This window comes from Pimephales promelas, chromosome 18 (genome assembly GCF_988280905.1).
Source record: "Pimephales promelas chromosome 18, fPimPro1.hap1.1, whole genome shotgun sequence".
Lineage (NCBI taxonomy): Eukaryota > Metazoa > Chordata > Actinopteri > Cypriniformes > Leuciscidae > Pimephales > Pimephales promelas.
The window spans coordinates 23995795-24282873 of NC_142786.1; the positions used below are offsets into that span (position 1 = coordinate 23995795).

The following is a 287079-nucleotide window of genomic DNA, read 5'->3' on the forward strand; positions in this document are numbered from 1 at the left end:
GACGAATGATTAAAAAGTGGCTAATTCGTAACAATTCATACGACCTCACTCGTACGAATTAATACGATTTTGCTAAATCGTACATATTTTACGAATTGGCCAATTCGTATGAATTCGTACGAATGACCTACCCCTGACCCCGCCCCTAAACCTAACCATCACGTGGGTTTAGACAAATCGTACAAATTAGTACGAGTGAGGTCGTACGAATTAGACACTTTTTAATCATGCGTCGAATTCGTACGAATTGGTCGTGAGATAGTGTTGAATATCCGCGTTTTTAGGGCCCCCTTAAACGTTGGTAGATGGCGATCCCGGGCCGTCATACAACTGACGCTTTACCTTTAACGTCAGTTAGGTGACGGGTTAGGTTTAGGTCTGGGGTAGAGTTAGGATCCCATAACCTCATCTACCGACGTTTAAGGGGGCCCTAAAAAGGCGAATATTGTCGTATGGTCAAAAGACGTCCCAAAACGTCAGGTATATGACGTCTTGGGATGAGACCGGGTTGAGCAAAACCATATCAGTTTAAACTTATGGTTTTATGAGCACGCTCACGTTGGAGTACCTTCCTGAACAGCTCTTTTTTAGACACTGTTTCATATTTATGGAGAAAATTACAAACAGAGTGGATGGATTCCAGTCATCAGCAGCCAAATAAAATCAGATTTATTTTACATGGATTGGGTCGACTGGGGGCTGCCATGTTGTGATCACACAACCAGCCGAATACTACTCACTAATGATCCACAGTTTAGCTGAGCTCTGCCAGTTGCCATGGAAAACAGAACTGTCTCCCTAGCCTGAAACATATTTCCACAAATAAACAATTGAAGACATGGAAATGTTAGAACATCTTTAGAAGAATCCTGGTACTTATCTTTGCACGCTCACAGTCGCATGAAAAAGTAAAAACGTTTTTTATTATTTAATAATGTCAAATCTTGACACATACAAGAACAGCAAGTACATATATACAGCAAGCAAATGTGTCTTATTAAAAAAAATAAGTATCTATTATCTAACCTATCTATCCATCTGTCTATCTATCTAAAGAAACGAATTTAAAATTCTGTAAGACATTACTGGAAGACTTTTTCTTTGACTAGACAATGTCCATATGATATAATATTTTAGTAGCCTACTTAAAGGGATAATTCACCAAAAACTGACATTTCTGTCAGCATTTACTTACACTCAAAACATACTGGCTTGTTTCAACCCGTGTTTGGGTCAAATATGGACAAGCCCAACCGTTGGTTGTAAAATTGATTTAAAAATTGTTGGGTTTGTCAATATTTTAAACCAATGTTTGGGTTTGTCGATATTTGACCCAAACATGGCTTTTCTTCTTTTTACTGACCATACAAACTTTAAAGTCTTTTTTTTTTTTTTTTTTTTTTGCACCAAAAGCTACTGTGAAAGCACCCTATTAATTCTATTGTAGATCATTTCCACTCAACACATTTACACAGTCAGATGGTTTGAAGTCAGGTTATTTTTTTACTCGTGGACCACTCTTGTAATTGTTTACACGCTTCTGTAATGTATAGATGTAGAAGGTTTTTGTTTGTTTTATTTGGATCCCCATTAGCTCAGCATAAGCTAAAAGCTATTCTTCCTGGGGTCCTCAGGAAGGTCTCCTGTCTCGCTATCAAAAGACATGAACACCTCCTCCGTCTCTCTAATCCTTCCTCTTTCTTTCTCTTTGGTGATTTGTCATAGAAAAAAAAAAAGTGGCACCCAATTTCCAGACACATAAAAGAACAGCCTTTAAGGGTCCTTCAGTTTGCACAGGGATGCCGGGGGGCACTGCCCTTCATCTTGTCTTCCTTTACTTTAATTAGCCAGGAGAAAATTGGACTTTTCTTCTCCTCTCTCCTGATTGCCTCTTTTGTTCTAATACAGCTCAGATACGGCGACCGAATTGCTTTTGCGGACAGGGGGAACTAGAGCAAAGCAGACCACAGCGGTGCGAGACTCTAATGATAATGAACATGGCCTCTCTAATGCAGCTTCACGGTTTCATCCGTAGACAAAGTATCTGCTCATCAAGTGCCATTCGCTTGATTGAGACTAGAGTGCTTCTTTTTATCCCAAAAGTCATGGAGATAAAGAAAATGCGCTTTTAATTACAAAATGAGGTGTCGTTATGATTTATCATATATGATTGTCTGGACATTCTTGATGAGATCTTCCCTATACTATGAGTTTTATGGTTATAAGGATCTTGAGCAGATCATTGCATTTGGCTATATGTTGTATTGGGATGCTCATTTCTTGGTTACTCTGAACCAATAACTATGGTGACTGATTTGAGCCATTTGGTTCTTTAGCATTTCAGTAATGAAGCTGTTCAACTTTAAAATGTATGCAAATTTCTGCAAAGTTACTGTACGGTGCTTGTCAGGGGTCAAAAAAAAATGACAAAATGACTTTTGGATTGATCGCATCTCATAAACTCAGACACAGTGTTTGTCAAAAATTTTTGGTATATGCTGATTTCACACAGCCGCCATTTTGAAATTGAAAGCGAGGAGGCTCTGGTGGGAAGAACCCAGGAATACAGATAGACAACAATGCCTTGGACTACCAACCTGAAGCTGCCGCGATTTACACTATTGGATGTTAATATCCAATATAGGATATGTATTGTTCCTGCTTCTTTTTTATGTTCTGAATTATATATGTAAAATTATTTTATTAATAAATTAATTTCACTGTATATAGTCTAAAGTATGAAAGAAATGTATGTACATTTTTAGAATAACTAATTTCTACATTAAAACAACAATACGCCATCAAATTCGCGACTCTCTTATGATTAAAAGCAACACTTCCCACCGAAGCGATTTCAAAATGGCGGCTGCGTGAAATCAGCGTATTGAATAGATAATTTGGCCGGAGGTGGGAGAAAACCATCATTCTGGATTTGGACGGCAATAAAATCACAATAAAATTCAACCCCTGTAAATGTTGAACATATCTTACGTGCCTAGAAACAATTAAAGGGATAATTCACCTCTGGAAAGATGAATGTGTGTATAAAATGGGTCATTTAAGAAATTTCACATTCAAGAAATGCGAAATTATTTTTGAATTTGGAGCTTTCTAGACTGAGAAAAGACTTTTTTTTTGTGGCTTATGTGGATGAAAGACAGCAACTCCCAGAATGCACTTGCGTTGCTGCCCTAGGAGGCCACGCCTACCGGTAATAGAGCGCAATAGTTAAACAACAAGTCTAGGCTTGTAGCGAATCTCTGCGATGAGTCTGCCTGGGATTTCGAGATCGCACAAAATGTCCAGGATTCGGCTTTTGCGTTCTACAGTCGCCATTCATCATGTTAACTGTGGCGAGCAGGACGAGACTGAGGGTCGTGAGAGAACGGTGCGAGTGTTAAAACACACATCAACCAATCACTTGTTTAGCATTCATGTAAAAACTACATTCAGATTCACCAATCAGAATTAATTCAGTGTGCATGTAAACAATGAATGGCGACTGCAGAAAGCAAAAACTGAATCCCGGAAATTTTGTACCCCTTGGACAGGAAAAATGGTAACCAGGATGGTAACCCCTACTCAGTTTTCTTCTACCAAGTTACTCATCTTTCTCCACAGAACAAGAGCCTCCTAGCTTAGCTTCCAAAAAAGATGGCTGACACTATGTGTTCATTCTGTGAGTGAGATCCACCCTCTATGGGCTGGTTGAGAACATGCGGGACAGACCCTACTGACTGTAGTCTTTAACCTCTGGCCAAAAAACTCTCCAAAGATGCAAAATGATGATTTTTACGTCATCTGAGGATTTTTTCCAGACAAAAAATACATCAGTCTCTCGTCTCAGGGGCATATTAGGGTGGAAAGCACTAATTTGAAAATACTACAGGTTTCATACTAGTACAAAGCTTAATGCTAAATTCTGAATTTTTCCTTTAACGTCTGAATAGGGCTGCAGATTTACAAAAACTCAACAGTGGTTGAATGAAGCGATAGTGAGAAGTCATCAGGTTTTATTAACTCAGAGTCAGACCTCCTGAACTGATTTTTTTGTTAATTATATATATATATATACATATATATATATATATATATATATATATATATATATATATATATATATATATATAGTTGATACAATCATACTGCAAACAATCATTTACAAATGGATTCAAAAATCGACTGACTGTCAACACAAAAATTTTGTAATTGAAGTCAAATCAGTTTCTCTTGACACTGTAGTCAATATTCAGTGTATCTACATGAGTTGCCATATAGTTGTAAGCATCAGCACAATGCCAAGAGAATTTATCATACAACAACTGACAGTATCTGTCAGTGTGGAAAGAGAGAAGGAAAACTACAGAGACATAGTAATTTGACTCAATACTCTCTGTCTAGTACATCCAGATAATGTCAATAATGACGAAAAAGAATATAATTCATGTTCTGATTGTTTTACTTCATATTTTCTCTATTTTCTGTAGATGTATTTTGCTGTTTTTCCTGTGTGAAGTCCAGTATGAGAGAGGCTTAATGGCCAGTGTCTGCTCCTAATCTGACAATCGTATAAGCGCTGACACGGAAAAACAACCTTTTATTTCCAGTCTGTAATCACCACTCTCTGAGAGAGTCGAAAGCCAATGATTTTATGGCTTCTATGGAGTTTGAAAGAGCAGATGTGTGTGTCTTTGAATTTGTGAGTATATTCATGTTGTTTGACCATGGTCACTGGGCCGAGTCGAAGACATCACTCACAGTCGTTCAGAGACTGAGAGTTAGAAGCTCTCCAAAGAGAGGCTGGGAGTGACCTTTCTCTTTTCTTATTCACTACTGTTCCACTTCAGCAGTCACAAGGACACAGCGCAGATACACACACTCCATGCACAAACAGACAGGGGTTTCATGTCATTCGGGTGGTCCATTACTGATCTTTTTTAGCTTTGAGTGAAAAGTACTTGGTCTATTTCAAGGGCTGAATCATCTACTTTAGTGATACCGGTGTGTAAGCTGCTGTGAAAGAGAGTTATTATCACAATTATGGAAAATGAATTGCTGTCTTTAATCCCGCTGCGTGAATAACGTTTTGCTTCTCGCTAAAACAAGTGCCTGATTAAACACTGATTAAAGCTCAGGAGATGTTAAGCAGGTACTGGGCTGTATCTTATGTTTTAATCACTTTATATCAATCATAATGCTACAGTACACAGTAACGCCTACAGCACTCATCGGAAAGTTCTAGAGATTTCAGCAGAATTCGAATCACGGGTCATTTCTTTCCATTGGAAATGCTTGACCCTATTTTGGAAAGTTAATAAATACAACAATGTTATTGGCATTTAATTCCAGATGGTGGGCCCTATCTTGCACCCAGCACAATTGACTTTGTACACTGACGCATGTGTCATTCCAATTTTGCACCGGAAGCACAGCGGACTTCTCCCTCCACAGACGCACGTTGGTAAATTAGGGAATGAACTTGTGCTCCCGGCGAGATGGTCCTCACTGCAGAACACGAAATCCAGGGGGAGGAAATGGGTATTATTAGGTACATGTAATGTGGGAGGAGTTGGATGGATCTGGATCAACTCCTCCCACATTATATGTACCAAATAATACCCATCTCCACCCCCTGATCACTAACCCCACACCTAATCCTTCCTATCTCCACCCCCTGATCCCTAACCCCTAGTGTTAATTTTACCAGCCATTTTTAAATTTAGTTTCAGTTTTAGTCCAGTTTCAGCATCGCTTGTTAGTTTTTATCACATTTAGTCGACATCATCACATTTTTATTTAGTCTAGTTTTAGTCGACTATAAGTCGAGCATTTTAGTCTTTATTTTAGTCCAAGAAAACATAATTTTATTCGTTTAGTTTTAGTCAAAAAAAAAACTGTCAACATTTTAGTCTAGTTTTAGTCAGGACATCATTTTAACCTTTTACTTTTTTGTCAGCAGATAATATTTAACATTTCCTAAAATTATTTCACATTTCAACATTTTCTCTCATCTTTTTGATAAAAAAAACACAATTTTAAGGAACACATGCAGACATGGAAGATGTTCTGACAATATTTGCATATTTATTTTGAACATTGTTAAGGTTCAAAGACACAAACACAAATGCTTGCATTAAAACAAATAAAATACACCTGACAAAGGAAACAAATAAATAAAATAAAGTGTATTATGAACTTAACACAAGTGCTGGCTGTTTAAAGCTAGTTCACATAGAATAATAAAATAAATAGATTTGAGGTCAATGTTGTGAAAAAAAAAAAAAAACTCCAACTGATACAACAAAAGTGCTTTCCTGCCAGCTAGTTCACATGGTATATAAAGGTAACTTAAGTTACAATATTTAAGGTGAAACAAGGCATAGATTGCTAGAACGTATGAAATCTTTTTAACTAATCTTTTTAAAGCGTCTGTCTGCTTTAATCAAATGTAACTGAAACTATAGTTGCCCGGCCAGTATAACATATCTAAGTTAGCATAAATTTAACTTCACATACAATTCTATCAACAAGTGGCTACGGTCGCTACGTGCTAAGAAGCTAACGCAACATAGCCAGCCTGGATACTAAATGCTATGAAAGTTAGCCATCATTAGTTAGTTTATCATCAAAACGTGTCCATATATCACGTCTCTTCTTTCTCCCGAGCCCCGTGCAAAGCATGTTTTACTTTTAACCTGTCGCCGCCGCCTCACCGTGAATCCAGCTCCTGTCTGCTCCATGTGTTGTGTAGGCTACTCTGACTGACTGTGCCCGCCCGCTCCAGGTTTGAACGTGGGTGTGTGGCGGAAGAGCTGACGAGGAGGAGGCGGAGGAGGAGACAGGATTTGACAAAACCATATCATATAATAATATGTAATTTTCGTCTCGTCTTTGTTCGTGAACTAAAATGTCCATAGATTTTAGCCCAGTCTTTATTTACCGAACTGCATTTTCGTCTCGTCTTTATTAGTCTACGAAAATTATTTCTGATTTAGTCCCAGTTATTGTTTATTAGTCGGGATTTTAGTCTCGTCTCGTCTAGTTTTCGTTCGGTGAAAAATGTGCGTTGACGAAAATATTTTCGTTTAGTTTTCGTTAACGAAATTAACACTACTAACCCCACGCCTAATCCTACCCATCTCCGCCCCTGATCCCGTACCCCTCCCCTAATCCTACCCATTTCCACCCCCTGATCCCTAACCCCACCCATCTCCACCCCCTGATCCCCAACCCCACCCATAATCCTACCCATCTCCGCCCCCTGATCCCTAACCCCATCCCTAATCCTACCCATATCCACCCCTGATCCCTAACCCCACCCCTAATCCTACCCATCCCCACCCCTTTGATCTGGATCCAACTCCGTCCCCTGGATCTTGTGTACGGTAATAAGGTACTACTGCTCCCGGGAGCGGTTCAGTGAAAAGAGGAGGCGTGTTCGGCGCAAACGTTCCCTGGTGCTGTTTTGCAGTTCCAGAAAACAATTTTTCCTGGCCACAGACCAGGAAAAACTAGAGCAAAGTCAGTGGCACGTTATTCAGATGCTATTTTAAGGGCGCATGCTTGGCCATAATGTAGCATGTGCACAACTCGTATGCACTGTACAGAGGTGCTGGTTATCAAGGCCTGTAAGCTAAACTGTGTGTACATCAGGGTTCAACAAATTGTCACCCCTTTAGTACAGTGGGGGAAGTTGTAATTATCTGATTGGTCAGTTTGAATGTCTCACTTTGGGTTTTAGTCACATGATGATGATTATTATAGGCTTGTTCGACTTCATGCAGCTCTGCGCAGACCGATCGTCGGCTGACTTGAAACAGTGCATGCCGGTTAGAAATTTTGTCCGACTTGATGCAGCGCTGACTCCACGTGACTGTGACATATGCCATCAAAGTACCGCGAGAGCGATACGAGAGTAGCCGGAGGACTCAGCCAGCGCAGCTTCTCAAGAGCGGCTGCACGAGCTCTGATGATGTCACAGCTGTTCCACGATTCGCCGGATTCACCGCATGACGATCACGTGCGTTTCGTGTTTATTCTCGCACGTTTAGTTCCACTAAAGCTCACAAATCAGTATTTTATAACAGTAAACACTCTTTTCATGTAGTCGCAATGTTATATTGTGTCATGTTTATCATGTTTATCAAAATAAAACTGATTAAAAAACGTTGATTCCACGTCATTGATTATTGGCTTATTTTGAACTTTATTCTAGTTCAAACAGATGCTGTATGAAGCAGTAAAGTATTGGATGAAAATGTGTCTGAAATATCTGTTTATTTGGCAAATGTTGCATTTATTTCACTTCAGCTGTGGTATAAGCATGCAAACACCACGTGAGCCGTCACTACGGGAACCAGAAATTGTTCGACTTCACGTCTCCGTTTGCAGCTCCTCCCCGCCTGCACGCGGCTGTTCTCGCCGATCGGTTGCATCCAGCCGCAGGCGATGTCGAACACACCTGATGATTTGTCCTCGAGAGGAAATTTGTTTCCACCATAGATGCGTACATAATACAAACACATATATATAACATATTAAGAACATGAACATATTAAAGATCTGCACCAAACAACACAGAAAAAAGTGGGTGTTCTGAGTCATTTAAGATTTTTTGTGCCATTCGCAATTGGGGGTAGGGATACCAATAATTTTACTTGCTAAATTAGTTATCTTTAAGAATTTGTTCTAGATGGTAACTGTAAGCATATGGAAGAAAAAAAAATGACACAGGCTTACATGGTCAGGGAAAAGATAAAAGGCTCTCTTCTTATTCTCTGGTTCCCTTTCTTGGGTCTCTCTCTCTCTCTCTCTCTCTCTCTCTCTCTCTCTCTCTCTCTCTCTCTCTCTCTCTCTCTCTCTCTCTCTATATATATATATATATATATATATTTATTTATTTATTTATGCTGCCACTTATAGTACATTCCTCTAGAATGGGGATGTAGAGTTGATTTGTAATCACTAATGGCTTATGAACATTCAACCACACTTAAAAATAGTATGTATAACGTGTAGTGCATTTAGAATACACTGTTTGTCATTGCATTTTAATAGCAATAATGCTTTCTGAGACCACTAAGTCAGACAACAGGGTTTTTATAATTACCTTTAATAGCGGGTCATCACCACAAAATACTGTTCGGTGTTATGCCTGCTACAGACGGAAATTTCTGCAATCCTATAAGATCATACATATCACACTGTATGACATGGATGTAATACACTTGACTTGGGTACAACATGTTCAGTATGTAGACTGTTCGATGATGACAACCTATTGAATCATATAGGCTGTGTAGCAAAGTCACTAGGGGGCGCTGCTGAGGGTATGTATAGAGGATGTAATGCCACTTCCTGTGAGAGGAATAGTTGCAGTAGCTGAATTGTTTGGCATGGTCACTGGAAGAACAAGCTTTGGTAGGTTGATTTTAATAAGAAGTATTTTTATACTTATGATGTTTCAAATCTTTTTGTTGTGTTGGCCAAGAACCAGTGATGTTTGGTAAAAATGTTAATGCAAATGGGCCAGTTGTACTTAATCTGTTCATTGGCTTGATTGTCTTGATGTAGTTGGATTGTTTTAGAAGTGAGGCCTAAACGCCCCAATGCTGATAAAGTTGGCTGGATGAGTGGTGAATACTGAATTATCATCACAGCACGTGAGTGTTGACACTGTCAAAGCAAGTTATGATTTTTTAAGTCATTGTTGACAACCCTGTGTTGTATGTATTGGGGTGAATGATTTTTGTAGAGAAGTTGCTTTAAAGGCTCTCATGTTTGGCCATGTGGAGCTGGATGAGCGATAGGCATAAACCGCTGCTGTGTTTCTTGGGGCTTCTGAAGTTAGCCAAAAAGGTATTTATTTCTATTGATGTAATGTTGGAATAGCTAGCATATTTTAACCATGATGATTGAAATAATATGGTCAAGTGGTTCCTAGTTGGAAATTATGTTTTGTAGAATTTTGTTGAATTCGATTTGTCCTGTGCAACTGACCATTGTTTTTCCCTAACTTTATTTTTGTTTTTCATGATTTGGTTGTGTTTTTTTTGTTTTTCATTTATCTTGTTTGGTTGGCCCATGACTAATCAGTTGTACTTTTTATATGGTGGATTCTGTGAACTGCAACCAGGTCATTAACCAGTAGCCGTGAGCATAGTAACTAAGGGGGAAGATATTCACTCTCGATTTGTACAGGTGTGGTGTGTAAAGAGTTTTTTTTTTTTTTTGTGTGGCATGTAGAAACTTTGTATTTTCTTTTGGGGTTTATTTTATTTATTCATTGCTGTGTGTATAACCACCATGTCTCAAGCTTACATTTGGCCAGCTTTGAGTGAAAACAGATGGGATCAGAATCATTGTATTTAATAAAAGTGATGCTTTGATTAAATTGTAATTTTGCCTTTATTCATTCAATTGGATAGCCGAGCGGGAAACCCTCTAGTGACTTGGGATCTCCTACCCAAACTAAATTGGAGTGGCGTAGTCAAGTGCAGTTACACGACACACCTACCGCCTTGGAATAGCTGCAATGCAAGTTAGTGAATAAAACGTCATCAGCATTCGTTAGTTAACAAGTAGAGCAAGATGAATCATACTTTGGCAATTGTGTTTTTTATGTTCGCAGAAAAAAAAGAGGAGGAAGCAAAAGAGGACAATATGGAAGCAGTCATGGCTAGGCAAAGGAAGAGAGATTGGCAAGCCATTTTTGCAAATAGAGCTTGAGGAAAGTAATTTTAAGTTTTAGCGGCACGCCGTGTTGATAACGACACCGTTTCATGTTGCATGATTATTGGCTAGTCAGCAGCAAAAACACTGGGATGATTATGCTAAATTTTGAACACTGTCAGAAAATGATCACAGTCAAACTTTGGTCGCAAGACCGTGACAACGACGTCTTTGAACCTCGCTCACTGTATGATGTAGGACCACCGTTTAGGAGCCACTACCACAGAAATCGCCACGATTTATCATCTTTCGTCTGGGACAGATCACAATCATACAATGTGTTCCGAGCATTAAAGGACCTCTCTGTCTCTCTGTAGGCCATCAGTCATTTATCTAGGAATGCAGTTGTCATCACTCATGGTTAGCAGTTACCAAATAAAATTAGCCTATCTGCATCTCACTCGAATGACATCCATATCCTGGAGCTAATGGGTGGTGATGGACAATTTCTCCAGGACAGTCATAGTTTTAATGTCCCCTCCTATTTTTATTCATTTTCTCCATGGCTGACTATTGGCATTACTTCTCTATTGCAACAACAGAATCACAAGTAGCTCACTCCCATTCCTGTGATAAATTTTCTGGATTTGTTTTGCTGAGATCTATTGCATTCTTTACCTCTAGTGACACTGGCTGGATTTTCCTATTGGAGTAAGTGCTGCTCTCCCGCATCGATGTGCCACAGCTAAACTCGTGTCCGTGACCACCGTACAACATTAAGGAGCACTAGAGCGTGTCCTTCACCAGCTGTACTCATGGTGTGAGATTGTCTGCTACCTTAAAACAAACTTTTATTACCATCTACTTTCTTCTTAGAGGGATAAAGCGGGAACATTGTGTCCGTGGCTTAATCCGTATTTGGAACAATCTGTCCGATTTGGAATGGCCAGAGTATAAACCTTGATAGCAGTGGTGGATGTTGTCGTGTTCCAACTGCCAAATCTCTCGCTATCTGTCATTCTTCTATTTCTCCGGAAGCCTGGATCCCACTCTGTTTTCCTCCTCCAGACGGGATATAAGTCACACTGCAGACATCTCGGCAGAGCCAGGAATTAAAAACGCTCGACGTAAGACAGTCAAAAATAAACTGAAACAAAATGAGGCTTATTTATATCCCACACCCTGCGCTCATTATCCTGTCCGTCCCTTCTCCCTTTTTCTTACCCAATTATCCCATTCCTTCCTCGCCCATAAGTAGCCAGTTGACGGAGATTGACAGAAGCTTGTTGTATTTGGTGTCAGAGCCAGTGTTGTGCGCTGAAGCATGCGGTGAAGGTGTCATTTTTGGACTCCTATTCGCAGCATCTAATTTATCACGGTGCTGAGGGTTTACATATGCCTGGGATAATTGCCCCCAACATAAACAATCGTTGCTTGCGAGTGATTTATAAGCATGTCATTGCTTCCTGCTCACCGGTCACGGAGGTAAAAGGGGATTAGTGGGTGACCTGGATTTGAGGTCTAATTTTTATGTGGATTTGTATACGTTCATATGTTCGGGTTATCAGGTGCTCTTGAGTAGAGTTGTAAACCTAAAACAATCTTACATGGATAATGAACTTCATGCCTACATAAAGGCCCGTTAAAACCAAGGACGATAACTATTATGGTAACGATGAAGATTTAGTTTTAAAATCATTCTAAATTGAGTCAACACATCAACTATAACGACGCTTGAATGATATCGTTGGAATCACCTTCAGAGGGTTTTTTGCTTCCTCAGTTACTGAGCAATAAAAGCATTGACAGACAATCACAGTGCATGTCCACTACAGCATTCGGAAATAGACAAGCTTTGTTTACAAATGCCCCAAGCAAAGATATCCCCTCAATTTTATAAACTTTTAATAAACCCAGCCAATATAATCACAATGAACACATCCAAAATGATTTAACATAGCGTACAGTATATAACACCTGCAAAGTGTCTAATTTGTAAACAAAATTATTTACGCACTAAATCCAGCATAAAATCTGGCACAATATTTTTAAAATCTCAAAACAGACGTCACATCCCAAATCGCACATCAATTTGCTGTCGGCCGCATTTTTCACTTGATATTTGCATAAAGTCAAGAACTGGCCAACCTTTTTGACGCTTTCGGTCGCTGTCAATGCTTTCTCCGGTCCGCTGTCAATCCCATAATGCAGTGCGCGAGCGTGAAGCTCGAATTCCATAGGAATGAATTGAAAATGCTCGCTCCGCGCCAGTGGACACGCACCGTCAGAATCCATTCTGATTTAAAGAGCTTGAGTATTTAAAGTGACGGATGACAAAACTGTAGCACACTTGTAATAAATTCCGGTTTTGAATAAAAATGTTCACAAACGTTACATTTAAACATGTTGACAACAGATTTTTGGGAGTCTGCAAGTGCAAAATTTTGAAAACGGGTTTCAAAGTGGGAGTTTTAAAAATGGTCTCTGTATATGCAAAAAAAACGCGAATCTCTGAAAACGATGATGTCGTACACAAGTGTATTACATTTTCAATCTACAGTGTTTCATCGCCATCTAATGGCCTGGCAGTGGAATACAGCATTTTAGTCGTTTTCTCTTATCCGTGTGAATGGGGATCGATTTGACAATAGTATCGCCTTTACGTGGAAAACTCAAAGGAAAAACTTCCCTGTTTTTAACTCACCCCCATTTCATCAAAGATGTCTTTTTTTCTTCAGTCGAAAAGAAATTAAGGTTTTTAATGAAAACTTTCCAGGATTTTTCTCCATATAATGCACCAAACGGTTCAAAGTCCAAAAGACCGTTTCAGTGCAAACTGCAAACTGTTCAAAGGAGTTTAAACGATCCCAGACGATGAATAAGGGTCTTATCAAGAGAAACGATTGCTCATTTAAAAAAAAAAAAAAAAAAAAAAGTTTAAGTTTTATGAGCTTAATGGTCGCCTTGCTCTGTTCTGTGATGCATGAATCTTCATAAAAAGGAACAAACCTTTTTCCCGAGTCAATTCGTTTATTTCATTCGTTGAATGAACCAAATGACACAAAAAAATATTTGTTTATTTTGATAAACGAGTTCAAACAGAAGAGTCACGAATGTGCATCACAGAACAGAGCAAGGCAACCATTTGAGCTTATAAAACTTTAACTTTGTTATTATTATTATTATTTTTTTTTAAATGAGTGATCGTTTCGTTTGATAAGACCCTTATTCATCATCTGGAATTGTTTAAAGCCCTTTGAACAGTTTGCACTGAAACTGTCTTTTGGACCTTGAACTGTTTGGTTACCAGTAAAGTGCATTATATGAAGAAAAATCCTGGAATATTTTCATCAAAAACCTTAATTTCTATTCGACTGAAGAAAGAATGACATGGATATCTTGGATGACACGGGGATGAGTAAATTATCAGCAAAATATATATTTTTTTAAACTGAACTACTCCTTTAAGTATTGTCTCTGAATGTTGTTTTAGAATATTATAATATATATTACAAGAATTCAGGTGAGGAAAAGAAATTCAGCACAAACATAAAACAAACACAACAGAACTGTATATACTGTAGCTTTTCACAAGAATATGTTTAAACAAAAGGATTTATTCTTTCATTCATTTGATACAATTCTCCACATAGGAAGAATGACTATTTACTGACCTGATTCAGACTAACATATACATAGCTGAAGAGGACTCATATCATATTTTAGAGGTTTAGAGCGATGTTTACATAAGGCGTAAGGACGGGGAAGTCTAAAATATGCCCCAATGGCTTTGAATTAGAGTGTGCTGCAGTTCCATTTTTTTTAACCACAGATTTACATTGGAAACTGTGGGGGCGCTGTAGAGCTGGACAGGGCTCAGGGACCCGATAACCTGCTTCGTAATATGAGCCATGCAAGCCGAAGCCATTCAATTTTAAAATATCCTGCTCTCATTACGTCTTAAAATAATCTAGAAAACCCAAAGAATATTTGATGCAGATGCTGAACTCATTTACTATTTATTACATGTATATAGAGGTCTATATTTTGAATGAATATTTTGTTGGGACACTGCCCCACCTGCCCTTACAGATGAGCTGTGGCTGGTTGTGCATACAATCTGTTTATTCCAGGGATGGAGGCCTCTATGTCTTAATACTGTGGCTGAAAGCCAGCAATCCAATAATGTTGATGGGGATAATAGAGAGACCTGGAAACAAGAGAATAGTGACGGATAGCATATGACAATGTATGACAGATGATGAAGATGAGAGAATTAGATGAGAAAGAAAAGCAGAAAATAGCGAAAAGGATCAAGGAAAAAAAAACAAAGCAATGCCAAGAACTGTCATCTACTGATTATTTGTGCCCAGTTCAGAATTATTTGCACTGTTTTTGTGGTTGATTCAGTGTCATGAGCTTTTTTGTTTTGTTATATGGGCGTACTAATGGGTTACATTGTTTGTTTGTTTTTTTTTTGTATTATAATCTTATGTCATTTTGCTTCTAATGCATATTGATTTTAAGAATGTTTAGGTATTTGTACTGGAAACAAATGAAGAGTTCAGATGCAAAAGCCTCTAAATGCCATTTGAAATTTTCTTCTTTAATGATGATTTTTATCAAACTTCTATATTTAAGTTCAGTAATTTCACTTAAATGGCAATGATAATTACCTATTAATTGTTATTTAAGTGATATTACTGAACTTAAACATACAAGTTTGATAAAAATCATCATTAAAGAAGAAAATTTCAAATGGCATTTAGAGGCTTTTGCATCTGAACTCTTCAAATACATAAAATACTAAGGATATAATTTCTGCAGTGTAGCACATGTAATATCAACTACCCATTTATTGACATGTATTACCACAAATGTCTTATGGTACTGTCACTTTCTGTTAGGTTCCTCATATTCCATTACACTTTCTGTGCTTAGTCAGCATTCTCGTAGGGGAGATTACTATATAAAGCATATTTTACATTCAAGAAAACATCTTATTCAGTAAGGAGACAATTCAAGTAAACAGGCACTCTGCTGCAGCACTGCAGTAACAGCATACGGTAACTCCGTAATGCCGCACACTCTGACCGCAGACCAGTGACAGAGTCGTGCTCAGACAGTGAAGAACACCCATCAGCAGATGCCCTCCCTAGGGCTGTATTCTTTCCTATCCATTCACAACTAGCCTTGCCCGCAGGGCCCTGCTGTGCTTGTGCTAAAGTCAGCTACCTGCAGCATCTCACCATGATGCCCTGTCACAGAGTGGAGAAGAACACGCTGACAGCTAGTCATCACTTTATCTCCAAAACAGGGTTAAATGTTTATCAGTGCACTTTCGTGACATGATAGCTACTCACAATGGAAAAGCAACACCACTATATGACATCTAGAACCATAAACATGTCAAGATTTGGCAGGAATAAGTGCATTATGGTATTCTGAATTCAGACACATGTTGTGCATTAAGGCCTTGATATAGACTCATGGTGAAGTTATTTTCTTTTAATGGTAAAAATAAGTTTGAAATGTCTTTGCAGCGGTACACTGTTAAGATGATGATGATGCGCAGGCCAACTTTTTGTGTAATGTTGCTGGGCAATCTTGCCGAGTGGTTGTTGCTTGGGCACTTTCCCATTGAAAACGGGCAATACATTTCTATCTGGATACTTTAGATCCGTCATGAGCCCTGTGTCTCACCTGGTTGCCTGTTGACGGCAACATTCCCTGTGCAGAGAACATCCTGATGCTGACCAATCTTTGTATGAATATGTAAATATGTGCAGGGTGAAAAAATGAACCAGAGAATATGTCCATGTCAAAAATGGCAGAAGCTCAGAGCACATCCACCTATCACTTAATCGACATGGATCGGGTGTTTGCCGGATGGAGTGATATGTAGATGTGCTCTGAACGAAAGACTTATGGTGCGTTCACACCCGACGTGAATAGCGCAACAGGCGTGAATGATTTCAATGTTAAAGGTCAATTTATACTTCTGCGTAGGGTGCGCGCAGTAGGGACGGCGTAGCATACGCACAGACGCGTCCCATACCGCGTACCCTTCGCCGTCGCCTGACGCGCACCTCTTCAAAAATGTAACTACACGTCGCAACGACGTGGACCGCAAGATCGGTGATTGGTTGGCTTGGTAGCATTGCATTTCCTCCTACGCATTTCCGCACGTACCTTCTCACGCATTTCCACCACTGTCTATGATTTCCACACATACCATCTCCTCCGACGTCTTCTCTCATTTCTGCCTTTCAGTTTTAGTAATTTCATTAAAGTGAACTGTTTTTCCACCTCAATAAGCTCCAACTCCAACATGATCAGCTCTCTTTCAGTCGATATTGCTTGTAGTAACCTAGCCGTGTGGAATCTAAACACAGTGGAACATTAAAACCCTCCGCCGCCAACTAGCGTTTCGGAGCAGTACTGCAGAGCAACCAAGACCTGAACGCAGAAGTATAAATGCTCACAATGGCGTCGCCTACGTGCGTAGCCAACGCCGTGCATTACGGCGTACCCTCGACGCAGAAGTATAAATTGGCCTTAAGTCAATGCAAAGACGCGTTGCGAAAAAAATCCTGCGGCGCGAATGAGGCGTAGAGTGTGGTGCAGTAGACGCGAATACAGCTCATCCGCCCGTCAATTTCGCGTGAATGGCGCGAATTGAGCGTCTGCCGCATTAAGCGCGTTGCGGGCGAATGATTTAGTAAAGTGCTATTTGTGCATTCACGTGTTTGAAATGTGAAAAATCTGAACTTTGGCGTCAAATTTGCGCCGTGTTAACCCTGCTTGCTCGTGTGGTGAAGTATCTGGATGCTTTAATAAATTATTTTGTAATATGACTAAATGCCTTGGTGTGGTTCTAATTCACAACAACGCAAATAATTTATCACTCAAAACTTTATTTCAATATACGAGACTTGTTCATTTTGTATTGAATGTTATTTATTCCATATCTAGATTTTATAAAATATTATTATGATTTAAAGACAACCAACTTATGTGTAAAGTTTGTGTCTGGACGTGAGAGGGAAAAAAAAATCACAGGACAGGTTAATAACTTTTGGGGGCTGCCTCTATTTATCATCAAAACACAATACATTACAGATTAGATGGATGAGGGGGATCCTCGCTCCAATACGGGACAACAGGTCATCAAACTGATGATCCTCATGCCGCTGTTCTGCTCTCTAGAGCAAATACAGAGTGGTGACTCTCTCGATGAATGCTCGGTCGACATAAAAAAAATGGCCACCAATGGATTTTCGATTCTGACACGCGTAAATTTCGCTTCAAACTTTTGTTTTTACGCACGTCAGTTTCACTCTTGACGCGTTTAAATTAACACAGTGGTCAAGCGTCAAACTAGACGCGGTAGACGCGAATTTGACGTGCTATTCACGTCCGGTGTGAACGCACAGTTATGGGTTTGGAACGACATGAGGGTGATTAAATGATGACAGAATTTCTTTAAGCTTTTTGTTTGCATGCGTTTTGTTTGCATGAGACCAACTTAAACATGAACAAGTGCCTGCCCTGACTAAAATATTTGCTCTTTAGTAGTGTTTTCAAATGAAACTTTCACCACTGCTTTACAAAAACATTTATTTGGCATTACAGTTTCAGGAGAGCTTTGGAGAAGCTTAAATTACTAGAAAAGCCAGATGTCTGAAGATCAGGGTGTATGGAAGAACTTGACGGCAGAAGAAAACACATCAAGATTTATGATGGTTTCAGACAACCAGGCTTCCTGTGAAATCACGTGCCTTCTCAAATATTCCATCAGAAATCTTAACGTGCTATGGAAAATAGGATATTTTCCACTTATGAACTGGTATTTACCACGTGTGTTGCATTCAAGTTCTTTTGTTGTCGTAATGTTGTAAAAAGATGGAGATCCAGTCCTGTATTTAGCTCAAACTATTTTAGATTGCTAAGTCATCCTCAACAGCAAGAAAATGATTTATCAAAACTCAAAAGGTAAATAGTATGCTGTATATTTTCAAGATCATATCTATTTTTACCATTCACGACTCTCGCGTTGCTCCGCCATTTTGAATTTTCTTCTCTTTTATTTTCTTCTCTTCATTTCTTATCCCAATAGCCTACAAACTGCAACTGTTGTTTTTATTGAGGATCATCAAAACTGCGTATAATATAAACTCATGCCGCTCAGGTTTAGCACCAAGGCCTGGTAACAGACTAAATAAGTAAGTTTCACCCACCCTCATCTTTTTTTTTTCACGCATTCCTCTGACAACACGGGAGTTAAAGAGATCTCATTTGCTTACTCTGACTGTTTTTCTGTCTCTCTCCCTTATGTCTCATAACCTGCTAGTGTTTTTAATCAATGGAGTTCGGTAAAGGTCCCAGAGGAGCAGGGCACTCTGGCTAAGGAGGTTAATGTGCTGGCAGTTTGAGATAGACTTGTGACATTTTCATCCAGCATCTGTTTTCATCTGGCCTGATTTAGGGGTGTCTGACTGCGTAGTGTGGCCGGCCAAAAAGAAAAGCTCCAGTCGTTCTGTGGCCGTTCAGGCGTTCTCCACCATGTAAACGTTGCCTCCAAGTGGTGTAAGGGAGAACTGCGGACAGACAAAACACTCGTATCTCATTACAAATCGCTCTTTGTTGGATGGTTTGCTATGGAACAACACAATCGTGCAGTCCGAGCACATAAAGCACTATGTGTGCCACAAATAAAATGAGAGGAAAGGAAGACAGAACAACTAGTAAATGATGAGTATGATGCACCAAAGTTGGAACAGCAAACACATCTATTGACCTGAAAGACAGAATGGGGGATATGAAGAAAACTAGAGGCCGTGGGAGTGTGTAAAAGGTCAAAGATAAGAGAATGAAAGCAAGCTTGAATGAAAGAATAACTTACTAAATTAGGAGAATTTCACAGAAGATGAACAGCACGGACATTTCGGAGACCACTTCCATTTAATCTGATATGAATTCAATGAGCAATTGTGATCTTTTCAACCGCAGTGTAATTACTGGAGGAACAGGCGTTTTTTGAATAGAATGCAGTCTAAATGCCCTTCTTCCGCTGCTGATCTTGTCAAAGAATGTCAATTATCATCTTAAACACTGGCTGATAAGGAAGAAGTCCAGAGGAAGGATAAAAAAGAGAGCAGCAGAGAGAAAAGCATATGCTATAGGGGAAAGTAGCTGGTCTGTTGAATGCTAATGCAGTAGTCCAACTCCCAGAGTTCAGCATTATCCGTCAAAGTCTGCTAATGGTGGGGCATTTTAACACCATTTGCAATAGATAAATCATTATTCACTAAAGAACTGAGAAGAGAGGCCATCCAAAGTCCAGACATGCTACTGCAGCTAAGCCTTTTATGTTGGGATTTTACTGAGACATGAACCAGAAGCTAAGAAGATTTCTGATATTGTATCGGAATATGTAATGAAGCTTAAAGAGACCTCAGAGGATTGAACCGTTGTTAACTTTGTAAGTTAACGCTAAAGTGATTTCAGTAAAGATGTCTAGACTGTAACACAGGCAGCACCTAACAGAATGTAATGACTCTGTCTTTCATTGGTTAGATAAACAGGTAGCCCCACCCTAAATGCACACGATTGGTTCAGACGGTGTCATTGTGTGTGGCTGGTCAGGACTTTTCAGGGAAATAGGCTATATGCACGCATATATTTCCGCATTTGACGCAGAGCTGCTCTTCACTTTCCCTTCACTTTCCATTCACTTTCGAGATTTAAAGCGGAAGAAAACCGAGGAAAACGGGATTATGGCAGTCTTCAAAATGTACTGTCCGTATTAACGAAACTTTAATACGTTTAGATGTCATTTTATGTATTATGTTTATTTGGTATTATAAACAAAATGAGGGGTGTCTGATTTTGTGACTAATGTTTCTTTAGTATAGCCATAGAGTAGCAAAACAATATAAATCCTCGGTATAGCATTGGACACTTCGATCGGCGGAAGTAATCCTTCACCGGAAATACCTCCGTGCATAGAGCGCATTAAATATATTGATTTATACTGTGGCCTGTCAACCAGTGTGTTTACTTTTCAAACATTTATTTGCTACAAATTAAAGTTGTTTAAAGATTGCAATTTTGTACATGTAATTATTTTGTTTATTTCGTTTTCAACTAGCAACTTAATAAAAAGAACCATTTTACTCTAAAACAGCAACATAAAAATGATTGAACAGATATATAAAACATTGGCAATCAATTAAAAGTGTGCATGGTACTCTGACAACTGTGAATATCTTTCTTTTTTATATTTTGTGGAAAGTATATCTAAAATTATCAAGATAATCTTTTGATTCGGGTGATCTGATCTGTCATTTAATATCAAAAATCAATCAAATCAATTGTTTTGGTTGCACTAATTTAAGGTGACGTAGTTGTATTGTATTTACACGAACAAGTGAGTAATAATAATTAATATGTACTTACAATAGAATTACGGTTAGAGTTTGGGTTAGGTTATGGTTAGTTACTTGTAATTACAGTATGTATAATTTATTGTTATTACGACCTTTAGCGTCAATATGAGACGCAGATATATATGGGCCAGAAGGCGCCTCCTAGTGGTCTTACTCTAACCCTACCCCAGACCTAAACCTACCCATAACCAAAGCGTCATCTAACTGACGCTAAAGGGTGCCATGTGGGTCGGATTTAGACGGTCGTAAACGTCAGTTATAGATGACGCCCTAGGATAAGAATGCGTTGCAATAAAGTGTTTATTTTTTATGTTTATTTTTTTTTATTTTTTATTTTTTTATTATAACTCCAAAGCTCACACCACCTGAAATTGATTTCATTCTTGTTGCTAATTTTTAAGTGGACAAACTGATATGTTGCAAGTAACAAGCAGGTCTCCCCATACTCACTGAATATCCAGCTGAGATAATTGGAAGTATTTTAGCATGGAAAATAAGAATTACACACTTCAAACTTTGCATACTCGCTCTAAATTGTGCAGGTGACTTGGGTAACTGACTGAAGTTAACTTAACAGCTGAATCAGCTAGATCTAGTAGAGCTTTTAAAAGTGGTGGTGTATATCTTGGAGTTGTCCTCTTTTTCGCTCGTTCCTCACGCTATACTACACCATAAGGGAGAAAAAAATTAGGTGATAAATATTTCTATCCTACGACAGGAAGCATCGCCTTGATCTTTCCCCGAAGAACACGGAGCTGTGTAAACATCATGAAAAATTGAAAGGAGGCATCTCAGCTGCCTTGCTAATCCAGAGAGGCAGATCCAGGCAGTAAACAGCTGCACCGAGACTCGGTTTCAAAGGTCCCCAAGCCTCTGTTCCAGTGCTACTGTAGCCAAGACACTGTACGCAGAAGATTGTGACTCCAACCTGTTTTAGATCTTCTCGAGTCTTGGATAATTGGCTAATTTAAGTGCAGTGTTAGCTATAGGTGAAGTGAGAATCATAAATGAATTGCGTAGCACACAAATTATAAAATGAACTCGTCCCCAATGGCTCCTTGAGAATAAATAGTGAGAAAGTAATTAGGATTACCCAAATTTGGTCTTTCATGTGACAATTTAATAAACAACACATTTTAAACCTATTAAAAACCTAAAGGCTGTTAAAGTGAACATTATTAATTGCCCCCCCGGCCTTTGGAGTCGTTAAGCAGTCCCAGGAAACCACAAAAATGAACTACGACTAAAAGATAAATACATAAATAAATATATATTTTTTTAAGTATAAGTGCATATAGTAAATTCCCTGCTGACACACAGTAACAGTCAAGCCTTCTTAAGAGAGTTTGGTCACATTAGCTGTTTATAAGGGTTAACATGTATGATCCATTGAGTCTAATGATTAGCCTAGAAAGGCTATTGACAAATTTTGACAAACAAAAACTACTCCTGGGGGTTTAAGGGGTTAACCATCTTAGGGTTTAAGTGTTTAACCATCAAAGATGTCCATTCATGTTTTAGTCTGGAAGAGAATATCGGTTGAACTGAAGCGCATTATTTTTTTATAAATGTAAAAAAAAAAAACAATATTTTATTATATATATATATATTATATATATATTATATATATATTATATATATATATATATATATATATATATATATTATATATATATATATATATATATATATATATATATATATTAAAGTCCCCGTGAAATCAAAATCGAACCTATTTACTTTGTTAGCGCATATTACTAGTCTTGTGGTGAACAATTAATCCGTGCAAGTAAAAATATATTTAAAAAATGTTTTACCTTGGTAATCTTTAATAAAAATCTGAAAAGTTACTTCCGGTCTGGAACGGTTTCTTTTTCTGATGACGTAGGTTTCACAGTTTGGGTGGGGAAACGCTTAACCACTCCCCTCAAACCGTTAGTTTGCTATGAGCGAGAGATGGAGAGGAGGAGCGCTAGAGTAAAACCCTGCCCTCTGTTCAATATTCCGTTTCACTTGGAAATACGTCACAGCACTGTATATTATAGTATAATTTTATGAAATGTATAATTTCATGCAATACCACAATCAGTGTTTTTAACCATATAAAGATGTTACCCAACCCTAGGAAAGTCTTACAGTGTGTGTTTGGTTGCCATAAAGAAAAGAAAAAGCGTAAAAAAAAAAAAAAATGTAAATAATCAACCATCTGTTTCAGTGTTGAGTTTAAGACTAGATGTTGGTTAAGATATAACAGATGATCTTCTGAACTTTTCCAAACTTTCATTTCAACAGTCATTATTTTCGCTTTAGTATTGGCACAGAAACACACTTTCACTTTTCACTGAAGTTCACATTCACTCAGATGGAAGTCCACATATGCACTCGACCTCTTGAGAATCATCTTGTCGCCTTATGGATCTCTCATTTCGAAGTCTCTCTGCGCAAATGGCTGATGGTTAAAGTGTATGTTTGTTTACACATTCATCCTTGCCATATCCTCCCTCCCCTCGTCTAAACCCACATGCTCGCTTTCTCTATGCTTCTTTAGCTTGTTTGGAATACACACAGAGATCAGAGGACATAAAGTCTTCAGAGGCCCTCAGAGCGCTTGCAGTCCTATTCCTGTACCCACACCCCCTCCGATACAAGAGAGAGAGGGATAAAGAAAGAGGGAGGGTGTTAAGGCAGGATCACAAAAATAGAGCAATGTGTTACAGAGATAATAAGGTCCCCCCGCTGAGCACATAAAGCAACACAAAGTCAAATGTGATCAAGCCTCCACTGAGCAGTTGGACTATAAATAAGCAAAATGCACGTGTCCGGTCAAGGATGGGATACAGTCATGTTTGTTGCATTGGAACTTGCCTTATAGGTCTTTGTATATACAGTGAGTGCTAAAGGAAATCCGTCTTTTTCAAAGACGACAATTGTTTCTGAACCTTCAACAATGTGCAAGTCTCAGACTGTGCAGCAGACCACCCACTCTCCCCAATAAAGCTAGTAGCCCACTCTCTCTCATCTCGAAAGCCACACAGGGGAACGACTGCTTAACTATCCACTCAATAGGATCAATGGCTGGGAGACAATCAATAACACCTTGATCCTGTGCGCAGCCGGATTCTATCCAGAGATAAAGTGCATAAATCCGCTCGCGTTAGAACTGATGGTGCGTCGTAAAAATGAGCAGAACAACAGCCTCATAAATCAAAGGGTTCGGTCTCACGGGCTGAATGTGTTTTCACGAGTGTCTGGGAGTGCATGGGCAGACCGTTGTGAAGCAGCTCGGTGGCAGACGGCCTCTTGTGTTGAAATTCTTCTTGTGATAAAAAAATATCAGCTGAGATAAACTAATAATGTGGAACACATATGCTCTCTCTTGCTTTTTATGTTTCTTTCTCCCACTGTGCTGTTCCAAGAATGTCTAAAACCTAGTACTAATACTGTAATATAATCATAATATCAGCCTATTATGGAAGTATACACTCATCTAAAGGATTATTAGGAACGCCATACTAATAGTGTGTTTGCCCCCCTTTCGCCTTTAGAACTGCCTTAATTCTATGTGGAATTGATTTAACAAGGTGTTGAAAGCATTCTTTAGAAATGTTGGCCCATATTGATTGGATAGCATCTTGCAGTTGATGGAGATTTGTGGGATGCACATCCTGGGCACGAAGCTCCCGTTCCACCACATCCCAAAGATGCTCTATTGGGTTGAGATCTGTTGACTGTGGGGGTCATTTTAGTGCAGTGAACTCATTGTCATGTTCAAGAAACCAATTTGAAATGATTCGAGCTTTGTGACATGGTGCTTTATCCTGCTGGAAGTAGCCATCAGATGATGGGTACATGGTGGCCATAAAGGGATGGACATGGTCAGAAAAAATGCTCAGGCCGTGGCATTTAAACGATGCCCAATTGGCACTAAGAGTTGCACTAAGGGGCATAAAGTGTGCCAAGAAAACATCCCCCACACCATTACACCACCACCACCACCAGCCAGCACAGTGGTAGCATGAAGGATTCACGTTCTCATTCTGTTTACGCCAAATTCTGACTCTACCATCTTAATGTCTCAACAGAAATTGAGACTCATCAGACCAGACAACATTTTTCCAGTCTTCAACTGTCCAATTTTGGTGAGCTCTTGCAAATTGTAGCCTCTTTTTCCTATTTTTAGTGTAGATGAGTGGTACCCGGTGGGGTCTTCTGCTGTTGTAGCCCATCCGCCTCAAGGTTATGCGTGTTGTGGCTTCACAAATGCTTTGCTGCATACCTCAGTTGTAACGAGAGTTTATGTCAGTCAAAGTTGCTCTTCTATCAGCTTGACTCAGTCGGCCCATTCTCCTCTGACCTCTAGCATCAACAAGGCATTTTCGCCCACAGGACTGCCGCATACTGGATGTTTTTCCCTTTTCACACAATTCTTTGTAAACCCTAGAAATGGTTGTGCGTTAAAATCCCCGTAACTGAGCAGATTGTGAAATACTCAGACCGGCTGATTATATTTACTGTACAAATAATTATTACTATTTCACAATTATGGCATTATATTTCATGATTGCAACTTTTTATGTTATCTAGGGTACATTTACACGTCAAAATTGTACTATAAAGTTTTTCCTTTGCTTTTTTGGCGTATAGACGACAACATTTATCAAAACGATCCCTGTTCACGGATCTGTGAAAACCACTAAAAATGCTGTATTGTGCATGCCAGGCCAGTAGTTGGCAATGTCACTTTGTAAAGAAATACTGTCCACGTATAAACTATCCGCGAACACACATTACACATTATTATGTCACTGTTTTCACAAACTTGTGTTTTTGTAATTTACACGGAGACGAAAACGGTATCGTTTTCAAAAACTCGCACTTTCAATCCTTTTTTCAAAAGTTTGCGTTTTCAGGTCCTCAAAGAGCAAAAAAAAAAAATGTCAGTTTTTAGTTGAAAACAGTGCTGTGTAAACAGCTCCTCAGTGTGATTTAATATCTCCTAATTTGTGAAAACAATGATGTCATGTGTTCGTGTTCAGTCTTTATGCGGGTATTATTTATTTACAAAGTAACAGCCAACTACTGGCCTGGCAGGATATTACAGCGATTTTAGTCATTTACGTAGATCAGTTAAAAAAGGTCTGTATGCAATTTTTTTCAAAAACACAAAAGAACCTTTTTCCGTTACTAGTACATCATTGACGTTTAAGCGTACCCTATATCTCACAATTGCAATATCTCATAATTGGATTTTTTTTTGTCGTAATTGTTACTGTACTTCACACTTTTTGAAATTGTAATTGTGAATTTGTCCCACAATTGTCACTGCATCTCAGACTATCTCACAAATGTGGCTTTATTTCTCACTCACTATGTCACATTGTAATATCTTATAATTATGACTTTATATCTATTTGAATTTTGAATAATAAAAAAAATTCAGAATCGATCAATGCAGAAAAATGGCACCATAATTGTTGTTTCTTTTTCTTTTTCTTCAAGGTGTAGGACCTGACAGCCTATTTTTAGCTATGCGACTATAGAGTATGCTTTTGTCAAAGTGATTATATCGAGCTTTGATCAATAGCTGACAGGTGTGTGGGGTGTGTCTGTTGTGTCTGCTTTGGAACTAGGGCATCGTTTCATACAGGTCCCAGCGTCCCAGATCCACCTGCAATCAGACTTCCTTCAGATGTTCTGTTGTTTATGCAATAAAAAAACATTAATCTAGTATGCAACATCATTAATGTTAAGTGTACATTATCTTTTACACTGCAGCAATCATTTTGAAGTCAACTCATGCACACAGTAAAATAATAGAAAGGGGTGTCAGTGATGTGAGGGATGATGTAAGCACAATGGATTTGAAGAATTCAGAGAAAGACACGCTCAACTAAAACTTTTGAAATGCATCATGCTTTATCAAAGTCCATTCATGTAGTTCTGTACATAATTTAGCATTAAATCAATCCGTGAGTTATAGGCTTCACCTTTGCATTTGCATAATTTCCCAGCACGCTGATCTTTCCACATCTGCTGTTGGCGCAGTCCCACTGCAGACACTAATGCGGAGAGGATGTGAGCGTTCATGTTGCCCCATCAGCCCTCATCGCCCAAGACTCCTCTTTCTTTCTCTCACTGACTGTTCTTCCTCTCGCTTTCTCTCTGTTGCTTTCCCTCCAGCTGTAAAGTTTTACTTCCTTTTTACACAAGTATATTTTATAGGCCTTTTTTTTTTTTTTTGGTCTAACCATTCTGGGATTTTTTTAATTTGCTAAAATCTAAAACCATTGTTTAGTTTATAAACGTAATCTCATCATGGTTTCTTTTTTGACTAAATACTTAATTAAATCCTCATCCTTCCTTTGCTTGCTGTAACAAACCCTTCCCTCGTGGGTCAAAATGACCCAAACCCCCCTAAAAATAATGTTTTGGGTTTTTTGTCTGGAAAGCTTATTTTATTTAATTTTGATAATATATTTTACTTTTTTTATGTTTTGTTTTTAATTACTAGATTTGATCAATAAATAATAAATAAATAAATAGTAATTTATTAATTTAAGTACATTCCTCACATTCTTTCAACTTAAAGGGTTAGTTCACTCAAAAATGAAAATGACGTCATTAATGACTCACTCTCATGTCGTTCCAAGCCCGTAAGACCTCTGTTCATCTTCGGAACACATAAGACATTTTAGATTTAATCCGAGAGCTTTCTGTCCCTTCATTGAAAATGTATACACGGTATACCACTGACACTTTTGCCAAAGCGTATACATCCAACGCACATGGCACCCTTTAGCGTCAATATGAGACGCAGATATATATATGGACCAGAAGGCGCCTCCTAGTGGTCTAACCCTAACCCATACTCTGTGCGTGTTATATTGACGCTAAAGGATGCCATGTGCGTTGGATGTATACGCATTGGCAAAAGCATCAGTATATGACGCCTTGGGATGAGAATGCGTTGACTGTCCTTGTCCAGAAAGGAAATAAAGACATCATCAAAGTAGTCCATGTGACATCAAAGGGTTAGTTAGAAATTTTTGAAGCATCGAAAATACATTTTGGTCTAAAAATAACAAAAACTGCGACTTTATTCAGCAATGTATTGTCTTCCGTTTCTGTTGTCGAGCCGCATGTGGAAGGGTTCGGTTTGAGCAGATGTTTTATTCAAAAAAGACTCAAAAGCTCCATATTATCATAAAAGTATTCAATATGACTCATGCAGTATGTTTAATATATTCGGGTATCATACAATAGCTTTATGTGGGGGGGGCAATGAATAAAGAAATTATTTACTGCAGTGGATAAGTCATTGAGTTGAACTTGAGAACCACATGACTGATTTGTGAACAAATGATTCATCTTGTAAATTGAAATATGTTAAAAACATTTTCTTTGAATATTGAAACAATACAAAGCTTATAACTTCAGAAGATTTTACTACTGCTTTTGTCATATGATTAACTTTGTTAATACAGTTTGTGCTTTGAGTTCTTTTTTAAACTTAAAACTCTCAGCCATTTCCCATTCCCATAGTACACCTTAATTTATTGGGAAAAGTGATTATCACATCCTTCAGAATTTCTCTTTTCGTGTTCCACTGCCTTTCTGGAACTACTTGAGGATAATGATGACATAATTGTCATTTTAGGTGAATTATTCCTTTATCAAGCATGAGCTTGCCTGGGTCCATTCTTTGGCACAGAGAGCCTTGAGCGCTTCAGTGCTTTCACTTCGCTTGATTTATTGGTGAACTATAAGCTAAAGCACTTCAGGTCAACCACTGTTATTCCAGAGAGACCCCCAACCCAAAGCTAAAACAGAACACGAGAAGCTCTCCCTGACAAAATGATAAAAGGAAATAGTATCTCTGCAGTTTGTTTAGATTTACATATTTATCAGAAATTGTATCCCTCATGCCCAAATCTCGCTGGTCTGGGAAAAGTCACCTTTCATCTGGTCTTCTATTTTGAGTGTTTATTAAAACCATCCACCCACAAGGCTCACCACCGCCAGGCCCATGCCCCTGTAATGGGATAAGAGCATAACAAACAGGGGCGAAGGCATAAGGGAAGCATATTTATACTGGACTCACCAAGGCATGCTCTTATTGATTTGGTTTGACACTAACTGGATGTTTTATGTAGACCAGTGAACAGGGATTTACGACTTTAGTGAGAAGAAAATGCAGTCTTTTTTTTATTTCATATATATATACAGTATATAGGCTATGTATGAACTGCACTCTTCAATTGTACTGTCAGTATGTGTGTGTATGCATGCATGTATTTGTTTATGAACTACCAACAAGTGCACGCTTATACCGCATAGCCCTGCATGTTTGTACTGTATATATTGCATTCAAATGACTTCAGCCCTACAAACTCGATTACATGGGCAGCCAAAAGCATCAGTATGTTCTACAGGTGCATCAAAGCATTTTTTTCAAATGCAGTTTTGCTTTTTTTAAGATGATTTAATACTCAAGCTGCCTCAAGCTAATTAAAAAGCCACATCAATAGTCCACTTCAGCCAAGTTTTAATATTCAGCTGGAAAGCATTGGTGTGTGGTAAGAGAGATGCTACAAAAACAGCTCAGAAGATATTTAGGTAACACTTTATAATAACTACACGCTAATAATCATTAGTTAAGCATGAGTAAACCATTACTTCATCATTCATAAAGCATTAATAGACATTAATAAGCAGTTCATAAATACAGCTAAAAATGCTTTCTTCTTGATTTAAAAGCATATCTATAATTTGTTTAATAATTGTATTTTCATCCTTTATTAATGATCAATTTATCATTTCTAAATGAAGAATTGCATTTTTTATAAACCAGTTATTTAAGAGTTGTCCGTGGTTCATACGATTACTTAGAGCGAGTAAGTAAATGATTAATAAACTATTTAAATGTACATTCATACATCTTATTATTCAGACATATAGTGATGGTTACTTAATGTGTTAATAAATGCTTTATTAACATGTATTAATGCTGTAATTAAGGATTAATTTGGGTAGTTATAAAGCATTTAGTAGTGGTCAGTTAACTATTTTTGTGACCTAATCTAAAGTGAGGACTAGTCATGCCTTGTAAAGCATTTTTAAAGGCTGTTAAATATTTCTATGTTCTGTATCACTGTGTTGTGTTTGTTACATTTTACTGTTTAGAAGATTGACGAGTCTTTAAATCGCCTTTATAAATGCTTTACAAAGCATGAATAGTCCTCACTTTAGATTAGCTCACAAAAATAGTTAACTGACCACTACTAAATGCTTTATAACTACCTGTATTTACTACATTTACTTACACTTTCTAAGTGGTCTTATGAATGAATGAATGACAACTCTTAAACAACTGGTTTGCAAATAATGTTATACTTCATTTAGAAATTATTAATTGATCATTAACAAAGTATGAAAATACAATCATTAAACGCATTATAGATATGCTTATAAATCAAGAAAAAAGCATGTAGCTATATTTATAAACTGCATATTAATGTCTATTAATGTTTTATAAATTATGTATTAACTGTTTACTTGCTTAACTAATGATTAATGGCGTGCAGTTATTATAAAGTGTTACCGATATTTATATACTGGTATTCTACTCAGGTGGTGTGAACCAAAGTAGAACCAAATGTATCTAATCAGATCTGACCTTAAGAAAAGGTGGCCAAGAATCTTAGAGGCATGAAAAGTGTGGTCTTTGTTTAGACATAATATTTTGGTGCCAGATCTCACCTGTAGGCTAGCTACTGTATAACATCAAATGAATGCAAACATGTTATAAAATGGTATCATTTCCAGTCTAGGCTCTACCTACTTGAGCTGGAAACAGAGAAAGTTTTATGTATTTTTGTATGTATTTCATTATTTCATTGTTTCTGCAAATGCCATGCCAAAGTAAGATTTTGTAAAGAAAGTCAAACATGGTTTTAAATAATTGTCCTGATGGCAATACAACATTAGTTCTTGGATTTGTAATCTTTTCAGCTGGTTACATCATTACACCAGTAGGTGGTGACAAGTGGGTGTATTATGACTCATGAATGAATCATTTACTTAACCGATTCATTCAGAAACACTAGCTATGTCCGAAATCACCCTATTTAAAGGAGTAGTTCACTTAAAAAAAACAAAAAAAACTTTTGTTGATAATAACAGTAAAGTGCATTATATGGAGAATAATCCTGGAATGTTTTCATCAAAAACCTTAATTTCTTTTCGACTGAAGAAAGAAAGACATGGACATCTTGGATGACATGGGGGTGAGTAAATTATTAACAAAAGTGTTTTTTTAAAAGTGAACTATTCCCTTTAAGGTGACAGCCATTTAGTGGTGTCAGAAACCATAGTGGACGTTATCGAGTACACTCATTCAATCCCACGACTCACTGCAATCACGAGTGTGCAACTCAACAGCTAGAGAATCCACGTAACAAACACACCTATCCACTCAACAGATTCAAAAACACTGATTCACTTAGCAGCGCCATTCACTGTGGTGTATTGCTCTGAGACGCGAGACGGAACTGCTTTGGTTTTGATTGGAACTATTTCATGTGGACTATTTCAGAGCAAAAGCAGAGAAAGTACTGTCATGTCAACATATTCTCATCCCAAGGCGTCATCTAACTGACGGTTTTGACCATCCGTCAACATCCAACGTTTTAGGGTACCCTTTGTCGTTAGTTAGATGACTCTATCCTTGGGCGTCATCTAACTGACGCTTTACCTTTAGTGTCAGTTAGATGACGTGGGTAGGTTTAGATCAGGGGTAGGGTTAGACCACTAGGATAGCGTCATCTAACTGACGCTAAAGGGTGCCCTAAATGTTGGCTGTTGACAGATGGTCAAAAGCGTCAGTTAGATGACGCCTTGGGATGAGAATGTTCCTCTATAATAACTCTTTTGATGTACTGTTAAGAGCAATATCATTCATACAAATGTGCTTTGTCAGGAAGGTCAGGAGGTTGTGATTAATTAATTGCTGCCATTTTGAAACTTAAACATTGGACATATGGAGTACAGCTCACAATGAAGTCGCTTTCATATTTGAGACTCAAATTTCCATTGCTGTTGCCAATTATAGTCTCTAACTCTGTTTATCTCGGTACTTTTGAATTGGAGAGTGGGTATGTCGTCTTCAAATTCGGTCATTATCGTCATTGTGCTCTGGAAGAGAGATTCGGCAAAAGGACAACATTCTCCAAGCTTTAAAAAGATCTGGTTGACTAGCAATTACAAAAAACTACACAATCCCGTGGCAAGTGTCTTTTGAAAGTTTGAAGTTGGTTGTGAAGCTAAATTATGTTGGTTAAAATGTCTGTGGGGCTTAAGTCAAAAATGAAAGTTGGAAGAGAAGTGAAAAACAGACTGTGAAGAATGAAGGCTGTTTTACATCTTGCCTGGAAAATACATTTGGCAAAATGAGTAAGGATTCATGTTAGGGTAAGCTTTGCGGTGCATGTTTGGAAGGATGTCTGGAAAAGTTAGGGATTGTGAGTGTGCAAGAAATTCCCAAAGAGTCTATCTATCCATCCATCTATACCCCAGGTCGAATAGAATAGAATAGAATAGAATAGAATAGAATAGAATAGAATAGAATAGAATAGAATAGAATAGAATTTACGATGGTATTCTTAAACCCAATCAAATTATCCAATACAATCAAGTTCAAATACATTAGTTTTAGAAAAAAAATCAGATCCAACTCAGCCTAAAATGTTTAAATGTCATATATCTATGGTTCAGTTGTGGAGATTGTTTGAGTTTCCAACTTTATGTAATAGAGACACATTTGTAAATCCAAACTCCATTGGCTGCTGTGGTCATGACTATATTCTCCTGTCTCAGCAAGTTCCGTCTTCTAGTTTTTTCCATCTGCCTAAATGGAAGTCTCTGAATATGTGTCAGTTGGCAATGAAGGCTCTATTTTCCCTTTTCTTTGGCACTGGACGTGGCAGAAGTTTCAGCCATATTGTCTCTATAGCACTGTGATGAAAAACTTTCACATGCTGCACCAATCTGTCCACTTATCTTGCATAACAGCTGTCTATTAATTAGAAAAGAGATTATGGGAGTGGTTTAGTTTTGTTTTGAGTCAGTTTTTGTCAAGTTGCTGTTCTGAAAACTCATCTTGGTGTAGTTACTGGTTCAGCAGATTATAGAGGCTGGTGTGGAGCCCATTTTTCTGGGCCAGAACTGTCCGGTTCTGGAAATATGTGTATAGAGACACCATTTCTTTTAACTATGCAAACCAGTCTTTGGCGTACAAAAAAAACCCAACTTATTCACAGCCGGTCCATTTATTACTCATTTGCTTTAACAGTGACTCACAAAATTTTAACAAGAAACTTTAGGAAGAATCTACAAAATATTTGCATTCTGTGGTATATTTTGGCATTTTGAAATATATTTTCATTAAGAAAAAAATATTCTTAAGAAGTTGTTTAAACTTTAAACAAAAAATATATTCCAATTCTATCCCATTGTAATCTATGCAAAATATAAGTTTTAACATATATTTTGCATAGATTACAATGGGATAGGATTGGAATTGATAATTGTGTGAATATAAAGCAGTGTTTTTTGCATATATGTATCTGTAAATATGTGTTTTCATTTTTAAACATAAAAAACGGTTGCAAAAGTAAAATGTGGCCAATTTCCATGAGACTCTCATACGTGTCTAAGGGTCTGTGTTCAAGCTCATAGATTAGATGATTCATATCTGTCACTCTCTGCTGAACCTTTAAATCAAATCCAATTGTGTGCTTGGATAGGTGTGCCCAGTCCTTGAGCATTGACTTCTCTGCGTGATGCTTTTTGAGAATCATCCACCAAGGGCATTTGGTGATTTTTTTTCTCTCCTCCATTCCTCATCCTCTTAATAAGAGTGCAAAACTGTATGAAATGGAAGTTAAAGGCCAAAAAAAAAAAAAATTGGACTGCCAGGCCATATTTCTTTAAATGGACTTTGCTCAAGAGTGAAGAAACACAAGCTTGAGATGGGAAAGGGAATTTGAGGCATTGAAACGAGACAGATGGGGCACCAGGAGAAAAAAAAAATCTTCTTCAAAACAGATTCTTTTTTATCCTAAACTTTTGCAGAAGTGTATAGCAAGCACTGCACGACTTGAGCTTATCACCTCTGATGTTTTAAGTTGGTGACTAGTCTGCGTCAAGAAGTCCCTATTGCGATTCTCTTTTTGTGTGCTTGCTTTTGAAATGTGTTTCTTCTTGGGCCCTATACACCCGGTACAATGCAGCGCCAGGCGAGTGTTTTTTTAGTTTTAGCCCAATGCATTCTCATCCTAGGGCGTCATCTAACTGACGCTTTTGACCATGCGTCAACATTCAACGCACATGGCACATTTTAGCGTCAATATGAGACGCTTATTATGGGTAGGGTTAGGGTTAGACCACTAGGAGGCGCCTTCTGGCCCATATATATATATATCTGCGTCCCATGTTTGACGCTAAAGGGTGCCATGTGTGTCGGATGTTGACGCATGGTCAAAAGCGTCAGTTAGATGACGCCTTGGGATGAGATCGGGCTGTTCAGCCTGACGCAGTTTTCATTTTTATGTCCTGTGCCACATTGTTTAAATAACAAATGGGATTTTATTAAAATAAAATGAAAATGTATATACTTTTGGTAACACTTTATTTTGATAGTCCACTTTAGACATTCAACTAACTGTAAGTAACTTTGCCGCTACATGTCAACTAACTATCATTAGAGTATTAGTAGACTGTCAGCTTAATATCTGCTAACACTTTATTTTGTTGGTCCCCCAACAGACATTTAACTGACTATAAGTAACTTAGCAACTACAAGTCAACCTGTTCTCCTAACCTGAACCCTAACACCTAACCCTAACCTAACAGTCTACTGACAGTCTACTACAGTCTACTAATACTCTAATGACACTTAGTTGACATGTAGTTGAAAAGTTACTTATAGTTAGTAGAATGTCTAAAGTGACTATCGAAATAAAGTGTAACCATACTTTTTAACCACAATTGTTCGTCTTGTGCTGGTCTGCGACACGCCAGGCACTACGTCATCATGTTCGAAGACCAGCACAAGACTAACAATTGTGGTTAAAAAGTGTATTATTTTTGATATATATATATATATATATATATATATATATATATATTTAGAAAATGAACGATCATTACGCTATAGATAAGACCCTATTCCTCAGCTGGAGCCCTTTGAAACTGCATTGATTTGGACTTCAACAATACAAAATAGCGTCACAATACTGGCATCATTTGTGCCTGACCTTTTTGTTCCTTGTCCAATTACTTTTCCCGTTCCATTAAAATTTCATGGATCCATTTGAACGATCAGAAAAACAGTTTCTGTTGAGAGTTTCACATTTGGCAAGGTATATTATCATCTTAAGTGATATGCAAAAAAAAAAAAAAAAACTGTTTACTTTGCAGAGAATAATACAAAAATCACTTTCACAAGGAACTGTAGAACACGCTTTAAACTTATTGATTATTGATTCTCATGCAAAACTGAAAGTGTTGTAATGTTGCATTAGATTGAAGTGCCAGTTAAAAGAAAATACAGAAGTTTATTTATTTATTATTATTTTCAGCAAAGCTGCATCTATTTAAATAAAAATGCTGTAAAAACAGCAATGTTTTGAAATAATTATTGCTGTTTAAAATAACAATATTTTGTTTTGATATATTTTAAAATGTAATTTATTCCTGTGATGCCAAATGTGAATTTTCAGCAGCCATTACTCCATTCTTCAGTGTCACATGATCTTATGCTTAAATAATCTTACCTGATGATTTTTTTATTATCAATTTGGATATCATGTCATGTTATTATTTGATTATATAATATTTTAACAATTTAACAATCAATTTAATGTGCCCTTGCTGAAAAAGACATTAATTTATTTTACTTTCAGCTACATGACAATCAATAATTAATTTTCAATTATTATATTCATTAAACATAATGCCGGCATCCATTTTTTAGACATGCTACCCACAACTTTCTACAGATAGGCCTAATTTAACACAATATTTTGATGTTTTTTAAAGCTCTCCTCCATATTAATATTTCAGAGAGGAAATAATAATAATGATAAACTTTTTGTAGCACACAGATTTATGTACCACTTTTCTGGCATAACGTGCAGTTCAAAGTGTTTTACATAAAATGAAATATTCAAATACCAACCGCATCACATTCAATGAAAACACATGCATCAAACACTGAAACAAAAATTTTCATGATTTATTATTGACTCTTTTATTGTTTTCAAATCAGTTTAGACAATTAATTTTGTTCAAACATAATATTTTGAGTTCCTATTTATTAATTTTGAGTTCCTATTTATTTCTTATTTAAGTTAAACCAACAAAATTTTTATATATATATATATATATATATATATATATATATATATATATGTATATATATATGTATATATATAGGACAGATTCACACAATGTCAAAACATATAGGAGAAAAGAAGAAAGCTATTCCTCCTGACCCTTCTCCTGCTTTAAAGAACATGAAATCGGTGACGAAGCCAGACAGGGGATCATAAAAAAATTGTTTATATGTAGAACCCAGATGGAATATGAATGCAAGTCCTCTCTGTCATAATATTTAATGGTCAAACTGCAGATGAAACGTGTTTTGGCTGTGCTCCACTGCTGCTTATTTGTATCCCCCAGGGTATGTTTCCACAACATAGTTTACATCATATCATCTATATTTTATGTTATGACATATACTGTTCATCATCATTCCAAACAGCACAGCAAAATCACAGAGGGAAACATTGGACTTCATATGGTGAGGCTAACTCAGGAACACAATGCTGCAACATTAATATTTCAAATGGCCCTTCTCTCTGGGATTGATCTGGGATTCATCTCCAATTCAGTGGTCTGTTACATCCTGAACTCTAGATTTTGGACAGTATATCCTATATTAAGACTATAGTCTTGAAGACTTTGGGGCACATGAGGATAGTCAAGCACCTTTTTTCCAGATGTTCTTGTCATTTCTGCAACCACTTACATCCTGTTGTTTAAGCTCCTTTGAACTCTAGAACCAAGTCACTGTGAGAGGGTTGAGTCAAAGGTCATGCCCTTTATAGCAGCCCTCTGCTGCTCAATATTTTACTTGTTCAATAAAAGTTGGGTTTTTAAAGCTGACTTTATCAAGCCACGAACAGTCTACAGAAGTGTTAGACATAAATGATATCCAGGGCTCAGCCCATATCGTGTTGCAAAACAATCAAATTATTTAAACAGGTTTCCCAAATTTAGGATCTTTAATGTCGCAATGAAGGTCTAAGATCAGATATAATTAGGAATTAAAGATAATGAATGATACCCAGAGCCTATTGGTATACAATGATGACAAAGTTCAAATATATGTGTTCTTAATTTTGAATAGACTGCAACCGGTGGATTCTGTTCTAGGATCTGCAACACATTTTCATTAAAAATTTACTTAATTACAATTCATGCAATTGCAATTTGGGAAGTGAAGTTGGGGATGGTTAATTCCTTGAGCATCATAACTCTAGTCTTTTGTGATATCTGCACAAAAGATGCACACAGCCATTGAAAAAAGAAATATATACTGTACTAAGGTAACATGGGTTAAGGTTAGGTTTAAATTCAGGTTAGTACCTACCAAGTTATTGCAATTACTATGTAAATAATGTGGGGAACAGGACTGTAAATAAAGTGCTAGACCTTATTTGTGTAAATTCCGTTCTTATATTCGAAAATCTGCTCTGTTTGCTCTTCTAAACCCTTCAGCAAGTGGATTTCACTGTAAACTATTAAACAGCCAAAGCAAAACATGCCATTTTTCATTTTAAACTTCTGATTATTGTTGACTTTACTGATTTTGACAGCTCTTCAGCTCCAATGGCCCCATGGGTAAAATGTCTAGTGGTTGGCCACTTCAACGTGGATGCTGATGTCCTCCAGGTATTGTTAAACTACTGTTTTCTTCAATACTGTATTCAGATAGGCTATCATACTCTTTTGACATACTGATTTTATACATATTTGGACAACATGGAGAATGTTTTTGGAGAAAGTTATGAATTACCATGAACTTTTATAAGGGTAAGCAACTTATTTCGACGTAGGCTAGTTACAGGAAACAGTTATAATTCGATCCACATGGTTTATAACCAAATCTGAAACAACAAAACCAGGACCAGACGAGTTTTTGCCGTGAACCATATTGATACCGTCAAAACTGTTTCAGCAGTTTGTAATATTTTGCCTTTGGTTTTCAGTCACCGATGACCCGTCTAACCCGCGGCGACCATGACCTCAGATAAGTTCGTCGGAGTCGGCCGTGGAATCATAGTTAAAAAGAGGAATCTAACAAAGCAGGACTTGTGGGAGGCGGCAGAGGAAAGAAAAGCCCGAGGCGCGTTTCCACACTCAACCGGAGCAGATGATGATGTCATTACGCGTATTCTGGAGATTCTCCCAAATCGAGGAACGACGGCGAGGGGAAAGTTTGATAAAACAACTGTGAGGGGAGGGGAGAAAAGAGTTGGGGAAGGAGAACTCCCAGGCAAAAACTTTATCCACGCAGGAGAGGACTCTTGGAAGCTCTTTAAGCAAACTGGATTACACAAGAACAATTTTCTGTGGATTAATGTGGCCATAATTCATTGGATTAACGATCACAGAAGGTAATTTGATGTGTTTTTTTTTTGGTCTGTCATATGGGATATCTTTACGGCGGAGAAGATCCTTGTAAACTCCCAGGGAGATATATTGTAGCCTATAGACTTCAGAGATATTTTTTTTCTTTAGTTGGCTATATAATTAGTATTTATTATTTATTATTAATTTCACTAAAGTTATTAATCAATATACTGCATGCATTCACGCGTTTCATGCCTTGTGGGGAATGCAAATGATAGGGATTTTCATTAAATAGGCTACAATGAGATATTAGTTATAGCCGTATTAATTCGGGCTCCTATTCAAATGTGTTTTATTTTTTTATTTAATTTTGGTGCACGTGCTATCCACACGCAGTTAGTTAAAAAAAAAAAAAAAAAAATCCTTGCACTTTTTACCACTTTGGTTTGTGGTAAAAACTTTTTGACTTGTTGCCCTAACCGTGGCCCCCCAGCGGTAGCGCGAGATTACGCGCGCGCTCAGGTCTTCAGCGCGATTTCTTACTGCGTATATTTTGATTATTTTAACACACACAATACGAAGATAAATATTAATTTGTATATTTGTAACATTTGTATATTTGCATGAATACAAATCACAGCAGTATTGTTTTGAAGTCGTATATAAAATTGAAAAAAGTGCATTAGACAGAATGAGCGCTGCTCTTTCCACACGAACATCTGGACTGAACTGTCACAATAATTTTTAGAATATGATTACATGACATGATCCTGTGATTTTGGAGACGGGAAGGTTTGGAAGCATCTGCATTGTGCAGCTGTGCAATCTCACACTTCTCTCTGATAACTTGTAGGCATTGCAAATACTGCTTGTCATGATGCAGCTTTCAAAGTGTAATCTGAAGGACAGTTCTTTCATGCAACCCTCTGGCAAGGTGCTTTTAAATTTGATACAGACTATAGTTCATTCATGATCCCTTTCAGAAACTTCTCAGCTCACTCACTGTACCACACAGGGATTTTTTTTTTTTTTTTTTTTTTTTCAAAATCAGCCCGTGGGAGTGGAAAAAATGCATGCTCTATATCTGATGGGAAAACCATCTGCTCTACTGCAGGGGGAGACAAGGTGAAGATAAATTTGCAACAGAACTTGTGGACACAGATTATTCCTATTTGGTGAATTTGGCACACATTTCCATTACAAATTTTGATTTAGTTTGATAAACCAGGCTACAAGCAAACCAGTTCCAGTATCCTTGAGTGAGAGAAAGATGCTGCACCAGAAAAAAAAAAAAAAGATAAATGCCCCTTTGAAAAAGAATGATTGCAAAACAGATGTAATTGAAGGTTAAACCATGCCGCAGACATGATTACAAATGCCACAGATCCCATTATAAATCTCTCAGGATTGCTCTCTGCATGTGTTTGAAGTGTCTCTCTAAACCCCAGGTTCCTTTAACCAAATGCTCTGTGCTGAAAATGTGGGTATCTGTGTAGCCTGTCCTACTCGACCCGCTTCGATCGGAGATTTTTACACCAGTTACATTTTTAGCACCTTGGGTTGCCAAAATAGTGATACTTAGATGTATTTATAACCCAGCGATTATAGATGACAGCACCATATAGGCCTGTGTAAAATAGGAATACTGTTTGTCGCTTGTTTGCACTCTTCTGAATAGAGGGAGAGAGTTTAACACTCCCTCTTTCCCTGAGCTCACAGGCTCTGACATGAAAACAACACACTACGCGGCTTCTTGACAGCCTACTTCCTGTCAGCAGTCTGCAAAACAAAATGACTGTAGACATTCTTACAATAGCTCATTAAAGCCCTTGTTTATTAAAAATGCACATTGTCACTTTTAGCCATTCTCTTAGATGGTCCCGAATTATTGTTTTCGCATGCATAGATTGATTGTAACTATCAGTCTTTCATTGGAACTCTATAAATTGTCGTTTGTAGCCCACATACTTGATTCCCTAACTAATGCTTTTGTCATTCCGACTATAGACATTCGCTTCAGATTGCCGGGCACTGAGCCAAGACAGAATGCGAGAGAGACTCTTTCCTTTATCTGTGCGGTCCAGCTGCACGGCAAACAAAGTGAAATGGGAACAAAACAAGCACAAGCTTAAATTTCCATTCCTTTTTCTGTGCGTGGAAGCGAATGGTAATGAGAAATTGCCCAGAGGCATTGAATATAGGTAATGGAATATCTCTGACTCTCTCACCGGAAATGGATGTTGTCTTGTTTACTAGAACACTGTTGATTTTGTGGTTTGAAGAGAGGTAGAGCTTTGTAAATAGCTGAATCGGAATGATACAAACAGACGTGAGGGGAAAGCCATGTGAAAGAAGGTATAGCGTTTCTCATATTTAGGTGATAGTGTATACTCTGGGGTGGTGTTATTTCGCATGACACCTTCACGTTCGGTGTCTCAACTGGTGCAGCGCCTACAGGTGGTGTGACCTCGGTCAGAGGATGCAGAGTAGGTGTTACCTGCACAAACATCACCGACAGGCTGAAATTTACAAGGAAGCCATTAAAGGCAGAGGAGAAGGCCTTGTCCCCCGGGCGTTCTGACTAATACATCATTCTGACAGGTTCATGTCCAGACACGCCACTGAGGGTCACTTTGAGTGAACAGCATGTCTGTAAACAGGGAAGTGAGGTGATGTTGGTTCTGTGAAAACATGTAAACACATATGAGATATACTTCATATTCCGTTTAGTTTCAGTTGTATGTTACAAGCAATTACAGGTGTTGAATCCTTCCATATGCACTGGAAGATAATACACATACATAATTAGTACACACAAAGATACTTTCTTATATTTTATGGCAAGGAAATATGGAATGCTGAAAAACACTATTGCAGTTTCCACAAAAAAAAAAAAAAAAAAAAAAAAAAAACGATGATGATGACGATAATTGTTTCTTGTGCACCAAATCAGCATAACAAAGGATTATGTTGGTGAAAATTACATTTTAAAATAGAAAACTTTGGAAGCTTGTTTTCGCAGTTGCGAGTTATATAGTCAGAATTGTGTGATATAAAGTCGCAATTGCATGCTATAAAGTCAGAATTGTCAGATAAAATCTCGCAATTGCTAGAAATAAACTCAAAATTCTAAAAAAATTCCGCAGAATTGCATGTTTATATCTCACAATTTTATAACATGGAATTTGGAGATATAAAGTCAGAATTGCATGATATAAAGTCAAAAAAAAAAAAAACGCAAAAAAAAAACATAACTTTACATAAATTTATATCACAACTTTAAATCATGCAATTCTGACTTTATATCTCGTAATTCTGAGATAAAAGTTGGAATTATGTTTTTAAATATTTTATCTTTTGGCGGATTCATAAAAGCCAAAATGCAATATGCTCTACTTTTTAATTTCCAGTGTGATGGATGAACCAGAATAAGCTGCATGTTTAATGTTTTTTACGACTTAATTTGTTTGTACACACACACACACACACACACAAAAAGAATTAAACTGCAAATAAACCTTTTATTTCCAAATTAATCTGGACACCTTTTTAAGAATTAAACATGAAATGTAATGAGTTCATGCAGAGTTTGAAACATTTAGAGTGGAATAATGGCTTCTGTTTCACATATTATTATTATTATTATTATTATTATTATTTTAATAGTAGGTAGGCAATATACTGTGCATTATTCAGTGTCCATTGTGGAGAAGCATTGTGTTTCTGTGTATGTGAGAGATGATAATGTTTCTGAAAGGGACAGATGGGCACTGTAATGATAATCATCAAACGTCATGGGTTACAAAGCTTTATTGAAAATGCTTTGGATCATTAGCACATTTTATACTCTAAAAGCACCCATCCAACCTTATAGGCACCATTATTAATCTGCCCTTTAACCACTATATTGATTTTTATGACTGCTCCCACATGCTTTCTTACACTTTCTAGCAATTATTTCGAAGCTGTTTTATTGCAGTCCTATGGTAGTACATGTAAAAGAATAATGGTGCTATGTTAAAAGGCACACACCTTAAGAATGAGCTTATAACATTTCATAACTCATCTGTGTTCTGATGATTTGCATTGGTCTTGGTTTCCCTCTCACCACGTATTCTTTTTTATCATGGTTAGGAGCTGAAGGAGGGAGTCATGAAGGTCATCTGCTCCTCTCTGGTGCTTCTCACCATCTGCTTGGGTCATGGGGGTCGAATGGCATCAGCTGAAGGTAAGAGCCTGGTCACCATCAAAGGATGACTTTGTCAAAGGCTGGTTCAAACAGCTAAGATTCTGTATGTTTAAGTCATACATCTTCCAACATAACACTATAAATATTTAAAAGAATAGTTAAAATCCTGCTATCATTTGCTAACCTGCATGTCGTTCTAAGCGCACATGATTTGATGGAACATAAAAGGAGGCATTTTAACAAGTGTAGCCTGATGGCCGTCATTGCTAGTACTTGTGGAGAATGACTATTTCAAGCTTCAGAAAGCAGGATATCCTTTAAACGCACAATACAAGTTTGTGCACTTCTATATTCCAAGTCTTTACAAATCATACCATAGTTTTGTACTAGAATAAGACCGACATCAAACTAGTGAGCCACCGAGAATGGATAAATTAATCGGTTGAACTCAAGAACCACTTTGATTCATGAACAAAGCATTCAGAATCAAAGCAAGTAGCCAGATAAAGGGATTGACAGAAAATTCATTTATGAATCATGTGTCACAGCCTCTCTCAAGAACTCATCTAATAGAATTGAAGCAGATGTCAATATTTATTATTTTCCTCTGTCATATGGCTTCTGTAGACTTGGAACAGTTTTTGGGCCACTTTTATTATGCTTTGTTGTATTTTTGCTTGATAAAGCTTAGCAGTCAGCATCATAGTTGCATGAAAAAGAGCATTTTGCGTTTCACTGAAAAAAATACACTGAAAGTCATAAGTTTTGAACAACATGAAGGTGAGTAAATGATGCCAGAAGCTTCATTCGTTGGTGAACTAAGAGAGCAAGTTGATGGATCTTGAAGAGGAAGTATATACTGTGTCATATTACAAATGAATCTGAATGCCTGACTACATTTCATTGGCTAACTGAATCCACTCTTTAGTGGAAACCTTCTATGCATAGGCCTACTGCTAAGTGCTAAACACTGTATCTGCATGCCTACTAGCCATTACATTTACATTTACATTTGTTCATTTAGCTGACGCTTTTATCCAAAGCGACTTACAATTGCTGTTTATGTCAGAGGTCGCATGCCTCTGGAGCAACTAGGGGTTAAGTGTCGTGCTCAGGGACACATTGGTGTCTTAAAGGAGTAGTTCACTTTTGAAAAAAACTTTTGCTGATAATTTACTCACCCCCATGTCATCCAATATGTCCATGTCTTTCTTTCTTCAGTCGAAAAGAAATTAAGGTTTTTGATGAACACATTCCAGGATTTTTCTCCATATAATGGACTTCAATGGGAACCAGACGGTCCAAGGTCCAAAAGACAGTTAATAAAAGTTTCAGATGCAGCTTCAAATGTCTTTAAACGACACCGGACGATGAATAAGGGTCTTATCATGCGAAACGATCGGTTATTTCAAAACTTATTCCAAAAATGTAACTTTTCTAACGACAAATGCTAGCCTTGCTCTATTCTGTGAGGCGCGTTTGTAACGTCACGTAATACGTAATTACGTTCAAAAGGTCACGGGCGACGTAGCCGGAAGTACAGAGTCAGTGTTTACAAGTTGAACGCATAGGTTGAACATGCAAACTAACTCAAACGCCGTTTACAAAAAAAAAAAAAGGAATTAAAAGTTAAAACAATGATGTCGGACGATTTTGATTCTGTACTTCCGGCTACGTCGCCTGTGACCTTCTGAACGTAATTACGTATTACGTGACGTTACAAACGCGCCTCATAGAATAGAGCAAGGTTACAGAATTATTCACAGAATAACCGATCGTTTTGCATGATAAGACCCTTATTCATCGTCTGGTGTCGTTTAAAGACATTTGAAGCTGCATTTGAAACTGTTATTTACCGTCTTTTGGACCTTGGCCTGTCTGATTTAACCTGGCCCTAGCCAGATGAATTTCGCTCCGCCTAGCTCCACTCATCCATCTGGAACCGATCTATTGAAATGGCGTTTCAGAAGGCTGGGCCTTATCAAAAATCCTTGCATATGATTGGATAAGCCACTTGTCTGTCATCTTTATCGACGTGCTATTTCAACCACTCACACCGAAGCCAACCCGTGATGCTGATGAGAGCGACGCAACTGAAATATTAGGAAATATTAAATGAAACAATATTAGGTAGATTGGACAACACGGATGAAATAGCAGCATCAATGTTAACGCTTGCTTCCTCGATGCGAGCCGCCATTGTTGTCTGAATCACAGTCTCATGGTCGCTTCTCCACTACGTCACATCTATGAAACTCCCGCCCTGCGTCCTGATTGGCTAAGCTATAAAGTTGGTTGGAGAAATCACTCTCAATGGAAGAGGTTCCAGATGGATGTGAGTGAAGCTAGGCGGAGCTAAACGGAACGACATTCATCTGGCTAGGTCCAGGTTATGTCTGATTCCCATTGAAGTCCATTATATGGAGAAAAATCCTGGAATGTTTTCATCAAAAACCTCAATTTCTTTTCGACTGAAGAAAGAAAGACATGGACATCTTTGATGACATGGGGGTGAGTAAATTATCAGCAAAAGTTTTTTTCAAAAGTGAACTAATCCTTCAAGCCCCTTTCACACAGCGTGTTGATCCCGTGTTGAACGCCTTTTGTGTGAATGCAAACACAACCCGGGATTGATACCGGCATCGATGCCGGGTTTTGGGACCTAGTAACATTGCCGCAAACAGTCAGGGAACACGCGCTGTGTGAACAAAAGCCAGGACCAATGCCGTAAGGGGTGTGTCATAGTGATGACGCTTGTGCCATCGCGTGACTCTGTTGCTCTTAGAAGAAAGTTTGTGTTCGTCATCAACAAAGAAAGGACGAACAAATGTCTGCAAACTGGAACAAAGCAGAGACTAGGAGCTCCTCACTATCCGCGATGAAGCTTTGTGGAACGGTAGGCCTATGCGTGACTGCGCGTACATGTTTTCGACGCGTACGTTACACATCTCATCCTGACATCATGTGTCTTTACGGGTTGTGTGTGAATGCACTCACAGATCCCGGCAAATGGTGTGAATTAACTGTGTAAATCAAACAATCCCGGGACAAATGCCGGGTCACATTATCCGTGTATTTTCCGGAATCTCTGTGTGAAAGGGGCTTTACAGTGGATTCGAACCCGGGTCTCTCACACCAAAGGCATGTGTCTTATCCACTGTGCCATCACCACCCCAGCCAAACTTGTGTTAACCCAAAGTACTCAATGTTCTTTATTTTACAATTTCCTTTCAAACTTTTATAATGTCTGGTATTACTTAAAATAAAATAAAAAGCAGGAGGAAACTCGTGAAAGAACAAGGACCTGTGGAAAATGGCTCAGCGTTTTAAGGGTGATTCCATGCCTTGTTCTCTAGACTTGCAGGGCTGTGTCTCAAAAATGTGGTAATGGAAATTTGGAACTTTTTCATCTTCACCCTTCATACAGCAGAATGGAGTTGTAAGAGGAGGCCCCTCAGAATTGATACTTTGACATTTCTTTCCACGTCATTTTATATACTTAGTGTAACTAGGCTCATTTTTAAGAAGTTTCAGAAGTTTTGAAGCCCTTTAGAAACTACTGGCTTGTGGTTTCATTCAAGACTGGTTTGTGCCCTAATGATGTTAGGAAACATGAGAATCCCTGCTTGTTTTGAGGCAGAATCTCCAGTTTAAACAATGTAAGGACTTGCTTGTTATCATTCATCACATACTAGTACATGTTGTTTTTGCACTTTTGCTTGTTAGGCTCTTTTCAAGCAGGGTCTCTGTGGGGTTTCGGGCAGGAGTGAGAGATGTCAACACCAGTCTTTTATTTTATTATATAATGAATAGAGGTGAATGCAGAAATGAAGAGGTTTATATGCTAATATTTCAGTAGATGTTTGCCTACATTCAGCCAGACTTAAGTTATTATAATAATAAGATAAGCAGCATGCAGCATAAATATTAGCATATGAACCTCTATTCGTTAGTGCTTCATATTCCAAAAATATTGTCGATTGATAATGATTATACGGTCTTTCTGTTTAATGCTAAACCTCCTTTTAAACATCAGTCAAGTACTGTGCCAGACTTGATTGATAACTTCAATCAAACCATATTTGGTCATTGTTAAAGTTATCATGAAATCAAAATGGATGATGTTTACTTCATGCATGCTCTAAGATATAATAGCTTGCTCTTGTAGATGATTCATATGACTTTTGTATGACTTTTTCCCTTATGCATATTTTGTTCTTATTGCACAATTTACCCTTTCATCACCATGAAAGTCTATGCTCAGAAGTGTTGCACGATTGCTTTAGCTAACAAGCTAACCCCCAAAAAACATTTTCCCATAGTCAGCCACATAATTACCCTGGGCTTTGATAGTAGATTTCCTGGATGTCTTTGCTCACCCCCAGCTGTGTAAATCCCCAACTGAATTTTTTCCTTAATGAGTTTCTCCAGGCCAATTTTGGGACCTAAAACTATACAATAAACAAGACGCAAGCAGGGACAAATACAGCAGAGGCTGTGGGAGGGAATCTGGAGAAGGGTAAGACATATATGAGCTTTCCAGATAACTTACTGAATCCAGGAAAGGTGATATGTTTTTTGTTCCTTCCAAAATTGTTCTTACCCTCTTTAAAATGAATGTATTTTTATAGTTCATGCTTTTGGAAAGTGAAGGACTTTGATGAAGAACCTCAAAAGAGAAATGGTGAAGCAGCTTACAGCTATACGTAGCTCTAAATTAAAAGAGTGCTGACTCTGAACGTATGAAATCCTAAACCCCAGAAACGTACCCTCCACTTCAAACTCCATAGCCCTGTCTGCAATGCTTGATGACGTGTCTGTTCTCCATGCATTTGAAATGCACCTCTCCTCCCCCTGCGTTCAACTTTCCATCATTGCCTCGGGAGCAAGAGCCGCCTCCAGCTTTCCTATCTCCTCCCTGACATCTCCGCATCTTAATCCCGCCTTTTTGCTGTGTGAAAGTTGAGGGGCTTTGTAGAACCTAGAAGAAAAGGGATTTAGCCGAGTCTGTCTGATTTCAAAAAGTGAAAATGCGATGAATTAAATTCTTTATCTGACAGATACGTTTTTGTTGGAGACATTTTTCTCCCTATCTGTATCTGCTGAGTTGGCTGTGGAGAGATTCAGGTGTTGTAGATTTAAAAAGAGCTCTTTGTAACTTGACAGCGCAAGAAAACGAGTTGGAAAACCCATCAGCTGCTCTACTCTGCCACTAGAAGCTCAACGACGAGACGGCTCTGAGCGGCTTCTCTATTTTATTGCTGGAGTTTCTCATACTCATCTAATCTCTGAATCTTCTAAGTGACAGTTCCCTACCCTGCAGTAACTTGCTAATGCACTTTGATTGATGTACGTGTCTTTGAGCCAATCAAACCATGCTGATTAAAAACTCTTCAAGTCTCAGACACATCTGACATGCTTCTTCACAGAGAAAAAAAGTTTCTAAACTGAACTTTCCAGTGTTTGTGGATCATGAAAAAAACATATTTTTGGCTAATGATCAGTATCGTTTAATAGAAGCAATTATTTTCACTTTTGTTTAAAACTGTCGATGATCAGGCCGATTATATCCTGTCAATCAAAAGGGGGCAGAAAGGTGTGTGAGACTGCATACTGTGAAGAAAATGTCTCTTTTTGAATTAGAGCTGTCAACTTTAATGCAACAATGTTGTATAATTATAATTATGTGTTCAAACAGCAATGTTAAATTTAATTAATTATTTAAATTATTATTTTTTTTTTTGCTAGCAAACTCTATTTGACCCTATGAATCACCCATAGTTCAATCCAGAGTTGCCAGGACTACTTGATATTTCTTAGTTCTGATAAGAAAAAAAAAAGTTTCAGCTTTCAGATTTTGTCAATTTTATCACAAAATTCTACCAATAAATGGCATTTTGACGCTCTTAAATGTGACGTGATCACTGTAGCACCTCAGTTTAATATCGCAATGACCTCTGGGAATTACAATATCCGATATTCACTGTTTGTTAGTTATCCATAAAAAACATTACATATTAGCTTATTTACTTAATTATATATGTATATGTTAATACATTTTTCATGGAGACAAGTGTTTATGTAAACTACCTAATGTGCAACTGAGTTGTAATAAAATATTTCAGTTTTTATTTGTGTAATATATATACCTGAACAAACATACAAAGCAGTTGACTAGTTCGGCTTTAAAACATAGTTAGTATATACCAAATGAGAGTGATCTCTGTAGTTCACAGCATTAGTTTTGAGTTTTTCTCTTTAAAGGGGTAATGAACTGGCTTTTTAAATTGTATTATATTGTTGTCTGAGGCCAACTTATGACGTTCGCTTGGTTTTTGCATTCAAAAACATCAAAATGAATAAGTAATAGGCTATTTTCTACCCTAGTTTTGAGCCTAGCTCAAAAACGCTCGGTTTTTATGGGCGTCTCGCACTGAAGACTTGGAAGTAAACGCCCACTGCTGCGAGTGGATAACATTTTTGCATATTATAATGAGTTTCAACTCACCTCGTCGGTGTACGTGGGGAAAAATTGTTTTGAAAACGTCCAATGTTGTAAAATGGCAACTGGAATGATTCGCCCCTACATGTTCGACCCAGAATCCGTGTGTTGCACAATTCCTGTCAAATCCAATATAGACGGCACAGCACCGTTCTTTACTTTTAATCGGTCTGCAAATCCAGTCTTGTTGACAAAACAATCCTCAGTGAAATGAAGTGAACAGACGGACAATGTTTTACCCTCATCAGCTGGAACGTCATTAAAAATAAAGTTTAAACATGCAGTCCTATTGGAATCCAGAGGAAGCTTATGCAGCGACTGTCTTCTTCCACAACCAGGCGCTGCACAACATTTTGTATTGATCTGTAGCTCAATCCAGTTTGTCATCATGAGGTCGGCCTATGTTATTTAGCTATACGTGTAATGCGCGAATCGGTGGGCGGGGCTAAATCGGCCGTGTTGAAGGCGTTGAAGTAGGCGTTGATCTTCTTCTGCGGGGGTGGTGTTTTATCCTCTTTGACGTCATAGTTCCCAACTTTGAAAAAAACGAGTCGTTTGCTGAGCCTGGTGTCAATAAAAGCTTTTATTGGACTTACAATGACATTTTCAGTTCTGGCCTCTTAATGGCCTCATGATGGCCTTAGATGTAAAAAGCTTAAGGAAAATTTGATTTCTCAGTTCATCACCCCTTTAAGGAAAACAAAATCAGTATCAGTATCGGCAGATATCATTCTGAATAATGTGCTGAATAAATCGTATCGGCGGATAAATTTAGTATTAGAATATCTCTAACACGGAGTGATAATGCCAATGTTATTTACATAAACTTTTGTGCAACTACTGTGGAACTTTATTACTTTTTTTTTTTTTTTAAATGGATAGTGATCCTTGGTGTTTAAGGTCAGTTGTCTACTTTCAGGTTTATTTATATGTTAAACATACGTAAGTTCAAGTTTAAGTTAAAAATTTGTTTGATTGGATGAACTTTGTTAGATCTTTTCCATATGTTGCCCATCAGTTGAGAGTGTTGCAGACCACCTGTCATTGTCTTTGCCACAGTGAGGTGAGATTGGGAGAGTGATTCCCCCAGAGAAAAGCAAGTTATTTTTAGCCCCATTTATATGTGAGGTGGTGTCTGTCTCAGACCATCTTTGAATGGCTCAGCTTATTCACATCATGTTCAGGACTAAGTTTTGACAGGACACTTCATGTTGCTTGTACATGTTATTTTTTTTGCAAAACCTTTCACAATTGGCATGACAAGATCTGCTGCAACTTGACTGCTTCTCTGTTTCTGCAGGTGTCAGCTGCCCGTCCATACAAGTAGAAGACTGGAAGTTTCCCCAAGCTGCCAGACACAACATCACAGGTAAAGACTGCTGCTTAATTCATTAAAGTTGCCAAAAATGTAAATTCTGTTACATACTCATCCTCAAGTCATGCCATCCAAAGTGACTTAAAATTGCTAGATATGTCAGAGGGCACACGTCTCTGGAGCATCTACGGGTTTGGTGTCGCAGTGGATTCGAACCCGGGTCTCTCACACCAAAGGCATCCATCTTATCCACTGCGCCATCACCACCCCATATTATGTAAATGAATTGCCATCTGTAATCATTCCAGTCTTTTTATACACTTAATAAAAGTTCAACTGCCCAGTCTAAGGAATAGACTCTGTCTATGTCTTAGATATAGATACTTACAGTATTAAGATTCCTCCTTTGGCCTTACATGAATTAAAAACTGCCACCACAGAGATGATACATAGCGTAGGACTTGTCAAATAGCAGCCCGATTTTCGTTAGCCTGTGGAGTGGTAAATGGATTGATCGTCTGATCTGCAGGTTTCAATCTGGCGCGCAGTTTCTCCCTGCTGAAGAACAGCGAGGTCAAGAAGATCCGAAATCTGAGAGGGCCTGTCATCCTTCGCCTTGGGAAAGTCCAACTCATCCAACCTACAGAGTAAATGTTTTACCTTTCCTCTTCTTATTTGCCGTATCTATTTTTACTCAGAGTTTTGGACAGAGGGAACGGTTATTTCCATCTTTTTCTGTGAACCTTTAGGGTCTACTATAGAAAAAAAAAACTCTGACTATAGAGTCTGTTCATCCTCTAAAAGCAATACAGTTCAATAAGATATAATTGCAAGACTACCCAAGTATTAGCAGGTCAGTACAAGCCTTAAATTCCTGGCTGTTGACTGTTATTTGGTTTAACATTTACAGGAGCATCATGAAATAATCACAATAATGTCACCAGAGAGATTTTGACTTCCTCCTTTCTTTCGTCCATCTCTCTGCAAATAAACATTTCAGCAGATTACATGCTGCTTTGTGCTTTTACACAGAAACGCTGTTAAATGTTTTATTAACACTAACTTTAAGTGCTTTTGGTGAGACCTCAAGCCACAGTAACAATCCGTTGCAAATGATTTTATTGAGCCGCACATAAATGAAAAATGTCAGTGATATAAGCTAACGGGTTCTGTTTACTCTTAGTTCTCTGGTACTTTGTGTTGGGATGAGAAGTTCATTTTGCATTGGTTTAGACTACACATCAGGATCCTTTTTAGAATTTCCTGTTATCCTTTTCTCATGTAGACTTAACAGAAATGAGAGCTTGAGTTTTTGAGCCAAATAGGTCAGAAGAGTAATACTGAAGCTTTTCTGCTGGACTGTAGAGCTTTTTATACTCTTTTTGTACTTGATCTGTCCTCAATCTGCAGTGCATACAGTACAATATATCATGAATTCACTCTCTGTCACACACACACACACACACACACACACACACACACACACACACACAAAACAACGTCCTTCAAAAGCTCTATTTGGACAGGAGAACTTCTTTTTCCTGAGGAGGTTAGAAAACTTTGTTGTACAGGCTAACTATCAGATTTATATCTCATGCTAATCGAATAAGTGCTAATAGAATAGTATTAATCCTATAACAATCTTCTATCATTTTTTTTTTTTAGGAAGATATGGTGACTTGACTACAAAGTGGGACATATTCTGATCATTTAAATTCGTTTTAAATAAAATTAAGCTACATTGGTCAAAGTGGGATATATTCTGATCATTTAAATTAGTTTTAAATTAAATTTAGCTACATTGGTTTCATCACATTCTATGGGATGCTTGGATACATAATGTACTAGTTATTTAGTATTCAGATGTTTAGATGTGTGATCTTTTTTTTTTCTCTAATAGTGTTTGAGCAGCTGTTTATCTCCCCGTCATAAGATGATAGCTGTTCTCTGTCACTCTCTTTAGTGAAAGCAGCTTGGTAGTTGCAAATAAACATGAGGAGTTGATGCAGCTTATCTTTGTGCTGATGGTGCATTGCAAAAAATGTTACTTAAAGGTTAGGAATTTGAATCCAGATGTTTGGAAATCTGGCGAGACCATCAACTCATCTCTTAAGTCCCAATTTCTGCATTTGCCTTTGCAGCGATATACTGTTAATGAACATTGAGACGCTGTCCACGATGCTAAGAGTGACACTTTAAATGAATATGTAAATATGTGCTGTGCACTTTCCTCTCAATAACAAAATAAACACACAACAAAATGACAGCAGTGAGAAAGCAGCAGCGATTAATAAAGCATTTAATCGTAGTGATGTGGATATGTTTGCACCAGTTCTACAATTTACCGTTCATTCAAAAATACACTGTTTACTTTTGCTCAGCACTTTTGCTGATAATTTACTCACCCCCATGTCATCCAAGATGTCCATGCCATTCTTTATTCAGTCGAAAAGAAATTAAGGTTTTTGATGAAAACATTCCAGGATTTTTCTCCAAATAATGCACTTCAATGGGAACCAAACGGTTCAAGGTCCAAAAGACAGTTTCAGTATAAACTGCAAACTGTTCAAAGGGCTTTAAACGATTCCAGATGATGAATAAGGGTCTTATCAAGTGAAAGGATCAGTCATTTAAAAAAAAAAAATGACAAAGTTTAAGTTTTATAAGCTCAAATGCTCGTCTTGCTCTGTTCTGTGACGAACTCTCCTGTTCGAACTCGTTCCTTAAAATCAACAAAACTTGTTCCGAGTCATTTGGTTAATTCAACGAACAAAATGAAAGAATTGACTCGGAAAAAGATTTGTTCATTTGGATGAACGAGTTCGAACAGGAGAGTCACACAGTACAGTGCAAGCCAAGCATTTGTGCTTATAAAACTTAAACTTTGTTATTTAAAAAAAAAAAAATCGTTTCGCTTGATAAGACCCTTTTTCATCGTCTGGAATCGTTTAAAGCCTTTTGAACAGTTTGGACTGAAACTGTCTTTTGGACCTTGAAACGTTTGGTTCCCACTGAAGTGCATTATATGGAGAAAATCCTGGAATGTTTTCATCAAAAACCTTAATTTCTTTTCGACTGAAGAAAGATTGACACATCTTGGATGACATGGGGGTGAATAAATTATCAGCAAAAGTTTTTTTATAAAAGTGAATTACTCCTTTAATAGTTTGATTATAAAGTACATGTAAGACTAAAGACTATAGATCAGGCTATGTGAAACTTAAGTTTGAATTAAACCTTTTACTTTGCTTGACACATTGACATTACAATGTGATTGAATGGAAGAGAGGTTCTCGTATGTGCGTAAACGTCATATCCTTCTGATTTTTCTGGCAAAGTCCTTCACAAAAAACTCAGTGAACAGGCTTTCATAGACAACCTTGAAGTGGGGTAAGTCTTTTTTTTAACGTTTTGCTACAAGATGTTCACACATTGGAAATAAAAAAAAAAGTTTTCTTACATATAGCACATTTAAACTAAAAAAGTGTGAATTACTAATATATGTTTTCAATTTTTTTTATATATATAGTTTCCAAAATTCTTTCTTTCTCAATGTCATATCTCTTTTAGCTGCACTTAGGTGTCTTTTGGTTGAAAGTTGTACGGTTTGACCTTCGGAAAGATACACATACACACAGGCATACCCAAATCCCCCCATCATCAGGGAGTTCCTCTCTAAGAATGGGTTTTCCAGAGCCCCAGGTGATTTCCCCATTAGAAAGTGAAACCTGAGCTCTTTTTCTCCTGCTCTAAATCTCATCTCTCAGCCATAGAGAGAGAGAGAAAGCAAGAGTATGCACTTGAAACTCACTCGACATGGCTGGCTTACTGCAGCGGGAGAGAGAGAAACAAGATACTTCCTACATAAATGCGCTCCTATATTCTCTTACTATGAGATAAAGTGCAATGTAAAGTCTTGTCAGCTGATCTCTGATATGTGATAGCTGCAGATGGTGTATAAATTGTTCGGCCACCTTTGTGTTAGTCATTCTCTAAGCTTAGACTTGGCCTGTAATAGAACTGTCTACCTCTTGCTTTTCTTTATCTAGGATTTCACCTCACCTGGGAGAGAGAGATTGAGTGTGTTTACACGTGTCTTTGTATTTGTGTTCGAGAAGAAGTACAAATAAATTTAGGGGGTTGATAAGAATAACAGATAATCAGAAGCTTGTTGTGGCTAATCCTGATAATGAAGCATTCTGCATGTCTAGCTAATTAGCTAATTAATTAACTCACTGGACAAATACTTTGTTGTTTAAAAGCACTGTTCTTTACAATTGATATAGACAAAATGACACATTATTTTTAATTAGCAAACAAATTTGAAATGTTCTGTTCATGAAAAATGCTCACAATAACCATAACAGGATTTGTTGAAAAACCATACAAATCACAATATGTTTTTATCATTGGAAAGGCCTGCAACAAGCGTGTTTGTTTTATTCACATACTGGACACCACCATTCAAAAGTTTGAAGTTAGTAAGGTATTTGAATGTTTTTGAAATAAGTACTACATTTATTTGTTTAAAAAATATACATGATATTTTTTTTTTTTTTATATTCTGTTTTAAAGTGAAAATTATTCCTGAGATGGCGAAGCTGAATATTCAATACCCCAGTCTTCAGTGTCACATGATCCTTCAGAAATCATTTTAATATTCTGATTATGCGGCTCCATTCGGCCAAGACCAAACACATCAACATTGTTCTATCTATTACCATGCCAAACAATCAGAGAATAGTCAAGAGACAGAAATTTATTTTTTCATTTTTGATCGATTTAATGAATTTTAATTTATTATAGAAAAAAAAAAAAACTAAAACGTGTGAACTTTAGTGTGCTCTTTATGAGTTTAGTAGAGTAATTACTCGGGTTGTCAAACGATTAATCGCATCCAAAATAAAAGTTTGTTTTTACATAATATATGTGGGTGCACTGTGTATAATCATTTTATATATATATAAATGAAGAGTTCAGATGCAAAAGCCTCTAAGTGCTATTTGAAATTTTCTTCTAAAATGATCATTTTTATCAAGCTTGTATATTCAAGTTCAGTAATTTCACTTAAATGACAATTAATAGGTAATCCTCATTGCAATTTAATTGAAATTACTTAACTTAAATATACAAGCCTGATAAAAATTATCATTCTAGAAGAAAATTTCAAATGGCACTTAGAGGCTTTTGCATCTGAACTCTTCAAATACACACACATGCTTGTATATATTTAATAAATATTTTCCTGTATATACTGTATATAGATTTATATAATTTATATTATATATAAATATAAATATTTTATATATAATTTTTTTTTTTTTTAAATATAGATGCATGTGTATGTATATATATATATATATATATATATATATATATATATATATATATATACACAGTGCACCTACATATACAGTATTATGTAAACAAAAACTTTTATTATGGATGCGATTAATCGCGATTAATTGTTTAAATAATTGATTAATTGTTGCTAATATAAAATGCTGATTTTTAGCTCGTCGCTAATATTAACCCAAGGCTCGTCTGTAAGTAAATATCTTCTAGATTCTCATACGTCCATTGTTTTAAAAATGACGCATGCGGCGTTTCAAAAGCTTTAAAGCAATTTTAAAAACAAAATTATTTTAAAGGCCACACTTACACACCGTGCACATGAGGCTTTTTATTTCTTACGCACATATTATATAAAAGAAAATGCAGCAATGTAATCCCGCCATATGCATTCCATATTAATAACTGAAAATTCCTTGTTACTGGCGACCAATATATCATGCACTTCTATTCTATAAAGTGTCTCAGACCTGCTATCTCTAATAATGAAATGAAAAATCATTAATCTTTGATTTATTATGGCCCTTTCAGTGGAGTAGTTTTGTTCAGTAATATCAACAAGAAATCTTTGAAAACAATGTTTACCTTGTCCTCACCCCCAGTCATAACAAGTTTCATCCTGTGCCATCTCTCTCTCTCTCTTTCTAGTGCTTAGGCCTGATTTCATTTTTCCTTAAGGAGGACAGCCTCACTGTTATTACTTTGCAGCACTTGAGTCTGTGTGTGTATTTGGGATGGTAAACACATTCCTGGAGTTTGTCTGCCCTTGACCCACCAAGAGCCAAGCAAACTGTTTATCTAGAGAGAGAAAGAAGCCGAGAATGAAGATGAGGATTGCTGAGCTGCATTTTTCTTCAAAATTAGTGTCAGGGGTTATCCCACTATCTGTATCCACAGCACCATTAATACACACTGCTGCTACCATTCAGACTGATTCTGTACTATTACAACCCACCTGCTCCACATTTATTTGTTTGTTCGTGTGCTGCAGTCTAATCACACGCTTGTCTCCTCAGTCAAGTATTTCCTCATGGACTTCCAGAGGAGTTCACCCTGGTCTTCACCATGTTGCTGAAGAAGAAATCTTTGAGAGACAACATTTACCTGTTCCAGATATCCGATGAGCGCGGGTATCCTCAGGTGTGTGTCCCCCTCTTTCCCCCTCAAGTCTGTAGATTTGTGTCTTCAGGAAGTGATAATTTAGGGCAGAATGCTAAATCATAAAATTCTAATCGCTGATTATTTGTTAGATGTTATTATTTTATGTCAGACTGAGTGATGCAGAAGGTAGCACACATGTATAGTATCCTTGTATCCTGTTTTTAGTAAAATATATTTCAATTTAATAGCAAGCTAGTGCTTGATTATTATGCTACAGCAAAAAACTAACACTATGTTTTGAATACAAACTCTGTTTTGAGTTATTGTATTTTTATGTGAGAAATTTGGCTTTGGCACATAAATAAAAGATGTTAAACTTAAGTACAAAAATTAGGGATGTCAATTTTCACAAATTCCCATGATTGATCGTCATTTAACGATCAATTAATTGATTAATCGTTAGCATTACTGCAAATGCTGCTCAAAAAGCTATGTTCCTCACCAAATTAATAAGAATGGTTTTTAATCTAAATAAAGGGTTAGTAAGATTGTAAAATGTTTTGATGTGATTTATGGCATCTAAACCCAAATAATTCACAATGTTTTATTTCAATATTGTTCTCTTTGTAATCTTGTGTAATATGACAGTTCCAAAAGTCATTATTAGTTGTGAATTGCATGTCAATTCTTAACCAAATGTAACACAGTCTCATCCCAAAAAGTCATATAACTGACGTTTTGGGACGTATTTTGACCATACGTCAATATCCGCCTTTTTAGGGCCCCCTTAAACGTCGGTAGATGGCGATCCCGGGCCGTCATACAACTGACGCTTTACCTTTAATGTCGGTTAGGTGACGGGTTAGGTTTAGGTCTGGGGTAGAGTTAGGATCCCATAACCTCATCTACCGACGTTTAAGGGGGCCCTAAAAAGGCGAATATTGACGTATGGTCAAAAGACGTCCCAAAACGTCAGTTATATGACGTCTTGGGATGAGACCGGGTTGCCAAATGCATCCAATATGAGATAAATCAGATATAGATAGGCATACACAAAATAAACTATTTCAACTTTCTTTTTGCACAAAATAAAAGGGTGCGAATGCACACGCAAACTTATAGTCATGATGAAAGTGTAAAATAGTCCTAAACAACTCCGCTGTGTGTCATTCCGGTGTGTCATTCAGTGGGACTCAACACACTCACCACACCGGCACGCTCGCTTACATGTTTCACGGTTGAGCAACACGCACGGCCATGATCCTGCTTGATCATAAGTTTTATTGATTAAATGTATTATCGACAATTAATTGATCGTCGCTTAATCGTTGACATCCCTAACAATTTTTTATATATATATATATATATATATATATATATATATTTATATAAAGATAAAGTCATCTTAAGACAGGCAACTTATCTTATTAAGATGCCTGTCTTAAGATGACTTTACCTTTATATAAATCTAAAAAAATAAAAATAAAATAAATAAATAAAAAAAAATTGTTATTGTTAATTCTATTTTATTATATTTTCAAATGTAATTTAGTCCTATAATGAGAGAGCCTCATTTTTTTCTGTGTTTTCAGTGTCACATGATCCTTCAGAAATCATTATAATTTGCTTTTTTGCTGATCAAGAAACATTCTTATTATCAATGCTGAAAATAGTTGTGGAGCTTAATATGAACAGCATTTATTTAAAACTGAATTCATACTGACCCCAAACTTTTGAACGGTAGTGTATTGTTATGAAACAATAAAAAAAAAACATGACTGAAAGAAACATTAATGACCAATAAATCCTCAGAAAAAAAGCTACATGCTATCCGTATGGGGAAAAAAGCTACATTTGGACCCTGTACTGCAGCTTCAACAAAATCACATTTTATAAACACTATTTTTTCCCTATTTATCACACTTCTTTAGTTCTCACTGGACTGGAATGGTCCAGATGGCAACCTGGCCCTGCGGGCGAGAGGGGCTGACCCCGAAGGGTCCATGGTGGGATGCGTGTTTGAAGGTGATGGTGTGGAATCCCTGATGGACATGCGCTGGCACAAGGTTGCTCTGAGCCTGCAGAGTAACGCGGCCTCCTTGCACGTGGACTGCAGCTCCATCGAGAACAAGCCTCTGGAGCTCCGTGGCCAATTGCCCATCAATGGACACACGCTGTTGGGTATGAGGGCTACTGATGCTTCCCCTGTGGAGGTGAGGACCTCTGGTATGTTGTAAGCCTTTTTTTGGAAGGCTTAGAGTACAAGGATGTCAATTAGATGAATGACTGCAGAATCTTCCAGCTCCTCTGTTAATTAAGCGCTACAATGCTAATAGAGTAGTCGGAAGTAGAAGTTTCCTATAAGCCGGCTTCCCGCAGGTTTTGCCTTAGGCGTCCTGTCTGCAGGGGAAGTGAGAGACAGGAAGACTACAGGCGCTTCTCTTCAGGGCTAACACTACTGAGCTCACTCAGCTCGAAAAAGATGAAAAGAACAGCCCGTGGTAGCCTAAACGAGCTTCATCCATTACTAATTAATTCGTTTGTTAATCCAACCACTTAGCGAAATGATCATGTAAATGGTCATATGTAAAGCAGGGGGGGTCCAGCATTTAAAAAGCTAATTATGTCTGTTCTTGGTCTGCTTTTAATATGCATTCTCTTATTCTCTTTCTTCAGATTGATGTTCAGCAAGTGATGGTGTATTGTGACCCCTCTTTGGCGATCCAGGAGGCCTGCTGCGAGATACCTGGAGCTCGGGTAATAAAGTCTGTTAAAACTTTATAAAATGCTCTTATACATGATATTAAGCATAATATCAAATATATTTGGTGTGGTGAGGTCATTTCTATTAGTGGTTGGCAGTTGTGGGCTTTTAAATGGCTTTGTATACTGTTATATAGATAGAATTATTCCAGTTTTAAATGAGATGTACACAACAAAAAGAACACTTGTCTGGATAATGTTTATTGAATGGACAAAGAAATAGAAAATATTATCCAAGGCTGTTTTTGGTAATGTAGATTTTGTACAGTAGAAAAAGGGAGTTACTTGGCCATTTTCATATTATCAACATTTAATTTGTCTTAATTTGTCTTAAAGGATATGTCAAGGCTCAATTAATGTTTGTCCACATTTTGTTTTCCCAAAAAAACTAGCTAAACCATTGATTTAAGTTGTTTGATTAGATTAATTTGATAGAATAGATAGATTTGTTTAAATGTTAATTAAAATGAAGCTTAAACAAAATTAAATATAAATATTAGATTATTAGAATATTACATAAAAAAAATAGAAAATTATTGCCTTGGCAGTTTACTAAAATACGTTTTTTGAAGTACTAGAATTGCTAAAATAAAAATAAAAAACCTAAATGGAAATAAAATACGAAACTAATAATAATATCAAATGCACATAACACAATCACTAAAATTACAGAAAATGTTCAAATAAAAGCTATTTCAAAATATAAATAATTGCTATAATAGTTTAGTTTTTTCTGTTAGTTTGATGGCTGAAATTCAGCTTTTACTATATACTTTATCAAATATGTAGGCTATTGTAAATTTGTATTCCTACATAGTCGATTATCGTGATTAATCCGATCTTTTTGATTACTCGATAACAAAAATAAGTGACAGCCCTAAAACATTTGTTGTCTCAAATGTTTGCTTGAGGGGCTCTTTGGATCGGATAATCATAGCAAAAAATCAAGAAACTCCAAGGCACTCTCTTTAGAAAGGTTAAAAAGCTTTTATTGTTAATTCAATGCTTTCATTTGAATTAAATCACTAACCACAGTAGCTGGTGAACAAAACAAAAAAAAAGCCCTGAATACATGCAACTAACCCTAAACCAAACCTAATCCTAACCCTAACACTACATCCATTTAATTAATTTTACTCAATACTTAAATATATAATTACACAGTAACAAGGACATCTTAAAATATAGTGTAACCAATTGTAACAGTGAAAATAAGAGACAAATATGTTTTGTTTTGTTTTTTCTTTTGGGGTTGGGACTGCTTCTCTGAATATGAACCAATTTGCATCCAGTGTAAGTCCTAATAGAGTATGATCTCATGCATGTACATTAAACCATTGGATGGTTTACCCTTATAGTACACAGGCCAAGTATATGTAGATAAAATATTTATTAAAAAAAAAAAATGTCAAAGGTGAGTTTTTTTCCAGCATTGTAAAGTAATATTTCACCCAAGCTGATGAAACACTTGCACATGTTTTCAATGATCACAGCGGAGGCAAAGCTTGTGTTTTGCTAAGGGAATGGATGCGTTTTTTCTGTCAAAAAATCAGTGTTGTAGTTATAGTTGATGGATCAAGCTCCAGCAGCGGCTCAGCTTCCATCGGGACAGCTGTGGTGGAGGAACAGCGCCTGAGTCATCGATGTGGGAGTGCTTCTTTATTTGAGGATTTGGAATTTGGTGCGTTTCTCCTCACTGAATTGATCAGAGCTTTGGCAAGACTTGCTGAATCAAAAAGGCTCACAGGAATGTGTCACATTTGCAGATAACTTCAGCCTGTATGAAAAGCATCTGAATAGTAAAGAAGGTAGACATCAGGAAATGTCACCTGTGAAACTTATTTGACAAAGGAAGTGCACATGGGAATGGGTACAGCCAACTCTGAGCTGGTATTTTGAATTTGCTACAATTTTGGATCAGAGGACATTTCACAGCCGAGAACTATTAGATATCATTAGTTGCATGCCAGATAGACCATTTTTTAGTCTGAAAAGATGACTCTGTGATTAGTCCCATTACATGTTACCTGCCAGTTTGTGAGGTAAGATGTGAATTAAATCTATGTGACTGAAAAATGAAGGTTTCTGATGTGAATGTGAGCCAACAAAGTTCTTTGTGCTCTTGTTGTTTTGAGGCGAATGCTCAAAGCTCCCTGCAAGCAGTGTTTAAAATGGAAACAAGGGCAAATATTTCCCCCAAAAGCATGTGCTCTAACATTGCTTTTTAAAAGCAGAGGAGCGATTACATCTTTGAGACGCAGAGGAAATGATGTCTTAGGTCGCAGATGTCTTGAAAGACCATATTGGTTCAAAGTATCAATGCCAAGAAGTGTGCATGAGAAAGAGTTTTGATTTACAGTACATGAAATCTAATGTTATTTATGTACTATTATGGTATTTATACATATTTTGAAGTAGATTTTATTTTTGCAGTTTATATTTGCATTTTAAGTTTTATCAAATTTAGTTTAGTTTAAAGCAAGTGTTAGTGTTTTTAATATAAGCTATTTAGCTTTATAACCGTGTCATAATTTTAGTGTTTCAACCTAAACTTATTTCAGGTTAAGTATTTAGTTAAGTAACATTTCTAATTGATTAGAAGTTTATTTCAGTTGATGAAATAGTTTTATTTAAAGTGCCCCCTTTATTATTTTATTTTAATTTTGTTTTGGAGGTCTCCTACAATAGGTTTACATGTATCCAAGGTAGTAAAAACACATTCATTTTCTCATAATATACATTGCAGTATCACTTCTTTTCTCACAGTGTCTGAAATGTTTTGATAAATGATTCGGTCTCTCTAAACCCCTCCTTTCTGAAAGTCTACTCTGCTCTGATTGGTCAGATGGTCTTTTGTCTACCGCTTACAGCGTGTGTCAGAAATATCACTTGTATACACCGTGATATGAACAGTAATGATGGCGATAGGTTTACCATCTCATATCATTTGGAAGTGCATGTTAAAGGGATAGTTCACCCAAAAATGAAAATTAAGTCATTAATTACTCACCCCCATGCTGTACCAACTCCGTAAGACCTTGGTTCATCTTCAGAACACAAATGAAGATGTTTTTGATTCAATTTGAGAGGTGGATCACTGCTACATAGGCTGCCTAAGGGATTGAAACTTGACGGCCCAGAAAGTCATTAAAGAAAATGTTTAAATATTCCATGTGACTACAGTAGCTCAACTATAAGTTTATCAAGCGACAAGAATACTTTTGTGCGAAAGACCCCCCAAAAATAACGACTTTATTCGACTATTCCTTTTCTTCCTTGTACGCCTGAGACGAGAGTTCAAGAGATTTTCACGACGAATGCGTGAGAACTGCGTTCTTCTTCTACTACTGCGTCGTGGAAATCTCTTGAACTCTCGTCTCAGGCCTACAAGCAAGAAAAGGAATAGTCGAATAAAGTCTTTTTTTTTTTTTTTTTACTCACAAAAAGTACTCTCGTCGCTTGATAAACTTATAGTTGAGCCACTGTAGTCGCATGGAATATTTAAACATTTTCTTCAATGACTTTCTGGGCCGTCAAGTTCCAGTCCCTTTAGGCCAATTTATATTTCGGACAGACGCGTACCATACCGCATACCCTTTGCCGTAGCCTGACGCGCACCTCCTCAAAAATGGAACTACACTCTAAAAAATGCTGGGTTGTTTTAACCCAATTTTGGGTTAAATATGGACAAACCTGAAATGTTGGGTTAAAAATGTAATGTAAAAATTTAACCCAACGGCTGGGTTAGTCCATATTTGACCCAAAATTGGGTTAAAACAACCCAGCATTTTTTAGAGTGTACACATCGCGACGACGCGGACCGCAAGATCTGTGATTGGTCAGCTTGGTAGCATCGCATTTCCTCCTACGCATTTCCGCACATACCATCTCACGCATTTCCACACGTACCATCTCCTCCGACGTCCTCCTTTTAGTTTAAGTAATTTCACTAAAATTAACTGTTTTTCCTCCCCAATAAGCTCCAACTCCAACTTGATCCGCTCTCTTTTAGTCGCCATTGCTTGTAGTAACCTAGCCGCGAGGAATCCAAACACAGTGGAACATAAAATCCCTCCGCCGCCAACTAGTGTTTCGGAGCAGTACTGCAGAGCAACCAAGACCTGAACACAGAAGTATAAATGCTCACGACGGCATCGCCTACGTGCGTTGCCTACACCATACGGCGTACCCTCGCGGCAGAAGTATAAATTGCCCTGTATGGTGCCTACAGTATGTGGTAGTGATCCAGCTCTCAAATTTAATCAAAAATATCTTAATATCTTAATTTGTGTTCCGAAGATGAACGAAGGTCTTACAGGGTTGGTACAGCATGGGGGAGGGTAATTAATTATTTAACTTTCATTTTTGGGTGAACTATACCTTTAAGTGGATTTGCATTTGTAGTAAAGAAAACAGCGTCTTCTCAACAGACTTGCATTATGCAAATTTATTACAAACCTACGTAGGTTCATGCATGAAGTTAGACTGGAATTACTGACGACTTGTTTCAGTTCAGAATCGCTTGTTTATCATGCCACATTTTACATTCAGAAACAACTATTACAAACTATGTGAAAGGTGATATCTGAAAAAGCATAATAAGGGGACTTTAACAGTATCATCAATGATCAAATTGGTTTGATTGGTGTCCTTTGTGCTTCTATAGTGCCCACCAGATGCTCCCAAGAGTCGACGAGCTGCAGAGAACCAAGTGGAGTTTGTGCCCAATCCCTTCTCTCAGGTAGTGTTAAATTGTAAAAAAAATCTTGTGCAATTTAAACCCGTTTAACCAAAAACGGGTTGTAGAGATGCAGTTATTGAGATGCAGCACATAAACTCATTCACACGATCTCCTGATGCTGCACTTGAACATTAGCCAGTGAAAGTGTGCAAGGGCCTCTAATGAATAGATCTTACAGAAATTAAGAGAGGGGTTTGTTAGTTTTCGAACGTGGGATCCTGATCTTGAGATGGTTGGAAGGGTTTGAAGACACATGTACTTGCTCTCAGTGGGAGCTATTAAGGGGGCGTACAAACAGGATGCATTCATAAGTAACAAGAATGGAATATGTTGAAGAGGCCTCGAGATGTGTTTTTTTTTTTTTAAACTGATTTTTTTTTTTTTTTTATTTTTATTCAACACTATTTCAAAATGCAGCACAGTTACACACTGACCAAAGACGTCCATCAAATGCATTTGTTCATATTAAAACAACAATTAAAAGTGGTGCAAACAGAACAAATCCTGTGTGTATGCTCCTAAAGCCCAGAGAGGTGATCTTATAATAGGTGTACCCTTTAGGCAAATATGTTAATAATATGCTAATAATATACTAATGTGCAGCATCCAGTTGAGTTTTTCTCACATTTCCCCTGTTAGAACACATGAATGGTTTAACCCAGCAGCATTACAGCACATAAATAGATGAAGAGATGAGATGTGATATGATGTAGGCTGATAAATATTTCTCATCCTGATATTCGACATAAAAATGACACAGTTAGTGGCCATTAAGCATCCCACTAGCAGGCAGTTGAATGAGCTCTTCTGCAGAAACTGGTATGAACGTAAATTCTTGTGAACAATGCCCAGTGGGCTTTAGCAGTGTTGAAATCAAGCATTTTCTGCTTCCACCGCTCTTGTATTTATTTATTTATTTATTTATTTATTTTATTCTTGTTCCTCCGGTCCTGGTATGTGCACATTTGCTCCTGCATCTACTTGTTGTCATTCTTGTGCTTTCTTTCTTATTTTTAGGGTTAATTGTGCATGTTTAATGAATTGTTGGCCCTCATCTCTTCTCACTGCACGTAAATATTTTTTGTTTTATTTTACTTTTTCATATTAAAATGTATAATTTATTTTCAGGCTTTGTAAGCAAGGAATCACTTTTGAATAATTAATATAGGCCTAATTATTGATTAATTTAAAAATGTACTATTACATTATTATTGGGCTGCCCCCGACTAAAGATTTTTCGGTAACACTTTACTTGAAGGGGTGTGCATAAGACTAACATGACACCTTCATAATCTTATCATGACATATGTTATAAATATGAAAGAGGTTTTATACACGTTTATGACAACTGTCATTAAGTGTCATTTGCTCAGTTATGACATTTTTAATGCAAATATGACATTGTTTGAGATGTTATGACACCTTGACATAAACCAATACATCATAACCTGTCAGTGTATTTGTCATAACAACTTGACATTACTAAGACAACACAACCTGTCATAAAAATGACGTAGCAGATTAATTATCAAACTTAAGAAAGCACCTAGCTTTATTGGTTAACATTACATTAAACTGTTTGGTGGTTGGTTTTGACATTGGCTGTCATGAAGCCATTATAACTTTTTAATGACAAATTCACTGTGTACCACTGTAGTTTATAATGTAGTTTATTTATAATGGCCTCACGACAAGCCAACCACATGACAGTGTAACTTTAATTTTATATCAAGTTGTCATGACAAAGACACTGACTGATGTATTGGTTTATGTCAAGATGTCATAAAGACATCTTAAACAATATCATATTTGCATTCAAAATGTCATTATTGAGCGAAAGACACTTAATGACAGTTGTCATAAACATGCATAAACCTTACTTCATATTCAAGACATATGTCATGTCATGGTTATGAAGGTGTCATGTCATTCTTATGCACACCCCTTCAAGTAATGTGTTACCGATTTTTCTAGTTGACTATATTCTAGTCGTTCATTTAAGCCATTAGTCAGCTAGTTGCACGTTTATGATATTAATTTAATTTATTAAATATATATTTTTTCGGAAAATGGTTTGAGTCTCAGTAACATTTATAACATGTTTCTACATTACAGAGAATTACTAAACCATAAAGAAGCTTCCAAGCGCTTAAAATCAAGAGCTTGCTAAAGCCCGCTGGCAAAAGTAATGAGTATGAATGTGTCAGGGAAAAAAAAAAAAAAAAAAAACAGAAAAGAGACTTTCTGAACATTTTAAAAATGTAATAGTAAACTCAGTGTCAGCTGCAAAGATGAAGTTGACGATGCCGTCTCATCTCCACAGTACAGTGGATCATGATGCACCTATATAGAAAAAAGCACTTTATGTTAAACATGTCATGCACTAAGTGCTTAACTAATTTAGCTTCCACACTCCACATCAACACTTGGATATATTGTACATCTAATAATTTGCACATTTGTCTTGGTTAACTTTAACATGAGTGCCCATGTAAAGTGGTTAATGTTAGGATACTACTTACAGTACAAGTTTTAAACAAGCCATGTTTGAGATCAATGGATGCTAGGCAAACGTTTGAATTTTCTACCTGACACACTGTAATTACCACATGGAGTAGCTGTGTAAATGATGTGGGGTGCGTTTCCAAAAAGCATTGTTAGCCAACTATGGTCGCAAGTTTAGTTGATACCAACAAAGTTCAGCGATTTGGCGTTTCCTGAAACTTAAAGGAGAACTCCGGCGAACAATGAACATTTGGTCTACTAAAACATAGGTACATAGTCAACCGTTCTCTGAGATTTGTTTTCATGATAATCGAATGTAAAGAGTTGTATCTCTAAAAACTGTTTAGCGTATAATGCTAGTAATGGGGGCATTGACTAAGTAAAAAGAAATCGCTAGTTTATACCACTAACAAGGCTCAAAATAGCTCCACACTAACACAGTAATATCGCTATAAACTAGCAATTTCTTTTTACTTAGTCAATGCCCCCATTTCTAGCATTATACGCTAACCAGTTTTTAGAAATAAAACTCTTTACATTCGATTATCATGAAAACAAAACTCAGAGAAAGATTGACTAGGTACCGATGTTTTATTAGACCAAGGGTTCATTGTTCGCCGGAGTTCTCCTTTAAGTTCCAACTAACATTCACAAGCAGCATCACAAACTTGCGTGGTTGGAACTACTACTTTCGACCTGTGGACTTAAATAGGTCCTGCTCTTGGGCACAATAATACAAAAGCTAACATTAATCCCATTTAAATATAAAAACATTTTAATATATGTATTTTTGCATATCAAACAATTTGACCGACTAAGCCTCTTATCATCGACAAACGTTTGGTCGACTAATAATATAGCCAGCCATAATATTAGAACATTCTTTCTCAAACAACAATTATGTTGGTTTGGAGGAATATGGGGTGAGTAAATGATTGAGTTTTTGGATGAACAAAATACCAAAGTTGCATGGCGTAGAGCTGAAGTGTGCATCTATTGCAATAAGTACACGCAATTTCACTGACCCCATCGCATCATTCTACTTTTCTGTGTCTCTACCTTCTCCAGGAATAACCTTAGTTCAATCTTCCAGATAACAATAACTTCTTCTCAGACCAGGGATTTGGATGCTATTTCCCATGGAAAAAAAAAAGATTCATCAGCAGTTTCTCAGTGGTGTTAGTGTGGGCTGCTCTTGTTGTTTCTCCTGGCAGCAGTGAGTCATGATCATTAGCAGAGCTAATAAAAAAGCTGGTTGGTGAATTCACTTCAGCTGGTCTCCAACTGGTCACACATCTTCTCCGCTTGCCACGTGTATTGTTTCATATACACTCACACATGCAACATAATTACATCCAGAGGGCTCTGTATTAGAGCCAAACACACTCAAAGCAACTTGTTACATCCACACACACAGTTGCACATACATCAACTTTTTGAGGTTTTTATTGTGTGAGGAAAAACAATGAGTCACAAGAACAGTAGAACATTTAAGGTGGAAATGATATAAATAGTTTGGTCTTGTGGTGTAAGCACTCTTTATCTCTGCTGCCATATATTAGTGACAGAGGACTTAGCTCCATTGGTACACATTAGATGTATCAATTCATATGTTTTCATGCCACTTCCTGTCTCAGTATTTACTAATTTAATCCCATGTTAACAGTACTAACACATTAATGTATGATCATGCCAAATTGAGTAATTGTCTGAATTTAGACAGCATGGCTCAGTTTTACACACTGCAGGAATCATTTTCTAAATTAGTTTTTTTTTTTTTTTTTTTTTTTTTTATGATTTGAAGCAATTACATAATTTTGATGGACTATCCTTTTGCTGGCCAAATACACTATCGTTACAAATTACATGTTGAATGAAGTTTATTTTTCTTGAACCCGTAACACAAATTTATCTTGTTTAAGCACAAATCTAACAAGGATTAATCTTAAAAAAATTCAGCAAGAAAAGTTCAAATAATTCTATAAGAAAAGAAAACATCTTAAAATGTCTCGTTATTATAATATCTTACCATCTTGCACTATAAGTAACTTTGGAAGTTCATGTCAACCTATTCTAATAACCATAAACCCAACCATAACCTCACAGTCTATCAGTTGACATGAAGTTGAAAAGTTACAGCTAGTAGACTCTTAAGTGGACTATAAATATAGTGTAACCCTAAAATGCATTTACCGTACATTCAGTTAACCATTAATTATTGTCTTATTAATCCTTAAAATGTTTAGATAAGTTCTAAATAATAATATGCCCTTAATACATGTTCAGTCAAAGGGATAGTTCACCCTAAAATGAATATTATTAAAGGTGTGTACGGCATTAGAACAATGCCAAGGGTGAGTTAATGATGGCTTAATTTTCACTTTAGGGTGAACTACACCTTTAATTATTGATTACTGGTTTGTTAAATAATGGTTAATATGCCTTTGTGTTCAGTTAATCATTAATTACAGCATAATTATGAACACTTAAAAGAAAATGTTAAAGTTCAATACATTTGCAGTTGCATTACTGCCATGTTTTGCCTACGTGTGCATGAGATCATGCACAAATTATGGTGTGTGTGTTCATTTGAGGAATTTTTCCATATACAATCTCAACCAGACAGCATCACAGCTGTGAGCTTAAGCTCAGCACACATACTTCCAGCCTTTTTTCTTAAAAAAAAAAAAAAAAAAAAAAAAAAAAATCAAACATGCTCCCATGTTTTCCTCTGACCCAGGTTACTGTCTTGTAGCATAGCAGTCTGTGTTTTATGACGGACTGTAATGAGTTCCAGGCTGTGTTGGAAGCTGTTAGCATTAGCCTACTTCTGCATTAACCCCTTCCTCCTACGCAGATCCTCAATCCACCCCGCATTAAAGTCCCTCAAAATCACAGCATTCCTCCGTCATTGCTTTCTTTTTCTTTTGAGCTCACCGTCAGGGAGAAATTCATGAGCTGAGACGTGCACGTTTGCAGCTAAACAAAGTTCCCTGCATTATTCATGCGCTCATTCCACTCTGGCTTTTTGAACAGGTCATCATAATCCTCTTCCATCCTGTGCAAAGCTTGTAGCTATATGGACACCATGTCCATTTTGTGTTCTCTTCAGAACCCTGTTTTTTCATGTTTGCGTGCATGTATGCACTGTCAGCAAATTCTAATCTGGATCTCAGGGTTTGACTGGAGATTAGGTACTGAGCACTTTTCTTCCTTGATTTTTCTTTTCCATGCCTATTCAGTCTGATCAGCCGTCCCTATGCTATGTTTGCTTTCTCTGCTCGGACATGACTCAAGGATTTACTTTCACGTGTGCTCCACAAACACATCTTTTGTTTTTCTGTCTGTTGCTGATGTTCTCTGTCAAATCATGTCCCTCCTCAATGCACTTCCCCCTCTCTTTTCCTGCCAATTCTCCTCCCCATTTGCTCTCTTTCAAAAGAGTCTCATTCACTGTTGAACATACTGCCAAAACTCACCGTAGAATGAATATGACAATACAAACAGATCTATATTAAGCAAACACTTGAGTGTGCCAACATCAGGTCAGCAGAGCCTTGTAAGATAAGAATAAGGAGTGAGTGAAGGTGTATTACGCACATAGGCATTTCTAGATCCTATTTAGAGGGCTTCACCTCAGTACCTCCTAAAAATCCGCGATTATGTGATCTCTCTTTATACTGCAATGCGATAACAAAATATATAGACGGGGATTAAGTTAAATTAAGTCAGGAATATGCCTTAGTTTAATGAAGACATTCAAGTAGCTTTTATGTACATGATTTAGAAATAAAAATAAAAACATTACTGATGTGCATCTTGAGACAAGATGCATCTTGAGACATATTTTAAAATATGTCAGTGCAAGTTGCCCTCAGTTAAGACATGCAGTTTAGTCTGAGACTAACTGGGCACTTGATGTGATGCCTCACATTAGGTGCGTTTCCATTACAGATTTGTGCAAAACTTTTGCGATATTTTCTAAATGTCGATAAACTATTGCGAAATGACGGTGTTTTCATTAACCAATGTTATGCGACCAAAACTTTTTTTTTTCCTCTCGCGATAAGTCATTCAAAAAATCATGGCAATGGACGTTGGTAGGTAGGCTATATCTATTTATATTTATTTATATATATATATAAATTTTCTGATATTTTTTGACTTTTTGCCCCTTTATTAGCCTAAACATTTAAAATATTCACAAATTAATTTGGAAAATTTTTGATTTTACTAGTTTAGGGTTAGGTTAGGTGTAGGGGTTAGCTAAGCGATTCTATATTGGTTATGAGGACTGCCATTGTGTTTTAGAAATCTGACCTTTTTTTGTCCGTTCCTTTGTTTTTATGTTCTACAGGCAATCCTCGGATCCAAGGAACTGGCGGAAAAAGTAAGTTATTTGAATTAAGTCTAACGAAAAATGATTTGTGGCTACTTGCCATGAATAGCAACAGACTATCCCAATTATAAAGCTCCAAACCTGACATAAAGACGTGCGGTCCCAGCAGATTCCACCCAATAGCTAGAAATTCAGTTTAATTGGTAAGTAATTTGCTGCGTGCTGAGTTTCAGTGGGAAGAACACTGACACTGACCCTGATAATTTGCTAATGATAACAGGTCATATTGTGTGATAATACACCAACTGGATACAGAAAGACTTTTGCTTGGTAAATGTGCTTCTCTGGCACAATAAGAGATTACCACCCATATTTCTTAAAGAACTCCTGTTAATTTGTCACCTTCCTTCACCCACTTCCCTCTCTTCACCCACTCAACACTCATAGTTTATGACTCATAGAGAAAAGGTATTACCTGCTTTCAAATAAAATGCAAAGCCTGAAAATGCCAGTATTTGAGTGGGATGCAGCAAGTGTGGTTTTGGTATGATTTACAGAGCTAAACAATGGGTCAATGGCCCTGTCCCAAATTATTTTATATCAGTTCTATTGTTAAATAAAATAAACTATAAGATATAATTTTTTTTAATATACCTTTTTTTTTAAAAAAACTTTTAGAAAAATTGCCCTGATAACTAACTGAAAAGTATGAAATGAAATGAAAGTAAACACAATTTTTGGAGTAACAGGCCTAGTTTCACAGACAGGGTTTAGATTAAGCCAGGATCAGGCCTTAGTTAAATAGCATGGTGACTGGGAGGTTCACTTAGTTTGGTCGTGGCCATAAAATATAAACTTGTGGGAACGTGACATGTCATCATGGCCGCGAGATATTCATTAATAGGAATGTCATATTAACTTTTGGGAACGTGATAATAAGAAGTGGCCACAACTTAATATGTTGAGGGAACGAAATCGATTTCTTGTGGCCACAAGTTAAATACATAAACAACCTTACGTGCGTGACCATAGCAACCTAGAGTTAAAAGAATAATACATAATATTTTAATTAAGATTGAAAAAAAAATGTCATGATGTCAAAATTTCATTTTAATGTCAAAATGTCATTTTAATTAAGGATGTAAGCGCCCCCCCCCCCCCCCCCCCCCCTTAAGGGCATCTAAGATGTAGGTGTCTTTATTTCCAAAGTATTTTCAATTTTGATATTTTTAGGTCAAACCGTTCTTGTCTGTCAGTCATATAATGGAGGTACATGGGGTCCACCCTGGGTTCACCTCAAAGAGCAATGCACAGAGAAGTCCAAATTAAACATGATTTAATAACTCGTAAATGTACTCATTGATGGCCTAAGACATAAAACGAGCGGTTTGTGTGAGAAAATGAACAGTATTTATATGGTTTTTAGCTCTTGTAATCACAGCCACATCCAAGTGATCTGAAGGCATGGGCACTTCATTCTGGGCAAGCGCCGGAAAGCGCCCGAAGTGATCTCTTCCGCGGTTGCGGAAAAAAAAAATCTATGTTGTCTGTTGATATATCGAAATCGTCTTCCATTGCAATTTCCTGTACATTTAAATATGTTTAGATCTTCACAGTGAAGGGCAACACTTCTGAAATCTCTGTGTAAACAATGAGTGACGTACACGCTTGAGAGATAATTTCCGGGGCTTGCCGGCGCTTGAGCAGATAGAAGCGCCCGCGCTCTCAGAGTACTTGGACGTAGCTGTGGTTACAAGAGGTAAAAACGATATAAATACTTTTCGTTTTCTCACACAAACCGCTTGTTTCATGTCTTAGGCCATCAATGTGTTCTCACATTTACAAGTCATTAAATCATGTTTAATTTGGACTTCTCTGTGCATGCTCTTTGAGGTGGACCCCATAGGTCTCCATTACACGGTTTGATCAAAAACGGTTTGATCAAAAATTGAAAATACTGTGGAAACAAAGACACCTACATCTTGGATATTAAAGATTTATTTTCAAAGTGAACTATCCCTTTAACGCAACCTTTTTTTTTTGCATTTTGTGGCTAAATATTTCAGGGTTAACAGGATGGCCCCATTTACCTCCATGCTAAATCTGCTATAACCCAGATTTTAGCGCTTTTTTACAGAAAAGAAAGCACAAGTTGAAATTACATTTTGTGATGGTCAATATTATGCCACGAATGCTCCTGATTGAGCTTAACTTGTATTGAACCAAACCAGAATTTCCCTCTAGCCTATACTGTAGCAATGAGCTCACAATTGGCCAGACACACAAACTCTCAGTAGGCTTGCATATAAATCCATCGATTCGTGTGAACAGAGCGAGTGCGTGCAAATCTCAAGGAGTTGATTTTCATCATGTTGCTTTCTTATGTGTGCACCTCTGGAAAGAATGAATCAGTGTCAGCCAACCGTTCTCAAAGAGACGCACCTTCTCTCTTACATCACCACATCAATGCGAGTTAACCGCCTGTTGTCTGAGCAGAAGTCCACGGGTAGTAGATTTAGTTTTAATTGTGCTCCTCCCCCACTTAAAACTAGTTATTTTTTAGTATTTCACTTTGGGTGCCCCCCTCCCTTATAACTGTGCAGCTGGCTTTGGTGAACATTGCCGTGAGTAGTCTTCTGTTCTTATTGATCTATGTCTCCCGTGAGAGAACCAAGCCAAGCTGAAATGACACGCAGTCGAGCTCCTCGTGCGCACGCTCACGATTCTGCGCTCCCATGCCGATTAACGTTATGTTGCACTGCCACCCACAGGCCAACATATGTTTTAAAGTCAAAGGCAAAGCTGGATTAGAGTGGAGTGGAGCGAAAAATACTATATCCAAAAATCATACTTTAGAAAATAAGTGGTCATGGATAGGAACAACTGGGTTTTCTCTTTTGTTTCCAGTGTGCAGGCTGTTTACTGCTCAATGAGGAATCGAGTGTGGGTATTCACATTCAGTTTGTCGTGTGCAGCATGTATAATAGGCAGCAGGATTTGCAGGCATGAGTGTGCATGAGTCCTGCGTGCTGTTATCACGCCTTTGGAAAGAGATGCATTTACTTTTTTGAAAATCTGGCATACATTTAGGATGCTTGTAAAGTTTGAATGTTTAAAGGTTGGCCAGACTTTCTGCTACATTTGAGGAATCTTATGAGCAGCCAATGCACTTGCAAAGCTACATGCACTGTGTAGTGTTCTTAATGCATTTTGCTTGGAAGAAAAATGGCAGATTTTAGTTATTTTTTTTTTTAGTTTTTTTTTTTTTTTTTTTTTTTTTTGCAGTGCAGTGCAGTGCAGTGCAGTGCCAGATATTTTTGGAGTTTCAAGGATTGACCAGGGCTTTTACCACCTCGTCACATGCTCCATTACATATTTGCATGTACAACATTTATATCTTGGCACAGTAAACACATTCACTGTATATGTTTTTTTTTTTTTTTTTTGGCCCTTGTCCGTTTAAGCTGGTCTTTTCATATAAAATTGTGCTATATACATGCAGTACATTCTTTATTGTATATTGCAGGTTATCCAGGAGGGTCAGTCAGGCCTCAAAGGAGAGAAGGGAGAGCAGGTAAGAAATGGCAATCTTTGAGCAAGTATGTTTGTATGTAAAATCTGTCCTCTGTCCAGACCTGGGAATAAATGATTACAGCGCTGTTTAGTTTGGCATTTTATACTAATGCCTCATTAGAAGCTAGCTTCTGTGCCAGTGATGCAGCTTGGCGGACTACTCAACTTTCATTATTACTGGCATCATCTCTTCGTGCGACAGGTCAAAAAGTGACAGATTTTCTTTTTCTTCAACTAAATGATTGTACTATTTTAGTTTAATAATGTTTTTTTTTTTTTAGGGGATTTTATGGTACTACGTTATATGTATGCTGTAGTTATTATCCATTTATTTACTTATTGAGAATATGAAATGTCCAACTTAAACTGTCATAAATCTTTAATGCTTTGGACTTGTGTTTTGTCTCTTTTTAAAGATGACACTTGGCAGAGTATTGCTGAAGTGAAAAAATGTTTTAAAAAGTGGAGATTTTATTTATTCTTATGAAAAATGCACAAAAATACCATTTTAAAAATATGTATTTTCCATAACTTTTTTTTTTTTTACTCTAAAACTGTCACTCTAAAATCAAAGCCATACATCTAAACAATCTGTGTTTCAAATTTAAGGTTGATATCTAAAAAAAAAAAATGCTTCTGTAAGATTTTGTTTTGGCGAGAATACCAAATGTTTCCACGAGATGAAATGCGTTGCCCGTTTGTTTCCAATTTGTTTTTTGAAGTGTGACTATTTTTTTCAGGACCATTCAACTTTTTTGAATTGTGTGTGTGTGTGTGTTCACACAGAAAGTGCCAAAAACTTTACCAAGTTTTGTACCATACCATTTCGTAACATTTCAAAAATTACCGAACAGCACCAGAGGGTTAATATATATATATATATATATATATTATTTAATGAAGAATTCTTAATGTAGACAATATCAAGAGTCTACAAGATGGGGACTGATACGAGGCATTACAAAAGCAAGACTGTTGCTCTATATGTGTGTGATATTGTTCCTTAAATTGTTCATATACAATGTTTGATCTTACAGGGTTTGGACTGTACTGGTGCTGGAGTTCCTGGACGAGTGAGTCAATACAATATGTTTTTTGCATTTGCATTGGCACTGACAGATCCTTAGTGGAAACTGTCTTGTCTATATATATATATATATACATATATATATATATATATATATATATAGACAAGACCTATATATATATTAGGACTATCAATTTAACACGTAAATTGAGCTAATTAGTTATGGGAAAATAATAACGTGTTAATATTTAAAAACCCATTTAAACGCTCAATTTTGTCAATGAATATAATACGTATAAAAGTCAGAGAAGAACTGTTGTGCGTCTCAAGCAACACACAGAGGGGTTTAATTTCTGAATTAATCCACATTTTGAGTGAATCAACCTGGCCATTCATAAAAAGAGCCATTTACTTCATTCCAGAATGAATCAGCCATTTGAACATATATAAATCTTAATTCTTAAATAAATGGCGACATCGTGTTATTAACTACATAAAAAAAATGGTATTCTCTTGACAGCCCTAAATGGCCTTTTAAAGAATATAAAATAAAATATATGTACAATTAGATTATCTTAATATCATTTTAGTATTGTTTTCCATTTTAAATTAGATGATCAAATCCCAGATTTTCTTTGTGGTCTCAGAAGTTTGGAATGTAAATGAACTACTTGGATGACATGCTGTATCTGTGTGTTTTAGTGCTTAGAAGGTGCTAAAGGGGAGAAAGGAGAGAAGGGCGAGTCGGTAAGTGTGTGTGCCAACCTTGTCTTTTAGAGAGAGGCGGGCGATCGAATTTTTGTTCAACAGGCTTCACTGAAGCAGAGGGGATATCTTGATACTATTTCTGGCTATTGATTCACCCATTTCTCAATCTCTTACGTTTCAGGGTCTGGCTGCCAACTGGGGGGAAGCTATAGGAGTGAAGGTAAAGGAAGATGGCATCGTGTTGATATAACGTGTAACGAGTGTTTTAGAGCTAGCTTGCCACTTACTTCTCTCTCCATTTCTCTCTGTCTGTCTTGTCTCTCTCTAATATGTATTCAGGGGGACCAAGGACAGAAAGGAGAAAGGGGAGCCCCAGGTCTGGCCGGAAGTCCAGGCAAAGATGTAAGTGACTAGCATTTGATGTGAATCTCAAACAGGCTCTTTATTTATGCCCGACTTTAAGTACATTGTATATGCACATGCCGTCCTTCAGACATGTTGATGTATTTCAATGTCTTGCTGCAAGAGTGTATTCAAAAAATTAATGAACGATTGTGTAATCTATCACGTGCACATTGTGTCTCTGTGCACATATTTTAATTTTAAAAGGATGTAAGAGTCTCTTTACTTTTATATTGTTTAAAGTGGCTCCATATATTCAAAGCGCTCGGCAGCGAAAAGCCTGAATTGGGCTCTTACCCATATACTCTCTGCTGCCTTTTCTTTTCATTAGCTATCTCTTTGGGTGTTAAATCTTCTTAATGCTGCATAGATTACATAAGCCAACAAAGAGCCACAAATCAATGCAGCCTCATTGATTCTTTGAAATGGATAGTCGGGTTGTATTATGCTTAATCTTTTCTATTCCGTATACAAAGCATGTTCTAAGAGGATGGCGAATATGGCCGAGCCGGCTAATGCATACTTGGAATTTGCCTTTAAACTGTTTATCTATCTAAGCCTCAAATCATCGGTGAGCTGACTTGTTTGGTTGGAGGGTTGTTATGTAAGCAGTGTGATACTGCTAATGCCAGTGTTTGAGATGAACTCAAGCTAATGATCTTTTATTGGTGTTGCCTGTCATAGGGTCGAGCTAATCCTATTTGTGTGGTAGGCCCCAAAGGACAAAAGGTAAAACGGACTGATCAAATTGGGATTTATTTAACTGTTTTCTGAGATACTATAAATTAACACTAGATTTGTGGTGTCATTATTTTTAGTGCTTGTTATGCACAGCCAGTGTTTCTCAGCTCTGAATAATTCACAGGGCGCCCCTGGTGTAGTCGGTCCGGAAGGGCTTGCAGGAGAACCAGGACGCCCGGGCCTTCCTGGACTGCCCGGAGTTGGGAAACCAGGACCACCAGTAAGGAATATTCATTATTTTTTCTTTGCATGATTGTATTTATGGGGTGCAATACAACATGTATTCGTGGTTTTTCTTTTTTTACAAGTCTTACTTTTCATTAACTTCACCTTTATTGTCAGCCGAGCTCTCCTCTGTCCTCAAACGAGCGGTTGACTTCCTGATTCTATGAAACCACTCCCTCAGAAACAGGCAGTGGGCTCAGATTGGTTAGTTTGGCCCGGTGTGTTGTGATTGGCTAAACTGTCGCTCACATTGTCCGGAAGATTAACGCCCATTACCTTTACGGGCAAAACGTGCATGTCCAACACATTCTCATCCCAAAAAGTCATATAACTGACGTTTTGGGACGTCTTTTGACCAAACGTCAATATTCGCCTTTTAGGGCCCCCTTAAACGTCGCTAGATGGCGATCCCGGGCCGTCATACAACTGACGCTTTACCTTTAACGTCAGTTAGGTGACAGGTTTAGGGTTAGGTTTAGGTCTGTTGTAGAGTTAGGATCCCATAACCTCATCTACCGACGTTTAAGGGGGCCCTAAAAAGGCGAATATTGACGTATGGTCAAAAGACGTCCCAAAACGTCAGTTATATGACTTTTTGGGGTGAGACTGCGCTGGCATGTCATGAGCTCCGGTCCAGATGTAAATATGTGTCGAACTGCAGTATCAGTTTGAGGCAGAATCAGACCAAGAAAACCGTGATGAAGAGAGTCAAACCGAACCTCACCACACACGGCTCTTACTAAACGTTTCTGAATGATAATTTGCTACATTTTTTTAACTTTATTCACGTTTGTTTTACACAATAGCATCTGTATCACCATTGTATGCATCACCATTTTACAAGAACATTATACAGCACAAATGTTTTCAACGTTAATAACTAAACCAGCATATTAGAATGATTTCTGACACAGAAAGTAATGATGCTGAAAATTCAACTTGACCGTCACAGTAAAATAAATTACAATTTAAATGTAATAAAATAAAAATAAAAATAAGTCAATATGTCAACTGCATTTCTGATCAAATAAATTCAGCTTTGGTGAGCATAAGAGACTTTTTTTCAAAAACTAAAAAATATTAGTGACCCCAAGCTTTTGAACAGTAGTATAGAATTTAATAATTAAAGCTACATTGTGTAACTCTTTTAGTTTATTCTTAGCTAAAACACTTAGTTTAGTTTCAAAAATATGCTCATTCATGTATATTTACTTTGTTCAAGTAATACAGTATTCTTGTGAGTGTATAATATGCCATTGAAAATACATACGGGTAAGGGGTTCTAATGTCGGCCGCCATGTTGCCCCTCCATCTTGAAAGTACATTAGCCAAAGAGGGACACACCCGTTAATTCAAGCTTCGCCTTTCGCGTTTACGTTTGAGTTAACCCTCATGGACGAGGTCGAACTGGAAGCCATGTTAATCTTGGACAACATTGACCACTGTAGGAGTTAAAATGAAATCGGAATTGAGAGGAACAGAAACTAATATTGCCTGGATGGTTATATACCTTTTCACCGCTAGATGGGGGTAAAAATCACACAGTGTAGCTTTAACGTAGAATAACGTAATAATTAACACCTAATTTGGGTCACACTTAGTTTAGGGCCCAATTCACACTATTAACTATGACTTTTACCTCAATAAACTCCTAATTACTGCTTATTAATAGTGCATTACTATGTTTAGGTATTGGATAGGATTAATCAAGAGTGTAGAATAAGGTCATGCACAATAAGGCATTAATATATGCTTTACTAATAAACAGCCAATATCCTTGCAATATGCATGCTAATAAGCAACTAGTTAATATTGAGAATTGGACCCTAACTAAAGTGTTACCATAATTTGTTAACAAAAGTTTATGATGTCCATTGTGATAATCTTCACAAATCAACACAACTTTTATGAATTTTGAAGCGTAAACAAAATCAGCAAAAGTCAAAAAGCTCTACACCACGGTCACATGACATCAACGTCACCATCACTAAGCTTTTGACTTCTACAAAAATATGCTCCGTACTAGTGTGCGTTATAATCAGTACTTTACCATTTGTTTTTTTTTTTTTTTTTCTCACAGGGGCCCCCTGGTGGACCTGCAGAATCTAAAGGGGAGAAAGTATGTTTACCATTACCAGAGTATCTTTAATTATTGAGACTTAACTACAGGGACATTTTCTTGCTTTGACCCCAAAGCGATGAAGATGTTAACTGTTTAATGTAAACGTACCATTTCCTTCCTCAATGTGTCTCTTCCAATTGCCTAAGTGCTAATAACAAAACAATCTGTACATGTCTAGGGGGATTCTGGGATACCTGGTGTAGACGGAAAGACTGGAGATCCTGTAAGTGCATTTTCTTTTTCTTATTTTGACCTATAGAGAAATGTCAATGTGAAATGATGGTGTGTGCTGAATTGCTAAGTCGGAATGAGCTAATTATCCTGATTTTCTATCACTATCCTGATTGTTCTGTCACTGTACGGGACAAAATGTGTTTACTGTCATCAGCACAATAATTAGTTCTATTACCACTGCAGCTATCAGCACATAATTTGCATTTGCAGCTGAATGAGCTTCCGCTGTTCTAATCTTCCAATGACGTGTTTTGTTTTGCTGACAGGGTCCGAGAGGTCCTTCGGGACATAAAGGCGAGAAGGTAAGCTAAAGCGGTCTCAATTTCAGATTCTGCATGAAAATTGCTATTGCATGTTGATTCTGCTCAGAATTCACAGAAAGTCACAGTGAATATTCTTGCTTGTTATTGCTTTATTTTCTATTTAAAGGGACAGTTCACCATATAACACTTTAGTCATGTCATGTTTAAAAACCATTATGTTCTTTCTTGCATGGGGCATAAATGTCCAATATGATTGTTTTCCCCCCTTCATAAAAAAAAAAATAATAATAATAATTATTATTATTATTATTATTAGCTGAAATAAAATCAAACATTAAAAAAGCTAGTTTATCAATATTTTTAATCAGTTTTATATATATATATATATATATATATATATATATATATATATATATATATATATATATATATATATATTAGTTGATTTTTTTAATCATTTTGTTTTTGTCATTTTTATTTATAGTACTATTTATTTGTTATTATCCCTTTAATTTAGTTTTTAGTTTTAGTTATCAGTTTTTTTGTGCTTCAAATGACCATTTTTAAGTTTTTCATCTAACAATATATTTTTTTTAGCTTTGTTTCAATTAAAAAAAATGTTTTTAGTAATTAACTCTTTCCCCGCCAGCGTTTTAAAAAAAAGTTGCCAGCCACCGCCAGGGTTTTTGACGATTTTCGCTAAATTTGAATGCCCCCGCTGAATATTTTCTTCCATGAATATATGAAGATGATGTATATAAAAATAAAGATCTGAGCCTCTGCTTTTAGGCAAAAAAAACGTTTTTATTTTATCTTCATCTGTTCTTTTTTTATTGCCTCTTGAACAGAGGTAGGTTTTGTCAAAAACACAACATTTTGGACAAAAAACTGAGAAAAAGGTGTTTTTATCAAACAAGTGCATTTAAAAGCAGAATACATTCAGATGTTGTTTCCTTCATATATAAAACTTTCCAAAATAAATTAAAAACATAAAATAAATGTAAAATATATCAAATTTCCCAGGATGTAAGGGAAAATGTAACTTTTGCAATAAAACTTCTGCCTCTGCCTCTCTGTGTTCTACCTGTGAATAATGAATAATTGGAATTACAATAAACAGGCCTAGACACACACACACACACACACACACACACACACACACACACACACACACACACACACACACACAAATACATATTACAATGTGGTAAATGTGCACAAAGAGAGAAATAATTTGACAATTAGGCTACACCTTCATATTTAGACAGCCACACATAAATGCCTGCACACACACATACATATTATAGTGTCATAATATTATACGATCTATCTGCGGCACGTCCATGGCTAGCATGAACATGTGCATCTCTCTCACTGACTACTTCGTCCCGATCAGATTCAGAATTATCAAATAAAGAGTGATCGGACTCCGAGTCCATTAACCACCAGTACTTCAGCCATATACCTCTGCATTGTCTGTCTGATACATTCTCACTACTCCACTGTTTGAGACGATTGCAATCTGTTTCTCTAAACAAAGAGTTGCGCAATCATTCAGGACATGCGCGCAGGTCTTCCTTACCGTATACCACCTAAAACACGGATACCCGGAAAATTCCGTGTTTGGCGCAGATGCGTTTTTTCATTAAACACGGAAAATTCCGTGTTTGGCGGGGAAAGAGTTAACGCTAATTACCCTAATACATACAAGTTTGGGACAATAAAAAACCCAAGTAAATGATGACAGAATTAGATTTTTTTTTTTTAATGTTTCTTTATTTTCTCAGGGAGAGCCGTGTGAATCATGTCCAGTGGTCTCTTCGGAGTCTGGCAACACCGTGGACAAGCAGGGGCCTAAAGGAGAACCAGGGGCCCCGGGCAAAGGAAAACCTGGTCCACCTGTGAGTTTACTCCAAAACTAACTCGAGAAACTACTTGTGATTGTCACAAAAAGCTAAAAGCAGTTCATTATGTTTGATTCAATGTCTCTCTGTAGCATCCTGAAACTTTTTATTTAATTCCATTGCTCAAATCTGTGCCTGGTAGGCTTGTTATCATTTAAAAAGATGCTGTTCACCTCAGTGAGTCCACCATATTTGTGTTTGCCAAGCTCGATGAAATAAGCCAACAATCAGCGAGGGCTTTTTGCCTGCTGTTGTTGTGTTGAATGAGAAATGCTTTCGCCATTCTACTACCCTCTCGATGAGTGAACAGATATTATATCATGGCTCGTTATAGTTTAAGGGACCTTCAGGTCTCTCTTTTCATCCATGAAACATTTCCACCCTCAAAGCTTAGACCACTTCCCATGTCGGATTCCATTTTACTCAGTGACTACGGTAAAGGCCCTTTCATTTTTAGCCCATTAAAATTTCTCCATTCTCTTCAGAAAAAAGGTTTTCTATGCGGCATACCATACAAAGCGCTTGTTCACATTTCTCGATAACGATTTCCAATGCCATCACGATCTATTCCTCATACCTAGTTATGGGACAGAGAGTGAGAGCGTGGGATGCAGAAAGTGACAGGGTGCAAATTTGGGACATTGGCAAGAGGGAAGCTGCGGTCAGCTAGGATGACATTAGTGTCATGATTAGGGAGACTGATGCTCATACTCATATGGCTCTCTTTTCATAGGGCCCTCCAGGACTGAATGGCAAATCAGGAGAGAAGGTGTGTGTTTAATGCTTACTTGTTTCTTACTGCATAGGAACCCATGTAATGAGTATAACACATGAATATATGCATGGTTAGAGGGGGAATATCATAATTCATGTGCAAGCTTCACTAACACTATCGCTCCTACTTACTGTTTGATATTCCAACAAAACATTAAACTGTTGTTTGGAAGTACCTCAAATCACATGCTATTGCTTTTGACTTACAATTGTAGTATCTACAATTGACACCAGCCAAATCTTTTTGAAAAAAAAAAAAAAAAGACTAATAAAATTGGGCATTCACAAAACACCAGCCATCCTTTTGGATGAAACAAATAAATAAACTACTCTAACACAATGAAGGATATTTTTTCCATGGGCAATTTCAGCTTGCATTTTTTTTCTCTGTGTTCTTTTTTCAATCATCTTATTTTGTTCCCCCGAGGTCCACGTATAATGTTAATCAAGATTTCTCACTCTAAAACTAGTCATAATTTAGCTTATATTACCATTTTACCACTCACTCGTTGACCCTTAGAATTAATTGGGCTGTTTTTGCTACTTTACATTCCACTTAGTGTAAATACCCTCTTTGCATGAGAAATTAGATACAACACTTCTGATTATTAGTATGTATCTATCTTCCTTCTTATTAATTACTGACCAGGACACTTTATATATGTTGTTGATGTGTAAATGCGCCATGATGTGTTAATATATTCATTCTTGTTACATCGCAAACTACTTTATAATGAGCCATTTTTAACAGCTTGTGCCAGCTACTGTCAGGATTTACTGAAGACAAACAGTGCTGTCTTCCGTGACTGATAAAGTCGTGGACAGTTATTTTTGTGGCTGAACTTATTGCATATGTATTTAGAAGAGTTTACCTTTCAGACACAAAATGTATGGGTGGAGAATATTTTAATTAAGGATACAAAGTAATTTACTAAGGTTTGCATATGTAACACCCAAAACACCCATGTATTAAAGTCCCCCTGGTTTTAATATTGTTTTTATGTCTATGTGGTGTTTTTAATATGCTTTAAAGGTGCAGTGTGTAAAATTTAGGAGGATCTGTTGCGGGGCCGAATTAACCATTAGGTCAAATGCGTTGGCATAGTACTTTATACTCCTCTTTGCTATTAGTTTTTCAAGATGATGGAACTACATGGAAGCCTCTGTGGACTTAAAGGAGTAGTTCACTTTAAAAAAAAAAAAAAAAAAAAAAAAACTTTTGCTGATAATATACAAACCCCCATGTCATCCAAGATGTCCACATCTTTCTTTCTTCAGTTGAAAAGAAATTAAGGTTTTTGATGAAAACATTTCAGGATTTTCTCCATATAATGGACTTAATTGGGAACCAAATGGTTCAAGGTCCAAATGAGTTTCAGCGCAGTTTCAAAGGGCTTTAAACGACACCAGACGATGAATAAGGGTCTTGTCTAGGACCCTTCGAGATTCGAGACAAGATTTGTTCATTTTGATGAACGAGTTTGAACAGGAGAGTCAAAAACGCGCATCACAGAACAGAGCAAGGCGGCCATTTGTGCTTATAAAAGTTAAACTTTTTAATTTATTTTTGAAATGACCAATCATTTCACTAGATAAGACCCTTATTCATCGCCTGGTGTCGTTTAAAGCCCTTTGAAGCTGCACTGAAACTCTCATTTGGACCTTGAACTGTTTGGTTCCCAATGAAGTCCATTATGTCGAGAAAATCCTGGCATGTTTTCATCAAAAACCTGAATTTTTTTTCGACTTAGGAAAGAAAAACATGGGCATTATCATTAAATAATCATTAAATTATCTGCTTTTTTTTGTGAACTACTCCTTTAACCATCCCATGTATATAAAGATAATAAATAATTTATTCAGGAGGATTAGTCAGATAATTGGCAGAGGTATTTGTACAACACTGAGGACATATTTACGAATAACAATATTGGTTTTAAATAATAAATTACTGCACATAAAAAAGTTACATATAGTCCCTTTAAGATATTTTAGATTACAATGATTTTAAGATACAATTATTAATGACTTCAAGGGGACTAAAAGCATTGTGTGCTTGACATGGTGGAGACACCACAGAGAACAGAGAGAATTATTTCCACTCGTGTTTATTTATTTATTTATTTTTTAAATGGCACAGAATGAACATATCGTTTGCCAAGCCACGTTATTTTTAATTTGCACTTATCCTGTTAGATTGGTTTGGTCATAATATAAATGGAATGGCTGTGTCTGTATCCTTTCATTTGCACATTGTTAGTAAATCCCCTACAGAACTTTCCGCTTCCGTCGCTCTTTTATGGGATTGTGGTCTCATGTTAATTTGCCCTGTTTAGTGAATCTCATCCTTAGTTTTTCAGTGTGTGTGGGTTTTTGTTTTTTGGACAGAGAAGAAAGTTTTGAGCTCTGAAGTTTACTTTATTTGCATTTTTAGATAGGCCTTACCTTAAAAAATAACTATTTGTTAATGTATTTGGCTTATTTTAGTCTTATTTTTATCAATCCAAAGTTCACAATATGACATACTGACACACACACACACACACACACACACACACACAGAATGCTGAAATTTCATTTTTACAAACTGATTCTCTTTCAGGGGGAGCCAGGAGCCAGAGGTGAAAAGGTATGTCTGCCAGGTGTTGTCGAGAAAAGATGAAGAATCTGTTCACTGTTTGTGAATTACTTGACATTATGGCTTAATTTTGCAACTTGTCTTAATGTCTTACCATCTTCGCTCTGTTAGGGGGAAGCATGTTCCGACTGCCCTAACATTGGAGTTATTCCAGCAGGCATTTTGAATGGGAATCAAAAGGGACAGAAGGGAGAACCAGGTGTTGGACAGAAAGGAGAGCAGGTGAATGTTGTGGAGTGGTGTCATTATTGACAGCTAGCGCACGTCATTTTAAAAAGTTCTGCATCACTTCCTCCCATGTCCTGAAGTGCAGTTAAAGGAGTAGCACTTTTTTTAAAAAAAAAACTTTTGCTGATAATTTACTCACCCCCATGTCATCCAAGATGTCCATATATTTCTGTCAAAAAGAAATTAAGGTTTTTGATGAAAAAATTCCAGGATTTTTCTCCATGTGGGACTGGGACTCAAATGACCATTTTAGTGCAAACTGCAAACTGTTCAAAGGGCTTTAAATGATTCCAGACAATGAATACGAGTCTTATCTAGCGAAACGATCACTCATTTAAAAAATAAATAAAGTTTAAGTTTTATAAGCTCAAATGTTCGCCTTGCTCTGGTCATTTGGTTCGTTCAACGAATGAAACGAACGAATTGAAAAAGATTTGTTCATTTTGTGGATCACAGAACAGAGCAAGGCGAGCATTTGAGCTTATAAAACTTCAACTTTGTTGTTTATTTTTTTTTTTTTTAAATGAGCGATCGTTTCGTTAGGTAAGACCCTTATTCATCATCTGGAATCGTTTAAAGCCAGTTAAAGGTGCACTGAAACTCTTATTTGGACTGTTTGGTTACCAGTAAAGTGCATTATATGAAGAAAAATCCGGGAATCTTTTCATCAAAAACCTTAATTTCTTTTCGACTGAAGAAAGACAGACATGGGCGTCTTGGATGACATGGGGGTGAGTAAATTATCAGCAAAAGTTTGTTTTTTTGTTTTTTTGTTTTGTTTTTTTAAGTGAATTACTCCTAAAGAGATGGTTTTGGTCCGACGATGGAAAATCGGCTAATGGTTCTATAAAGAAACTTTAACTTCCATGGAACCTTTTCATTGTACAAAAGGTTCTTTATAGTGGTAAAAGGTTGTTTAGATTAATTAAATGTTCTTCACACTAAGAAATACTTTTATTTTATGAACAGTTCAATGAAAATGGTTCTTCACTGAAACCTTACTTTTTTTTTTTTTTTTTTTAAGATTAAGCCAGGATTAGACCTTAGTTCTAATAGTTAATTATTGAAGGGAAATTATCTACAATTTGTCTGGCCTGTTAATCCACTATACAATATAGTTATTTGAGAAACACTAATGTGTGGACAGTAGTTTTTTTTTTTTTTTTTTTTTTTTTGATATATTTATCGATTTTCTTAAGTTGATTGTGTCACGCACTGCTGACACTCTGTTTGGTTACAGGGGAATGCAGGCAGCAGAGGAAACGACGGGAAACCGGTAACCATCGGTTTTGTTTTCATATTTATTATTTTTATTTGTGCTTTCTGTTTACTTGCATATGTGATTTATGACTGACCTCAACACTAGATTAATATGCTGATATTATTGTTTTTAGGGCAAACCTGGTCCAAGAGGGCCAAGTGGGAAAGATGGAGATAAAGGAGCCCAGGTGATAAAGCCCAACGCAGAGTTATTCTGCACTAATTTTAAAGTGTTTTGATTGGAACCTTACAGAACCAGGAAACAGTGAATATAGTGGAAGAAACAAATACAAAAAAAGCATGCGTGAAAAAGCATGCTGTTTTCAGTTAAAACATGCATTTAGCCTTGTCTGTGAAACCGGGGGTAAGATTCTAAAACCCATATTTATCAGCTTATCACTCAAATTTAATTTGTTATTAAAAATGCATTAAATGGTGTCCAAAATAGATACATTATCACTAGTGGCCTCATTTTTTACAGGGGGATCCTGGCCTACCTGGTGTAGGAACACCTGGTATGAAAGGTGAAAAGGTAGGTAGTGTGTTTTTCTCTTCTTCATCAGAAGTGTATAGATGTGCTTACATGGTACTGTACACATGCGCCTTCTATTAAAGGGAGACTGCATAACCACTGCCTCTGAGTTGGGAAGTTGCCCACCTACGATAAAGGTCACAGGGGAACCTGGCCCTCCAGGTGAAGGAGTTGAGGGCAAACAGGTAACTGCTCTATAGGAAGAGGTTCTCAGTGTATTATTGTACTTTTTTTTTTTTTATTTGAGGAGTCTAAAACCCACTGACTTTGCTTTCAAAATTGCTGTCTTAACAGGGGCCCCCGGGTCTTCAAGGTTTCAAAGGAGAGAAAGTAAGTTCTTCTTTTTTTTTTTTTTTTAAGCAGTGCAAATAATAGTGTGTTCACAATATGGGGGATTTTTCTAAGGATTAAATATAATTTGTTTGTGTGTAGGGTGATCAGGGCTTACAGGGAGACCCAGGTGTGGCTGGGACACCTGGAGACCCAGGATCTCAAGGAGAGGCAGGCAGGAACGGCCTTAATGGAATAAAAGGAGAAAAGGTCATTGATCACGCGGTCACATATTAATTACATTGCCTTGAATTATGCGCCATCACAGGGTTTTTGAATAATCATGAATCATGTTGATATAATTGATTACACTTTTATACAACTCATGTATAAGGCAAAAATATCTCACCGGATAATAACGCTTGACCATTTGGATCTCTGCTCCCTTGCGATTTGAAAACTTTCAGTCTTTTCTTATTGCATCTGTTTCTGTATCGCCAGGGAGACGCGTGTGACAGCTGTCCATCACTCCCCGAAGGAAATGGCAATGTTGCTGGCTCTCCAGGACCCAAGGGAGAGAGAGGAGAGCCGGGTTTGCCAGGCGAGGGCCGAGAAGGGAAACAGGTGCAGGATTATCTGTACAAATGCAAAACTCAAAATATTAAATTTGGGAGCACACGGTTTTTGCTACATTTACTTCAAATCATGTGTCTTGTTGAGGAGAGATCTGCTGTAACTTTTCTAAGGGATTTTGCCTAGCAGATGATAAAATGATTGAAAAAATTAGAACTAGGAAAATGTATTTCTTCGATTAATATTCATAGTACTAGTAGATGCCATTAAACAAATATGCAATGTTTAAAATACTGCCTTTAAGTTGTTTCATCATTGATTTGAGAGTTCAGTTAAATATTCATGTCATATTTTGGCTGCAGTTAATGCAAATGTAACTGGTTTTGGCACATAATATCATAATAATGATATATATATATATATATATATATATATATATATATATATATATATATATATATATGTTGTAGAACCTAATCAAATCAAATGATTTATTTGTTAATTGTAACAAAAAAAAGTATAGGAAAAGAAAACCTACATGATGACTCAGCATCTAGCAAAATCTGGACTCTTTCTTTGTAATCTTTATTCTGTAGGGTCGACAAGGCCCACCTGGTGTCCAGGGACCTCCGGGGCTCAAAGGAAGTCAGGTAAAGTTGCAAACCTGACTAATGCATACATCAGTCACATTTGTGTGCTAAAGTTATAAGAGCGACTGTGGAGTGATGCTTATGTGTATTACATTAGGGTGATGCTGGGCCTGCAGGTATTGGCCTTCCAGGACTGCAGGTGAATGAACAGCTATTGTAATCAGTCATAAAAACTATACTATTTATACTATTTTTAGAGAAATGTACTAGTCTTTGTTGTAATTAAATAATGCCTTGAATGCACCAACCCTTCTGATGCTTTGATGTTCTCACTCAGGGTGAGGAGGGACCTAGAGGTTTTCCCGGAGCTACTGTAAGTGCACAAAAAGTATCTTGTTCTTTGGTGTTCACATGTGGATTTGGCCCTTCGAGTGTGCAAATTAGCAGATCTTTGTTCTCTTTGAATTGTCTGTATTTTTTCTTGTCTACTGTTATCTGAAACATACACTACCTTGCAAAAGTTTGATGTTTGTAAAAGTATCTTTTGCACAATAAGGCTATGTTTACACGGAAACAATTTGAAGAGAAAACGCAAACGTTTGCGTTTAAACGAGCGTTATGGGTGGGAAATTCACATGCATATGGTCACGCAAAAGTGCGTGAAATTCGAGGTAGTATGCACTCCAGGCGGCTAGGTTGTGATGTGGAGCACTGCCACACAACAACACCAAGTCCGCGTGCCTGCGTACAACCTTCCCTGTCTAGCAGACTTTTGCGTTTTTACCCTTTAGATGGGATCGCGACAGCAGAGCGTTTTTAAGACTTCCACTCTGGAGGGTGGTTTCAATTTTTTGCGTTTTTAAGCCCCCAAAACGCCATCGCTGTCTGTGTAAATTAAAGAAACATCTGATAAAATATGTTTACGTTTTCACCCGCGAGCATTCTCGTGTAAACAGGGCCTAAGGCTGCATTCATTTGATCTAAAATACAGTGAAAACAGTAGTATTGTGAAATAGAATTACTATTTAAAATTACTGTATTTAATGAATTTAATTTAATCTATTTCTGTGATGGCAAAGCTGAATTTTCAGTCTTCAGTGACACATAATCCTTCAGAAATAATTCAAATATGCTGATTTGATGCTCAAGAAACATTTCTTATTATTATCAATGTTGAAAACATATGTTTGTGGAAATAGAATGAATAGACATGAAAAAAAGAAAGTTCAATATAACAGCATTTTATTTTAAATATAAATCCTCTAACATTATAAACGTCTTTACTGTCATTTGTGAACAATTTAATCCATCCTTGCTGAATAGAGGGAATGCACTGACGTCACTTTCCCGCCGGACCAGCTTGACTGAGTGGCAAAAGATCTGCTGTGTGACTGGATTTAATAGAGGAAACTGTGAAAATGCAACTAAAATGAACAATTTTATCAATTTAAACTAAATGTTGGACTCAATAGTGTTCCTTACAACTTACTAAAATCCAGTGATCCATAGATATTGACATGCAGGCAGGAATCGTGCTCCACTTTCTATAGCAGTCTGTAAAAATATACCTCATATTTTTGTCAAATCTAGTTGTACAGTCAATCACAAAGCTCTTTCCCACTTTATATGTGTTGCGTTTGTTTTTCGCAGCATTCACACTGAAAAAATAAAATAAAATACAGCCGCTCAGTCTTTTTGCCATTCACTGTGAGTAACTATAGGCACTCCGGCCAAAGGTGACGTCACACGCATTCCCTCTATAAAAGTATTATTTTCTAAAAAACAAAATCTTACTAACCTCCATAATTTTTAACCATAGTGTATGAATCACAGCAATAGATAAAAACAGGCCTATTTAATATGCACCACATGTAAAAACCAAGTGTGAAAACAGTCCTTTGTTTGTCCTACAGGGTCCAGAAGGACGTCAAGGACCCTCAGGGCCGATTGGACCAGCTGGTCAAGGGGTAGATCAAAAATGCAATGACACAGCACTCTACATGCCAAAAGAAGCACTGGACACTGACCTCACTATTATCCTAATGTATTGCTTGATATCAATAGGGTTCTAAAGGAGAGATGGGACCACCAGGGCCACAAGGGCCAATGGGAATAGGACAAATCGGACCTCCGGTAAGAGCATGAAATGGACAGAAGGATTTTCCCCAGCCAGGAAGTCAGACTTTTTTTTTTCTGCCTCTCTTAATTGTAATAATTGAATGTTTAAATGCCATTATGTATGTACAGAAATTTGTTGGTCTTCCATGTGCGGCTAAAACCCGTTAAGGCATGGACTCTTCAAGACCTCTGAAGGTGTCCTGCCAGTAAGATATTAGCAGAAGAACCTCCAAGACCTGTAGTTTGCGAGGTGGAGCCACTGTGGATCGAACTTTTTAGTCCAGCACATCCCACACATATTCGATTAGATTGAGATCTGAGGAATTTGGAGGCCAGGCCAACACCTTCAACCCTTCATTCATCATGTTCCAAACCATTCCCGAACAATGTGTGCAGTGTGGCAGGGTGCATTATCCAGCTTAAAGGGTCATGAAACCCCAAACCAAATTTTCTGAGATTATAACAGAGGTATGTGTGTTGAACACCATTGAAGACAATGTTAGCATCTGTTAGATTTAATAATAAGGTTAAAATGGTTAAATTTGAGTTTTTTTCCGCTTTTTTCGTCTTCCGGGTTTAAAATCTTCATTGTAGCGGGTGACGTGGCAGTGCACTGCACAGTGCGTTGATGACTCATCGGTGTTATCCTATGAGAAGACACGGCCTCTTAATTATTCATGACACCACGTGGATCTTTCCAACGACAGACATGACAAACTGTGATATCGCGTAGTAACGTTAGATGAGAGAGGCAATCATGGGACGCAAACTATTTGTTTTCATAGTGCAAAGTCCAAGTGCGTTGAATATGTTTTCCGCGATGCTGCCAGGGCTAGACTCTGGCTCTGGACGGTTGGTTTGCCATCAAACACGGACACATCTAAACCTGATCCAAACTATAGTGTGTGGCGCGAACATTTTCGCGAGAGAGCTGCTACAAGTGGAGAATGATGGACTTCGCCTTGTTGACAACTAATCCAAGTTGCGTCTTGCGAGTGATGCAGTATCCCAAGGACTTTCTATCCCTTCAGAGGTGTGTGTGTGTGTGTGAAAGGAGAAGACATTTATTATGAGGGTTCAGAGGGCGCGTAGACTATGCACTTTCTTTTACTGTCTATGACTATGCACGGAAGGTTTTTTTTAAGAGGAAAATGAATACAAATTTTTTTGAAATGTATTTATAGTGTCTATATAAACCACTATATTTTATAATGACATTATAAATATACATGTAGCCTATACATTAATATGTTTTAATTAGAATTACGATTACTGTAGGCTAATAGTAGGACATTCAGTTACTTTTGAAAGGACGATAATAAAGTGTCAGTGTACTTCATAAGACTTTAACTTTGCCAGCTATATAAAAATCTAGCATTTCCTCACGTTTTACCAGTGCTTTTTAGTGACAGTCGATATGCATGGGACAGTGACAGTGATGGTCATACAACACCCACTCCCTCCCTTCTTCTCACAGCTAGCCACGCCTATTTCAGTTGCATTTTTCAAAAAGATTTTGAGCTAGACTTGAGCTGAAAGAGGGGGGTTTCATGACCCTTTAAAGAGTCCACTCCTCCTCTGCCCACTGCTGACCAAGAGCAACCACAATCCTTGCCGATATATGACACAGTCGCTTGGTCATAACAGTTTGGCCCATTTCAAAACCATTCAGATCTTTATTTCTGGCCATTTCTCCTACATCCAACATGTTGATTAGGAGAACTGATTGTTTGCTTAACATCTAATATACCCAGACAGACCTTAATAGGACTAGGAGATGATCAACGATATTCACTTAATTTGTGACTGGTCATAATGTTTTGGCTGTTTATCTGTTTTGCATAATAATGCAAGATAAGTGCATATTTCAGATTGATGCTGTTACTACTTGTTCACAATGTACTGATTCAGTAAAAATAAGGGAAATTAGGAGTGGAGTAAGACGCAGTGAGTAAATGATTTGCATATGTTGTGTTTCACAGGGTAGGGATGGTACGACAGGATTGCCTGGGCAAGATGGGAGTCCTGTAAGTTATTCATGTATTCATTCATTCATTCCTCTCCAGCAGTCCTTTGATCATCTCCTCCAGATTATTCCCTTATTGTGACACACACTCAAATTCACGCAACCATATTGTCCATTGTTCATCGCTCTGGCGTCAAGCAAACTTCCATAAACTGCGAAGACAAAAGCAACGAGATTGTGTTGTCTTGCCAGAGCTCGTCTAATAAAAAAAGCAAAGTTACCGTTGTCTGTTCTTGCATCAGATGTTAATTACCTGGGGCTTTGTCGCGAAGAGCTTGAGGAGCAAATCCAGAAACAGACTTGGGTCATATCCGACTCTGTCTGGATCCCTAACAGCAACACATTGTCTGCTTGCATCACGTCACCTGTCGCTGCTCCTCCCCGATCCACACTCATCTCGCTGGCCCTGGAGAGTTACACACAATAACACTGTCTAACTGAGCCTTTGTGTGTGTGTGTTTCTTCTTGTCTTTCAGGGAGTCACTGGGCCTAAGGGTGACAAGGTAAGTGTCTGGATCAGTGAGCTGGGGAGGCGATTTCGAGTTTCCCCCGAAGCAGTGAGATTGTGTGTGTGTGAGAGTTGCACCGAGAGAACGAGGGATAGGAGGAGTAATGTTTAGAGCGACCTTCTGTATGCACAATGATGTGTCCACCCTGGAGACACAAACAGACGCATAAGTCTGACGGAAGAGTTAGACAGTGCTGAAAAAGTTAAAAATGGCCTCGAGCTAAAACAGGACTATTAATTGGTGAATATAACAGCTGTCATCTGTAATCTGACAACATCACCGAGTATTAAAGAGAATGAGAAGGATGAGAAAAAGAGACCTCGAAAGCAAAGGCCTGGAAATGCTTCATTCTTTAATGTCCTTTGCTGTCTCCCAGACTAATTTGTCTAAAGACAGAGGAAAGTGGCAGCTGATATCAAATGATGCATATTACTCCTAAGTGTGATGAAGTACTCTGTCATTCCTGTTGAGTGCCAAGATAGAATTCTACAGAGAAAACCTTTTGTAATTCCGACATCATGTCATGTTGTCAACACACTAACTGTGTGTGTTTAATGTGTGTGTGTGCGCGCGTGTGCATGCGTCTTAGGAAGACACGTGCGTGTTATATGCGTCAGTATGTTTGCAAATATACATAATGCATGTTATATTATGTGTTGTTGTAGTCTAATAGACAAATAAAAAATCATCGCGCAAGCTAACCTGTGGTGTACCACAGGGGTGTGTTCTTGCACCTACTCTTTTCTCTCTCTATCTGCTTTCCTTGGGATGTATCTTTAGGAAACATAACGTTTCTTTTCATTGCTACTGTACGCTGATGATATGAAAATCTGCCTCTGACCTCTGAATATGAGCATGCTTAGTTGCTTATCCGCGTGTCTGGATGACGTAAAATCATGTCTCTCAAATAATTTCCTGTTTTTAAATTCCGATAAAACGGAAGCCACTGTTTTTAGCCACTCCGAAACTAGCAGACAAATTCTCAAATTTGAGTACCTCATCCCAAGTGCGTAATCTAGGTGTGATGATCGACATAGTCTGAAGTGGGCTCTACTGTAGCTACTTCTACTTACGCTCTCTCTCTAAAATTCAATCTTTTCTCTTTAAAGGCCAATTTATATTTCTGCGTAGGGTGCGCGCAGTAGGTACGGCGTAGCAAATGCACAGAATCATCCCATACTGCGTACCCTTTGCCGTAGCCTGACGCGCACCTCCTCAAAAATATAACTACACGTCGCGACGACGCGGACCGCAAGACTTGTGATTGGTCGACTTGGTAGCATCGCATTTCCTCCTACGCATTTCCACACTTACCATCTCTTCCGACGTCTTCTCTCATTTCTGCCTTTTAGTTTTAGTAATTTCACTAAAATGAACTGTTTTTCCACCTCAATAAGCTCCAACTCCAACATGATCCGCTCTCTTTCAGTCGCCATTGCTTGTAGTAACCTAGCCGCGAGGAATCTAAACACATTAAAACCCTCCGTCGCCAACTAGCGTTTCGGAGCAGTACTGCAGAGCAACCAAGACCTGAATGCAGAAGTATAAATGCTCACAACGCTACACTGCGGCAAACCCTCGACGCAGAAGTATAAATTGGCCTTAACGCCTCTTTAGAGGTTGCTGTCCATGCCTTTTTAACATCGAGGCTGGACTACTGCAACTCTCTATATTATGGTGTTACTAAGACTCGAATTTCACGCCTACAAGTTGTTCAGATGTAAAAAGTTTGAGCATGTTACACCCCTTCTGAGATCCCTACATTGGTTGCCGGTTCAGTATAGAATTGAATACAAAATTCTATTGCTGGTCTACAAATCACTAAATAATCTTGCACCATTATACCTGTCTTACCTACTTCACTTATATACCCCTAAGCGAGGGCTTAGATCGGTAAACAAATTCCTCCTTCAGATTCCCAGAACCCGATTAAAAAACAGGGGAAATGGAGCGTTTGAAGTAGCGGGCCTCACATTGTGGAACAAATTCCCAATCCAAATTAAAATGGCCTCCTCTTTATCTGATTTTAATCTGCTATGAAAACTCATCTGTTTGATTCAGCTTTAAATATTGTAATTTGTACTCACTGATCCTAAGTGATCACTGTTTGTTTTATTGTGTATTTTATTGTACAGCACTTTGGTTACAGCAATTTTTGCTAGCCGGTAGTGAATGTGCTCGATAAATAAATGAAACTTGAACTTGTAGTCTAATGATCATTTAGTTATTGTGAAAAAAGCAAAAATCAAACAATAAAATGGATAATGTTTATATTAGACACTAACATTTCCTGTTTAATATTAATAAACATGATATTCATTTTGTTGAGTTGTGTGTAGGTTGAATGTATCAGGTGTAGTTGGCAATACAGATTATGTAGAAATCATTACTCAGATAATGTAGAAATCATTGTGACCAAATTGTTTTTCTATGTCATAGGGTGAACCAGGAGAGTGCAACTGTTCGCCTAACACGTTCCCTGGAACCGGCGGACCTGTGAGCTAATGATTTATTTTGTTGCTGTTAATAAGGAGGACATTAGCACACACACACTCAAATTTAAAAACACTCACTTCAGATCATGAGACCCAATGTCATTCGCAGATTTGAACTTGGTTGCTCTTTTCTTGCAGGGGGTCCCAGGTGGTGAGAGCAGGTGGCAGCCTGGTCCTCAGGTCTGACTTCCTTTTACACTCTTTATTTCTCTTCTGCTGCTTAAATGTCTTCAACTTGAGTTTGTAAAAGTAAAAGGCTATTGGACTTCTGCAGACATAAAAATGTGACTCTTTTAAAGGTTAATGAATGGCCGCTTTCTCACTTTTAATGATTTCATTGTGTTTAATGTGTGTTAGGGTCCTCCTGGACCACCAGGCCCTCCAGGTCCCCCAGGGCCCCAGGGCTTCATGGGAATCACAGGCCCACAGGTGAGTATTAAACAGATTGCATCATGGTGTACCTCTGCTTTTTCTGTCTATTCCTTCTCCATCCTGCTGTCTTTGCGGGGCTTCTGTATTGGGAAGGCCTGCATGGATAACTCTGAGCTTCAGCTAAAGCAAATTTAAATGCACCCATAAATGTTTACATATAAAAACAAATGTTACTTAAACAAATAATGATTAATACTCAAAGCTGCCATCAATGTAATATAATGTAATGTAATGTAATGTAAATATAATGTCATGCAACTGTAATGTAGTTTGTAAAAGAGCGCTATGTTAAAACATTGCTGTTAAATTTGCACGCTTTAAAGGGGCTTCTGGGATTTTTGGTTAGTGCCGTTGGATGTGCTTTGTTAATGGCTGTGCTTTTTTAAAAAGTTATTATAAAGCAAATGTAGGCATTAATGTAGCTTGTAAATTTAACGCCTTGATGTATAGTTAAAATAACGTGCAAAAAACTACATAAATGTAATCTTAATTAATACATTCATTAAATAAGTGGTTGGGGATCATGCTGCTTTTTCTTTTTAAAAACCATGCAGAGCTCACTGTGAGGTTGCCATGTGTCCATTATTCATGTGTATTATTCATCAGTTTTGTTTTAAATGCAGTATGAGGAAATATGAGGGTATTTAAGATCATTGACATTAAAATCACCTTGATAAACTGGCAAATTAATTTCTGTATGACCTCACCGTGAGCACTGAGTGGTCTTTAACCTGGTGTTGTGTTGATTTCCCAAGCCTCAGAAGAGCTGAAATTAAAAATATATATATATATATAAAGACAGAGAAAGGCAAACAAAATGTAAATGTCTACTCCGAGTTGGAACACAAACCAGGAGAGGGTCCAGGGCTTTGGCTACTTTCCCTCTGCCCTGCTCAAGATGGAGGTGTCCAGATTGTGGCCACAGGCTAAACCAATTCAACCTCAGTTCCTTCTTACAGGGTATCCCTGGCAACGATGGCGTACCAGGGAAACCGGGTCCACCCGGCCAAGCAGTGAGTAACCAGACAGGGGGAGGAGCTAGTGGAGTGCAACAGCTTTATTACAGTAAAAGCAAAAATACAGATCAAGGAGCCTGATTGGCGGACTTCTGCGTTAGAAGGGGAGCGGGTTGGGCGGCTTTGAACCAGTGCGGGGAGACGGAGCTCGCTAGAGGTGATTCACGAGGACAATAGCAATGACCCATCAGCTTTTTTATAATACAAAGAAGAACCAGTAAGCATCTAGCTCAGCATTCTTTGAGGACATCTCTGTTGCAGTGTGTCGTTTATGGCCGCCGATGGTCCCATTACCCTTTCAGTGTTAACTCACAGTCTCCGAGGCTTTGTGTAATGGTAAACACTGCCATTGTGTTGAGTTACGGTTAGGGCGGCCATTACTGTGAGTGATTTGCTATACATAAAAAGCCATTAGATCTTTGGTTGAAAGCAGGATTCCGCCATTAATGGCCCCGTCTCTCCGCACGCATATTTTCTCAGCTGGCCCGAGGCCCATCCTGGAATCAGAGCTCTGGGCTTCCAGCCTGCAGAGGAAATTTGGACGGACTTCTATCCTGGTCTGCTCTGCTCCACTTCTATCAGCAGAATCCGACCACCAAGTTCTTCCAGAGCACAATCAGATCTAAACCATGTTACTGTATATGAATTCACTAAAAAACAGACCCCACAAACAGCCTAATCTCAAAGCTAGTTCTTTAATATTAAATTGTACGGTCAAAAACACTAAATAGTTCAATTAAATGGCTAACGAATAACATCGGGAATTCAAATGGTTCTTTCAAAAACTCGTAATTATAGTAGTTTGGTTTAAAAAATAATTGGATTGCATAAAGTGGTGTCATATGAGTGGTCCCGGAATAAAACCACTTCAACCCAGACCATCTAGTGGTGTAAGGAGATGATGTACTCGAAGCACATCAGTATATGGATGCTCATAGCTCCTTCAAGAGCATCTGAGGGACGCTCTCATCCTCGGGCAAGCTCTCAGGTTGAGTTCGGGTAACTGTGGTTAGAGTAATATTCCAGTCCTCTATACCAAAATGGGCCAAGTGCATGAAATACATTGGTTCAAGTTGAAGTGGAATTTGAGTTTAATTCCTTAAAGGGATACTCCACCGTTTTTTTCATATTAAACTATGTTATTCCTTTAACCAAGACGAGTTGACGAGTTACATACCTCTGTCGTCTCCGAAAGGATCGTTAGCCTACTATGGTCGCAAGTTCCGTCGTTTTCCAATAGAGTTCAATGGAAATTGCGACCAACTTGCGACCATAGTTGGCTAATGATGCTTTCGGAAAACACACCCCTGACTCGTCGTGAGACACTTTGATTGCACTTAACTAGCCCAGTTCATTAAATATGGGCCAAGCAGAGAAGCAAGTGCTCCCAAGCACTTGCTGTGGTATTCCACAATACAATATAGTTATCCATTTTACACACTTAGAAAAGCGCAATGTTGTATTTTGTGTCACCGTCCTAGGTCGAGTTACACTACTCGTGTAAGTGTATTTAAATAGGGTAAACGTGGAGGTGTTTAGTCGCTTCTCTGTTTAGCCCATATTGAATGAACTGGGCTAGTTAAGTGCTATCAAAGTGTCTCAGAGCGATTGAGCGCACACACTGAGACGACAGAGGTATGTATCAACTCGTCTTGGTTAAGGGAATAACATAGTTTAATATGAAAAAAAATGGTGGAGTATCACTTTAAAATACTTTAAAACACTCTGGGGGTTTGTTACGTACTCCATGTGAGTTCATGTTGTGGGTGTTGCACATAGAAGTGTTTGGAATTGTCTGTTTTTCTGGATATCTTTTGTGCTCTGAAACTAATGCTTTAAAAGTGGGATGTGAAAGTAACTTCTTATCATGCTGTAAATGACTAGCATAATATTTTCAACCATAACTAAATGCATTCTCATTTACATGTTTATAAATGCAATTAGTCAGTGAACTGTTTTGAAATAACAGTTTAATAAATGAAGCAGACTGCATCATGTTAAATTATTCTCAGATTTTTGTTTCTGAATAATTTCATGCAAAATAATTCCCTTATTAAAATGAGATTTTTGTTATTAATGACCTAATGAGATCATAACTTCATTGTAGACTTCAAAGCAATGCTTTAAAAAAAATACTGCATTGCCTTGGTCTCATCATAGTCACTTTCTTCTGAACTTCTGATGATAGCTGCACATTCAGTTCTTGTGAAATGAAAAATGTTTGTTGTTGATGTCCCCATGTCTGACTGTGTCCTCCATCTTGCAGCCTCCTATACTTCTGCCTCAGGATTCCCCAGGCAAGGTAAACACACAGTCTAATCTGCATCTCTGTTTTAACTGCATGTGTCCAACTGTCTATAGAATTATTAGTATGCATGTGCAATAAAACACTGGGATTATCCAGCCATGTGTATACAAATACTACACATACAACAGCAAGACATTGATGCCATTTAGTGCTTCAAACTTTTTTTTTTACGCCAAATACCCCTTGGTGGATAGTTAGATGATGCAGGGAACCCCTGATACACAATTTAAGACATATTTCATTTCAAGCATAGAACCATATACATACATAGTTTAGGATGCTTACATGACAAAGTCATTAAAATGTATTGATTTAAACTACTATTCTGCTCACATAATCTCCATTTAGTTGATCAAAAATACACTACAACATCGATATTGTGAAATATTATTTTTAATATATATATATTAAAATGTAATTCAATCCTCTGATGGCACAGACGAATTTCAGTCTCACATGATCTTTCTCATGATGATTTGGTGCTCAAAAAAATGTCTTATTATTATTATCAATGTTAAAATCAGTCGTGCTGCTTACTATTTTTTTGTGGAAACCATGATTCATTTTTCAGTATTCTTTGATGAATAGAAATTTCAAAGAACTTGTTTGAAATGTATTTGTAACAATGTCTTTATTGTCACTTTAAAGGCATTTAATGCATCCTTGCTATATATGAAGAGTTCAGATGCAAAAGCCTCTAAATGCCATGTGAAATTTTCTTCTAAAATGACCATTTTTATCAAGCTTGTATATTTAAGTTCATTAATTTCACTTAAATGACAATTAATAGGTAATCTTCATTGCCATTTAAGTGAAATTACTGAACTTAAATATACAAGCTTGATAAAAATTATCATTTTAGAAGAAAATTTCAAATGGCACTTAGAGGCTTTTGCATCTGAACTCTTTATATAAAAGTATTAATTTGTTTAAATAAAAATGTGCAATATGTTGCTTAATAATCCCTGGCTGATGTTTGAAAGCTGTTCAGCTTTCAAGATTTTATTCAGATGTTAATCAAAAATAAGACACTTAAAATAGAACATAATTTTTAAGAATCTCTTTCACCCATTTCTTAGTGACGTATGTGTGCTTTTTGGGCAGAATAAAGTCAATTTAAAACACATTTATTTTATAAACCCTAGTTTTTGGCTTGGAAACCTTGTGCATTCTTTGAGCTTAGGTTTTGATTCTTTAATTCCTGCTCTATCAAACTGGTATGTGAGAGCATGATCTTTACTGTTCACAAAATATCCAGTGTTTATAATTCATGCATACTCCTCAGTATGTCTGAACCACCTCACTCTTCAACGCAGCAATGCTATTCACTAGTTTTTGCATGTCGATGCTGTGTATGCTTTGTAGTGTGAGAACACATGTGTTTGCTTCACTGTAGGAGAGCTGTGGCGATTGCTCCAAGGGCCTACCAGGTGTGCCCGGCAATGTTGGCTCTAAGGGCGAGAAGGGAGATCAGGGAAAGCCTGGCGCTTTGCCCTTAGAAGGATGTGAACGGGTGAGAGGGATGAATGATGGATGAAGTGATTGGTATTAAACAGACAAGGGTGTGGGTTTGTGTTTTCTGTTTGTTATTCCTTTTAGCTTCCTACAATACCCATTGGTTTTGCTCATGCTACAACATAGTACTGTTTGAATGCGCACAGTTTTCTAAACCCATCTCTATGCTCACCTTTACAGTGTTTTGAGAAGCTGCAGAGAGAGGAAACACCAAGTGGGCCAGTAAGTTTGTGGATAATATTATATCATAAATAAGATTAAAAAAAAGTTAAATGTTTCTGTTCATCATTTCTTTTGTTTTTTGTTTTTTTTTACTTAAGGTGTATTTGTTGTAAAACCCTAGTTATAATATTTGAAAGCTTCCAAACAATAGGTTTGCATGTATCCAAGGTGAAAAAAAACACTTTAATTTTCTCATAATATATATTGTAGCATCTCCTCTTTTCTCACATCATCTGAAACGGTTTGATAAAGGATTCAGTCTTTCTTCTTTCCAAAAGCTAACTCTGCTCTTATTGCCCAGTCTGTTTTGATTGGTCTACCGTTTACACCACGCGTCGGAAACAAAACGTTTATTACCATATCTGAATTTCAGCTCCGTGAAAGGCTTTAATTTTTGAAACTTTGCAGACCTTTTCCATTCACAAACAGTTTTATAACGCACTACATGAAATGTAATATCTGAAAAGCATAACAGGGGCACTTTTAACTAGGAAAACCGCTTTATTGTGTATATGACCTTGATGTACAGCTGGATTTTGCTAAATATTTCACATCGGCAGTTATACAAATGGTCTCACTGAATCAGTGGATCATTTGAAACGGTTCATTTGTATGAATGTCCGAACAAACCAGTTCACAAAATGAATCAGAATGCTAGAAAGGACGCTTTATCACACAATACTGCTACTAACTGGAAAAAGTAACTTAAAAAGCTATACTGTTCAGAAAGTAACTGCCACACTGCAAATGTTCATTTATTCCATTGTACTTACACAAACTTCACTTACAGCACATAAAAGTCATTACTTATTTTTGTTTTGAAATTGTGCAAGCATTTTTTGATTGTAAACCCTTATGTCTGTGTCAATGTTTTAAGACGGGTAACAGTGGTCAGTGTACCGGTTCACCAGGGCCGCCCGGATTCCCAGGGAACCCAGGAGGCAAAGGAGAACCGGTAAGAGATTCCGCTAACAGCTTCAGTACTACCGGTGCCATTTAGAGATGATATAAGAGCCCAATAGCACACTCACATTTTAATAATTCTGTCCCATATTCTGTCCCAGATCTGTGTTTTCAGTTGCTTTGGAATAATATGAAAAGGTGGGGGGAGGGACATATTTATAAACCTCATCATATTGACTCATGAATATTAATTAGATTATGTAATGTCATCCTAAATGATTTCCTGAAAGCCAGTTAGGTGGGTGTTCGGGAAAGTAGGATTACTTACCGCATGCACATTCATTCAGTTCCCTGCTGATGCAACCGGTATTCAGAGGCTTCTGCTTGCTCGTATTCATCATGTTATATTGCAGTAATGATTATTTTCCAAAAAGGTGCCCCCCCCCCCCCAACCCAGTTATAATGGTTGCTCCCCCTACCTCTGTTTTCTATAAAACATAATCATTGTCTGTGTTCAGGGTTCTAGAGGTGAGCGAGGACCTCCTGGTACTCCTGGAACCCCGGTAAGTTTCCACTTTACCCGTTATGCTCTAGATTGTCTCCCTAAAAGGCTATTTCTGGCAGGATTCCCTTTTTTAGCCCTCTTTTCTTAGTCACTGAGACTGAGTGACCCCAGGTGGCTTTCAGAGTGCAGCCCATGTCATAAGAGACAAACCAATGCTGAGACCTTGTTTCAGAAGTGCAGCATACGGTGAACTGTTCTGCATGACTTCACTTAGTCATTAGCATTTAGTCCCATGATGCAGTGTTTGTTTGCACGATCTATTTTCTTTCAGGTTCAGTGTTTTCAATTAGGAAGGACCAAGAAGGGAAAGCAGCATAGTAGCTACTCTTTGCTGTGAGGTTAGAGAGCCCCCTACAGGTTTAGCCCATAAATTCAGAAGGTTTTTCCAAAAGAGTCCCAAACCTCTGCCTAACCTAATTTCAAGATGGAAATGAGAGTTAAGACTTAGCTTGTGCCCGTTTTAACTTGTGTGCAATGGCTTGGGAGGATTCTTATTATAGACCAGCCTTTTTAGGCAACCCTTTTTGATATGAAGGGCATTTCTTTCTTTTTTTATTTTTTATCATTGTGCAATATGTATATGCACACAACCTGCATCGCAGGAATGTCATGCCATTTTAAAATATATAAAAATACAGTCATAGTAATACTGTTTCACAATACCACTGTTTTACTGTATTTTTGATTCATCACACTTTAGTACTAACATCACATTTAGTTCAAAATGAAGTGAAACAAGCTGCATGACAATGAGAAATGAAGAGGCGGGTGCGAAGGACTTCTAACGGGATTGCTTGTTTATTGATTTTGGCCATTATAAAGGAAGATGTTTCTAAATGTTGCTCTCTTATTATCTCCTAGGGGAATATTGGTTTTCCTGGTGCTCAAGGACCCCCTGGCCTGAGTGTAAGTCAAAGCATGATCAGCTCAAACAAACACATTCAGAAGATGTTTAATTACCTTACCAGTTCAACTTCTCTCATGCACCTTAAAGGAGTAGTTCACTTTAAAAAAAAAAAAAAACTGTTGCTGATGATTTACTCACCCCCATCTCATCTAAGATATCCATGTCCTTCTTTCTTCAGTCGAAAAGAAATTAAGGTTTTTGATGAAGATTTTCTCCATATAATGCACTTCAATGGGAACCAAACGGTTCAAGGTCCAAAAGACAACTGTTCAAAGGGCTTTAAACGATTTCAGACGATGAATAAGGGTCTTATCAAGCGAAACAATCACTCATAAAAAATAATAATAACAAAGCTTAAGTTTTATAAGCTCAAATGGTCGCCTTGCTCTGTTCTGTGATGCGCGTTCGTCGCTCTCCTGTTCGAACTCGTTTAGCAAAATGAACTAATTTGTTTTCGTGTCATTTGGTTCATTCAACGAACGAAATAAACGAGTTGACTCTGGAAAAGATTCGTTCATTTTGATATAGGAGAGTCACGAACGCACATCACAGAACAGAGCAAGGCGACCATTTGAGCTTATAGAACTTAAACTTAGTTATTTAAAAAAAAAAAAAATGAGCAGTCGTTTCGCTTGATAAGACCCTTATTCATCGTCTGGAATCGTTTAAAGCCTTTTGAACAATTTGCAGTTTGCACTGAAACCGTTTGGACCTTGAACCGTTTGGTTTCCAGTGAAGTCCATTATATGGAGAAAAATCGTGGAATGTTTTCAGCAAAAACCTTAATTTCTTTTCGACTGAAGAAAGAATGACATATCTTGGATGACAAGGGGGTGAGTAAATTATCCGCAAAAGTTTTTTTTAATTTTTTTTTATAAAGTGAACTTCTCCTTTAATAAATTCCATGATATAGAAATAAAACTCCACTATTGTGGTGCTTGTTAAATTATCTCTCCATTGCCATTGTGCATGTGGTGCTAACAGGTTATTTTGCAACTTCGTAAACAGCATGCTTTAGCAGAAATTTGGGCACACCTGATGAATTGAGTCTGAGTCAGAATGGATTTTTTTTTTTTTTTTTTAATGTCGACCAGCTTTATGCTTTGTGAGCATTATTTGACTTTCTGTAATGTGCTTTGAAACTGAAACAACAACCTCAGTGGTGTAGATTTTTTGCATGGGTTTTTCTTTTATTTTCCCATTAGCACAACAAAAATGTAAAATAAAGATTTACAGTAGGCTGATGTTTTCCAAATTGAATTTTCTGTGGAATTGATCCACTAATAGAATGATATATAACTGAAACGCTGAGGCGACTGTGCAGCCAGCAAGATGAAGGAGAATAACAGAAATGCATTGCTAACAGACACAGCCTATGGAGTGGCATTATTTCATCTTGTATTTAAAGATGAAGTCAAATACTCCCATCTCATATTTCTCTTGAATGTGTAATCCTATGGATTTCACAGGAAATCTGACCCAGAGACTTCACATAGAAATAGGAATACTGGCCTTTAGAGGTAATAGTAAAACCCGCCAAGTGCATCATTGTAATGTGTGATTACCACCCCTTCACACACACACACACGCAATAAAAAAAGGATTCATTTTAGAAGAAAAGTTTCTATTCAATGAATTAACGTACTACATATATACATATAATGTAGTAACAATATAGACAAAATGCAGCAAAAAATGTACAATACTAAGATAAAGACCTCCTCTAACTAAGGTCAATGCGTTGAGAAAAAGTAAATCAATAAATAAGAACAATCTGTCTAGAAATATTGCTAATTGTTTAGAAGGAGCACTGACCTTTGTTTAGGAAAATTAGTCAAATCGCTTAAGAAAAACAAAAACATTCTCTAAGTGTTATATCTTTATGCAGGAAGCATTCACTAATTGATTATCCAATATGATATTCAGCTCAGGTCTACAGCATATATGTGCTTGCAATATATAGCTGAGAGGAATGTTTTGTCCCGTGACTATAAAGCTAATAACAATAAAAATTGGCTGTGTTTCCAGAATACATTAATTCATTCCCCTTACTTTCAACACTTGTTTACGAAATAAATGCCAATCTGGTGGTGGCAGATGTATACACCTTTTTTGTATTGTGATTAAAATCAAAATGATCTGAACTGCAAGGCGATGAGAAACCATAAGTATTCTCCAACAAGACCAAAAAGGAGCTTGATTATTGTGTGATTTTATAATATGAATATTTTTGTCAGCTCTTTCTCTAATCCTCTTTGCTCTAAAAAAAAATAAATACAATCATAGGGTCAACAAGGTCAGAGAGGGACAGATGGGCTTCCAGGACAGAAAGGTGAACAGGTGAGTAAGCTTAAAGTATATGTCTTAAGTAATTCAGGTATATTGACTAGAAAAGCACCCTTGCACAGTTTGCCGTTTTATTGAGTGGTTTTGTTGTTTTATCAAGGGTCCACCGGGAAATCCTGGCTATCCTGGAAATATGGGAACACCTGGACTCCCTGTGAGTGGATCAGACATTTTATGCAATGGACCAGATGCAGAGGCATCATAATGTTTTGTGACAGGTGATATAACTGTTAAATGTTTTATTGGTGGTTTGAAATTGTTATCCCGTTTTTTTTTTTCTTTCCAGGGACTTAAAGGAGAGCGTGGCAATCCAGGCACTGCAGGGCATAAAGGAGAATCAGTAAGAATGATCTGTTTGAATAATGTTAAACTTACAGTGTCCAGATTATTCAGTGACTTTCAATGGGATCTGTTCAGCAGTTTGACTCTGGAAAAGATTCAGAGTTTCACACAACACAAATGTCATGAAATGTTTAAAACTCCTGTCTAATTGTGTATAAATACATCTATATTTCAAAAGATTTGGGTCGGTAAGATTTATTATGTTTTTTATCCTCACTATGAAGGATGCAAAATCAAAACTACAAAAAAAAAATATTAGGAAAAAAAAAAAAGAAATACATAATATTTTAAAATATTATTACAATTAACAAAACAAAAAAAATGCTGTTTTCCATTTAAAGTTCCCCTGCTGTCAATAATTACATCCCTTAAATTCATTTTTGATCACCAAAATTACATACAGTATTTAAACGTTTTTTTTTTCCTTGATTGTTTTTTTCATACCTAAAAATAGCTTGATTGTAACTCTACACCCTTGCCTCATTTAATATACATGGTTCTATGAATATGCAAATTAGCCCCACCTCCACTCACTCACACCAGCTCATTGACCATCACACAAGGCAGTTTGTGACCTTAGAAACACCAGCGATTTCAAACCTGAGACTGTCATTGGTTCACTGCAGTTTTAAGGAGGAAATAATCAGCAATTTACACATTTACACAACATTTATTTTCACCACAGGGGGACTTTATTTAATCGTGTGTGCATAGCTCCATTTTCAGCATCAATACACCAATTTTCAGTGTCACATGATCCTTCAGAAATCATTTTAGATCTGGCTTTAGCACCATGGACCATGTGCAGGTACTGAACCAGCTGCTCGAGCAGGCCAGGGAGTATAAGATGCTGCTGGTCCTGGCCTTTGTCGACTACGAGAAGGCCTTCGACTCGGTCGAGATCAACACCGTGCTGCTCGCACTCCAACAACAAGGCATCAGGGACGAGCATGTGGCCCTGCTGCAGGAGCTGAACAGCCACTGCGCCACTACCAGCACCCTGTTCGACCGGCCGCTTAACATCGAGGTCGGCCGCGGGGTCAAGCAGGGTGGCGCCATCTCACCCAAGCTTTTCACCGCCTGCCTCGACCAAATTTTCCGGCAGCTCAACTGGGACGAGGTCGGCATCAAGGTCAACGGCCGCTGGCTCAATCACCTGCGCTTTGCCGATGACCTCGTCCTGATAGGCTGCTCGGCAGTTGATGTACATTGTCACTCAGTTCGGCCTCAATCAATCTGGCCAAAACCAAGTGGATGCGTAACAACCAGGTGGCCGACACTACTCTTCATGTCGGCCAGCACCAGCTCCAGCAAGTCGATAGCTACATCTACTTGGGCCAGGAGCTGACCACCGACCACAAGATTGGTCGAGAACTGGCACAACAACGCCGAGCCGCCTGGGTCAGCTTTGGCTCAATTGCCGAGACCACAGAGCCATCGTCCCGGACATCAGGACCGCCCTATTCAATAGTACCGTCCTTGCGGCCTTGCTGGGCAACGATGGCGAAAAAGCCGGAAAAAGCTAGCCGTGACTGAACACGCAATCGAGCGCCGCCTGATCGGGGTTAAACGGATTGACCACGTCCGCAAACAAAGAGCTGCGGACCATAACCAGGGTGGCCGACACGGTGGACCTGGCCAACAAGGCCAGGCACCTGATGCGGCGGACGGACGAAAGATGGACGTGCGAAGTCACCGTCTAGTCGCCAATCGACATCAAGTGGCCACATGGGCGCCCTGCAACACGATGTGACTCGCTACGACAATATCTGGGACATAATTGGATTGGTCTCGCCCTGGACCGACAGACCTGGGCAGATCGTTGTGGTCTGTGCTGACCACCCTTGGCCAGCGAAGACAGACCGATTCTGGATTTGATGCTCGAGAAACATTTCTTATTCTTATCAATGTTGAAACAAAAACAGTTGGAAAACCATGACACCGTGATGATTTTATTCAGGATTCTTTGATGAATAGAAAGTTTAAAATAGCAGCGTTTATTTAAAATAGAAATCTTGTGTAACAATGTGAAAGTATTTCATTTCATTTTAATCGGAATTTGTTACTTTCTTTAAAAAAAAATTACAAAATCTTACTGACCCTAAACTTTTCAACGCATATGATATGCACAAAAAATGGCTAATTTTCAGAACACCTCAACTCTTTTTATTCTGACTCTCCGTTGGGGGGTTCAATCCACACAGGAACATACATTGAGGAAATCTTTTAATGGCTTGGTAAACAGTGTTTGAAACTTTTCACTTGTTTTAGGGCCCACCGGGATCTCCAGGTTATCAAGGACCGGTTGGCCCAGCAGTGAGTAAACATCCAGTTTTAATGCTGTTATTATTTCTGCTTCTCATATACTCGACCCTCGTTTGTCTTTTTCTCTGGCTTTTTTTAAAACAATCCTTTACGTCTATCTTGGATGGCTGATAATCATACACAATATATATTAGAAGCCAGATTCTCTTTTGTATTCTCTTTGTGAGTAATAACTCCCAGATCAAATAAACAAGCTTCAACTTGAAAAACTGTTAGGAGAACATTGATTTTTGTACTTTCCTTTTCACAAAGATTCAACATTGTTCTCAAAACCTGTGACAATTTGTATTGTTGAACAACATATGTTTTCTTGACTGGCAGGGTCCTAAAGGGGAAGCTGGAACACCGGGACCCGTGGGACCAAAGGGAGATCAGGTATGAAAGCATGTCACTGGTGTATTTATTGGCAACAACAAAAATTCTTTAAAATATGTTTCTATATCTTTCTTATCCCTTGATATCACATTCTTGTTATACCTGATTTATTCATGATACAATATGTAGAGCAAGCTGTTCTGTTTGCGTTTTCAATTTTACAAGCCCAAGATCTGAGAAATGTTCTAAACATATACTGTTTTTCCTTGGAAAATAAATATTTATAACTTTGTGTATCCACTCAATAAATTCCCAGGTGGATCACCTTCATTTTGTTGCTGTGTTTGCGAATTACAGTGCGCACAGTACAGTAACAGTTCTCACTTCTTTTGTATACAGGGCTTCCAAGGATCCCAAGGATTCCCAGGACAACAGGTGGAATTTTAATCATTTATTATTCATGATTCAGTCACTTATTTCCCTTACCTGTCGTATAGAGTCCACTCGCATTCTGGTATGGGACACCCACTTTTTACAATCCAATACAATTCGTGTTAGATTAAGTCAAGTTTCGCCCAACATTTTTTCATTCAATTTTTGAATATAGAATAGAAATGGAAATAATATCGATGTCTGAAGTCTGAATTCTGAACTAAGCCTCATCTCTTTGTATATGCTAATGGTACAATCCCAGATCTCTTACTGTTGCCTTCATGTCTCCAGGGTCCTCCAGGTTTCCCAGGAAAAGCAGGTCCTTCGGGCCCTCCAGGACCTCAGGCTGAGAAAGCAAGTGACAGTTCTATAATGCCTGAACATGCATTGATGCATTTCTCGCTCACGTTGGAAATAAATCCTTATAAGAGCAGTGACATTTGATGGATGACTCACCATTTTTTTTTTTTTTTATTCATCTGCATTATCTTTAACGGTCACTTTCACCAACAAGCACTCTAACATACACACTTTGGATATAAAATGGCTTGGCATGTGGAATGTAGATGCTTCTCTTTCAAGCACTCACCTTCATTTATCTACTCCACTAGGGTAGTGCTGGACTTCAGGGCTCACAGGGACCCACAGGTCCGCCAGGATCACCTGGGGGACCAGGCATGCCTGTGAGTGTCAGAATCCTCTGGACAGTCTCCTATCATGTCTTTGTAATCATTAAAACTTTGATTATATGAGGATTTTGCTTTGAATTTTGTGTTTGTTTAAAGGGGCCACCTGGAATGGAAGGGCTTGATGGCAAAGATGGAAAACCAGGTTCAAGGGTCAGAAAAAAAAACATATACATATATAACCATATGTATTGTATTTGTTTGTGTGTATGTTGTTTTTGTAACAGTTGTTTCATCTTTGTTTTATTCTTACAATCACACAGGGTGAACCAGGACCGGCTGGCCCCGCTGGACCCAGGGGAATACCGGTATTAACCGTGCCATATTTTCTTTCTTCGGTTTCATTTCCAAGTTCTTTATAGATTTAAGCAGTGACACATGAATACAAAAATCAACAGTTGGAAGAAAGCCTGAAACAAAGAACAAAGTCAACTGTAATTAAGTGTCTCCGAGGAGGAGCTTGACTTGCTTTAGTTTAGACTTTTCTCTGATTGGAAGAGGCTCACTTTGTAACTTTTTTTCTCATTCCAGGGTTTCAAGGGCATCAAAGGGCACACAGGTCTCCCAGGAATGAAAGTACGAGCCTTTTCTTGAGTTTCATAGCCTTGTCTTTATTTCTGAAATGTTTAGCGCATAAATGAATAAAAGATGAAAGTTTCAATAGATCCATTGGTCTTTAAAGCTGATGTGTGTAATGGTTTTGATGTTATAACACAGAGACAACCACAAGTAAGCCATATATGAGCTGACAATTGTTATTATTCCAGTTTTTATGTTGTTCTGTTTGTTTAAATCGCCCAACATGTCAACTTCGAGCTCAGCCTATGGTTTAAGTTTGGGGTGGGACTTTAAGGAAACTGCTTGGAAGCTATCATTATTTTTGCAAATCAATTTTGCCACTTCTAATTGCACAAATATCTGCTTTTATTTCTGTATATTATTCTGTATAATATACATGTGTCTTTTATGCTGCATCACTGCTCTCTTTTCTTCATTGTTATCTGTAGGGAGATAGAGGACCTCAGGGACCAGCTGGAGCTACGGGAAGGGCTGGTCTAGAGGTAAGCTGTTTTCTATTAGAGATTTTTGCCACTGTACCTTTAAATATGCTGTATATTTCTCTACAAACGCTCTATAGATTTCAGATAATGAAAGAATGCTCTGAAAATAGGTTTCTGCACCCTTAAACCAGAAACATACTCTATATAAGCAAGCAAACATAAATATAAATGCTTGGCCAATGTATTGCAAGCATGTGATCCCATTGTACATTCCTAATGTGTGTTGTCATGTATTTATGTCACCAATATTTTTTGTAAGCATCCTAGCAAAGGATGAACGCTCTGTGTTATAAACAGTGACATACAAGACTACTAGTCTTGCATTAGTATTGAAAATGCAAGACTTTAGAATATAAAATATAATGAATATGAATATAGAATCACTAGTAATTTTGCATATCAGGGTCGTACGTAGGGTTTTCTAAATACCCAGGTATATAGTATTTTATTGCTGGGGGGTTGGGGGCTGGGGGCATATGGTTGTGGAGACAATCATGAGAGTGCAACGCTTACTTGCATTGTGCTATGAATTCCGATCTGACAGCTCCGGATAATTAAAAATGTTTTTACTTGCATTTCAGGGTGATCCTGGTTCTCCTGGACCTCAAGGACCACCTGGAGCTCCAGGACATGTGGTAAGTATTTAAAATGTTTTATAACCCATTTTCTTTAGTTTGGACATATGCACTACTGTTCAAAAACTGTTACATGTAAAAAAAATTATATTTTTTTGATAGAAATATTTTTGAAAAGACTCACCAAGGCAGTATTTATTTAATACAGTAAAACAGCATAACAATATTTTTTTTTTTCTGTTTTCTATATATTTTTTAAATGTAATTTATTCCTGTGATGGCAAAATATCATTACTCCAGTCTTCAGTGTCACGTGATTCTTCTGAAATAATGATAATATGCCAATTTCATCGATGTTAAAAACAGTTTTTAATATTTTTGTGGAAACCAAGATATGAAAGTATTAAAAAAATAATCTTACCGACGTCAAACTTTTGAATGGTAGTGTGCAGAAGGAAAAAAAAAAAAAAACTTGAGAATGTAATGACATAATGCTTGCAATTGGAAACTTCTAGGGTCCTGCTGGAACTTCAGGGCCACCGGGACCAGTTGGGCCACCTGGACTGGTGAGCAAAATTGTCTTCCAAAAGAGATTATATGTTGGTGATGTTTTTTTTAGGAGTGGAATTCTTTACTGTGTCTTTTTGTTCTTAACCAGGGCATTAAGGGAGACAAAGGTGAGGCGGGAGAGAGAGGACAGGGTGGATTGCCTGGCCCACCAGGGATCCCAGGTCACCCAGGACTGATGGTCAGTACCTAAACTTAGTTTATTAGAAAGTAACTTAGTGAGTTTTTATAGACTCTAATTAAATTATTCTTTCAAACCTTTTTTTTTCTATAGGGTGAACCAGGAAGTGATGGAGCGGCAGGTAAAGACGTAAGTATCTCCTTTGATTAGTATAAAATCTGTCTTTTAAAGACAATATACAACTTTGTAAACATAATTTACCCAACTGTTCATAATTGTAAAGCCATCATTCCAAAGATTCCGTCCCCCAAGTTGGTACAAAAATACGTTTCTTTGACTGTTGGATTTTTTTGACCACTGCCTCTGCCTCATAGAAACCAGAATTACTTTTATTTGGACTTGCAGAGCTCTAAATGTATAGCCTGTTTTTAATTTGTAATTGTGTTTACATGGAACAGACAAAATGCCAGCTGTCTAACTTATTGGAATTGAATTGGATTATTATTACTTCCAATTAGCACAGGTAATGGCCAGCTATCTTGTATAGAATTCTAGAAATTTTCTAGAAGCTTATTGGGTAATTATTACTTTCATTTAACGCAGGTAAATGCCAGCTGTCTTGGTACGGTTACACGAAAACGATTAAAAACGCTGTATTATTCATGCCAGGCCAGTAGTTGGCGATGTCACTTTGTAAAGAAAAACTATGCACCTATAGACTGAACACGTAATACGCATGCACATGATGTCACCGTTTTCCCAAATTCACTTTTTTGTAGTTTACACAGAGACGATAACGGTATCTATGAAACCGTTTTTTTAAAGGTTTGCGTTTTCAGGCCCTCAAAGTGCCGTTGTCGTGTATGCAAATAGAAAATGCATACAAGTTTTTAATGAAAACGGCCCCTTATTCTGAATTGTAGGAACTTTCTAGAAGCTTAATTGGATTATTATTATTATTACAAATTCCAGCAGTCTTATTTAGAAATCTAAACTTACTTAATTGGATTATTAAAATCAGGTTAATAATTACCATATATTTACACATTCATAATCAAAATATGGCAAATTCTGATTGATTTAGGATTTTTCTTGTGCACATAAACACAATGGTTATTACTGCAAAAGCCTGTTCTACATGTCCTTGTTTGTTTCACTCTAATTATCTGTAACCGCAGGGAGCCCCAGGCCTGCCAGGAGAACCGGGTCCACAGGGACTGAAGGTAAGATGCATTGCTTTCACGTCTCTGTTATAGTGTCTTTGCGCCATTGAACACTGTCATCTTTTCACATGTATTTGGATACATCTTATTCAGGCATAAGGCATAAGAGTGTTTCTCCTCCCATCAATGCTCAACACATCTAGTTAGTTTATGTGCTTACATTTGTTCAAGGAAGTTGTCAGGTGGCTCCATCTGCAATCTCAAGAGCCTGTTATCTAACCTCACTTTGCCATCACTCTTTATTTTTATTTTATTTTTTTTTACCTCATCTGCCTCAGTAGCCTGTTTGAACTCACCACTCTCAGCTTACATAGTGACACCATTATACTCCGTAATAAAGCCATAGAGGAGCATATGTCACTGTGACAGGGCAGCATTGTCAGGTTTTTGAAGTTTAGGCTTGAATGAGATGAGAGCAGTGCTTTTCCCTCAACCCATTAGAAGAAGCCCTTAAATGTGTAAACAAGGGACTCGCTTTATATAGACTGATATATGCACAACATCAGAGTTGGGAATGTTACTTGAAACTGTAGCTTCACAAGCTACTTGTAAATTAATATATTAAGCTACACTACAAGCAGTTAGCTAAAAGTAGCTACATTGAAGCTATTAAGGTGCAAATTAATCTCTTTTAAGTGTAACTATTTGTATTAATATATATTTAAATATAGTCTATAAAATTAGTCAAGACCAGACATTAGACAAGATAAGAATTAACATAACCAAGTTAAAAACATAAGACATGGAATGCAGAGTGAGAATTTAAAAAAAAAAAAGTCCATTAAACTGATTTTCAGAAAATGTTTCTCCAGCATTCTTCACAATCCACTCCAGAGATCCAGGTGCAATTTCCTTTAAATTGGTGATAACAACAGTAAATTGTTAACTAACTGTAAGGGATAGAAGTACAGTAGAGTACAGCACATACAATACCTTAAATTGTTGTTGTTGTTGTTGTTTTTTTGTCCGCTTTAAAAAAAATGTAGACATCTTTTTTATATATATATTTTCAAAACAAAGGCACACTAAAATACAAGCCATGTACATTGATTAATCAATAGATAATGTACAAAAATAGTTATTAAAAAAGTATTTAACCCTCAATGAACACAAAATTATAAAGGCCTGTCTCATATAGATGCCTGTCTCAAATACAAGCCGGTGCTGTCCGACGATTTGGGAAAATCAATGCCTTTTTTACGGTACCTTTTACGGTAGGCCACGTGTTCACTTATAGTGTTATAGTGTTATAGTGTTCACTGTATTCACACTTGCCACCTTTTTCATGAAATTACTAGATGGGATGGATCTTGAACATTTCAATTTGTGGACTGTATAGTGCTGAGTTTCTATATAAAGGCCATTATGCGGTGCTATTACAAGGATCATTGAGTAGCCTGTGAACATTGTCCTAGAGTCTCCTGTGTGGTAAATCACAGCTGCTCCTTTTACCCTCTCCAGGGTGAAGCAGGGACTGCAGGGCAAAGGGGAGCCCCGGGAGAGCGTGGACGTCCTGGCCCACCAGGTGGAGGCTTTGGTTTTGGCTCCAAAGGACCAGAAGGGATCATAGGACCTTCTGGACCCCGTGGTGAAAGGGGAAGCCCTGGTTCACCTGGACAAGCTGGTAGCCCCGGACCACCAGGAATCCCAGGGAATGATGTGAGGCTTAATCAGAAACTATGTTCCCATCAAGTGAATTAAGCCATAAATATTAGTTTTGTCATTTTACACTTGTAATGTAAAATACAATTATTATTATTATTCAATATTTTGAATTAGTAGTAATAATAGTAATTATTATGTTATATACACATTGATGTATAATCACACAATTTTGGAACAATTGTGCAGCCCTACAAACAAACACAAGGGAAACTCATTGTGTTTGTTTTTTTTTTTTTGTGTGTGTTTTTTTTCACACATCACAGTGTTTTTCCCTTTAAATTGTGCAGCCCTAGTACACAACAAAAGAAATAAAAAAAACTTGGGTGGAAGAGTTTATTAACTGACAGAAACAGTTTCCTGTCTCCAGTATCATAGATAACAGTATCTACTTTAAGAAACAATGGATCATGTTTTGCAGAATAGTAAATATGCAGTATATGAGTATTTTAACTTCATAATGTATCTATTTTTTTCCAGGCTGTTGTAAACTATGATGACATAAGATCCTTCATCAGACAGCAGGTCATAAAGATCTTTGACGGTGAGAGAACTTTTGTGACAAGACATATCTAGATGATGAGAAATGCACTGGGACTTTATCTTTAGATAGTTTATTTCACAGAGAACGTGTTTTAGGTTTCAACGATTGTTTGTTCTTGCAGAGCGCATGGGCTACTACATGTCACGAATGCAAATGCCTGTGGAGATGGTGGCGTCCCCTGGCCGACCAGGACCTCCGGGGAAAGATGGAAGCCCAGGCATCCAAGGGCCCCCAGGGATACCGGGTCGCTCTGGGCAGATTGGCCGTGAAGGAAGGCAGGGTCCCATGGGTCCACCTGGTAAGATGAACTAATGTGCTAATGTTTCATACAGCGGTCCAATGTTCCATTTGCCCAGTCTTCCACATGGATGCTTTCGTGTGTCCCCAGGTGCCCCTGGTGTAAAGGGAGAGAAAGGAGATAAGGGTATAGGAGAGATGGGAGACAGTGGCCCTCCGGGTGCTCCAGGTCTGACTCTAGTTTTCAAAAATGGTCATTTTGCTAACTTTATTCTACTGTCATACTGTAATTTCTTTCTCATTCCTTTCATACATCTTAGGTGTCCCTGGTCCACCTGGTTATGGTAAGATGGGACCACCAGGTTCTTCTGGTCAGCAGGGCATTCCCGGAATTCCTGGACCTCCAGGACCCTCTGGACAGAAGGGCAAAGATGGCCGTTGTCACCCGTCAGACTGTATGAGTATGCCTGTGGAGTACAATCCTAAGGGTCCCATGTCTCAAAAAGGTCCCATGTACTAGAAGAGGGCTTAAGAGAAATACAAGTTGGAGGATTGTACCCCAGGATTGACATTCTCACAATTACCTACAGGCTTCTGAGAAGATCCATGGAGAACCAAAGGATTAATGTGCCTTTCGTTTCCACATGATGCAATGCCAAAACACTGGTTCACCACGAATGGGGGACATTTGTAAGTTATTGTCTGCTGTTGAACCAGTGAAGACATCCCAAGATTGAGTGCCTTAACCCCTGAACACTGTCCCAAAATGCCACGCTTGGATCATAAACTGTTTTTTTATGATTTATTATTACAGTAAATTGAAGACTTTTAGTTCCCTGGACATACCATCTGTTTAAAGTCATTATTGGTGCCCAGATTTATTCATCATTCAACATTTTCATTTTTTTACTAGCCCCCGTGAGATAATTTCGTTTGACGCTTCATATCTGTCTTCAAGGCCCTTGGTTATCTTTAAGCAATATTCTAAATTAAATACAAGTTAAAATCATCTATGGCATGCTGTTGATTACTGAGTTTTCCACTTAAAATGGAATATTATGGGGCAAGTGTTCAACTTTTTGTAACAAAATTAGCAATGAAATGTTTTCTTTTGAAATCGACTTCATGCCAGAGATGCTGTTTAATAGGGCTTGTGTTGAATCTAGAATATTCCTTTAACAATGTTTTTGTAAGGGGGGCGTTTTGGCAGCTGCTATTATCTTACTGCTTTGACAAAGACAATGTGGCATAAATATCCATCCAGTTTCCAGTGAATAATTTGTTCCATAGTGTGAGCCATTTAGTATAAAATAGTTTGATGTTATCACTAGAGGCATAGATGCAATTGCCCTAATTGACTGTTAATTATTCAAAATGAACTTCCCCAAGGGCTTGTGTTGTACATATTCATATTTATATGTAATGGCTTTTTGTACTTAAAAAAAATGACATCAGCATGGCAGCCCTTTTTGTTGTGGTCTCAGATATTTTGGAATACGTTTATAAGCTCTAAACAAATGGACGTTTTTGTAAAGGTAGGTTTTATATGCAATTTTGGGTTAAAAAGCAATTTTGTGATGTTTCACCGGACGGAAAGAGATTTTATTTTTATAAGAGTATTTCAGTGACACCTATCTCTCGATGAACTCTGTGATGACATCTCCTCCTCCACCACTCTGGACTCTTAAACTTGAATTTACTTAGATATACTGTACGGTACCACTTGCAGCTTAACCATCATGTGCTCCTAGAACACTCTAATCTTAAATATGCTTTGCTAGTCCTCCTAAAACCACGCCAGATCCCCAACGTTCACAGTTCAGTTATTTTGAAAGCAAACGGCATCTCTGATTCTCTGCTGTGTCAGCTAGTCTGATGCTTTTACACTCTGCACTTTATCACTCCCTCAGACTGTATGCGTGTGTGAGTGTGTGTGAAGATAGCGAGAAAGATTCTGTATTGAGAGGGTAGCTGAAAAGGTTTTAGCAGAGCCATTGACAATTTTTAAATTACGCCGTTTTCATGAAGTGAATGTTATGAGCATTCAGCCTTTCAACCACTTATTTATCCCAAGCTTTAAAAAAAATTCTCCCCCTTCATCATGCAACTCATCATAGTGCTGTAAGTAAAGTTATTTGTGTGCAATTTTTTTAAAGAAACTTAAGAGAAGCAATAAATGTTTTGAAAGCAGTTACAGTCTATGAACTTTTTTATTCACAGGTTAGTCAATCCCAAAACAACTTATTTATTAATGTATCTTCAGTTTGTAGCTATGGCAACAGTTTTGTATTCACAAAGGATAAATGACATGGAGACAAGGATTTCAATAATTTTCAAGATTTCACAAGGTGTGTCCCAAATTACGCTATGTAGATATGGTAAAGACAACCTACTGTAATTCAAACTGAGCATCTGATGATTTAAGTGACTTTAGACATGACATGGTTATTGTCTTTGAACTGCCACCTAAACGTCGTGGAGGGGTTTGAGTACCCGAACGACCCTAGGAGCTATGTTGTCCGAGGCTATATGCCCCTGGTAGGGTCTCCCAAGGCAAACAGGTCCTTGGCGATGGGTCGAATTAAGAGTGGTTCAAAAAATCCATCTGAGTAAAATTAAATCGAGGACCGTGACGTCACCTGGTATGGTGCAGCCGGGGCCCCACCCTGGAGCCAGGCCTGGGGTTGGGGGTCATACGCGAGGCCGGCTTAGTCCGAAGGAGCAATGTTGGGCTGCCTTTCCGTGGGCTCACCACCTACAGGAGGAACCGTAAGGGGGCGGTTCTGAGAGGATCAGACGGCAGTCGAAGGCAAGGGCCTCAACAACCCGATCCCTGAACACAGAAACTAGCTCTAGGGCCGTGTAACGTCACCTTGCTGGCGGGGAAGGAGCCTGAGATTGTGTGTGAGGTTGGCTCTGGAAACCATACTTCTTGAGAGAGGATGGACTCTTCACCACTCTGGAGTTGCCCATGGTGTGAGGCAGCAGGCTGGTGTGGGTTTGCTTATAGGCCCCCAGCTCAGCCGCCATTAGAATTTCCCCCGTGAACAAGAGGGTCGTTTCCCAGCACCTACAGGTTGAGGATAGGTCTCTCACTGTCGTGTGTGCTTATGGGCCATCGTTCTACTGGGGGACTTCAACGACCTAAGCCCTAACCTGAACCCGAGCAATGTTCTGTTATTGGACTTCTGTGCTAGTTACAGTTTGTCCGTAACAAACATCATGTTGAAGCATAAGGGTGTCCATCAATGCTCATGGCACCAGGACACCCTAGGCCATAGGTTGATGATCAACTTTGTGGTTGTTTCATCTGACCTTCGGCCGTATGTCTTGGACACTCGGGTGAAGAGTGGGGTAGAGCTGTCAACTGATCACCACCTGGTGGTGAGTTGGATCCGATGGCGGGGAAGGAAGTTGGACAGACCCAAGCGTATTGTAAGGGTCTGCTGGGAACATTTGGCGGAGTCTCCTGTCGGAGAGATCTTCAACTCCCGCTTGCGGCCGCTTACAGCTATGGCCATAAGTCTCCGGTGCCTGTCAAGGGGGCAATCCCCGAACCCAGTGGTGGACATCGGAAGTAAAAGATGCCGTCAAGCTGAAGGAGGAGTCCTATGGGGCCTGGTTGGCTTGTGGGACTCCTGAAGCAGCTGACGGTTTCCGGCAGGCCAAGCGGACTGCAGCCCGGGTGGTTGTGGAGAAAACTCGGGCCTGGGAAGAGTTTGGTGAGGCCATGGAGAAGGACTATCGGCTGGCCTCAAAGAGATTCTGGCAAACTGTTCGGCGCCTCAGGAGAGGGAAGCAGGTCCCTACCAATGCTGTTTACAGTGGAGGTGGGCAGCTGTTGACCTCAACTGGGGATGTCGTCAGACGGTGGAAAGAATACTTTGAGAATATCCTCAATTCCGTCGTCACGTCTTCCATTGAGGAAGCAGAGGCTGAGGGCTCAGAGGTGGAATTGTCCATCACCTTATCTGAAGTCACTGAGAGAGTCAAGAAACTCCTTGGTGGCAAGACACCAGGGGTGGATGAAATCCGTCCTGAGTACCTCAAGTCTTTGGATGTTGTGGGGCTGTCTTGGCTGACACTCCTCTGCAAAATCGCCTGGCGGTTGGGGACAGTGTCTCTGGGATGGCTGACTGTGGTGGTGGTCACTCTTTTTAAGAAAGGGGACTGGAGGGTGTGTTCCAACTACAGGGGGATCACACTTCTCAGCCTCCTTGGAAAAGTATATGCCAGGGTACTGGAGAGGAGAATATGATACAAATACGAAACTCGGATTCAGGAGGATTAGTCCGGTTTTCCTCCAGGCCTTGGAACATACGTCCAACCTTAAAGCATATGGGCAACAGCAGAAGATGATCACACCGGTGTCACTGCTGTCAGCTGAGAACAGCAAACTGAGGCTATGGTTCATACGGGCTCATACATATTAGACAATAGAAGATTGGAAAACGTTGCCTGTTTTCAAGAGTCTTGATCTCTTCTGCAACAAACAGGTGGTAGGATCAGAATTAGGCATAATCCACATCCAACGGTCCAGGCTGATGGTGTAATAGTATAGCACATATTTTCGTGGCACACTTTGGGCTCTTTAGTACCAATTAAGCATTGTTTAAACACCACAGCAGTCTACCTAAGTATTGGTGCTGACCATGTTTAATGTTTTTTTTTTTTTTTTCAAAAATGACATCAATTCATTTCCTTTGCTTAAACTAACAACGATCAAGCGTTTTGGATTAATAGATACCATAGCATTCATGTGAATTTAATGCATGCCGCGTTTCATCATGAACAAGGCTAGATATCAAAATGAATATCTTTTATTACAGCAAAAAAGATGTCAGATCCAGAAGAAAGAAAGTTTAAATTGTTTAAAGAAAGTTAAAATCATTGTTCCTCTCAGATGTTCAAGATACAGAAGAACATTGAGTTTTACAAAAATTTCTTCTTTATTGATTGGGGGTAAATCTGAACAACCAGACAGAGAAAAAACAAAAACAAAAAAACTTGTGTTTACAGACAAACCAAAAAAAAAGAACAATAAATAGTTGTTAATGAAGATAATCAGTTCTTCTCTAATTACATAACACAGTAACTTGGAAGTGGCATACAGGTTTGCAATTCAGTTTGAGCAATGTTTGGAGTTTGATCCTGAATGCTGATTAAAGCCATTAACTTTGGATCTGTTATTCCAATCCCACCCTTTCCATACAAAATTAAAACACATTTACAAAGATTTACAGCATGGAATCAAGGATAAAGTTAATGGGAGCACGTCACCATCTCACGTAGAAGAACAGATCAAAGGGGTTGCTTCATGGCTCAAACGGGGACATAAAGTACACATGGGCCGAATCCGAAATCGCCCCCTAAACCCTCATTCACTATTCCCTATGTTAATTCACTGCAGTTCATTTGAGCGAATTCGGACAGCTGTTGAACGAACATCGGCTGTACACTCGTTATGTCGCTGCATTTTGGGATTGAATGAGAACACTCAATAACATCCACTACATTTTGGACACTATCTGAGGGTATGGGGGCGATTTCGGATTCAATCACGGTGTATCAACTCAAGCAGGGGAAGCGGTTTAATGAAGCATAAGGTAAATGAATCTATTAATAAAGTAGCTTTTAATACTCTTTTATTGGTTCAATTAAAGGGGAGTTTCCTGGCTTGAAAATCATAAAACAAAAATATTAGTAACAAAAACAGCACCTTTGTTTGAATGTCATTCTCACAGCTCTTCTAGTCCATGGTGCATGATGATGATGATGTCATCGGTGATGTCACTGGCAATGTTCTCACCTCTCTCTGTATTGTGAGGTGGGACAGAGCAGCTTTGGCTAACATTGCCACCTTAAAACTTCATTTCCATAGATGTCGACTCATACATATGCACACTAAAATATCCCATATCCTAACACACAAAAATAATTCACAATGTCAGGCAACGGCTGTTCCCTCCCCCTCACCATGTGTCCAATGAAGAGAAGGCTGTGTGCCTCTCTTTCCATGCTTATCTCCCCTTTCTTTCTCTCTCCCAGATGTTCTTATGCCCCAGTAGAGGGCTTAAATTAAGTGGATGGGCCCTTCACTGTTCCTGCCTCTTGTAGTCTGGGAGAAGTGTAGGCTGATGCTGCCAAACATGCAGCTGCTTCACAAAATCCAGGAAGACCAGCAGGACCAGCTTTTCCAGGACGGCCCGCCTCACCCGCTGCACCCTGTGGTCCTCGCTCACCTGGCCTACCATCGCGTGCCACACCGTCAAGACCTGGAGGACCTGTGAGAGAGCAGGATGGGCCACTTAATTAACCAACTCACCTTCAAGGGACTTTAAAGGTGGGTGTAGTTTGAACTTACCTGGCAGACCAGGTGGTCCCGGTTGCCCAGCGTGTGGGCGTCCGAGATCTCCTCTTTCTCCCTTTGCACCCCTTTTCCCTGCAAGAAAAAGAAACATGGGGATGATATACAGCTATTGGGTTAACTGACAGAATTTTATCGAGGTAGATCTACATTTAGAAGTTTTTTTGAACCTTTAAGGCCAGTGTTTCCTATTTGGCCTGGGCTCCCGATCACGCCAGGAACGCCACGGCCACCTGTCCGTCCATGAGGACCCTGGGGTCCTGGAGATCCTGGTGGTCCTGGAGGACCTGGAGGTCCCATCACGCCTGCTCCCCCAAGTACTGCTCTCTTCGCGCTCACTGCTACCGCCGCTAACTTTTCTGTCAGAAGAATGGAAGTAAAATGAGTTCAGGCAGCATGTATTTTTGCATTTATGAACACGAGATACTGTAGTGGGATGAAAAAAAAAAGAAAAAAATGTAGGGCAGGGGTGTCAAACTCAGTTCCTGGAAGGCCAATGATTTGAAGGGGTTGGCTCCAATGCTTATTAAACGCACTTGAACCAGCTAATCAAAGGCTGAATCCGAAATCAACCCTCAATCACTATTCCCTACGTTAGTCCACTAATACTGTCCACTTGAAGTAGTGAAGGAAAACGAGTGAGCAAATTCTAACAGCCGTTGAGTGTACAGTGAAGGTACACTCATTAGCATAATCATCTCACAGTGTTTGCTGCTACGACCGTCGTCTACTAACTAACAATGAACACGCAACATGAAATGGTGTATTGATCAACGAAATGGCACTAAAACTTAAACCTACTTACCTAAAGCTGCATTTGCTAAACTGGCATGCCAAGTTAGCCTCTTTTCCCTAGCCATGACTGTATCCATATTCTCCTTTTCCTCCTCTCTTTTTCAACATACATACAGTAAACAACACAGTGTGACGTGTGATTTGTTGTGCTCTATTTGTTTACAACTAGCGCATGCTAATGATGTTTTATTTTTCTACACTAACTTGCGTCGTAGACTTAATATGTGCCATCATCGCACAGTCTACATACACGTCGTACCCAAGTGTATTACATCCTTGTCATGTATTACATCCTGGTGTCGTTTAAAGCCCTTTAAAGCTGTACTGAAACTCTCACTTGGACCTTGAACCATTTGGTTCCCATTGAATTCCATTATATGGAGAAAATCCAGGAATGTTTTCATCAAAAACCTTAATTTCTCTTCAACTGAAGAAAGAAAGATGTGGACATCTTGGATGACATGGGGGTGAGTAAATTATCAGCATTTTTTTTTTTTTTTAAAGTGAACTACTCCTTCAAGGGCCAGAGTTGAGAACCCCTGATCTAATGCATATTTAAATAAAAAATAAATAAATGGAAAAGCAAATCATTGGAATGCAAAAACATGAAATGGCAGTGAAAGGGGTAAAACATGAGCGCTGCATTTTTAGAACACAGTCTCATGTGCAGCAGTCAAATCCATCTAGCCAAATTTACATTGGAAATCAATAGGCTAGCACAGTGGAATGCAAAAATGTGTTCTGTGTGGAGACTCGGGCGCTCGACCCTGAAAAGAATCCCCGCAAATAGTGTCAACCCTTCGCTTAGCACACAATCACATCTCACCGGGTGCAACTTTGGGTAAATATCGTTAAGATAACCACCCAGAGCTGGACGTTCATCTGTTGTACCAGTTCTCAATGTGTGACACTGACCAAATCTCCACATCTAATCTGATTCCCTATGGGGAACGAAAAAGAAATCTTTCCTCTCGCTTCACGTGAGTTTGTGGCTGTATAAGCGGAGGTACGTTTGCAATGGCAAGGTTGAGGGATTACATTGTGAAACGATGGGAGCCAACAAGGGTTATCGCGGGCAACTTCAGGTCATCTCTCTCTTGCAAAATAGAAGGCCAGAGAGCGTAGCCTGACAATCCCAGAGAAAACAGAACTGTGTGGAAGTCAATTTGGAGAAACTGATAAATAGTGTTTGGCAGGAAAGCTGTCCCTGAGGAGGGAAGAGTTGCACATTGATACATTCTGAAGGATGAAGAGTACTGTAGATTTAGCGCAATAGATTACAGCTGCCCTCTTTCTGACACACTGATTGCAGCCAATTTGGATTGCTGCCATTTATGGAAAGAACAATGATTGTTTCTCACCTTGAAGCATCTTCAGGACCACGTCAATAATGTGTTGATCCGTAGCATCACGACCCTGAAAAGCAAAGTCATAAAAAAAAGATAGCACACCCCAAAATGAACATTTTGTCATCCTTTATCCTTATGTCAAACTTGTTTGACTTTGTGGAACACAAAAGGAGATATTGAGAAAAATGTCCAAGCTGCTCTTTTCCATATTATGAAAGTAAATAGTGACCACAGCTCTTTATACTCAATACTTTATTTACTTTACTTATACTATTTATACTTTACTTATACTTTACTCATACTTATACTTTAGTTGAGTAGATTTGAGGCATAATTGCTCTCTGGTAAAAATAATTGTTTGTTGGTTAATATAGGTTGGGAAAGCTGTGATGGAAATTGTTCTTGAGGTTTTGTTGAAAAACTCACAGCTGTTCCTTGTATTCCTGGCATCCCTGGAACTCCTCTTTCTCCAGAAAGGCCACGTGGACCAGGTAAGCCTGCGGGACCCTGGTCTCCTGGCTTCCCAGGATCTCCGGTTGGGCCGTTGTACCCTGGATCACCAGTCACACCTTGCTGTTGATAGAGGAGGCAGTCATTGAGAAAATAAAGAAACTAGGAGGTTCACTATTGAGTGTACAAAAATAATGCTTAAGTTAAAAAAAAAAACATTATCTTAAAGGTGAAGTGTTTCATTTCTGAACCACTAGTGGTACAAAATAAGAAAGGAAAAACAATTTTAACATTTTCATGTGGTACTTGCCTTTTTTTGGTGGAAAATCGGCAGATTATAAAATATATAAATTAAGAATCAGTTAATTTGGCAAAACTTAATAAAGTCCGAAGTAAATGTAAATTACAAAACAGATAATAAAAATAATTTATATTTATTTATTTCATGCTTTACAGTCTGCCAATTTAACATTATTAGTCTGGTAGTTTTGGGCAAAAGAATCATAATAATAATAGGTCTGAGCAAAACGATTATTTCCAAACAGGTTTCCTGAACATGTCCCATAAACCATGTTAATTATTATTTATATACTACTATAAAATTGATTAATATTTAGAATTTGCTTTTTTTTCAAATTTTTCAACATTTCTAATTTAATTAGTTTTATTTTTTAAGTTGAAGCTTTCTATTTAATATTAATGTTTATTTTATTTCAGATTTATGTAAATTACTTTTTTTCTCCATCATTTTAGTTTTAGTTAGTTAATAACAACACTGCCATGAACATGTCTGATATACCTCCTTCCATTTATAGGACAAAAGAGTAGTCCCGCCCCTAACTCACGCCATTGGCTGGGCGGCTTGGGCCAAAAGTACACACGTCAGAATGACTTGTGTTAAAGTGCTCACAAAACTAGGGCGGCATGACGTATTTCAAAACAAAGAACTGACAAAATTCACCTTCAAGATAGTTTGTCATGTCCTGCCCTATTGTAAAACAAACAAATAAAGCTGAATCTAACTAAATTACACATTTCATTTAGCATTATCTGTGTTCTTCACGCTGTCCTTACCTGTCCCTTAGGGCCAGGCTCCCCAGATTGTCCCTGTTAAATGGAGAAACGCAATTTTAAGATGAACAGGAGTCTTCTGGAACCAATCTATTAAATAAATGCATCTGGCTACAAGACTTATTTACCTTCTCTCCTTTCTCCCCAGCCAGTCCCTCTACACCAGGATTACCCTGTGAAAGAAGCAGGTGAGATCCATCAATGTCACCTTAAGTTGTTATCTTTTGTGATTTGGACTGTGATGTATGGTTTCTATTTCACTCCATAAATATGTGTATGTATTTATCTGAGGGTGTACTCACAACGTCTCCTTTTGATCCCACTTTGCCTTGAAATCCCTGTAAGTAGATGCGATTGTACATCAGATATCTCTCAGTGTCAGCTCTAATGGATACCAATTTATTGTTGGTAATATCTTATTTTACCGTAAACTCTCTGAGCACACTAAATCAACTGGCTTTTACCGCCATCATTCAATGTATTAAACGGCAAGGATATTGTAGATTAAAGGACAACAGACATTAAAGTGTCTATAAGAGGTTATTTCATATTGAATTGAGGAGTATTATTTGGAAACATGGACATGAATTATCTAAGAGCATAGATGTCCTCTACTAGAAAAGTCAAATCATGAGTGAAGATTGCCCCCATGTGGTCAGACCTTATCAATGTACCAGTTGAAATAACCTCAGTTCATTTACTAATTATTGTGTTCATCATATGGTCACAAACCTTGTCACCCTTAGTTCCAGTTAAACCCTGACCACCTGGGATGCCCATTGGCCCCCTCTCTCCCTTACTTCCCTGCAGGTAAAACACACAAGACAAGTGAATATGACAATATATATATATATATATATATATATATATATATATATATATATAAAATAAAACAATCACTGTTATTGCTTTTGATTATAGAATTAAGATCATTTTATAGACTCAAAAAAGAAGTTTGATCCCCATGCTGATTTTGTAAGTTCGCCCACTTACAAATAAATGAAGAGTCTATAATTTCTATTGATATAAATTATAGATAATTCTTTTTTTTATATAATGGCTAGAGAATACCAAAAAGGATGTAAATTGATTCACATTTAATCGAGTGCTATGATCATTTATGAAAATAATGCATTACAAATGTATATTATTTATACTTTTCTGATGCATTATATATATAAAGGCCTCAAGTAAAGTGTTAGCGTTTATTTGAACAAATCCTTCAAAAATATTTCCAGGTTTTCAATGACCCCGGGAACCCTGATTATAGAAAAATAAGGAAAATATTAATCACGAAACTTACAGGCAGGCCAATTATACCAGAAGGCCCAACTGGTCCTCTTTCACCCCTGTCACCCTATCAGACAAGAATTAAAAAGGTAAGAAAAGAGCGTTTTGTTCAATGTTAATGAAATGATTTGTCAATAAGCATGGAATCTGACCTTTGGCCCTGGGACTCCCTCCATGCCAGCTTCACCTGGAGGACCAGGTTCTCCCTGAGAGAAAAAGAAACATCACGAGAAGCCAAAAAAAAAAAAAAATAAATTTTGGATTATTTGTAAACCAGTGTCCTTGATTGATATGACATACTTGAGGTCCTGGAGGGCCTTGCATTCCCATTGAACCGCGAGATCCCGTCTCACCCTAAACACAAACGAGAACAAATAAATGGTTGAAAAGATGGAATGGAGGCGCTAGTGGATAGTCAGTGCAGGGTAGATTCATTATAAATTGTAGTCTGTTACAGATTACAAATTTAGTAACATAATCCATTAGATTACAATTTAGGTCATATATCTGACTACTATTTGATTAATTTTGGATTACTTTTGACCTAACTTGTGTATCACATACAGTAAATGTATTTGTATCACAAAAGAAAATGCAATACATTCTACAAAAGATTTGTGCATTAGGGGTTTGTGAGTTAAAGAAAAGCAAATAATTAAATCACAAAATTGTAAAAAATTAAATGAACAATAAAAAACTTTGAAATTTTACATTTTATTTGTTTACCCGCACGTCAAGAGCAATGTAAATTTCGGAAAATCAATCACTTATGAATAATTGAATGAATATGTAATCAACAAAAAATTAACTTTAATCTAATTAATAGCATTTTTAAAATTAATATAATCCAATTACAAGTTCTTAATTTTTAGAATCTAATCCAGTTTAGATATAATCTGTTACTTCCCAAAAACTAGTTCAACAACAATAACAACAGAAAACGTGTAGGAATTTACAAATAAATAAATAAATAAATAAAATCTCTGCATGATCTCACCTTAATTCCCAATTCACCCTTGGCTCCAGGCATACCAGGCAAACCCTACAAAATGTGAAAAATAGCATGCAGGATGAATGTAGTGACCCCTGCAGGCCTCCGTGGACAGCTCCATGTCTGTCCTTTACTTTGTGCTGATATCAGAACATAGCTGCAATAACTCATCCTGTTAGCGAGGGTGCCTGTGTTATGGCTTGCGCAGGTACGTTGTGATGTTTTGTATCATAACCAGCATGCTCCATTACCCCAAGTCGCCAGGAGAGTCATGTTTGATGATGATGAATAGTTAATAGCAAGAGCAATTTCAAGGTGGTTTAAGCTCCAAAATAGTGAGGGCAAGAATGCTACTGTAGGCAGAAAATACACGAAACTTCTACTTTTTATATGTAATGATCATAATTTAACAAAGGAAATACAATGGATAGATGTGAGGAAGATGGAGAAAGTTTCCTTGAAACTTTAATGATGATAATTACTGTGTATATGATACGGAAAGGATAATGAAGTATGAAATTTACTCACAGCATCTCCCTGTTGACCAGGAGCTCCAGGTCTTCCATTTTGTCCTGAAGCACCCTTAAAAACAGGGATAGGAAAGTGCAGCATTCATTAATTCATTATAATTCATTTTTGTTTATTTTTTGCATTTATATTGGACATTATATATTGCAAAAAGAACCCCCTTCTGGATGAAACAAGATTTGGTCACTCTGACTGCATTATGCATTATCTTTTACATATGTCATGTGTCTCCTTGAATAATGATTGCTGCTGTGAGAATTGATTTACGAGCTGAAAAAGAGTCATCCATACCTTTATTCCTGGGATGCCAGGAGTACCATCTTTTCCATCAATTCCTGGAAGACCCTGACAGGGAACATTCATCAAAAGATTAAGAGCATAAGTTTTGCGGACCTGTTTTAAATTGCATTTAAATGGCCCATCTTTTAACTTACATTCTCTCCCTTCTTTCCGACCACTCCCTGAGGCCCTCGTATGCCAAGTTCTCCCTACACAAATTAATCGATATATTGATGAATAGTTTGATAACTAGAATGATAAATGAATGTCTGGATGAAAGATGTGAATAATATTACTAATACTTACAATGTCACCTTTGTCACCAGGATCTCCAGGTGGTCCTTGGGGTCCTTCTTCACCCTGCATTGCACAGAAAGCTTATAATTTAAATGTATTTTTGTCAGTCAGGAGAATGAAATGTATTAACACCAGACTTTCTGACTTACAGGGCGTCCAGGGATGCCGATTGGTCCTGAAATGCCTTTGTAACCACGTGGTCCCTGTCACAGAAGTAAATCACTTTAAAGTTTTTAACAAATTGTAAAACAAAGTCAATGGAGATTTGCTGTCCTACAAATATAATTGAAGTTGTGCAATGTTTGTTTACATTCCACTGTTTTTTTTTTGTTTGTTTTTTTTGTTTTTTTTTCAGAATATAATAAAAACCCATGTATGCAAATCGAGCCGATGTACAATTCAGTGGGGAAGCTAAAATTCACAATAAGTTATACGTTTAATATAATAAGCTTATTTAAATGAAAATGTCTAAATTTAAAACTGCCTGGCAAAATTATCATCTCATCTCACACACAAAGACTGTGTAATAAAATTAACCACATATTTGATGGATGCATATGGAAGCTTGTTTCCACCACTGAATACAAAATAAAACAGGTAATTGCAACTTTTTATGGGGTCATTTGATGCCATTTTCATTAAGATCATTTGATTCTTTAGGGTCTAAAAGAAAAGTTTGTAATATACTTTAATTAAGAATTCTCATTAGTATTGTAAGAAAACACTCATTTTCCCTGGTCAAAAACAGCTCTGTTTTCAGCACACCATTTCAGTGCATATGCCTTTAAATGATAATGAGCTGTGCTGACTCTGCCCCTCTGTTCTGCAGGGATTTTGACACAACACATAGAGTGTTGCCTTGACAACAGTTGAGGGTATATTTTGGAGAGTGAATGGCAGCGAGAGTCTCTGAGGACACATCTGTGCAACCGTATCAGTTCGAACCGGAGTCGGACCCCGAACAAGATGACGGCTGCAACGAAGTTCGACAATTAAGGCTCGAAAAGGACGTTTCTGAATGGTTAGTTAACATAATGTCACTTTGATCTATCTTTGTGTACTGGCAGGGTAATGTTAGAGTAACTTAGTGAGATGTACGAACGCAATATGTTTACTGATGTATACGTACTCCGTTTGTAATAACACACGGGGTTGGGGTTGGGGTAGGTCATATATTTATATATACAGTAATTTAACAATAAGTCAACGGCCTTCATAAATACGCTGAAAAGCATTTATGCGTGTTGATAGAATGCCAAAAATGGAAATACGAATTGATGTCATACATACGCCATTTCATGAGATCAGTCTGAAATATGGGATTATGCTACGCTATCTCACGACCAATTCGTACAAATTCGTACGAGTGATTCAAAAGTGGCTAATTCGTACTAATTCATACGACCTCACTCGTACGAGTTTGTACGATTTGTCTAAACCCACGTGACGGTTATCTTTAGGGTCGGTGTCAGGGGTAGGTCATTCGTACGAATTCATACGAATTGGCTAATTCGTAAAATATGCACGATTTAGCAAAATCGGACTAATTCGTACGAGTGAGGTCGTACGAATTGTTACGAATTAGCCACCTAGTAAAATTCGTACAAATTCCTGTGAGATCGGGTTGGATTATGAATTAAATTGAAAACGTCGTACATAGAAAACATACCGTAATGTTCCCTGACCCTGAGTGTAAACCTTAGCGGCATTCAACACGAAGCGTGCAAGCGATTTGCAAAGATTAAAGCTACACTGTGTGATTTTTACCCCCATATAGCAGTGAAAAGGTATATGACCATCCAGGGAATATTAGTTTCTGTTCCTCTCAATTCCGTTTTCATTTTATCTCCTACGGTGGCCAATGTAGTCCAAGATTAATATGGCTTCCAGTTCGACCTCGTCCATGAGTGTTAACTCAAATGTAAACGCAAAAGGCAAAGCTTGAATTAAAGGGTGTGTCCCTCTTTGGCTAATGTACTTTCAAGATGGAGGGGCAACATGGCGACCGACATTAGAACCCCTTACCCGTATATATTTTCTATGGCATATTATACACTCACGAGAATACTTTATTACTTGAATGAAGTAAATATACATTAATGAGCCAACGCATTCTCATCCTTTAGCGTCATATAGAATGCTATATGACAAAACGTCGCTATACTACGCACATGGCACCCGTTATCGTTAATATAACACACGCTGTGATGGTTAGGTTTAGGTGTGGGGTAGGGTAGGGTAGTCTCATATTACGCTAAAGGATTTATGACGCCTTGGGTTCGCGTGAATATTAACGATAAAGGGTGCCATGTGCGTAGTATAGCACCGTTTTGTCATATAGCGTTCTATGTGACGATAAAGCATAAGAACGGGCTGAATGAGCACATATATTTTTTAAAGAACTAAGTGTTTTTAGCTAAGAATATACTAAAAGAGTTACAGTGTAGCTTTAACGTTAATATAAAGGTTAATAAAACTTTACACTCACTTTTTCTGTAGGTGCAGCAGGGACATGAATAGTTGGTGCCGATTCTTTTTTTCAGGAGCAGTTTCTTAGCAAAACCAGCTTTAGACTGACCCTCGTTTATAAAGCAGTCGGGTAAGAAATGATTCGCGCAAACATGAACACATTGACGTTGATCGTGGGGAATATTCCCTTCAAAAACAAAACTCCGCCACTGCATCTTCAGCGGTTCGGATTTAGGAACATCAAAATGACTGCTGTGTTCATTATTACACACAAGAACAGAACAACACAATCGCTTAGACGCCATTCAGCTCCAGCATATCATCAATTACGGACTATTGCTGTCAATCAACAATCGGGGGAGGGGCGTCCGACCGTGTGACGTCACGGCTCGATTTGAGGTGGGGGAAAACATATAAGGAGATTAAAACAAAAACACTGGATGGATTTTAATCATGATGGTTGTGTATAGGCATTGCCAACACACATTTCAGTACAATCAACTTGAAAAAGTGCATGACCCCTTTAACTAACAAAAAAGTTGTAGTTTTAGTTAGCAATAATAACAACACGGACAGTCGGACACCATCTGCTATGTATCCTTGTGTAGGCGTGTATCTCTTCAGACCAGTCAAAATCATATTTAGACATAAACAGATAACGAGTAATATTTCGGGAACTGTGACTCACCGTCTCGCCTTTGGGTCCCACCATTCCCGGATATCCTCTCAGACCTTGAGGGCCCTAAAGTGATTGTTGTAGAGACAAGCAGACATTTTATTTCACAGGTGATCTTAAGACCTTCATAAAATGTACTACTAAAAATTACTTGCAATTAGGTAACAGCAACATAGGCTTAAATTATAAAATAACCCGAACAGAAATAAATACATTACTGGAGGGCCTGGTATTCCCTGTTCACCAGAGATTCCGACATCACCCTTTGTACCCTAAGGATGGAGAATAAAAGGATGAAACACATATTTGCATTTGAAAGAAACAAAATGGCCTTTTATTTTGGGATTTTGTGTGGCTTGTCACTTTGAAGTTATTTGTTTAAATATATGACAAATTTTCAGATATGTGTGTCCTGAATTTGATAGGAAATTCTCATTCCAGAAGCCATTTCACTCTAATATACGTCACAATAGGGAAGAAAAGACTGTCACAACTTTCATTTCATGCCGACTTTAAATTCAACACTTCCCCAAGACAGTCGTGCTCTGAATTATGACCAAATCCGCTCTGTCCCTGTAGTCCATTCTAATGTCCTTGAGGGGCTCATTAAGTCTGATTAATTCACAGGCAAGTATCTTCTCAGTACCTGCCGGCCCCCTATTTCCTTTCATCTGGGTCAATGTGTTCTGTCTGCGAGTCACACCCAGATTAGAGGCAGTTATACGCCTTGAGGGGCTTCATTAGCTCATAATCCTGCTCTGCATGCTGTATGTGTTTTGGGGGGGAGATACTGGACCCTTCAAAGCATGATGCATAATAAGAAATATTGTTTATTTTACTCTACCAACCAATCAGTATTTTTCTTGTTCTACATTGTGTGATATGAGGTTTATGAAGTTTAAAGTTAGAAGGTGCTGTGTTGCATTTGTCTTTTTTTATGAATCCGGAGGGCGCTCACATGCTCCCCTTTGTGGTTGCAAAGTGTATGCACTATTTGGCCTACCAGTGTGACTATTACTAAAATAAAACAAAATGTTCAAGTATGCTGACAGGTCAGGTCAAAGACATAACCAATCTTCTAAGAACTTTTTCAAAATAATATATATTTTTTTTTAAATATTGAAAAAAATAAGAAGTATGTTAAAATATTGTACCATTATTAGTGTTATTGTTAATAATAATATAAATTGATTTACATTTTAAATTATTAAAAGCTTTTTTTTATTAAATGATATATATATATATATATATATATATTATTTTTGTTGTTGTTGTTAATAATATAATAATAATAATAATTGTAATATTTAAGAATCTTGAATATTTAAATGAATATTCATTTAAATATTCAAGAAAAATCAAGCCAATCAACATAACGAAAATAATAGAATTTTTTCTAAATTTTGAAAAAATTAAGAATTATGTTAAAATATTGTATTATTACCATTATTATTGTTATTGCTAATAATAATAATATAAATTTATTTACATTTTAAATTATTAAAAGTTTTTTTTATTTAAAAGATAATATTTTGTTGTTGTTAATTATATAATAATAATAATAATAATAATAATTTGAATATTTAAAATTCTTGAATATTTAAATGACTAAATTATAAATTGTATGTATAATTAATAATAATCAATTTTTATATTTAAAACAAATAAAATATTCTAATTATTAAATAATGTATTTAAAAAAATATATATCAGACAGAAAAACATACCAATTTTCCAATGCTTCCTGGGTCTCCCAATGCGCCAACTCGACCTTTATGTCCCTGTAAAGAATATAATTTCAGGATCAGCCATTAAATTATACAACTTTGTAAAATATCATAGTAAACTAATAGTTCCAGTCCCAGACGCTGATGGGTCAATACATCCTTCCATGCACAAGTATAGTAAAGAAAACACCTTTGTGGTCCTAGCAGAAGGATGACACTAAGTGCATTTCCCAATGTACATAAAATTATTAAAATTATTTTTAGTTTTGCTAAATATAAAAGCAATAAAGCACTCAAGGCTGTGATATTTTGCTAATATAGTCATGGGGGGTTGCAGCTTGACCCTTGTGATGCCATTAAAGGGATATTTCACCCAAAATAGAAATTTCTGATGCATTTACCTGAATGTCTTACTTTGCTGAACAGACAAGATATGTTAAAGAATGGCAGTAACCAAACAGTTGATGGGCCTCGTTGACTTCTACAGTATTTTTTCCAGTACTATGGAAGTCAATGGGACTCATAAACTGCTTGATTACCCATATTCTTCAAAATGTCTTCTTTTGTGTTCAGCAGAAGAAAGATACAGGTTTGGAACTTCAGGGTGAGTAAATGATGACAGAATTTATTTTATTTTTTTGGGGTGAACTAAGCACTTTATTCATGTGTTTATTCACAAAATAGAGATTTTAAATTCTAACCTTCACTCCATGTAGGCCCTGAGGACCCTTCGGCCCAGGTGGACAGTTGGTTGGACACTAGAACACACAGTGGCAACATTGGATTAAAAAAGAACAACACTAAATCACACAGGCTAAACAATCACTGTCAGATCTATTTAACTCAAACCCTCACGGCTGAGTAAAAAAGGGCAGCAAGGGCTTGGATATTTTTTCTAGATCTCAGATCACCAAGCCCTCTAATTGCAGTAAATGGATGATACGGATTGATCCAGACAGTACAGGGCACCAGATGGGCTCTAGGCCGGAGGAAAAGCAGTCAACCAGTCTGCCACGTGATCCCACAACCCCCAGTGCTGAGCAGACTCCTGGCAGGCTGGCTGCAGATCACAGCCCATGGGACCTGCTCGGATTCTGGATCCAGATAGGTGCTAATGGGCAGGAGCCTTTGATGACACCCATTTAATGAAGCTCATTAGGAACATCTATGAACACTGAGATCAATGAGGGGTGTGAAGCATATAACAGGGCAAACTCTGACAGAACAAATACAGAGAAGGGAAAATTCTGAGAGGACAATAATAAGTAAGCCAAAAAGATATGCGAAATAAGATATAAATATATATCTAATAAAAAAATTATAATTTATATACAGTACATTTATATATATATATATATATATATATATATATATATATATATATATATATATATGATTTTTTCCAACAAACTTTTTGTTTTATTTTTTAGTTTATTCATAAAAAGCTTTCTTAATTTTTTTTTGTCTAATTTTCCAAAAATAAATAAATATAAATATTAAAAGCAATATAAAATATTATCATCCTACCATCTTCATAAATAATGTAAATTTATCTTTAATTTTTACTGGAAAACAAGTCAAAAAGACAAACAAAAATATATTAAGAAGTTATTTTTCTATCACGATGTTGCCATATATTGCTATTTATATATTATACATAATTGTTTCCTTTTGTAATTTTATGATTTGCTGTTGATTCATTCCCATTTTTCACATACTTTTTTGCATTAAGTCAAATGTTTTGATGCTATTATTCATTTTGGAGCTGACTGGTTTTGTTTAAGGATTAAAGCTCTTTAATTACAGCCTTTTTTATGTCTATGGAAATAATGAATAAGAATATACTTTGGAATTCAGACTGCTGGAAAAGTTGTGGCACGTCATGGTTTGCAGACACAACCTTACCTGGAAGTCAGCGCTGCCTTCCTCTAAACCCAAAAACTTTCCTGGTGGACCCTGAAAATGACAATGACATAAATAAATTGAAAAAGAAGATTGCAGGTGGCTTAGAATAAATAAATATATTTGGAGAGTTTATTTATCATGGACTGAAAAGGTTCTTAAGCAGATCACAAATGGATGCCTTCAAGAAATGAAATGAAATGAAATGGAGGAGAAAATGAAATAAAACGTACGCTCAGAAATGCAGTATGAGATGAGATGTCATTTTACACTGTTCTGACACTGATTTATTATCAGCCCTACTACAGCTTTATACACAGAATTAGATTTTGTGGTTTCACTTGACAAGACTACATTTCAAAGTGAAGTAAATGAAACATTACTGTGTCTTACAGGCTTGCCTGCAGGTCCGGGTAATCCTGGAGGTCCAGGACTTCCCATGACACCCTGTGATGAAAGATGTGAGTGCAAGTATGCATCAGTTCAGTGATCCATTAAATTAAATGGGTTTACAGAGTGATGTTTTACCACTAAAACTATTTGCTACAACAAAAACAGTTGTCTTAGCTAGCAATGGTTAGGTATGAACAGCACTCCTAACCAGGAAAGATCATGTTATTAGGACCCACCTTTTGCCCAGTAGGCCCAATTTGTCCAGGAAGTCCAATGGGGCCTGGTGCTCCCTGTAATGAGATTATGAGCAGTGAAATTAGACACTTGTTTATTCATCCAATACACAAGAAGCGTGTGCTGTCAGATCTAACAACAAAAGAAACCTGTGTTGGCTAAGATCGCCTATGGTTTTGTACGGTTTGCACTGCAAAAACCTTCAGAGCAAGCACAATAGTGTTCAAGCAAACAGTAAAAGTGCACAAATCATTCTCACTGAAATTGCATTTGAGAAAATGTTTAAAAAAACAAATCACTTTGAACATCTGTTCAGAAGTCAAAGCTCATGTATAATTGTCATACATATTCACAGGGCAAGATTCATTGGTGCATGTTATTCTAGTAGCGGAGTAGCCTAAAACTGTTTTTGTAATCTTCTCATTCATGGCTGACATCACAAATCCTTATGGTATCAACCCCTCCAACTACCAAAGATCCCACCCTACATTTTATTCACTGAGGCCTGGTTCCACAGATATGACTTAGATTAAGCCAGGATTACGTCTTAATTTAATTAGGACATTTAAATAGCTTTAACAAACGTTCTATAGAAACAAAAATGCTGGTGTGCATCTTGATTGTGAGAGTGCAAGATGCTTTCAGTCAAAACAGTTCAAACACGTCATTTAGTCTGGGACTAGTGTTTAAAACCTTGTTTGTGAAACCGATTGACCCAGTTTTACTTGGAATAATGAGGATAAGGAAGAAAAATGGCTTGTGAATTGGCTTACTTACAGGAAGTCCAGGCAGTCCGGGTCCCTGAAGTTAAAAAAAACAAAAAACAAGATGAGCAACAGAGCGTAATTGTAGTTCATACTGTTTTGTGTACTACAGCGTCCCCTGTTGAATAGTTTGAGAAACTGCAAGTGATGGATTCGCAGCATTATTTTTGTTCAACAAATTCCGTACATATTTTTTATACTTACACGTCGCCCTGGTGGTCCACCCGGCCCTGGCTGACCCTGTGAAAATCAATAAAACATCATGTGGAATTAGATGCGTTCCTTTCTTTATACGATTTTAGACTAACAATGACGGAAAATATGATATATTATTCATAACAACCTCAGTATGCGTACATGACATTCATTATTCATGATATTCGTTTCAGTCATTGTCCTCTATCATCACATTTCCGGAATTTAAATATATGTTGTGTGCGTTTGTATCGTGTGTTAGTTGGCCAACTGATTGCCCACTAGAATAGAGTAGATTGTGTGTGTGTGCTGCGTATATGAAGAAAAATAATATATAAATTCCTCACCTTTGGTCCAGGATTACCACGAGGACCCCTCTCACCCTTAGCACCAATCAAACCCTGGAGAGATAACAGAGGAAAACAAGCCTTCAGAATAATAATCATTTAGAATCATTCACTAAGTCATGTAAACACCTCTAAGATGATTCAAAGACCGGGTTATGCAGGTGATTTAGTTGGGGACACTTAATGTTCAGCAATATGTACTGACACTAGCAGATGAGCACTGAACTGAGCTGGCTGATGACATCACTGCTTTATAGATGAACTTTAGGTAACACTTAACTTGAAGGGGTGTTCATAAGACTGGCAAGACACCTGATATGACATATCTTGAATATGAAATAGGGTTTATGCATGTTTATGACAACTGTATTTAAGTGTCTTTCACTCAATAATGACATTTTGAATGCAAATATGACATTGTTTAAGATGTCTTTGTTATGACATCTTGACATAAACCAATACATCATAACCTGTCAGTGTCTTTGTCATGACAACTTATGACATTAAATTAAGTTAAACTGTCATGTGGTTGGCTTTGACATTGGCTGTCATGAGGCCATTATAACTGTGTCATGAATATTTTTCTAAACTACATTGGTACTCATTGAATTTGTCATTAAAATGTTATAATGGCTTCATGACAGCCAATGTCAAACGAACATTTTAATGTAATGCTAACCAATAAAGCTAGGTGCTTTCTTAAATTTAATAATTAATCTGCTATATCATGTTTATGACAGGTTGTGTTGTCTTAGAAATGTCAAGTTGTCATGACAAAGACACTGACAGGGTTATGATGTATTGGCTTATGTCAAGGTGTCATAACAAAGACATCTCAAACAATCTTATATTTAAATTAACAATGTCATAACTGAGCGAATGACACTTTATGATGGTTGTCACATACATGTCATGTCATCTCATGATTATGAAGGTGTCATATTTAAGCACACCCCTTCAAGTAAAGTGTTACCGAACTGTACACAGCTCTTTACAGCAGAATTTTGTTTGCAACATTTATCATTATTTTGCTGCTTTGATACAATTTGTATTGTATCAAGCACTATATAATGGCAATGACTTGATTCATAAGCAGAAAATTTAATAGGCTACGTAAAGATCCATTCAGTACAATTTTTTTAAGATACTTTTATACATCTTAGTACAAACATTTCAGAGAGAGGAAACCCAGGGACTGAAATTCCAGAACAGATTAAGTGGTAAATCCAATAAGGAATGTTTGCTTCTTAGCATGTGACTGAGAAAGTCTTGCTCATTATGACCAAGATCTCTTTTCTCAGGCTCACGCCAACATGTCAGAGCGTAGGTGTGAATAACCTTCATCAGAACAGGATATAAAATGTCATTATTCATTATGAATCGAATTCTTGAATTGTAGGTGTGTCACTCACATCAATGCCATCCTCCCCTGGAGATCCATCAGGACCAGGTTCACCTGCCTCTCCCTTTTGACCCTGTTAAGTGATTCACGCATGAACAAGTTTAAATAGTTTAATAATACACTCAGTTCTTTGAGTTTGACTTTGATGCAAAATAAATGCATTTATTTTTATTGGATAAATTGGTTACACTTTATTTTAAGGTGTCTTTGTTACATTGTAATTATACATTTAAGTACTGAGTAATATTAAGTAACTGCATGTACGTAGTAAAGGGTTAGCATATGGGTTTACTTTAGGGTTAGTTTATGCATATTTATAGTTATTAGTAACTACGTGTAGCATGTTTGTTGCAATGTTGCAATGACGCTGATTCATATAAATTCATATAGCCTACACTACCGTTCAAAAGTTTGGGATCAGTAAGATTTTTTAATTAATTAAAAATTACTTTTACTTTGTCTATTTCAAATGAATGCTGTTCTTTTGAACTTTCTGTTCATCAAAGAATCATGGGGAAAAAAAAGAAAAAAATGTTTTAAAAATTGATGATAATAATAATCATAAATGCTTTTTGAGCAGCAAATCAGCATATTAGAATGATTTCTGAAGGATCATGTGACACTGAAGACTGGAGTAATGATGCTGAAAATTAAGTATGTATAATAAATAAATTAGGGCTGTCAAAGGATAAATCATGATTGATCACATCCAAAATAAAAGTCTGTGTCTACATAATATATGTGGGTGCACTGTGTATATATATTACTATTACTATATAACTATTGTCTACACACACATGCTTGTATATATTATATTATATTATATTATATTATATTATATATTATAAGAAATAAGAAATATTTTCATATATATACTGTATATAGATTTATGTATAATTTATATTATATATAAATATACATATTTTATATATAAATATTTTTTTTAAAAATATACATGCATGTGTGTTTAAATATATATATATATATATATATATATATATATATATCCAAAATAATTATACACAGTGCACCCAAATAAACACAAACTTTTATTTTGGATGCGATTAATCGAAATTAATCGTTTGAATAAATATATAATAAATGCCATTTTAATATATATGAAAATATAAAACAGGCATTTAATTTTACCTTTAAATGGTTATGTAAATATATAAAATGTAAATTTATGATCAACTGGATTAGTCACTTACTGGTGGTCCGAGAGGTCCAGGAGGACCCTTCTCACCCTATAAAGGGAAATAAAAGTAGCAAAGATGGACTGTTAGACAATATAAATAATGGGACAAATTAACAGACAAAAAAAAAACAAAAAAACAACAACAAAAAAAACAAACAAACAAAAAAACATCCAGTTTCTTATAGCAAAATTTCAGGCAATTAATAATAATGCTTTTTGCAAAAAAAAAAACAAAACAACAAGAGTACAATAAATATATCAACTTAGTAACGATAACTTAATCTGAAACATTCAACCTCAATTCTCACAGCCTTTGCAAAAGCTAGCATCTAGTATAGACCTATATAAAATGTCAAAGAAATGTATATAAAAAAGTAAATAAATGAATGTAGCATATGTAAAACCCTGCCCACAAACAAGCTCCTCCTCCAGCCTGACCTCTTTATAAAGTCAACTTTAAAATAATTTTGGCGTCAGAGTTCTGTATATCTCCCTTTATGCATATATCCCTATTAATGACTATAAAATCTAAATATCCTAATCTATTTGTAGAAGCTCATGGGAGAACGCTGGGATCCTGTTTCTGTTTTTATATGCTATGTATCAGTTCTGGCTCGTTGTATATCCTGCTGAGTGTCTTTATACTTTATACTAGGCCACAACCGTATCAAATAACCAACATCTACTAGCTCTCTCTCTCTCTCTCTCTCTCTCTCTCTCTCTCTCTCTCTCTCTCTCTCTCTCTCTCTCTCTCTCTCTCTCTCTCTCTCTCTCTCTCTCTCTCAATATGGGAAAGAGGCAACCCTCTAACAGAACCCTTTTGTGTGATTATTTTTATTTTGTGCGCCCTCTATTGGCAAGATTTTGGTAGTGCAGATGAACTTGGGGCCCATGAAACCAGGTGCACAATGACTGTCTTTGTACCAGCTCGACCTGTGGTGCAGCCAAGCGGCTCCAATACTCACATCAATGCCGTCGGCACCGGGCGTTCCAGCGGGACCAGGGAGACCAGGAGGGCCCTGGGGTCCAGGTGGACCGGTCTAAAATTAAACACAGAGTTTTCAATTTCAGCAATACTGAAGCCTTTCCATTGATGTGCACCGCCAATCGCTTTAATATAAACAGCGTTCTATATTTAACTTCCACAAACCTAGCAAATTATTATTAACAATTAAAAAAATGAACCCCTTAATTTACCAAATTAGTTGAATCTCTCTAATAAACAAACAAATAAATCCTATATTGTTCTGTAATTGTGACATCATACAAGTATTTATATGCTATTATAGTATTTATTAATATTTTTAATTAGATCATTTTATATTTTCAGTTTTCAAATGTTTTAGCAATTTTGAAATGTGCTTTTGACATTTTTTATTATTTTTTAAATAGTTCATTTATTCAATTTTTCAAGCATATTATTTACAGCTTATTTTATTCCAGGTTACTGAAAATGACTTTAGCTTTTAGTTTTAGCTGACACTGTTTACTTAAATTTGATAGACAGAACAAGGTTTGAGATGAAAACCAAATTAAAGGCCTTGGCTAGAAGATCACGGCATCCGGGGTGGGAAAAGACGGGCTGGGAATGTTTACTCAGACCCTCCCCCATTCACCATCAAAGATAGATCTGTTTTTCAATGCATGAGTTTATAAGATGGTGGACTCAAAATAAGTACGCATTCATTGGGTCCATTGCATTTTATTGCATATGAGCTTTTCTCTGAGGTGGTTTTCTCTGAGGCACATCTAAAATGTAACAAGTATGTGTTATTCTATGTCTGTTTGAATAGCAGCTTCAGTGTATTTTCAATGGGCTCTTTGTAATCTCTCTGTTTCCACCTTTTCCTCTCTCTGTTTATTTGTCTGATGTTCACTTTCTGCTTCATATTTTATTCAGCGGGTCTCCATTTACTCATTTCAGTTACTGAAACTGAATTGTTTAAGCTTTCAGAATCAGAAGATAGCCCTGAGTGCTATATTGCTCAATGCCAGGCCTTCATGCTGTATATAGCCACTTAAGTAAACTTTTAGAAGATTACTCAAAAAACTCAACAGTCTAAAATCTTGCAACTTTGAGGATCAAAAGTCATCTACCAAACTAGTCAACTATAGTATGAATATGAATTGAGAAATTAATACAAATTCAGTCCCATCCATGGTAAATCATATCTCAATCCTTAAGATTTACTCCAAGATACATGATCTTACTTGACAGCAAAACTAAGATCATCCAGCATCAAGAAAAAGTAAGCGCAGCCAAACTCACCACTTGTGATAAGGCCAAGCAGAGCGCCTGCAACAGGACCAAGCTTCTGAAGATCATGAAGAATCTAGCCATGGTGAAGATTCACTATCGTCCCAACGGTTTCTCCAAACCTTGCCACCCTCTCTCCAGGCTTCTCAGCCCAGGATGGTGGATCCAGGGAAAAAGAAAGGTGTGTGTATGTGAGTGTGTGCGCTGCCCAGGACAGGGAAGAAAAACACAGTGTGCAGGGACCTGAGGGGAGGATTGAGAGAGGTGTAACCCAGCCCTACAGCCAGCCCCTGAGAACTCAGGGAGCTCAGAGAACCCAGTGAACATACTGAGGACCGGACAGACCTGAGAAGCCACCGCCACGCAGGAGGCGGAGACTTCTGATGACTGAACATGCAGACAACAGAGCTAACTTTCTCACGCTCCCATTACTGAATATCTCAATACTGTAGATTGTTGAATTATGTATGCTGGACATCATGATTTAGTGGACGGTCTGTGGAGCTACTGGACGCAGGAATGTTTGTTTGTGTGGCATAACAGACACCCATGTCTGGATTATAGGAGTTTGGAATGCAACTCCAAAATGTTCAACTTTTCTTGGGCATTTTTGTAATGACATTTAGCTAAATGGCCTCAAGATAATACATTTTTAAAGGATGTGAAACGGGTCTCCTTCAGTTCACACTGTGTAGAGGCCACTCCACCAACAACATCTGCAGATATGTTTCACAAAGTCTAAAGTGACCAGTAAAAAAAAAAACAGGCTCTCAGGGGGATTTATTTCTTTTTAATAAATAGCTACATTTCTTAATGGGCATATGTTGAAGTCAAAGTTATTTATTACAGTCCATGTTTGTGAAAATAGTAGCTATTATACTACAGTTTTTTAGTATATGGTTTGAATTAGTTTTTATGTGGAAAGTTGATATGAAAAATGCTCCGCATCCTCCTAAATGAAACACGTTTACACCTTTTGGCTAAAATATAGGCCTTATCATAATCGGTGTGTTAGCCCCCATCGGTGTAGTTTCCGTGCACGTGCTAGTAACTTATGAAATTTGATATTTCCAACTAGGTGTTTAAAACCAATACAAAACCACTGCTAGGGAATCACATCTTTGTATAATTGTAGCTTTTACTCAGAACCTTATAACATTATAGCATGTATAACATACAACCCTTAAAACATCTTCCCTGTGTGACGACGAACATGAATGGATGTTGATCAATGCAGTGTTTCTTTCGCCGCAGGGGGGCGCAATTTCACATTTTCTAGAAATTACACAAAGGGGTTGTAATTCACATCTCTGAACGGTGAACATCACGACCGCAATTGTCCTTCTGATGCTGGATTTAGTTTATATCTTTTAGATAGTATTTTTTTTTTCCCAGCACGTCTGTCGATCACCAGCAGACACAACAGAGACAGAGCGGTGACTCATGGGTAATACTGGAGTGTAACGTTAACTGTTAGCGCGTGAACGTGCTCGATGTGTCTGTGATACTGCGGGTTGAAAGTTGGGTCCACCAGCGAATGTACAGAGGGGAATATGGTGTTCTTATATGATCCGTGGTTCACAGCTTTTTCCTCTTCCTGGTAAGATTAGCGGAAGCCAGCAGCACTGTAGTGTTTTCTCTCTCTTCATCTACAGCAGCCTGTCAGAGATCCGCTTCCCGGTGTTTCATTAACGGGCACACATCTGAATATCTTCTCAGCGGCTTTGGACTATCACAGAGCAGTGAGATACTGATTTCTGAAGATGACGGGTAAATCAGTCAAAGACATTGACCGCTATCAGGCTGTTCTCACATCTCTTCTAGCATCAGAGGAAAACAAGTTTTGCGCTGATTGTCACGCGAAAGGTAAGGCTCATATTTCATATCGAACGATTCTTACTACGGTTTCCTATTTCTGCAGTTTGAAATTGAGTACAGTATGTTCAGTGTTTGTGTTTGAGTGTTTTGGATTAGGCCCTGTGTTTTTTTTTCCATTAGTTTGGTTGGTGTGTGTTGTTGTCCTATTCGTGAGCGAATCATTCTTATGAATCGGATCTGTTTGATGAATCAGTTGAACCGGTCTGGGATGCACGTTTTCTAAAATGATTTGTAACCCTATATCTTGGAAACCACTGGACCCAGTTTAGGTTTACAATGTTTTCAGGAAACATAGTGTACAACATGTATATTAAACATGAGTATGACTCAATTGTGTGTATCAACAAGCATACGAAACGAATTATTTTAGCTATATTATAATTGAATCATTAATAAGTCATTTTAAAGTAGATTAACCTATTTTTCTAACTTTTCTTGTCACCTTAGCCAGGTGTACAGTAAGTGAATGTTAGTGTTGTATAAATTAAATGCAGTTTCTAAATGACTTGAATGGATGCAACAGACTGAATTGGGACACCAATTATACCATTTTTAACAGAATTTAATTTTAATTATTTTAATTTTAATTTAATTTTAAAATTTAATTTTGTGGCCTTCTTAAAATGTGTTAAAGCGTATAATGGGCCACGTGATGGCGTAATCACGTACAGACATAAAACAACTGCTGAATCTGTTTAAAACTAGTTCTTTGAAATGAACTGTTTAAAAGAACCGATTTGCGCCAATGAATCAGACTTCCTTGTCATCCTTTAACAATAAAGCAGATCTATCCTTTACCCAGACAGCAGCATAGTGGTCTGGCCCACATCTGGTATGCGTTGTCGTTGAATACACATACCAGATGTGGCCCGGATCTGGGCAGACAATATGTTGCTATCTGGGTATCCTCTCCTATCATTTTGTCAACTACTGGGCTTTTATTTGGGAAGTTGGGAAGGGAAGTTCATTTGGAAAGACGTTTAATCCTTTGATTTTGACTGAGGGAGTAAGTAAGTCTATGTACACTTCAGGCAGGTCCATAGACCACAATGCAACATGATTGTGACGTTACTCTCATAGCAGATTCCAAGTGGTCAAGGGCTTAGGCTGTCCCCATTTCAACATTGCAAGGGTTCCGTGAGTTGTGGGCACTCGCAACATAAGCGATGACATACCTGCGTGAACGAAACCAAGGGAAGTTAGCAAGGGATGGTCATAAAAAAAGTTGCCTTAAACACAGCCAAAGTGTTCATGAAAAGGAAGTTGTGATTGTATTTTCTTCCCTATTGTGACGCACTGTATCTGTGAAACAGCTTCTGTGCACTGTGAAACAGCTTCTCGAAAAAAAAAACAAAATAAAAGTAGGGCGGGGCTTTGATTGGATGGTTGTGGTTTGCTCTTGCTGTGATCTCATGTGATTGTTCTTCTTTCAGATGATGTTGCAAATTAGAGGGGAAGTTATTTTGATTTAAGATTAGGAGGGCACATGAATAAAAAATCAAAATAATAAAAAAAAAGATTATGTGGACTGAATACAAATACTGCAATATTCCAGTTATTTTATTTATTTATTTTCTAAATAACCACCGTATTGATTTAGCCATGGGATAAAAGGTTCAATAAACAATGATAATGGCATCTTTGGCACAAAGATACCTTTGCTGTTGTGGTCAAATTTCTGTAACACTGAAAGTTGAAAGCTGGTGGACCCAACTAACACTGTAACACCGGGCAAATTATGCTGCGTCTTTGATTCTGCTGGTCAAACCCTTTATGTTGCCTGACTTCCCTGTTTGACCTCCAGCCCATAAGGGACACAGTTCTGCCCTTCTCCTTATTCTTAGAGACCGACGACTGCTATTGGTCAGATATAATCTGTTCCCGGCCCTCTCTGTCTCGTGTACTGAGCTTGAGGACACCCAAAACTTCTTGTGTCCTCTCAAACATATCCCAGTTGCATTATCTGAATGCTTCTCTACTTGCTTTGAATGTGTCAATTGTGTGTGTAACATGCATGTGTTCCCTTTTTGTTCCCTTTATCTATTGCACAAATACATGATGCAAGAGAAGAAGCTTGTGTAATAACCTGTTTTGGAAAAGAGAATGATCCCACAAGCAGTGAAAATCAGAGCGGAGAAATCCTTGCAGACAATCAAAACAAGGCCAACACTTATTTGCAGAACAATAAGGTAACAGTAACTCGCAGTGTCAAGGAAGGCTAACAGGTCATTCACATCACATGATGAGCCATTTCCACATAAATGTTTACAAATGTGATCTTTGCTTGCTCTCCCTGAAAAAGACAACAACAACAAACTGTTTTGTGTTGAAACTGGGAGAAATTGTGTTTTAGGTGGTCAACTGGCATCTGACTTTGACACATCGTGTGAAAGTTAGTCATTACAAATGGTTACAATTTATATTATGAACTTAATACTGTATTTCTGTAGCACTTTGCCTTTGATAGTGTGTGTGGACCTGAATTAAAGATTCAGAGAAGATAATTCGCAACTTGTGCTAAAGAGTTTATGTGTGGAAATAACACTAGCCTATTCTCTTTAGAGTCTAGAACAGAGCTTTCACTTGCATGAGAGATTGTTTGTTTTCTGGCTGTTTGTTCATAATAGGGAAGAGTGTATTGTTAAAGAGCGTCATGTGATGAGCATCAGGTTATTGTACCAATATATAATGCCCTGCCATGTGCTTTGAACCCAGGGTCCAACAGTATCCAATCTGCCAGTGACAGATGAATTGAGAAAGTCAAAGAAAAGACTCTAAATAGTTCTAAATAGACTCTAAATAGAAAGACTCTAAATAGTTCTTATTGGGCATGACATTGTGTTGTTTGCACTCGTTTCTTTTATTTAAATGCATTGTCCATGACAATTGGGTTATTTAGCTGTGTAACAAACATTGCAAGTCATTGTATCATTTGCAGTATTAACCTATACAAGAGTGAGATGAGCGTCTCTCAGTGAAACTGAACCTTGTAATCTAGCCTAGTTCCTGATGATTTTGTTTTTGGTAGCTTAAAGTGAGAACTGTTCCACACGCACCAAAGTTTGGAAAATGAATAGGTGTTGCAAACTTTGAGTCAACATTGGCCATTAACATTTCATTAATATGGTGAAATTAATGTCAATAAATGTCATTTAATGTACTGTTGTTCAGTATATCCTCCTGTCGTTCCAAACCCATTAGACTTTCGTTCATCTTCGGAACACAAATGAAGTCCTTTTTGATAAAATCTGAAAGCTTTCTATCCTTTCGAAATCAACTACTTTTCAAAAAGCTTCAAAAAGTTCAAATAATCCTGTTTAGTCAAAATTTTCTGAAGAGATTTTTGAATTTTGGCTTTTGTTCACATATTTCATAATCCAACGTAGTCACTTCTGGTGTTATGCAGCACGTTTGAGCTTTCGCATTCTTGCAACATGACATCATGTCATTTGCATAAACACATTATCTATACGCATTTTGAGCTATCTGCGTGTATACGTGTTTGTCTATGCCGTTAAATGTCTGAGTGATTCCGCGTGTATATACACGGCGTTAAATGTCTGAGCGAAATGAAGCAAAATGTAGATCTACATCTGGGGAGCGATATTATTTTTCCTAGGGGAAGACTCATAAATGGTATTAACCCCATTGACTGGTAGGTTTAGGGACAGGGTTGAGGTAGGTCATATATGCAGTAATGTAACGTTAAGTCAACGGCGTTCATAAACACGCTGAAAAACGATTATGCGTGTTGATATAGCATGCCAAAAATGGAAATACGAATTGGCGTACGCCATTTCATGAGATCAGTCTGGTTCTTGCGTGTCAAGCAGGTTCAGTTGAGCCTCTTTTTATATTCCCTGATCAAATTTTGTATGTGAAAACTTTGAGATTTAGAGTCGTATGGGTTTGGAACAACATGAGGGTGAGTAATTAATGAAAAAAAAAAATCATTGGGTGAACTATCCCTTTTAAAATACTGTACAAGTTTTGAGAGACCCCATTATTCTATTAACTTGAGGGAAAGAGTTTACTAAATCATTTGAGTGCAGTCAACTTATAAGGCTTTTCAGTGCACTGAGGTAAATGTTGGAAATGAAATGTTGCCATTTCTAGCAAGTTACATCTCTTATTTGGCATTTGTTTAGTGATCATTTTGGCTCCAGGTTGAATGTGTTCACTAATGCATTGATCAGACTTTAGAGATGGGCTAGACAAGCACACACAGAAATAGGCCCAGATATTGTGCTGTTGTGATAGGAAGCCACAATAACTCATCTAGAAACAGCTTTAGTAAAGTATAGATTTCCTTTGATGGTTTCCTTTGAAGCGTGTCACCTTAGCAACTTTGCACGATTGTAACTACCTGTTTCTTCCTGTTTTGGCTGAAGTCTGTAATTTAGTATTGAGTTGCAATCAGTGGCGGATCTATAGATTTTTTTTTTTTTTCCTGGTGTGGAAATGGGGTGGCATGAGGTTTCGGGAGGGGGGCCATGGACATTATTCATAATTTAAAATGCTACGGTTCTTAATTGAATGTGTTTTGTTCTCTAAGCTACATGGAGTGGGAGTTTAATCAGAGATGTAGCTGGGTTTTTGGATGGTGTGGGTCTTAATATGTGAATTGTGGACCCGTTTCTCTGTGTAATCACTATCAACAGTCTGTGTAGTAGTTTATACTTTAATTGTACTTTGTGAAAACGCTATTCTTGGGGTGTTTGGGGGTATGCTCCCCTGAAGATTAAAAAATAAATTAAAGCTGCAAGCAGCATTTATCGGTGTTCAAGCAGTTCAGGCCTTTAAGCACAAAAGCATTGAAAGGCATTCAATTTTATTTAACATGCATTTATGCACGGACATAATAGATGTAAAACACCATTTACAATCAATACATTACGCGATTATAGCGCCACCTATGATCCGATCCTCATAAAACTTTGCATGCTTCCTAACCATGTTAGGACACATATGCTCACCGATTTTTGTGAAGTTGTGACTTTTTGGGGGGGATTTAGGGGCTTTTGACTGAATTTTGCCACAGACCACTATCTAAATGAGCCTGTTACAGCCAACCAAATGCAAAATTTCAACTTTTTTTCGATAATTATTGATCTAGAGAGTCCAGAGAATAGGCCTAGACTGGTTTGGTCCCGATTGGGCAAAAAACCAGGGACTAGTTCGCAAAAGTGGGTTTTGGACAAAAACCGAAATAACAAATTTTTTTTTGCTCCAAATGGGATTAGAGTGGTGTAAAAACATTGAAGCTAAGTCAAACGGTCTAGGAGTTATGAGCAATTTAGTACTTTTGGCTGCTGTAGCGCCACCTATGGGCCAATCGGGGTCATACTTTGATAGCTCCTACCATCTGACAAAGTTTCACAGCTCCAGCCCTTACGGTTTGGGCTGCACGATGCGTTTTAGGGGATTTTTTCTTTCTTTCTAGCAAATACAATAGGTTTTCAGCACTTCGTGCTTGAACACCTAATAAATAAATAAAAAATTAAAATAAGAAATTAAATTAAATTAAATAAAAAATAAGACCCCTCAAATGATGTCTTCTAGTGAGTTTTGAGGAAATATGGACAGATTTAGTCATACAACATAAGGCATTTAGGTTATATCTGGATTGAAACTAGATTATAATGCAGAATTGTTGCAATGATAACCAAACATTTCCCTCTGATAAAGACTTTGGATTTATTATAATATAACATCATACAACAATTAACATTCTTATGTAAATTTGAATTCATAGTCTCTCTCTCACACACACATCCTCTCTCTCTCTCTCTCTAAACTGCTGATCACTTGAGGGCAAACACATTTGATATTCTTTTTTAGTCAATGTAGAATGTGTAACTTAAAAATAAACAGATTAGTGCTCCGACTCCAAATGAAAACCAATGCGATATGATGAATGTCCAAAAGAACCCGCAGACTGTTTTGAAATGGGGTTGGATAAATATGTTTTGCTTTTAAAACTCTGTGTGTGTGTGTGTGGGTGGGTGACAGTTGTACAGTAGGTTACAGTTTTATAAAAGTTTAGTGTGACAAAAGCACAATGTTGTGTTTTATTGCAAGTGTACACAAATACAAACACTGCAATTTGAATGATGTCTTAAGAACAAAATGACGGAGTATGTTTTTATCTGTCCACTGTTTAATCCTGCTCGTCTCTCTCTCTCTCTCTCTCTCTCTCTCTCTCTCTCTCTCTCTCTCTCTCTCTCTCTCTCTCTCTCTCTCTCTCTCTCTCTCTCTCTCTCTCTTCTCTCTCTCGTGCACGCGCACACACACATGCGTGTTCATACCAAACGCAAATAGAACTAAATTTATCGCTAATTAGAGGTTGTTTTTTTTACAGTGTGTTCTTCGTGTAAATTCGTGCACCAAACCGTGACGCCCTTACCATTTTGTTTCAATACGAATACATGTAACGTTCACACCCCTATTTGAAAGTAGTGGGCTACTTTTTACTTGTTGTGATTGAGTAGAATTTTGAATTTTAGTCATGTAGGGCTAACTGCAACATACAGTCAACCAGAGAGAAAATGGTCACATTGTTGATAACAGGTGTCCATACGAGTCAAATATGCAGTGCATGTGCATCCTCAGCTTATGACTGCTAGATATCTCAGTTAAAAAAAAAAATTAGATTGTCATAGATGCTGGGAAAGTGGATGCATGCCAATTTTGTGACCGCAGTAGTTTAAACACACACAGAGCTAGACTAACGTTAGACCCTTATCTGACCTGACGATCATAGAAAAATTCAATGAGACAACAAAGTTTAAGCGGATGTAAATAACGTAACAATGTGGTTGTTGCAGGGTTACCTGACAAACTTACCTCTAAATCAGCGATTTCTTTTTGAGAGTTTGGTGCGGGTCTCATTGGCCTTAAACGTGTAGGCTATGTACATAAAATAATGTAAAAAATGTAATCTTATTTATAAATGGCTGCAATCATGGGAATAGGAGCTATAATAATCTCTGGAGTTCAACTGATGCTGTCTTTTAACAATCCATTCATAAAGCTGCTGGAACTGTGCATGCCTCATTAAAGGGCTATTTCTTTATGTCCGTCATTGCTCAATACTTACACTTATCTGTTTCTCAGTGTGTGTCATCTATTTGGTTCTTTTTTGTCTATTAATTGCAGGTTGATTGTATGTGAGGGACAGGTTGTGTTGGAAATGGAAATCAGAGAACGGACTTGGTTTTACATGTGACCTTTTCTCCCAGAACACCTTGGTGTATATGAGGCTCATTTGCATTCTCTTGTTCTGCGGTTGTCATGGAGATATCACCGTGGAGGCTGGAGTGGATTGAGGATGTGATTCGGGAGGATATGATGACTGTCCTTTATAGACCTTCTCGGCCTCTCACCGAGGAGCCAATGTACTTCTGTTCCAACCCAGGCTCATTGGAAAAACGTGTGAGTTGCGGCATTTCTACAAAATATTACGTTGCTTCTTGCAGGTTTTGTGTCACTTTCAAAGTGTAACGTCCAGTGAATGTCGCTAAAAATACGTTCACTATAACACACGTTGTACATATTGTGGCAGTTCAGAAAATTAGTGTCCGGTGAGCGGCTCTAAAAGGTTACTGCTCTATTACATGTGACAATAACGTACCGCTAGAACTGCACTATTCTTGATACATGGAGGATATATATAGTCTGTGTGAATGAAAAAGGGTGAATAATGGTTGTAATGGAGTCTAATAAAAAAAAAAAAAAAACAGACACCATTTAAATATATTTACAAAGCCCCTTCTATGTGGGTTCTGATGATTTTTAAAAGGCTGTAGCAGATACTGTCTGAGCTGTACATGGTCTTGTGCTGGAAGCATCAATCTCCCGTTGTAATTGTAGTTTGATTTACCCAGTAGTTATTTCTAGAACATTAAGCCCATAAGGAATGAATGAAAGGATTTTATTCACATGGCTGCCACATGATGTGCTTCACTCAATTTAGATGCAGTTTTATAATGATGTAGCCTACTCTCTTGGGGAAAAAAATGGCTTAACACTTTTAACACTTTTAATTGTCCTAACCACAAATTATTAGTCAGGAAATTGGCAAAATGTAAGCAAGTGCACTACTTAAAGGGGTAGTTCACCTCAAAATGAAAATTCTGTCAGTATTTAGTACTCACCCTCATGTTGTTCTAACCCTGTAAGACTTTCGTTCATCTTTGGAACACAAATGAAGATATGTTTGATTAAATCTGAGATCTGTCTCAATCCTCCACAGGCTTCTAAGGGATCAAAAACTTGCCGGCCCAGAAAAGTTGTTAAAATAGTCCAAGTGACTACAGTGGGTCAAATTCAATCTTAAGTTTATCAAGCGACGAGAAAATTGTGTGCAAAAAAACAAACAAAAATAACGACTTTATTAAACTATTCATTTCCTTCTCTGTGGGCATTGAGATTGTGTAACGTAATTCACGTAGTGTAACTACACAGTGCTTCTGGGTTGTACATCACACGTAGGCTCACTATTGGCTGATGCTAGTAATGTGTGTGATACGTGTGACGTACAACCTATAGGTAAGTGCTGCGCAGTTACACTACGCTACTATTTAATCCATGTCTTTAACTTTTCTGGGCCGGCAAGTTTCAAAACTATCCTTATTTGTGTTCCGAAGATGAACGAAAGTCTTACGGGGTTGGAACAACATGAGGGTGAGTTTTCATTTTGGGGTGAACTATCCCTTTAAGCCATTGCTGTCTCAGGAAAAAAAAAAATAATCAAAGACAGATTTTTTTGAACATGGGAGTTGTGTGAGGATTGATGAATCACAAAGAAACACAAGTTGCATGGTAATGCTCCAGAGCGGTGTCTTCGAAAATCTGCTGAGGAATAATAAATGCATCTCTACTAGAGTGAAGCATAAGGGAGTGTCATTGTGTTGGGAGCCTTTTTAGCTGCTGGTATTTTTGTGCTACTTCACTGTAAAAAGACATTTAATGCTTTGGTGTGGAGGAGAAGACTGCAGAATGGCTTGCTTCCCACAATTGAAAAGTTATCTAAAGACAATTTGACCCCTATTGTGAATATTTGGTCTCATATTAAACTCAAATTCTAAAGACATTTTTCCAACTATCAACTGTGTGAAGCCACAACCATTGAGTGGAACAACACTGACTCTTTGTCTGCATGACCCACACGGCTTAAACATGTAAAGAAAACTAAGGGGAAGACTTTTCCACACTAAGTTTTCTACAGTATTTCTGCAATTCTTTCTAATTTCCTGACCAACAACATCTATTTTTTAATTGCCATTTAAAGTGGAAATGTCAGTGACTGTCTTCCTCAAAAAATCCTGGCAATTTTTTTTTTGTGATAGAAGAATTGTGTGATAGAAGAAAGTCCTATCTGAGGGTTACAAGGAAAATGTATCTTAAATTTGTTTTGTGAAGTGCCCTAATTATTAATGATGTGGCTTTTTATTTGCGACTTCTATTGAGCTTTTGGTTATTTGGTACAAAGGCAAACTGAAAATAGAAGTAGAAACCAAACTAGGCCGTTTTTGTTCACATTCTTTTCACTGTTTATGAAACACTATTGTTGTAATGTCTGGAAATTTAAATGTTATACATTCCAGGTGTCGAGGCGGCTTTGGAGATTAGCATGACAGTCAAAGTGTAGTCTTAATACCGATAATGGCGGGACACTGAAAGTTCATGCCTGCATAATTAAAAATAAGGCCTGTCTTTATGAATTTCAATCCTGAATAAACCAAAAAGTCCATCTGCTTTGAGGGGTGCCAGAGTCATTTCATATCCTCTGGATATTTTGGGGTGTGAGAAGCCCTGTAGCTTTCAGAAAAAAGAAACTGGTTGCCCAGCAGGCTAACAATCCCTCATCCGAGTTGGAGAAACCGACGCTTCGTCCGAAATCGAAATGAAACGATTGGTCATTTAAAAAATAAATACAAAAGTGTAAGTTTTAGCACACATGCTCGTTTTGCTCGACTCTCCTGTTCGAACTCGTTCATCAAAAAGAACGAATGACTCTTTTTTCGAGTCATTTCGTTCATTTCGTTTGTTGATCGATTTTGATGAACGAGTTCCAACAGTAGAGTCACGAACGCGCATCACAGAACAGAGCAAGGCGAGCATTTGTGCTTATAAAACTTAAACTTTTTATTTATTTTTTAAATGACCGATCGTTTCGCTAGATAAAACCCTTATTCATCTTCGGGTGTCGTGTAAAGCCCTTTGAAGCTGCACTGAAACTCTCATTTGGACCTTGAACCACTTGAATAGTATTAGAAAAACAGCAGGCGAAAAGATGACCTACTACTTCCGGCCAGATTCTGAAGTGTGCTTTCAATGGACACTTTACTGTCCCATGAGGCCACAGGGGAGGATTAATGAATGGCAGTGAAGAAACACAACTGAAATGTCATGTGACAATAATAAATTGGCTGATGCAGTACATCAGAATTTCATTAATTCATATTATATAGAACATACTTTTTTAATGGTAACAAAGTAAGTTCAAATTCAAATGTAGTGCCTACATAGACAGTGTGTGATTTTCCTCACAATGCTTTTCTCTGTGATCCAAAACTTGAGATTATTAAAGTGATACACAGGCAACTTTTTGAGCAGTGTTGCAGAGTGCTTGGTCACTTTCCCATTGAGAATGGGCAACAAATTCCTATCAGGATACTTTAGATCAGTTTTGGGACCTGTGTCTCTTCTGGTTGCCCAGCCCATTGATGATAACATTGCTTTATAGGAATAGTTCACTTTTAAATACACTTTTGCTGATAATTTACTCACCCCAATGTCATCCTAGATGTCCATGTCTTTCTTTCTTCAGTCGAAAATAAATTAAGGTTTTTGATGAAAACATTCCAGGATTTTTTGCACTTTACTGGTAACCAAACGGTTCAAGGTCCAAATGAGAGTTTCAGTGCATCTTTAAAGGGCTTTAAACGACACCCGATGATGAATAAGGGTCTTATCTAGCGAAACGATCGGTCATTTAAAAAATAAATAAAAAAGTTAAGTTTTATAAGCTCACATGCTCGCCTTGCTCGAATCTCCTGTTCGAACTCGTTCATCAAAATGAACAAATCTTTTTTCAAGTCATTTCGTTCATATCGTTTGTTGAATGTTCGAACAGGAGAGTCACGAACGCGCATCACAGAACAGAGCAAGTTGAGCATGTGTGCTTATAAAACTTAAACTTTTGTATTTATTTTTGAAATGACGCTTGATAAGACCCTTATTCATTGTCTGGTGTCATTTAAAGCCCTTTGAACAGTTTGCAGTTTGCACTGAAACGGTCATTTGGACCTTGAACCGTTTGAGTCGGTTCAAGTGAAGTGCACTGAAGTGCATTTATGGACAAAAATCCTGGAATGTTTTCATCAAAAACCTTTCTTTTTGACTGAAGAAAGAAAGACATGGGCATCTTGGATGACATGGGGGTGAGTAAATTATCAGCAAAAGCTTTTTTAAAACTGCTCCTTTTAAGGCATGCAATGTGTTGATCCATGTGGCGTCATGAGCAGGTTTGTCTGTATGTTTGGATACTGTTAAGAAAGGAATTTGAAATCAGGTCTGTACTGAACAAACAAGTTGCACTTTTTCAGTTCCGTACTTAAAGAGTGTGTGTGCATCTGTGTTTGTGTGTGTGTGTGGCCGTGTTTGTTCAGTACACATCATCTCACAGCAGGTCCGACCAAAGTCCATGTTTCTTTTCTGAGTTGGTCCGTCTAGTTGTTTGATTCAGGTACACTCGTATCTCTCTTTTGGCAGACTAGAATGCTTTCTGTCAGAGGAACACATTGTAGATCACAGCATGTTAATGTAACTTTAACAGCAACATTACGGCCCTGTAAATTTCCACAGAGATGGTAAACAAGGCTCCCCGTCAAGCTGGAGGGAAAGCTGCTCACTCTTTTATATAGATCAACAGTTGCCTGGAGTGTGCAGGGCTTTTTCTCTACCAGTAGCTCAGATCTGCCTACCCACAATGCCTCAGCTCAATATTATACATGTTCACTACATATTTTTACACACTAACTTTAAAAAGTTTCATGGGTTCAGTACATAAAGAAATTAATACTGATAATAATTTTTCAGCAAGGATGCATTAAATTGATCAGAAGTTACTTACATTTTCTTTCGAAAACATTTTTTTGCCAACCCCAAAGTTTTCATAAGTAATCTGTACATTATATATAATTTAAATGTATAAAATATGTATTAAACATATAAATATATGTTATTTTTTGTTGTAATGCATTTATATGGGATATCATTTTACATAGTATATCATTTATATAGTATTTATCCCATAAATAAATAAATAGTATAAAATGCTTTTACATTTATAAATATATAAACATATATATATTAAAATGTTTTTGATATTTTCACTCATTAACTTTATATTTTTATATTCATAAATATATACAAGTATAAAGTATTTTTATGATGCACAATATATTGGCCACTATATCAGTGATGGTTGATGTATGTTAATTTTTAATGTTATCGTTATTGAGCAGATAAGAACATTTGGCCAATATATTAAAGCCGATAAATAATGGTTTATTTTTTTTAAGCTGAGACACTTCAGATGCATGCTGTGATACAGTTAAGTGCAACATGTGCCGCGCAAGTGTCAAATTGCTTCATTTATATTATACTACTGTAACACTTCTGTAAAAGAATGTTGTGAATTTTGGTTGTATGCATGTGTTTTAGTACAATTATGGATCATATACAGTATATATATATATATATATATATATATATATATATATATATATATATATATGTGTGTGTGTGTGTGTGTGTGTGTGTGTGTGTGTGTGTGTGTGTGTGTCTATGTATATATGTATGTATACACATTTTTATCTCATATTTATCTTTATTGGCCGATATATCGGTTACCGGCTAAGATTTATCATTATCAACCAACATTTTCATATCAGTGCATCCTTAGTTGTGACAGTGGTCAGTTCAAGTAAATATTGATCCGTGACGCTCAATTCCACTTGAGTTGTTATTGATCCGTGACGCCCAATTCCACTTGACTGTTGTCTACCAAAAAATAAAAAAATAAATACCTTAAATTTTTATTTGCAAAGCATAAAATAACATGTACATGATCAACAACAACACAGCAAAACTCTCTTTTATTTTTCCTGGACCATCATGCCATCTTGTTTGTTTTTTCCCCAAAAGTGATTTCCCTCTTTTTCACACACACACACACACACACACACACACACACACACACATATACACACACACATATATATATATATATATAAATGGGATGTTTTTCCATTGTTTCAACATCTACCCGGGTTGGTGATGGCGTAGAGGATAAGACACATGCCTTTGGTGTGAGAGACCCGGGTTTGAATCCACTGGGAGACACCAATGTGTCCCTGAGCAAGACACTTAACCCCTAGTTGCTCCAGAGGCATGCGACCTCTGACATATTTAGCAATTGCAAGTTGCTTCTGATAAAAGCGTCAGCTAAATGAATAAATGTAAAAATAAATGTATAAAAACAGTGCAGGAGTCACTGACCGGGTTCAAATGCCTAAGTATGAGCATGGTGATTTTTGGCTTAGCAACAAGTAGGCTACCGCTAATAAACAGGTGGCTTGGCAATGGCGTGTGTCCTTTCTCCGGCTCTCACTGTTGCTTCTCTCTAATAGGTTAACAAGTGTGAACAGCATGTGTGAATCTCTCCGTCCTGTTCTGTATCTCTTTTGTGATTCACCCTGAAACCTGCCTGACTCCACATGACTGTTTATTACAGACTCACATGTTCTCCATCCCACATGCAAACACCCTCTCTCTCCCTGTGCCTGAGCTGACGTCCTCCAGTAATACCTCGCAAGCTGATTACCCCTTAGCCATGCGGAAACCGAGAGAGAGAGAGAGGAGGGATATTTGTAGGTGGGGGATGAATGAGTAATCTAAAGAGGCCTGCAGCACAGAAGAGCTCATGAAAATGGTGTTGTATACAGCTGCAGTGAATCAACGTGCATCCCGTTGGGAATATCCCTTTCCTCTGGCACGGGGCCATCTCACATTAGAGTCCATGCCAGATCTCAGATGTGAGTGTGACCGTGTGCATAGTGCAGAAGTGAACCGAAGCCCTGGTGCTCCATTAAGGGCCAAATCAACGCATTTATAGTTGAATAAATATTAGATTTCAGATTTCATGATTGAATTTAGGCTTTCTGCGCTTTTTTGGTACGAAGAAATATTTAAAGCAAACCAGGTTAGATGGTCTTGTCTAGCCTGGCCATTGATTTCCATATTTCTACGTTCGCCCACTTACACAGGAAAAGGGTTTTTAGGGGTGAGTGAATCTGAAATTGCTCAGATAATAATAGCACACTAAAATAAATAAATATGTAGTGTGAACACGTTTACTTGGTACTAATGTTCTTTTGAGTGAATCAAAACCATACAGCATGACCAGTGTAGTCTGACTCCTGAATGAATCGAGGTGATAAAAAGGCCTCGAGGTGATAGTATGTTACAATATTACAGTATTGCATGCATGGTATGCATTTGTTTCTATGTGAATGTATGGGTTTATGTGAACTAGGTAAGTTGAAATACAGTCTATGTAAAGACGTATGTACAAAGTATAAGAGAAGAGTCAAATTGTTTTGTATAAGTAAATGAAAAAATAGAGAAGAGTCAAATTGTTTTGTATAACTAAATGAAAAAATAGAGAAAGGGGTAGGACCTGAAGAGTTTGTAATGAGGGAAATTATTATTAAATTATTTTTAATTATTAAAAAAAATATTATTTTGAGTGTTTGAATGACTCAGAGTCTATTCTTTTGAGTGAATCAAGCTCATCTGTTATGACTACATAGTGTAACATATTTAGGACAACATGAACATAACTATGACAATGTGTAGATAAAAATACAGAATGTATTTTGTTAGTAGTATTCATGGATAAAGTATGTTACCAAAGTGTATGATGCTCACCTGCATTTTAAATTGTAATTTATTCCTGTGATTGCAAAACTGAATTTTCAGCATCATTACTTTAGTCTTCAGTCACATGATCCTTCAGAAATCATAATATGCTGATTATAGTGATCAATAAAATGTATTATTATCAATGCTGAAAATTGGAAAATGCATTTTTTTAATAGAAGAACAAAACATTATGGATTTTTTAATTTATAAAATTAATTTGTTAAATTATTTTACAATTCTCTTTCCAACTTGCCAAGATCCAATGCAAGGCAACTTTGTCAAATCCAGTCTCACCATCATCTGATAACTTAACCTAGTTATTTTCAGAAGTGCTTTTCAGTTGTTTGTGCAGTACGCATGAGACAGTCAGCGAGCGGCCCATGGGTGTGTCATCTGATGCTTACTCAAGGTTAGACTGTCAATTTTGTGTCGAATTAGATCCACTCAGATATATATAACCACAGCAGGTGCACTTTGCAAACAGCAGGTATGACCGTCCCACAATGCAGTGCACTTGTTCCAGAGGATCCTAAGCAATTTAGTGGAAATGTTGCCACAACAATCCTGTGACGTCACATCAGGAGAGCATCCAGAGCAATAACTTAATATGGTGCTGCCACCTAATGGCCAAAATTGGTATTGCTTCAACTACTTATTGCTTCAAATGTGCTTGTGCTCAGAGAGGAGACTGTCTTCGGCGTTGTCTTTGAAGCTTTGCCTGTGTCTCAACGGAGTATGGTTGCATAATGTGTTTGAAGTAGGAAAAGGGAAAAAATGGTGATAACTACACATATATGCACCTTCAGGCATGGTTCTTTGTTGCAGGTAGTGTGGGCTTTATCATGACTGAGTGCCTGTGTGTGTGATTTAAGAGTACAGATGCTGCAGGGGCTGGTGTGGGTGTGTGTTATCAGCGTTGTGCCAGCGTGTCCACATGACTGGCCAAACTGGATTAGTGATTGTGGTGTGTGAAGCTTGTTATTTTCTTTACTAATGCCAAGCAAGAGAATGTAAATATCACTCCGAGTCCTCAGCAGGAGCCCTCTCTATCTCTTGAAGCCTTCCGTCTGTGTTTGTCTGTCCATTCTCTTCTTCACTGACTCATTAAATTGCTTCAGCGAGGGTTGGGATGAATTCTGGTTTTAAGAATTGGCTCCATTTCAGTTCATGAGGTGGAATTTGAATTGAACTGTCCACACTCCACAGGAAGTTGAATTTTAATGACAGGAAGTGGAATTTGCTGCATTTTAAAGGATCATGAAATCTTGTATAACTTTATAAAAATGATATTAGCGTCAAAATTCCAATCCATTTCTACAATAATCCACAGGAAGTTGAATTTTAATGACGGGAAGAGGAATTTGCTGCATTTTAAAGCATAATGAGATTTTTTATAACTTTATAAAAATGAATATTAGTGTCAAAATTCCAATCCATTTCTGCAATAATACACAGGAAGTTGAATTTTAATGACAGGAAGAAAGAATTTCCTGCATTTTAAAGTATAATGAAATCTGTAATTATATAACTTTATTAAAAATGAATATTAACGTCAAATAGTTGTTCTACAATGATTATATACATAAAAATATGATTATAGTTATTCAATAAATATATTCACAAAAATTTGATCACCACCGCTGCATTTATTTGATAAAAAAAACTGTAATATTTATGTTTTAAACATTGTAATGTTTTAAACATTCAGTAATGTTTAATCTATTTGATCACATTCATGAAATTCTATTTTTACAGTTTTTCTGATTTGCTGTTCAAGGAACTTTTTTTTCTTATTATTTTTATCATCGATGTCAAAAGCAGTTGTGCTGATTAATATTTTTGTGGAAACTGATATTTTTTTTTTCTTTTTTTTTCATGAATAGAAGTTTTACGTTATGAATATTTACGTTATAAATGTTTTTACTCTTTATTGTCATTTTTGGTCAATTTTAATGCACTCTTTGTGAATAAAAGTATACATTTCTTTAAAAAAAAAATACTGCCTATATCATATATATATATATATATATATATATATATATTTTTTTTTTTTTAAATTATGAAATATATATATAAATGAAATAAATGTTGCCATTTCAATATTAATTATTAATACAATTTAATAGTCTTAGAATTAAAAAAAGGTAGATAAAACTGGTCCTAATTAAATATTTGATTTCTCTAATGTCTTTATTTTTATGTTTTGCCCATCAGGTCCCAGATGGGCATCCTGGAATCTTGGAATCTTCATTTGTATCCGCTGTGCGGGAATCCATCGGAATCTTGGCGTGCACATATCACGAGTTAAATCTGTAAATCTGGACCAGTGGACTCATGAGCAGATACAGGTAAGCTGTTTGGATCAAGGTTTCCAGTAGAAAGGGCATTGTTTCTTATTTGATCATGATCTATAGATGTGTTTGTGCTCAGTCTGTTCAGGAGATGGGGAACACCAAAGCTCGGCGACTATACGAGGCATTTTTACCAGAGTGCTTCCAGCGCCCAGAGACAGACCAGTATCCTTTAGCATGTCTGTGGAAAACGGTGCATGTATGTTTAAGATTATTCTTCCCTCGTGTTAAAAGTTTCCTTAAGCACCGCGATACAGAGCTGCTGAGATTTTTATCCGTGACAAATATGATAAGAAGAAATATATGGATAAATGCATTGATATCCAGTCCTTTAGGGTAAGTCCAGAGATTTTGATATTATACAATTCTCATTTTAGTTTTGTTGTTAGTTTGACTTTTGTAAAAGAATAAAGTTAATTTCCTTTCCATTTTCAGAAAGAAAAGAGTGAGACTGTAACGAAAGGGGCTCCTGTTGTTTTTGAAAAGATGAAGCTGGTGGGTTTCTGCAATTGAGCCGTTCTGTTTAAACGGTGGTTCTCAAACTTTTTTTACTTGAATGCTCGCCAATATTGGGTCTGGTATGTGTATATACAGTATATATATATATATATATATATATATGTACAACGTACAACTGCTCTAGACAAAGCAGCATTTTTTATTAATGGAAACAGGAAGTATTGATAAATTAAATTAAAACTGTGATTGAATGATCTGAGAAGTTTCAAGAACTATATGTTCCTCAATTAAAACAATAGTTTTTCAGTGATACCCATCTTGAGGTTTTCTTGGAAGTTTCCTGAGGCTCAGTAGTGGGTCCTGGCCCTCTGGTTGAGAACCACTAGTTTATAGACCTAAAACCCAGAAGAGAGTTAGCATTTTTAAACCTCTCAGCATTCTCTCAGGAATTTCTAATAGTTTTTAAAATAGCAGGTTTTGATTTTACAAGTACAAATGGGTCTTTGGCTAATATTAATTAAAGAGACTCTACGTCTTGTTCCAACCTTATATGCTCAAAAACAGAAAACATTGGCAAAACACTTTCATTATTATGAGGACATTAGAAATTCCTGATGAAGCCTTCTGGGTTGGCATGCATTGATGGACAATTAAACAACTTTGTTAAAGGGGTTCTATTATGGTCTTTTCCATAGTCTGAATTTAGTTTTTCATGTCTACTAAAATTGGTTTTCATGCTTGATAATTCAAAACACAATATTTTCTTCACAGTCTTTCAGTAACACGGTCTCTATTCAAGCCCCATCTTTCAAAAAGCACAGTGTGCTCTGATTGGTCAGCTGGATCAGTGTGTTGTGATTGGTCAAGTACTTTGAGCGTGTTTCAGAAATGTCCCTTACCATAAAAAAAAGCCTCTTACCATAACTGCAAATTTCAATACACCACTATTGTGACACTTGTCTATACCTTGGGCAGGAATTATTAAACTATATTATTTGTATATTCCCAAAAGAACACTCAAGACTACAATCGAGGTGTTTCAATGGCGATTGTGCTTTGTAACTTTGCAGACCTTGTTCATGTTCAACCAGCAACAATATACACAATAAATGAAAATGTAAAAAAGCATAATAGGACCCCTTTGAAATAACAAAACAATGTTTATTTATTTATTTTTTTTTCATTAAAGCACGGGCAAGACTTTGTTTGTTTTTCTTGCAGAAAAAAGACGAGCCACAGCAATTCAAAAACACTCCAAAGAAGCAGTCACAGTCTGTTAATGACTTGCTAGGGCTAGGTAACATGCTAAAATACACATCATACATATCGGTACAACCACAATATAGACCTTTGATGTTGAAACTCTTTTTTCCAGATGCCCTAGCTCCTCAAGCTCCTGTGTCCAATGGCAAACAGAGTACTGAAATTAGCCCCGCCCTTGACCTCTTCACCTCTCTGCCTGCTGCCGTCAGCAGCTCAAACTCCGCCAGGAGCACGGTAAAGACGTTCATTGAGTTTTCACTTCAGTCCTAATTTTGTTTTACTATCTTGAATGAATCTTTGGAGGGTAAACCAAATAGTTAAAGTGTTTTTTGTTTGTTTTTTCCACTGTAGTCTAACTCAGGGTCCATGCCCACTGGACGGGTAGCAGCGTCAGTGCCCGAAAACCTCAGCCTGTTCCTGGATCCCCCCACCAAAAGCGAGGACAGTGGAAAGAAGATGTCAAAGGACTCAATCTTGTCCCTGTACAGCAGTACAGCGCCACAAACAAACATGGCCGCTCATGGTGAGATTAGTTTCAGGATGAAGCCAAATTTTAAATTACTTACTCAAACTATGGCTCTTTTCTGTTGCTTTGTACTGTTTATGCATGTTTTTATATGGTTCTGTTTTAGCTGGCATGTACATGGGAGCAACCCAGATGGGCTATGTCCCTGCTGCAGGCTATGGCCAATACCAGGCCCTGGCTGCCCAGCAGGGCATGATGGGGCCTATGATGGCTCCACAGATGAATATAGTGGGACAGGCAGGTGTCATGCCGCCGACCGGAGTGCCAGCTGCTCCTCCATACATGGCAGGCGTGCAAGGGGGCATAATAGGAATGCAGAATGGGATGATGGGAAGCATGGCAGCAGTTCCTCAGCAGGCATATGGAGCCCAACAGATGCAGTGGAACATAAGCCAGGTAACAAGCGCTGGAATCACCATCACCATGCTGACTTGAAACTGAGCAAATGGTTCAGGCTTTTTTTCACACTGATAGACCAAATCATTTTAGGCACATTCATTTTTGAGTTTGTTTTGGGTTTGTTACTTCAAAAACACACAATAAAGGGATAGTGAACCAAAAAATCTGCCATCATTTACTCGCCCTCATGATGTTTCAAACCGGTATGACTTTCTTTCTTCCGTAGAACACAAAAGAATACATTTTTTTGAGAGAATGTACTGATTGTTTTTTTTTTCCCATTCAGATATCATGATTACACTGGAGCTTTCATGCTTAAAAAGAAACACATACACACAAAAAAAAATTCAGAACGACTCATGTGCTATATTTTAATCCTTCATATTTCAAATGATACATTTTGATTTGTTTCTCACACAAAACGGAGTTGTTTTTCACTGATAATGTTCTTCCAGTGATGATGTTTCTCATTCAAAGCAGTGGGAACTGCAGCGTTTGGATCACTGAGTTGAACTTGCAAACCGGATCGATTACATTTGTGAATGGATCATTGAGAGCAATTTTGTGAAGCAGATCAAAAACTGATTGAAAACATCTGACTCAAAAGATTTATTCACAAATTGAATATAGCAACACTGTTTTGTTTTTTTATTTATTATTATTTTTTATTATTTTTTACTTTTTTATAATAAATGCATACTTTTTTTCAGCAAGGATGCTTTAAAGATCAAACGTGACAGTAAATACATTTAAAATGTTACAAAAGTTTTCCATTTCAGATTGTTCCATTTCAAATCACAGGAATAAATGACATTTTTAAAAATATTACAATAGAAAACAGGCATTTTAAATTGTGATGATATTTCACAATATTATTGTTTTCAAATAAATACAGATTTGGCGAGCATAAGAGACTTCTTTCAAAAACATTTAGAAAATCTTACTGTCCCCATTCCCCAAACTTTAAGGGTTTCCACGCATTCTGGAAAACCTTGAAAACCTGTAAAATTGATAACAAACTCCTGCGAACTAACCTGTTCTGAACTGACCTGCCAGACCTTGTTCTATTACATTTTTATGGGTTTCTTTGACTTGACCTAATATTAGAATTTTTAAAATGTTCCAGTATTTTTTGTTATGATAAACACTGGTAACAAGAAACATTTGTCATTTTAAAGGGGTCCTACTATACCCTTTTCCAAAGTCTTGATTTTTTTTTTTTTTTGGGGTGTATTAGAATATGATTTCATGCTTGAATCTTAAAAAACACATTATTTTTCACATATTTTACATTATTACAGCTCCCATTCTGTCCTGAATGTGCTGTTTAGTCCCAGTTTAGATGAAGCTCCTCCTTCCAAAATACGAAATATGCTGTGATTGGTTAGCTAGCCCAGTGTGTTATGATTGGCAGCGCTTAGCATGTCTTAGCGATCTTTTTTACACACAAACAGCAACATTACACACAACTAAAGTTTATTATTATTATATTGATATATTACTTTATTCCTCACACAAAGTTGTCGTTTGGCTTCTGAAGATGCAGTCCCTATTAATTGTCCCTTTAGTCCCTATTAATTGAAACTGTATTGACAAAAATAACCAGTATAAATTTTCTCCTTTTGTCTTCCACTGGAAAAAAAAAAGCCCACAGGTTTGGAACGACATGAGGGAGAAACAAATGAAATCAACAAATGTACGTGCCATCGTTACTTTCTTTTAATTGCCCGTAAAAACAGTTTCTGCTGTCTCTCTCACAGATGACTCAACACATGGCAGGAGTGAATTTCTACAGTGCCAATAACGTGATGGGATACGGTCAGTCCATGGGTGGGGCGGCTGCTCCCGGTTCAAATCAAATGCTTGGGTCACACGTGTGGAAGTGATGACGCCATAAAGTGAGAGAGCGGGAGAGTGTTTCTGAATTGGGTGGGCTGGGTTGGCGCCACTACTGAAAGACAGAAGAAGGGGAACAGATTGTAGGAGCTCGAATGATACGATGATCGCAATCGAAGCAAAGTCTCTACCTCCCTCATTCTCAGAGCCAGATTTTCATGCTTGCCTTCAATCACATAATCAGAGAGAGAATGGAGGTTTCCTTCGCAAGGTTTGGTGCGTACGCTCCTCTCAGAATGTTACACGATCCACAGCTTTGATGTTCCTAAATGATGTGTTTGTGATACATCCGCTTGAGGATTTGATTTTCTATTCTCTCTTTTATTGGCCACCGTGATTTTGCCAAGTAAGACATGTTCCTGGATCATATTTTCTTGATCCTGGAACAACATTCCTGTCTGAAAATGTATGGTGTGTTCTCTTGGTTCCTTTGGTCCAGACTAAAAAAAGTCCTGGTTCGCTTAGTTCACTGGTCATTTTTAACACAGAACCCTAAAGAAACAAAACACCAAAAAACGGCTTTTATGACGTATATTTTGCAAAAGGAATTTGTCGAACTTCCAAAACAATGCTGTGTGCTAGGCTCTCGCTGTATGTGTTAACATATGATGGTATATGATGAAGCTGACAACTCGTGAAGAGCTTATAAAATGTGTAAAGGAGTCAAAACAGCGGCAGGAATCCCTCCCTGACACACACGACAAACTGTGATGGGCAAGAAAATACAGGTGTAGCGGCAAACAGTAACCGCTAAGAGGCTGAGTAGAGGGAATAAAAGGTGACGCGTTTCCACTGCAGATCCAAATGATTTATTGTAACATTGAAATGAACATGATGGATGATGACTAAAAAGTAAACCAAAAGTAATGAAATAGAACAAAACTAAAATGAAATGAAAACGGTCAACAGAAAGTGAGCGTCCCAGCTACTCACCCCCTTCCAACCTGCTAACCACACACAAACTCACAGGTAATATGCACCTACAACAAATGACGTAACAAACTGAAAAAACAAATTTCAAAATAAAAGACACCAACCTAAACCTGGCACCTACACTCCAGCCCCTGATTATTACACCCCAAAAATGTAATAATCACAACAATACACCACAATCACACAAACTGTACATCACTGCATAATTACTTACATAGAAATTGCTAAATCTTATTTCATGTGTGTAAATGTGTGCATGTGTAAATGTCCAATTCTTCAATGTGCAAACAGTGTCCATAATCAACTGAAATAAACATGTCAATCAAACAGTCTTTAGTCAAAGTCTTCAGTAAGTCATTTGAGAGCTCTCATAAGTCAATCAGTCAGTCAGTCGGTCAGAATAATTAAAAGTCCTCAGTTTCAAGAAGAAGGCAAACTTTAGTAATAGGTCTGGTCAAGCAAGAACTCTTGGTCTTGATTCTTACTTGACGTGTCAATCCCCTTTTATCCTGTGTGATCTGAGTAATCTTGCCCATAATCCATGAGCTCCTTGGTGCAGTATCATCCACTACAAGCACAACATCTCCCACTTGAAAATTGCGTTTCTTCACCAGCCACTTCTGGCGTTCTTGTAATTGAAGTAGATACTCCCCAATCCATCTCTTCCAAAATAGATCCGCCATGTATTGAATCTGTCGCCAACGTCGTCGTGAATACAGATCATCCCTTTCAAATAGTCCAGGTGGTAAAGACGGCTGTGTTTTCAAAAGGAGAAGATGGTTTGGAGTAAGGGCTTCCAAATCATTAACATCCAAAGATGCTCTGGATATTGGACGATTATTAAGGATTGATTCCACTTCACAAAGGAGTGTGTAAAGACCCTCCTCGTCTAAACTTTGTCCTCTAAGGATAGAATTTAAAATCTTTTTTACTGATCTTATAAGGCGTTCCCAAATTCCTCCAAAGTGCGAACCAGCCGGGGGATTAAAGTTCCACTTAACTCCCTTTTGAAGCAGAAAGGAATTGATCTGATTATGATTCCAGCCTTTTATAGCCTCCTGCAGTTCACGTTGAGCACCAACAAAGTTTGTACCATTGTCTGAACGGATCTCAATAACTTGTCCTCGACGTGCAGTAAATCTCCTTAATGCATGGATGAAAGAGTCCGTATCAAGTGAATTTGCTATTTCAAGGTGAACAGCTCTTACAGTCAAACATGTGAATATCACTCCATAACGTTTTACAACGCTCCTTCCCCGTTTTACTTCGAAGGGACCAAAGCAGTCCACTCCAACATGCGTAAATGGTGGTTTGTCAGGTGTGACTCTATCTTGGGGCAAATCTGCCATCTGCTGATGACCCGGGATTCCATGAAGACGTCTGCAGACCACACACTTGGACAAAATTCTTCTTATAGCCGTGCTAGCACCAGGGATCCAATATCTCTGCCGTAAATTAGCCAGCATATAATTCCGTCCACAATGTCCAATGTCATGATGAATTTGCCGCAGAATCAAATCTGAAATATGAAGATCCTTGGCCAGTATTACCGGATGCTTAACTTCTTCAGGCATCATAGCCTTGTCCAAACGCCCACCAACTCTGATGACATCGGAGTGAAGCACAGGGTTAAGTCTATAGAGTTCACTATTCCGTTTTACCAATCCATCTTTCCGTAAACTAGCCAGTTCCTCAGAATATCTCTTCCTTTGGCAAAGACGGATAATCTCCAATTCAGATCTTTCCAGCTCATCTGAAGACAACAGTTTTGCAGGCAAATTGGATCTGAATTTTTGCATCTCCTTTTTAACCACAATCTCTCGTTGCAATTTGTCCATATCAGAGTAAGCAGTCATCAACCTTTTCCTTTCCTTGCTGAGATCAATTAGAATATTCCTGAATCGTAGAATCCAAGCTACGCCTTTTTTTAATCGCATCCATGAAGAGTAATGATTAAAGTATGGCATAAAATCATACTCTTGTTGAACTTGTACAGTATTCACCAGAACACTCCCTTTCACTTCTGGGTCACAAGACAACATCACACCTACATCAATAGGATCCATGGGCCACAACTCTTGTGGTTGAACAAGAAATGGAGGACCAGAAATCCATATCTGGTTCTTTAAGAATGAATCAACCTGTAGACCTCTGGAGGCTAGATCAGCTGGATTATTTGAAGAATTCACATACCTCCATTGTCTGATTTCAGAAACACTACGAATTTCAGCAACTCGGTTGGCAACAAAGCATTTGAATCTAGAAGTCTCATTTTGGATGTATTTGAGGACAGAGGTGCTGTCGGTCCAAAATACAGAATCCTGAAGTTTTATCTTCAGCTCTCTCTTCCACAACCTGTCCATGCGACCAGCAAGTGTGGCAGCAGTGAGCTCCAGACGAGGGATAGTGATAGGTTTTAAAGGAGTCACTCTTGCTTTACTCATTAAAAGAAAGGAATGGGCACATTGTTGATCATTATGAAGTAGTAAATACGACACCATGCCATAACCCTGCTCACTGGCGTCCGAAAAGTGATGCAATTGAGCAGATATAACTTCTCCAAAGTTTTCAGGCTTTAAACACCTACAGACCTCAAATTTCTCCAATTCATGGAGTTTCTCCAACCAACTCGTCCATCGCTGAATGTACACTGTTGGAATAGTGCTGTCCCATCCAATTTTTTCTCGACACAGATCTTGAAGTATCATTTTTGCACGTAGAATCACAGGAGACAGAAAGCCAAGAGGATCATAGATGGAACTGATCATAGAAAGAATTCCTCTTCGAGTAAGCGGTCTATCCTTGATGGTCACCTTGAACTTGAAAACATCCGACTCAGCACACCACTGCACACCCAAAGCTCTTTCCAAAGGTAGCGTGTCATGTTCCAAATCCAAGTTCTTAACTTTCTTGTCTCTGTCTTCCTCAGGGATGGCATTTAACACAGTGCGGCTGTTACTTATCCATTTGGTTAATCGGAATCCACCTTTAGCACACATTTCTGTGAGCTTCTGGTACAATAGAACAGCTTCTGAATCTGTAGGCACGGATACAAGACAGTCGTCTACATAGAAGTTATTAAGGACAATATCAACGGTCTTGGCATCATACAAATTCTTGTGGTCCTCTGCACACTTTCTCAATGAATAGCTAGAGCAACTTGGAGATGACGTCGCTCCAAACAAATGCACAACCATTCTGTATTCTTCTAGATTAGCATCAATGTTTCCTCCAGGCCACCAAAGAAACCTCAAGAGATCACAATCATAAGGATCTACCTTAACCTGATGAAACATCGATTCTATGTCCGCCATTATGGCAACATGCTCCATTCTGAATCGCACAAGAACGCTCACCAGTGGACTTGTTAAATCTGGGCCTTGCAAAAGATGGTCATTCAATGATATTCCTTGATATGATGCTCCGCAATCAAATACCACTCTGATCTTTTGCTTTTTAGGATGATACACACCATGGTGAGGTATATACCATAAACGTCCATCAAGTCGTTCCAGTTCAGCTGTGGGAACCTTTTCAGCATGGCCTTTGGCAATGACAGTCTCCATAAAAGTAGTATAGTCAGCATGAAAGGAAGCGTTTCTTTGAAACCTTCTTTGAAGATTCAGAGCACGTTGTTCCACGATTGCTCTATTCTTTGGCATGACTACTTTTTTGTTTTTAAGTGGAAGACCGATACAATAATGCCCATTGGTCAATCTTGCTGACTGTGAAACAAAATCCATGAATTGATGATCTTCCCTTGACAATCCTTGCTGTTCCTCCTCGACACATTCAGGAAAGTCACTCTTGAACTGTTGTTCCCATAACTCATCCAGTTTCATAACTGTGATCCTATTAACAGTCATGTGAGAATGTTCCTTAACATCATACTCTTTCTGTTGCTTGATTGGTCCATTAACTGCCCATCCAAACATGGTCTTAATGGCGTATGGGCCACTGTCTTGACAGCGAATAATCTGCCATGGCTCCAAAGCCTCTGGCACATTAGCACCAATCAACAACTCCACATCAGCATCAATTGAAGGCAAACATAGATGACTTAAATGAGGCCAACAAGAAAGATCGTTTTGTGTGGCGATGTTGGTTTTATTTACAGGCATGGTCTTCTGAGTGTATACATCTGGTAAAGCACAGTAATGCTCTTGGTTCAATCCTGACACTTCCAGATCATTGAGAACATAACAGCAAATGGATTTGTCCTGACTCATGGTTCTCATTAGAATGTTAACTTTCTTTGCCGAGAGATTGAGCTTTGACATCAAACTCTCTGTGCAAAACGTTGCAGAGCTCCCAGAGTCCAGAAAAGCATAGGTGGTCACCACTTTACTTCCTTTCTTGGATTTCACACATACTGGAACAATAGACAACGCACAGTTCTCTTTACCAGCCCCAGTAAGGGCACTAGACTGCAGCGAAACCAAAGCACTTCCCACTGTTGACTTGGACTCCTCTGTATACTGAATGCCCTTTTTCTCTGATGGAAAAATATGAAGAAGACTTGGGTGATTGAGTTGACATATCTTACATGTGCTTCTCGCTTTACAATCACGGCTGTAATGTCCTGTACATAAACAACCGAAACAAATCCCCTTTTTCTTCAGAAAATTCATCTTTTCTGCATGAGATCTTTCAACAAGCCTTTTACAGAAGTTCAATGCATGTGCTCCTTCACAGAAGAGACAGGTTTTATTCACATCCCTCCTACTACAATCCTTTGCACCAGTTGCAGTGACTGTGGTGGCGAAACTACTTCTAGATTTAAAAGTAGACGTTTTGGTATTCAGGTTTCTACCTCCAATAGGCAGAACATCTTGAATGTTTCCAAATACCGGATCTGTGACTATTTTCACCTGTCTTTCTACGAAGTCCACAATATCAGAAAAGCAAGCTGGATGGTTACGTCTTTCCTGTAAGTCATATGCTACAGTTCTCCATCTTTCTCGGAGTTTATAAGGAAGTTTTGCAAGAACAATTTGCATATTAGAGGCAAGATTTAACTCATTCATGTAACAAATATTCTGCATCGCATTGCAGCAACTCCTGAGAAACAAGCTGTAGTCCTGCAGAGCCTTAGAATCTTCAGATCTTATTGTTTGCCATGAGAGTGCTCTTTTCATGTAAGCTGAGGCTATCCTTACCTCATTGCCGAAATGCTCCTTAAGCAAAGCCTTAGCCTTGATATACCCTTGCGAAGGAATCATCAATCGACAGCTTCTAACAAGCTCCATAGGTTGCCCTCTAGTATACTGCTCCAAGAAATGCAAACAATCTGCATGGCTATTTGCTTTCTTTTCAACCACCTCTTCAAATGTTCGTATAAAGTCATGATAACGCAATGGATCTCCATCAAAGAATGGGACCTCCCTTGGTGGAAGTGAGGATAAGTTCTGTTGTTGAACTAATAGGGCAGCAATCTCATTTTGCTTATCAATGAGCTTAAAAATACTTCCTTCTTCCAAACCATCCTGTAAACTCAATCCATGTGCACCCTGCATTCCAAGTCCATGTCCACCATTATGACTGATGCTGGGTAACGGAGGATGTGTCAACCTTGCATTAGAGTTTATAATCTGTTGTTGACTTGACTGAGTTGGAGAACGCATTGGATTCTCTGATGCTACTTGAGCCTGTGAATAAGATAGAGGTGGCTGTAGCGGCATTGAAGGGGACCTTGAAGGTAGAAAAGGCTCCACATTGGGGTTAAGAGCACTGGTTCCAGTATTTCTTACCCTTAAAGCACTGGCGTCAGATGAACTTGTGCAATCACTTTGTTCTAATCTTGCATCGCTATACACTTTCATCTTAGCCATAGAAACAGCAATGTTAGTGTCCAATTCCAGTTGTTCTTTTTTCCTCCTCAAATCCTCCTCTTCCTTCTCCAATATATGTTTTCGTGATAACATTTTTTGATGTGCCAACAAGGCTTCCATTTCGGCCTTAACCTTAAGATGAGCAGATACAATGGAAGATCGACTGGTTCGAGATCCATGAGTTGTTGTCGTTTTCCTGCCCACGTTAGAGACACTATCAGTTGGCTGTATTTGATTCTGCACATCCTCTTCATCCATATCACAGTTAGTTTGAGCATTCATATTATGAGACGAAGAAACTGGTTCAGCAGAAGATGGAATATTAGAATCACCACTCAATTGATATTCAGCAAGCTTATCCATTGGTCTAGAATCATGAATGACAGAAAGTGATGGGCAAAGATTTGCACAACGTTGAGAAATTGATTCTGTTATTTGAGCATTTTGCCTCAGATTCTTAGCTTCATTCAACCATTGTTCAGCATCTTCCACAAATCCATCATTGTGCTTAGCAACTGCATCAAACCACTCATTTTGTTTGTTTTGTTCATCAGGAGGAAGAAAATTAAGTACTTCTTTATGTAACACAGAAGCATCAGCTTTCAAAACTTTCAAAGATCCCACCATTGAAGACACTTGCAAAGCATTTTCATCACATTTCATGAGATCTTTCATTGATGAAATCAAGCTCTTCATTTGATTCACCTTAGCCTTGCGCTCCTTTTGCAATGCCTCAATTTTAAGCGTCAATGCTTTTGCCGTAAGCTTGGGCTCTCTTTTGCTACTCACAGCAGCGTGCGCACCCTCTCCTGCGTCCATTTCTCACACAACGCAATCCTAGTAATCCAACAGCACCGTATTCAACACCCAGCTCAAGCCAACAATTTCATGAATGGGCGCAGCACACTTCATTCCACAACCGCAATCCATCCAATTAGCGGTATTCAAACACTGCACGGCCGGCGACGACAGCGTCTTTTCATTCAATAAACAACTATGCTGCAGCAGCGAAACCGCTCACATACCTCTTCTGCCGTCAGGATACAGAGGCACAATCTCCATTCAGTGTGGGCGTCAGCATTCCACGTGCGTTGTGCGGAGAAATCCTTTTCAATCCGCGATAATCAAAATCCAACAGTAGCCGTTTTCTGTTGACTAAATTGTAGCGGCAAACAGTAACCGCTAAGAGGCTGAGTAGAGGGAATAAAAGGTGACGCGTTTCCACTGCAGATCCAAATGATTTATTGTAACATTGAAATGAACATGATGGATGATGACTAAAAAGTAAACCAAAAGTAATGAAATAGAACAAAACTAAAATGAAATGAAAACGGTCAACAGAAAGTGAGCGTCCCAGCTACTCACCCCCTTCCAACCTGCTAACCACACACAAACTCACAGGTAATATGCACCTACAACAAATGACGTAACAAACTGAAAAAACAAATTTCAAAATAAAAGACACCAACCTAAACCTGGCACCTACAACAGGTATGCTTGAGAATTCTGTTCTTTTTAGGGTCGCATCTTGTTTTTGGTTTGTTTTACATGTCTTTGGTCCGCGTTCATATTTCAGTTGAACTGCACCAGAGTTTGTTTGGAAGCTGAAAACATGGGTCTCGGTCCGCTTCTTTGGTCCACGCCAGGGTTTGGATTCTCGCAACTGTGAACACATCCTAATCCTAGGCTATTTCTAACACGAATCTTAATCCCTAAAATCAGAGGGAAATGATTGGTGAATAACACTGATGTAGAAGCATCTAACCCTGGTTGCAAGATTAAACTTGACATAAACTGTAAACTTGTCCCTCAAATCTGATTGGTTGATTGGAATGTTACTCCAGCAGGATCAACAAAAAAGATGTACATGTACTTGGCGAAATCACGTTCACCATATTTGACCAGTGTTGAGTTGCAGTCATATTTAACATTGTTCAAAATCCAGTCAATTCAATAGGAATTCAATTGATCTGGGACTTTGTGAGGGCCAAAGTTTTCCCCATGCAGATTTTACAACAGATCCCTGTTGTATGTGTGAATACGCCACGTTTGCCAACACAGAAACCTGCATTGGACCATTTTTGCTCGATTTAGTTAATGTGACCACTTGTTTAGTAACAATTTAAGTTTAGAAGCCAGTTAGTTGACATTTGTGTTAGCTAGTCTTAAACTTTACTACTGAGGAAAATTATGTCTCCGCTATCAGGTTCTACAAACCTGCAAATGATACTCTTGTATTGTCATCTTTATAACGCACAGGGTACAACTAAGCCACTTTGACTTTGCTTTTTGTCTTGCTCGCTCTCAACTCAGGAGAAAATAATGGCTTGGGAGGATGAAAGGGTTCTCACATCCATCTCATAGCAGGACATTTACATTCAGCCAAAGATTTATTAATGCTCAGTTGTCTGCACAGATATTAGGAATGAGGGATCCATGTTGCTGTGCATCGTTTCAGAGCATTGCGGTTTGACCTCAAGAGTTTAATGGCGCCATTGATTGTATTGTACACTGGGTTTTTTTCCCCTCATTACTGAGTGCAGGGTCACCGCTGGCTGAGAGAATGAAATTTTGGGACACTCAGGCTGCAGTTTGGACCGAGTCCAAATGAATGTTTCACTCTGACTGCTGCCCGAAGAGCAGAATTTGCCATGGCCACTGTGTGAAGTTCAATCAAAGCAGTCAGCTTGGGGTTTCATTGACTGCTCGCTGTTTGTTTGAGCCTTACATCTACTTTTAAAGTAAACAAATGCGATGAGGTTCACTCTTGATAACTAGGACCCCTTTAAAACAATGACTTCCTTGGTGAACAAACAACCTAAGATGGTTTTGCTGGTCTGGTTTACTGGTTTAATGCAGATTTTAGGCACTTGTCAGGTGGTCAGACTGGGAGACCAACTAGCCAACGGCAAGAATAGCAACAAGACCATCTTAACCCTCAGGTGTTCTTCGGTCATTTCTGACCGAAAAATTTTCTGTTTTGAATATTTAAAAATCACAGCTTTTTCAGAAAATTACGAAACTTGGTGACTTTTATGGCATTGGGTATCTGAATACACAAAAAGGTCATGAGGTCATGATTCGAGCAATTTAAGCGATCGTAAAAAAATGAGTCACACTTTTGCTCTTCTGTCAAAAATGACGACCCCATAGGAAATGAATGGGAAATTGACACACACAAAAAAAAAATTCTGTAAATTTTGTATGTACAATCTACAAATCGGCCACAATTCTAAAAAAAAAAGTACACCGCAAGAAAGGGGTGACACTCTACAACATCTGGAGTGCAAAACAGACACACCCACCAACACACACACATACAAACACACTTTTATACATATACACACCAATAAATTTTGATTACAAAAAGTATGTTTTGAATTTTTAAAAATCACAGCTTCATCGCGATGTTACGAAACTTGGTGACTTTTATGGCATTATGTATGTGAACACACAAAAAAGTTGAGGTCATGATCTGAGTATGCTAAGTGGTCTTTAAAAAAAAATAGTCACACTTGTGGTCTTTGGTCAAAAATGACCCCATAGGAAATGAATGGGAAATTGTAAAAAAATGAAAAAAAAAAAATTGTGAATATTTTGTTTTTTGTCATTTTTTTTTATAAGAAATAGTTTTTGAGATCGTTTCAACTATCTATACAAATCCACCAACAAAAAAAAAAAAAATGTGTTCATAAAACAGCTGAGGAATTCACATGCCTCTCCATAGAGAGCTGTACATGCCATCTAGTGGTTACGCGCTTTTTCTCTATACTGTAACCAGATGGTGCTAATTTTCTTCAAAACATATTTTTTTTTCTGAAGGAAAATACTGCATTAATATTTTTTTTTTGAAAAAAATAATATATATATAGAAAATAATATATATTTTTCCATGGGAAAAATAAACCATAAATATTGCATAAATATTAATGAATTCATTTAAATTGTCTCAAAATACTGAATTAAAAAGAATATATATTATAGAACAAAAATAAATTGCATTGGTTTTACTGGGATGGAGAAAGTTTCATTTTTATGTGTCCGGTCACTTTTGACCAGGAAAGATAACAAGTGTGACTCCGAAACGAAGAGCACCTGAGGGTTAAACAAGCTAGACCACTTTGAACGAAACCAGAGAACCATCTTAAGCTGGTTCATGGTGTTTTGTTTTATTTATTTTTTTGTTCAGGTTTAAGCAGTTGTACATGCGTTAAACACATCTGTGCTTTTGTGTTTATTTTCAGATTATATTTTTATCTTTCATAGCCATAGAGACTGAAAATGTTTTACCTAGGAAATTGATTTTTTTCTCAGTATTTGCTTTCTAAAGGAGTTAATTGTGTTAGACTTCTCTGAATTTTAAAATATTTGGTTTTTCGTTGTAGCCCTGAATGAAAAGAATTGCTTGCTAATATTATTACTTGTGCTTTGCATACCTTGGTGAGTATGTTGTCTGGAATGGCAATGTCATTATGGTTTTGCACATCACTGTTATTGGCCAATTAGTGATGTACAGTAGTGTTTTCATCATACAATTTATTGCTGCTTTTTATTGTGCAAACACATTTAATTTGAATCTGCACTGCATTTTTAGGTTCTGTATGTGCGTTTGCTTTATTCTGATTAAATGGGACCATTATTTCCTCACAATTAGGCGCGTGTGAACCTGTAAATACCATGTTTGTGATTTGAGACTTATAACCCTCTTTGTAATGTCCAAGGTTTTATCTTTAATTTAAAACTATTGTTATAATAGCACTTTACTGTGGAAGCTTGTATGCATGACTCGTTCATTGATTAGACAGCATTTTAATTCCATATGTGACAGCCTCGCGTGCATGCTAGACATTCCAAAACGGCAATCATTGGATGTTCAAACTGACGTCAAATCAGTGATTTGATTCATCTCACCAGGTGTATCTGCTTTTAAGTTGCACTTGAATGTATCTGTCCCGTTTGTCTGTTACAGTTTGTTTTTATTTTATTTTTTCATAGCTAACAAGCATTGTTCAATACTAAAGCCACTTTTTTTCAAAACTCTTCATACTGTCAGCATTACCAACATGAATCATGGCCAAACAGTTTATCTCCAAAACCCACTCAGACCAACAAAAATGTAATTTGGCTCAGTAGCCGGCTGCATAAAATGCTTCAACTACATTTTTTTTTTTTCTATACGGGTCATAACTGTTACATAAAAGCGTAGATTGGTCTAATTTGAATGCGAAAAATAAGACTGATTATTCCCTGGCAAACTTGTTTCTGTGGAAGCTTGTTTTGCAATTGCGAGTTTAGGCCGTATATCTCACAATACCGTCATTTACTCAGAATTGCGAGTTTAATAACCCCCTTGTTTTAGCTTAGACTTCTAGGCTGTGTTTGGACGGCTATTAGACGTCTTTTAAACGCAAAATTGCTTGCTGGGTAGTTTTTTTTTCTTTTTTTTTTTTTCGAAATTTCAACTGTATAACCCGCAATAGTCCTCTCCTTCAGAATTGTGATGTTTATTTCTTGGCGGAAACAAGCTTCCATACAAATTGCCAGTCAGATTTAAAGGGTTAGTTCACCCAAAAATTAAAATTCTGTCAGTATTTAGTCACCCTCATGTTGTTACAAACCTCTATGTGTTTATTTGTTCTGCTGAACACAAAGGACGATATTTGGAAGAATGTTTTAATCAAACAGATCTCATTCCCCATTGACTACAGTTTGGGTGAACTAACCCTTTAAGGCAGTCTCTTAACATAGTGGCTAAGTTTATGCAACTGCCACAGGTCAAATAAAGAAGTGGTAGTGGTCTATGTAAAGCAATATCCTGTTTTAAAATTTTGATCTACAATAATACTTAGGCAAATGATTAATCAGTAATCATTCTGTAATCTGTAGAGATCTAATACAAAGTGCAACTGCTATACAGTGCACATTTCATAGCACACTTAAAGGAAATGCTTTTGGGCAAGCAGTAAATGTCAAAACCACTATTGCTGTTTTCTCAGTAGGCCTATGCATAAATTATTTTCCTTGATGGAAAATGGAGGGCTTGTTTCCACTCACGCTTGCAGTTTCAAGAGAAGACGAGTGGCTTATGACTCCGACAGCTGTGTAATGGTTTCATCGTCCCCTTTGGTGAAACGGTGCTAAAACATCATCTGCCCACATTACATTGTGGAGGTCTTGAACATTCTTCCTTCGAACTCTCACGTGTGAGATGATGACGTCTTGTAAATGTTTGTCATGTTGAATCAAATGGATCACATCATTCTGTGGCTCGCAGTGAGTTTGGTTACTTGCGAAGTTTGTATTCAAGTTGCTCGATCTTGTTTGCTTCCTTTTCAGGATATCTAATGTATTTCAAAGGCTTGAATGTGAAATAAGATGAGAAATAAACAAATAAACTGCAATTAAGGGTTGTGATTTTGTTGTAATATACAGGCCAATTGGCTAAGTATTTTTCTTTAGTAGCACAACACAAATGCTAAATAAATTGTATCTTGACTATAACTACGATAAAGTGTGTGTGTGTGTGTGTGTGTGTGTATATATATATATATATATATATATATATATATATATATATATATATATTCAGTCAAGATAGGCTATTTAAATTTCACCCTAAAATAATAGGTCTATTTGACAGATGTTTGCGTTTTTATTAATGAACATAGATTTACTTCTGCATCTGAACTCAAGCTGTCAATAGAATATTTTCAAATGTGCATTTCCATTTCTTAGAGCCTAACTAGCCTAACATGTAGGCTAATATTAATTTGTGAAATGTTCCGCATCAACCACTAGGGGGCAGGTCACAATCTTCTGGTTGGAAAGCTGTAAAGGTGGGTGTTTGTCGTTCATTTATGTTTCAAATTAATAATTTTTAATAACTTTTCCTGATAAGAATTTAGGTAGTGTAGTCTAGTTTGGGACGCAGCTCTCTAATATTTTAATTTAGGTGCAGCTGCATCTCTGTCCATCTCTTCACTTTCTCACTTCCGGACAAACTTATTTTGGTGGAATTACACTGTAGTTCCGACTGGTGGTATTCAATGATAAATGTGATGTCACCCGTTTTAGAAAAAAAAATGATAATATAATATTTAGGATAATAATTAAATATAGGCTACTACTGCTGCTGCATATACATACATGTGTGTGTGTGTGTACCATAGTGTACATAGCCTATATATATATATATATATATATATATTTGTGTGCGTGTGTCTGTGTGTGTGTGTGTGTGTGTGTGTGTGTATGCATAGTAGCAGCAGCAGTAGTAGTATAGCCTTAATTATTATCTTTCACTAACATTTAATTACTATCATTTTCTTAAAGAATGTGTGTGTGTGTGTATATGTATATATATATATATATATATATGTGTGTGTGTGTGTGTGTGTGTGTGTGTGTGTGTGTGTATATATGTGTGTATATATACACATATAAACTGATATATATATATATATATATATATATATATATATATATATATATATGTGTGTGTGTGTGTGTGTGTGTGTGTGTGTGTGTGAAGAGTTCAGATGCAAAAGCCTCTAAGTGCCATTTCAAATTTTCTTCTAAAATGATCATTTTTATCAAGCTTAGATATTCAAGTTCAGTAATTTCACTTGAATGACAATAAATAGGTAATCTTCATTGCAATTTAAGTGAAATTACTGAATTTAAATATACAAGCTTGATAAAAATGATCATTCTAGAAGAAAATTTCAAATGGCACTTAGAGGCTTTTGCAACTCTTCATATTTATATATATATATATATATATATATATATATATATATATATATATATATATATATATATATATATATATATATATCAGTTTTAGTTGTTTTGATTCATAATGATAATAAACAATTAGTATAGGGTTGAGATAATTGGGGGGGAAAAAATCCAATCATAGTAGCCTACACCGAGATGTCGCTAGCTAGAATTTGAGTAAAGTGTCCCTGTAAAACCACACGATGGCAGTAAAGAACAGACTAATTGATAGGGGAGGGATATAAGAAAAGGTCATTCTAAACATTTCTACATTTTTTTTTAATTTATTTATTTATTTATTTATTTATTTTGCAGTATTTGCTGTCATAACCTAACAGAGAAAAATCGTTTTTGAAAAGTTTTGTAAATGGAAAACTACTATTCACACTGTACATTTTATAATGATTTTCCTTCAAATGTGTTAAATGTATATTTGAGGGGTTTTGAAAAGCTGTAACATAAAGAAAGTTAGTTAACGGAAGGCAGAACGTTAATTAACAAAAAGCCTTGCTCCGTTTATTCCATGTTTTGTTGCCCAGTCTTTGTGGATGAGAACAGAATGGACTCAATTTGGCTCTGTTTCAAATCAGGCTAATCGGCTTTTGAGGCAAAATACATTCTCTCTAATCTCAACCTCGCCACTGTCCTCACTGAAGTGCATAAAAAGGTAAAACTGTCATTAAGAAAAATCACATTAAGGAGCAGAAAACCACATGTAATCCCATGTTTTCTTTCCTTCTTAGTTGTGTTGCTATTGTACCATTCAATGCAATTTCCATGTACAATAATCCACTATACAAACACCTCTAGTCTAGCATACTACAATGAAATCACTGCTTAGAAGTGTTTGTATTAGTAATTTGTGTAATGATTAATACAAACGGTGCTCAGGGACTGTTTGTCTACACTTCTCCATAGGCTCATGAAACGTGCTGATGACGTGTGATGCCGGCATGAGCAGAAATGTTTGTAAATGCTTACTACGGATACGAATAACACACACACAAAAAATGTGAACATGTATTGACAGGCATTCAGACTGAATGCAATGATTGGACAAACATTATTTGGTCCTGAGACTTTAATATTTAGACCACTAATTGATTGCTATCATGATGTGAAGAAAGAATAACAAAAAGTGTTTTCTGAAAAATATTGCCTACCCACCTTTAACCCTACAAAGCTCGAATTGAAATAGAAAAATGGAATTGAGCCTTTAAACAATATACAATAATCCAGAAGATTAATAAAACCCCATAGGGAAATCTTGAAGGAACCACCAGGGAATTTTCCTGGTTCTGACATATACCTGCACGACTCTATATTGGAAGCACCAGCATTTAATACATTGGAATTAGCATCAAAAACACAACCTATTCAAAAGGGAGTTTATAATATTTTAATTTTTTTCTGTACTTTGTTTTGTTAGATGTATACAGTATGACAATAACCCCCCCCCCCCCCCCCATTGCTTTACAATACATCAAAGTGTATTAGTAGCATGTAATATTACATATAACACAAATGTTGTCCAGCAACCAAATACGTTGTTATTGTCTGACAGTGACGAACCGCTGATATGCAAAATCCTCAGTAGACTGCTTCCATTCAAACCCATGGACAGCTTTGACAGTCTCCGATTCAGCGTCTCTGAGCTCTCGTGCATCCCATGGGTGCACTGTCAGGCCTGGCCGCACTGATCTCGCGTCAGTGTCACCAGTCCTGTTACTGTATGCATGTCAGCCTCCGGGATCCTCTGGGAAAGCCCATTGTTTCCCTTCCGTTTGCAATCGGTCGCATTGAATGGTACAATGATCAAGCAAAATAATCAACTGGCCTTTGTTTTAGACAGCCCACCTCAATAGGAGAAAATAAACGTATGGTAATGAAGCCTTATCGTGGTCAATTCAGATGTGAGAGTGATGGTCTTTGAGTGCCAGTCAAGCAGAATCGTCCAACACAAGCCCCACCATTGCAATGAGGTGCTGACAGCCAATTGACTGAGCTCCAGAGGATCCAAAATGCTTCAAACACCCCAAAATACCCCTCCCTTTCTCTGAAAATCACTGCTTTTAGAAACATTGCTTTATTCATATAGGACCATTAGCTTATTATTGACAATATAGTAGCCTATATTATAGAATTCATCAGTTAGCCCTGGTACTGGGACCTTTATCTGTTTGTATCGCTCTGCTTTTCTGTTTGTTTTTTAAACAGACTGTCTGTTCATTTATGAGGGGATTGTTTAGTGAATCTTTCAGCAGGTTACATTATCATATCAGTAGGGAGCGACACGTGATGTGACTGCGCTAGCTGTTGAATCATTAATTTACCTGACTCATTCAAAACTGCTGATTTGTTCAGGAGTGAAATAAGTTACTAGGTGTGTTCAACTTGAAGCGGTGCTGTGCAGACCCATCGTTGTACGACATCAAAGTAGGCCTACCACAAGAACGATTTTGAAAGCGCACATAGTCGTCTGCTCTCTCGTCGGTCTGCACGGCGCCATTTCAAGTCAAACACACCTACTTTCTTCATAAGTGAGTCGTTGAAACGTTCACTCAAATAACTACTATGTCATATTTAACCCAGTCTCATCCCAAGGCGTCATATACTGACGCTTTTGACATTTCGTCTACATCCAACGCATATGGCACCCTTTAGCGTCAATATGAGACGCAGATATATATGGGCCAGAAGCTCCTCCTAGTGGTCTAACCCTACCCCAGACCTGAACCTACCCATAACCGAACAAAGCTCTGTGCATGTTATATTGACGCTAAAGGGTGCCATGTGCGTTGGATTTAGACGAAATGTCAAAGCGCCACTATATGACGCCCTAGGATGAGAATGCGTTTGTCATAGTCAAAATAGTCAAAGTAACTGGCAATCTGAAATGCAAGCGGTTATGTTCAGAGGAGCTTGTTTATCAAATAGTTTTATAAAAACAATATCGCACGTAGCATTTAGGCACAACACTCTTACTTGTGTCATATTCTTTAAGGAACACTTCACCCAAAAATGTCAATTCTGTTATCATTTATTCACACTCAAACTCCTCTGAACCTGTATGCCTTTGTTTTGTTTTTTTCCTGCAGAACATAAAGAAGATAGTATGAGAAATGTCTCTGTGTGGAAGTCAAATGTCACCAAAACTGTTTGGTTACCATCATTCTTAAAAAAAAAAACAAATATATATATATATATATATATATATATATTGTCTTTCCTTGAACTCCTGAACTGCCACCTTAACGTGGTGGAGGGGTTTGAGTACCCGAATGACCCTAGGAGCTATGTTGTCTGGGGCTATATGCCCCTGGTAGGGTCTCCCAAGGCAAACAGGTCCTAGGCGACGGGTCAGACTAAGAGCGGTTCAAAAACCGCTTATGATAGAATTATATACAAGGACCGTGACGTCGCCCAGTATGGCGCAGCCGGGGCCCCACCCTGGATCCAGGCCCGGGGTTGGGGCTCGTATGCGAGCGCCTGGTGGCCAGGCCTCTCCCCACGGGGTCCGGCCGGGCTCAGGCCAAAGAAGCGACGTGGGACCGTCTTCCCGTGGGCTCACCACCTGCAGGAGGAGCCGTAAGGGGGCGGTGCAGAGAGGATCAGGCGGCAGTCGAAGGCAGGGGCCTCGGCGACCCGATCCCTGGACACGGAATCTAGCCTTAGGGACGTGGAACGTCACCTCACTGGCGGGGAAGGAGCCCGAGATTGTGCGTGAGGTTGAGAGGTTCGGACTAGAGATAGTCGTGATCACCTCTACGCATGGCTTGGGCTCTGGAACCACACTCCTTGAGATCCTTCCTCAAGTGGAGGAGTTTAAGCATCTTGGGGTTTTGTTCAGGAGTGAGGAAAGGATGGAACGTGAGATTGACAGACGGATCGGTGCAGCTTCAGCAGTAATGCGGTCGATGTACCGGTCTGTTGTGGTGAAGAAGGAGCTGAGCCGTAAGGCAAAGCTCTTGATTTACCGGTCAATCTATGTTCCTACTCTCACCTATGGTCATGAGCTTTGGGTCATGACCGAAAGGACAAGATCCCGGATACAGGCGGCCGAAATGAGCTTTCTCTGCAGGGTGGCTGGGCGATCCCTTAGAGATAGGGTGAGAAGCTCAGTCACTCGGGAGGAGCTCAGAGTAGAGCCGCTGCTCCTCCACATCGAGAGGGGTCAGCTGAGGTGGCTCGGGCATCTGTTCTGGATGCCTCCTGGACGCCTTCCTGGGGAGGTGTTCCGGTCACGTCCCACTGGGCGGAGGCCCCGGGGAAGACCTAGGACACGCTGGAGAGACTATGTCTCCCGGCTGGCCTGGGAATGCCTCGATATCACCCCAGCAGAGCTGGAGGAAGTGTCTAGGGAGAGGGAAGTCTGGGCATCTTTGCTTAGACTGCTGCCCCTGATGAGCGGAAGAAGATGGTATGGTATGGTATATATTATCTTGTGTTTTGCAGATGAAAGAACGTCATACAGGTTTGGAGCAACGTGAGGGTAAGTAAATGTTAACAGAATTAACATTTTTGTGTGAACTATCCCTTTAAGTATCAAGCTGCTTGGTGAGAGAGGGCACTATTGTTCCACATATTTGCCGTTTCTGTGATGGATATCAATGCAAACTTTCTGAGGCGACAACTAGAACAAGAACTACACGCTGTGATTTTATTTAAAGTGACTACAGGAGCTTAAAAGGGTCCCAGAATAACCCCTTTAAAGGGATAGTTCACTTTGAAATAATTTTTTTGGTATGTTTTAGCTTACCTCAAGGGCATCCAATATCTAAGTGTCTTCATTTCCCCAGTATTTTCAATTTTGATATTTTTAGGTCAAACAGTTCTTGTCTGTCAGTCATATAATGGAGGTTATGGGGTCTACCCTGGGTTCACCTCAAAGAGCATGCACAGAGAAGTCCAAATTAAACATGATTTAATGACTCGTAAATGTAAGTACACATCGATGGCCTAAGACACGAAACGAGCGGTAATGCTTAATTTGCTTAATAATGCTTAATTTGGACTTCTCTGTGAACGGTTTGACCTAAAAATATCAAAATTGAAAATACTGAGGAAACAAAGACACCTACATCTTAGATGCCCTTGAGGTAAGCTAAAACATATCAAAAATTCATTTCAAAGTGATCTATCTCTTTAACTCAAGCTTTTCAGTTTAAATTGCAATAATATTTCACATTACGGTGTATTTTCAACTAAACAAATGCAGATTTGGTGTGCATAAGCGACATTAAAAAAAGCTTACTGAGTTTTGAACGGTATAATGTTCCAATGTGATTAGTGTCATTATCCAATTCTGCTATACTATTTTCTGTCATGTTGAATTTCCTGCTAATTTGAACACCTAACTTGCCCCCTCTTGCTATCGGCACCTGGATCAGTTAAGAGCACCTCAGTTGAGCCGCCACACTCCTGCTAATTCTTTGATGAATCGGAGCAATTGTGGACTTTTACGGCCGCTGGAATGAGCTCTGTGCACGGGCAGGACAGGAGGGGGTGACCGGCCACTCATAAACAAGCCTTTCTCTGACAGATCAGCCAATTCACTCAAACGCAGCGGTACCATTAACAGCTCTTGTAAAACCACTGGTGACCTTTAAATGCATCTCCGTGCCAAAGACACACGGCCTCCATCTTCAAACGATCATTATAGATGGGACTGCTTTGTACTGGTTTTTAAGTTCTGCTGTTTTGGACAGAGGTGAATGCGGCTGTATGATACGATAAAGAGAAGATTTATTATCGTGGGTGAGGCATTTGTTTTTATCCATAATTTCTTGGGGATTAAATGTATGGTAACATACAGTAGATCGCTGTATTATTTTTAGTTTTCACTCATAACATCCAGATTGGCAGCTGCACTGATTTGAAGTTCCTCAACTCAGTGACTAACATGGTTGCGCCTACATACTTTGTTTGGGTGTTTATTGAAATAGTCAGTATGACAAGTGTAAATGGATGTTGTAGGGTTGTCAGTCTCCTAGGAAATGAGCAGAAGACTGCAGCGCTCTCACTTCGTCCATAAACGCCAGTGTGCTTTGTGCCATTACTGCATAGCAGGAGGCTGAACCACCCTCAGCATTTCTTCTCTCTGTTACACTTTACCAGAGCCCATAAAGTCAAACACAAAGAGACACAGAAGCAGCACTTCTGTCTCCTCAAATCACCAAACTGGAAAATCACAGTGACTTGTTGGAGAGAAAACAGGATAAGCCAATTACAGGTGGCTGGCCCGGCAAACCCACCCTAGAGAGCGCTACAAAGATACAAAAAAAAAAAAAAAAAGTTCCATTCCTTTTCAAAAATGCTCTTTCTGTCATTCTCTTATCTGTCGGTTTCAGTTCGCTTGCAAAAATTGCGGATAACAAAATTAGCTAAATGATTTGGATGGAGGCGGCTTCAAATGACAGCGACTATGTGCCAATCTTTCAGGTTATTCATCAAATCCAGAGGCTTTTTGGGTGATGTGGGCCCTTGTCCCTTTAGGAGCCAATCAGAAGGTCTATTTTTAGCCAGCACTAACACAGCAGCCTTCTAAGTGGCAGATGGCATTTGGGGGAGGGGGGAAGGAGTGGGGTGCAATTTACAGTAAACAGATTCTTTATCCTTGGCAGGTCATGGGGAGCGCTAGAACACTATAGCCATTTAATAATGGAGTATTCCTGAAAATATAGGCCTGGGGAGTCTTGGGAAACGTTTTAACATCTCACCATTCATATTATCCACAATTGTAAGCATAATGCATTTTTGTGTAGGTGGGACATGGTTGCCAATGAGCCAGTTAGTAACCATGAACATCACCCCCTGTAACTCACATGAGACCGACCAATAGTAAACCACAACCATTCAGCTATCCAATCAATGCTAGATGGACTAAATTAAGTCCTGCCCTACATTTCTTCTTGTTTGAGAAGTCGTTTCACTCAGATATATGTCACAATATGGAAGAAAATACCATCCGTGTCATGCGGACATCAATGTTTTTGAAAGAAATCTGCTCACAAAAGCTGGATTTATTTGACCAAAAATACAGTAAAAACAGTAAATAAAGAAAGAAAAAAAGATCTTCCTATGAAATCTGATTTGTCAGCATCATTACTCCAGTCTTCAGTGTCACATGATCCTTCAGAAATCTAATATGCTGATATGTTGAAATATAAATTCTTTTATAGTACTGTAAGATGTATCTGAAAATAAACATTTTCAATTAAATTAAAATGGTTATGACAGCCCTATGACAGCCCTAAGGTATATTTTATTTCTCTCTCAAATTTTACATAAACACCCTAAAGACATTTTTCCGTCCCTGAACCCCAATCGAAAACCCATGGGCCTGTACTAAGTTAAAACAACATGACATCATGACTTTTGGGTAAACATACACGTCACTTTTTATCTATACGCATTTTGAGCTATCCGCATGTATTCGTGTATGTACACGCCATTAAATGTCCAAGTGATTCCCCGTGTATGTACACACCGTTAATGTCCAAGCGAAACGAAGCAAAATGTAGATCTACATCTGAGGAGCGATATTTTTTTTTCTTAGGATGGTAGGGGAAGACTCATAAATGGTATTAACCCCAGTGACGGGTAGGTTATATATTTATATATACAATATTGTAACGTTAAGTCAACGGCGTTCATAAACACGCTGAAAAGCGATTATGCGTGTTGATAGAACACCAAAAATGGAAATGCGAATTGGCGTGTCATACATACGCCATTTCATGAGATCAGGTCTGACTGACACAGACGCACACACACACACAATGTGCATGCATGACACCTGAAAGCTACTATCCAGTTTGTACACTTGTGAAATCATGAATGCAGGGCATTGACAGTTATGATATCTTCACGCTTCCCCAAGTAGTGATGCTCTCCTCACAGCTTAATGGATGACAAGGAGGAAGAGCATGAGATGCAAGGAGACTAATATTACATTGTATGCGGCACAGATGCAGAATGCATTAGATCTGGCATTTGCAACACATTTTGAGCTCAGCAGGATAACATCTCTGCATAAAGTGAATGTCTCTCAGCTTAAAGAGAAGCAGCAGCATGCAGCCTCAGTTTGTTACTCAATGATTTGCTTGTTTCGATTGACTAACGCTGTACTTCTGCATAAAATATTATGCAAATAGCAAATCAAATCAAGTTTTAAAAACAGTTCTTCTAACCCTTACTGGTGGAGTGTGTAGCTTTTCATTTCTTGACAATATGAGCTGTGGATATAGTGACCAAAAGAATGAGGTTAAAGTGGCCGAAATGCAGGGTGTCTGGGATGACTTTGAGATACATCGAGATGAAACTAAATGTAGAGCTGCTACTTCTCTGTACTGAAATGAGCCAGTTGAGATCGTTCGGGCATCTGCTCAGGATGCCTCCCAGACGCCATCCAGTGGATGTGTTCTGGGCATGTCCAACTGGGAAGAGACCCCGGGTATACCCAGAACACACTAGAGGGATTTTATCTCTCGGCTGGTGTGAGAACCCCCAAGATAAGCTGGAGGAAGTGACCAGGGAAAAGGACGTATGGGTGTCCTTACTTAGCCTGCTGCCACAGCGAACCGGTCTCGGAAAAAAAAGGAGGATAATGGATGGTTGGCATTTGTTCTCTTGACGGAAGTTGTCACCTTGAGCTGTTTACTTGTGTTGTTGCGCTGCCTAAAGGAAGCCAAGGTGTGGTATTATGTAGTGTGGTATTATGTAGTGCTGTGACACAGTGGGAGAAGACAGTGTCCTTGCTTTTGGGAGAAAAATAGACCCATGTTTTGAGAGTTGTTTTATGAGTCACTTCAGAGAAAATTTATAGACAGTAGAGACATGCCACTTCCTAAATCCTCAATACAGCTACATAGGGAAAACCTGTAACATCAAAGATGGCAGTTGTGTGCACATGCCCCGCCCCTCCCGCTGGAAAGCCAATCGTCTGCTTTTAACAGTCAAGCCAGGAAACATTTAAGCCTATCGTATAGCTCCACTGATGCACGCGCACATTTGATGTTTGCGACAGCGGAGACAAGAAAAAGGGCGTTTTAAACCTTATTTTGAGGCAAAGTCATCAAACTTGTCATAATGTACTCTTTCTTTACATGCAGCTTTTATGTCCTGGTGACCAGTGAAAGTGCAGTTCTGACTCTCTGCCCATTCATTTAGATAGAGCCTGGTCTTGTTAGTCCGAAATAGCTGCCCGGAGGCATTGTCAAGATGGCGGCCGAGTGGCAGGACTTGCCTAAAAGGACTTTGGTCACTTTGAGACAATCTTTCCTACATGAGATGGTAATAATGTGCAGCCTAACAGCCAAGCACTGGCCATCATTATTGACTAGTCATACAGTTGAAAACTCACTTTTCAGTCAGTACACAGGATGTCTTATGTGGTGCCATAAAACTCTGCTCTTAGGAGATCAAACTAAATTATTTTTAGGAGATAAAACTAAATTATTGTAATTAGAAGTTGGCAAGTTCAAGACCTACAAGGTTGGACAGGGGCAGACATATGATGTCTTTAAAACTAGCTACTTTTCAAGCGTTAAGGATTAATTTACTTCAGAATGAGAATGTCCTGATAATTTACTCACCCCCACGGACATCATCCAAGATTTTCATGTCTTTCTTCAGTCGAAAAGAAATTAAGGTTTTTGAGGAAAACATTCCATGATTTTTCTCCATATAGTGGACTTCAATTGAAGGTCCAAATTGCAGTTTCAATGCAGCTTCAAAGGCTCTACGCGATCCCAGCCGAGGAATAAGGGTCTGAACTAATCCAGTAATTAACTTTATTTTAGATAATAGTTTATCTAGCATATCTAATAGTTAACGACATTTGCCTCTATTGCTTCTAAAATTTATAACCGAAGTGTACTGTATATGGAAAGAGCGGTATAAAGCCCATCTATCAGGATTCTGATGTGACCGTATGGCATTATGCACAATATGCTGATTAAAACTACACAATATTATCTGATTAAAATACACCTCAGTTCCGACATGTACTCCGGTTGGACATTCTAGAAAAAGTATTTCTTTCATTTAAGATTGAACAGTAAATTCATTTTGTTATCCTGTAAATGCTGTGTACTGTCATAAGAGATAATGCATTCGAGATCTGGAATGTGTAAAGACGGCGCAGAGGACTGGGAGGGGCAAAGGGAGTTATAGGAAGCCATGCTGGGTCCATCTAAATTACACAGTCCATAAAACTGTAATAGGGAGACGATCAGTAGCTTATATCAGTAAGACTTCGCAGGGTATTTACCTTTTTATAAGGGCGTAAATTTGACAGGGACCAAGGACAGCTGAAACCTTGCCGCCTTGACTGAGGACCTTGCAAGTGACTCAGAAATAGAGCCAGGGTCATGACTATACAGCGATAGAGGTACAATCTTCTTATTTCCTAATCCTATCTGACTGATGTAAACTTCACAGATGTTCTTTTGTGCATTTATATGTTACAAACACCGTCTGAAACTGTTAACATTATCGCAGGACTTAAAAGAAGGGCCATGCTTGAGAGAAATGTGTTGTCATTGACAATGACAATGGACACTGGTCTTTATCACAACATTTTGTGGTGGTTTATTTTACGATAATGACTGACATTACCCCATTATCCCATTTATTATACGGATACTTACCAAATACTAATAAATGGATGTCAAATATTGGTTATACAAGTGGCATGAAACAGTAGTTTAGAACACTGGTTGAAAGGGAAAATTGTCAAATATACCGTTTTAGCATCATTAATCAGAATCAAATATTGCTGAGTCGTGTCATTAAAGAAAACTTCATTGATCACTTCATGGACGACCTTCTTTGATGACTTCATTCATTTGTGGGGTCAATGTCATTGTATTCTTACATGGTCTCATCGTGCTAATAATATTTTATGGATAGCAGTGGTCATTAAATCAAGGTAGTGTATCACATTTTGTCTCAGCATGAGAGATATGTGGTGATGTCAGGGATGACATCATCAATTACCTTATTAATGACCACACAAATTATTGCCATCTCAACTGTGACCTCAAAAAGGCATTTGTAAGTGACCCTAGGAGTGACCTCATTGACTAATCCACATTGAGTTGAAAGCATCAGTATATTTTACATTCATTAATTTGGCTCATGCAAGATAAATGTCAATATAAACGTGTAATGATAGATTTGTTTTGTTAGAGAAAATAATGTGTTTAACTTTGTATCTACATTATACCTTTTAAAAGATTGGGGTCAGAGAGGGTTTTTTTTTAATGGCTGCATTGGAAATTATAAAATAGTCCCTTTAAAATAGTATTTTGGTAAATTTTTCATGACAGTAAATGTACAATTCTATAAATAACAATAAATTATATAGTGCTCAAAAAGTGAATAAATGGATTATAACTACTACATAAATATAATTTAGCATGTTCCTTTTTTTAGTAATGTTTATTGATATATCAAATGATTTATGAAGGATCATGTGACTGAAGTGATGATGCTGAAAATTCAGTTTTGCATCACAGGAATAAAAAATCATACATAAAAAAAGTTATTTTAAATTTTAATAAAATTTCACAATAACACTGTTTGTACTTTGATCAAATAAATGCAGCCTTGATATAAGACTTCTTTCAAAAACAAAAATCTTACTGAACACTTTTAAATGGTGGTGTCTATACTCTAGATCGATATATTTCATATGTTATTTAAAGATATGATAAGGCAGTTTTGAGTTAATGTCCACAGGATGGCACATAAAGTGTCATAGATGAAAGGATCTGGAACATTTTCATGCATTTCCTCCCCATTAGGTCATCAGCCAACACCCACAGGAAAACTCATTTAGACTGTAAAAAGGCACATCGCCAAAGATGAAAGAAGGAAAACGTTTACTTTTTTTTACCTATTCGACTAATGAGTGTGCTGGCGACTGGGCTACTCAGTAGAGTTGATGTAAACTGCAAAAAGGGACAAAAATGCCTTTTAAATCTGTAAATATGTCTAATAATATAAAAACAGGTTACAATGTATTTTAAGGTGATGTTGCAGTGTAATTACGCAAATAAGTACTTAGTGTTATAAAGTATTACATTTGTATATACTATTCTGTTAAGGGTAAGTGGTTCAGGGTAAGTTGCTTCTTTATGCATAATTTACTGTTGTTGTGTGATGTAATTACTATTGAATTGCATGTAACTTGTAACTTTAATTAAAATGTCCAAAAAATACACTACCCAAATCCCCAAGATTGCAGGTGGGCTACATGGTATCTCAATATCTCAGCTCTGGAAGGGTCTAGAGCCTCCATTTTTGCACTCAGATCTAAGTCTCATGGCCGTCTATCAGAATCCAGAGTTTCAAGAAGATACTGTAAGAGAAAATCAAAATTTTGACCCAAAAAAAAAAAACAAAACAAAAAAAAAAAACAAAAAAACACAGTGTTACCCCCTGTAAAAAAGTTTCTCTGATCTTCTTGAAACTCTGGATTCTTATAGAGGGCCATGAGACTTAGACCTGAGTGCAAAATGGAGGCTCTAGACCCTTCCAGAGCTGAGATACTGAGATCCCACGAACCCACTATTATTCAATATCTCAGCTCTGGAAGGGTCTAGTCTAGAGCCTCCATTTTTGCACTCAGGTCTAAGTCTCATGGCACTCTATCAGAATCCAGAGTTTCAAGAAGATCAGAGAAACTCAAAATTTCGACCCAAAAAAATAAATAAATAAAAATGTAGTTTTTTTTTTTTTTTGTGCGAAAAAAATAAGTTTCTCCAATCTTCTCAAAACTCTGGATTCTGATAGAAGGCCATGAGACTTAGACCTGAGTGCAAAAATGGAGGCTCTAGACCCTTCCTGAGCTGAGATATTGAGAACCCACGTAGCCCGCCTGCAATCTATTGAATGGGGATTTGGGTAGTGTAATTTTTGGACATTTTAATTAAAGTTCCTGTCATGATAAAAACTATTTTACTGCACTCAGGGGGGCCCCCTGAGTCTGTGGCACCATGCGCCATCCCATAATTCCACCGTCCACGAACCCACTATTTTTATAAGGGCATAAATGCTACATGGGTTCTCAATATCTCAGCTCAAGAAGGGTCTATATAGCCACCATTTTTGCACTAAGATCTAGTTTCTCCAATCTTCTCAAAACTCTGGATTTTGATAGAGGGCCATGATACTTAGACCTTAGTGCAAAAATTGAGTCTCTAGACCCTTCCAGAGCTGAGATATTGAGATCCCATGTAGCATTTATGCCATTATAAACATCCCAATATCTCAGCTCTGGAAGGTTCTAGAGCCTCCATTTTTGCACTCAGGTCTAAGTCTCATGGCTCTGAAATTCAGAAATTCAGAATCCAGAATTTTAAGAAGATCAGGGAAACTCAAAATGTCGAAGGGGTACTCCTGTCGTTTTTTTTTTTTCGTTGTGAAAAATTACGTTTCTCCAAGCTTCTCAAAACTCTGGATTCTGATAGAGAGCCATGAGACTTAAACCTGAGTGCCAAAGCGGAGTCTCTAGACCCTTCCTGAGCTGAGATATTGAGATCCCACGTAGCCAGCCTTCAATCTTTTGAATGGGGATTTGGGTAGTGTAATTTTTGGACATTTTAATTAAAGTTTCTGTCATGACAAAAACTATTTTACTGCACTCAAGGGGGCCATCTGAGTCCGTGGCACCATGCGCCATCCCATAATTACTCCGTCCACGAACCCACTATTTTTAAAATGGCATAAATGCTACATGGGATCTCATTATCTCAGCTCAGGAAGGGTTTAGAGCCTCCACTTTTGCACTCAGGTCTAAGTCCCATGGCCCTCTATAAGAATCCAGAGTTTCAAGATGATCCGACAAACTCAAAATTTCAAAAAAAAAAAAAAAACGACAGTGTTACCCCTGTCGTTTTTTCTTGTGTGAAAAAAATACGTTTCTCCAATCTTCTTGAAACTCTGGATTCTGATAGAGGGTAATGGGATTTAGACCTGAGCGCAAAAATGGAGGCTCTAGACCCTTCCAGAGCTGAGTTATTGAGATATTTATAATGGCATAAATGCTACGTGGGATCTCAATATCTCAGCTGTGCAAGGGTCTAGAGCCTCCATTTTTGCACTCAAATATAAGTCCCATGGGCCTCTATCAGAATCCAGAGCTGAGATATTGAGATATTTATGATGGCATAAATGCTGCATGGGATCTCAATACGCCAGCTCTGGAAGGGTCTAGAGCCTTAATTTTTGCACTCATGTCTAAGTCCCATGGCCCTCTATCAGAATCCAGAGTTTCAAGAAGATCAGACAAACTCAAAATTTCGAAGGAAAAAAAAAAAAAAAACGACAGTGTTACCCCTGTCGTTTTTTCTTGTGCGAAAAAATAAGTTTCTCCAATCTTCTTGAAACTCTGGATTCTGATAGAGGGCCATGGGACTTAGACCTGAGTGCAAAAATGGAGGCTCTAGACTCTTCCAGAGCTGAGATATTGAGATATGTATAATGGGATAAATGCTACGTGGGATGTCAATATCTCAGCTCTGGAAGGGTCTAGAGCAGTGGCGCCCAACCCAGCTCCTGCCGGTCGACTGTCCTGCACAGTTCATCTCCTACCCTAATCAAACACACCTAACTTTAATTTTCAAGTCATCCTGAAGACCTTAATTGGTTCCTTCAGGTGTGTTTAGTTAGGGTTGGAGATAAACTGTGCAGGACAGTCGATCGGCAGGAGCAGGGTTGGGCACGCCTGGTCTAGAGCCTCCATTTTTGCACTCAAGTCTAAGTCTCATGGCCCTCTATCAGAATCCAGAGTTTTGAGAAGATTGGAGAAACTTAATTTCTCGCCTCAAAAAAAAACAAAAAAAAAAAAAACGAAAGGGGTACCACTGTCGTTTTTTTTTTTTTTTTTTTGTCGAAATTTTGAGTTTCTCTGATCTTCTTGAAACTCTGGATTCTGATAGAGGGCCATTACACTTAGACCTGAGTGCAAAAATGGAGGCTCTAGACCCTTCCAGAGCTGATATATGTTAAAGGATGTATAGGCTAAACCAGGTGTTATCAGAATCCCGATATTGACACGGATCCATCACAACATGTCTTCATATTAGGGACTGAAGTGAGTGTTGGCAGTCAGGTGCTGGATGAGTGGAGGAATGGATGTGAAGAGGACACAATCAGTGCCAACACACACTCATCAACATAAACACTGCTGGGCTTATTAGACACAGCACTGATCTGTCACTGCACTACTGTGTACTTGACCAGACAGCAGGTGCACACGCACAAACACACACACACACACACACACACACACACACACACACACACACACACACACACACACACACACACACACACACACACACACACACACACACACACACACACACACACACACACACACACACACACACACACACACACCACAGTCAGTGTGTGAATCTCAACAAAACCAAATCCTGGTCACACTTCACCCCAAAATATAAAGCAGGAAATATAAAGACTTAGACCTCAGTGCAAAAATGGAGGCTCTAGAGACCCTTCCAGAGCTGAGATATTGAGATATTTATAATGGCATAAATGCTACGTGGGATCTCAATATCTCGGCTCTGGAAGGGTCTAGAGCCTCCAATTTTGCACTCAAGTCTAAGTATCATGGCCCTCTATCAGAATCCAGAGTTTTGAGAAGATTGGAGACACTTAATTTTTCGCCCCGAAAAAAAACAAAAAAAAACGAAAGGGGTACCACTGTCGTTTCTTTGGGGGTCGAAATTTTGAGTTTCTCTGACCTTCTTGAAACTCTGGATTCTGATAGAGGGCATGAGACTTAGACCTGAGTGCAAAAATGGAGGCTCTAGACCCTTCCAGAGCTGAGATAGGTTAAAGGATGTATAGGCCAAACCAGGTGTTATCAGAATCCCGATATTGACACGGATCCATCACAACATGTCTTCATATTACGGACTGAAGTAAGTGTTGGCAGTCAGGTGTTGGAGGAGTGGAGGAACGGATGTGAAGAGGACACAATCAGCACCAACACACACTCATCCATATAAACACTGCTGGGCGTATTAGACACAGCACTGATCTGGCACTGCACTACTGTATACTTGACCAGACAGCAGGTGCACAGGCACACACACACACCACAGTCAGTGTGTGAATCTCAACAAAACCAAATCCTGGTCACACTTCACCCCAAAATCTAAAGAAGGAAATATAAAGACGTAGAGCTCAGTGCAAAAATGGAGGCTCTAGACCCTTTCAGAGCTGAGATATTGAGATATTTATAATGGCATCAATGCTACGTGGGATCTCAATATCTCGGCTCTGGAAGGATCTAGAGCCTCCAATTTTGCACTCAAGTCTAAGTCTCTTGGAACTCTATCAGAATCCAGAGTTTTGAGAAGATTGGAGAAACTTAATTTCTCGCCTCGAAAAAAAAAAAAACGAAAGGGGTACCACTGTCGTTTTTTTTTTTGGTCGAAATTTTGAGTTTCTCTGATCTTCTTGAAACTCTGGATTCTTATAGAAGGCCATGAGGCTTAGACCTGAGTGCAAAAATGGAGGCTCTAGAACCTTCCAGAGCTGAGATATTGAGAAATTTATAATGGCATAAATGCTACGTGGGATCTCAATATCTTGGCTCTGGAAGGGTCTAGAGCCTCCAATTTGGCACTCAAATCTAAGTCTCATAGCCCTCTATCAGAATACAGAGTTTCAAGAAGATCAGAGAAATTTAAAATTTCTACCAAAAAAAAAAAAAAAACGACAGTGGTACCCCTTTCGGGTTTTTTTTTTCGAGGCGAGAAATTAAATTTCTCCAATCTTCTCAAAACTCTGGATTCTGATAGAGGGCCATGAGACTTAGACTTGAGTGCAAAAATGGAGGCACTAGACCCTTCCAGAGCCGAGATATTGAGATCCCGCGTAGCATTTATGCCATTATAAATATCTCAATATCTCAGCTCTGGAAGGGTCTAGAGCCTCCATTTTTGCACTCAGGTCTAAGTCTCATGGCCTTCTATCAGAATCCAGAGTTTTGGGAAGATTGGAGAAACTTAATTTTTTGCCCGAAAAAAAACAACGTAAGGGGTACCACTGTCATTTTTTTTTTCGGTATAAATATTTGAGTTTCGATATCTCAGCTCTGGAAGGGTCTAGAGCCTCCATTTTTGCACTCAGGTCTAAGTCTCATGGCCCTCTATCAGAATCCAGAGTTTTGAGAAGATTGGATAAACTCAATTTTTCGCCCGGAAAAAAAAAAAAACGTAAGGGGTACCACTGTCGTTTTTTTTTTTTCAGGTCAAATTTTTGAGTTTCTATATCTCAGCTCTGGAAGGGGCTAAAGCCTCAATTTTTGCACTCAGGTCTAAGTCTCATGGCCCTCTATCAGAATCCAGAGTTTTGGGAAGATTGGAGAAACTTAATTTTTCGCCCGAAAAAAAAAAAAAAAACCGTAAGGGGTACAACTGTCGGGTTTTTTTTTTCGGGCCGAATTTTTGAGTTTCGATATCTCAGCTCTGGAAGGGTCTAGAGCCTCCATTTTTGCACTCAGGTCTAAGTCTCATGGCCTTCTATCAGAATCCAGAGTTTTGGGAAGATTGGAGAAACTTAATTTTTTGCCCGAAAAAAAAAAACGTAAGGGGTACCACTGTCGTTTTTTTTTTTCAGGTCAAATTTTTGAGTTTCTATATCTCAGCTCTGGAAGGGGCTAAAGCCTCAATTTTTGCACTCAGGTCTAAGTCTCATGGCCCTCTATCAGAATCCAGAGTTTTGGGAAGATTGGAGAAACTTAATTTTTCACCCGAAAAAAAAAAAAAACGTAAGGGGTACCACTGTCGGTTTTTTTTTCGGGTCGAATTTTTGAGTTTTGATATCTCAGCTCTGGAAGGGGCTAGAGCCTCGATTTTTGCACTCAGGTCTAAGTCTCATGGCCCTCTATCAGAATCCAGAGTTTTGGGAAGATTGGAGAAACTTAATTTTTCGCCCAAAAAAAAAACGTAAGGGGTACCACTGTCGTTTTTTTTTCGGGCCGAATTTTTGAGTTTCGATATCTCAGCTCTGGAAGGGGCTAGAGCCTCCATTTTTGCACTCAGGTCTAAGTCTCATGGCCCTCTACCAGAATTTGGGAAGATTGGAGAAACTTAATTTTTCGCCCAAAAAAAAAAAACGTAAGGGGTACCACTGTCGTTTTTTTTTCGGGCCGAATTTTTGAGTTTCGATATCTCAGCTCTGGAAGGGGCTAGAGCCTCCATTTTTGCACTCAGGTCTAAGTCTCATGGCCCTCTATCAGAATCCAGAGTTTTGGGAAGATTGGAGAAACTTAATTTTTCGCCCAAAAAAAAAAAAATGTAAGGGGTACCACTGTCGTTTTTTTTTCGGGCTGAATTTTTGAGTTTCGATATCTCAGCTTTGGAAGGGGCTAGAGCCTCCATTTTTGCACTCAGGTCTAAGTCTCATGGCCCTCTATCAGAATTTGGGAAGATTGGAGAAACTTAATTTTTTGCCCCAAAAAAAACGTAAGGGATACCACTGTCGTTTTTTTTTCGGGCCGAATTTTTGAGTTTCGATATCTCAGCTCTGGAAGGGGCTAGAGCCTCCATTTTTGCACTCAGGTCTAAGTCTCATGGCCCTCTACCAGAATTTGGGAAGATTGGAGAAACTTAATTTTTCGCCCAAAAAAAAAAAACGTGAGGGGTACCACTGTCGTTTTTTTTTTCGGGCCGAATTTTTGAGTTTCGATATCTCAGCTCTGGAAGGGGCTAGAGCCTCCATTTTTGCACTCAGGTCTAAGTCTCATGGCCCTCTATCAGAATCCAGAGTTTTGGGAAGATTGGAGAAACTTAATTTTTCGCCCAAAAAAAAAAAAAAACGTAAGGGGTACCACTGTCGTTTTTTTTTCGGGCTGAATTTTTGAGTTTCGATATCTCAGCTCTGGAAGGGGCTAGAGCCTCCATTTTTGCACTCAGGTCTAAGTCTCATGGCCCTCTATCAGAATTTGGGAAGATTTAAGAAACTTAATTTTTCGCCCCAAAAAAAAAACGTAAGGGGTACCACTGTCGTTTTTCTTTCGGGACGAATTTTTGAGTTTCAATATCTCAGCTCTGGAAGAGGCTAGAGCCTCCATTTTTGCACTCAGGTCTAAGTCTCATGGCCCTCTATCAGAATTTAGGAAGATTGGAGAAACGTAATTTTTCGCCCAAAAAAAAAAAACGTAAGGGGTACCACTGTCGTTTTTTTTTTCGGGCCGAATTTTTGAGTTTCGATATCTCAGCTCGGGAAGGGGCTAGAGCCTCCATTTTTGCACTCAGGTCTAAGTCTCATGGCCCTCTACCAGAATTTGGGAAGATTGGAGAAACTTAATTTTTCGCCCAAAAAAAAAAACGTAAGGGGTACCACTGTCGTTTTTTTTTCGGGCCGAATTTTTGAGTTTCGATATCTCAGCTCTGGAAGGGGCTAGAGCCTCCATTTTTGCACTCAGGTCTAAGTCTCATGGCCCTCTATCAGAATCCAGAGTTTTGGGAAGATTGGAGAAACTTAATTTTTCGCCCAAAAAAAAAAAAAATGTAAGGGGTACCACTGTCGTTTTTTTTTCGGGCTGAATTTTTGAGTTTCGATATCTCAGCTTTGGAAGGGGCTAGAGCCTCCATTTTTGCACTCAGGTCTAAGTCTCATGGCCCTCTATCAGAATTTGGGAAGATTGGAGAAACTTAATTTTTTGCCCAAAAAAAAACGTAAGGGGTACCACTGTCGTTTTTTTTTCGGGCCGAATTTTTGAGTTTCGATATCTCAGCTCTGGAAGGGGCTAGAGCCTCCATTTTTGCACTCAGGTCTAAGTCTCATGGCCCTCTACCAGAATTTGGGAAGATTGGAGAAACTTAATTTTTCGCCCAAAAAAAAAAAACGTGAGGGGTACCACTGTCGTTTTTTTTTTCGGGCCGAATTTTTGAGTTTCGATATCTCAGCTCTGGAAGGGGCTAGAGCCTCCATTTTTGCACTCAGGTCTAAGTCTCATGGCCCTCTATCAGAATCCAGAGTTTTGGGAAGATTGGAGAAAATTAATTTTTCGCCCAAAAAAAAAAAAAAACGTAAGGGGTACCACTGTCGTTTTTTTTTCGGGCTGAATTTTTGAGTTTCGATATCTCAGCTCTGGAAGGGGCTAGAGCCTCCATTTTTGCACTCAGGTCTAAGTCTCATGGCCCTCTATCAGAATTTGGGAAGATTTAAGAAACTTAATTTTTCGCCCCAAAAAAAAACGTAAGGGGTACCACTGTCGTTTTTCTTTCGGGACGAATTTTTGAGTTTCGATATCTCAGCTCTGGAAGAGGCTAGAGCCTCCATTTTTGCACTCAGGTCTAAGTCTCATGGCCCTCTATCAGAATTTAGGAAGATTGGAGAAACGTAATTTTTCGCCCAAAAAAAAAAAACGTAAGGGGTACCACTGTCGTTTTTTTTTTCGGGCCGAATTTTTGAGTTTCGATATCTCAGCTCGGGAAGGGGCTAGAGCCTCCATTTTTGCACTCAGGTCTAAGTCTCATGGCCCTCTACCAGAATTTGGGAAGATTGGAGAAACTTAATTTTTCGCCCAAAAAAAAAAACGTAAGGGGTACCACTGTCGTTTTTTTTTCGGGCCGAATTTTTGAGTTTCGATATCTCAGCTCTGGAAGGGGCTAGAGCCTCCATTTTTGCACTCAGGTCTAAGTCTCATGGCCCTCTATCAGAATCCAGAGTTTTGGGAAAATTGGAGAAACATAATTTTTCGCCCAAAAAAAAAAAACGTAAGGGGTACCACTGTCGTTTTTTTTTTTCGGGCCGAATTTTTGAGTTTCGATATCTCAGCTCTGAAAGGGGCTAAAGCCTCCATTTTTGCACTCAGGTCTAAGTCTCATGGCCCTCTATCAGAATTTGGGAAGATTGGAGAAACTTAATTTTTCGCCCAACAAAAAAAACGTAAGGGGTACCACTGTCGTTTTTTTTTTCGGGACGAATTTTTGAGTTTCGATATCTCAGCTCTGAATGGGGCTAGAGCCTCCATTTTTGCACTCAGGTCTAAGTCTCATGGCCCTCTACCAGAATTTGGGAAGATTGGAGAAACTTAATTTTTCGCCCAAAAAAAAAAACGTAAGGGGTACCACTGTCGTTTTTTTTTTCGGGCCGAATTTTTGGGTTTCGATATCTCAGCTCTGAAAGGGGCTAGAGCCTCCATTTTTGCACTCAGGTCTAAGTCTCATGGCCCTCTACCAGAATTTGGGAAGATTGGAGAAACTTAATTTTTCGCCCAAAAAAAAAAAACGTAAGGGGTACCACTGTCGTTTTTTTTTTCGGGCCGAATTTTTGAGTTTCGATATCTCAGCTCTGGAAGGGACTAGAGCCTCCGTTTTTGCACTCAGGTCTAAGTCTCATGGCCCTCTATCAGAATCCAGAGTTTTGGGAAAATTGGAGAAACTTAATTTTTCGCCCCCAAAAAAAACGTAAGGGGTACCACTGTCGTTTTTTTTTTCGGGCCGAATTTTTGAGTTTCGATATCTCAGCTCTGGAAGAGGCTAGAGCCTCCATTTTTGCACTCAGGTCTAAGTCTCATGGCCCTCTATCAGAATTTGGGAAGATTGGAGAAACGTAATTTTTTGCCCAAAAAAAAAACGTAAGGGGTACCACTGTCGTTTTTTTTTTGGGCCGAATTTTTGAGTTTCGATATCTCAGCTCGGGAAGGGGCTAGAACCTCCATTTTTGCACTCAAGTCTAAGTCTCATGGACCTCTACCAGAATTTGGGAAGATTGGAGAAACTTAATTTTTCGCCCAAAAAAAAAAAACCGTAAGGGGTACCACTGTCGTTTTTTTTTCGGGCCGAATTTTTGAGTTTCGATATCTCAGCTCTGGAAGGGGCTAGAGCCTCCATTTTTGCACTCAGGTCTTAGTCTTATGGCCCTCTATCAGAATTTGGCAAGATTGGAGAAACTTAATTTTTCGCCCAAAAAAAAAAACGTAAGGGGTACCACTGTCGTTTTTTTTTTCGGGCCGAATTTTCGAGTTTCGATATCTCAGCTCTGAAAGGGGCTAGAGCCTCCATTTTTGCACTCAGGTCTAAGTCTCATGGCCCTCTACCAGAATTTGGGAAGATTGGAGAAACTTATTTTTTCGCCCAAAAAAAAAAACGTAAGGGGTACCACTGTCGTTTTTTTTTTCGGGCCGAATTTTTTAGTTTCGATATCTCAGCTCTGGAAGGGGCTAGAGCCTCCATTTTTGCACTCAGGTCTAAGTCTCATGGCCCTCTATCAGAATTTGGGAAGATTGGAGAAACGTAATTTTTCGCCCAAAAAAAAAAAACCGTAAGGGGTACCACTGTCGTTTTTTTTTTTCGGGCCGAATTTTTGAGTTTCGATATCTCAGCTCGGGAAGGGGGCTAGAGCCTCCATTTTTGCACTCAGGTCTAAGTCTCATGGCCCTCTACCAGAATTTGGGAAGATTGGAGAAACTTAATTTTTCGCCCAAAAAAAAAAACGTAAGGGGTACCACTGTCGTTTTTTTTTCGGGCCGAATTTTTGAGTTTCGATATCTCAGCTCTGGAAGGGGCTAGAGCCTCCATTTTTGCACTCAGGTCTAAGTCTCATGGCCCTCTATCAGAATCCAGAGTTTTGGAAAGATTGGAGAAACGTAATTTTTCGCCCGAAAAAAAAAAACAAAAACGTAAGGGGTACCACTGTCGTTTTTTTTTTCGGGCCGAATTTTTGAGTTTCGATATCTCAGCTCTGAAAGGGGCTAGAGCCTCCATTTTTGCACTCAGGTCTAAGTCTCATGGCCCTCTATCAGAATTTGGGAAGATTGGAGAAACGTAATTTTTCGCCCAAAAAAAAAACGTAAGGGGTACCACTGTCGTTTTTTTTTCGGGCCAAATTTTTGAGTTTCGATATCTCAGCTCGGGAAGGGGCTAGAACCTCCATTTTTGCACTCAAGTCTAAGTCTCATGGACCTCTACCAGAATTTGGGAAGATTGGAGAAACTTAATTTTTCGCCCAAAAAAAAAAAACCGTAAGGGGTACCACTGTCGTTTTTTTTTCGGGCCGAATTTTTGAGTTTCGATATCTCAGCTCTGGAAGGGGCTAGAGCCTCCATTTTTGCACTCAGGTCTTAGTCTTATGGCCCTCTATCAGAATTTGGCAAGATTGGAGAAACTTAATTTTTCGCCCAAAAAAAAAAACGTAAGGGGTACCACTGTCGTTTTTTTTTTCGGGCCGAATTTTCGAGTTTCGATATCTCAGCTCTGAAAGGGGCTAGAGCCTCCATTTTTGCACTCAGGTCTAAGTCTCATGGCCCTCTACCAGAATTTGGGAAGATTGGAGAAACTTAATTTTTCGCCCAAAAAAAAAAACGTAAGGGGTACCACTGTCGTTTTTTTTTTCGGGCCGAATTTTTTAGTTTCGATATCTCAGCTCTGGAAGGGGCTAGAGCCTCCATTTTTGCACTCAGGTCTAAGTCTCATGGCCCTCTATCAGAATTTGGGAAGATTGGAGAAACGTAATTTTTCGCCCAAAAAAAAAAAACCGTAAGGGGTACCACTGTCGTTTTTTTTTTTCGGGCCGAATTTTTGAGTTTCGATATCTCAGCTCGGGAAGGGGGCTAGAGCCTCCATTTTTGCACTCAGGTCTAAGTCTCATGGCCCTCTACCAGAATTTGGGAAGATTGGAGAAACTTAATTTTTCGCCCAAAAAAAAAAACGTAAGGGGTACCACTGTCGTTTTTTTTTCGGGCCGAATTTTTGAGTTTCGATATCTCAGCTCTGGAAGGGGCTAGAGCCTCCATTTTTGCACTCAGGTCTAAGTCTCATGGCCCTCTATCAGAATCCAGAGTTTTGGAAAGATTGGAGAAACGTAATTTTTCGCCCGAAAAAAAAAACAAAAACGTAAGGGGTACCACTGTCGTTTTTTTTTTTCGGGCCGAATTTTTGAGTTTCGATATCTCAGCTCTGAAAGGGGCTAGAGCCTCCATTTTTGCACTCAGGTCTAAGTCTCATGGCCCTCTATCAGAATTTGGGAAGATTGGAGAAACGTAATTTTTCGCCCAAAAAAAAAACGTAAGGGGTACCACTGTCGTTTTTTTTTCGGGCCAAATTTTTGAGTTTCGATATCTCAGCTCTGAAAGGGGCTAGAGCCTCCATTTTTGCACTCAGGTCTAAGTCTCATGGCCCTCTATCAGAATTTGGGAAGATTGGAGAAACGTAATTTTTCGCCCAAAAAAAAAAACGTAAGGGGTACCACTGTCGTTTTTTTTTCGGGCCGAATTTTTGAGTTTCGATATCTCAGCTCTGGAAGGGACTAGAGCCTCCGTTTTTGCACTCAGGTCTAAGTCTCATGGCCCTCTATCAGAATCCAGAGTTTTGGGAAGATTGGAGAAACTTAATTTTTCGCCCCAAAAAAAAAAAACGTAAGGGGTACCACTGTCGTTTTTTTTTCGGGCTGAATTTTTGAGTTTCGATATCTCAGCTCTGGAAGGGGCTAGAGCCTCCATTTTTGCACTCAGGTCGAAGTCTCATGGCCCTCTATCAGAATTTGGGAAGATTGGAGAAACTTAATTTTTCGCCCCAAAAAAAAACGTAAGGGGTACCACTGTCGTTTTTTTTTTCGGGCCGAATTTTTGAGTTTCGATATCTCAGCTCTGGAAGAGGCTAGAGCCTCCATTTTTGCACTCAGGTCTAAGTCTCATGGCCCTCTATCAGAATTTGGGAAGATTGGAGAAACGTAATTTTTCGCCCAAAAAAAAAAACGTAAGGGGTACCACTGTCGTTTTTTTTTTGGGCCGAATTTTTGAGTTTCGATATCTCAGCTCGGGAAGGGGCTAGAGCCTCCATTTTTGCACTCAGGTCTAAGTCTCATGGCCCTCTATCAGAATCCAGAGTTTTGGGAAGATTGGAGAAACTTAATTTTTCGCCCCAAAAAAAAAAAACGTAAGGGGTACCACTGTCGTTTTTTTTTCGGGCTGAATTTTTGAGTTTCGATATCTCAGCTCTGGAAGGGGCTAGAGCCTCCATTTTTGCACTCAGGTCGAAGTCTCATGGCCCTCTATCAGAATTTGTGAAGATTGGAGAAACTTAATTTTTCGCCCAAAAAAAAAAACGTAAGGGGTACCACTGTCGTTTTTTTTTTTCGGGCCGAATTTTTGAGTTTCGATATCTCAGCTCTGGAAGGGGCTAGAGCCTCCATTTTTGCACTCAGGTCTAATTCTCATGGCCCTCTATCAGAATCCAGAGTTTTGGGAAGATTGGAGAAACTTAATTTTTCGCCCCAAAAAAAAAAAACGTAAGGGGTACCACTGTCGTTTTTTTTTCGGGCTGAATTTTTGAGTTTCGATATCTCAGCTCTGGAAGGGGCTAGAGCCTCCATTTTTGCACTCAGGTCTAAGTCTCATGGCCCTCTATCAGAATTTGGGAAGATTGGAGAAACTTAATTTTTCGCCCCCAAAAATAACGTAAGGGGTACCACTGTCGTTTTTTTTTTCGGGCCGAATTTTTGAGTTTCGATATCTCAGCTCTGGAAGGGGCTAGAGCCTCCATTTTTGCACTCAGGTCTAAGTCTCATGGCCCTCTATCAGAATTTGGGAAGATTGGAGAAACTTAATATTTCGCCCAAAAAAAAAACGTAAGGGGTACCACTGTCGTTTTTTTTTCGGGCCGAATTTTTGAGTTTCGATATCTCAGCTCTGGAAGGGACTAGAGCCTCCATTTTTGCACTCAGGTCTAAGTCTCATGGCCCTCTATCAGAATTTGGGAAGTTTGGAGAAACTTAATTTTTCGCCCCAAAAAAAAAAACGTAAGGGGTACCACTGTCGTTTTTTTTTTCGGGCCGAATTTTTGAGTTTCGATATCTCAGCTCTGGAAGGGGCTATAGCCTCCATTTTTGCACTCAGGTCTAAGTCTCATGGCCCTCTATCAGAATCCAGAGTTTTGGGAAGTTTGGAGAAACTTAATTTTTCGCCCCAAAAAAAAAACGTAAGGGGTACCACTGTCGTTTTTTTTTCGGGCTGAATTTTTGAGTTTCGATATCTCAGCTCTGGAAGGGGCTAGAGCCTCCATTTTTGCACTCAGGTCTAAGTTTTATGGCCCTCTATCAGAATTTGGGAAGATTGGAGAAACTTAATATTTCGCCCAAAAAAAAAACGTAAGGGGTACCACTGTCGGTTTTTTTTCGGGCCGAATTTTTGAGTTTCGATATCTCAGCTCTGGAAGGGGCTAGAGCCTCCATTTTTGCACTCAGGTCTAAGTCTCATGGCCCTCTATCAGAATTTGGGAAGTTTGGAGAAACTTAATTTTTCGCCCCAAAAAAAAAACGTAAGGGGTACCACTGTCGTTTTTTTTTTTTTCGGGCCGAATTTTTTTTTGAGTTTCGATATCTCAGCTCTGGAAGGGGCTAGAGCCTCCATTTTTGCACTCAAGTCTAAGTCTCATGGCCCTCTACCAGAATTTGGGAAGATTGGAGAAACTTAATTTTTCGCCCCAAAAAAAAAAAAAACGTAAGGGGTACCACTGTCGTTTTTTTTTCGGGCCGAATTTTTGAGTTTCGATATCTCAGCTCTGGAAGGGGCTAGAGCCTCCATTTTTGCACTCAGGTCTGAGTCTCATGGCCCTCTATCAGAATCCAGAGTTTTGGGAAAATTGGAGAAACTTAATTTTTCGCCCCCCAAAAAAAAAACGTAAGGGGTACCACTGTCGTTTTTTTTTTCGGGCCGAATTTTTGAGTTTCGATATCTCAGCTCTGGAAGGGGCTAGAGCCTCCATTTTTGCACTCAGGTCTAAGTCTCATGGCCCTCTATCAGAATCCAGAGTTTTGGGAAAATTGGAGAAACTTAATTTTTCGCCCCAAAAAAAAAAACGTAAGGGGTACCACTGTCGTTTTTTTTTTTCGGGCCGAATTTTTGAGTTTCGATATCTCAGCTCTGAAAGGGGCTAGAGCCTCCATTTTTGCACTCAGGTCTAAGTCTCATGGCCCTCTATCAGAATTTGGGAAGATTGGAGAAACTTAATTTTTTGCCCAAAAAAAAAAACGTAAGGGGTACCACTGTCGTTTTTTTTTTCGGGCCGAATTTTTGAGTTTCGATATCTCAGCTCTGGAAGGGGCTAGAGCCTCCATTTTTGCACTCAGGTCTAAGTCTCATGGCCCTCTATCTGAATTTGGGAAGATTGGAGAAACGTAATTTTTCGCCCAAAAAAAAAAATACGTAAGGGGTACCACTGTCGTTTTTTTTTCGGGCCGAATTTTTGAGTTTCGATATCTCAGCTCGGGAAGGGGCTAGAGCCTCCATTTTTGCACTCAGGTCTAAGTCTCATGGCCCTCTACCAGAATTTGGGAAGATTGGAGAAACTTAATTTTTCGCCCAAAAAAAAAACGTAAGGGGTACCACTGTCGTTTTTTTTTCGGGCCGAATTTTTGAGTTTCGTTTTCTCAGCTCTGGAAGGGGCTAGAGCCTCTATTTTTGCACTCAGGTCTAAGTCTCATGGCCCTCTATCAGAATCCAGAGTTTTGGAAAGATTGGAGAAACTTAATTTTTCGCCCGAAAAAAAAACAAAAACGTAAGGGGTACCACTGTCGTTTTTTTTTTTCGGGCCGAATTTTTGAGTTTCGATATCTCAGCTCTGAAAGGGGCTAGAGCCTCCATTTTTGCACTCAGGTCTAAGTCTCATGGCCCTCTATCAGAATTTGGGAAGATTGGAGAAACGTAATTTTTCGCCCAAAAAAAAAAACGTAAGGGGTACCACTGTCGTTTTTTTTTCGGGCCGAATTTTTGAGTTTCGATATCTCAGCTCTGAAAGGGGCTAGAGCCTCCATTTTTGCACTCAGGTCTAAGTCTCATGGCCCTCTATCAGAATTTGGGAAGATTGGAGAAACTTAATTTTTTGCCCCAAAAAAAAAACGTAAGGGGTACCACTGTCGTTTTTTTTTTTCGGGCCGAATTTTTGAGTTTCGATATCTCAGCTCTGGAAGGGGCTAGAGCCTCCATTTTTGCACTCAGGTCTAAGTCTCATGGCCCTCTATCAGAATTTGGGAAGGTTGGAGAAACGTAATTTTTCGCCCAAAAAAAAAACGTAAGGGGTACCACTGTCGTTTTTTTTTCGGGCCGAATTTTTGAGTTTCGATATCTCAGCTCTGGAAGGGGCTAGAGCCTCCATTTTTGCACTCAGGTCTAATTCTCATGGCCCTCTATCAGAATCCAGAGTTTTGGGAAGATTGGAGAAACTTAATTTTTCGCCCCAAAAAAAAAAAACGTAAGGGGTACCACTGTCGTTTTTTTTTCGGGCCGAATTTTTGAATTTCGATATCTCAGCTCTGAAAGGGGCTAGAGCCTCCATTTTTGCACTCAGGTCGAAGTCTCATGGCCCTCTATCAGAATTTGGGAAGATTGGAGAAACTTAATATTTCGCCCCAAAAAAAAACTTAAGGGGTACCACTGTCGTTTTTTTTTCGGGCCAAATTTTTGAGTTTCGATATCTCAGCTCTGAAAGGGGCTAGAGCCTCCATTTTTGCACTCAGGTCTAAGTCTCATGGCCCTCTATCAGAATTTGGGAAGATTGGAGAAACTTAATTTTTTGCCCAAAAAAAAAAACGTAAGGGGTACCACTGTCGTTTTTTTTTTCGGGCCGAATGTTTGAGTTTCGATATCTCAGCTCTGAAAGGGGCTAGAGCCTCCATTTTTGCACTCAGGTCTAAGTCTCATGGCCCTCTATCAGAATTTGGGAAGATTGGAGAAACTTAATTTTTCGCCCAACAAAAAAAACGTAAGGGGTACCACTGTCGTTTTTTTTTTTCGGGACGAATTTTTGAGTTTCGATATCTCAGCTCTGAATGGGGCTAGAGCCTCCATTTTTGCACTCAGGTCTAAGTCTCATGGCCCTCTACCAGAATTTGGGAAGATTGGAGAAACTTAATTTTTCGCCCAAAAAAAAAACGTAAGGGGTACCACTGTCGTTTTTTTTTTCGGGCCGAATTTTTGAGTTTCGATATCTCAGCTCTGAAAGGGGCTAGAGCCTCCATTTTTGCACTCAGGTCTAAGTCTCATGGCCCTCTACCAGAATTTGGGAAGATTGGAGAAACTTAATTTTTCGCCCAAAAAAAAAACCGTAAGGGGCACCACTGTCGTTTTTTTTTTCCGGGCCGAATTTTTGAGTTTCGATATCTCAGCTCTGGAAGGGACTAGAGCCTCCGTTTTTGCACTCAGGTCTAAGTCTCATGGCCCTCTATCAGAATCCAGAGTTTTGGGAAAATTGGAGAAACTTAATTTTTCGCCCCAAAAAAAAAAAACGTAAGGGGTACCACTGTCGTTTTTTTTTTCGGGCCGAATTTTTGAGTTTCGATATCTCAGCTCTGGAAGGGGCTAGAGCCTCCATTTTTGCACTCAGGTCTAAGTCTCATGGCCCTCTATCAGAATCCAGAGTTTTGGGAAGATTGGAGAAACTTAATTTTTTGCCCCCCAAAAAAAAAACGTAAGGGGTACCACTGTCGTTTTTTTTTCGGGCTGAATTTTTGAGTTTCGATATCTCAGCTCTGGAAGGGGCTAGAGCCTCCATTTTTGCACTCCGGTCGAAGTCTCATGGCCCTCTATCAGAATTTGGGAAGATTGGAGAAACTTAATTTTTCGCCCCAAAAAAAAACGTAAGGGGTACCACTGTCGTTTTTTTTTTCGTGCCGAATTTTTGAGTTTCGATATCTCAGCTCTGGAAGAGGCTAGAGCCTCCATTTTTGCACTCAGGTCTAAGTCTCATGGCCCTCTATCAGAATTTGGGAAGATTGGAGAAACGTAATTTTTCGCCCAAAAAAAAAAACGTAAGGGGTACCACTGTCGTTTTTTTTTCGGGCCGAATTTTTGAGTTTCGATATCTCAGCTCGGGAAGGGGCTAGAGCCTCCATTTTTGCACTCAAGTCTAAGTCTCATGGCCCTCTACCAGAATTTGGGAAGATTGGAGAAACTTAATTTTTCGCCCAAAAAAAAAACCCGTAAGGGGTACCACTGTCGTTTTTTTTTCGGGCCGAATTTTTGAGTTTCGATATCTCAGCTCTGGAAGGGGCTAGAGCCTCCATTTTTGCACTCAGGTCTAAGTCTCATGGCCCTCTATCAGAATTTGGGAAGATTGGAGAAACGTAACTTTTCGCCCAAAAAAAAAAAACGTAAGGGGTACCACTGTCGTTTTTTTTTCGGGCCGAATTTTTGAGTTTCGATATCTCAGCTCTGGAAGGGGCTAGAGCCTCCATTTTTGCACTCAGGTCTAATTCTCATGGCCCTCTATCAGAATCCAGAGTTTTGGGAAGATTGGAGAAACTTAATTTTTCGCCCCAAAAAAAAAAAAACGTAAGGGGTACCACTGTCGTTTTTTTTTCGGGCTGAATTTTTGAGTTTCGATATCTCAGCTCTGGAAGGGGCTAGAGCCTCCATTTTTGCACTCAGGTCTAAGTCTCATGGCCCTCTATCAGAATTTGGGAAGATTGGAGAAACTTAATTTTTCGCCCAAAAAAAAAACGTAAGGGGTACCACTGTCGTTTTTTTTTTCGGGCCGAATTTTTGAGTTTCGATATCTCAGCTATGGAAGGGGCTAGAGCCTCAATTTTTGCACTCAAGTCTAAGTCTCATGGCCCTCTATCAGAATTTGGGAAGATTGGAGAAACGTAATTTTTCGCCCAAAAAAAAAAAACGTAAGGGGTACCACTGTCGTTTTTTTTTCGGGCCGAATTTTTGAGTTTCGATATCTCAGCTCGGGAAGGGGCTAGAGCCTCCATTTTTGCACTCAGGTCTAAGTCTCATGGCCCTCTATCAGAATCCAGAGTTTTGGGGAGATTGGAGAAACTTAATTTTTCGCTCCCAAAAAAAAAAAACGTAAGGGGTACCACTGTCGTTTTTTTTTCGGGCTGAATTTTTGAGTTTCGATATCTCAGCTCTGGAAGGGGCTAGAGCCTCCATTTTTGCACTCAGGTCTAAGTCGCATGGCCCTCTATCAGAATTTGGGAAGATTGGAGAAACTTAATTTTTCGCCCAAAAAAAAAAACGTAAGGGGTACCACTGTCGTTTTTTTTTTCGGGCCGAATTTTTGAGTTTCGATATCTCAGCTCTGGAAAGGGCTAGAGCCTCCATTTTTGCACTCAGGTCTAAGTCTCATGGCCCTCTATCAGAATTTGGGAAGATTGGAGAAACTTAATTTTTCGCCCAAAAAAAAAAACGTAAGGGGTACCACTGTCGTTTTTTTTTCGGGCCGAATTTTTGAGTTTCGATATCTCAGCTCTGGAAGGGGCTAGAGCCTCCATTTTTGCACTCAGGTCTAAGTCTCATGGCCCTCTATCAGAATTTGGGAAGATTGGAGAAACTTAATTTTTCGCCCAAAAAAAAAAACGTAAGGGGTACCACTGTCGTTTTTTTTTCGGGCCGAATTTTTGAATTTCGATATCTCAGCTCTGGAAGGGGCTAGAGCCTCCATTTTTGCACTCAGGTCTAAGTCTCATGGCCCTCTATCAGAATTTGGGAAGTTTGGAGAAACTTAATTTTTCGCCCCAAAAAAAAAAACGTAAGGGGTACCACTGTCGTTTTTTTTTCGGGCCGAATTTTTGAGTTTCGATTTCTCAGCTCTGGAAGGGGCTAGAGCCTCCATTTTTGCACTCAGGTCTAAGTCTCATGGCCCTCTATCAGAATTTGGGAAGATTGGAGAAACTTAATTTTTCGCCCAAAAAAAAAAACGTAAGGGGTACCACTGTCGTTTTTTTTTCGGGCCGAATTTTTGAATTTCGATATCTCAGCTCTGGAAGGGGCTAGAGCCTCCATTTTTGCACTCAGGTCTAAGTCTCATGGCCCTCTATCAGAATTTGGGAAGATTGGAGAAACTTAATTTTTCGCCCAAAAAAAAAAACGTAAGGGGTACCACTGTCGTTTTTTTTTCGGGCCGAATTTTTGAGTTTCGATATCTCAGCTCTGGAAGGGGCTAGAGCCTCCATTTTTGCACTCAGGTCTAAGTCTCATGGCCCTCTATCAGAATTTGGGAAGATTGGAGAAACTTAATATTTCGCCCCAAAAAAAAACGTAAGGGGTACCACTGTCGTTTTTTTTTCGGGCCGAATTTTTGAGTTTCGATATCTCAGCTCTGAAAGGGGCTAGAGCCTCCATTTTTGCACTCAGGTCTAAGTCTCATGGCCCTCTATCAGAATTTGGGAAGATTGGAGAAACGTAATTTTTCGCCCAAAAAAAAAAAACGTAAGGGGTACCACTGTCGTTTTTTTTTCGGGCCGAATTTTTGAGTTTCGATATCTCAGCTCTGGAAGGGGCTAGAGCCTCCATTTTTGCACTCAGGTCTAATTCTCATGACCCTCTATCAGAATCCAGAGTTTTGGGAAGATTGGAGAAACTTAATTTTTCGCCCAAAAAAAAAACGTAAGGGGTACCACTGTCGTTTTTTTTTTCGGGCCGAATTTTTGAGTTTCGATATCTCAGCTCTGAAAGGGGCTAGAGCCTCCATTTTTGCACTCAGGTCTAAGTCTCATGGCCCTCTATCAGAATTTGGGAAGATTGGAGAAACTTAATTTTTCGCCCAAAAAAAAAAACGTAAGGGGTACCACTGTCGTTTTTTTTTCGGGCCGAATTTTTGAGTTTCGATATCTCAGCTCTGGAAGGGGCTAGAGCCTCCATTTTTGCACTCAGGTCTAAGTCTCATGGCCCTCTATCAGAATTTGGGAAGATTGGAGAAACTTAATTTTTCGCCCAAAAAAAAAACGTAAGGGGTACCACTGTCATTTTTTTTTTCGGGCCGAATTTTTGAGTTTCGATATCTCAGCTCTGAAAGGGGCTAGAGCCTCCATTTTTGCACTCAGGTCTAAGTCTCATGGCCCTCTATCAGAATTTGGGAAGATTGGAGAAACTTAATTTTTCGCCCAAAAAAAAATCCGTAAGGGGTACCACTGTCGTTTTTTTTCGGGCCGAATTTTTGAGTTTCGATATCTCAGCTCTGGAAGGGACTAGAGCCTCCGTTTTTGCACTCAGGTCTAAGTCTCATGGCCCTCTATCAGAATTTGGGAAGTTTGGAGAAACTTAATTTTTCGCCCAAAAAAAAAACGTAAGGGGTACCACTGTCGTTTTTTTTTCGGGCCGAATTTTTGAGTTTCGATATCTCAGCTCTGGAAGGGACTAGAGCCTCCATTTTTGCACTCAGGTCTAAGTCTCATGGCCCTCTATCAGAATTTGGGAAGTTTGGAGAAACTTAATTTTTCGCCCCAAAAAAAAAAACGTAAGGGGTACCACTGTCGTTTTTTTTTTCGGGCCGAATTTTTGAGTTTCGATATCTCAGCTCTGGAAGGGGCTATAGCCTCCATTTTTGCACTCAGGTCTAAGTCTCATGGCCCTCTATCAGAATCCAGAGTTTTGGGAAGTTTGGAGAAACTTAATTTTTCGCCCCAAAAAAAAAACGTAAGGGGTACCACTGTCGTTTTTTTTTCGGGCTGAATTTTTGAGTTTCGATATCTCAGCTCTGGAAGGGGCTAGAGCCTCCATTTTTGCACTCAGGTCTAAGTTTTATGGCCCTCTATCAGAATTTGGGAAGATTGGAGAAACTTAATATTTCGCCCAAAAAAAAAACGTAAGGGGTACCACTGTCGGTTTTTTTTCGGGCCGAATTTTTGAGTTTCGATATCTCAGCTCTGGAAGGGGCTAGAGCCTCCATTTTTGCACTCAGGTCTAAGTCTCATGGCCCTCTATCAGAATTTGGGAAGTTTGGAGAAACTTAATTTTTCGCCCCAAAAAAAAAACGTAAGGGGTACCACTGTCGTTTTTTTTTTTTTCGGGCCGAATTTTTTTTTGAGTTTCGATATCTCAGCTCTGGAAGGGGCTAGAGCCTCCATTTTTGCACTCAAGTCTAAGTCTCATGGCCCTCTACCAGAATTTGGGAAGATTGGAGAAACTTAATTTTTCGCCCCAAAAAAAAAAAAAACGTAAGGGGTACCACTGTCGTTTTTTTTTCGGGCCGAATTTTTGAGTTTCGATATCTCAGCTCTGGAAGGGGCTAGAGCCTCCATTTTTGCACTCAGGTCTGAGTCTCATGGCCCTCTATCAGAATCCAGAGTTTTGGGAAAATTGGAGAAACTTAATTTTTCGCCCCCCAAAAAAAAAACGTAAGGGGTACCACTGTCGTTTTTTTTTTCGGGCCGAATTTTTGAGTTTCGATATCTCAGCTCTGGAAGGGGCTAGAGCCTCCATTTTTGCACTCAGGTCTAAGTCTCATGGCCCTCTATCAGAATCCAGAGTTTTGGGAAAATTGGAGAAACTTAATTTTTCGCCCCAAAAAAAAAAACGTAAGGGGTACCACTGTCGTTTTTTTTTTTCGGGCCGAATTTTTGAGTTTCGATATCTCAGCTCTGAAAGGGGCTAGAGCCTCCATTTTTGCACTCAGGTCTAAGTCTCATGGCCCTCTATCAGAATTTGGGAAGATTGGAGAAACTTAATTTTTTGCCCAAAAAAAAAAACGTAAGGGGTACCACTGTCGTTTTTTTTTTCGGGCCGAATTTTTGAGTTTCGATATCTCAGCTCTGGAAGGGGCTAGAGCCTCCATTTTTGCACTCAGGTCTAAGTCTCATGTCCCTCTATCTGAATTTGGGAAGATTGGAGAAACGTAATTTTTCGCCCAAAAAAAAAAATACGTAAGGGGTACCACTGTCGTTTTTTTTTCGGGCCGAATTTTTGAGTTTCGATATCTCAGCTCGGGAAGGGGCTAGAGCCTCCATTTTTGCACTCAGGTCTAAGTCTCATGGCCCTCTACCAGAATTTGGGAAGATTGGAGAAACTTAATTTTTCGCCCAAAAAAAAAACGTAAGGGGTACCACTGTCGTTTTTTTTTCGGGCCGAATTTTTGAGTTTCGATATCTCAGCTCTGGAAGGGGCTAGAGCCTCTATTTTTGCACTCAGGTCTAAGTCTCATGGCCCTCTATCAGAATCCAGAGTTTTGGAAAGATTGGAGAAACTTAATTTTTCGCCCGAAAAAAAAACAAAAACGTAAGGGGTACCACTGTCGTTTTTTTTTTTCGGGCCGAATTTTTGAGTTTCGATATCTCAGCTCTGGAAGGGGCTAGAGCCTCCATTTTTGCACTCAGGTCTAAGTCTCATGGCCCTCTACCAGAATTTGGGAAGATTGGAGAAACTTAATTTTTCGCCCAAAAAAAAAACGTAAGGGGTACCACTGTCGTTTTTTTTTCGGGCCGAATTTTTGAGTTTCGATATCTCAGCTCTGGAAGGGGCTAGAGCCTCCATTTTTGCACTCAGGTCTAAGTCTCATGGCCCTCTATCAGAATCCAGAGTTTTGGAAAGATTGGAGAAACTTAATTTTTCGCCCGAAAAAAAAACAAAAACGTAAGGGGTACCACTGTCGTTTTTTTTTTTCGGGCCGAATTTTTGAGTTTCGATATCTCAGCTCTGAAAGGGGCTAGAGCCTCCATTTTTGCACTCAGGTCTAAGTCTCATGGCCCTCTATCAGAATTTGGGAAGATTGGAGAAACGTAATTTTTCGCCCAAAAAAAAAAACGTAAGGGGTACCACTGTCGTTTTTTTTTCGGGCCGAATTTTTGAGTTTCGATATCTCAGCTCTGAAAGGGGCTAGAGCCTCCATTTTTGCACTCAGGTCTAAGTCTCATGGCCCTCTATCAGAATTTGGGAAGATTGGAGAAACTTAATTTTTTGCCCCCAAAAAAAAACGTAAGGGGTACCACTGTCGTTTTTTTTTTTCGGGCCGAATTTTTGAGTTTCGATATCTCAGCTCTGGAAGGGGCTAGAGCCTCCATTTTTGCACTCAGGTCTAAGTCTCATGGCCCTCTATCAGAATTTGGGAAGATTGGAGAAACGTAATTTTTCGCCCAAAAAAAAAACGTAAGGGGTACCACTGTCGTTTTTTTTTCGGGCCGAATTTTTGAGTTTCGATATCTCAGCTCTGGAAGGGGCTAGAGCCTCCATTTTTGCACTCAGGTCTAATTCTCATGGCCCTCTATCAGAATCCAGAGTTTTGGGAAGATTGGAGAAACTTAATTTTTCGCCCCAAAAAAAAAAAACGTAAGGGGTACCACTGTCGTTTTTTTTTCGGGCCGAATTTTTGAATTTCGATATCTCAGCTCTGAAAGGGGCTAGAGCCTCCATTTTTGCACTCAGGTCGAAGTCTCATGGCCCTCTATCAGAATTTGGGAAGATTGGAGAAACTTAATATTTCGCCCCAAAAAAAAACTTAAGGGGTACCACTGTCGTTTTTTTTTCGGGCCAAATTTTTGAGTTTCGATATCTCAGCTCTGAAAGGGGCTAGAGCCTCCATTTTTGCACTCAGGTCTAAGTCTCATGGCCCTCTATCAGAATTTGGGAAGATTGGAGAAACTTAATTTTTTGCCCAAAAAAAAAAAACGTAAGGGGTACCACTGTCGTTTTTTTTTTCGGGCCGAATGTTTGAGTTTCGATATCTCAGCTCTGAAAGGGGCTAGAGCCTCCATTTTTGCACTCAGGTCTAAGTCTCATGGCCCTCTATCAGAATTTGGGAAGATTGGAGAAACTTAATTTTTCGCCCAACAAAAAAAACGTAAGGGGTACCACTGTCGTTTTTTTTTTTCGGGACGAATTTTTGAGTTTCGATATCTCAGCTCTGAATGGGGCTAGAGCCTCCATTTTTGCACTCAGGTCTAAGTCTCATGGCCCTCTACCAGAATTTGGGAAGATTGGAGAAACTTAATTTTTCGCCCAAAAAAAAAAACGTAAGGGGTACCACTGTCGTTTTTTTTTTCGGGCCGAATTTTTGAGTTTCGATATCTCAGCTCTGAAAGGGGCTAGAGCCTCCATTTTTGCACTCAGGTCTAAGTCTCATGGCCCTCTACCAGAATTTGGGAAGATTGGAGAAACTTAATTTTTCGCCCAAAAAAAAAACCGTAAGGGGCACCACTGTCGTTTTTTTTTTCCGGGCCGAATTTTTGAGTTTCGATATCTCAGCTCTGGAAGGGACTAGAGCCTCCGTTTTTGCACTCAGGTCTAAGTCTCATGGCCCTCTATCAGAATCCAGAGTTTTGGGAAAATTGGAGAAACTTAATTTTTCGCCCCAAAAAAAAAAAACGTAAGGGGTACCACTGTCGTTTTTTTTTCGGGCCGAATTTTTGAGTTTCGATATCTCAGCTCTGGAAGGGGCTAGAGCCTCCATTTTTGCACTCAGGTCTAAGTCTCATGGCCCTCTATCAGAATCCAGAGTTTTGGGAAGATTGGAGAAACTTAATTTTTTGCCCCCAAAAAAAAAAACGTAAGGGGTACCACTGTCGTTTTTTTTTCGGGCTGAATTTTTGAGTTTCGATATCTCAGCTCTGGAAGGGGCTAGAGCCTCCATTTTTGCACTCCGGTCGAAGTCTCATGGCCCTCTATCAGAATTTGGGAAGATTGGAGAAACTTAATTTTTCGCCCCAAAAAAAAACGTAAGGGGTACCACTGTCGTTTTTTTTTTCGTGCCGAATTTTTGAGTTTCGATATCTCAGCTCTGGAAGAGGCTAGAGCCTCCATTTTTGCACTCAGGTCTAAGTCTCATGGCCCTCTATCAGAATTTGGGAAGATTGGAGAAACGTAATTTTTCGCCCAAAAAAAAAAACGTAAGGGGTACCACTGTCGTTTTTTTTTCGGGCCGAATTTTTGAGTTTCGATATCTCAGCTCGGGAAGGGGCTAGAGCCTCCATTTTTGCACTCAAGTCTAAGTCTCATGGCCCTCTACCAGAATTTGGGAAGATTGGAGAAACTTAATTTTTCGCCCAAAAAAAAAACCCGTAAGGGGTACCACTGTCGTTTTTTTTTCGGGCCGAATTTTTGAGTTTCGATATCTCAGCTCTGGAAGGGGCTAGAGCCTCCATTTTTGCACTCAGGTCTAAGTCTCATGGCCCTCTATCAGAATTTGGGAAGATTGGAGAAACGTAACTTTTCGCCCAAAAAAAAAAACGTAAGGGGTACCACTGTCGTTTTTTTTTCGGGCCGAATTTTTGAGTTTCGATATCTCAGCTCTGGAAGGGGCTAGAGCCTCCATTTTTGCACTCAGGTCTAATTCTCATGGCCCTCTATCAGAATCCAGAGTTTTGGGAAGATTGGAGAAACTTAATTTTTCGCCCCAAAAAAAAAAAAACGTAAGGGGTACCACTGTCGTTTTTTTTTCGGGCTGAATTTTTGAGTTTCGATATCTCAGCTCTGGAAGGGGCTAGAGCCTCCATTTTTGCACTCAGGTCTAAGTCTCATGGCCCTCTATCAGAATTTGGGAAGATTGGAGAAACTTAATTTTTCGCCCAAAAAAAAACGTAAGGGGTACCACTGTCGTTTTTTTTTTCGGGCCGAATTTTTGAGTTTCGATATCTCAGCTATGGAAGGGGCTAGAGCCTCAATTTTTGCACTCAAGTCTAAGTCTCATGGCCCTCTATCAGAATTTGGGAAGATTGGAGAAACGTAATTTTTCGCCCAAAAAAAAAAAACGTAAGGGGTACCACTGTCGTTTTTTTTTCGGGCCGAATTTTTGAGTTTCGATATCTCAGCTCGGGAAGGGGCTAGAGCCTCCATTTTTGCACTCAGGTCTAAGTCTCATGGCCCTCTATCAGAATCCAGAGTTTTGGGGAGATTGGAGAAACTTAATTTTTCGCTCCCAAAAAAAAAAAACGTAAGGGGTACCACTGTCGTTTTTTTTTCGGGCTGAATTTTTGAGTTTCGATATCTCAGCTCTGGAAGGGGCTAGAGCCTCCATTTTTGCACTCAGGTCTAAGTCGCATGGCCCTCTATCAGAATTTGGGAAGATTGGAGAAACTTAATTTTTCGCCCAAAAAAAAAAACGTAAGGGGTACCACTGTCGTTTTTTTTTTCGGGCCGAATTTTTGAGTTTCGATATCTCAGCTCTGGAAAGGGCTAGAGCCTCCATTTTTGCACTCAGGTCTAAGTCTCATGGCCCTCTATCAGAATTTGGGAAGATTGGAGAAACTTAATTTTTCGCCCAAAAAAAAAAACGTAAGGGGTACCACTGTCGTTTTTTTTTCGGGCCGAATTTTTGAGTTTCGATATCTCAGCTCTGGAAGGGGCTAGAGCCTCCATTTTTGCACTCAGGTCTAAGTCTCATGGCCCTCTATCAGAATTTGGGAAGATTGGAGAAACTTAATTTTTCGCCCAAAAAAAAAAACGTAAGGGGTACCACTGTCGTTTTTTTTTTCGGGCCGAATTTTTGAATTTCGATATCTCAGCTCTGGAAGGGGCTAGAGCCTCCATTTTTGCACTCAGGTCTAAGTCTCATGGCCCTCTATCAGAATTTGGGAAGTTTGGAGAAACTTAATTTTTCGCCCCAAAAAAAAAAACGTAAGGGGTACCACTGTCGTTTTTTTTTCGGGCCGAATTTTTGAGTTTCGATTTCTCAGCTCTGGAAGGGGCTAGAGCCTCCATTTTTGCACTCAGGTCTAAGTCTCATGGCCCTCTATCAGAATTTGGGAAGATTGGAGAAACTTAATTTTTCGCCCAAAAAAAAACGTAAGGGGTACCACTGTCGTTTTTTTTTCGGGCCGAATTTTTGAATTTCGATATCTCAGCTCTGGAAGGGGCTAGAGCCTCCATTTTTGCACTCAGGTCTAAGTCTCATGGCCCTCTATCAGAATTTGGGAAGATTGGAGAAACTTAATTTTTCGCCCAAAAAAAAAAACGTAAGGGGTACCACTGTCGTTTTTTTTTTCGGGCCGAATTTTTGAGTTTCGATATCTCAGCTCTGGAAGGGGCTAGAGCCTCCATTTTTGCACTCAGGTCTAAGTCTCATGGCCCTCATCAGAATTTGGGAAGATTGGAGAAACTTAATATTTCGCCCCAAAAAAAAACGTAAGGGGTACCACTGTCGTTTTTTTTTCGGGCCGAATTTTTGAGTTTCGATATCTCAGCTCTGAAAGGGGCTAGAGCCTCCATTTTTGCACTCAGGTCTAAGTCTCATGGCCCTCTATCAGAATTTGGGAAGATTGGAGAAACGTAATTTTTCGCCCAAAAAAAAAAACGTAAGGGGTACCACTGTCGTTTTTTTTTCGGGCCGAATTTTTGAGTTTCGATATCTCAGCTCTGGAAGGGGCTAGAGCCTCCATTTTTGCACTCAGGTCTAATTCTCATGACCCTCTATCAGAATCCAGAGTTTTGGGAAGATTGGAGAAACTTAATTTTTCGCCCAAAAAAAAAACGTAAGGGGTACCACTGTCGTTTTTTTTTTCGGGCCGAATTTTTGAGTTTCGATATCTCAGCTCTGAAAGGGGCTAGAGCCTCCATTTTTGCACTCAGGTCTAAGTCTCATGGCCCTCTATCAGAATTTGGGAAGATTGGAGAAACTTAATTTTTCGCCCAAAAAAAAAAACGTAAGGGGTACCACTGTCGTTTTTTTTTCGGGCCGAATTTTTGAGTTTCGATATCTCAGCTCTGGAAGGGGCTAGAGCCTCCATTTTTGCACTCAGGTCTAATTCTCATGGCCCTCTATCAGAATCCAGAGTTTTGGGAAGATTGGAGAAACTTAATTTTTCGCCCCAAAAAAAAAAAAACGTAAGGGGTACCACTGTCGTTTTTTTTTCGGGCTGAATTTTTGAGTTTCGATATCTCAGCTCTGGAAGGGGCTAGAGCCTCCATTTTTGCACTCAGGTCTAAGTCTCATGGCCCTCTATCAGAATTTGGGAAGATTGGAGAAACTTAATTTTTCGCCCAAAAAAAAAACGTAAGGGGTACCACTGTCGTTTTTTTTTTCGGGCCGAATTTTTGAGTTTCGATATCTCAGCTATGGAAGGGGCTAGAGCCTCAATTTTTGCACTCAAGTCTAAGTCTCATGGCCCTCTATCAGAATTTGGGAAGATTGGAGAAACGTAATTTTTCGCCCAAAAAAAAAAAACGTAAGGGGTACCACTGTCGTTTTTTTTTCGGGCCGAATTTTTGAGTTTCGATATCTCAGCTCGGGAAGGGGCTAGAGCCTCCATTTTTGCACTCAGGTCTAAGTCTCATGGCCCTCTATCAGAATCCAGAGTTTTGGGGAGATTGGAGAAACTTAATTTTTCGCTCCCAAAAAAAAAAAACGTAAGGGGTACCACTGTCGTTTTTTTTTCGGGCTGAATTTTTGAGTTTCGATATCTCAGCTCTGGAAGGGGCTAGAGCCTCCATTTTTGCACTCAGGTCTAAGTCGCATGGCCCTCTATCAGAATTTGGGAAGATTGGAGAAACTTAATTTTTCGCCCAAAAAAAAAAACGTAAGGGGTACCACTGTCGTTTTTTTTTTCGGGCCGAATTTTTGAGTTTCGATATCTCAGCTCTGGAAAGGGCTAGAGCCTCCATTTTTGCACTCAGGTCTAAGTCTCATGGCCCTCTATCAGAATTTGGGAAGATTGGAGAAACTTAATTTTTCGCCCAAAAAAAAAAACGTAAGGGGTACCACTGTCGTTTTTTTTTCGGGCCGAATTTTTGAGTTTCGATATCTCAGCTCTGGAAGGGGCTAGAGCCTCCATTTTTGCACTCAGGTCTAAGTCTCATGGCCCTCTATCAGAATTTGGGAAGATTGGAGAAACTTAATTTTTCGCCCAAAAAAAAAAACGTAAGGGGTACCACTGTCGTTTTTTTTTCGGGCCGAATTTTTGAATTTCGATATCTCAGCTCTGGAAGGGGCTAGAGCCTCCATTTTTGCACTCAGGTCTAAGTCTCATGGCCCTCTATCAGAATTTGGGAAGTTTGGAGAAACTTAATTTTTCGCCCCAAAAAAAAAAACGTAAGGGGTACCACTGTCGTTTTTTTTTCGGGCCGAATTTTTGAGTTTCGATTTCTCAGCTCTGGAAGGGGCTAGAGCCTCCATTTTTGCACTCAGGTCTAAGTCTCATGGCCCTCTATCAGAATTTGGGAAGATTGGAGAAACTTAATTTTTCGCCCAAAAAAAAAAACGTAAGGGGTACCACTGTCGTTTTTTTTTCGGGCCGAATTTTTGAATTTCGATATCTCAGCTCTGGAAGGGGCTAGAGCCTCCATTTTTGCACTCAGGTCTAAGTCTCATGGCCCTCTATCAGAATTTGGGAAGATTGGAGAAACTTAATTTTTCGCCCAAAAAAAAAAACGTAAGGGGTACCACTGTCGTTTTTTTTTCGGGCCGAATTTTTGAGTTTCGATATCTCAGCTCTGGAAGGGGCTAGAGCCTCCATTTTTGCACTCAGGTCTAAGTCTCATGGCCCTCTATCAGAATTTGGGAAGATTGGAGAAACTTAATATTTCGCCCCAAAAAAAAACGTAAGGGGTACCACTGTCGTTTTTTTTTCGGGCCGAATTTTTGAGTTTCGATATCTCAGCTCTGAAAGGGGCTAGAGCCTCCATTTTTGCACTCAGGTCTAAGTCTCATGGCCCTCTATCAGAATTTGGGAAGATTGGAGAAACGTAATTTTTCGCCCAAAAAAAAAAACGTAAGGGGTACCACTGTCGTTTTTTTTTCGGGCCGAATTTTTGAGTTTCGATATCTCAGCTCTGGAAGGGGCTAGAGCCTCCATTTTTGCACTCAGGTCTAATTCTCATGACCCTCTATCAGAATCCAGAGTTTTGGGAAGATTGGAGAAACTTAATTTTTCGCCCAAAAAAAAAACGTAAGGGGTACCACTGTCGTTTTTTTTTTCGGGCCGAATTTTTGAGTTTCGATATCTCAGCTCTGAAAGGGGCTAGAGCCTCCATTTTTGCACTCAGGTCTAAGTCTCATGGCCCTCTATCAGAATTTGGGAAGATTGGAGAAACTTAATTTTTCGCCCAAAAAAAAAAACGTAAGGGGTACCACTGTCGTTTTTTTTTCGGGCCGAATTTTTGAGTTTCGATATCTCAGCTCTGGAAGGGGCTAGAGCCTCCATTTTTGCACTCAGGTCTAAGTCTCATGGCCCTCTATCAGAATTTGGGAAGATTGGAGAAACTTAATTTTTCGCCCAAAAAAAAAACGTAAGGGGTACCACTGTCATTTTTTTTTTCGGGCCGAATTTTTGAGTTTCGATATCTCAGCTCTGAAAGGGGCTAGAGCCTCCATTTTTGCACTCAGGTCTAAGTCTCATGGCCCTCTATCAGAATTTGGGAAGATTGGAGAAACTTAATTTTTCGCCCAAAAAAAAATCCGTAAGGGGTACCACTGTCGTTTTTTTTCGGGCCGAATTTTTGAGTTTCGATATCTCAGCTCTGGAAGGGACTAGAGCCTCCGTTTTTGCACTCAGGTCTAAGTCTCATGGCCCTCTATCAGAATCCAGAGTTTTGGGAAAATTGGAGAAACTTAATTTTTCGCCCAAAAAAAAAAAAAACGTAAGGGGTACCACTGTCGTTTTTTTTTCGGGCCGAATTTTTGAGTTTCGATATCTCAGCTCTGGAAGGGACTAGAGCCTCCGTTTTTGCACTCAGGTCTAAGTCTCATGGCCCTCTATCAGAATCCAGAGTTTTGGGAAAATTGGAGAAACTTAATTTTTCGCCCAAAAAAAAAAAAACGTAAGGGGTACCACTGTCGTTTTTTTTTCGGGCCGAATTTTTGAGTTTCGATATCTCAGCTCTGGAAGGGGCTAGAGCCTCCATTTTTGCACTCAGGTCTAAGTCTCATGGCCCTCTATCAGAATCCAGAGTTTTGGGAAGATTGGAGAAACTTAATTTTTCGCCCCCAAAAAAAAAAACGTAAGGGGTACCACTGTCGTTTTTTTTTCGGGCTGAATTTTTGAGTTTCGATATCTCAGCTCTGGAAGGGGCTAGAGCCTCCATTTTTGCACTCAGGTCTAAGTCGCATGGCCCTCTATCAGAATTTGGGAAGATTGGAGAAACTTAATTTTTCGCCCAAAAAAAAAAACGTAAGGGGTACCACTGTCGTTTTTTTTTCGGGCCGAATTTTTGAGTTTCGATATCTCAGCTCTGGAAAGGGCTAGAGCCTCCATTTTTGCACTCAGGTCTAAGTCTCATGGCCCTCTATCAGAATTTGGGAAGATTGGAGAAACTTAATTTTTCGCCCAAAAAAAAAAACGTAAGGGGTACCACTGTCGTTTTTTTTTCGGGCCGAATTTTTGAGTTTCGATATCTCAGCTCTGGAAGGGGCTAGAGCCTCCATTTTTGCACTCAGGTCTAAGTCTCATGGCCCTCTATCAGAATTTGGGAAGATTGGAGAAACTTAATTTTTCGCCCAAAAAAAAAAACGTAAGGGGTACCACTGTCGTTTTTTTTTCGGGCCGAATTTTTGAATTTCGATATCTCAGCTCTGGAAGGGGCTAGAGCCTCCATTTTTGCACTCAGGTCTAAGTCTCATGGCCCTCTATCAGAATTTGGGAAGTTTGGAGAAACTTAATTTTTCGCCCCAAAAAAAAAAACGTAAGGGGTACCACTGTCGTTTTTTTTTCGGGCCGAATTTTTGAGTTTCGATTTCTCAGCTCTGGAAGGGGCTAGAGCCTCCATTTTTGCACTCAGGTCTAAGTCTCATGGCCCTCTATCAGAATTTGGGAAGATTGGAGAAACTTAATATTTCGCCCCAAAAAAAAACGTAAGGGGTACCACTGTCGTTTTTTTTTCGGGCCGAATTTTTGAGTTTCGATATCTCAGCTCTGAAAGGGGCTAGAGCCTCCATTTTTGCACTCAGGTCTAAGTCTCATGGCCCTCTATCAGAATTTGGGAAGATTGGAGAAACTTAATTTTTTGCCCAAAAAAAAAAAAACGTAAGGGGTACCACTGTCGTTTTTTTTTTCGGGCCGAATGTTTGAGTTTCGATATCTCAGCTCTGAAAGGGGCTAGAGCCTCCATTTTTGCACTCAGGTCTAAGTCTCATGGCCCTCTATCAGAATTTGGGAAGATTGGAGAAACTTAATTTTTCGCACAACAAAAAAAACGTAAGGGGTACCACTGTCGTTTTTTTTTTCGGGACGAATTTTTGAGTTTCGATATCTCAGCTCTGAAAGGGGCTAGAGCCTCCATTTTTGCACTCAGGTCTAAGTCTCATGGCCCTCTATCAGAATTTGGGAAGATTGGAGAAACTTAATTTTTCGCCCAAAAAAAAAAACGTAAGGGGTACCACTGTCGTTTTTTTTTTTCGGGCCGAATTTTTGAGTTTCGATATCTCAGCTCTGGAAGGGACTAGAGCCTCCGTTTTTGCACTCAGGTCTAAGTCTCATGGCCCTCTATCAGAATCCAGAGTTTTGGGAAAATTGGAGAAACTTAATTTTTCGCCCAAAAAAAAAAAAACGTAAGGGGTACCACTGTCGTTTTTTTTTCGGGCTGAATTTTTGAGTTTCGATATCTCAGCTCTGGAAGGGGCTAGAGCCTCCATTTTTGCACTCAGGTCTAAGTCTCATGGCCCTCTACCAGAATTTGGGAAGATTGGAGAAACTTAATTTTTCGCCCAAAAAAAAAAAAAACGTAAGGGGTACCACTGTCGTTTTTTTTTCGGGCCGAATTTTTGAGTTTCGATATCTCAGCTCTGGAAGGGGCTAGAGCCTCCGTTTTTGCACTCAGGTCTAAGTCTCATGGCCCTCTATCAGAATCCAGAGTTTTGGGAAGATTGGAGAAACTTAATTTTTCGCCCCAAAAAAAAAAAACGTAAGGGGTACCACTGTCGTTTTTTTTTTCGGGCCGAATTTTTGAGTTTCGATATCTCAGCTCTGGAAGGGGCTAGAGCCTCCATTTTTGCACTCAGGTCTAAGTCTCATGGCCCTCTATCAGAATTTGGGAAGATTGGAGAAACGTAATTTTTCGCCCAAAAAAAAAAACGTAAGGGGTACCACTGTCGTTTTTTTTTCGGGCCGAATTTTTGAGTTTCGATATCTCAGCTCTGGAAGGGGCTAGAGCCTCCATTTTTGCACTCAGGTCTAATTCTCATGACCCTCTATCAGAATCCAGAGTTTTGGGAAGATTGGAGAAACTTAATTTTTCGCCCAAAAAAAAAACGTAAGGGGTACCACTGTCGTTTTTTTTTTGGGGCCGAATTTTTGAGTTTCGATATCTCAGCTCTGAAAGGGGCTAGAGCCTCCATTTTTGCACTCAGGTCTAAGTCTCATGGCCCTCTATCAGAATTTGGGAAGATTGGAGAAACTTAATTTTTCGCCCAAAAAAAAAAACGTAAGGGGTACCACTGTCGTTTTTTTTTCGGGCCGAATTTTTGAGTTTCGATATCTCAGCTCTGGAAGGGGCTAGAGCCTCCATTTTTGCACTCAGGTCTAAGTCTCATGGCCCTCTATCAGAATTTGGGAAGATTGGAGAAACTTAATTTTTCGCCCAAAAAAAAAACGTAAGGGGTACCACTGTCATTTTTTTTTTCGGGCCGAATTTTTGAGTTTCGATATCTCAGCTCTGAAAGGGGCTAGAGCCTCCATTTTTGCACTCAGGTCTAAGTCTCATGGCCCTCTATCAGAATTTGGGAAGATTGGAGAAACTTAATTTTTCGCCCAAAAAAAAATCCGTAAGGGGTACCACTGTCGTTTTTTTTTTTCGGGCCGAATTTTTGAGTTTCGATATCTCAGCTCTGGAAGGGACTAGAGCCTCCGTTTTTGCACTCAGGTCTAAGTCTCATGGCCCTCTATCAGAATCCAGAGTTTTGGGAAAATTGGAGAAACTTAATTTTTCGCCCAAAAAAAAAAAACGTAAGGGGTACCACTGTCGTTTTTTTTTCGGGCCGAATTTTTGAGTTTCGATATCTCAGCTCTGGAAGGGACTAGAGCCTCCGTTTTTGCACTCAGGTCTAAGTCTCATGGCCCTCTATCAGAATCCAGAGTTTTGGGAAAATTGGAGAAACTTAATTTTTCGCCCAAAAAAAAAAAACGTAAGGGGTACCACTGTCGTTTTTTTTTTCGGGCCGAATTTTTGAGTTTCGATATCTCAGCTCTGGAAGGGGCTAGAGCCTCCATTTTTGCACTCAGGTCTAAGTCTCATGGCCCTCTATCAGAATCCAGAGTTTTGGGAAGATTGGAGAAACTTAATTTTTCGCCCCAAAAAAAAAAAACGTAAGGGGTACCACTGTCGTTTTTTTTTCGGGCTGAATTTTTGAGTTTCGATATCTCAGCTCTGGAAGGGGCTAGAGCCTCCATTTTTGCACTCAGGTCTAAGTCTCATGGCCCTCTACCAGAATTTGGGAAGATTGGAGAAACTTAATTTTTCGTCCAAAAAAAAAAAAACGTAAGGGGTACCACTGTCGTTTTTTTTTCGGGCCGAATTTTTGAGTTTCGATATCTCAGCTCTGGAAAGGGCTAGAGCCTCCATTTTTGCACTCAGGTCTAAGTCTCATGGCCCTCTATCAGAATTTGGGAAGATTGGAGAAACTTAATTTTTCGCCCAAAAAAAAAAACGTAAGGGGTACCACTGTCGTTTTTTTTTCGGGCCGAATTTTTGAATTTCGATATCTCAGCTCTGGAAGGGGCTAGAGCCTCCATTTTTGCACTCAGGTCTAAGTCTCATGGCCCTCTATCAGAATTTGGGAAGTTTGGAGAAACTTAATTTTTCGCCCCAAAAAAAAAAAACGTAAGGGGTACCACTGTCGTTTTTTTTTCGGGCCGAATTTTTGAGTTTCGATTTCTCAGCTCTGGAAGGGGCTAGAGCCTCCATTTTTGCACTCAGGTCTAAGTCTCATGGCCCTCTATCAGAATTTGGGAAGATTGGAGAAACTTAATATTTCGCCCCAAAAAAAAACGTAAGGGGTACAACTGTCGTTTTTTTTTCGGGCCGAATTTTTGAGTTTCGATATCTCAGCTCTGAAAGGGGCTAGAGCCTCCATTTTTGCACTCAGGTCTAAGTCTCATGGCCCTCTATCAGAATTTGGGAAGATTGGAGAAACTTAATTTTTTGCCCAAAAAAAAAAAACGTAAGGGGTACCACTGTCGTTTTTTTTTTCGGGCCGAATGTTTGAGTTTCGATATCTCAGCTCTGAAAGGGGCTAGAGCCTCCATTTTTGCACTCAGGTCTAAGTCTCATGGCCCTCTATCAGAATTTGGGAAGATTGGAGAAACTTAATTTTTCGCCCAACAAAAAAAACGTAAGGGGTACCACTGTCGTTTTTTTTTTCGGGACGAATTTTTGAGTTTCGATATCTCAGCTCTGAAAGGGGCTAGAGCCTCCATTTTTGCACTCAGGTCTAAGTCTCATGGCCCTCTATCAGAATTTGGGAAGATTGGAGAAACTTAATTTTTCGCCCAAAAAAAAAAACGTAAGGGGTACCACTGTCGTTTTTTTTTTTCGGGCCGAATTTTTGAGTTTCGATATCTCAGCTCTGGAAGGGACTAGAGCCTCCGTTTTTGCACTCAGGTCTAAGTCTCATGGCCCTCTATCAGAATCCAGAGTTTTGGGAAAATTGGAGAAACTTAATTTTTCGCCCAAAAAAAAAAAAACGTAAGGGGTACCACTGTCGTTTTTTTTTCGGGCTGAATTTTTGAGTTTCGATATCTCAGCTCTGGAAGGGGCTAGAGCCTCCATTTTTGCACTCAGGTCTAAGTCTCATGGCCCTCTACCAGAATTTGGGAAGATTGGAGAAACTTAATTTTTCGCCCAAAAAAAAAAAACGTAAGGGGTACCACTGTCGTTTTTTTTTCGGGCCGAATTTTTGAGTTTCGATATCTCAGCTCTGGAAGGGGCTAGAGCCTCCGTTTTTGCACTCAGGTCTAAGTCTCATGGCCCTCTATCAGAATCCAGAGTTTTGGGAAGATTGGAGAAACTTAATTTTTCGCCCCAAAAAAAAAAAACGTAAGGGGTACCACTGTCGTTTTTTTTTCGGGCCGAATTTTTGAGTTTCGATATCTCAGCTCTGGAAGGGGCTAGAGCCTCCATTTTTGCACTCAGGTCTAAGTCTCATGGCCCTCTATCAGAATTTGGGAAGATTGGGGAAACGTAATTTTTCGCCCAAAAAAAAAAAACGTAAGGGGTACCACTGTCGTTTTTTTTTCGGGCCGAATTTTTGAGTTTCGATATCTCAGCTCTGGAAGGGGCTAGAGCCTCCATTTTTGCACTCAGGTCTAATTCTCATGACCCTCTATCAGAATCCAGAGTTTTGGGAAGATTGGAGAAACTTAATTTTTCGCCCAAAAAAAAAACGTAAGGGGTACCACTGTCGTTTTTTTTTTCGGGCCGAATTTTTGAGTTTCGATATCTCAGCTCTGAAAGGGGCTAGAGCCTCCATTTTTGCACTCAGGTCTAAGTCTCATGGCCCTCTATCAGAATTTGGGAAGATTGGAGAAACTTAATTTTTCGCCCAAAAAAAAAAACGTAAGGGGTACCACTGTCGTTTTTTTTTCGGGCCGAATTTTTGAGTTTCGATATCTCAGCTCTGGAAGGGGCTAGAGCCTCCATTTTTGCACTCAGGTCTAAGTCTCATGGCCCTCTATCAGAATTTGGGAAGAATGGAGAAACTTAATTTTTCGCCCAAAAAAAAAACGTAAGGGGTACCACTGTCATTTTTTTTTTCGGGCCGAATTTTTGAGTTTCGATATCTCAGCTCTGAAAGGGGCTAGAGCCTCCATTTTTGCACTCAGGTCTAAGTCTCATGGCCCTCTATCAGAATTTGGGAAGATTGGAGAAACTTAATTTTTCGCCCAAAAAAAAATCCGTAAGGGGTACCACTGTCGTTTTTTTTTTTCGGGCCGAATTTTTGAGTTTCGATATCTCAGCTCTGGAAGGGACTAGAGCCTCCGTTTTTGCACTCAGGTCTAAGTCTCATGGCCCTCTATCAGAATCCAGAGTTTTGGGAAAATTGGAGAAACTTAATTTTTCGCCCAAAAAAAAAAAAACGTAAGGGGTACCACTGTCGTTTTTTTTTCGGGCCGAATTTTTGAGTTTCGATATCTCAGCTCTGGAAGGGACTAGAGCCTCCGTTTTTGCACTCAGGTCTAAGTCTCATGGCCCTCTATCAGAATCCAGAGTTTTGGGAAAATTGGAGAAACTTAATTTTTCGCCCAAAAAAAAAAAACGTAAGGGGTACCACTGTCGTTTTTTTTTTCGGGCCGAATTTTTGAGTTTCGATATCTCAGCTCTGGAAGGGGCTAGAGCCTCCATTTTTGCACTCAGGTCTAAGTCTCATGGCCCTCTATCAGAATCCAGAGTTTTGGGAAGATTGGAGAAACTTAATTTTTCGCCCCAAAAAAAAAAAACGTAAGGGGTACCACTGTCGTTTTTTTTTCGGGCTGAATTTTTGAGTTTCGATATCTCAGCTCTGGAAGGGGCTAGAGCCTCCATTTTTGCACTCAGGTCTAAGTCTCATGGCCCTCTACCAGAATTTGGGAAGATTGGAGAAACTTAATTTTTCGCCCAAAAAAAAAAAAACGTAAGGGGTACCACTGTCGTTTTTTTTTCGGGCCGAATTTTTGAGTTTCGATATCTCAGCTCTGGAAGGGGCTAGAGCCTCCATTTTTGCACTCAGGTCTAAGTCTCATGGCCCTCTATCAGAATCCAGAGTTTTGGGAAGATTGGAGAAACTTAATTTTTCGCCCCAAAAAAAAAAAACGTAAGGGGTACCACTGTCGTTTTTTTTTCGGGCTGAATTTTTGAGTTTCGATATCTCAGCTCTGGAAGGGACTAGAGCCTCCGTTTTTGCACTCAGGTCTAAGTCTCATGGCCCTCTATCAGAATCCAGAGTTTTGGGAAAATTGGAGAAACTTAATTTTTCGCCCAAAAAAAAAAAACGTAAGGGGTACCACTGTCGTTTTTTTTTCGGGCCGAATTTTTGAGTTTCGATATCTCAGCTCTGGAAGGGGCTAGAGCCTCCATTTTTGCACTCAGGTCTAAGTCTCATGGCCCTCTATCAGAATCCAGAGTTTTGGGAAGATTGGAGAAACTTAATTTTTCGCCCCAAAAAAAAAAAAACGTAAGGGGTACCACTGTCGTTTTTTTTTCGGGCTGAATTTTTGAGTTTCGATATCTCAGCTCTGGAAGGGGCTAGAGCCTCCATTTTTGCACTCAGGTCGAAGTCTCATGGCCCTCTATCAGAATTTGGGAAGATTGGAGAAACTTAATTTTTCGCCCCAAAAAAAACCCGTAAGGGGTACCACTGTCGTTTTTTTTTTCGGGCCGAATTTTTGAGTTTCGATATCTCAGCTCGGGAAGGGGCTAGAGCCTCCATTTTTGCACTCAAGTCTAAGTCTCATGGCCCTCTACCAGAATTTGGGAAGATTGGAGAAACTTAATTTTTCGCCCCAAAAAAAAAAACCGTAAGGGGTACCACTGTCGTTTTTTTTGCGGGCCGAATTTTTGAGTTTCGATATCTCAGCTCTGGAAGGGGCTAGAGCCTCCATTTTTGCACTCAGGTCTAAGTCTCATGGCCCTCTATCAGAATTTGGGAAGATTGGAGAAACGTAATTTTTCGCCCAAAAAAAAAAAACGTAAGGGGTACCACTGTCGTTTTTTTTTCGGGCCGAATTTTTGAGTTTCGATATCTCAGCTCTGGAAGGGGCTAGAGCCTCCATTTTTGCACTCAGGTCTAATTCTCATGACCCTCTATCAGAATCCAGAGTTTTGGGAAGATTGGAGAAACTTAATTTTTCGCCCAAAAAAAAAACGTAAGGGGTACCACTGTCGTTTTTTTTTTCGGGCCGAATTTTTGAGTTTCGATATCTCAGCTCTGAAAGGGGCTAGAGCCTCCATTTTTGCACTCAGGTCTAAGTCTCATGGCCCTCTATCAGAATTTGGGAAGATTGGAGAAACTTAATTTTTCGCCCAAAAAAAAAAACGTAAGGGGTACCACTGTCGGTTTTTTTTCGGGCCGAATTTTTGAGTTTCGATATCTCAGCTCTGGAAGGGGCTAGAGCCTCCATTTTTGCACTCAGGTCTAAGTCTCATGGCCCTCTATCAGAATTTGGGAAGATTGGAGAAACTTAATTTTTCGCCCAAAAAAAAAACGTAAGGGGTACCACTGTCATTTTTTTTTTCGGGCCGAATTTTTGAGTTTCGATATCTCAGCTCTGAAAGGGGCTAGAGCCTCCATTTTTGCACTCAGGTCTAAGTCTCATGGCCCTCTATCAGAATTTGGGAAGATTGGAGAAACTTAATTTTTCGCCCAAAAAAAAATCCGTAAGGGGTACCACTGTCGTTTTTTTTTTCGGGCCGAATTTTTGAGTTTCGATATCTCAGCTCTGGAAGGGACTAGAGCCTCCGTTTTTGCACTCAGGTCTAAGTCTCATGGCCCTCTATCAGAATCCAGAGTTTTGGGAAAATTGGAGAAACTTAATTTTTCGCCCAAAAAAAAAAAAAACGTAAGGGGTACCACTGTCGTTTTTTTTTCGGGCCGAATTTTTGAGTTTCGATATCTCAGCTCTGGAAGGGACTAGAGCCTCCGTTTTTGCACTCAGGTCTAAGTCTCATGGCCCTCTATCAGAATCCAGAGTTTTGGGAAAATTGGAGAAACTTAATTTTTCGCCCAAAAAAAAAAAACGTAAGGGGTACCACTGTCGTTTTTTTTTTCGGGCCGAATTTTTGAGTTTCGATATCTCAGCTCTGGAAGGGGCTAGAGCCTCCATTTTTGCACTCAGGTCTAAGTCTCATGGCCCTCTATCAGAATCCAGAGTTTTGGGAAGATTGGAGAAACTTAATTTTTCGCCCCAAAAAAAAAAAACGTAAGGGGTACCACTGTCGTTTTTTTTTCGGGCCGAATTTTTGAGTTTCGATATCTCAGCTCTGGAAGGGGCTAGAGCCTCCATTTTTGCACTCAGGTCTAAGTCTCATGGCCCTCTATCAGAATCCAGAGTTTTGGGAAGATTGGAGAAACTTAATTTTTCGCCCCAAAAAAAAAAAACGTAAGGGGTACCACTGTCGTTTTTTTTTCGGGCTGAATTTTTGAGTTTCGATATCTCAGCTCTGGAAGGGACTAGAGCCTCCGTTTTTGCACTCAGGTCTAAGTCTCATGGCCCTCTATCAGAATCCAGAGTTTTGGGAAAATTGGAGAAACTTAATTTTTCGCCCAAAAAAAAAAAACGTAAGGGGTACCACTGTCGTTTTTTTTTCGGGCCGAATTTTTGAGTTTCGATATCTCAGCTCTGGAAGGGGCTAGAGCCTCCATTTTTGCACTCAGGTCTAAGTCTCATGGCCCTCTATCAGAATCCAGAGTTTTGGGAAGATTGGAGAAACTTAATTTTTCGCCCCAAAAAAAAAAAAACGTAAGGGGTACCACTGTCGTTTTTTTTTCGGGCTGAATTTTTGAGTTTCGATATCTCAGCTCTGGAAGGGGCTAGAGCCTCCATTTTTGCACTCAGGTCGAAGTCTCATGGCCCTCTATCAGAATTTGGGAAGATTGGAGAAACTTAATTTTTCGCCCCAAAAAAAAACCGTAAGGGGTACCACTGTCGTTTTTTTTTCGGGCCGAATTTTTGAGTTTCGATATCTCAGCTCGGGAAGGGGCTAGAGCCTCCATTTTTGCACTCAAGTCTAAGTCTCATGGCCCTCTACCAGAATTTGGGAAGATTGGAGAAACTTAATTTTTCGCCCCAAAAAAAAAAACCGTAAGGGGTACCACTGTCGTTTTTTTTGCGGGCCGAATTTTTGAGTTTCGATATCTCAGCTCTGGAAGGGGCTAGAGCCTCCATTTTTGCACTCAGGTCTAAGTCTCATGGCCCTCTATCAGAATTTGGGAAGATTGGAGAAACGTAATTTTTCGCCCAAAAAAAAAAAACGTAAGGGGTACCACTGTCGTTTTTTTTTCGGGCCGAATTTTTGAGTTTCGATATCTCAGCTCTGGAAGGGGCTAGAGCCTCCATTTTTGCACTCAGGTCTAATTCTCATGACCCTCTATCAGAATCCAGAGTTTTGGGAAGATTGGAGAAACTTAATTTTTCGCCCAAAAAAAAAACGTAAGGGGTACCACTGTCGTTTTTTTTTTCGGGCCGAATTTTTGAGTTTCGATATCTCAGCTCTGAAAGGGGCTAGAGCCTCCATTTTTGCACTCAGGTCTAAGTCTCATGGCCCTCTATCAGAATTTGGGAAGATTGGAGAAACTTAATTTTTCGCCCAAAAAAAAAAACGTAAGGGGTACCACTGTCGGTTTTTTTTCGGGCCGAATTTTTGAGTTTCGATATCTCAGCTCTGGAAGGGGCTAGAGCCTCCATTTTTGCACTCAGGTCTAAGTCTCATGGCCCTCTATCAGAATTTGGGAAGATTGGAGAAACTTAATTTTTCGCCCAAAAAAAAAACGTAAGGGGTACCACTGTCATTTTTTTTTTCGGGCCGAATTTTTGAGTTTCGATATCTCAGCTCTGAAAGGGGCTAGAGCCTCCATTTTTGCACTCAGGTCTAAGTCTCATGGCCCTCTATCAGAATTTGGGAAGATTGGAGAAACTTAATTTTTCGCCCAAAAAAAAATCCGTAAGGGGTACCACTGTCGTTTTTTTTTTTCGGGCCGAATTTTTGAGTTTCGATATCTCAGCTCTGGAAGGGACTAGAGCCTCCGTTTTTGCACTCAGGTCTAAGTCTCATGGCCCTCTATCAGAATCCAGAGTTTTGGGAAAATTGGAGAAACTTAATTTTTCGCCCAAAAAAAAAAAACGTAAGGGGTACCACTGTCGTTTTTTTTTCGGGCCGAATTTTTGAGTTTCGATATCTCAGCTCTGGAAGGGGCTAGAGCCTCCATTTTTGCACTCAGGTCTAAGTCTCATGGCCCTCTATCAGAATCCAGAGTTTTGGGAAGATTGGAGAAACTTAATTTTTCGCCCCAAAAAAAAAAAACGTAAGGGGTACCACTGTCGTTTTTTTTTCGGGCTGAATTTTTGAGTTTCGATATCTCAGCTCTGGAAGGGGCTAGAGCCTCCATTTTTGCACTCAGGTCTAAGTCTCATGGCCCTCTACCAGAATTTGGGAAGATTGGAGAAACTTAATTTTTCGCCCAAAAAAAAAAAAAACGTAAGGGGTACCACTGTTGTTTTTTTTTCGGGCCGAATTTTTGAGTTTCGATATCTCAGCTCTGGAAGGGACTAGAGCCTCCATTTTTGCACTCAGGTCTAAGTCTCATGGCCCTCTATCAGAATCCAGAGTTTTGGGAAGATTGGAGAAACTTAATTTTTCGCCCCAAAAAAAAAAAACGTAAGGGGTACCACTGTCGTTTTTTTTTCGGGCTGAATTTTTGAGTTTCGATATCTCAGCTCTGGAAGGGACTAGAGCCTCCGTTTTTGCACTCAGGTCTAAGTCTCATGGCCCTCTATCAGAATCCAGAGTTTTGGGAAAATTGGAGAAACTTAATTTTTCGCCCAAAAAAAAAAAACGTAAGGGGTACCACTGTCGTTTTTTTTTCGGGCCGAATTTTTGAGTTTCGATATCTCAGCTCTGGAAGGGGCTAGAGCCTCCATTTTTGCACTCAGGTCTAAGTCTCATGGCCCTCTATCAGAATCCAGAGTTTTGGGAAGATTGGAGAAACTTAATTTTTCGCCCCAAAAAAAAAAACGTAAGGGGTACCACTGTCGTTTTTTTTTCGGGCTGAATTTTTGAGTTTCGATATCTCAGCTCTGGAAGGGGCTAGAGCCTCCATTTTTGCACTCAGGTCGAAGTCTCATGGCCCTCTATCAGAATTTGGGAAGATTGGAGAAACTTAATTTTTCGCCCCAAAAAAAAACCGTAAGGGGTACCACTGTCGTTTTTTTTTTCGGGCCGAATTTTTGAGTTTCGATATCTCAGCTCTGGAAGAGGCTAGAGCCTCCATTTTTGCACTCAGGTGTAAGTCTCATGGCCCTCTATCAGAATTTGGGAAGATTGGAGAAACATAATTTTTCGCCCAAAAAAAAAAACGTAAGGGGTACCACTGTCGTTTTTTTTTCGGGCCGAATTTTTGAGTTTCGATATCTCAGCTCGGGAAGGGGCTAGAGCCTCCATTTTTGCACTCAAGTCTAAGTCTCATGGCCCTCTACCAGAATTTGGGAAGATTGGAGAAACTTAATTTTTCGCCCAAAAAAAAAAACCGTAAGGGGTACCACTGTCGTTTTTTTTTCGGGCCGAATTTTTGAGTTTCGATATCTCAGCTCTGGAAGGGGCTAGAGCCTCCATTTTTGCACTCAGGTCTAAGTCTCATGGCCCTCTATCAGAATTTGGGAAGATTGGAGAAACGTAATTTTTCGCCCAAAAAAAAAAAACGTAAGGGGTACCACTGTCGTTTTTTTTTCGGGCCGAATTTTTGAGTTTCGATATCTCAGCTCTGGAAGGGGCTAGAGCCTCCATTTTTGCACTCAGGTCTAATTCTCATGGCCCTCTATCAGAATCCAGAGTTTTGGGAAGATTGGAGAAACTTAATTTTTCGCCCCCAAAAAAAAAAAACGTAAGGGGTACCACTGTCGTTTTTTTTTTCGGGCCGAATTTTTGAGTTTCGATATCTCAGCTATGGAAGGGGCTAGAGCCTCAATTTTTGCACTCAAGTCTAAGTCTCATGGCCCTCTATCAGAATTTGGGAAGATTGGAGAAACTTAATTTTTCGCCCAAAAAAAAAAACGTAAGGGGTACCACTGTCGTTTTTTTTTCGGGCCGAATTTTTGAGTTTCGATATCTCAGCTTGGGAAGGGGCTAGAGCCTCCATTTTTGCACTCAGGTCTAAGTCTCATGGCCCTCTATCAGAATCCAGAGTTTTGGGAAGATTGGAGAAACTTAATTTTTCGCCCCCCCAAAAAAAAAACGTAAGGGGTACCACTGTCGTTTTTTTTTCGGGCTGAATTTTTGAGTTTCGATATCTCAGCTCTGGAAGGGGCTAGAGCCTCCATTTTTGCACTCAGGTCTAAGTCGCATGGCCCTCTATCAGAATTTGGGAAGATTGGAGAAACTTAATTTTTCGCCCAAAAAAAACCGTAAGGGGTACCACTGTCGTTTTTTTTTCGGGCCGAATTTTTGAGTTTCGATATCTCAGCTCTGGAAAGGGCTAGAGCCTCCATTTTTGCACTCAGGTCTAAGTCTCATGGCCCTCTATCAGAATTTGGGAAGATTGGAGAAACTTAATTTTTCGCCCAAAAAAAAAAACGTAAGGGGTACCACTGTCGTTTTTTTTTCGGGCCGAATTTTTGAGTTTCGATATCTCAGCTCTGGAAGGGGCTAGAGCCTCCATTTTTGCACTCAGGTCTAAGTCTCATGGCCCTCTATCAGAATTTGGGAAGATTGGAGAAACTTAATTTTTCGCCCAAAAAAAAAAAACGTAAGGGGTACCACTGTCGTTTTTTTTTCGGGCCGAATTTTTGAGTTTCGATATCTCAGCTCTGGAAGGGGCTAGAGCCTCCATTTTTGCACTCAGGTCTAAGTCTCATGGCCCTCTATCAGAATTTGGGAAGATTGGAGAAACTTAATTTTTCGCCCAAAAAAAAAACGTAAGGGGTACCACTGTCGTTTTTTTTTTCGGGCCGAATTTTTGAGTTTCGATATCTCAGCTCTGAAAGGGGCTAGAGCCTCCATTTTTGCACTCAGGTCTAAGTCTCATGGCCCTCTATCAGAATTTGGGAAGATTGGAGAAAATTAATTTTTTGCCCAAAAAAAAAAACGTAAGGGGTACCACTGTCGTTTTTTTTTTTCGGGCGAAAAATTAAGTTTCTCCAATCTTCCCAAAACTCTGGATTCTGATAGAGGGCCATGAGACTTAGACCTGAGTGCAAAAATGGAGGCTCTAGCCCCTTCCAGAGCTGAGATATCGAAACTCAAAAATTCGGCCCGAAAAAAAAACGACAGTGGTACCCCTTACGTTTTTTTTTTGGGCGAAAAATTAAGTTTCTCCAATCTTCCCAAATTCTGATAGAGGGCCATGAGACTTAGACCTGAGTGCAGAAATGGAGGCTCTAGCCCCTTCCAGAGCTGAAATATCGAAACTCAAAAATTCGGCCCGAAAAAAAAAACGACAGTGGTACCCCTTACGTTTTTTTTTTGGGCGAAAAATTAAGTTTCTCCAATCTTCCCAAAATCTGATAGAGGGCCATGAGACTTAGACCTGAGTGCAAAAATGGAGGCTCTAGCCCCTTCCAGAGCTGAGATATCGAAACTCAAAAATTCGGCCCGAAAAAAAAACGACAGTGGTACCCCTTACGTTTTTTTTTTGGGCGAAAAATTAAGTTTCTCTAATCTTCCCAAATTCTGATAGAGGGCCATGAGACTTAGACCTGAGTGCAAAAATGGAGGCTCTAGCCCCTTTCAGAGCTGAGATATCGAAACTCAAAAATTTGGCCCAAAAAAAAAAAACGACAGTGGTACCCCTTACGTTTTTTTTTTTTGGGCGAAAATTAAGTTTCTCCAATCTTCCCAAATTCTGATAGAGGGCCATGAGACTTAGACCTGAGTGCAAAAATGGAGGCTCTAGCCCCTTCCAGAGCTGAGATATCGAAACTCAAAAATTCGGCCCGAAAAAAAAACGACAGTGGTACCCCTTACGTTTTTTTTTTTTGGGCAAAAAATTAAGTTTCTCCAATCTTCCCAAATTCTGATAGAGGGCCATGAGACTTAGACCTGAGTGCAAAAATGGAGGCTCTAGCCCCTTCCAGAGCTGAGATATCGAAACTCAAAAATTCGGCCCGAAAAAAAAACGACAGTGGTACCCCTTACGTTTTTTTTTTTGGGCGAAAATTTAAGTTTCTCCAATCTTCCCAAATTCTGATAGAGGGCCATGAGACTTAGACCTGAGTGCAAAAATGGAGGCTCTAGCCCCTTTCAGAGCTGAGATATCGAAACTCAAAAATTCGGCCCGAAAAAAAAAAACGACAGTGGTACCCCTTACGTTTTTTTTTTTTGGGCGAAAAATTACGTTTCTCCAATCTTCCCAAATTCTGATAGAGGGCGATGAGACTTAGACCTGAGTGCAAAAATGGAGGCTCTAGCCCCTTCCAGAGCTGAGATATCGAAACTCAAAAATTCGGCCCGAAAAAAAAACGACAGTGGTACCCCTTACATTTTTTTTGGGGCGAAAAATTAAGTTTCTCCAATCTTCCCAAATTCTGATAGAGGGCCATGAGACTTAGACCTGAGTGCAGAAATGGAGGCTCTAGCCCCTTCCAGAGCTGAGATATCGAAACTCAAAAATTCGGCCCGAAAAAAAAAAACGACAGTGGTACCCCTTACGTTTTTTTTGGGGGGGCGAAAAATTAAGTTTCTCCAATTTTCCCAAAACTCTGGATTCTGATAGAGGGCCATGAGACTTAGACCTGAGTGCAAAAATGGAGGCTCTTGCCCCTTCCAGAGCTTAGATATCGAAACTCAAAAATTCGGCCCGAAAAAAAAACGACAGTGGTACCCCTTACGTTTTTTTTTTTTTTGGGCGAAAAATTAAGTTTCTCCAATCTTCCAAAATTCTGGTAGAGGGCCATGAGACTTAGACCTGAGTGCAAAAATGGAGGCTCTAGCCCCTTCCCGAGCTGAGATATCGAAACTCAAAAATTCGGCCCGAAAAAAAAACGACAGTGGTACCCCTTACGTTTTTTTTTTTGGGCGAAAAATTACGTTTCTCCAATCTTCCCAAATTCTGATAGAGGGCCATGAGACTTAGACCTGAGTGCAAAAATGGAGGCTCTAGCCTCTTCCAGAGCTGAGATATCGAAACTCAAAAATTCGGCCCGAAAAAAAAACGACAGTGGTACCCCTTACGTTTTTTTTTTGGGGCGAAAAATTAAGTTTCTCCAATCTTCCCAAATTCTGATAGAGGGCCATGAGACTTCGACCTGAGTGCAAAAATGGAGGCTCTAGCCCCTTCCAGAGCTGAGATATCGAAACTCAAAAATTCAGCCCGAAAAAAAAACGACAGTGGTACCCCTTAGGTTTTTTTTTTTTTTGGGGCGAAAAATTAAGTTTCTCCAATCTTCCCAAAACTCTGGATTCTGATAGAGGGCCATGAGACTTAGACCTGAGTGCAAAAATGGAGGCTCTAGCCCCTTGCAGAGCTGAGATATCGAAACTCAAAAATTCGGCCCGAAAAAAAAACGACAGTGGTACCCCTTACGTTTTTTTTTTTTGGGCGAAAAATTAAGTTTCTCCAATTTTCCCAAAACTCTGGATTCTGATAGAGGGCCATGAGACTTAGACCTGAGTGCAAAAATGGAGGCTCTAGCCCCTTCCAGAGCTGAGATATCGAAACTCAAAAATTCAGCCCGAAAAAAAAACGACAGTGGTACGTACCCCTTACGTTTTTTTTTTTTTTTTGGGGCGAAAAATTAAGTTTCTCCAATCTTCCCAAAACTCTGGATTCTGATAGAGGGCCATGAGACTTAGACCTGAGTGCAAAAATGGAGGCTCTAGCCCCTTGCAGAGCTGAGATATCGAAACTCAAAAATTCGGCCCGAAAAAAAAACGACAGTGGTACCCCTTACGTTTTTTTTTTTTGGGCGAAAAATTAAGTTTCTCCAATTTTCCCAAAACTCTGGATTCTGATAGAGGGCCATGAGACTTAGACCTGAGTGCAAAAATGGAGGCTCTAGCCCCTTCCAGAGCTGAGATATCGAAACTCAAAAATTCAGCCCGAAAAAAAAACGACAGTGGTACCCCTTACGTTTTTTGTTTTTTTTTGGGGCGAAAAATTAAGTTTCTCCAATCTTCCCAAAACTCTGGATTCTGATAGAGGGCCATGAGACTTAGACCTGAGTGCAAAAATGGAGGCTCTAGCCCCTTGCAGAGCTGAGATATCGAAACTCAAAAATTCGGCCCGAAAAAAAAACGACAGTGGTACCCCTTACGTTTTTTTTTTTGGGCGAAAAATTAAGTTTCTCCAATTTTCCCAAAACTCTGGATTCTGATAGAGGGCCATGAGACTTAGACCTGAGTGCAAAAATGGAGGCTCTAGCCCCTTCCAGAGCTGAGATATCGAAACTCAAAAATTCGGCCCGAAAAAAAAAACGACAGTGGTACCCCTTACGTTTTTTTTTTTTTGGGCGAAAAATTAAGTTTCTCCAATCTTCCAAAATTCTGATAGAGGGCCATGAGACTTAGACCTGAGTGCAGAAATGGAGGCTCTAGCCCCTTCCAGAGCTGAAATATCGAAACTCAAAAATTCGGCCCGAAAAAAAAAACGACAGTGGTACCCCTTACGTTTTTTTTTTGGGCGAAAAATTAAGTTTCTCCAATCTTCCCAAAATCTGATAGAGGGCCATGAGACTTAGACCTGAGTGCAAAAATGGAGGCTCTAGCCCCTTCCAGAGCTGAGATATCGAAACTCAAAAATTCGGCCCGAAAAAAAAACGACAGTGGTACCCCTTACGTTTTTTTTTTGGGCGAAAAATTAAGTTTCTCTAATCGTCCCAAATTCTGATAGAGGGCCATGAGACTTAGACCTGAGTGCAAAAATGGAGGCTCTAGCCCCTTTCAGAGCTGAGATATCGAAACTCAAAAATTTGGCCCAAAAAAAAAAAACGACAGTGGTACCCCTTACGTTTTTTTTTTTTGGGCGAAAATTAAGTTTCTCCAATCTTCCCAAATTCTGATAGAGGGCCATGAGACTTAGACCTGAGTGCAAAAATGGAGGCTCTAGCCCCTTCCAGAGCTGAGATATCGAAACTCAAAAATTCGGCCCGAAAAAAAAACGACAGTGGTACCCCTTACGTTTTTTTTTTTTGGGCAAAAAATTAAGTTTCTCCAATCTTCCCAAATTCTGATAGAGGGCCATGAGACTTAGACCTGAGTGCAAAAATGGAGGCTCTAGCCCCTTTCAGAGCTGAGATATCGAAACTCAAAAATTCGGCCCGAAAAAAAAACGACAGTGGTACCCCTTACGTTTTTTTTTTTGGGCGAAAATTTAAGTTTCTCCAATCTTCCCAAATTCTGATAGAGGGCCATGAGAATTAGACCTGAGTGCAAAAATGGAGGCTCTAGCCCCTTTCAGAGCTGAGATATCGAAACTCAAAAATTCGGCCCGAAAAAAAAAAACGACAGTGGTACCCCTTACGTTTTTTTTTTTTGGGCGAAAAATTACGTTTCTCCAATCTTCCCAAATTCTGATAGAGGGCGATGAGACTTAGACCTGAGTGCAAAAATGGAGGCTCTAGCCCCTTCCAGAGCTGAGATATCGAAACTCAAAAATTCGGCCCGAAAAAAAAACGACAGTGGTACCCCTTACATTTTTTTTGGGGCGAAAAATTAAGTTTCTCCAATCTTCCCAAATTCTGATAGAGGGCCATGAGACTTAGACCTGAGTGCAGAAATGGAGGCTCTAGCCCCTTCCAGAGCTGAGATATCGAAACTCAAAAATTCGGCCCGAAAAAAAAAAACGACAGTGGTACCCCTTACGTTTTTTTTTGGGGGGCGAAAAATTAAGTTTCTCCAATTTTCCCAAAACTCTGGATTCTGATAGAGGGCCATGAGACTTAGACCTGAGTGCAAAAATGGAGGCTCTTGCCCCTTCCAGAGCTTAGATATCGAAACTCAAAAATTCGGCCCGAAAAAAAAACGACAGTGGTACCCCTTACGTTTTTTTTTTTTGGGCGAAAAATTAAGTTTCTCCAATCTTCCAAAATTCTGGTAGAGGGCCATGAGACTTAGACCTGAGTGCAAAAATGGAGGCTCTAGCCCCTTCCCGAGCTGAGATATCGAAACTCAAAAATTCGGCCCGAAAAAAAAACGACAGTGGTACCCCTTACGTTTTTTTTTTGGGGCGAAAAATTAAGTTTCTCCAATCTTCCCAAATTCTGATAGAGGGCCATGAGACTTCGACCTGAGTGCAAAAATGGAGGCTCTAGCCCCTTCCAGAGCTGAGATATCGAAACTCAAAAATTCAGCCCGAAAAAAAAAACGACAGTGGTACCCCTTACGTTTTTTTTTTTTTTGGGGCGAAAAATTAAGTTTCTCCAATCTTCCCAAAACTCTGGATTCTGATAGAGGGCCATGAGACTTAGACCTGAGTGCAAAAATGGAGGCTCTAGCCCCTTGCAGAGCTGAGATATCGAAACTCAAAAATTCGGCCCGAAAAAAAAACGACAGTGGTACCCCTTACGTTTTTTTTTTTGGGCGAAAAATTAAGTTTCTCCAATTTTCCCAAAACTCTGGATTCTGATAGAGGGCCATGAGACTTAGACCTGAGTGCAAAAATGGAGGCTCTAGCCCCTTCCAGAGCTGAGATATCGAAACTCAAAAATTCAGCCCGAAAAAAAAACGACAGTGGTACCCCTTACGTTTTTTTTTTTTTTTGGGGCGAAAAATTAAGTTTCTCCAATCTTCCCAAAACTCTGGATTCTGATAGAGGGCCATGAGACTTAGACCTGAGTGCAAAAATGGAGGCTCTAGCCCCTTGCAGAGCTGAGATATCGAAACTCAAAAATTCGGCCCGAAAAAAAAACGACAGTGGTACCCCTTACGTTTTTTTTTTTTGGGCGAAAAATTAAGTTTCTCCAATTTTCCCAAAACTCTGGATTCTGATAGAGGGCCATGAGACTTAGACCTGAGTGCAAAAATGGAGGCTCTAGCCCCTTCCAGAGCTGAGATATCGAAACTCAAAAATTCAGCCCGAAAAAAAAAACGACAGTGGTACCCCTTACGTTTTTTGTTTTTTTTTGGGGCGAAAAATTAAGTTTCTCCAATCTTCCCAAAACTCTGGATTCTGATAGAGGGCCATGAGACTTAGACCTGAGTGCAAAAATGGAGGCTCTAGCCCCTTGCAGAGCTGAGATATCGAAACTCAAAAATTCGGCCCGAAAAAAAAACGACAGTGGTACCCCTTACGTTTTTTTTTTGGGCGAAAAATTAAGTTTCTCCAATTTTCCCAAAACTCTGGATTCTGATAGAGGGCCATGAGACTTAGACCTGAGTGCAAAAATGGAGGCTCTAGCCCCTTCCAGAGCTGAGATATCGAAACTCAAAAATTCGGCCCGAAAAAAAAAAACGACAGTGGTACCCCTTACGTTTTTTTTTTTTTGGGCGAAAAATTAAGTTTCTCCAATCTTCCAAAATTCTGATAGAGGGCCATGAGACTTCGACCTGAGTGCAAAAATGGAGGCTCTAGCCCCTTCCAGAGCTGAGATATCGAAACTCAAAAATTCAGCCCGAAAAAAAAACGACAGTGGTACCCCTTACGTTTTTTGTTTTTTTTTGGGGCGAAAAATTAAGTTTCTCCAATCTTCCCAAAACTCTGGATTCTGATAGAGGGCCATGAGACTTAGACCTGAGTGCAAAAATGGAGGCTCTAGCCACTTGCAGAGCTGAGATATCGAAACTCAAAAATTCGGCCCGAAAAAAAAACGACAGTGGTACCCCTTACGTTTTTTTTTTTTGGGCGAAAAATTAAGTTTCTCCAATTTTCCCAAAACTCTGGATTCTGATAGAGGGCCATGAGACTTAGACCTGAGTGCAAAAATGGAGGCTCTAGCCCCTTCCAGAGCTGAGATATCGAAACTCAAAAATTCGGCCCGAAAAAAAAAACGACAGTGGTACCCCTTACGTTTTTTTTTTTGGGCGAAAAATTAAGTTTCTCCAATCTTCCCAAATTCTGGTAGAGGGCCATGAGACTTAGACCTGAGTGCAAAAATGGAGGCTCTAGCCCCAATCAGAGCTGAGATATCGAAACTCAAAAATTCGGCCCGAAAAAAAAACGACAGAGGTACCCCTTACGTTTTTTTTTTGTTGGGCGAAAAATTAAGTTTCTCCAATCTTCCCAAATTCTGATAGAGGGCCATGAGACTTAGACCTGAGTGCAAAAATGGAGGCTCTAGCCCCTTCCAGAGCTGAGATATCGAAACTCAAAAATTCGGCCCGAAAAAAAAACGACAGTGGTACCCCTTACGTTTTTTTTTTGGCCAAAAATTAAGTTTCTCCAATCTTCCCAAATTCTGATAGAGGGACATGAGACTTAGACCTGAGTGCAGAAATGGAGGCTCTAGCCCCTTCCAGAGCTGAGATATCGAAACTCAAAAATTCGGCCCGAAAAAAAAAACGACAGTGGTACCCCTTGCGTTTTTTTAGGGGCGAAAAATTAAGTTTCTCCAATCTTCCCAAAATCTGATAGAGGGCCATGAGACTTAGACCTGAGTGCAAAAATGGAGGCTCTAGCCCCTTCCAGAGCTGAGATATCGAAACTCAAAAATTCGGCCCGAAAAAAAAACGACAGTGGTACCCCTTACGTTTTTTTTTGGGGCGAAAAATTAAGTTTCTCCAATCTTCCCAAATTCTGATAGAGGGCCATGAGACTTAGACCTGAGTGCAAAAATGGAGGCTCTAGCCCTTTCCAGAGCTGAGATATCGAAACTCAAAAATTCGGCCCGAAAAAAAAACGACAGTGGTACCCCTTACGTTTTTTTTTGGGGCGAAAAATTAAGTTTCTCAAATCTTCCCAAATTCTGATAGAGGGCCATGAGACTTAGACCTGAGTGCAAAAATGGAGGCTCTAGCCCCTTCCAGAGCTGAGATATCGAAACTCAAAAATTCGGCCCGAAAAAAAAAAACCACAGTGGTACCCTTACGTTTTTTTTTTTTGGGCGAAAAATTAAGTTTCTCCAATCTTCCCAAATTCTGGTAGAGGGCCATGAGACTTAGACCTGAGTGCAAAAATGGAGGCTCTAGCCCCTTCCCGAGCTGAGATATCGAAACTCAAAAATTCGGCCCGAAAAAAAACGACAGTGGTACCCCTTACGTTTTTTTTTTTGGGCGAAAAATTACGTTTCTTCAATCTTCCCAAATTCTGATAGAGGGCCATGAGACTTAGACCTGAGTGCAAAAATGGAGGCTCTAGCCCCTTCCAGAGCTGAGATATCGAAACTCAAAAATTCGGCTCGAAAAAAAAACGACAGTGGTACCCCTTACGTTTTTTTTTGGGCGAAAAATTAAGTTTCTCCAATCTTCCCAAATTCTGATAGAGGGCCATGAGACTTAGACCTGAGTGCAAAAATGGAGGCTCTAGCCCCTTCCAGAGCTGAGATATCGAAATTCAAAAATTCAGCCCGAAAAAAAAACGACAGTGGTACCCCTTACGTTTTTTTTTTTTTTGGGCGAAAAATTAAGTTTCTCCAATTTCCCCAAAACTCTGGATTCTGATAGAGGGCCATGAGACTTAGACCTGAGTGCAAAAATGGAGGCTCTAGCCCCTTCCAGAGCTGAGATATCGAAACTCAAAAATTTGGCCCGAAAAAAAAAACGACAGTGGTACCCCTTACGTTTTTTTTTTGGGCGAAAAATTAAGTTTCTCCAATCTTCCCAAATTCTGATAGAGGGCCATGAGACTTAGACCTGAGTGCAAAAATGGAGGCTCTAGCCCCTTCCAGAGCTGAGATATCGAAACTCAAAAATTCGGCCCGAAAAAAAAAACGACAGTGGTACCCCTTACGGTTTTTTTTTTTGGGCAAAAAATTAAGTTTCTCCAATCTTCCCAAATTCCGATAGAGGGCCATGAGACTTAGACCTGAGTGCAAAAATGGAGGCTCTAGCCCCTTTCAGAGCTGAGATATCGAAACTCAAAAATTCGGCCCGAAAAAAAAACGACAGTGGTACCCCTTACGTTTTTTTTTTGGGCGAAAATTTAAGTTTCTCCAATCTTCCCAAATTCTGATAGAGGGCCATGAGACTTAGACCTGAGTGCAAAAATGGAGGCTCTAGCCCCTTTCAGAGCTGAGATATCGAAACTCAAAAATTCGGCCCGAAAAAAAAAACGACAGTGGTACCCCTTACGTTTTTTTTTTTGGGCAAAAAATTAAGTTTCTCCAATCTTCCCAAATTCTGATAGAGGGCCATGAGACTTAGACCTGAGTGCAAAAATGGAGGCTCTAGCCCCTTCCAGAGCTGAGATATCGAAACTCAAAAATTCGGCCCGAAAAAAAAAACGACAGTGGTACCCCTCACGTTTTTTTTTTGGGGCAAAAAAATAAGTTTCTCCAATCTTCCCAAATTCTGATAGAGGGCCATGAGACTTAGACCTGAGTGCAAAAATGGAGGCTCTAGCCCCTTTCAGAGCTGAGATATCGAAACTCAAAAATTCGTCCCGAAAAAAAAACGACAGTGGTACCCCTTACGTTTTTTTTTTGGGCGAAAATTTAAGTTTCTCCAATCTTCCCAAATTCTGATAGAGGGCCATGAGACTTAGACCTGAGTGCAAAAATGGAGGCTCTAGCCCCTTTTAGAGCTGAGATATCGAAACTCAAAAATTCGGCCCGAAAAAAAAAAAACGACAGTGGTACCCCTTACGTTTTTTTTGTTGGGCGAAAAATTAAGTTTCTCCAATCTTCCCAAATTCTGATAGAGGGCCATGAGACTTAGACCTGAGTGCAAAAATGGAGGCTCTAGCCCCTTTCAGAGCTGAGATATCGAAACTCAAAAATTCGGCCCGAAAAAAAAAACGACAGTGGTACCCCTTACGTTTTTTTTTTTGGGCAAAAAATTAAGTTTCTCCAATCTTCCCAAATTCTGATAGAGGGCCATGAGACTTAGACCTGAGTGCAAAAATGGAGGCTCTAGCCCCTTTCAGAGCTGAGATATCGAAACTCAAAAATTCGGCCCGAAAAAAAAACGACAGTGGTACCCCTTACGTTTTTTTTTTTGGGGCGAAAAATTAAGTTTCTCCAATCTTCCCAAATTCTGATAGAGGGCTATGAGACTTAGACCTGAGTGCAAAAATGGAGGTTCTAGCCCATTTCAGAGCTGAGATATCGAAACTCAAAAATTCGGCCCGAAAAAAAAAACGACAGTGGTACCCCTTACATTTTTTTTTGGGGCGAAAAATTAAGTTTCTCCAATCTTCCCAAATTCTGATAGAGGGCCATGAGACTTCGACCTGAGTGCAAAAATGGAGGCTCTAGCCCCTTTCAGAGCTGAGATATCGAAACTCAAAAATTCGGCCCGAAAAAAAACGACAGTGGTACCCCTTACGTTTTTTTTTGGGGAGAAAAATTAAGTTTCTCCAATCTTCCCAAATTCTGATAGAGGGCCATGAGACTTAGACCTGAGTGCAAAAATGGAGGCTCTAGCCCTTTCCAGAGCTGAGATATCGAAACTCAAAAATTCGGCCAGAAAAAAAAAACGACAGTGGTACCCCTTACGTTTTTTTTGGGGGGGCGAAAAATTAAGTTTCTCCAAACTTCCCAAATTCTGATAGAGGGCCATGAGACTTAGACCTGAGTGCAAAAATGGAGGCTCTAGCCCCTTTCAGAGCTGAGATATCGAAACTCAAAAATTCGGCCCGAAAAAAAAAAACGACAGTGGTACCCCTTACGTTTTTTTTTTGGGGCAAAAAATTAAGTTTCTCCAATCTTCCCAAATTCTGATAGAGGGCCATGAGACTTAGACCTGAGTGCAAAAATGGAGGCTCTAGCCCCTTTCAGAGCTGAGATATCGAAACTCAAAAATTCGGCCCGAAAAAAAAAACGACAGTGGTACCCCTTGCGTTTTTTTTTGGGGCGAAAAATTAAGTTTCTCCAATCTTCCCAAAATCTGATAGAGGGCCATGAGACTTAGACCTGAGTGCAAAAATGGAGGCTCTAGCCCCTTCCAGAGCTGAGATATCGAAACTCAAAAATTCGGCCCGAAAAAAAAACGACAGTGGTACCCCTTACGTTTTTTTTTTGGGCGAAAAATTAAGTTTCTCCAATCTTCCCAAATTCTGATAGAGGGCCATGAGACTTAGACCTGAGTGCAAAAATGGAGGCTCTAGCCCTTTCCAGAGCTGAGATATCGAAACTCAAAAATTCGGCCCGAAAAAAAAACGACAGTGGTACCCCTTACGTTTTTTTTTGGGGCGAAAAATTAAGTTTCTCAAATCTTCCCAAATTCTGATAGAGGGCCATGAGACTTAGACCTGAGTGCAAAAATGGAGGCTCTAGCCCCTTCCAGAGCTGAGATATCGAAACTCAAAAATTCGGCCCGAAAAAAAAAACCACAGTGGTACCCTTACGTTTTTTTTTTTTGGGCGAAAAATTAAGTTTCTCCAATCTTCCCAAATTCTGGTAGAGGGCCATGAGACTTAGACCTGAGTGCAAAAATGGAGGCTCTAGCCCCTTCCCGAGCTGAGATATCGAAACTCAAAAATTCGGCCCGAAAAAAAACGACAGTGGTACCCCTTACGTTTTTTTTTTTGGGTGAAAAATTACGTTTCTTCAATCTTCCCAAATTCTGATAGAGGGCCATGAGACTTAGACCTGAGTGCAAAAATGGAGGCTCTAGCCCCTTCCAGAGCTGAGATATCGAAACTCAAAAATTCTGCCCGAAAAAAAAACGACAGTGGTACCCCTTACGTTTTTTTTTGGGCGAAAAATTAAGTTTCTCCAATCTTCCCAAATTCTGATAGAGGGCCATGAGACTTAGACCTGAGTGCAAAAATGGAGGCTCTAGCCCCTTCCAGAGCTGAGATATCGAAATTCAAAAATTCAGCCCGAAAAAAAAACGACAGTGGTACCCCTTACGTTTTTTTTTTTTTTGGGCGAAAAATTAAGTTTCTCCAATTTTCCCAAAACTCTGGATTCTGATAGAGGGCCATGAGACTTAGACCTGAGTGCAAAAATGGAGGCTCTAGCCCCTTCCAGAGCTGAGATATCGAAACTCAAAAATTTGGCCCGAAAAAAAAAACGACAGTGGTACCCCTTACGTTTTTTTTTTGGGCGAAAAATTAAGTTTCTCCAATCTTCCCAAATTCTGATAGAGGGCCATGAGACTTAGACCTGAGTGCAAAAATGGAGGCTCTAGCCCCTTCCAGAGCTGAGATATCGAAACTCAAAAATTCGGCCCGAAAAAAAAACGACAGTGGTACCCCTTACGTTTTTTTTTTTGGGGCAAAAAATTAAGTTTCTCCAATCTTCCCAAATTCCGATAGAGGGCCATGAGACTTAGACCTGAGTGCAAAAATGGAGGCTCTAGCCCCTTTCAGAGCTGAGATATCGAAACTCAAAAATTCGGCCCGAAAAAAAAACGACAGTGGTACCCCTTACGTTTTTTTTTTGGGCGAAAATTTAAGTTTCTCCAATCTTCCCAAATTCTGATAGAGGGCCATGAGACTTAGACCTGAGTGCAAAAATGGAGGCTCTAGCCCCTTTCAGAGCTGAGATATCGAAACTCAAAAATTCGGCCCGAAAAAAAAAAACGACAGTGGTACCCCTCACGTTTTTTTTTTTGGGCAAAAAAATAAGTTTCTCCAATCTTCCCAAATTCTGATAGAGGGCCATGAGACTTAGACCTGAGTGCAAAAATGGAGGCTCTAGCCCCTTTCAGAGCTGAGATATCGAAACTCAAAAATTCGTCCCGAAAAAAAAACGACAGTGGTACCCCTTACGTTTTTTTTTTGGGCGAAAATTTAAGTTTCTCCAATCTTCCCAAATTCTGATAGAGGGCCATGAGACTTAGACCTGAGTGCAAAAATGGAGGCTCTAGCCCCTTTCAGAGCTGAGATATCGAAACTCAAAAATTCGGCCCGAAAAAAAAACGACAGTGGTACCCCTTACGTTTTTTTTTTTGGGGCGAAAAATTAAGTTTCTCCAATCTTCCCAAATTCTGATAGAGGGCTATGAGACTTAGACCTGAGTGCAAAAATGGAGGTTCTAGCCCATTTCAGAGCTGAGATATCGAAACTCAAAAATTCGGCCCGAAAAAAAAAACGACAGTGGTACCCCTTACATTTTTTTTTGGGGCGAAAAATTAAGTTTCTCCAATCTTCCCAAATTCTGATAGAGGGCCATGAGACTTCGACCTGAGTGCAAAAATGGAGGCACTAGCCCCTTTCAGAGCTGAGATATCGAAACTCAAAAATTCGGCCCGAAAAAAAACGACAGTGGTACCCCTTACGTTTTTTTTGGGGGAGAAAAATTAAGTTTCTCCAATCTTCCCAAATTCTGATAGAGGGCCATGAGACTTAGACCTGAGTGCAAAAATGGAGGCTCTAGCCCTTTCCAGAGCTGAGATATCGAAACTCAAAAATTCGGCCAGAAAAAAAAAACGACAGTGGTACCCCTTACGTTTTTTTTGGGGGGGCGAAAAATTAAGTTTCTCCAAACTTCCCAAATTCTGATAGAGGGCCATGAGACTTAGACCTGAGTGCAAAAATGGAGGCTCTAGCCCCTTTCAGAGCTGAGATATCGAAACTCAAAAATTCGGCCCGAAAAAAAAAAACGACAGTGGTACCCCTTACGTTTTTTTTTTTGGGCAAAAAATTAAGTTTCTCCAATCTTCCCAAATTCTGATAGAGGGCCATGAGACTTAGACCTGAGTGCAAAAATGGAGGCTCTAGCCCCTTTCAGAGCTGAGATATCGAAACTCAAAAATTCGGCCCGAAAAAAAAACGACAGTGGTACCCCTTACGTTTTTTTTTTGGGGCGAAAAATTAAGTTTCTCCAATCTTCCCAAATTCTGATAGAGGGCTATGAGACTTAGACCTGAGTGCAAAAATGGAGGTTCTAGCCCATTTCAGAGCTGAGATATCGAAACTCAAAAATTCGGCCCGAAAAAAAAAACGACAGTGGTACCCTTTACATTTTTTTTTTGGGCGAAAAATTAAGTTTCTCCAATCTTCCCAAATTCTGATAGAGGGCCATGAGACTTCGACCTGAGTGCAAAAATGGAGGCTCTAGCCCCTTTCAGAGCTGAGATATCGAAACTCAAAAATTCGGCCCGAAAAAAAACGACAGTGGTACCCCTTACGTTTTTTTTTGGGAGAAAAATTAAGTTTCTCCAATCTTCCCAAATTCTGATAGAGGGCCATGAGACTTAGACCTGAGTGCAAAAATGGAGGCTCTAGCCCTTTCCAGAGCTGAGATATCGAAACTCAAAAATTCGGCCAGAAAAAAAAAACGACAGTGGTACCCCTTACGTTTTTTTTGGGGGGGCGAAAAATTAAGTTTCTCCAAACTTCCCAAATTCTGATAGAGGGCCATGAGACTTAGACCTGAGTGCAAAAATGGAGGCTCTAGCCCCTTCCAGAGCTGAGATATCGAAACTCAAAAATTCGGCCCGAAAAAAAAAACGACAGTGGTACCCCTTACGTTTTTTTTTTGGGCGAAATATTAATTTTCTCCAATCTTCCCAAATTCTGATAGAGGGCCATGAGACTTAGACCTGAGTGCAAAAATGGAGGCTCTAGCCCCTTCCAGAGCTGAGATATCGAAACTCAAAAATTCGGCCCGAAAAAAAAACCACAGTGGTACCCCTTACGTTTTTTTTTTTGGGGGGCGAAAAATTAAGTTTCTCCAATCTTCCCAAAACTCTGGATTCTGATAGAGGGCCATGAGACTTAGACCTGAGTGCAAAAATGGAGGCTCTAGCCCCTTCCAGAGCTGAGATATCGAAACTCAAAAATTCAGCCTGAAAAAAAAATGACAGTGGTACCCCTTACGTTTTTTTTTTTTTTGGGGCGAAAAATTAAGTTTCTCCAATCTTCCCAAAACTCTGGATTCTGATAGAGGGCCATGAGACTTAGACCTGAGTGAAAAAAATGGAGGCTCTAGCCCCTTCCAGAGCTGAGATATCGAAACTCAAAAATTCGGCCCGAAAAATAAAACGACAGTGGTACCCCTTACGTTTTTTTTTTTTTGGGCGAAAAATTAAGTTTCTCCAATTTTCCCAAAACTCTGGATTCTGATAGAGGGCCATGAGACTTAGACCTGAGTGCAAAAATGGAGGCTCTAGCCCCTTCCAGAGCTGAGATATCGAAACTCAAAAATTCGGCCCGAAAAAAAAAACGACAGTGGTACCCCTTACGTTTTTTTTTTTGGGCGAAAAATTAAGTTTCTCCAATCTTCCCAAATTCTGGTAGAGGGCCATGAGACTTAGACCTGAGTGCAAAAATGGAGGCTCTAGCCCCTTCCCGAGCTGAGATATCGAAACTCAAAAATTCGGCCCGAAAAAAAAACGACAGTGGTACCCCTTACGTTTTTTTTTTTTGGGCGAAAAATTACGTTTCTCCAATCTTCCCAAATTCTGATAGAGGGCAATGAGACTTAGACCTGAGTGCAAAAATGGAGGCTCTAGCCCGTTTCAGAGCTGAGATATCGAAACTCAAAAATTCGGCCCGAAAAAAAAACGACAGTGGTACCCCTTACGTTTTTTTTTTGGGCGAAAAATTAAGTTTCTCCAATCTTCCCAAATTCTGATAGAGGGCCATGAGACTTAGACCTGAGTGCAAAAATGGAGGCTCTAGCCCCTTTCAGAGCTGAGATATCGAAACTCAAAAATTCGGCCCGAAAAAAAAACGACAGTGGTACCCCTTACGTTTTTTTTTTTGGGCGAAAAATTAAGTTTCTCCAATCTTCCCAAATTCTGGTAGAGGGCCATGAGACTTAGACCTGAGTGCAAAAATGGAGGCTCTAGCCCCTTCCCGAGCTGAGATATCGAAACTCAAAAATTCGGCCCGAAAAAAAAACGACAGTGGTACCCCTTACGTTTTTTTTGGGGGGCGAAAAATTACGTTTCTCCAATCTTCCCAAATTCAGATAGAGGGCAATGAGACTTAGACCTGAGTGCAAAAATGGAGGCTCTAGCTCCTTTCAAAGCTGAGATATCGAAACTCAAAAATTCGGCCCGAAAAAAAAAACGACAGTGGTACCCCTTACGTTTTTTTTTTTGGGCGAAAATTTAAGTTTCTCAAATCTTCCCAAATTCTGATAGAGGGCCATGAGACTTAGACCTGAGTGCAAAAATGGAGGCTCTAGCCCCTTCCAGAGCTGAGATATCGAAACTCAAAAATTCAGCCAGAAAAAAAAACGACAGTGGTACCCCTTACGGTTTTTTTTTGGGCGAAAAATTAAGTTTCTCCAATCTTTCCAAAACTCTGGATTCTGATAGAGGGCCATGAGACTTAGACCTGAGTGCAAAAATTGAGGCTCTAGCCCCTTCCAGAGCTGAGATATCGAAACTCAAAAATTCGGCCCAAAAAAAAAAAACGACAGTGGTACCCCTTACGTTTTTTTTTTTTTGGGCGAAAAATTAAGTTTCTCCAATCTTCCCAAATTCTGATAGAGGGCCATGAGACTTAGACCTGAGTGCAAAAATGGAGGCTCTAGCCCCTTCCAGAGCTGAGATATCGAAACTCAAAAATTCAGCCTGAAAAAAAAATGACAGTGGTACCCCTTACGTTTTTTTTTTTTTTTGGGGCGAAAAATTAAGTTTCTCCAATCTTCCCAAAACTCTGGATTCTGATAGAGGGCCATGAGACTTAGACCTGAGTGAAAAAATGGAGGCTCTAGCCCCTTCCAGAGCTGAGATATCGAAACTCAAAAATTCGGCCCGAAAAATAAACGACAGTGGTACCCCTTACGTTTTTTTTTTTTTGGGCGAAAAATTAAGTTTCTCCAATTTTCCCAAAACTCTGGATTCTGATAGAGGGCCATGAGACTTAGACCTGAGTGCAAAAATGGAGGCTCTAGCCCCTTCCAGAGCTGAGATATCGAAACTCAAAAATTCGGCCCGAAAAAAAAAACGACAGTGGTACCCCTTACGTTTTTTTTTTTGGGCGAAAAATTAAGTTTCTCCAATCTTCCCAAATTCTGGTAGAGGGCCATGAGACTTAGACCTGAGTGCAAAAATGGAGGCTCTAGCCCCTTCCCGAGCTGAGATATCGAAACTCAAAAATTCGGCCCGAAAAAAAAACGACAGTGGTACCCCTTACGTTTTTTTTTTTTGGGCGAAAAATTACGTTTCTCCAATCTTCCCAAATTCTGATAGAGGGCAATGAGACTTAGACCTGAGTGCAAAAATGGAGGCTCTAGCCCGTTTCAGAGCTGAGATATCGAAACTCAAAAATTCGGCCCGAAAAAAAAACGACAGTGGTACCCCTTACGTTTTTTTTTTGGGCGAAAAATTAAGTTTCTCCAATCTTCCCAAATTCTGATAGAGGGCCATGAGACTTAGACCTGAGTGCAAAAATGGAGGCTCTAGCCCCTTTCAGAGCTGAGATATCGAAACTCAAAAATTCGGCCCGAAAAAAAAACGACAGTGGTACCCCTTACGTTTTTTTTTTTGGGCGAAAAATTAAGTTTCTCCAATCTTCCCAAATTCTGGTAGAGGGCCATGAGACTTAGACCTGAGTGCAAAAATGGAGGCTCTAGCCCCTTCCAGAGCTGAGATATCGAAACTCAAAAATTCAGCCAGAAAAAAAAACGACAGTGGTACCCCTTACGGTTTTTTTTTGGGCGAAAAATTAAGTTTCTCCAATCTTTCCAAAACTCTGGATTCTGATAGAGGGCCATGAGACTTAGACCTGAGTGCAAAAATTGAGGCTCTAGCCCCTTCCAGAGCTGAGATATCGAAACTCAAAAATTCGGCCCAAAAAAAAAAACGACAGTGGTACCCCTTACGTTTTTTTTTTTTTGGGCGAAAAATTAAGTTTCTCCAATCTTCCCAAATTCTGATAGAGGGCCATGAGACTTAGACCTGAGTGCAAAAATGGAGGCTCTAGCCCCTTCCAGAGCTGAGATATTGAAACTCAAAAACTCGGCCCGAACAAAAAAACGACAGTGGTACCCCTTACGTTTTTTTTTTTGGGCGAAAAATTAAGTTTCTCCAATCTTCCCAAATTCTGATAGAGGGCCATGAGACTTAGACCTGAGTGCAAAAATGGAGGCTCTAGCCCCTTTCAGAGCTGAGATATCGAAACTCAAAAATTCGGCCCGAAAAAAAAACGACAGTGGTACCCCTTACGTTTTTTTTTTTGGGCGAAAATTTAAGTTTCTCCAATCTTCCCAAATTCTGATAGAGGGCCATGAGACTTAGACCTGAGTGCAAAAATGGAGGCTCTAGCCCCTTTCAGAGCTGAGATATCGAAACTCAAAAATGCGGCCCGAAAAAAAAACGACAGTGGTACCCCTTACGTTTTTTTTTTTGGGCGAAAAATTAAGTTTCTCCAATCTTCCCAAATTCTGATAGAGGGCCATGAGACTTAGACCTGAGTGCAAAAATGGAGGCTCTAGCCCCTTTCAGAGCTGAGATATCGAAACTCAAAAATTCGGCCCGAAAAAAAAAACGACAGTGGTACCCCTTACGTTTTTTTTTTGGGCAAAAAATTAAGTTTCTCCAATCTTCCCAAATTCTGATAGAGGGCCATGAGACTTAGACCTGAGTGCAAAAATGGAGGCTCTAGCCCCTTTCAGAGCTGAGATATCGAAACTCAAAAATTCGGCCCGAAAAAAAAACGACAGTGGTACCCCTTACGTTTTTTTTTGGGGCGAAAAATTAAGTTTCTCCAATCTTCCCAAATTCTGATAGAGGGCCATGAGACTTAGACCTGAGTGCAAAAATGGAGGTTCTAGCCCATTTCAGAGCTGAGATATCGAAACTCAAAAATTCGGCCCGAAAAAAAAACGACAGTGGTACCCCTTACGTTTTTTTTTTTGGGCGAAAAATTAAGTTTCTCCAATCTTCCCAAATTCTGATAGAGGGCCATGAGACTTCGACCTGAGTGCAAAAATGGAGGCTCTAGCCCCTTTCAGAGCTGAGATATCGAAACTCAAAAATTCGGCCCGAAAAAAAACGACAGTGGTACCCCTTACGTTTTTTTTTTGGGAGAAAAATTAAGTTTCTCCAATCTTCCCAAATTCTGATAGAGGGCCATGAGACTTAGACCTGAGTGCAAAACTGGAGGCTCTAGCCCTTTCCAGAGCTGAGATATCGAAACTCAAAAATTCGGCCAGAAAAAAAAAAACGACAGTGGTACCCCTTACGTTTTTTTTTGGGGGGCGAAAAATTAAGTTTCTCCAAACTTCCCAAATTCTGATAGAGGGCCATGAGACTTAGACCTGAGTGCAAAAATGGAGGCTCTAGCCCCTTCCAGAGCTGAGATATCGAAACTCAAAAATTCGGCCCGAAAAAAAAACGACAGTGGTACCCCTTACGTTTTTTTTTTGGGGCGAAATATTAAGTTTCTCCAATCTTCCCAAATTCTGATAGAGGGCCATGAGACTTAGACCTGAGTGCAAAAATGGAGGCTCTAGCCCCTTCCAGAGCTGAGATATCGAAACTCAAAAATTCGGCCCGAAAAAAAAACGACAGTGGTACCCCTTACGTTTTTTTTTTTGGGCGAAAAATTACGTTTCTCCAATCTTCCCAAATTCTGATAGAGGGCAATGAGACTTAGACCTGAGTGCAAAAATGGAGGCTCTAGCCCGTTTCAGAGCTGAGATATCGAAACTCAAAAATTCGGCCCGAAAAAAAAACGACAGTGGTACCCCTTACGTTTTTTTTTTGGGCGAAAAATTAAGTTTCTCCAATCTTCCCAAATTCTGATAGAGGGCCATGAGACTTAGACCTGAGTGCAAAAATGGAGGCTCTAGCCCCTTTCAGAGCTGAGATATCGAAACTCAAAAATTCGGCCCGAAAAAAAAACGACAGTGGTACCCCTTACGTTTTTTTTTTTGGGCGAAAAATTAAGTTTCTCCAATCTTCCCAAATTCTGGTAGAGGGCCATGAGACTTAGACCTGAGTGCAAAAATGGAGGCTCTAGCCCCTTCCAGAGCTGAGATATCGAAACTCAAAAATTCAGCCAGAAAAAAAAACGACAGTGGTACCCCTTACGGTTTTTTTTTGGGCGAAAAATTAAGTTTCTCCAATCTTTCCAAAACTCTGGATTCTGATAGAGGGCCATGAGACTTAGACCTGAGTGCAAAAATTGAGGCTCTAGCCCCTTCCAGAGCTGAGATATCGAAACTCAAAAATTCGGCCCAAAAAAAAAAACGACAGTGGTACCCCTTACGTTTTTTTTTTTTTGGGCGAAAAATTAAGTTTCTCCAATCTTCCCAAATTCTGATAGAGGGCCATGAGACTTAGACCTGAGTGCAAAAATGGAGGCTCTAGCCCCTTCCAGAGCTGAGATATTGAAACTCAAAAACTCGGCCCGAACAAAAAAACGACAGTGGTACCCCTTACGTTTTTTTTTTTTGGGCGAAAAATTAAGTTTCTCCAATCTTCCCAAATTCTGATAGAGGGCCATGAGACTTAGACCTGAGTGCAAAAATGGAGGCTCTAGCCCCTTTCAGAGCTGAGATATCGAAACTCAAAAATTCGGCCCGAAAAAAAAACGACAGTGGTACCCCTTACGTTTTTTTTTTTGGGCGAAAATTTAAGTTTCTCCAATCTTCCCAAATTCTGATAGAGGGCCATGAGACTTAGACCTGAGTGCAAAAATGGAGGCTCTAGCCCCTTTCAGAGCTGAGATATCGAAACTCAAAAATGCGGCCCGAAAAAAAAACGACAGTGGTACCCCTTACGTTTTTTTTTTTGGGCGAAAAATTAAGTTTCTCCAATCTTCCCAAATTCTGATAGAGGGCCATGAGACTTAGACCTGAGTGCAAAAATGGAGGCTCTAGCCCCTTTCAGAGCTGAGATATCGAAACTCAAAAATTCGGCCCGAAAAAAAAAACGACAGTGGTACCCCTTACGTTTTTTTTTTGGGCAAAAAATTAAGTTTCTCCAATCTTCCCAAATTCTGATAGAGGGCCATGAGACTTAGACCTGAGTGCAAAAATGGAGGCTCTAGCCCCTTTCAGAGCTGAGATATCGAAACTCAAAAATTCGGCCCGAAAAAAAAACGACAGTGGTACCCCTTACGTTTTTTTTTGGGGCGAAAAATTAAGTTTCTCCAATCTTCCCAAATTCTGATAGAGGGCCATGAGACTTAGACCTGAGTGCAAAAATGGAGGTTCTAGCCCATTTCAGAGCTGAGATATCGAAACTCAAAAATTCGGCCCGAAAAAAAAACGACAGTGGTACCCCTTACGTTTTTTTTTTGGGCGAAAAATTAAGTTTCTCCAATCTTCCCAAATTCTGATAGAGGGCCATGAGACTTCGACCTGAGTGCAAAAATGGAGGCTCTAGCCCCTTTCAGAGCTGAGATATCGAAACTCAAAAATTCGGCCCGAAAAAAAACGACAGTGGTACCCCTTACGTTTTTTTTTTGGGAGAAAAATTAAGTTTCTCCAATCTTCCCAAATTCTGATAGAGGGCCATGAGACTTAGACCTGAGTGCAAAACTGGAGGCTCTAGCCCTTTCCAGAGCTGAGATATCGAAACTCAAAAATTCGGCCAGAAAAAAAAAAACGACAGTGGTACCCCTTACGTTTTTTTTTGGGGGGCGAAAAATTAAGTTTCTCCAAACTTCCCAAATTCTGATAGAGGGCCATGAGACTTAGACCTGAGTGCAAAAATGGAGGCTCTAGCCCCTTCCAGAGCTGAGATATCGAAACTCAAAAATTCGGCCCGAAAAAAAAACGACAGTGGTACCCCTTACGTTTTTTTTTTGGGGCGAAATATTAAGTTTCTCCAATCTTCCCAAATTCTGATAGAGGGCCATGAGACTTAGACCTGAGTGCAAAAATGGAGGCTCTAGCCCCTTCCAGAGCTGAGATATCGAAACTCAAAAATTCAGCCCGAAAAAAAAAAAACGACAGTGGTACCCCTTACGTTTTTTTTTTGGGCGAAATATTAAGTTTCTCCAATCTTCCCAAAACTCTGGATTCTGATAGAGGGCCATGAGACTTAGACCTGAGTGCAAAAATGGAGGCTCTAGCCCCTTCCAGAGCTGAGATATCGAAACTCAAAAATTCGGCCCGAAAAAAAACGACAGTGGTACCCCTTACGTTTTTTTTTTTTTGGGCGAAAAATTAAGTTTCTCCAATCTTCCCAAAACTCTGGATTCTGATAGAGGGCCATGAGACTTAGACCTGAGTGCAAAAATGGAGGCTCTAGCCCCTTCCAGAGCTGAGATATCGAAACTCAAAAATTTGGCCCGAAAAAAAAACGACAGTGGTACCCCTTACGTTTTTTTTTTTGGGCGAAAAATTAAGTTTCTCCAATCTTCCCAAATTCTGATAGAGGGCCATGAGACTTAGACCTGAGTGAAAAAAATGGAGGCTCTAGCCCCTTCCAGAGCTGAGATATCGAAACTCAAAAATTCGGCCCGAAAAATAAACGACAGTGGTACCACTTAAGTTTTTTTTTTTGGGCGAAAAATTAAGTTTCTCCAATTTTCCCAAAACTCTGGATTCTGATAGAGGGCCATGAGACTTAGACCTGAGTGCAAAAATGGAGGCTCTAGCCCCTTCCAGAGCTGAGATATCGAAACTCAAAAATTCAGCCCGAAAAAAAAACGACAGTGGTACCCCTTACATTATTTTTTGGGCGAAAAATTAAGTTTCTCCAATCTTCCCAAAACTCTGGATTCTGATAGAGGGCCATGAGACTTAGACCTGAGTGCAAAAATGGAGGCTCTAGCCCCTTCCAGAGCTGAGATATCGAAACTCAAAAATTTGGCCCGAAAAAAAAACGACAGTGGTACCCCTTACGTTTTTTTTTTTGGGCGAAAATTTAAGTTTCTCAAATCTTCCCAAATTCTGATAGAGGGCCATGAGACTTAGACCTGAGTGCAAAAATGGAGGCTCTAGCCCCTTCCAGAGCTGAGATATCGAAACTCAAAAATTCAGCCAGAAAAAAAAAACGACAGTGGTACCCCTTACGGGGTTTTTTTTGGGCGAAAAATTAAGTTTCTCCAATCTTCCCAAAACTCTGGATTCTGATAGAGGGCCATGAGACTTAGACCTGAGTGCAAAAATGGAGGCTCTAGCCCCTTCCAGAGCTGAGATATCGAAACTCAAAAATTCAGCCAGAAAAAAAAAACGACAGTGGTACCCCTTACGGGTTTTTTTTTGGGCGAAAAATTAAGTTTCTCCAATCTTCCCAAAACTCTGGATTCTGATAGAGGGCCATGAGACTTAGACCTGAGTGCAAAAATTGAGGCTCTAGCCCCTTCCAGAGCTGAGATATCGAAACTCAAAAATTCGGCCCGAAAAAAAAACGACAGTGGTACCCCTTACGTTTTTTTTTTTGGGCGAAAATTTAAGTTTCTCCAATCTTCCCAAATTCTGATAGAGGGCCATGAGACTTAGACCTGAGTGCAAAAATGGAGGCTCTAGCCCCTTTCAAAGCTGAGATATCGAAACTCAAAAATTCGGCCCGAAAAAAAAACGACAGTGGTACCCCTTACGTTTTTTTTTTTGGGGCGAAAATTTAAGTTTCTCAAATCTTCCCAAATTCTGATAGAGGGCCATGAGACTTAGACCTGAGTGCAAAAATGGAGGCTCTAGCCCCTTCCAGAGCTGAGATATCGAAACTCAAAAATTCAGCCAGAAAAAAAAACGACAGTGGTACCCCTTACGGTTTTTTTTTGGGCGAAAAATTAAGTTTCTCCAATCTTCCCAAAACTCTGGATTCTGATAGAGGGCCATGAGACTTAGACCTGAGTGCAAAAATTGAGGCTCTAGCCCCTTCCAGAGCTGAGATATCGAAACTCAAAAATTCGGCCCGAAAAAAAAACGACAGTGGTACCCCTTACGTTTTTTTTTTTTTTGGGCGAAAAATTAAGTTTCTCCAATCTTCCCAAATTCTGATAGAGGGCCATGAGACTTAGACCTGAGTGCAAAAATGGAGGCTCTAGCCCCTTCCAGAGCTGAGATATCGAAACTCAAAAATTCAGCCAGAAAAAAGAAAAAACGACAGTGGTACCCCTTACGGTTTTTTTTTTTGGGCGAAAAATTAAGTTTCTCCAATCTTCCCAAAACTCTGGATTCTGATAGAGGGCCATGAGACTTAGACCTGAGTGCAAAAATTGAGGCTCTAGCCCCTTCCAGAGCTGAGATGTCGAAACTCAAAAATTCGGCCCGAAAAAAAAAACGACAGTGGTACCCCTTACGTTTTTTTTTTTTTTGGGGTGAAAAATTAAGTTTCTCCAATCTTCCCAAAACTCTGGATTCTGATAGAGGGCCATGAGACTTAGACCTGAGTGCAAAAATGGAGGCTCTAGCCCCTTCCAGAGCTGATATATCGAAACTCAAAAATTCGGCCCGAAAAAAAAAACGACAGTGGTACCCCTTACGTTTTTTTTTTGGGCAAAAAATTAAGTTTCTCCAATCTTCCCAAATTCTGATAGAGGGCCATGAGACTTAGACCTGAGTGCAAAAATGGAGGCTCTAGCCCCTTTCAGAGCTGAGATATCGAAACTCAAAAATTCGGCCCGAAAAAAAAAAACGACAGTGGTACCCCTTACGTTTTTTTTTTTTGGGCGAAAAATTAAGTTTCTCCAATCTTCCCAAATTCTCATAGAGGGCCATGAGACTTAGACCCGAGTGCAAAAATGGAGGCTCTAGCCCCTTTCAGAGCTGAGATATCGAAACTCAAAAATTCGGCCCGAAAAAAAAAACGACAGTGGTACCCCTTACGTTTTTTTTTTTTTGGGCGAAAAATTAAGTTTCTCCAATCTTCCCAAATTCTGATAGAGGGCCATGAGACTTAGACCTGAGTGCAAAAATGGAGGCTCTAGCCCCTTTCAGAGCTGAGATATCGAAACTCAAAAATTCGGCCCGAAAAAAAAAACGACAGTGGTACCCCTTACGTTTTTTTTTTTTGGGTGAAAAATTAAGTTTCTCCAATCTTCCCAAATTCTGATAGAGGGCCATGAGACTTAGACCTGAGTGCAAAAATGGAGGCTCTAACCCCTTTCAAAGCTGAGATATCGAAACTCAAAAATTCGGCCCGAAAAAAAACGACAGTGGTACCCCTTACGTTTTTTTTTTTGGGCGAAAATTTAAGTTTCTCCAATCTTCCCAAATTCTGATAGAGGGCCATGAGACTTAGACCTGAGTGCAAAAATTGAGGCTCTAGCCCCTTCCAGAGCTGAGACATCGAAACTCAAAAATTCAGCCAGGAAAAAAAAAACGACAGTGGTACCCCTTACGGTTTTTTTTTGGGCGAAAAATTAAGTTTCTCCAATCTTCCCAAAACTCTGGATTCTGATAGAGGGCCATGAGACTTAGATCTGAGTGCAAAAATGGAGGCTCTAGCCCCTTCCTTAAAGGTCATTTAGTGTAAATGCGCCAACATTATGGAATTCACTGCCCCTTTCACTTCGAAATATTTCATCAATGACTGCTTTCAAGACACAGCTAAAAACATATCTATTCAACATGTACTTCGTTTAAATGTGACTATTTTGTATCCTCTGTGACTGTTAGCTGTGTGTCAGTGTTTAAATGTATTGTTCATGTACCATGTAAAGCGACCTTGAGCTTTGGAAAGGCGCTATATAAATAAAACTTCTTCTTCTTCTTCTTCTTCTTCCAGAGCTTGGGCGAAAAATACGTTTCTCCAATCTTCCCAAATTCTGATAGAGGGCCATGAGACTTAGACCTGAGTGCAAAATGGAGGCTCTAGCCCCTTCCAGAGCTGAGATATCGAAACTCAAAAATTCGGCCCGAAAAAAAAACGACAGTGGTACCCCTTACGTTTTTTTTTTGGGCGAAAAATTAAGTTTCTCCAATCTTCCCAAATTCTGATAGAGGGCCATGAGACTTAGACCTGAGTGCAACAATGGAGGCTCTAGCCCCTTTCAGAGCTGAGATATCGAAACTCAAAAATTCGGCCCGAAAAAAAAACGACAGTGGTACCCCTTATGTTTTTTTTTTGGGGCGAAAAATTAAGTTTCTCCAATCTTCCCAAATTCTGATAGAGGGCCATGAGACTTAGACCTGAGTGCAAAAATTGAGGCTCTAGCCCCTTTCAGAGCTGAGATATCGAACCTCAAAAATTCGGCCCGAAAAAAAAAAACGACAGTGGTACCCCTTACGTTTTTTTTTTTGGGCGAAAAATTACGTTTCTCCAATCTTCCCAAATTCTGATAGAGGGCCATGAGACTTAGACCTGAGTGAAAAAATGGAGGCTCTAGCCCCTTCCAGAGCTTGGGCGAAAAATTAAGTTTCTCCAATCTTCCCAAATTCTGATAGAGGGCCATGAGACTTAGACCTGAGTGCAAAAATGGAGGCTCTAGCCCCTTCCCGAGCTGAGATATCGAAACTCAAAAATTCGGCCCGAAAAAAAAAACGACAGTGGTACCCCTTACGTTTTTTTTTTTGGGCGAAAAATTACGTTTCTCCAATCTTCCCAAATTCTGATAGAGGGCCATGAGACTTAGACCTGAGTGCAAAATGGAGGCTCTAGCCCCTTCCAGAGCTGAGATATCGAAACTCAAAAATTCGGCCCGAAAAAAAACCGACAGTGGTACCCCTTACGTTTTTTTTTGGGCGAAAAATTAAGTTTCTCCAATCTTCCCAAATTCTGATAGAGGGCCATGAGACTTAGACCTGAGTGCAACAATGGAGGCTCTAGCCCCTTTCAGAGCCGAGATATCGAAACTCAAAAATTCGGCCCGAAAAAAAAACGACAGTGGTACCCCTTATGTTTTTTTTTTTGGGGCGAAAAATTAAGTTTCTCCAATCTTCCCAAATTCTGATAGAGGGCCATGAGACTTAGACCTGAGTGCAAAAATTGAGGCTCTAGCCCCTTTCAGAGCTGAGATATCGAAACTCAAAAATTCGGCCCGAAAAAAAAACGACAGTGGTACCCCTTACGTTTTTTTTTTTGGGGCGAAAAATTAAGTTTCTCCAATCTTCCCAAATTCTGATAGAGGGCCATGAGACTTAGACCTGAGAAAAAAATGGAGGCTCTAGCCCCTTCCAGAGCTGAGATATCGAAACTCAAAAATTCGGCCCGAAAAAAAAACGACAGTGGTACCCCTTACGTTTTTTTTTTTGGGGCGAAAAATTAAGTTTCTCCAATCTTCCCAAATTCTGATAGAGGGCCATGAGACTTAGACCTGAGTGCAAAAATGGAGGCTCTAGCCCCTTCCAGAGCTGAGATATCGAAACTCAAAAATTCGGCCCGAAAAAAAAACGACAGTGGTACCCCTTATGTTTTTTTTTTTGGGCGAAAAATTAAGTTTCTCCAATCTTCCCAAAATCTGATAGAGGGCCATGAGACTTAGACCTGAGTGCAAAAATGGAGGCTCTAGCCCCTTCCAGAGCTGAGATATCGAAACTCAAAAATTCGGCCCGAAAAAAAAACGACAGTGGTACCCCTTACGTTTTTTTTTTTGGGCGAAAAATTAAGTTTCTCCAATCTTCCCAAATTCTGATAGAGGGCCATGAGACTTAGACCTGAGTGCAAAAATGGAGGCTCTAGCCCTTTCCAGAGCTGAGACATCGAAACTCAAAAATTCGGCCCGAAAAAAAAAACGACAGTGGTACCCCTTACGTTTTTTTTTTGGGTGAAAAATTAAGTTTCTCCAATCTTCCCAAATTCTGATAGAGGGCCATGAGACTTAGACCTGAGTGCAAAAATGGAGGCTCTTTCCCCTTCCAGAGCTGAGATATCGAAACTCAAAAATTCAGCCCGAAAAAAAAAACGACAGTGGTACCCCTTACGTTTTTTTTTGGGGGGCGAAAAATTAAGTTTCTCCAATCTTCCCAAAACTCTGGATTCTGATAGAGGACCATGAGACTTAGACCTGAGTGCAAAAATGGAGGCTCTAGCCCCTTCCAGAGCTGAGATATCGAAACTCAAAAATTCGGCCCGAAAAAAAAACGACAGTGGTACCCCTTACGTTTTTTTTTTTTTGGGCGAAAAATTACGTTTCTCCAATCTTCCCAAATTCTGGTAGAGGGCCATGAGACTTAGACCTGAGTGCAAAAATGGAGGCTCTAGCCCCTTCCCGAGCTGAGATATCGAAACTCAAAAATTCGGCCCGAAAAAAAACCCACAGTGGTACCCCTTACGTTTTTTTTTTTGGGCGAAAAATTAGGTTTCTCCAATCTTCCCAAATTCTGATAGAGGGCCATGAGACTTAGACCTGAGTGCAAAAATGGAGGCTCTAGCCCCTTCCAGAGCTGAGATATCGAAACTCAAAAATTCGGCCCGAAAAAAAAACGACAGTGGTACCCCTTACGTTTTTTTTTTTGGGGGCGAAAAATTAAGTTTCTCCAATCTTCCCAAATTCTGATAGAGGGCCATGAGACTTAGACCTGAGTGCAAAAATGGAGGCTCTAGCCCCTTCCAGAGCTGAGATATCGAAACTCAAAAATTCGGCCCGAAAAAAAAACGACAGTGGTACCCCTTATGTTTTTTTTTTCGGCGAAAAATTAAGTTTCTCCAATCTTCCCAAAATCTGATAGAGGGCCATGAGACTTAGACCTGAGTGCAAAAATGGAGGCTCTAGCCCCTTCCAGAGCTGAGATATCGAAACTCAAAAATTCGGCCCGAAAAAAAAACGACAGTGGTACCCCTTACGTTTTTTTTTTTGGGCGAAAAATTAGGTTTCTCCAATCTTCCCAAATTCTGATAGAGGGCCATGAGACTTAGACCTGAGTGCAAAAATGGAGGCTCTAGCCCTTTCCAGAGCTGAGACATCGAAACTCAAAAATTCGGCCCGAAAAAAAAAACGACAGTGGTACCCCTTACGTTTTTTTTTGGGTGAAAAATTAAGTTTCTCCAATCTTCCCAAATTCTGATAGAGGGCCATGAGACTTAGACCTGAGTGCAACAATGGAGGCTCTAGCCCCTTTCAGAGCTGAGATATCGAAACTCAAAAATTCGGCCCGAAAAAAAAAACGACAGTGGTACCCCTTATGTTTTTTTTTTGGGGCGAAAAATTAAGTTTCTCCAATCTTCCCAAATTCTGATAGAGGGCCATGAGACTTAGACCTGAGTGCAAAAATTGAGGCTCTAGCCCCTTTCAGAGCTGAGATATCGAAACTCAAAAATTCGGCCCGAAAAAAAAACGACAGTGGTACCCCTTACGTTTTTTTTGGGGGCGAAAAATTAAGTTTCTCCAATCTTCCCAAATTCTGATAGAGGGCCATGAGACTTAGACCTGAGTGCAAAAATGGAGGCTCTAGCCCCTTCCAGAGCTGAGATATCGAAACTCAAAAATTCGGTCCGAAAAAAAAAACGACAGTGGTACCCCTTACGTTTTTTTTTTTGGGCAAAAAATTAAGTTTTTCCAATCTTCCCAAATTCTGATAGAGGGCCATGAGACTTAGACCTGAGGGCAAAAATGGAGGCTCTAGCCCCTTCCAGAGCTGAGATATCGAAACTCAAAAATTCGGCCCGAAAAAAAAACGACCCCTTACGTTTTTTTTTTGGGCGAAAAATTAAGTTTCTCCAATCTTCCCAAATTCTGGTAGAGGGCCATGAGACTTAGACCTGAGTGCAAAAATGGAGGCTCTAGCCCCTTCCCGAGCTGAGATATCGAAACTCAAAAATTCGGCCCGAAAAAAAACGACAGTGGTACCCCTTACGTTTTTTTTTTTTGGGCGAAAAATTACGTTTCTCCAATCTTCCCTAATTCTGATAGAGGGCCATGAGACTTAGACCTGAGTGCAAAAATGGAGGCTCTAGCCCCTTCCAGAGCTGAGATATCGAAATTTAAAAATTCGGCCCGAAAAAAAAACGACAGTGGTACCCCTTACGTTTTTTTTTTTTGGGCGAAAAATTACGTTTCTCCAATCTTCCCTAATTCTGATAGAGGGCCATGAGACTTAGACCTGAGTGCAAAAATGGAGGCTCTAGCCCCTTCCAGAGCTGAGATATCGAAATTTAAAAATTCGGCCCGAAAAAAAAAACGACAGTGGTACCCCTTACGTTTTTTTTTTTTGGGCAAAAAATTAAGTTTCTCCAATCTTCCCAAATTCTGATAGAGGGCCATGAGACTTAGACCTGAGTGCAAAAATGGAGGCTCTAGCCCCTTTCAGAGCTGAGATATCGAAACTCAAAAATTCGGCCCGAAAAAAAACGACAGTGGTACCCCTTACGTTTTTTTTTTTTGGGCGAAAAATTACGTTTCTCCAATCTTCCCTAATTCTGATAGAGGGCCATGAGACTTAGACCTGAGTGCAAAAATGGAGGCTCTAGCCCCTTCCAGAGCTGAGATATCGAAATTTAAAAATTCGGCCCGAAAAAAAAACGACAGTGGTACCCCTTACGTTTTTTTTTTTGGGCAAAAAATTACGTTTCTCCAATCTTCCCAAATTCTGATAGAGGGCCATGAGACTTAGACCTGAGTGCAAAAATTGAGGCTCTAGCCCCTTTCAGAGCTGAGATATCGAAACTCAAAAATTCGGCCCGAAAAAAAAAAACGACAGTGGTACCCCTTACGTTTTTTTTTGGGGCAAAAAATTACGTTTCTCCAATCTTCCCAAATTCTGATAGAGGGCCATGAGACTTAGACCTGAGTGCAAAAATGGAGGCTCTAGCCCCTTCCAGAGCTGAGATATCGAAACTCAAAAATTCAGCCCGAAAAAAAAAACGACAGTGAAAAATTTTTTTGGGGTGAAAAATTAAGTTTCTCCAATCTTCCCAAAACTCTGGATTCTGATACAGGGCCATGAGACTTAGACCTGAGTGCAAAAATGGAGGCTCTAGACTCTTCCAGAGCTGAGATATTGAGATACGTGGGATATCAATATCAGAGCTCTGGAAGGGTCTAGAGCCTCCATTTTGCACTCAGGTCTAAGTCCCATGGCCCTCTATCAGAATCCAGAGTATCAAAAAGATCAGAGAAACTCAAAATTTCTGAGATATTGAGATATTTATAATGGCATAAATGCTACATGAGATGTCAATATCTCAGCTCTGGAAGGGTCTAGAGCCTCCATTTTGCACTCAGGTCTAACTCCCATGGCCCTCTATCATAATTCAGAGTTTCAAGAAGATCAGAGAAACTCAAAATTTCGACCCAAAATAAAAAAAAAAAAAAAAAAAAACGACAGTGTTACCCCTGTCGTTTTTTTGTTGTTGTTGTTGTTTTTTTTTTTTTGTTTTTTTTTGTGCGAAAAAATAAGTTTCTCCAATCTTCTTGAAACTCTGGATTCTGATAGAGGGCCATGGGACTTAGACCTGAGTGCAAAAATGGAGGCTCTAGACCCTTCCAGAGCTGAGATATTGAGATATTTATAATGGCATAAATGCTACGTGGTATCTCAATATCTCAGCTCTGGAAGAGTCTAGAGCCTCGATTTTTGCCCTCAGGTCTAATTCCCATGGCCCTCTATCAGAATCCAGAGTATCAAAAAGATCAGAGAAACTCAAAATTTCGACCCAAAAAAAAAAAAAAACGACAGTGTTACCCCTATTGTTTTTTTTTTTTTTTTTTTGTGCGAAAAAATACGTTTCTCCAATCTACTTGAAACTCTGAATTCTGATAGAGGGCCATGGGAATTAGACCTGAGTGCAAAAATGGAGGCTCTAGAATCTTCCAGAGCTGAGATATTGAGATATTTACAATGGCATAAATGCTATGTGGTATGTTAATAGCTCAGCTCTGGAAGGGTCTAGAGCCTCAATTTTTGCACTCAGGTCTAAGTCTCATGGCCCTCTATCAGAATCCAGAGTATCAAGAAGATCAGAGAATTTTTTTTTTTTTGTCGTTTTTTTTTCGTGAAGATCAGAGAAACTAAATTTTTTTAAAAAATGACAATGTTACCCCTGTCGTTTTTTTTTTTTTTTTTTTTTTTTTTTGTGCGAAAAAATAAGTTTCTCCAATCTTCTCCAATTTCTGGATTCTGATAGAGGTCCATGGGACTTAGACCTGAGTGCAAAAATGGAGGCTCTAGACCCTTCCAGAGCTGAGATATTGAGATCCCACGTAGCATTTATGCCATTATAAATATCTCAATGGGCTGCGTTCGGAATCGCATACTTCCCTACTATATAGTAAGGGAAAAGAGTAGGCGAGCAAAAAAGTACGTTCGAATCCTCAGTATTCATAAAAGAGTAGGCGAGGATTACCTGGTTGACGGACTAATTATCGTGAGATTTGGACAATAGTGCATTTGAATATCCATACTGTCCTACTATATAGTAGGCGAAAACAGTACGTGAAAGAAGCAGTACGTTTGAAAATCAGTATTCATAAAAGAGTAGGCGAGAAGTTCCCGGATGATCTCCTGCTTTCGCTCAGATATTTAAGTGCTTATCCGATTGTACTCATCTATCCCAGGAGGCCGCACGAGAGGATACGTCATTATCAACATCGCGGAGATCAGCGACCCAGGGGTTTTCAAATGTGAGTAAATACGGTTCCTTGTGTTTAACTCGTATGTGTTAAACTACTATATAGAGTAAACGTTTTAACTGTTTAAAGTGTAAAGGAGTTAGACAATATAGTTGTGATTTTGCTGTAAACACATTTTAATATATAGCTAGTTAACAGAGGAGCTCCAGTAAGTACACGTAATGTTACATTTCTAAAGTGGATTTACATAACAGTACACCTTTATTTAAAATGTCTTTTACATCAGGAATGAACATATTGTATAAGTATAGGAGATGAGCACATCACAACATGAAAAAATCATCTGAGTGTAAGGAAGGATATGTGTGTTGTGCTATTATGTAGGATAATTCACTGTTGTCAACACTGTTTACATTAGACAAATGTGCTATAAATAAGGCAAATAAACAAATCTTTATTTAATTTGTCCCTTATTAGTGTTGATATGTTGAGGAATATTTAGGTTGGATAAAAAGTGAGTTAACATATCAACCTCAGCATGTAAATGCAGTGTTGAGCTCGTAATGTGAATCTTGTCTGTTACAGGGACAGGAGAACACGTGTGTGTTTATCCGGTGGAGTGAGGCTTATGATGCTGAATGCAGTCATCAAAGGATTTGGGTGAGTGTACTACAGAAATGGTTAACAAAATCTATTAAATCTTAAGTTGTAGTTTATTTGAATGATTTTAATTTCAAATGGAGAAAATACAACACTTTTCTGATTCCTGATTTCTGTGCATTTGCTGCAGAGCTTTTGTGGTGGAGCAGGACCTGCAAGGAAAGATGATGGCAGCATTTGTTGGGGGAAAAAAAAGGTTTTAGGGATTTTACTAAAATATAAAGTAAGGTTATTTTTAATACATAAATCAAATGACATTGTGCTATTAAAATCACTGCTTTTGTGTAATGTTTGTGCAGTTTTGTAGGATCTGAAATGTCTGCAGACTGGTGTGAGCACTGATGATGAGGAGCCCAGAGCTGAATCCTGGAAGTGGTGCCATGGATGAGTCCCTCCATCTCTCCATCTGCCCTTATGAGTCCCTCCATCTTTCCACCTGCCCTTACGAAAATCTCTATCACTCCATCTGCCCTTATTGCCTCAGATTGTGAAGCGCTTGCAGTAGGATGTGGTGTTCAGCGCTTGTAAATACATGCTTGTAGTTTAAATAAAGCTTTTTTTATGTGTTGTTGACTTGTATATGCATTTGTTTGTGATGATTACTTTTATGTTCTTTTACTCATTTATTCATGTTTCTTATTGCTGTCAGTAAATAAAATATAATTATTTAATTAATGTATGCATTAATTCGTTGATTGACCGACAACTGAGATGTTTCACTGCATTTAGAAATATAAATGTATTCATGCATAACTGTCATATGACAAAACAAATTGCATTTTGTTTGTTTTATTAAAATTATATTTTTAGTATATAAAAGTTATATAATTAACCCTTTGATGCGCAAGCTATGGATACCCCTTCTAATGCGCAACATGGGTCTAAAAAGACCCGTATTCATTTCCTATGGTATTTCAGTGATGGCTGAGTGTTTTCTTTGCTAATCTTTAAAATATATGTATTTTATCATTTGTTATTCCAGGTTTTCATTAAATATCTTGTTTTTGATTTCCACAAATCATTGGGTTTATGTTTCCTTTCTTACTTTATAAACAAACACAGTTTTTGTATTTCTACATCAATTTTACATACATGGGTCTAAAAAGACCCGTATTCATTTCCTATGTTATTTAACACTAGAAGTGCCAGAATTCCAAAACTACTAGAACGGCCACAAACGGTCATTTTGACCGTTAGATTCAAAACAGTGTTGATGAATAATTTTCGTAATTATTTTTGTCAACCACATTTTTTCAAAGACGAAAACGAGACGATAACTAAATAAAAACTAGGTTTGAATGACAAAAACTATGACGAAAATGTTAGATAGTGACGATTTGCGACGCGGTCAAGGCTATAATAATAGGACTCGCAGAACTAGTGAACAGCCCATGCAGCAAAACAAACAGCGCAGGACAGGGCAGAACATCTGGATCCGCCGTGTCTGATGATAGCAGCCGTCTCTTTTTGCTTGATGTGGACTCTGACTCTGAATCACTCTCTGATGAGGAGGAAATGTTAACTTGCACCCAGGAAACGTCGCTGTCACTTTCCACCTCCGATTGTTCCCCTGCATCCGAATTATAGATAACTGTAGTCCGGTTTTATTTGCTTATTTCTGATCAACAACTAATGTAGAAATTATTATATAGAAAACACCGCTACAGAGGTGACCGGACGGACCATTCTGTTGACAGTTGAGAGAGAACACGATCAACCGCGGGATATTTAACAAAAAAATACCGCAAAATTCAGTGCGGTCAATATGACCGTCTATGGCCGAAATAGGTAAATATGTTCATTTTTTTTGTTTTGCCTTACGTTTACGTAACTTAATTTATATGAAAAGCATTTTAAATGAAAATACAGACAATTTTAGGAAAAGTCAGGTACCAGCAGGATTTTATTATTTTTTTCAACAAAGTTATTATAGATATAAAATTCAAAACGGTCAAAATGACCGTTGTGGCCGTTCTAGTGTTAATGCATGGCTGGACTTTTCTTTTCTTTTTATCTTTTGAGATCAATTTATTTAAGCATTTAATATTCCATTATCTATAAATTTCATGATTTATAAATATTAAAAAAAATATTTTTTTCAATTACCAAAAATATTTTTTTTTCATTTTTTTTCTAGGTTTTGTGTTACTATATCAAATGTACTTATCAAACATAATAAAACAAAAGAATAAAGACAACTTTTTGTTAAATTAATCATCTTAGAAGTAATTTAGACAACACATTTAACACTTGAAATGTTTATTTGCCACTTTGTCTCGCATAGCATTCACATGTCACAGATAACTGATAACACTGAAATTGAACTGTGGTGTAGTGTAACTGTATTGAATTGTGGTGAATGTGATCAAAGAAAAGAAAAGAAAACAGAAAAAATAAAATCACACTGGTACAGCAGCATCTCAAATTGCCATCTTAGTGCTTACATGCCTCACAAATGACAACTACATGTTTGTGCTCCTTGCACACAGGCCTGGTGCTCTGGGAACACCAGCTGCTGAATTGTCTGTCTTTAGCAGAGCTGGGCATCATTTCAATCATAGAATGATTTCAGTATAAGAATCATTTCAGGATATGAATGATTATGAACTGTTAGGCCTACTAAATGTAAATAAGCTTTAAAAAACAATCTTTTTTTTTAGTGTATAGTTAACATTAGCTAGCTAGAATATGTCAACAGCTAGCTAGCTAATAGTATTGGACATGTTTCTCCTCACAAGTAATTTCTCACTAGGTTTACAAGGTCAAGGTAACCATAGCCTAATATTGAGATATTATGTTGTAATCTTTTACAATATATAAAAAAATGTCTGTGGTTAAAATAAAATAAGATTAATAATAATTTTTGACCCATGTATGTAAAATTGATGTAGAAATAAATAAATAAAAAACCTAACATAATGATTTGTGGAAATTAAAAACAAGATATTTAATGAATACCTGGAATAAGAAATGATTAAAAAACATATTTTAAATTAAAGATTCAGCAAAGAAACACTCAGACATCACTGAAATAACATAGCAAATGAATATGGGTAATTTTAGACCCATGTATGTAAAATTGATGTAGAAATACAAAAACTGTGTTTGTTTATAAAGTAAGAAAGGAAACATAAACATAATGAGTTGTGTAAATCAAAAACAAGATATTTAATGAATACCTGGAATAAGAAATGATAAAAAAACATATATTTTAAAGATTCAGCAAAGAAACACTCAGCCATCACTGAAATACCATAGGAAATGAATACGGGTCTTTTTAGACCCATGTATGTAAAATTGATGTAGAAATACAAAAACTGTGTTTGTTTATAAAGTAAGAAAGGAAACATAAACCCAATGATTTGTGGAAATCAAAAACAAGATATTTAATGAATACCTGGAATAACAAATGATAAAATACATATATTTTAAAGATTCAGCAAAGAAAACACTCAGCCATCACTGAAATACCATAGGAAATGAATACGGGTCTTTTTAGACCCATGTTGCGCATTAGAGGGGTTGCTATACAAAAACTATTTTTATTCAAAAAGTAAGAAAGGAAAAATAAAAATAAGGATTTGTGATGATCAAAAACAAGTTAATTGAGGAATACCTGGAATACTGAATGATGAAATTAATTTCTTGCAAAGATATAGAAAATGAAAACTGAGTCGGGTCTATTTAGACCCATGTTGTGCATCAAAGGGTTAAGTATTGGTCAGTATTTAATATATTATTATATATCGGCTCTGGAAGGGTCTAGAGCCTCCATTTTGCACTCAGGTCTAAATCCCATGGCCCTCTATCAGAATCGTCTCGGTTACGTATGTAACCCTCGTTCCCTGAGTAGGGAACGGAGACGTTACGTCAGAAGTGACGGAGATTGGGGGTTTCGCATAGAAAGCCAATCCTCTTCGAGTATTAAAACACGAGCCAATGGCATGCAATGCCTTGGGGCTGCGGAATTTTGCATAGCGTACTCCGCCCTACTCCGTGAGTATAAAAGGAGGAAGTGAACGCAACCGCAGTATGTCTTCGCTGAGGAGCCAAGACTGAACTCGGCCTCTACCCAGCGATACAGCAGAAGTGGCAGGGAGACGTAACGTCTCCGTTCCCTACTCAGGGAACGAGGGTTACATACGTAACCGAGACGTTCCCTATCGTAGTCACTTCGAGTTACGTCAGAAGTGACGGAGATTGGGGGTCTGTGCCATCACGCCATCTTCAAGCTGTCTTCCAGTGCCCTGCGAAAGACTGAACCCCCGAGCCTTACCTCTTTTTTTTTTTTTTTTTTTTTTGGGGATCCGACTTTGACACAGGATTACCAAGGTACACTGGGAAACATATCCCGAAGGGGACATGCTACCAGCTGCCTACCGAAGGGAGGACTTAAGGATACACATATGGCCACATAGGAACGCATATGGAACACTGGAGTACCAACCGCAGGTGGCTACTGATTTAAACTCCAGGGGTGGCAGATGGCTTGCCAAGGGAAGACACATGCTCAGAGAGGCTTACAGTGGATAATACACATGAGACGGTTACCATGGGGAACCGTGCGCATGGAGGCACCTAGCTAGCATCCAGAGCAACGCAGTGGTGCCCGCATCGTCGGTGCTGGAGGACTCAAGACTTCAATGGAAGAACTGAGGAAATATCGCACTTATCCAGTCCGGGGAGTGGAGTGGCGAGCAAGCGAAGACACCTGAGCGGATCCAGAACTGGCCGAAACGAGTACGTGAGAGGATACCGGCTCAATTCGCAGATTAAGAATCTGGCGAAGGTGTTGGGTGTCGCCCAGCCTGCAGCTCTGCAGATGTCTGTTAGCGAGGCGCCGTGCGCTAAAGCCCAAGAGGAGGCTACACTCCGAGTGGAATGGGCCGTCACACCAAGGGGGCACGGAAGGCCTTGCTGCTGGTAAGACAAAGCAATGGCATCCACTATCCAGTGGGACAGCCGTTGCTTTGAGAGAGCCCTTCCCTTCTGGCTCCCCCCATGACAGACAAAGAGCTGGTCTGAGGTCCTGAAACACTGCGTTCTGTCGACATAGGTGCGGAGAGCACGTACCGGACAGAGCAGTGCCAAGGCTGGGTCTGCCTCCTCCAGGGGCAGCGCTTGCAGGTTCACCACCAGGTCCCGGAGGGGAGTGGTAGGAACCTTGGGCATATATCCAGGCCGGGGTCTCAGGAATACGTGAGAGTAAGCCGGCCCGAACTCCAGGCACACTTCGTCAACAGAGAGTGCGTGCAGGTCCCTTACTCTCCTGATGGATACCAATGCAATCAGGAGTGCTGTCACATAGGACAGGGCAAAAACTCTACCGACTGCAAAGGCTCCAGGGGAGGCCTCTGCAGAGCACCCAGGTCTACTGAGAGGTCCCCAGAGGGCAGGAGGGGAGGGAGGCGGATTTAGCCCCCTCACTCCCCTCAGGAACCTGATGACCAGGTCATGCTTCCCATAGACTTACCTTTCACTGCATCATGAGACGCGGCAATGGCCGCGACATAATCCAAAGGGTGGAGGGCGACAGCCTGCGCTCCAACCCCTCTTGCAGGAAGGAAGCATGACTCCGATCGAACATCTCCGGGGGTCTTCTCAGCGAGAAGAACACCAATTGACGAAGAGGTTTCACTTCAACGCATAAAGGTGTCACGTGGACGACGCTCTTGCGGAAGTGATGGTTGCCGCCACCGCAGGTGGCAGCGAACTCAAACCTGCCTCGTCCCGTCCTGGAGCCACACGTCCAGCCTCCAAGATCGGGACGAGGGTGCCACAGAGTGCCCCGTCTCTGAGAGAGTAGGTCCGGTCTCAGAGGAATAGGCCAAGGAGGTGCTGTCGCGAGGAGCAAGAGTTCGGAGAACCACGTCTTGGTGGGCCAGTAGGGGGCTACCAGCAAGACCTGCTCCTCGTCCTCCTTGATCTTGCACAACACCCGTGCAAGGAGGCTCACTGGGGGAACGCACACTTGCGTGGGCCCCGTGGCCAGCTGTGCGCCAGCGCATCCGAGCCGAGAGAGCCGCGGGTCAGAGAATAACTGGGCGCAGTGGGACGAGTCCCGAGAGGCGAACAGGTCTAACTGTGCCTCCCCGAACTGGTCCCAAATCAGCTGGACCGACTGGGGATGGAGTCGCCATTCGCCGGAGATGGGACGGGCCCGGGACAGCTCGCGGCTGCCCGGTTCCGGTCTCCAGGAATGTAACTGCACGAAGGGACCTCAGGTGCTTCTGACTCCATATCAAGAGGTGGCGGGCGAGCTGCGACAACCGGCGCGAGCGTAGACCCCCCCTGGTGGTTGATGTACGCTACTGCCGTAGTGTTGTCTGAGCGGACACGCACATGCTGGCCCTAGAGCACGCTCGGAAGCGGTGCCGGGCGAGCCGTACTGCCAACAGCTCGAGGCAATTGACGTGCATGAGGCGCTGGGCTCCTGTCCAGGAACCGGCGGCTGCATGCCCATTGCACATGGCACCCCAACCCGTGGTAGACGCATCCGTGGAGACAACGAGATGCCTGGAAACTCGCTGAATAGGGACCCTGTCCGTAAAAAGCTGAGGTTCGACCACGGGAAGAAGGATCGGCGGCACGTCGGAGTCACTGGAACTCGGAGCGAGCCGCGATGCCATGCCCACCTCGGGACTCGATCGCGAAGCCACAGCTGAAGCGGTCTCATATGAAGCAAACCGAGCGGCGTTGCCGCGGCCGCGGATGCCATATGCCCCAGGAGCCTCTGAAATAGTTTCAGTGGAACCGCACTCTTGCCCTCGAACTGTCGAAGACAAGCCAGCAGTGAGTGCGCGCGCTCGTTCGTGAGCTGCGCGGACATGGCGACCGAGTCTATCTCCATGCCGAGAAAAGAGATCCTCTGCACGGGGCAAAGTTTGCTCTTTTCCCGGTTGACCCGAAGGCCCAGACGGGCTAGGTGCCGTAGCACCAGGTCTCTGTGTTCGCAAACCTGAGCTCGAGAGTGTGCTAGTAACAGCCAGTCGTCGAGATAGTTCAGGATGCGAACCCCGTGTTCGCGAAGGGGAACAAGGGCTGCCTCGACGATCTTCGTGAAGACGCGAGGGGACAGAGCTAACCCGAATGGGAGAACGGCGTACTGGTATGCCTGGCCCTCGAAGGCAAACCGAAGAAACGGTCTGTGTCGAGGGAGAATGGAGCCATGGAAGTACGCGTCCTTCAGGTCGATCGCTGCAAACCAATCCTGATACCGAACACATTCGAAAATGCGTTTGGCCGTGAGCATTTTGAACGGTAGTCGATGGAGAGAACGGTTCAAAATGCGCAGGTCCAGGATCGGTCGTAACCCACCGGTCTTTCTTGGGGACAATGAAGTAGGGGCTGTAAAGCCCGGACCTCACCTCGGCTGGAGGGACCGTCTCGATTGCACCCTTCGCCAGCAGGGTCGCAATCTCCGCTCTCAAGACTGGGGCATTGCCACCAACCATCGTGGAGCGAACTCCCCTGAAGCGGGGAAGAGACCGTGCGAACTGAATCGCGTAGCCGAATCCGATCGTTCTGATGACCCAGCGGGAACCCCGGGAAGCGCTAGCCAGGCTTCCAGGAAGTGAGCCAACGGGGTCATGCGAACCACAGACGTCCCCCCGGAGGGGCAGCGAGGCGGGTCGACCGGCATGCGTGCAGGAGTTACCCCGTCCGGATGCACCGTCGAAACCCGCTCCCCGACAGAAGAGACCAGGGAAGGCAGAGCGTTCCACGGGGGTCTGTTCTGCCGGGGGTCTGGCGACAGAGGGGGAAGGGATTGGCGTAGCCCGGGGACGACACACGCACCCTTCCGCGCCCTCCGAGACAGAGAGGAATGAACGGGGCGACGCACTGGACGTCGTGCGCGCTCATTCCAGTCTGTGTGCTCAATGACAGTGTCAGCTTTTCCTCAACCAGCTCAGGGAGCTAGCTAGAACAAAAGATTCTCCACCGGCCCTCCACCGGGGAAGGAGGGGCCCTGCCACCGCCTCCTGAGAAAAACCATGACACTATCACTGAGCGGCCCGCCTCAGGAACATCGCTTCGCCTGGCATCTAGCGGGGCACGCGGCCTGAGGGGGGGCTCTTTTCTTGGGACGCTTACCTGTGGCCTCCTCCGCGACGCGAACCGGCTGAAGGCTGCTGCTGGGGCCGCGTGGGAGGGAAGGGAGCCGCAGGGGGGCGTCCTCGGCGGCGAGCTGGCGGAGGCGTCCGAGCCGACGGCTGGTTGGAGGCAGCAGCTGGCCGTCGGGGCAGAGAAACCGCCTTCGTCTGCTCCTAGGCGGTCGAGAAGTGCTGGGCAAAGTCCTGGACCGCACCGCCGAACATTATGATGCTCCTGGACCACAGCGGTGGGCATCACCTGACCAAGGGAGCGAGCGACCGCCTCCGTGACCCGTTTAAGGACAAGGTAGGCGACAGGCTCGCAGCTCGCTTGGTCCGTCACCTCCTCGTGCACATTCCTGAGCAGCTAGCTTTGTAGGTGCTCATCATATGCAGGGCGGAGGCTGCCTGTCCCGCCGCTCTACAGAATCGCGCCGCCATAGACGACGAGAACCCATAGGCTTTGGAGGGGCATCTGAGAGCAACCGCCGGTTGACCGGGGGAGCCCCAGCGTACCCACAGACAGCCGCATCGCCGAGGGGAGGAAGGGCGGGGAACTAAGCACGCTTTTTTTTTTTTTTTTTTAATTTATTTATTTATTTTTTTTTTTTTTAGTGCGTGTCAGTTCCGCATGCAACTCGGGGAAAAAAGGAAATTGGGGTTGGCCGTGGCCGTAAGGCGGCAGCGTTACCCAAAAACCAATTATTCAGCCGCGAGAGATCGGGGAGGGGCGGAGTTCCACCCCCACCCGATGCTCACGGACGCCCGAGATAGCACGGCCATCATCGCGGGATCAGACACGGCGGCGCTGACGCTCCCGAGGGAGGCAACGCGGCCGCATCCTCACTTCCCGAGGAGTCAAGCCCGCCTAGTGATGCTGTGATCGACATCGCATCATCATCTGGAGCGCTGCCCGAAGCAGCCGGTGCCACCGAAGAAGCAACCGACTGAATCGAACTAACGCTCGCTGGCTCTCGCACTGAGGCGGGAGGTGTGGCCCGAGGAATCGTCGGGGCTTATCCCACACCATCACCGTAAATCACCAGGTCCCCGGGTCGACGGGCCCCCTATGGAGGAAACCGATCGAGCGGGGGGGACCGGGACTCTCACTCAAGTGAGATCATTGAGTCTCGACCTCAGTGTAGAGATGGTCATGTTCCCACAGAAGGAAAATGAGTCATCCACGAACGCTGCTGCTGCATGCTGAAATGCCCAGGCATACAAAGCAGCGATCGTGACCATCAGATGACGACAGAAATCAATCACACCCAGAAGAGCACGGGCGAACCGTCTTTAAAAAGACGTGCGCGTGCAGCTCTTTCAATGAGAGGAGGAAATTCACTCTTTCAGCGCTGAAGCGACCAGGGAGAAGCGCAAAGTCTGGCAGACCACTGCTCAGATCGCAGGCGATGCAGAATCTCGCTGGGTACCGCCGTCACACCAACACTGAAGAGGACGCTCGTCTCGAAGAGTCTTGAACAGTGCTTTCAGGAGTGAAGAGGTTCTCTTGGCTCCGAAGCGAAAACATACTGCGGTTGCGTTCACTTCCTCCTTTTATACTCACGGAGTAGGGCGGAGTACGCTATGCAAAATTCCGCAGCCCCAAGGCATTGCATGCCATTGGCTCGTGTTTTAATACTCGAAGAGGATTGGCTTTCTATGCGAAACCCCCAATCTCCGTCACTTCTGACGTAACTCGAAGTGACTACGATAGGGAACCAGAGTTTCAAGAAGAACAGAGAAACTCAAAATTTCGACAGAAAACGACAGTCGGTTTTTTTTTTTTTTTTTTTTTTTTTTGGTGACAAAAAAATAAGTTTCTCCAATCTTCTTGAAACTCTTGATTCTGATAGAGGGCCATTGGACTTAGACCTGAGTGCAAAAAATGGAGGCTCTAGACTCTTCCAGAGCTGAGATATTGAGATATTTATAATGGCATAAATGCTACGTGGTATCTCAATATCTCAGCTCTGGAAGGGTCTAGAGCCTCCATTTTGCACTCAGGTCTAATTCCCGTGGCCCTCTATCAAAATCCAGAGTTTCAAGAAGATCAGAGAAACTCAAAATTTCGACCCCCCCCCCAAAAAAAACAAAAAACGAGTGTTACCCCTGTCGTTTTTTTTTTTTTTTTTTTTTTTTTGGTGCGAATAAATAAGTTTCTCCAATCTTCTCAAAACTCTGGATTCTGATAGAGGGCCATGGGACTTAGACCTGAGTGCAAAAATGGAGGCTCTAGACTCTTCCTGAGCTGAGATATTGAGATCCCACGTAGCATTTATGCCATTATAAATATCTCAATATCTCAGCTCAAGGGTCTAGAGACTCCATTTTTGCACATTTTGAGTTTATCTTATCTTCTTAAAACTCTGGATTCTGATAGAGGGCCATGACACTTAGACCTGAGTGCAAAAATGGAGGCTCTAGACCCTTCCAGAGCTGAGATATTGAGATATTTATAATGGCATAAATGCTACGTGGTATCTCAATATCTCAGCTCTAGAAGGGTCTAGAGCCTCAATTTTTGCACTCAGGTCCAAGTCCCATGGCCCTCTATCAGAATCTAGAGTATCAAAAAGATCAGAGAATTTTTTTTGTCGGTTTTTTTGTGTCGAAATTTTGAGTTTCTCTGATCTTCTTGAAACTCTGGATTCTGATAGAGGGCCATGAATCTTAGAACTGAGTGCAAAAATGGAGGCTCTAGACCCTTCCAGAACTGAGATATGGACATCCCACAAAGCATTTATGCCATAATAAAAATAGTGGGTTCGTGGACGGTGGAATTTTGGGATGGTGCTTGGTGCTACGGTCTCAGGGGCCCCAGCTGAGTGCAGTAAAATAGTTTTTATCATGAAAGAAACTTTAAATAAAATGTCCAAAAAATACACTACCCAAATCCCCATTCAATAGATTACAGGCGGGATTCTGTCTAATTGCAAATAATAAACAATAACCAAATAAACAAATGTGCAATATAAAGGAAAAACCATATGATTAAAGTTGTAATGTTATAATGTTCAAGTTTTTGTTCTAAAAAAAGAAAGATGCACACAGAAAATGACTCTAATATGACCAGATTGATTGATTCGAATATATTTAGTTTGTTACAAAGAATGTGCAATCTGTAAAACAAATACCTCAAATTTATAGTTGAAATGGTATACTGCTGGAATTTTTTTGACCTTGAGAAAAAGCTTAAAGTATAGACCAACAAATTTTATGTTTATTAATTTATTTCATGTTGGTACATTTTTTTAGGAAGTACACCTGTTTTGACCTGATGTCCATTGGAATGGACAAAAAAAATAATTAACGCTTCCGTTATGGGTAGGTTTAGGTCTGGGGTAGGGTTAGACCACTAGGAGGCGCCTTCTGGCCCATATATATCTGCGTCCCATATTGATGCTAAAGGGTGCCATGCACGTGGAATGTTGACGCATGGTCAAAAGCGTCAGTTAGATGACGCCTTGGGATGAGACCAGGCTGGTTTATTGTTCCCAATATCATTCTTTACATCTCATTTCCTTAAATGCATGACGAATGCTGGCTTGGAGGCATAAGCTTCCCAGGCAGGATAATTCAGCATTGATGTAATAAGTTTTTCTTAGATCTTTCAAGGCAACTGAAGGAACTGAACCTCAATAAACCTTAAAGAACAGAAAATCACATTACATCTTACACTGTCATCTTCGATACAGTATTTCCCCCAGTTAGTTTGAAATGAGAGTTATTAAGATGTCTAACTCCAGTGTGTCAGGAACCCTTTTAAGACCCCCCTCTCCTAATGACTACGTGTGGAACGAGGTGTTGAGAGGTAGAGATTAGCACCCTGTGAACGTTCCCTCTGAACAGAGTAGTCTCGGAGTATATTAAGGGCTGGGAAATGACTATGTCAAAGCACTACACAGTCTGGAAAAGGTCATCTTCCACACAGCGCTCAGATACCACGGTGATGCTATTTAAAGCATTATTCGGAGCAATTAAACCCAGAGAACAAGGAGTTAGAGCAACTGTGGATATTCAGAACTCTGATCGGGATGGTGCTCCACCTCATAAGTGAATCTTTACCGTCTTCGTTCCCTCAGCAAACAGCAGAAATATTAGAAGCAGACAGACTGAGAATAAATGAGGCTGTCAGAGCAAATATTGCCTGTGCTTAGGAGATGACGGTATGGGAAATTTGTGTTTGCGTGTATAAAACTTGATGGGATGATTTTTTTTGAAAACTTTTTAAACTCAATATGGTGCTAATTTAGGAATAAAGGTCAGAAAAGCATTAATGCTTTTTCAGAGATATACATTGTTTATTTTATGTTTTTATTTTAAATTATGAACGCAATATGAACTAATACTTGTTTCATTATAAATGTTTTACCAGTGACATTGCATACTAATGGGAAGTCATGCATTTACTGAGCAGCTGCCATTGAGATGATTGGAAACGCTTAGCTTTCTCCTAGACCTCTATGCTTCAGACTATCATCATCACCATGATGACCACAATGTCTTCAGCCAGAATTCATATTACCATTGCATAATCTAGCGGTTATCACACTCTTAGATATTACAGTTTTTGAGTTCTCATGGATAAAACGTATGCTTGCTGAGCAAATCTCGCCTCCTTCATTGAACATGAAGTTCCCATCACAGGACCTTTTTATTATGCAGAGTTTGTAATCAGGTTGTGGAAGGGGGCATGGGGGTCTTGAACGAGAAGACCACTCTGACAAAAGCACACCCGCTGCCATTATTACAACCCTAATGACACAGTTCGCATGCTGCATGCTGAGTGCTCAGCTTCAGGGGGTCCATCGCAAACGGCTGAAGGAACCAGCGACGCATCAACACCAAATCCTTCCTCTTCGAGAAAATAAAAAGAAAGGATGAGACAGAACCCTTCAGGATAATGTCTTTCATAGTTCAGTGGCCTTACAGGGGTTCCTCCTGCACGGCTCTGAAATGGCCAAATTAATAGTTGCTTTGGAACAAATTGGAATTACACCCCTCGATGCATTAATATAAGAAGGCAAGCCAGATTCCCTGACAGGGTGAGGGGAGGAGAAGCTTTGTGAGGCAATGAGATGCTAAGATAAAATGGCATTTACGGTCTTCTTTTGCCCCTGTGGTGTGAGGGAATGGTTAAATGACATGTGCACTGTGAGTAAGACACGACAGCGTTGGATAAAGACGATTTTCTGTTGGTTTGCCCACCGGCAAGTTTCACTGAACCCTTGAGAAACATCTTTGGACTTGCACATCATTGGAGTGATAAAGTAATGCTTTCATTATCAAACTATTACACTCCATGATATTTCGTAAGATCTAAACACTCACCACCACATCATAGTACCGAGACAGCTCTCATTAGAGTCACAAATGATCTGCTCGTCCGATCGTGGTTGTATCTCTCGATCTTTACTCGATCTTAGTGCTGCATTTGACACAATTGACCACAACATTCATTTAAATAGACTAGAAAACTATGTTGGCATTTGTGGAACTGCATTAGCATGGTTTAAATCATACGTATATGACCATTATCAGTTTGTAGCAGTAAATGAGATGTCTTATCGATCACAAGTTCAGTATGGCGTACCACAAGGCTCAGTACTAGGACCGCTGCTATTCACTCTGCACATGCTACCATTAGGAGATATCATTAGGAAACATGGAATTAGCTTTCACTGTTATGCTGATGATACCCAGCTGTATATTTCTTCAAAACCTAACAAAACTTACCAACTCACAAAATTAACGGAATGCATAGCTGATATAAAACTTTGGATGACTAGTAATTTCCTATTACTAAATTCTGAAAAAAACAGAGATTCTAATTATTGGACAAACATTTTCACACGTAACAGCCAAGAATACTCCCTAACACTTGATGGCTGCTCTGTTAAGTCTTCGTATTAGCCTGGTTCTGCCAACTCTGCATTGGCTGCCTATTAAACATCGTATCAATTTTAAAATATTGCTGATTACTTATAAAACACTAAATGGTTTAGCTCCGCAGTACTTGAGCAAGCTCTTAATGCATTATAGTCCTTCATGTCTATTGCGTTCTCAAAACTCCGGTAGACCATTTTGCAAGATCTAAACAACACTGGTCCAGAAAGAATTCCTGTTTCAGTTTGTATCTGTTTTCTTTATTTCACATGTAAAGAAAAAAACTTAAAGATGTTTGTTTAACTTTTTGATTCAGTTTTATATGTTCTGTTGGTTGTATTTTATCCCAGCTTTTATGTTATACTGGTTTAAAAAACTGAAACAGGAAGTGCTTCTGGACCAGTTTTGTTTACA

The 287079-nt window shown here is 39.2% G+C and overlaps 3 protein-coding genes across 10 annotated transcripts; 2 read left to right on the forward strand and 1 right to left on the reverse strand.

Annotated features, from left to right (window-relative positions):
* Positions 1-9349: 9349 nt before the first annotated feature.
* On the forward strand, positions 9350-119332 carry col16a1 (collagen, type XVI, alpha 1). Of its 3 annotated transcripts, none has more exons than XM_089123209.1 (72): positions 9350-9420; positions 38063-38138; positions 38456-38863; positions 42954-43047; positions 50811-50879; positions 51355-51472; positions 57194-57317; positions 59210-59491; positions 59955-60035; positions 64708-64782; positions 71645-71677; positions 74534-74569; positions 75153-75200; positions 76237-76272; positions 76929-76973; positions 77116-77154; positions 77274-77336; positions 78021-78065; positions 78202-78297; positions 80383-80421; positions 80603-80647; positions 80925-80960; positions 82709-82822; positions 83559-83594; positions 86202-86228; positions 86349-86459; positions 87706-87741; positions 87860-87913; positions 88207-88257; positions 88341-88442; positions 88552-88587; positions 88690-88797; positions 89029-89151; positions 89697-89750; positions 89848-89889; positions 90028-90063; positions 91604-91657; positions 91755-91823; positions 93791-93835; positions 94311-94337; positions 96783-96839; positions 96977-97018; positions 97196-97267; positions 98230-98283; positions 100553-100588; positions 101991-102107; positions 102290-102331; positions 103209-103286; positions 103753-103797; positions 104661-104705; positions 106993-107046; positions 107153-107206; positions 107339-107392; positions 109666-109710; positions 110041-110094; positions 110434-110469; positions 110758-110820; positions 111078-111149; positions 111252-111305; positions 111416-111460; positions 111684-111728; positions 112160-112213; positions 112795-112848; positions 113304-113354; positions 113447-113536; positions 113630-113665; positions 114655-114699; positions 116161-116358; positions 116842-116905; positions 117027-117203; positions 117294-117371; positions 117463-119332. In XM_089123209.1, the coding sequence occupies exons 4-72, from the start codon at positions 42972-42974 to the stop codon at positions 117660-117662; spliced, it is 4722 nt and encodes a 1573-aa protein (XP_088979335.1). In that variant the 5' UTR covers positions 9350-9420; positions 38063-38138; positions 38456-38863; positions 42954-42971; the 3' UTR covers positions 117663-119332. The 3 variants fall into 3 exon arrangements, with proteins under 3 accessions (XP_088979335.1, XP_088979337.1, XP_088979336.1); XM_089123210.1 differs by lacking the exon at positions 9350-9420 and adding an exon at positions 33979-33995; XM_089123211.1 differs by lacking the exon at positions 74534-74569.
* Positions 119333-123205: 3873 nt separating this feature from the next.
* Positions 123206-144294, reverse strand: col9a2 (collagen type IX alpha 2 chain). Its single transcript, XM_039681170.2, has 32 exons — positions 144136-144294; positions 142832-142906; positions 141880-141915; positions 140679-140741; positions 139267-139320; positions 138929-138964; positions 138738-138761; positions 137963-138016; positions 137727-137780; positions 137337-137387; positions 136133-136189; positions 135432-135485; positions 133923-133976; positions 133717-133770; positions 130709-130762; positions 130569-130622; positions 130418-130471; positions 130275-130328; positions 129984-130037; positions 129462-129506; positions 128765-128818; positions 128617-128670; positions 128478-128531; positions 127907-127978; positions 127477-127512; positions 127303-127347; positions 127178-127210; positions 126080-126226; positions 125666-125720; positions 123680-123868; positions 123507-123584; positions 123206-123426 (listed from the first exon to the last, which is right to left on the reverse strand). The coding sequence occupies exons 1-32, from the start codon at positions 144205-144207 to the stop codon at positions 123221-123223; spliced, it is 2076 nt and encodes a 691-aa protein (XP_039537104.2). The 5' UTR covers positions 144208-144294; the 3' UTR covers positions 123206-123220.
* A 1113-nt stretch (positions 144295-145407) lies between these two features.
* Positions 145408-181054, forward strand: smap2 (small ArfGAP2). Of its 6 annotated transcripts, none has more exons than XM_089123212.1 (12): positions 145408-145989; positions 153243-153433; positions 163210-163343; positions 163426-163511; positions 163604-163682; positions 163782-163841; positions 165027-165102; positions 165181-165302; positions 165420-165591; positions 165701-165990; positions 167754-168617; positions 176145-181054. In XM_089123212.1, exons 2-11 carry the CDS (start codon positions 153295-153297, stop codon positions 167877-167879), a joined length of 1284 nt encoding a protein of 427 aa, XP_088979338.1. In that variant the 5' UTR covers positions 145408-145989; positions 153243-153294; the 3' UTR covers positions 167880-168617; positions 176145-181054. The 6 variants fall into 6 exon arrangements, with proteins under 6 accessions (XP_088979338.1, XP_088979341.1, XP_088979340.1 ...); XM_089123215.1 differs by having other exon boundaries at positions 153301-153433; XM_089123214.1 differs by lacking the exon at positions 153243-153433 and having other exon boundaries at positions 145408-145723; positions 145843-145989.
* The last annotated feature ends 106025 nt before the right edge of the window (positions 181055-287079 follow it).

Coding starts and splice junctions, on each gene's coding strand:
- col16a1 (XM_089123209.1), top strand. CDS start 42,972: ATGAAGGTCATCTGCTCCTCTCTGGTGCTTCTCACCATCTGCTTGGGT. Junction 113,537..113,629: donor CAGGTCACCCAGGACTGATG/GTCAGTACCTAA, acceptor TTTTTTCTATAG/GGTGAACCAGGAAGTGATGG. Junction 117,372..117,462: donor TGGCCCTCCGGGTGCTCCAG/GTCTGACTCTAG, acceptor CATACATCTTAG/GTGTCCCTGGTCCACCTGGT.
- col9a2 (XM_039681170.2), bottom strand. CDS start 144,207: ATGGCTAGATTCTTCATGATCTTCAGAAGCTTGGTCCTGTTGCAGGCG. Junction 130,472..130,568: donor CTGGTGACAAAGGTGACATT/GTAAGTATTAGT, acceptor TAATTTGTGTAG/GGAGAACTTGGCATACGAGG. Junction 123,869..125,665: donor GGTCCTGAAGATGCTTCAAG/GTGAGAAACAAT, acceptor TTCTTCTGACAG/AAAAGTTAGCGGCGGTAGCA.
- smap2 (XM_089123212.1), top strand. CDS start 153,295: ATGGAGATATCACCGTGGAGGCTGGAGTGGATTGAGGATGTGATTCGG. Junction 163,842..165,026: donor TTTTTGAAAAGATGAAGCTG/GTGGGTTTCTGC, acceptor TTTTTCTTGCAG/AAAAAAGACGAGCCACAGCA. Junction 165,303..165,419: donor CAAACTCCGCCAGGAGCACG/GTAAAGACGTTC, acceptor TTTCCACTGTAG/TCTAACTCAGGGTCCATGCC.